Genomic DNA, 264,699 nt, shown 5'->3' with positions numbered 1-264,699 from the left:
CCGAAGTTGAACGGATACCGTTCACTGCTGGATTTGCCGAACGAAATGCAATATTCATGACGTCTGATGCACGATACATCTTTTGCTGCATCTTACCGGTATGCAGTGACCTATGGGGCCGTGTAATTTTTGCACCGCAGACAATGGCGAAGGGTGCCTTCAGGATGTGCAATGATATTTTGATAATATAACGGTAATGGTAGCCGCATTCTCGCAGTGAGAATACCACAGGGCCAATTTCAACGTAACCGTTTTTTTTTTTTTACAACTACCATCGGCTGCGGAAATGCACGTTATTAAGCAGTGTTCTTCCCAAACTATGAGCGCGAAATTCGACATCAGCGCATTGCTGCTTCAAGAAGCTATTTATATGCATTGCGTCGCTCTAAACCCAACAGAACATGTAAAGGAAATAAACGCAAGGCACTCTTATTTAATAACGTTTATTTTAAGACTTGGAACACGTGCAGCCGAAAAATCTGGCCGAATATTTACAAGTGGACATAATCCTACACCATGCACATTAGGAAGTTTTCGCGATCTTCTTGTGCATGGTCCTCTTTCTTTTTTTTTTATTTCTCTCTGAGTTAATGCCCTTTGTAAAAAAAATGAAGCCGCGTTGTAAGGTAAAAGCTGATCACATTCTTGGTGAGCTCAGCTGAATGCTCAGTGCAACCAATGTTGCGCATGCATCTTGCCTTCACCAGGCTGAGCACATCTAAAATGCTATCGGTATGCAACAGTTTTTTGCTGAAGCATTCCGTGAACATATCCTCAAGAGTTTTCACAAAAGAAAACAGTGTGCTGTGCGGGTATAGAAGCCCGCCTCTGTCTCATATTATTGCAGCCAGCCCAAGACTCTCATCTTCAGATGACACGGTTGGAGCTTTCATGCATTCCTGGCACTTAGTTTCCATTATGCACTTCCTCGCGACGTATCCTGACACATAATAAGTTAAGTGAGAGTCGCTTCTCTCTATGTGTTCGTCATGATCCACTGAAGACAACATCGCTTCAGCATCTGGCAAGTTCCCCGAAGCAATGAGGGCATCCACCTGGTCCCACACATTGCTGGGAGGACCACCTGCACTGCTGTGCTCAGCATCAAGCAAAGCACTGAGTGCACATGGATCTGCATTGCCATATCTCACAGTTTTGACTAAACTATAGAATGACATGCAGTTCATTGTTATGAGAAACTGAGTGGGAGTTGGATGGTCATTACAGCCTGAGGCTTGTCTCACGATTCCAAACAAATTTTCAATAGGATCCTGACTAAGCCGAGATGTCATAAGATATGCATACCCTAAATTTTCTAGGTATGACAGTAGCTCTAGAGTGCTTGAGATTGTCACACGCAGACCAGTCGCTGTTGACTCGCTTAAGAACCCTCCTGCTCCACCAGCGTGCTGCTCCCAAGACGTGATATAATCTAGAAAATCCGAGAGTGCTTTGGCTGATGAATAATTGGGTCGCAGAGCTTCTGCCGGGAACCTAGAAGTCATGATGCTGATGAGCCGGTTGATCCTCCTGTGAAAACAATTTTCTCATATTATGAGTTCAGGTCCCTTGAGATACATGCCTTATATTTTAAGTGGCATTATAGCTGCAACGAACATTCAGAACATTCGCCACCGGTTAGATGCGAGTACTGCAAAAAGTGTCAACACGCTTTTAGGAAATAGAGGTTTTAGGTAAAAGCAAAGATACAAGGGCAAGGAAATTATTGGGACGCCAAACAAAGACGCCTTCGGCGCGTCTTCACACGGCTGTAGCCAGTTCTGCACCCAGGAGCGAAGCAGTAATTTCGACGACGGCCAGGCATTTTTCACTGACATAGCACGCTAAAAAAGCGTGAGGCACAAAAAGACCACACGGATTTAGCAGGCGATAGAAGACTAACTGATCAAAAGGGGCTGTGAAAAGCAAACCGTCGTCGCCGCTGCCGCGAAGCAAAAGAAGCGACTAGCGAGATCGTTCAGGTGACGCTGGCAGCAGCGCCCCTGGCGGGCGCCGGAGATATCGACACTGAGTGCTTCACGGCGGAGCGGCGCATGGATACGGCAGTGAGCCCACTGCCCCCTTCTAGAACACTGTACTTCAGACGAAGCTGTACCACGGCGTTTGCCGAGGGAGGCGGCGAGAGCGTGCGGTATTTACCGGTCGCTTCGCCGTCGGGAACCAGATGATGTGCGGTCGTGCACGACGGGTCCTCCCGTGTGCGCAGCGTACTCCGTGCCCGCTATCCACCGGCATTTGCCGGGAGAGGCGGCGGGAGACGACCGCTCTCGTTGCCGGCTGGATCCAGAAGCTCCCTCTCGTCTTCTCGCGGGAACCCGCGTAGATGTCTCGGTGGCGCACCCATCGCTGGTCTCCTTCCCCCAAGGGGAGGTATTTACCTCCTCTCCCAGCCGGTGCTGCCATGAAGCTCGTTGGGGTGGTGGTGGTCGATCGCGGCGAAGAGGAAAGAAACTGGTTTTCCACAGTTGCCAGCAGCTATTCTTTGTAGGATGCTGTCTGCAGTTTCGTCTAACACCAAAGGCCTGTACCCTGACCAAAAAAAAAGAATGTTTAGAGTGCAGAAATACAAAACAGTCCAAAACGCACAGACCCCCATCACGGCAATGGAATTTGTTGCGCCGATAAAACTAAGGCGCGCTAGGCTCATTCTGGCAGCCATCGCAATGCTGCGTTCAAAAAGGCCGCGTTGAGTGCCAGCGTCCCACGTGTTGGACCACGGCCGCTCAATGGACAAGCGTTTAGGGGTAGCTCGGCTGGAAACGCTGATTGGCCCAAACTTTGTGACGTCATATATAACGTCACAGACAACCTCATGAGTCACGTAATATTTTATGATGTCATGTCCGGATGCAGGGCGCACGTGTTTTCCCTAGACTGTCCCTGGATTCCCCATGCTTTTCAGAGCGCCCGGGCGCGACGCAAACGGCAGCTGCCCAGCCGATGGCCGTCGGCGGAGAGGCACGAGGCCTAGCTTGCATGCAGTGCGGACACCGTGGAAACGGCAGCGATGTCAAATAACATATGCACACTTCGAGCCGCGGAGAGGTTTCCGAACCAGCTTGTCACACCACACGAATTGCCGGGGAAATCACAGTTTAATTGCTTTTCCTTTATCTAGATTTGTGTGAGACTTTTCGGCGACAAAAACAATCGAGGTTCGACAACGCAGCGTGACCTGTTCGTAGGCCGGCCGGGCGGATTTTCCAGTGACAACTGCACACCATGTTTGCGGTGATTCCGCTCTTCTGCACATTTCGTATATTTGCAAAACGCTTCCTTGCAAAATAGCTTTCTCGGTGCGACGTCCTTCAGGCGCGCAGGCTGTCGGCAACGGTCGTCCGTCCCGTTGCCACGCGTCTTCATATAATTCGGTCTTTTTCTAAGCGAAATAGTTCATTATGAATTGTTTTAACCAGAAATGCGCTCGGTGACCGCTCTTATTGGCTTAAAAGGGCCTAATTTCCTCACTCTAAACTAATGCACCGGCGAATGCATATGATGCCGGCCAGCAACACAGGGGCGCTGGTGCTCTTATAAGCATCCTAGCTGCAATAGCTAGCTAGTTCATGACTGTAGGGGGCAAAAAAAAAAAAAGCTTTGAGAACAAAGGGAATAGAGATACGTACTAGGTCATTCGACTCTACAATTTTTTTAGGTCAGAAATTAGGAAAAAAAACTAAATAAGCTGTAGTACTATAGGATGACCTCTCACTGTTTTGGTTACCCTGTTGTTAAAAACAATTAGGTGCCTAATGAATATCCTATTCTCATTTGGGCTACGATTATTATAAAACTATGTAAGTCATTTCACATTGATCAGGGCTTGTTTTAGATTAAGTTTAATAAAGCAAATCCCCATCTTGCACTTGGAGCATAATGCCTTCATACCTCAAGTAAAGTTGATGGAGCATATCATAAAGTCGCAATTAATACAACCGGATTTCAGAACATTCAGCCTCAGGATTTCAGGCTAACAAGAAGAAATGTTGTACATTATTACTAAGAAGGTCATGTTATATATAGGTAACTATAGGAGCATTATAAGATGTGTACTTTTTAAGTAGTACAGAACTGTGCGTAGCCTTTAAAAAACATGAAAATATTGCAGCGTATATCACATGAAGAGTAATGGCATTGTATGTTTTGTAAGTGTCAGCATATGTTTGCTGTCAAATTGAGATCCATGTGATGCATGCATTTTTTAATGACTTAGTGCTTGTTCTAATGCAACGCATGGACCATTTCAGCTTGTCATGCCTTCGCATGTCTAATATGTAATAAACAGCGTCTTACGTCTTCTGCATTTCTTTCACGGCAACAAGTTTTGCATCCGTCATATGTGTCAATTGTGATTTTTAACTGGACCTGTAGCCTGAAACAGACTGCTGACTGCCATCACAAATTTGTTTGTTATATACTCAAACACTGCATTTATTTTCGTTCATAAAAACATTGAAATGCTTTAATAACTTTCATTGCCTTGAGTAAATGTTTGTCATTCGTTACATTGATTGCTTGCAGTTCAGAAATTCTTTACATTCTTATTTAGCTATACCTTACACCTACAAACACATATAAAGTTATATATGTGCTATACTATTTTTCCTTCCATTTAGTATCTCTTTCACACAACCTCAGAGTTTAAAGACAATTATTTATCAAACAGCACTTGTGAATATATCTAAGTGGACACTTTTTTAATTGCACAATGATGGCATAATGCAATGAAGAATAAGTTAATGTGGTCCACCACTTCAGTTTGCAAAAGACTTATGAAAGAGAAAGGTAGCATGCACTATAGCCAATTTTTAACAAAATTTTCTGGGCATATGCCACCTTTTATGTAACTAATATGTCAACAGCAAAAAAAAAGAAAAAATATCTTATACATTACTAAGGTGCAAAGATGAGTAAAACGAGTATTTGCTGAATTTCGGGGTGTCCAGACATTGTGGGATTGCTTTTCAGGATATAAAAAGGCATTTTTTTAGCATAAAGGAGGGGTTAGAAACCTTGCTGTCCCTATAAGGGTGTGAGGACTGCACTGGGTGCAGTGATCAGGAAAGTGTGGCTGGGAATGGGGGGGGGGGGGAGGGGGAGAGGGTGGTAATGCAAAGAGTGCAGTTCGAGAAATATATGCAAGGCAATTCACATGCTGCAATACTGTGGGCCTTAAGTTATTTTCCTCACGAGAATGCTTTCTCTCTTTTGTTGCTGTAAGAAAAGGTTATTGTTAAAATGAGAGATACAAGTCAGTCCATCATGAAATCAAACCTGACGACCCCCACTATCACTCCGCTGCTGAAGACCACTTTGAGACTAAATGTATTCTGTTAGCAAGGCATCACTGCTCACTGGTACCTTTTTTATTTGCATGGAGGCTACAGTAGTTTGTGCCATTGCTTTTCTATGTTGCTTGCAGTACCTGAAGTAGTAAATGCTGCACAATTTCATTTGCAGACAAAGCACCTATATCTTTACAAAGCGGTGGCAAAGATGGATGATTTAAAGCTCTTTCTCAAAGATGATGTGTGGCCACAGTGTGCAAGGCTATTGAGCAGAATTTCATAAAATCAAATGAGCTCAGAATATCAGTAGACAGGCCCCAGAACTTCAAAAAAGAGTATGGTAGGGGAATGTGCCTGAGGTTCAGGGTTTTCATTGCAGGAAGAAAATAAAAGAGGTGATGCTTGACTGCACTGAATCAAGCCGAGCTGTGCATTAAATCAAAAGCGATTTTAGAAGCCGCAGAACATATCTGGTCCTCTTGAAGTGAAGAGATTTTTTTATTCTACTGAGGGAACTCTCAAGCCTGTGGGCGATTCCTCTGCCCGAGGGATGCGCACGACAAACACACAGTGGGCCGTATAACAAACATATTTAATCTCACAGGGATCTTGTCGTCCGGGTGGCTGCGGGTCGTTTCCGTGGAGAGCCGGGAGGGAAGCGGGAGCGACGAGCCAGGGACCAGGAAGCGCCAGGGACCAAGAAGAGAGCGCGACGGCGGCGCGTGCCTTCTTTTATAGCCCCCTCGCGCGGGACCGGTTATCCCCGCGCGAGCGGGGAGAGGGAAACAGGCACGCGCGCAGGGAGCATTGGGAAGTGGCGCGGCCTTCGAATGCGCGGCGCGCCACGAGCCCTACATCTTCCCCCCCCCTCAGCGTCCGACCCGGGCTCCGCCAACAGCCGGGCCATGTCCATGTCCGAGCCCGGGTCAGCGTAAAATATGAAGGCTTGTCGCCTGGCTCTGGCGGGATGCCATCTCAGCTGGTCCGTGGGACGGGAGAAGCAGCAGGCATGGCGGGGCTGTTCCGGCTGGTCCCTCTCCGGCAGCGGCCACATCCTCGGGGTCACAGCGCAGCTGGGCTCGGCCACGGATACGCCTGGCAGCGGCCCTGAGCTGCTGCTCTGCATCGTGGACCCCTTGCCACGTGGCGCCGTGCTGGATGTACATTGCAGCAGGCGTTTTCGCCCCGGGCACACCTGGCTTCCTGAGGCCCGTACTCCAGGCCTGGGCAGCGGGCTCCACTCCAGACGCGTTGAAGACGGCCAGCATGGCCGCGCTGGTCACAATAATGGGCCACAAACTAGGGGGGTACCCCCTGTTTAAGTGGCCCCTCCTTGAACCAAGCGCTGGGTGCGGTTTCCCGCCCCAGCGACGGTGGTTCATCTGGCTGCTGCAAAATCTTATCAGAATGCATTCTGAAAGAAGCAAAGACGTTAGACAAAGTAGTGCACTACCTTGGCCTTAGGTTATAGCGTCGGTTGCGAACCGGGTTGCTACCTGCATCGTTTTGAGCTTCCCCCGCTTCGCAGTTATCGTCCTTGCGAAGGTGGTAAGCTTTCAAGTCTGCGACGTGCACCGGACCAGCGGTTTCACCGCTCGCCAACAACCGCAGCTGGTAGGTGAGTGGCGTAGTCCGTGCCGTAACTTCGAACGGTCCAACCCACTTGTGCGCTAGCGACGCGGCGAAACCACGCGCTGCGTTACTAAGCGGGTGCGTTCTTTTCAGTACCAAGTCGCCCGTGTTGAAAACGACGTGACGACGACCTTTGTTGTACTGATCCGCTTGCTCCATGCGCGCGACATCGAGGTTTTCACGAGCCGCGCGCTGCGCTGCCTCAAGGCGCTCGCGGAGCTTTGCCGCGTACTGTGTAAGCGGAGGGGGCGCGGGCCCCGCCGCGTCAAGTAGGGCGTTCTCTAGCGGAAAAGCGATCTCTTTCCCAAAATTCAAGTAAGCAGGTGTCATACCTACCGACCTGTTCACGGTTGTTCTAGTGGCGAAAGCCAGTTCGGACAGCCGTGCGTCCCAATCTCTGTGCTGCTCGGTCGTCGCGACCAGCATACTCTTAACATTCCGATTCACTCTCTCGGTTATGTTGCTCTGAGCGTGGTAGGGACTCGTTTTCCTGTGGCGGATTTGAAGCGCCCGACAGGAATCAGCAAAGACTTTGCTTGTGAAATACGAAGCATTGTCTGTAATGAGGTCGGAAGGGAAACCGAAACGAGTGAATGTCTCCAACAGTTTCTCCCAAATCCGTTCTGACACAAGCTTCCTAAGGGGGAAAACCTCAACCCACTTGGAATAGTGGTCCGTTATTACCAGGATATATTGGTGTCCGCGCGCGGAGCGAGGGAGGGGTCCCATGATATCGCACGCGACCACTTGCCACGGATAGTTGCTAACTACCGGCTTCATCATGCCAGCGGGTTTCCCCGCCCGAGGCTTGGCTACCTGGCAAACAGGACATGTACGGGCGTAACCCAGCACATCCTTTCTCATACCTGGCCAGGTCGCGACACGGCATAACTTATCGTAAGTCTTACTGCCGCTGCCATGGCCTGCCAGCGCTGAGTCATGGAAGTACTGGAGGAATCGTTTCCGCAACTTCCTCGGGACCACGACTCGGAAGGGGGATGCAATCGCCTCTTCCTCGTCAAGTTGGGGGATGTAGCGGAGCAAGTGGCGCGGCCTTCGAATGCGCGGCGCGCCACGAGCCCTACAAGCCTTAAAGTATCTAATCCGAAGCTTACATCCTTCTACGACAAGCTGTCTGATAGAACACATTTCATCGATATGGCTTGGCTGAGGAGACACCTTAAATTAAAGTGGCAAGCATTGGACTCGAAGAGGCCAACAGTTGGGCAGCATTGGAGTTCCCCAGATTGAGATTTTCTAGAGCCTCTCCCCAGCCTGCAACTATTCCTAATATATGAGTGTCTGTTGCATCCTGTGAGAGGAGGAGGTTGTGTCCTGTGAGGAAGAGGACCTATGATGGGTCAGTGCACGCTTTCAGATCTTGCATTATCATCTCTCGTAGATGAGCTGGCAAAAAACATTGATTTTGACAAACCGAGTAGCAGCTTTGAAGCCTTAAAGACCGGAAAATGAAAATTTTGCCATGTCTGATTTTTTATTTTTTTTTCTTTATGCTCTTTAGATCAATACCAGCTTTCAAAACAAGATTTATAATATCTGAAATTAGTTGCTCAAAGCAAGATGACTTCAGTGTTTCCCACTTTTTGTACACAAGCGATTTCTATAATTGATCGAGGAGTATGCTTATTTCATTTGTGCGGCAGGATTAATTATGCACTTGTCCCTCTGCAAAATTTGATTTTACAGCGTAGTTGTTGAAGGCCTCAATTATGACTGCTTGTTTGTTTTTGTAACTTCAGTTCTCTTCTGTGTGTTCGAGTTGTCCTTTCACTATTAGCATGCTTACTTCTCAAATGGCATTTCTACGCCCATATTTGCATGTGAACGCTCAGTCTAACATTCTAGCTGGTTCGTATTTACTTTATTCTTTGTCTTGGCCGATGTAATTGCAGTTGTCTTGTGCATGTTCAAAGCTTTCAACAGTCCTTATGAAGGGTTTGTAGAAGCATAAAAAATATGAACTGCAATACAGCACATTGGCCAGTTCTCAAGGCTTTTGCTGGCACTGCGCTATGCCTGATGTAACCGAAATTGTTCACAATGGCACCGTGTTATAATCCTGGTCGCATCTGCCAGTTTGCCACTTTTTAGTTACTGTGCGTGTTACCAAGTATTTCTACATGCTCAAAGTTTGCAATTCTTGTGGTTTTTATATGTCCTTTTATTTGAGTGGTCCCAATCTAGAAATTCATCTGTCAAAAACCTCTACTTAGTTTTTCACAAATGCACCTTTCTTAAAGAAAAGAAAAAATATGACGTATGCCCCTCGTAATATAGCTTATTATCAGTTGTGGGGTATGGTTGTTACGTTAAGAAATGAATGAAAAAAAATGCCTCGGCTTGCACCATGCTGTGCGATACGAAAAACGAACTTCCCCAATCGAAGAAAGTCTTGACGACAAAGTAGTTTATGGTATTGCGCTCAAGTGTGTTCATGAAGAAGGGGGGGGGGGGGGGGGGGGGGGGGTGTTGCCCCACGTTATTGCACCGGATGTCGCAGACCTACGCCATTGGGGGTTAGAAATGAAGTGCTTTCATGGGATACAAAGGAACGAATACAGCCGGTCATGGAGACTGAAAACATGCGCCTTATCTGCACTTGTTCCCTCGTTTTGTGTTCTTTCTGAGTTGTAAACCATCAACAGGTAGCAAGGCTCGCATGCAACGGGTACCTTATACGCATGAACGTTGATCCCAGTTGAATTCCAGTTGGGGATCCATTGTTATCCAACTGGTATGAACTAGAAGTTTGTTCCTTAAACTATTTACATCAGTTAGGATTTTTGCCTGGGTTGTTTCAAAGTAATGTAGAAATGTTGTCAGTGTTGTTCAAGTTACTGCCTATGAAGCAACACAGTTTTAAAAAAAAAACAATGGTTGTGAGCCGCCTCATGAATTTATTTTTTCGTTTTGAAAATGTTTCAAGCTACAATAATTGCCATGTCACTTTGCATAAAAGAAGCTATAGCTTTTTACAGGAATGGTTTTAGAGTGTGCTAAAGAAAGTGTAAAGAAAGATGGAATAGTGACATATGTGGCCTCTTTTATGCATGATGTTTGTGTGCCGCACATGAAGTGAAAGGATATCTCTGTTGGTTAACGGCTTTGCACTCAGTGGATTAGTCATGCAGTGTTGCATGACAGACCACCGAAGGCCCAATACATCCTACAAAAGACTAAAAATGAGAAAACATGACGAAGTTGAAGGCCCATGATCTGCCAGGAAACAATGGGGTGGCTCTGAGAAGGACTTTTATATTGGCAGTAGTAAGGATGGCAGTCCTCTGCTTTGTGGCTCTTCACTTCGCGGTGACAACACTGGTGTATACTGCACTAACACCTACTGTAGTTTTGACCATGCTGTCAGTTATTCTGAGAGCTGTGGCGGTGAGCATCAGCCAGTGCTCTAAGTTTCAAGTGTTCATTTGTAAAAGATTCGTTCTAGATCCTGCTAAAGAGTCTTGTATTATCCAATTGAGTTTCCAGAATTTACGCTTTCTCTAGAAGCCCTCATTCCATTTAGGCATCTTTTCATTCTTTCCAATTAGAATTTTCAGTTATTGAATTTCCATAATCAAATGTCTTCCAGTTTCCAGATGACCTCCCAGCTGGAATAAGTACTTAGTCCCAACTGCATAGTTTTAACTCTCTGTAAAGAAGCAATTTATTTTTATTATGGGATGCTAAGTTATGGTCATCTTACGGGTTATAATTGATATTCCTAATGAACATCCAAACTGAATGGATGTTATGCATGGTGAAACTGGAATTAAACTACATTTCAATGATGCATTGTGTGTGTGCTGGCTAAGATGTTAAAGGAAGCTGGTGCATTTCGCTCCCTAGTAAAAATACACCCAAACATATTAGATTTCAATAGGCTTTGCGGTTAAAAATTTTGCAACTAATTTCAAAGTCCAATCTGGAGTCAGATTTCAATTCGAGCATATTAGATAGTCTCGAGAGCTAAATTAAATGTTTCAGAGAGCAACTCATGCACTTAGGTCCTGGACCCATTTACAAAGGAGCAGCAGACATTAGCTGCAGAGTAGAATAAAAAATTTACACATTATTTAAAAGAAAGTGCCAGAATTAGAGACCCTATGCCTAGAAGATCTATTAATGCGAAAGTATTACTTCGCTATGTTTATTTATTGTAAGTACCTACAGCACTCATGAGGCATTATTGTAGGGGGGATACAACTACATACTATAAAACATGCAAAGAAGATATAAGGAAACTTGTTAGCAAGGTAACACAACACACTGATAGAACACTAAATGAATTCTCAAGTAGTATAAGTGATAACATAAAATACATTAACACAGCGCTGGCAAACGCACAGATTTCTGTCCGCAGACCGCATCCGCAGAACGTGTCTGCAAAATCATGTCCGCAGCAGTTGTGAGTAATGGAGTAGTGGTGGAGGTTAATGAGTGGTGTCAATCGATGGAGGGTGATGTAATGTTGCAGCAGCATCCGTTCTTTTGCATTGCTCCAATGCAGATTCTGCAGTGCTCTTTAACTTTGCAACATTTCTGATTTTACAACCCTAAAAAGTATATTCATAGCTGCTTTCACAATTTCAGGAATACCTGTTTAAGTTCATTCAGTGAGACCATTAGATTGTGTTTTATTGATTGCAGGTTGCACCAAGTGTGAAAGTGCGGGAGAAACCAGAGGTTGGAGTTTTGAGTTAAAAACGGAGTGGCTCTAAATTGCAGCAGTGCCATCGAGTAAAGAAAGCTTTTACTGTCCTGCCAAGAAAAATAGGAAACATGCAACAAGTGGCATTCATAGTTAAAGATAATTATACTGTATTCTGCACGGAGGTGTCATGTCGTAAACCGGCAGTCAATATCGGTTATGTAAGAAACACACATTTAATTTACTGAGAATTATCATTTTATTGATATTTGCTCTTGTGGTGCTTGCCCACATAAAACTGCAATACCTTATCTGTGGGGACTTGCATAATTAAAGGCAAGGACAGTACCACATCAAGGTAACGCTCACTCATTGAAGAAATCTTTTTTTTTATTTGCAGTGTTGTTTATATGAATTTCCTATCTCAAATGAAAAAAATTCACACTAAGACTTATGCGAGTTTTTACAAGGTCAATATTTTTATTATAGATCGGTAGCCATCTCTTACATCATTTTCTTATTTCAGACTCAAAACAAAATAGTTTTTCTGTGTTTATTTCTTCATGAAATTGGACCAGGCAAACGATTTTTCAAGTAAATAATTTCAATGTAAAACAGTCTCATTGAGATCAAAGCCAGTAATAAACACACTATTATCAGCATACATGATTAGCTGAACACTGTTGTCAATATGAATTAAGTCATTTATGCACAAATTCAGCAAAAGTCTGCCTAATACTCTTCATTGAGGTACTAAACAAAATATATAAAGGATGATTTGTTTTTGTTACTGTTCATCTGATTCCTTGAATGGGACTTGATTCAATTATTTCCAATACCTTTGCGAGTGCTGGTAATTAAAAAAAAAATATCTATACCAAACGTGTGCTCCATGCTCTAGCAGATTTCATAGAGTTCCCCGATAGAATATTGAGCTTATATATTAGCATTGCATGACATGTTAATTGGATGTGAAGCATGTTTGGTGTTCACAAATGCATGCCATTTCCATAATTTCGACTCCCCTAATTGTACGAAATGTTGGCACAGAGCTGAAGTGTTGCCATTGAATTGGACTCCAAATTGTTGACTGGGGGCCGATATCCAAGTTGGAAATGGTCATTTCCGATTTTGATTTGGCCTCAACTGTTTTGTTAAACTTGGAACAAAGCCATACTGCCGCGGTGCAATCCATCGCTACGTACGTGGTTCGGCTAGAGCAGCTCTTTAGACACAGTGACAGACACAAAGACCAATGTCAATTTTTATTTAAGAAACAGCCAACAAAAGTGAACTGAAAACATGGCAACCGCTCGCCCCATACATGGTTACTATACAAAGGCACACTGCACTTGAACCTTGTCTAGGACGCCTAGGGCGTAGAATGCTTTCGTAAAAAAAAAAAAAACAAAAAAAAAAGCGCGTGTACACAGCATCGAATCCAGGTGCGTACACTTCTGCCTTTTCCCGTGCTCTCGAGTTAAGTGATCCTTGGATGGCAACTATAACCTTCGAAGTGTGATGCATTTATAAAAAAAAATACACAGCGGCACAAAGCCGCGGTGTATATTGTAGCCTATCGCGATGCCTATAGTTTGTCGCACTGCAGCACTGGAGCACTAGCTGTTAACGCTGTTGTATGGGCTTAGTTAGCGTTCGTCGCGGCAGCAGAGTGACGCTTGCCACGTGTTCTGCAGCTGCTGCATGAAGACTCGGAAGAATGCGTGAGGGAAGCAGGTAAAAAGCACTGTAGCACTTTATTAAATCAAATTTGACACGATTATGCATGCGTGCATTTCATAGCAACATGGAATGTAAGATCTATGACGCAAGGTAAACTGGATATCGTCAAGCGAGAAATGGACAGATTGAACATTGATATCTTGGGTATCAGCGAGCTCAAGTGAATCGGAATGGGAGAATTGAACTCCGGCGACCATTATGTCTTTTATTGTGGGCACGAATCCAAGAGAAGGAATGGGGTCGCTCTCATAGTAAACAGAAGAATGGGCAAAGCAGTGCTAGGGTACAACCCCAAAAACGACCAAATGATTTCACTTCGGATCCAAGGTCACCCTTTCAACATAACAGTTATCCAAGTCTATGCACCGACCACTACTGTTGAAGAAGCTGACGTTGAGAGATTTTATGCGGACCTACAATGCCTTTTAGACCGCACCCCATCATCAGACGTCGTTTTTCTCATAGGAGACTGGAATTCTAAGGTAGGGAGTGAAGAAATATCCGGAATTACAGACAAGTTCGGTCTTGGTGAGCCAAATGAAGCTGGGCAGAGGCTAGTAGAGTTTTGTCAAGAAAACAACCTGACCATAGCGAATACTCATTTTCAACAGCACAAAAGGCGCCTGTACACATGGACTTCGCCGGACGGTCTGTACAGGAATCAGATCGATTATATTATTTGCCGACAGAGAAGGAGAAGCGCTATACAAGCAGTAAAAACAAGGCCTGGGGCCGATTGTGGCACCGATCATCAGCTTCTTGTTGCCAAGATTAAGCTTCGCTTGAGAAAAACACAGAAAACTAGAAGGCCTTTCAGGTATAATCTGGATCAAGTTCCATTAGAATATGCTGTGGAAGTGAGGAATCGATTTCAAGAATTAGATCTAGAAGACAAAGAGCCCGAAGAGATGTGGACTGATGTTCGTGATATAATACAAGAAGTTGCTACTAAGGTAGTTCCAAAGCAAAAGAAATGCAAGAAAGCAAAATGGTTATCTGAAGAGGCTTTGCAAATAGCTGAGGAAAGGAGGATGGCAAAAGTTATGGGGGAAAGAGAAAGATACAAGGTTCTCAATGCGGATTTTCAGAAAATAGCAAGGAGAGATAAGAATGCCTTCCTGAACATACAGTGCCAAGCAGTTGAGGACAACAGCCAATTAAGGAACACAGGAGCTCTGTATAAGACAATCAAAGATATCAATGCTAAGATGGGCGTGATAAAGGACAAACGAGGCAAGGACTTCACTGAAGCCGCAGAGATAAAGAAGAGGTGGCAGGAATACACAGAAGAACTGTACAAGAAGGACCCGAATGTGCAAACCCAACATAAGACGGTTGTGGTCACTGATCTCGAGCCGGACATCCTGAAGAGTGAAGTTGAAGGGGCCTTAGCCAGCCTTGCTAAGAACAAAGCTAGCGGAATTGATACAATTCCAGCTGAGTTGCTTCAAAACCTCAACCATGACGCTGTTAACATTCTGCATACATTATGTCAGAAGATTTGGACAACCCTGCAGTGGCCACAGGATTGGAGGAGGTCAGTTTACATCCCCATTCCAAAGAAAGGCAGTGCCAAAGATTGTTCCAACTACCGCACGATCGCGCTCATGCTAGCAAGGTGATGTTGAAAATCCTCCAAGGTAGGCTGCAGCAGTATGTGGATCGGGAGCTTCCGGACGTGCAAGCTGGGTTTCGCAAGGGCAGAGGAACTAGAGACCAAGTTGCCAACCTTCGCTGGATCATGGAAAAAGCAAGAGAGTTCCAGAAACCCATCTACTTCTGCTTTATTGACTATGCGAAAGCGTTTGACTGCGTAGATCACGGCAGATTGTCAGATTGTGGCAAGCTCTCCAAGAGATGGGAGTTCCAATTCACCTCATCTGTCTCCTCAGGAACCTGTATGAAGGGCAAGAGGCCACAGTCAGAACTGGGCATGGTCTTACTGATTGGTTTCCGATTGAGAAAGGAGTGAGGCAAGGCTGCATACTGTCGCCCTGCCTATTTAACCTATATGCAGAGTGCATCATGAGGAAGGCTGGTCTGGACGAGTCTTCAGCTGGAGTGAAGATTGCTGGAAAACGTATCAACAACCTTAGATATGCGGATGATACCACTTTAATGGCAGAAAGTGAAGCGGAACTCAAGAGACTTCTGATGCGCGTACAAGAAGAGAGTAAGGAGTTTGGGCTTAAACTGAACATTAAAAAGACAAAGATCATGGCGTCTTACCCTATCAAGTCCTGGAGCATCAAGGGACAAGAAGTGGAAGCTGTGACAGATTTTCTCTTCTTGGGCTCCAAGATTACCTCGGAAGGAGACTGCAGCCATGAAATTAGGAGACGCCTGCTTCTGGGAAAGAGAGCAATGGTTAGCCTTGACCGTCTAGTAAAGAGCAGAACCATTAGTCTGCCAACCAAGATCCGTATAACTCGTGCTATGGTCTTTCCAGTTGTGATGTATGGATGCGAGAGTTGGACTGTGAAAAAGGCTGACCGCCGAAGAATTGACGCGTTTGAATTGTGGTGCTGGCGAAGACTCTTGAGAGTTCCTTGGACTGCCAGAAGATCAAATCAGTCAATATTGTCGACCATAAACCCTGACTGCTCATTGGAGGGTCAAATTCTAAAGTTAAAGCTCAGCTACTTTGGTCATCTGATGAGAAGAGAGGAGTCGCTGGAGAAAGATTTGATGTTGGGAAAGGTTGAGGGTCGCCGGAGAAGGGGTAGGCAGCGAACGCGATGGTTAGATGGCATCCTCGAGGCACTGCAGATGAAATTATGTGATGTTAGGAAGATAGTGAGAGACCGGAAAGCGTGGCGTGACATGGTCAATAGGGTCACGAAGAGTCGGACACGACTGAACGACTGAACTGAACTGATTTACGTATAGCCTGGTAAAGAGGCCTAGCGCGCAAGTTATTTTGGTGGCTGCGGCGACTGATACGAAGCCACGTGCAACGTAGAGAGGGAAGAGGAGTACGGGATGTGCACGTCTGCGGTCTGCCAGGAAACATTGGGGCGGCCCTGAAAAGGGCCGTTTGGATGCGCAGCGCGACGTGACGGCGCGGCGAACACAATGCCCTGCACTCGTTCGTGGCCCTTTGCCGTGCACCGTCAACAGTGGTGCACTACGTCGTACACAGTGCCTGGTTATATGCTGCCCTGGATGCTGTAGCGATGCTTCCACTGTAGACATTTACGAGGGTTGCGGCGATGATCTTGGAGAGCTGATCGATGCCGCGATCCCCGACATGGGCTGCTGCGTACAAAGAAAATCCTCGGCCTCTTCGCAGCATAAAGGAAACGGTGCTGTAAAAGAGTAGAAAAAAGTTGCATTATGAACATAGCGATTTGATGAATGCGCAACATATTACAAAATCTTAGACAAAGAAATCTGCGTTCTTGTACCTCAATCAGGGTTGAGAATGCGCACGGCAGACGTGCGCCTCAGCATAGCAGTCAGGCAGCGGTTAGTTGCCGACGGCGGATGTTTTCGTGGAGGTCTCCATAGCCGTGGCCATTTTTTTTTTTTTTGAACACGAGAAGCGTCCATGCCACAAGCTGCTGCTGCACGAGGTCCTGGAAGCACGTGGGGAGAGACAAGCGACACAGCACTTATAAATAAGCAAAATGCGAGACAATTTTGCGCAATTTATACTTACCTTGACGGTGCTTGCGATCTCCCGCAGGTCGTCGCCATTATCAACGTCATTCCGCCCAACGTAAAGCACGGATCGGCGTGCCGAAAGCGCATTCACGTAAACGCGCAGGCCCGCCATCGTCGAGCACCTCGGTGACCGAACGCGCCGGCGCCATGCAGCAGCGAGATTCACGAACCGAATGCCGCAATCGCGCGCGTTGCCAGAGCGGGGGGCACCTAGCGATTCCCTAGAGCGTCTAGGGACGAAAAAAACAAGCAAACCAAGTTTTTGACTACGTCACGTCCGGTTAAGCATCGAGCCCGACGCAAAAAACGTCACGCAAGGCCGCGGCGTGTCCACCAATCAGCGTTTCCAGCCGAGCTACCCCTAAACGCTTCTCTCAATGGAGGCCTCCATTGAGCGGCCGTGGTTGGACATTCGAAATAAAACGAGCAGGAAAAGCCAGAAAGTGGGCACATAAACAAAAGTTTCAGTTCTGCGTGTTCTCTGAAACATAAATTGTGATTTGAAGCAGGTTTTATGCCGAAATACGCGTGATAATACGAGAAACAGAACTTACTTTTCCGGCGGTCGCCATAGAAAGATGCCCCATGTGCAAAGGTGCAAAGGTGTTGCACACGCACCGCTAAACGCCGCCATTGCAAACACCCCTGGTGGCAAAATAATTCATACAGTTTGAACGCAACTTCCTAGGTGACGCTAGTAGGTGTCCAAAATATTGGACGATTGGATGTTACCGGCTAAAAAGCTTTGAGTCCTGCGTAGTGGCGTAGTATTCGATGTCCAATATATTGGATAAATGCCTGATAGCGGGAACTAAGGAGGATAATCGAAAACACCTTCACAAACAGATTAAAAAATAATACCCTTAAAAAACCTACAGCATTAGCACATTTCAAAACAGCCCAATATCCCGAGAAGTACTTTGCTTTGGGCTAGTTGGTTCATGGTTGAAGTAGATTATGAAGACGGCGCGAAAGGGACGAGGACAAGGAAGGAACGCTAATACCGCCGGTGATCTGAGTGTCCCACGTGGATGACTATGTGATAGGCCTTTGTGATACGGTTTGGGTGCTTCACAAAAAGAAAAAAATTAAAGGGTTTGCGCGAATAAACATCAGTTGAAAGTTGGCGCCTGTCCTGTTATTTTGATTTTCCTTCCTTGTCCTCGTCCCTTTCGCGCCGTCTTCATAATCCACTTCAACCAATATCTCGTTCCTTTAAGGGATAATAAAAAAAAAAAAAAAGAAAAAACAAATGTCAGAAGTGAAATTTGAACCCACGCCCGGTAGACCGGACTGCGTCTTGAGCGCAGCGCCTTAACCGCTCGGCCATTCTGACAGAACCATACAACGCCGACATGATGCGCCACCCAGGACTGCCGTCATATCTACTTTTGCTTACATGAATGTGTTGAACAACAACGACACGATTCAGCGTTCCACCAAACCTAATGCCAACCATCTCTTCTCCTCTGCCCGTCCCGTTGCGAGAGGGTATTTTTGCACACCGTGAACGCGCAATCACGTGACACAAAAGTGACGTGGGGCTACTACGTCACTTCTGCGTGTCCTGTCAACGGGCCAGTCAGTACCGCTTGGCCGTCGGAGCGCGGCTTCGAGCTGGCGGAGGGAGAGCATATCTAGCCGTCCGCACTTAACGGCACGCACGCTTTCTTCTGTATTTTTTTCCTATTGGGAGAGGTTGAAAGAAGGGGCGGGTCAAGCCCCTCAATAAAGGGGCTTTATGGGCGGGCAGGCTATCCAACTTAGACAGCGTGGTTTCAAACGAGTGACGGCTTGGAGCTGCCCTCGGTAAAGCAGTATGCATGCTTGCTTCCTTCCTTCTTTTTCCCTAGCTGTAATGTATGGGCTGGTTTCGCTTGAGAGGCAGCGGAGGGAGTGCTGCAGATTTGCTGTGTTGCTGTGTCGTTTACTTGGCTCAATCAGCCGCTTAACGCATGTGAGCGAAAAAGTGAGCGAAGCGACAAAGTGGCGCGGCGTAAGCGATCATGGTTCGCTCCGTCGCCTACTGGGGAAGAAAGCGGGAAACGCATGTGAGCGAAAAAGTGAGCGAAGCGACAAAGTGGCGCGGCGTAAGCGATCATGGTTCGCTCCGTCGCCTACTGGGGAAGACGCATGCACGCGACAGCGCGAACCGAGCGAAACGACGACAACGCTGGCATTTGGCTGGCTTAGTGGCTTAGTACACCGCAAAACTATTGCCAAATCTAACAACAGTCATAACGATTGCAAGAATTGACGTTATTTTGCGACAACATGGCAAAGTAAAATGTATTTACAGCAAACCGTATCGAATGTGTGTGAACTTGCACTGTAATCGGCACGAATAGTCACGTGACCCCTTGTTTCTACTGTTTCGGTTGCGATTAGATGTTCTTTGAATCCATGGCTATCCACCATTGTTCGTACAAAGCGAAATGTTTACGCGGTAATGCACAATCACAATGTAACACGACAAAATAAAGAAAGCATGCGAAATGAGCGGCAGTGACGTACGGTTACTTCCGGGCGAACGAGCGAAATTTTCTATTTCGGCAGATCCGAGCGACGAGCCAAGCGACACATGCATTTCTGTTCGCGCGAAGGCTTCGCGCGACGCGTGCCGCCGTCGCGTTCGCGTTCGCGTGAGTTTTCGCGTGCATGCGATTCAGCCTTAAAAGTTACGCCTCAATTATGTACACACAACTATAACATATTGTATAATTTCACAGCTTAATTCCAAACATCAACGTTTACGCGCAAGATGCTGTAAAGTTATTTGCTTTTTGCCAGACCACCGGAAGAAAGAGAACGAAAGCAAAAGACTGCGAACGCACAAAATCTGCGCTCACTCATTCCCCCAGGGGAGGAAAATTCTGTTTACTGCTTGGAGTCATGCGGGAGAGGAGAAGACTGTGTTGGAGGAGGAGCCATGGCGTGGACAGAACTAACTGGACAAAACTGTAAAGGCTTTACAGAAGAAAGCGTACGTGCTGTTAAGTGCGGACGGCGAGATGCTCTTGTCGTGACGCTGGGACTATGTCGACCCGGCCTTCATTTGGTAGCGTACAGAGAACGCGTGCCGCCGTCGCGTTCGCGCTCGCGTGAGTTTTCGCGTGCATGCGATTCAGCCTTAAACATTTCGCTTTGTACGAACAATGATGAATAGCCAAGGATTCAAAGAACATCTAATCGCAACCGAAACAACAATAGAAACAAGGGGTCACGTGACTATTCGTGCCGATTACAGTGCAAGTTCACACACATTCGATACGGTTTGCTGTAAATACGTTTTACTTTGCCATGTTGTCGCAAAATAACGTTAATTCTTGCAATCGTTATGACTGTTGTTGGATTTGGCAATAGTTTTGCGGTGTACTAAGCCACTATGCCAGCCAGATGCCAGCCACACAACCTACACAGAGCGTTGTCGCCGTTTCGCTCGGTTCGCGCTGTCGCGTGCTTGCCTCTTCCCCAGTAGGCGACGGAGCGAACCATGATCGCTTACGCCGCTCACATGCGTTTTTTGCTTAATTCGGCCCCCAACGTGCGTTACTGTATCGGGTCTTGAATATTTGGGAGCGGGGTTTTAAAAAATTCCTATGCAAAATCTACTACCCCATTCGAGCTGAAATAACGTTCACAAAGTAGCAAAATATGGTCTACGTTATCTGATAAGTGATTGAACATCGGTACTTGCCTAGATTTTCCGGAATCGACGGAATATTGCTCTCGGCGGCGTGCACAAATTTCGCAGAAGCGAGTCGAGAAGCTGCGGTAGGGTGCCTCGATGTAGCGCTGGTATCGAGGCACCCTAAGCTGCGGTAGTGTTCCTGTATATGCTCGCTAGGGAGCAGAGTTGCGCGACTGACATCCCTGCGCCGCTCTTGGCGATGACGTCAAACGTTCCATTCGAAGGAGGAGTCAACTTGCCAAGCGCAACAGGAGGAGCCAACTTTACAGGCGAATCATTTTTCTCGCCGCTTGGAGTGCCGTCAGCTGTCGTCGCATCGGTTTCTACAGTGTGTTCCCACCTTTTTTGTGCGCTCTAATGGCATGGCTGTGCAGTGCAGAACGTTCTCTTCAAATATGACGGGGTGCAGTGCGCCGAACTGCACAAACGGCACCGAAAGCGGCAAAGTGTTTTATTCAGTGCCCTGCGGAAGGTTAGTCCTACGTCGGCGACTGCAGTGGCTTTTAGGTATGGGCCGCGTGAAACAGCCCCGAAAGGAGCTCGAATATGCGAGGTATGTTGTTTTTATTTCATCTTAATGCATTCTTCGCGCTTATTTTCTGTAAAATGGCTTTGTTTATTAACTTTTGGGCGATCCCTAGACCCGTTAATTTGCTTGCGCATCTGCCGACTTCATCGCTCGAATTCCTCGCGATGCACTTGAGAACTGCTCTTTTTCTGAGTGCACACCAGCTCTTGCAGTATAATATGTTGGCGGTATATAATGCTACATCTCCTGCTTTTACTAACTGTCACCTCATCGTTTCGTGAACCACATTATTACTTCCCGTGCAATATTTTACTGGCTTTAGTGAAGAGGGTCACGAACGACAGTGAAGTGCAGAATTTAATGCGAAGCTAATGTATGTCTTAAAGTATAACTAAACAACGCGATTCATAACTTGCACGAAAACTATCTGTTGTGCTGGCTTTTTCTCTGGCTGACTGTGGTTTTAACAGGTATAAACTGCATCCTTTTCCGTAACTTTAATGTTTCGATTTTCTTACTTGCGGTTCAGTTGCGTGTCGTTGTTGCCGTTCATTCGCCAATGTGTACTACAGTTAATGTCGCCGCGAAGCTGCGGTTAAAATTCTGATCGTAATTTCACCAGCGGGAACGCTGGAAAATTGCGCGGAATGTGGTAATGCATGATTAGTGCTATTTTTTGCCCACTTCCATTGCGGGGGTCATAAAATATTGTCATGAATACATGATTGCACTGTCGCGTCTCTCATAACCTGAGTCCCTTTGGGACTTAAACCCCACAAACGAACAATGATTGCACTGTGCATCACCTGTTGCACATGTACCTTTTTTAAATACAAATCCAGTCAACAATGTTCGTACATGTTTTCTTCTGCACATAATCCTATGCAGGATCATTTCACAGCAGACCAGTTTGAGTGGTCCTACTTCAAAGGAAGGAAACTACTCAAGCCAGATGTGCCTACCATCTTTTCTGGTGAGTGAACCACTTGGAATTTCCAAACTTGCATTGCTCTTAACTCTCCATTCATTGAAATACCAACAGTGTACTCTTGCTTATGCAGCCATGCCTTTGCAGGCACTGGAAAACAGCATGGCTGTTGTGCCGTCCACACCGACGTTCAGCTCGATCACTCAATAGCTGTGTCGTGCATGAAAATTGTGAGGTGCACATTTTTCATTCTGCCTTTTTCACCTGAACAGCTGTATCAGTGTGCTGCGCCTGTGACTGCCCAGAACATGCATTCAGTATCAGCATATGAGATCTTTTAGTGTCCAGTGCACGATATGAATACTGAACATTAGGATTTTCTTTTTATAATACTAATTCTGTAGGCTTGGAACTGACTCTTCATTCATTGCAATGTCAGCAATGTACTCTTTTTCATGCACTGGAAAACAGCATGGCTGATGAGCCATCCCCACTGATGTTAGGTTAATACATTCAGCTCGATCACGCTGTAGCTTTGTCATGCATGAAAATTGTGAGGTGCACATTTTTCATTCTGCCTTTTTCACCTGAACAGCTGTATCAGTGTGCTGCGCCTGTGACTGCCCAGAACATGCATTCAGTATCAGCATATGAGATCTTTTAGTGTCCAGTGCACGATATGAATACTGAACATTAGGATTTTCTTTGTATAATACTAATTCTGTAGGCTTGGAACTAACTCTTCATTCATTGCAATGTCAACAATGTACTCTTTTTCATGCAGACATGCCTTTGCAGGCACTGGAAAACAGCATGGCTGATGAGCCATCCCAACTGACGTTAGGTTAATACATTCAGCTCGATCACGCTGTAGCTTTGTCGTGCATGAAAATTGTGAGGTGCACATTTTTCATTCTGCCTTTTTCACTTGAACAGCCGTATTAGTGTGCTGCGCTTGTGACTGCCCAGAACATGCATTCATTATCAGCATATGAGATCTTTAGTGTCTTGTGAACGATATGAATACGAACATTAGGATTTTCTTTGAATAATACTAATTCTTCAGGCTTGGACCTAACTCTTCATTCATTGCAATGTCGACAATGTACTCTTGTTCATGCAGACACGCCTTTGCAGGCACTAGAAGACAGCATGGCTGTTGAATCGTCCCCACCGACGTTAGGTTGGGTAGCTGACCCTTATTGTGCCACAGATTCTCCTTCTGTCACTTAAACTATTGCACTTCGCCGCACTGTGGTTAAGCATGAAGTGTGTCTTCAGGCAACATATTTTTATCTGTGTGCAGGAACCTCGAAAGAAGACCGGGTGCTAGAGCTGGAGCGACCGCTCAACCTGGACCTCCTCAAACAGCTCTCAGATGAAGACACTTAACCATGTTGAATGTCATTCCTGGTTTCTCCTTTTCTTTTATAACAGTGCAGCGCCTATGATTTACTCCAGTATTGTACTAAAATGATATTTGTATGGCTGACATTGTGTCTACTTCCCCCTGACGCTGCAACCTTAGTCTGAAACTGAAAATAGGTGCTCTATAATATTAATCAGCCACACACAAACTCCAATGTGGTGACTCATGCTTACCTTTCAGAAATAACCTTTGTCTTTCTACACCATGCATTATCCCAAATAAAAAAAGTATGGAAAACTAGTGTCTACCCCTTTATGGTGTTATGGCCTTTAATGACTACCAGTGTTTCTGCACAGGGCCTGCATGTCCCTCTGAGTGTTCAGCATTACAGTGAAGTGTACAGTGATTGTCAAGTACAATCTCTTTAGCCTCTCTACTTATTGTGCAGTAATGGTGTTATGTAATGTACCTGTTACAGGAGCACTAGTTGGCTGTATACAATAAAGTTCTAAATACCGGCTGTTTGTAAAGTGTTTTTCTAATCCCTATCTCCTGCACAGAAGTAGATTGTCAGTCTGTCTGCATGCTAACTAGATTTGCCTACTTTGGGTAACTATTCTACTTATCAAAAAGCCCTGAAGGACCCTCTGATAACGGTGGTATTTAGGGGGGGGGGGGGACAGAAATTGAGATGAATATTAAAATATAAATTGGAATGCTACAATCGTAGCATTTTGCGTTACAGTGAATGCAGCCGTTAGAAAAAAAACAAATTCATATATTAAAAACGGAATGATGCTTACAAAAAAAAGCACGCGACTGGATAAGGGCAGTTTGAACGATCGCAGCATGGAAAAGTTTCAGTGGACGAATGCAAGTCATATATGGTGCTATGGGAAATATATTGCAAGATAATGGAGCGCGAGCAAGTCTGCGGCCTGTGCTATTGGTTCAATTCGCCCGTCTGTCAATTGCATTGCTTTAGACTGCCTGGCTTTGCATTGCGTGCAGCGGGGTTTCGTTGTAAGCTTCGTCTAATATTACAGACGATCCCTACAGAATCGTGCATTGTAATGTTCTTTCTGCCGGGGGTTCCAAAACGTTTCCACGCAAAACTTGCGTAGTATTGTCATTACTTGTATTTTTACATCATTAATGTCACAGCTACGAGCTACTGCAACCGTTTCGCCATCTCTGACAGATCATGCGGTGCCAGCATGTTATGCGAATCACATATGTGTTTTCGATGTTATGTTTTCCAGGAAAATGCACGATGCGCTTGGCATCGATGCCTGCGCCTTTATACAGCGCAAGGAAAAAGAATGCCTGTAAATAGAGCGCGATGTACATGGCAATAAAAAAAAAAGCGAACTGCTTTACATCGTCTGCCCCGCCGTGATCACAGCCCCTGTACGCCCAAGGAGTGGCTTTCCTGCAGAGCCCCCTGTAGACGCAAGGAGCGGCTTTCCCGTAGAGCTTGGAACATAATGGCGGACCTTCGCGCAACTCTGCTCCCTGCGGGAGCATATCAGTTCAGTTCAGGCGTTCAGTCGTGTCCGACTCTTCGTGACCTTATGGACCATGTCACGCCACGCTTTCCGGTCTCTCACTGTCTTCTTAACATCACATAGCTTCAATTGCAATGCCTCGAGAATGCCATCTAACCATCGCGTTCGCTGCCTACCCCTTCTCCGGCGACCCTCAACCTTTCCCAACATCAAATCTTTCTCCAGCGACTCCTCTCTTCTCATCAGATGACCAAAGTAGCTGAGCTTTAACTTTAGAATTTGACCCTCCAATGAGCAGCCAGGGTTTATGGTCGACAATATCGACTGATTTGATCTTCTGGCAGTCCATAGAACTCTTAAGAGTCTTCGCCAGCACCACAATTCAAACGCGGGAGCATATACAGGAACACTAAGCTGCGGTGACATGGTGCGCCATCTGTCAAAGGGCGAGGCAACCGCCATCTCCGGCAAGGCCACTGGTGCCGTTTGCGCGCTTGCTTCGAAGGTGCAGATCGTCTGCTCGTTTAAAGTAATGCCACAAGGAAGAGTCACCGCTTCTCTTACTAAAAACAGTAGTGGAAATGCTACATCAGCAGCATTAGAAACAAAAATAAATATTAACTCGTCGCTTGCTCTTCCGCTACGATTCCGGTGCCGTCTGCTTTTGACTGTTGGTCTGTTCTGACGACTCTTGCTCTGTTCTGATCCCGAGGAAAGATCGAAATTTTTTGTGCGTTCGCCCTATAATGCATTGTGTGCTGCAGTGATATGCGTTCATTTTCAGCGATAAAAAAGGCGGCAGCTGTGTCATGGCTTGTTGAATCCGTTTCAGTTCGCTGCGTGCGCACGAAATTCAAGGTAAAATTTCGCCGTGGTCCTCCTTCTGAAAGGTCACTGCTAAGATGGAAGAAAATGTTCGAAGAAAGAAGCTGTCATAAAAAGAAAGAAAGAAGTGATAAAGGGGGAGCATTGCTGAAGCCCTTGAGGGTGCATTTTCGTCGGACCCTCAGATGTCCTGTACGCGCGCTGCGCTGTTGTTCGGAGTGAGCCCGTCAACGGTAAGTCGCGCGATGAAACGCAAGGGCTTCTATCCGTACAAGATGCAAACTGTACAAGCGCTCTCAGAAGACGACAGAGACCGTCGGCTTCAATTCTGCCACTCGGAACAACGAAGGATAACTAAAGACCGGGGACATCTGAACTTTTTATTATTCACTGAGGAAGCCATTTTTCACCTGGATGGAAAAATCGACAAACAGAACACTCGGTTTTGGGCAAAAGACAATCCTCGTTTTTTTTTCCACAAACGACAAGACTCCACATATCATGGTTTGGTGTGGATTGTGGCGCGAGGGGCTCGTTGGTCCTTTTTATTTTGAGGACAACGTCACTGCCGAATCATATTTGGAAATGCAGCAGCAGAAGATTCTGCCAGAGTTGGAAGAAACGCATATGCAGAAGGAGATCTGCATATTTCAGCAGGACGGAGCTCCTGCTCATTACGCCAGAAGTGTCCGCAACTGGCTGGATGCAACATTTCCAAACATGTGGATGGGTCGAGGCTCGTCCAACATGCCATGGCCGCCCCGTTCACCTCATCTAACTCCATGCGATTCTTTTTTTTTTTTTTTTTTATGGGGCTATCTAAAAAGCCGCGTGTACCGCCGAGGCCGACTTCAGAGTTGTTCAGAGCTGAAGCAGCGAATTGAGGCTACTTGTGCAGACATCACGGAGCGCATGAGGACATCTGTCTTCAAAGAATATGAAGAAAGATTGCAAAGATGTATTGACGCCGCCGGAGGACATTTTGAGGTATAAATCACAGCAAGCACTTCGACGTGAACGCCTGAGTACTGTTCGATGTAAGTGCGTGTTACAGTCTCGGGTGTTCACTACGATCTCTTGCATATCCCATGAGCAGCTTGCGGACGTTGAACCACAGAAAATGATCAACCAGATTGGACCAGATATTGACGGCACCGGAATCGCAGCGGAAGAGCAAGCGACGAGTTAATATTTATTTTTGTTTCTAATGCTGCTGATGTAGCATTTCCACTACTGTTTTTAGTAAGAGAAGCGGTGACTCTTCCTTGTGGCATTACTTTAAACGAGCAGACGACCTGCACCTTCGAAGCAAGCGCGCCAACGGCACCAATGGGCTTGCCGGAGATGGCGGTTACCTCGCCGCTCGACAGATGGCGCACCATGTCACCGCAGCTTAAAGTCCCGCAGCTTAAAACCCCTCAATAAACTAAAAGTAGCGCCATCTCCTCTCTCCTCCTCCGGCGGCGCCTCTCCTTCTCTCGCATTTCGACCGTGGCTCCACCTACGGGGTGCGCGACTAGCGCGCGCTCTCCGGAGCAGGCGCCCTTCACAGCCGTCTCGATCAGCGCCGCGCGTGCGCCGATCGAGGCGGCCGTGCGCCGGGTCTCACCAGAGCCTTGCATTTTGTCGCAATGTGTTCAGGTTAAAATATTACTCACTGCTGAAACATAATTACCGAATGTTGACAGGGATTTCCCGCCAGAATAGTTTCAGCTGTGAGTGTCATACACCACATATACGCGATTTCGGCGTTGGTTCAACTCGCCGTTCATGTGTCCGTAGTTCGTCACATTTGGCCACTCAGCGGCATGCTTTATAAAATTTGTAACTAGGCGGAGGACAGGAACAAACAGTCTGTGTATGGTTTCTTTGCAGCGTTGACTGGATTGCGAGCTGCCGGTAAACTTGAGAAGTGTGGCAGCAGCTGTCTTCCATGTATTTTCAACTTCAGCTGCAGACCAAATTAACTATAGGCGGCGGAAGCTGCAGTCTGTGTGGAGTCTTTGCAGCTTTGATTGACTTGTGAGCTACCGGTAAACTTGGGGAGGGAGGTAGCAGTTATTTTTTTTATATTTGGCGTTGAGACGGTGCCGTGTTCAGCTGCCATGGTGTGTCACCATACGTACACGATTTTGGCGTCGATTTAACTTGCGTTCACCTCCTTGAGTCCGTCAGCCGTTGACAAAAGTGCGCAACATGCTTGAAACAAAAAATTAACTAGGCTGCGGAAGCTGCAGTCTGTGTGGTTTCTTTGCAGGTTGGACTGAATTGTAAGCTACCGTGAAACTTGAGAAGCGTGGTAGCAGTTTTTTTTATATTTTGCGCTGAAACGGTTCCGTTTTCAGCTGTCAGTGCGTGACACCGTTTGTACGCGATGTCTGCGTTGGTTGAACTCGCCTTCACCACCGTGCTTCTATCAGCCGCCGGCCAAAGAGCGCAACATGCTTGAAAAAAAAATTAAATAGCCAGCGGGAACGATTTAGTAGCAGTCCGCGTGGCAGCAAAACACACGGCGATATGTGCCGCGCGCGCGCCGCCCGCCCCGCTGGAAAGGAGGAAGCTGCACGCCCAGCAAAAAAAAAAAGCGCGCGCGCGCACGTGACGGCGCTCGACCAATGAGAGGGTCGAACGACGAAGGAGAGCGCAGGAGAAGAGGCGGGCGGCAAACTTCACATGTTGGCGCTACTTTTAGTTTATTGAGGGGCTTTAGGTACACTGGGAGAAGTGGTGGGCCCTATTGCCGACACACTGAAGTTCTGGGGCAAGCATGCTGTGGTCTCATGCGCTATGTAAAAGAGCTTGATTTCATTGAACGCAACAATCAAATAAAAAAATTACAAGGTGCACATAGGTCTTCAACGTGCGGAAATGAGAAAGCATATAACTGCCAATTCATTAACTATCGCTATCCTATCTATCACTATATCTACTAATGCCAGAGACCTATCGTAACTGTCACTATCCGCAACGAACACTATCACCTCACTGTCCGGGCCTATTACTATAATTTACTATTATTATTCGTAACAGTCACCATCATTACCTATCACTATTCATAACCATCACTATTTAATCTGATGCTGCCCCATGACCCATTGATATATTTCAATTTTCATTGACTTACGTTGTCAGTCATATCTCTGTTATCTCATAATATCCGACGAGACAACTATACATTGACTTTTAATTCTTCTACGTTCTTGTTTTCTCATAAATGGAGGTGGGAAAAGAGCAAACCACAGAAATGACTGACTACTATCAGAGCGAGGTTCATGTCTCTGTCGAGGAGGCTTCCTTTACTTCAGGACAGGTCGGTGAGAGAAAATTGATGGAACTGCGTTTGGCCTGTCTTTTTTTTTCGAGTTCGTGTAATATTGGCGGCTGAAACTGGTCTTCAGTGAAGTGTAGCTAGAACATAGAGCGATGAGTTATCACCCAGGCTAGGCGAAAAAAAAAATCTTGCATACAATTGAAATGAGTAATATGTTACAGTGTTAAGAATTGTTGCTCGCAAAATGTTCCTTTATTTTTACATCATAACTATAATCATTATTGATTCTTTAAGTTTCGTAAATACAGAAAATTGATGCAATGATTCCGGCTGATTTGACATCGATGGGATAACTTTTCTCGCAATAAATGAATACGCGGAATCGTGGTTTTAGAGCTCCAGCTTTCAAAGCGAAGTTAACCTGCCAACGCCTAGTAGTCATGGTCAAAGTGAAGCGTGTGTGATCATATGAACACCACCTGCACATTCGCCGTATCCCTGATAAAACGAACGCATATTTTTTAACCCACGCGTGCGTCGAAGCGTGGCAACACATTCAAGAATTGAAAAAAAAAAATGCCGTACGACCTAACTAGTGCAGATTACCCGCAATACCTCGGGTTTACTTGCCAAAGAGTATTTCAGGGCCAGCATTAATTGCTCCCGAGTAACCGACGCACACTACAAGTGCAAGCTGGAAAGGCTAGCTCCTCTACAAGCCCGAATTTTGATTTTTAGTGAAGGAGGCCAGGGATCCTAGCATAATCGCGACAAATGCAATCGAGAGACTGTAATTTTCCAGTTATCTCTGACAGCAAAAAGCATATTATAGCGCCCTGTTTCTGACTGCACAGAAGTCGAAGCGTGTTAAATGATGGAGCCTTGGAGCCTCGCAGAATATTCAGCATGCTGCAGAGGACAACTTTATTTTTATACAATGAACATGCTGCCGCCACAAAAATATTGAGGAGCAAGCAGGAATAAAAAACGCAGCGTCAGGTGACGCGTTATTACGGGGAGTGAGAAAGGCACCCGACGTCGCAAACAACTCTGTTCTTTCTAGGAATAAACGTCTTTCGACTAATCTTGTGAATCCATTGACTCGTGCGCAAGCCGTCACGCTTGCCTTGAGATATCATGAATACCGCATAACCATCTTCAGGCCGCTTGCTGCAGTTGTACGCGCAACAGCACGGCATAGAGCTTGCACGCTGCAATAAAAGCACAGCGCGCAATATTCGCTCGCCGAGACTAGGAGAAAAATGGCGCGATGGAAAAAGAAAACACAAGGAAAACGCCGGACGCGCGTCGGTTTCCAAGGGCAACGGCAGGGAGACCAATCGTCGCTCGGGAAATCGGGCGGAGAGCCGGCCTTCAGCGAAGGGGCGCGCATGGGGCGAGGAGGAGGCGAGGAGGTAGCGCGGCGGCGGCAAAGTTCAATCGCTGGCGTAACTTTCAAAGTATCAAGGGGTTTTACCGCAGCTTAGGGTGCCTCGATACCAGCGCCGCATCGAGGCACCCTACCGCAGCTTCTCGACTCGCTTCTGCGAAATTTGTGCACGCCACCGAGATCAATATTCCGTCGATTCCGGGAAATCTAGGCAAGTACCGATGTTGAATCACTTATCAGATAACGTAGACCATATTTTGCTACTTTGTGAACATAATTTCAACTCGAATGGGGTTGTAGATTTTGCATAGGAGTTTTTTAAAACCCAGCCCCCAAATATTCAAGACCCTGTAGTTGTAGTTCTCGGCATCGTGTGTCTGAAATAATCGGGGGCTGCGTAAAAAATTCACATGTTAATTTATAGTTCTGGTGATTGATGATGGTTCGTGGTGTGACAAGCGATAATAATTTAATGAATTCATTGCAACTAATTGATTATGAAGAAATGAAAACAAATTCGAAAAAGTGAGGTCCGAAGGTGTCAAAATGCTCAGATGATGAAGCCAGTGCATGATGATGCTATTGAAAATGTATAGTATATATACATTTCATTTCTATTGAAATAATCAATAGAAATGAAATATTGGAGGCAGAGGGTTCAATGGTGTCAATATGCTCAGAATGAAAAATACAATGCTTGATGGCGCTAATTTTGAAAATTTGACGTGTGTAACTGATCAATTAATAAATGAACAATTGGAAGCTAGAAAAGGGTTCAAAAGGAGCCAAAGTGGTCACAATGAAAAACTAGTGCTTGATGATGCTAATTTAGAAAATATACAGCATATGTGATTGATTGAACAATTAACTCTAATAATTAAAAATGAAAGATGCGTAGCTGCTGAGAATGGAAATCCAATGTATCGGTACATAAAATTCAAAGAAACAGAAGAAAATGTAAAATAAGAAAACAAAAAGTGAAACACATCGTGCGTGTGACTATCGCGTCATACCAGTACGGTATGAAAAGACGACATTTTTGGTGATATTCATACGTGTACTGTGCTTCACTCGTTTAGTTTATAAATGTGGTTTTAATATCTTTGTAAAGCTTATTTTCTCTCCTTTCGAATGGTGCATTTGGTTTAAAAATAGCTGCAAAGATGTTTAAATTGTAAAGAAAAACGCTAAGGTAAGAAACGGCTTTTCAGCTCTACTTGTCTCAGGAAATGCAAAATTGTGCAAAACCTTTTGCACCTAGAGAAAAACCGTTCGAGATGTTTAAAGATCAGATGTTAATAAACAAAGTTAAGTATTTTTATTATTTTGTACAGCTTAGTTTATCAGTTACGCGCCTTTGAAAAGTGCATAAAACAGGTAATTGTATATAGAATAACTTCCAAGATATGCATTCTGCTGCAGAGATTTTTTGCACAGTTGGAGGCCGTGCAGGGTTTGCCTTTTCCTGAAAATATCAGCTGTCTGGTTCATTTAGTGTAAAAGTTATTTGTGATTAAAGTTAGCGTTTTCTGTAAAATGGCTGAAAGAAAATGCTAAACTGTTCAAGTAATAAGCTTTTGGCGGTGCTGAAATTTCGCGTGGAAAAACTTTACACTTCGCTGTCAGAGGATAAGCATCGGTTTTGCTCTACGACTCTCGAGGAATGTGCACGGTCAGGGTGATTTCAGCTAATTTTTACGTGGTTCGCTTGAAGCGCGCGAGCTCTTCATGAAATTTTTGTCCATGTCTTTTTTTCTTCTGTTAAAGTTCCGGGCTTTCCTTCCTTTATTCAACTGGTAACAATAATCAACTACAAAGTGTACAAAAAACAAATAATAGTGAAATAGCAGAGCCACGCGCGATAAATTTAGTAGGTAGCGCCATCTATGAAATGTACCTTCAATAAGAATGTCGCAGTTTAGAAAAATTACGAGCGTGGCACTACAAACACCCTGAATCGAGGGGTATTTACGAGAGGGTATGATATTTCTACAACGTTTTCACTCTGCCCTTTCCATCCAGCGAGGGACATACACACGTGCGGGTCGGGTCGGGTAGAGTGGTCGAGTCGAACTCCGGTACGCGGGTGGTTTGACTGGTTTCGACCCTGCTACAGAAAACATGTAAACGCGGTCGACTTGAGTAAGGGCATAGTGGAACGTCTTGGGACGGATTTGTCACGGAGGGGGAAATCCGAACAATGGTTGGGGTATGGTTTGGGTCTCCCCCTCCTTTACGAATCGAGTCTCGCGACTTCCGCGAATGGACCTTTTTCCAATAGGACACCCTTCTTGTGGGCTTAGGCAAAGTACTATTGACGGGACGCGTTGCCAAGGATTTGTGCAATTTTCCAAACAATAGTTGAGTGTAGGGCTGCTCTTGTCTAGCCTGTGTGGAGACGCGTGAGTCATCTGTGAACATACCCCCTCCCCCCTCCCCTACAATGACAACAGGAAGCTGGCGAACCTGGCCGCGTCTTCTCTGTTGAGGCAAGTTTCCTGGAAAAGAACATGCCGCGAAGTCCTCCCCCTATTTTCGCATGGCATCCCAGCGAAAATGGCGTCCGAGGAGGCTGCGCGCATGCACAGTAGCGCTACTTGAAAAAGATCCATTGTCAGTGTACACTTGCTTGCTTTGTGATGTATTTATTGCCTCCCATTCAGTGTGTAATACTGTTTGTGTGCCGAGCCCGTCTTCGAACGAAACGCGCCGCCGGCTAAAGCTCTCGCGCGTGCAGCTGAGGTGAGCCCTGGCTACAGCGAACACTGTACCCCGGCGAAACATGCTCCCGGTACAGTACAAGTAGTGACTTTCGTTACTGGTTTTTAGTTTTTTTTTCTTGTTTTTTTGTAGCACACAGGATGTATGCTTGTGTTTGGCCATAGCCTCCTATGGTTTGGCAAAAGCAGGCATTTCGCTACTCATGAGGCTTCCTCGCACGAGAAGCGAATAACCGCTAGTACATTCAACACGGGGAAACCGATGAACAGAGAGGCCTCTTTCCTTGCACAGAAACGACTAAGCGGAATCAGCCATTCAAAGAACAGTGCTGTCATAATTTCAACCTACCAGCTAGACATGCATCCAGGCAACGCGAAATCTCTCTACATTCATATCATCGAGTCAGCCTTACACTGAAAGTGAGGCGTTGAAGTCTTGCGCGTTAGAGGGTTGGTATCATGCAATTCCTCGAAGGAAAAATAAAGCTTGATGCTATGGAAATTATTGAATGAGAAGTATAGAGGTTGTTACGTGCCGCATAAATTTGTTGCGTGATATAAAGACTTTACGAGCTCACAGCAAAGATAAAAGTGGTAAAAGAAATACTAAAATTCTGCTTAGCTCTGAAACTCATAAGAAAATGCATCGGATGCTAAACTGTAGTTTATTTACTAGTATCAGCCCACATCTTAGGCAGGACTGGAAAAAATGTTACAAAAATGTGAATAAATTTAACTTTGCCGCCGCAGTTCCGTTCAATCATCGTCAACTACTCATGCCCTTAGTCCAGCCGAGGGAGGAACAACAACAAAAAATGGTTGGCAGGGTCGTAGCAGCTAAATGACCCGACCTCGGTCTTCTGTGCTCAACGTTTCTTCGGCACGTCCCATTTCTTTTGGACGGACTCGTTTATTTTATTTGCGCGATTTTTTGCTAAACTTGCTCTTTTCATTGTTTCCCTGAGCGACAAAGAGACGTTAGCGGTCGGAAACAGAGGTCCTGTGTACTTCACCATGCCCGTCATATTCTGTGAGGCTGGAAACATCGGTCTCGGGGACTCTTTGCAGCAACCTTTTGGGTCGGAAATCATAAAAATGGTCGTTTTTAGGCTTTTCATCATCACAAGCGCAGAGGTGGTTTCGTAGCTTTCGTTCCTGCTCCTTTGTCGTTTCTACTGTTTTTTATTATTATTATTATTTTTTCATCGAAGCCTGGCTGCAGCGCTTGTGCCCCGTTCCACTGCTTCTGTTTTCTCTACAACAGTACCAGTGGAGGAGGGAATGTGCTGGCCACTCGTGTCTCGTTCGCCGGCTACATTTTTTGCGACAGAAACTACGCCTCTCGTGGAGCATTTGTCATCGCCCTCATATCTTTCTCAGCCTCTCCCTCACCTCCCCGCCTCTGCCTTCCTTCATCCTCGCCTTCACTAATTTTTCAGTGCTGATTCTCTCTCACATCACCGAGTCAAATCCTCATAAGGTGAATGTGCGGACCCCCTCATAAGGATGCCCATGTATATTAGAGTCAAGCGAATGTGATTTGATTGTGAACCTATAAACGATCGTAACTAAGGGGCGCCGCGGTCCAAGGTTCGTGATGGAGCTAGGAGCGCTCGAAATTCGCATTTGACCTCTTTGAAGGCGTGGTGGAAAACCCTCGTGGCGATATTTGACGAGGTTAGGTAACGGAGAGAAGGCATGACTATTATGATCAGGGTGGATGTTCGCGCGAGTTGGTTCATCGTCAAAGAAATACAGCCCTTTTGAGACATGGACAATAAAAAAAAAGGAGAGAGAGTGGGCAGCACGTGCGCTAACTTTCAACTCATTTTATTCAATGCATAGACAAAACATGATACCAGCATGCTATCGCGACGCACGTTACCACATAATCGCACAAATTATTTTCCCAAGAACTCAATCTCCTTCGTCGAGAGTGATATCGAAGGATCGCCTTGCACATTCTTTTTTCAGCTCTCATTTTTTTTTACTTATACAATCTCGCGTATCAGTTTTTCTTTATTTCTGCTTATGAGTAGCTTGCAGCCTGAAGATGGGGTGGCATCCAGATAGTGACCGGCAATATTACCTCTCTTGTTCTCAACGTTTTTGTTGTGTTCACAAAATCTCTCATTTAAGCACTTCCCGGTCTGCCCTACCTACACCTTACCACAAGAGAACGGTAAGGAATACACAACGCCCTCCGCACACTGAACAAGGTTTTTATTGGGCTTTTTTTGTGCATCCTTGTTTCTTGAGAGCCAACGGATCGGTCATCCTACATAGTTTCGCTAGTTTATCAGCAGCTGAAAACAACGTGTACATCTGCTCGCGGATCGATTTTTTTTCTTTTTTTTTCAGATTGTGCGATATCCGGGAAGATAGGGTAGTACGGAATTTTTCGCGCTTTTCGGCTTGGCTTTGAACTGGCAACTGTTTTGTAACGAGTAGTGTTTCTGCCGCTTCAGACTGCAAACTCATAAGCAGAAATAAAGAACAACTGACAAGCGGGATTGTAGAAGACAGAAAAATAAGAGAACTCAAAGAAGAATGTGTAAGCGATCCTTCGATATCACTCTCGACAAAGGGGATGGAGTTCTTGGGAAAAGAGAAACCACGTTAATTTTTGCTACTAACTAAAAATAAGCAGGGACGACTGTTGACTGTACTTCGTCTCACAAGATACCTGCAGCACTGCAAAAAGCAGAGGAGCCCTTGCAATTGTGCTCCGAAGTGCCTCTCGCCTATGCGCATTGTAATAGAGAATTGTGCTCCTACTGTCACCCCACATCAAGTTAGGGGGCGAGAGGCGCGTAGGAGCACAATTGCCTATTGAAGTGCGCGTGATCCTGATTGTGCCGTGGTGCCTCTGCCTTTGGCAGTGCTGCAAACATCTTGTGAGACGAAGTATAGGCAGTAGAGGGAAGGCTCTTGTCCCGTCGTCAGTGCGAGTATTGTTCGAAGTAGCGGTGCGGTGGGGTGAAGAGGCAGTTGAATGAGGCAGCCCCTGCTATGCAGGACGAAGAAAAAAGCCCTCCCCTTCTCTGCCTGGACGCCGCTGTGGAGCCACAAAATCTTTGAAAGCCCACGCATCAACAAAAGAAAAGCCTTAGGCAGCGCAGGCCAAGAGGGCTGGGTACTCAATTCCTTAGTCATGGATTAGTGGCGTAGCCTAGTGGCAGAATCTGAACTACTCTCAAGATGGCGACCGTGGAACCGCCAGCAGTAGCAGCCTGCAAGCGCCGCCTGGCTGAGTGGTGGGCCGTGGTGCATGGTGTTTACTGATGGTGCCGGAGCACCACTAGCACAGCACATACTGTTTTCTTTTTTTGGTGTTGTACTTTAATTTTCCATTTTGGTCGGACTCTGTTAGCCCGACGTCCACCCGTTGCAAAGGGCACGACCGTTATATCATCGTCATCATCATTTAGTGACCGAATACAGGTGCAAATACTAATTATCATCATGGTTTGTGCTTCTTATTTTAACTTTATTTTACAGTAATACAATATTAAAAAAAGCCAACTCAAACAAGGCTCACATTGCTGAGTATGACGGCCTTCTTGATTGAATGTCATGTACGAAAAATTGATTATATTTGAAGGCTCAGTATAATCGTGCTAATTGTATAAAGCGCAATTTGCGATCATTTTTCACAAATAACGACTATTCTAGTTTCGCCATGCATGATTCCTAGGCTGTAGAATGAGCGGTTTTTCTGGTCAAGCTAAGCGATGTGAGGCAGTATTACGGAAATCTTCTAATTGGAAAGGTAATTAAAAACGAACTAGCGAATAAATTTCGATGAAACTTCGTACACTCAACTATTATAATGTGCGCCCGAAGTGGTAAAAATTTTACTGCTGTGCACGTTGATAAAGCGCAGATATTCGTGCCCAAAATAGCCAAACATTACCATGTTTAAAAAGCTGCCGATCAAATACTGATTAAATTAAAACTAATTACGCTCCCCGTTTCATAATAGAAGTACCCATTCTATGTGTAGGCCAAAGGAAACTGTTCTAAGTGCAGCAGTTTCTTCATCAAACTAATCCGAAGTAGGGTATATCAACGACGCTAGCGAATTTGTCATCTGCAAAACCACCTCTCATGCAGTTGATAACGTTGACACACTAAAGCAGCGCACATCATTTGACAGAGAGTATATTAAGCTTTCGAATGATGCCTACATTGTGATGTTCGAAAAAGAACAACGCGCAGAATGCTCACGCAAACATTGCCTAAAATGGCACATTCGCGCTGCCAGAGTGGGACCCCCGGACGGAGTTCCAAGAGCACTGCAGCATCTGCGCTGGAGAAATCCGAAAGTCTGAGCGTTATTGTTGCTACACACGGTATTTTGCTAGCAGGGCCAGCGCAGGTGCCATGCAGGTGCCGCGCAGGGGAAATTTTCTTTCCTTGCCCACGGCCGTTCTCGATCGAGGGAGAGCGCACGCTCTAGAATTGCGCTCTGCCTCGAGACTGGCCGTGTCTTGGCGCGCGTTCGTTGCAGTGCTCCGGCAAGTGTGAGATTGGATGGTACACCATCGCTCCTGCCGCGTGGTGTTTCTTACGCGATTGTTGCAATGCTGTTGCAAGTGTGAGATTGGCGGTATACGCATCGCTGCTGTCGCGTGGCATTCTCATAGTCATGTTCATGCGAATCGACTGTCCCGTGACATTGTCACGTGATACTCATAGCTACGTGACACTCAATGATCGTTAAATAATGCCAGTTAAAACACACTGATCATGACTCATGACAATGACTGTACCGATTAATCACTGCCATTATATACCTTTTTGCGATGTTTAATTGCCTCAGGGCATAAAAGATATAAGGATGAGTGTGGTGAAATAACTTAGAAAAGGTTTGCTGATGTAACGAAGTCCAGGAGTGAAAGATATATGATGTTCCTGCGTACAAATGGCATATGACGACGGACTATGGGTAAAGCCCCTTGATACTTTAACTATGGGAGCATAGAGCTGCAACCATGCGGCGGATCCGCGTCGACTTCAGCGCTGGACATTTCCACAACAGGTAATTGATATCGGCTTCAGTATGCATCTCGACCAAGGTGGATATACAAAACTATCTTCCTTGATCTCGACTTGCAGATGGGACACCCAGGGTAAAGATACAAATGTCAAAACTGAGGCCAGTTTCGAGTCACTGCAAGTATTAGGGCCACCCCAACTCGAATCCTCCCAAGCACAACCTCCTATGCACGGGTTAGACCGCGGACCGGGAGGCTTACCGTACACAGAGGTATGAGAGCACGTGTACGGCGTAAAATTAGGGTAGACTGGGTGCTTTAGCGATGACGAGGGTGGGGTGAAAAGACGGGTCGCAGAATCCGCATGGGTTTGGGAACAGAGCTAGGTCACGCGAAATCCATTACTGGCTGCGGAGTAAGTGTCGCTAGACGGTGTATATTTGGCAGATTTATGTGCTGTTATTGACGCGTCTAAGTATATATAGCTTTGTCACCCGAAGGGCATCTGCGCGTATGGCAATATGGGTCGTGGGAATGGGAACGGTGGTCACGGAGAGAAGCGCATTTTGAATAGCCAGCAACTCCACGCAAAAGATGGAGGTTCCGGTAGTTGAAACTTATGCATTGTCCCTGCTGTTGTCACGTCACAGGTCTGGATGCCTGCATCAACATAAATCCTGATGGAACCTTATGGCAAGCGGCCGTCTTGTCCCATAATTCGGTTGCGAAGTGACGACGCCGAATCTTGTGTTCTTGGTTGTCGTAAATCAGTTGACTTGTTATCATTCTGCAGTACAAAACACCAAGGAGGAATGAAGAACTGGCATTGGCGGCGGCAGAATGGAATGCGATGAAGCTCGATTATAAGAGCGCACATTGCGTGAGAGAGCATCACGTCGTCGCTGCCCCAGATCATCTACTATGTTCTGTAATTTAATCTGAACCATACTTAAAAAAAATTTGGCGACAATTAAGATACTTTCTTATGAGGAATTTGAGCGCAGCTGTTTTAGCTTTTCAAAGATTGAGGCAAAAAAATGGCTGAGGCTTAGCTTGGTTAAGCCTGGTCAGATGCGAAGCATATTGATTGCTAAACTCGGCTTTCCATGGTTACACTTGGCTAAACGTTTCTTTCCTTGGTTACACGTGCTTTTACACGGTTTAAACAGGTAATAGCATGACTCGTTCATCTCTAATCTAACTGTGTTACCGACACGCACAACGAACATGTCGTCCCCCAGGCCAACGATACTCGATTGCCACTACGCGAATATGTACGCAAAGCAAAAGCTCTTAGAACACAGACGTGCACGGCGTGCAACCGCAGCCGACGGCGCGAGCTGGACCCCCGTCTCTCCTCTGTCGTGACGTCAGCGTATCACGTGGTGTGACGTCACCATACCACGTGGTCCGCACAGCGTGCAACCGCAGCCGACGGCGCGAGCCGGTCCCCCGTCTCTCTGTCGTGACGTCACCCTTACAAAAATGTCTATGATCACTTTATGCAATGTCTTTAGACAATATGATCATAGAAGCTATCGACCATCAAAAGAAAGTCTTTAGAACACGTATGATCTATGTATGATCTCCCTTCCGACAATTGGCCACCGTGATTGAATAGAATGTATTTACATAGAACGCATTTATACCTCCTATGATTAGCCTATTGATAGCGTACATGGACACTGTAACGACTGTGTTCCGATAATTGGCCACCGTTATTTTAAAGAATCGTGTTCATACAAAGTATTAATACCTTGTGTTATGCTAACTATATTTCAAGTGTCCAATAATAACGTGTATTTTACTCACTATTCACATGCATGTAATATTTCGTGAAAAGTGAGAGTGGCGAAAGAAACAGATGCAAATTGATACCTTCTTTTATTGCACAAACCCTTGACACAGAAATACTTCGTTTCCGACGGCAACGACATTGTGTGTTTGATGTACCAGCCATATCAAAATTTATCATGGTGTCACCTAGAAAAGAAATATACATGCTCAAAATTTTTCTGCCAATTTCGCACGCTTTGTGCTATCATCACATACATCTCTCTTCACTCAGATGCCTGTTTTTTCTCAAAATATGCTAACTGGTTTCCAACCACTTCCTGTACAAACTAGTACCTGCAAAACACCCTCAGGAGATAGAGACTATTGCTGTGTTTAGTTGTATCCCTTTTGATCCTCTATATCATTCGACATTATCACAATAGGGGCCCAGGAAACAAAGGAGTCAAATTTACACGCCAGTATGCTTGGTCATCAGATACTCTCTCCTCTGCCATTTGCTGCATCAAGCAAATACACATGTTGAGCGGCAACGTATCAGTATGTATACATACATTTTGGTGCATGCTACCAGCAAGTGATGCCACTATGCCTGTTTGCTCCCATTTTTCCTGAGTGATGGCTATGTTTGCCATAGCAGATGACACACACACATAAGTAATTACTGAAGGAGACCAGCTACACCAAGCACCTAGGGGATACAAGAGCGATAATAGGGAATGATGAAGTATATATAGTTAGCCTACAATATGAAGTCACACATACTTTTTGCTACATATGCAGGTAACAAGTCTCAATAGTGTATTCCCAGAGAGTAAGAAAATAAGAAAGTGCCACTCATGCCCATCTTTTCCTTTCAAGAGCTTGTCACCAAGGTAAAATCTTTATCACATATGAAAGCAAAATTTAGAATACCTTTCTTTTATAAGAAGTCCACATGGATGCTGCTACGTCCCACTGCTACTTGTCCAGGAAGTCAGGTTGCCTTGTTACTTGTCGGCACAGACCATGGCAACAGGGTGTCTCCAGATATGGTCGAATGAAGCAACAAGAGGACTGCATGTACATATGAGAACACTAGTCAGAACAGCAGGAAGAAAGATTTTTTGAATAATAAAGGAAAAGTCAAATTCACAAGTAAAAGAAACATAGGAGGAGTATTTCATATGGTTGCTGAGTGACAGCATGAAAAGCCCAGAATTGAAAACGCAATGCTCCACTGAGGAAAATTACATAATCACAAAATACATAAATACATAATAATCTAGGTAATCTCAGGAATAGTGGCAAGTCTTATGTAGGCACTATCTTTTGGAGATACGTGGAAAGACAAGTCATATGGGGTGGTAAAAAATGACTGGTTTGGTTTATGTGGTTTAACATCCCAAAGCAACCCAGGCTATGAGAGATGCTGTAGGGGAGGACTTGAGCGTTTGACGAGCTGGGGCTCTTTAACGTGCACTGACATCGCACAGGACATGAATGCCTTTTTGCTTCAATTTTGAGCTTACTGCTGAACTGGTCGTACTCAAAATAGGTTGGCGCTACTTTTATTTAAATTTAGACAAGGTCCTTTTGAGGATACAAGACTTGCATGTGTCCCAGACACATTCAGGGAGACACGTTGGCCCTGTACAAAGGCTTAAAACGTGGAGAGCTTGTCTCATTAAAACCCATCCGGCCCCGCATAATCACTTTTTGGTACCTAATATTGCCTACTTTGGCTCGTCAATACAGTTGAATCCCGCCACAACGAATACCGCCACAACGAAATTTCCGCGACAACGAATAATTTTTTATTCCCCGCGAGTATCCTATAAGAATTAATGGCCTAAATTTCTCTGCACAACGAACCATTTTTGCAGAGCGTTTCCGCTTCAACGAAATTTTCGCGTTCAAAATCGAAACCGAAACTAGTTTTATTGGCGAGAAGTCCAAGTCAAATCCAAAGCCACATTAAGCATGAAATCACGTGATTGCAGTTCCGCCATTTTGGCTTTGTGTCGTGGTCGCGTTGATCACTCGCTGCCTTTCTCTTCGACAACGACGAGTTTTCATCCGCAGGACATGATGGCAACGCAAGTGAAAAAACGCAAAACTCTTTCCCTTGAGCAAAAAGCTCAAATAATCGCCCAAGCAGAAAGCGGAAGGAAGAAAGCGGCAATTGCTGAAGACTTCGGAATTCCTGCAAGTTCGCTGTCAACGATTCTAGGCAATAAGGACAGCGTGAGAATGGCACTTGCTTCAGGCACATCCTCGAAGCACAAAAAGGTGACGCGGCCCCTCCATGAAGAGTTGGACAAAGCAGTGCATGCGTGGTTTGTGGAAGCACGAGCCAGCAACGTCCCCCTGTCCGGAAGCATCGTCCAGCAGAAAGCCTTGAACTATGCATGCCTACTTGGCATTGATGATTTTAAAGCCAGCATTGGCTGGCTAAACCGTTTCAAGGCCCGCCATAACATCGTTGGAAAAGTGTTGTGCGGCGGGCGAGTCAATGTCAGCAGACGTGGACGGAGCAGCTGCTTGGAAGGCGAGTAACATATGGCCGGAATTTTAAGCAACTTCGCGCCTGCAGACATTTACAACGCCGACGAGACCGGGCTATTCTACGAGATGTTGCCGGCTAGGACGCTCGACTTCAAGGGGCAGCGCTGTCACGGCGGCAAACACAGCAAAAAACGCATCACAGTGCTGCTTTGCACAAACATGGATGGCTCGGACAAGCGTCCGCCGTTAGTCATAGGCAAAAGTGCCAAGCCGCGCTGTTTTAAGGGAACTCGTAGCCTACCTGTGCAGTACAAGGCGAACGACAAGTCATGGATGACCCGCGCTATTTTCACCGAGTGGATGATGGCATTCGACCGCGACATGAAGCGGCAGGGCCGTAAAGTTTGCTTGCTTTTGGACAATTGTTCAGCGCATCACTCCGACGAAGTCAAGCTCACTAACACGGAGCTGAGGTTTTTCCCTCCCAATTGCACGTCTGTCTTACAGCCTCTCGATCAGGGCGTGATTCTTAGCCTGAAGCGCGCTTACCGCGGGAGGTTAATTCAGCGGCTGCTTTTTAACACTGAAACCGGCCGAGACACGAAGGTGGACTTGTACGTGGCACTGCAGATTATGTCTGCTGCCTGGAGCACACTGGGGCACTCAGTAATTGTGAACTGTTTCAGGCACGCCGGATTTGCCGAAGGTCGACCCGTACACTCTGCTGGCCTAACACCAGGCGTTACAGACGACGACGAAGAGGCGTCACCGGCTCCGGGGATCGCGGCCGCCTGGAAAACGCTGGGAGAAATAGGAACCGTGCCGCCTAATCTCGAGCTCGACGAATACATCGGCGCTGACGCTTGTGTTGTTGTTCACGAAGATGTGAGTGATGAGCAGATCATAAAAGCTGCCCGGAATGATAAGGACTCTTCCGATGAAGAAGACGACGACGTACAGGAAGCGCCGGCTGCGGCAACCGCCGTACAGGTGATGGACGCTTTTGATGTCATCAGGAATTTCGTTGCTGTCCGAGACGACGATGTTGCAATGGGTTTGCTGACCGAGTGCGAAAATCGCGTGACGGCGTTGCTCGCCGTGAAGCGTAAGCAAACCAAGCTTACAGATTTTTGGCATTAAACGCCTTTGCTGCTGCTTGGGCAATTCTTTCTGCGTTTCACGTCAAATTTTTGCGATAACGAAGTTCCGCGAGAACGAATTTTTTTTCGTGCACCGTGAATTTCGTTATAGCGGGATTCAACTGTAGTAGGCTACCGACAATAGGAGCAAAATTATTTCATCCTTAAAAAATCATGCAGCTTACTGCTGGAATATGCAGTCACACATAATTTTTGCTACATATGCAGTTAACAAGTCGTAATAGTGTATTCCCGAGAGTAAGAAATTAAGAAAGTGCCATAAATGTCCATCCTTTCCTTCAAGAGCTTGTCACCAAGGTAAAATCTTGATCACATATGAAAGTCAAATATAGGAGAAATACCTGTCTTTTATAAGAAATCCACATGGATGCTGAAGAAACCATGCAGCTACATCCCACTGTTACTTGTCCCGGAAGTCAGGTTGCCTAGTTTTTACTTGTCTGCACAGACCACGGCAACAGGGAGTCTCCAGATATGGCTCAATGAAGCATCAAGAGGACTGCATATGCATACGAAAACACTAGTCAGAACAGCAGGAAGAAAGTTATTTCGAATAATAAAAGGAAAAGTCAAATGCACAAGTAACAGAAACAAACAAGGAATACTTCATATGTTGCTGAGTAACAGCATAAAAAGAGAAGCATAGAATTAGAAATACAATGCTCCACAGAGAAAAACTACAGTAAAATGCTTGTGCACAAAATTCTCTTCTAGAGTGGAAGATTCAGTGATATATGCAAGGGGTTACGTTTATCTATTGTGCATGCATACGGTACTATAGGAATACAACAAGGTTGACGACTGGGCACGTTGGTATGGGTTCATACTGCCCCAGCCAAAAGACGAGACACAGCAAATAGGAGGACAGGACAAGGCTGGACTATCAACTGAATGTTATTGATAAGAAGAAAACAACGAAGACTTCTTCCGAAAAGCTCGCGCACAACCCAACCGGTGGAATGGCAGGAAATTGGGAAGAAGATGAAGAAGAAAATTCAAAGCCAATTCCAAGTCAAGGCCTAACTAACGACTTTTCTAATAGATGAAGTTCCTTACAATGAAGGCTAACAGACGCCTTAGCCACACACTTGTCCTCGGCTTTAGCAATGTAAAATGCTTCAACGAACTCTCTGCAGAGTTGATTACCATTGCTGTAAACTACACCCGTATTATTGAAGTCAGGCGCACAAAGGGACGGGTCATGCTCCGACTTACACTCTCGGGATTGCACATGTAGCGCAAGATTAGAACTCGCCTTCCCTCCCAGAGAATTGGAGTGCTCCGTCAGGCGCACATTTAGACATCTGCCTGTCTGCCCGTAGTAGCACCGGCCACAATTCAGCGGAACGTGGTAGACCACATTCTTTCTGCAGGTGGTGAACTTTTTCTTATGTGACACTGCACAACGAAAACTATCACGAGGTACACTGTCGAGCCCCTTTCTAACTCTAGAGCACAAGGCTCCTATCTTGTTTCTCGCTGTAAATACAACGGGCAGACAGGCAGATGTCTAAATGTGCACCTGACGGAGCACTCCAATTCTCTGGGAGGGAAGGTCACCATACCACGTGGTCCGCACGGCGTGCAACCGCAGCCGACGGCGCGAGCTTCACCCCCGTCTCTCCTCTGTCGTGACGTCAGCATATCACGTGGTGCGACGTAGCGTTCCACATTCTTTGCACGGCGTGTAACCGTCACGAAGGGCTGTGGTTTACCTCTCGCAATTTGCTTCGCATAAAATTCGAGCAAGACGTATGTACAATTACAGACAACTCCAGGCGGTTCGCAGCGGCGAACGGCAGCGGCTATGTGTTTCGGCTCGGGCGGTGCACATATGGAGATCCGGCGCCGCCACTGATCCAGCGCTCTGATTGCCGCCGTATAGGGGTGGCATTGGAGGAGGAGCGAAGAGCTATTAAGTTACCGGGAGGTCGCGGAAGGCAGCGCGTGGGCCCATAGGAACGTTGTTCGCCGAAGAGATAGCAGCGACTGACATGCCGCTGACGCCGCTAGCGAGTCGTCAACGTGGCTCTGCGTTTCGCCTTGGGATGCACGCGCCGTGATCCGCTGATGAAGAGCCGGCGCTTCGGCAACCGGACAGCACCCTCGCCGCCATGCAGAAGAGGGGGGGGGGGGGGAACACGCAGCGGCGCACGGTGGCGCCAGGGGCGCGAACTGATTTGTTTATAGGAAGGTAAAGGCGCGGTAACTGTCTCACTTGTTTTCAGTGGACACCGCAACCGCGCCGTAAGGGAAGGGAGGAAGGTGGGAGTGAAAGTGGAAAGAGAGAAAGAGGAGCCGTAGTGGAGGGCTACGGAGTAATTTCGACCACCTGGGGATCTTTAACGTGCGCTGACATCGCACAGCACGCGGACGCCTCTTCGTTTCGCCTCCATCGAAACGCAGCCGCCGCGGTCGGGTTCGAACCCGGGTACTCCGGCACAGTAGTCGGGCGTCTTACTACTGCACCACCCCGGCGGGGTGGGGCGCGAATGCGCGCGGTCGCTCCCACGGAGGAAGAGGGGAGGGGGACACGCAGTGGTAGGAGCGCGCGCTGTTCCGGCTGCGGAGCTTGTTACGAGGGACAACGACGTCGCGAAACGCAGGAACGGGCGCCAAAGAGCTGCGCTCGAAAATTCTACCGGCTCGACCGGAGGCCATAGCTTGCGGTGAAACCGTGCAGAAGGCTTCCGCGTTATTGGCCCTTCGCGTAGTAAGTCTGACTGGAGCTTACATGGCTGGGGCGCACATGCATGGTGAGAAGCTAAAACCTACTAGTGACTGTGACGAGAATGAATGAGCAATAGCGCAAACGCAGTTTCCAGAGAAGTGGAGTAGTAGCGCCATCTAGCATCACTACGCAAAGACGAGTGCTACACTCCTTGCTCTAGCGCTTTGTCCTTGCGTCTATGCGCAAACTTTTCAGTATATGCATTTCGACTAACTAGCCCAACTTTCTGCTTTTCTAGCTCTGCAGCAACGAAAAACTCGCATCATCTGAAACAAAAACAATGTGAACATTATTTAAGCAGAATTACAAACATTCAATTAAATGAGGTGCTTATTTAAAGTAACCATCAGTTACCAGCTTTGAAATCAGTATGTATACTGCAACCCAGGTAGCATTGAAACATATTAGAGCAATGTTACATTTTTGTTTCAGTCGAACATTATTTTGATGTTGTTAATGTCCTTTTTTTTCTAATGTTTTAACAATGTTACATATAAATATTGGTATAATGTTTCCATTAACATTTAAATAACATATAATGTTTATGCAACATAAATATAACATTCGTGAAAGAGCAGAGCAATCTTGCACGAACATGTAGGCCCACTGCTCGTGATGGTACACCAGCTATCGCTACAACTCCATTAAAACAGCACCATTCCTACACTCGCCTCTAAGCAAATAGCATAAAGTCACCCTTTTATGTTCATCGCCAATGGGTGTTCCATGAGTGATAGTGGCAAATGGATAATAAGCAATACTTTCTTGCAAAATATTAGGGCTGTGCTTGCATTCTACTGTGGGCATCATTTTAAAGCTCTAGTTGCAAAGAGGTGTTATTAAAAAAAAAAACATGGTTACTGGAAGAAAAAGGGCAAAAGTGCAGGGACTCAGTTAAAATGAACTCGGTGTTTGAAATATATATGCCATGGTAGAAGAACAAAGGTTATGATCCAAATATTACTTCAACATTTAGGAGCCAATATTAGAACATTTGTTTGTAAAATTAAAATAATGTTTACAATGCAACGTAAACATTGAATAACATTACCATAACATTCAAAAGTCAATATTAATAACGAAATGTCTAAAGGTACGTCCGACGTACCCATTCGATTCTCGTAAAGATAAGGCGGACGTCGATATACAGGCTCATGCACGTCGAACGCGTATGTCGCACCGCGACTCCCGATGAGGTGCTACGAAGAGTTCATCCATACTAAGACAGATCACGCTCTTCACTCAGGATTGTGTACGGCAAGCATCGCTTGTCACGCACATAGCTGCAGGCGATGCGACGTACTGCACCAGCTCCACCAGCTGGCATTCACGAGCAGCTTTGTCTTCGCACTAAACTATCACCTCGATCTACCTGTAATGCAAGCGAGCTATTCCTAGCATTTACGCTGTCTTAGGCCCTGCATCGACCTCCGAAGATCGAGCGCCGGCACAATACACACACCTCGCCGTGCAGAACATTAGGACGTCTAAAGTACGTATATATTGCCAGGGGGCGCTCAGAATGAAAGACGACGAAGTGAATCGGCTCCGGACTCGCAGGACGTATCTAAACCTTGGACCGTGTGATTCTACCTGTACCGTCTCTGTTAATCTAGCCCCAGTCGTCAACACCGTGACAAATCTGGTGGAGGTCAGGTCTGATGTCCCGTACCCCTACGATAAGCAGGAGTGCTGGTCATATATTCGAGGAAACGCCCGTTCACCGCACTAGCCGCAGGCAACGAGGCCTACCACCTGAGTTTTCCCCCTCGGGCATGACTACCAGTAGCCACGACGTCGTCGCAATGCCTGGCGCGACCCCCACCTACGTGACGTTGCAAAACCCCCGCGTCCCAAAGACCTTTCACGGGGACACCTATGAAGACGTCGACGACTGGTTGCAGCACTACGAAAGGGTAGCTACATTCAACCTCTGGGATGACGCCGCACGGCTTCGAAATGTATATTTCAGCCTCGAGGATGGCGCTCGGACGTGGTTCGAGAACCATGAAGAGCAGATGTCGTCTTGGAGTGAGTTCAAACGTCATCTTGCGGCAACTTACGGAAGCTCAGATCGCCGCGAACGGGCCGAACGCGCTCTACACACTCGGATCCAAATGCCCAACGAAACTGTAGCGGCGTATATCGAAGACATGACGCGCCTGTTTAAGCGTGCGGATCCTACGATGTCCGAGGACAAAATCTGCGTTACCTCATGCGTGGCGTCAAAGAGCAGCTTTTCGCTGGCCTGGTGCGCAGCCCGCCGAAAACTGTTGCAGAATTCTTGGCTGAAACATCCACTATAGAGAAAGTGCTTCAGCAGCGAGCTTCGGCACAGAATCGCACCGTCCACGCCGCCTCCGTCTCTGCTGAGTTCCCATCGCATAGCATGGACACATCGGCGCTACGGGAGCTCATACGTTCCGTTGTGCGCGACGAACTCCGACTGATTGTTACGTTACGAGTAGCTGGTGGCTGTGAACACTAGAAGACTTGAGCATTGTGCTGCGAGCGCGCCAGCAGACCCTCCGCGCCACGGGGTGCCAGCGAGGGCGCGGTGCTCTCATTAGGAAGGAGAGCGTCCTGCTCGGACTTGACATGTTTATGAGGGTCGCGAAGAGCGACCATCACCTTCTCCTCTCCCCGCATTGGAACTCCGGGGTGGCCCCGGCTCGGCCACCCACGGACCATCGCTTCCGGGAACCGCGGCTGGGTCACGTGACCACGTTGTGCGGAGTGCGGCCAGCAGCGGTGAAGAGGAGTCTTCCTCCAGCAGAGACGAGAACGGCTGCTCGGGGAGCCCGCTACCTTTTTAGGGCCTGGGGCCCTCTTCGTTTCTTTGGGTCGCTTTTACTTAAATAAAGACCCGTTTAAAACCTTCACGGAGTCCGCAGCCCGTACCTCGCAATAATCTGGTTGGCAGCGGCGGGATTAAGACAAAGGCTGTGGGACAACTGCTGACGGGATAGCGTCTTCGACGATCCGGGATCGACGGAGCTCCGCTACGTGGCTCAGGGAGTCACCTACGTCACAGCGCAACGTGAAGGCAGGCGTGAAAGCAACAGCTCAAGAGACAACTGCTGACGGGAGAGCGTCTTCGACGATCCGGGATCGACGGAGCTCCGCTACGTGGCTCAGGGAGTCACCTACGTCACAGCGCAACGTGAAGGCCAGGCGTGAAAGCAACCGCTCAAGTGGACAACTGCTGACGGGAGAGCGTCTTCGACGATCCGGGATCGACGGAGCTCCGCTACGTGGCTCAGGGAGTCACCTTCGTCACAGCGCAACTTGAGGGCCAGGCGTGAAAGTAACAGCTCAAGAGACAACTGCTGACGGGAGAGCGTCTTCGACGATCCGGGATCGACGGAGCTCCGCTACGTGGCTCAGGGAGTCACCTTCGTCGCAGCGCAACTTGAAGGCCAGGCGTGGAATCAACCGCTCAAGGAGCAACCTCGACGATCTGGGATCGCCGGACTTGGCAGCTCGTGACTCCGGGAGGCACAGCGGCCATCGCAGACTCTTGGTTGGGTGAGTGCTGGAGCGACTACGTATTGCCAGACGAGCTAGAACTGGGTTCTGTTCGGGCAAAATTTCATTAATCACCACTGGGTGTGCAATTAGTTGAAGGCTTTGTAGTCGGCTCTCGACAACCATGGATATTAAGAAGTTAACTAAGGATGAACTGCTGCTGTTGGCAGCTGAACTTGGTTTAGAGATAAGCCAAAGTAGGAGAAAGCCAGAAATTCGCCTCGCTATTTAGGAGGTGGGCTTTGAAGGAGACGAGCTAACTGACGCTTGGGAAAAGATATGCCGAATCGAAAAAGAGAAAGCTGATGAACGAGAGAAGCAGAAGGAGAAAGAAAAAAGGGAGGCTGAGTTGGAAGCTGAGAGAGAGAGTAAAAGAATGGAACTCGAGATTGAAAAGACAAGGCTCGAGCGGGCAAGGATAGAGCGCGGAGAAAGTGCCGTCACACCTCAGGGAGGTAACGTAAAGATGACGAACTTGCTTCAGCCGTTCAAAGTTGGCGATGACATCGCTCTCTATCTCATCAATTTTGAGAGGATGTGCGAGAGACACAACATTAGCCGTGACATGTGGCCGGAAAAGTTAATGGCATTGCTTCCCGGAGAACCTTCGCAGGTTGTAGCACGCTTGAGTGCTAGCGAAGCGGGTGACTATGATTTGGTGAGATCAAGCCTGCTCGCGAAGTACAGGATTTCAACGGAAGAGTTCCGGAGGAGATTTCGCACGTCTCGAAAAAAACAAAATGAAAGCTTCTTGGAATTCGCCTGTACATTAAATGACAATTTGATGCAGTGGGTGAAAGGTTCAAAGGCAGAGGAATTCAAAAAGCTGAAAGATTTGATCTGCCTTGAACAATTTTATGAGACCTTACCTGAAAATGTTCGTTTGTGGGTCAGAGACAGGCAAGAGGGTCTCTCCGTGGAGAAAGCGGCGCAGCTTGCAGATGAATATGTGGCAAGCCGCAGCTTTAAGCCAGCCAAGGCTGGGCAGGATTTCAGGAACGAGAATCAGGGGCAGAAACTCTACCATCGAGAACAGCAGAAGCCTCGTGTAGAACCCCGCATCAGAGAACATGGTTCACTGCACCCCGATACTTCACGTAGAGCCGATGAATCAGGTAGTAAGGAGAGTAGTGATCATTCGGAAGAATTTGAAAAAAGGAGGCCCTTGGCATGTTACAACTGTAAAGAGCCAGGGCATTTCGCGCGAAACTGCACGAAAGAAAGGCAGGTGTTTGCTTCAGTGAGAGACCACCCGAGTAACAACGAACTCCTGAAACCGTACACTAAGGAGTGCACTGTAAATGGTCAGTTGTGCAGAGTTCTCAGGGATTCGGCCGCAACCATGGATGTAGTCCACCCTAAATTTGTTGCAAAAGAAGACTATGTGTCGGAGTGTGCGTGGATACGTCAGGCAGTAAGTGAAGATTCCGTTTGTCTGCCAATGGCTAATGTTAAAATTGAGGGGCCATTTGGCACACTAAAAACAGTAGCGGCTGTGTCGAAGGGTCTGCCCGAAGGCTACCCTTACCTTTTTTCAAACAGCTCGGAATCATTGCTAAATGAAAAGGGTTGTGGCTTCGCTGAAACCGAAGCCCAAGTGATGGCTTTAACTCAGGCTAAAGCGGGACAACGTTCTCAGAAGTTGATCTACCAAGATCGGGAGAGTTCAACTGATGCCAGCAAATCAGTTAATCCTGAGGTAGTAGTGGAACATGATAAAAAGAGACCTGAAAGGTCGGAACAAAGTGAAGCTGACCAAGCGCACAAGTCACAGAGCAGTCAGCTTCCGAATGAGACGGAAAGTGAGTTAAACACTTCTTTTGTCGCTCCTACTGCATGTAGCCTTGATCAGCTACTTGAGGCAAACAAAGAGCAGCTGAGGTCGGAGCAGAAGGCTGACCCGACTCTAAGGGTATGTAGTGGCGATTTGGCTGAAGGAGTCTCGTCACAGAACATTTCCTTCCGGGAGAATAACGGGCTTTTGTACAGGCATTATGAAGACAAACGAGGAAAAACCGATTTGGTAACCCATGATATCGAATTGATATCCGAGGTTTCTTTCAAGTTTAAGCTATACCTGTCGTCTGTTAGAACACTAGAAGTTGTGAGGAAAGAGGTCGACAGAATGCTGGAACTCGGGGTGATTAAGAAGGGAAGCGAGAACGAAAATGTAGATGGTTTGAGCAGAGGTTTTAAGCTACGAGGCGTTAAAAAAAAAAGAAAGAAAGAAAGAAAGAAAGCCTCTCAGAACTCTCGTTTAGTTTTGTGTTGTATTTTTTCCATGTGTTGCCGAGGGCCGAATACTTGGTCGGGGAGGACCGGCATGGGGCAAAAATTCTGTAAACGACGTCTGGCAGTCGTTCGCCGCTTGGGCACCACCGACCAGGGGTTTCCGCGAATGTGTGCGTGCAAGCGAGCGCGAGTGTTGTGCTTTGTGTTGGCCTTCTTCCGACCCTGCATCTGGGGACGCAGCCTCGGCGAAGGACTTCATCCGGGGGAGGAGTCTGTTACGTTCCGAGTAGCTGGTGGCTGTGAACACTAGAAGACTTGAGCATTGTGCTGCGAGCGCGCCAGCAGACCATCCGCGCCACGGGGTGCCAGCGAGGGCGCGGTGCTCTCATTAGGAAGGAGAGTGTCCTGCTCGGACTTGACATGTTTATGAGGGTCGCGAAGAGCGACCGTCACCTTCTCCTCTCCCCGCATTGGAACTCCGGGGTGGCCCCGGCTCGGCCACCCACGGACCATCGCTTCCGGGAACCGCGGCTGGGTCACGTGACCACGTTGTGCGGAGTGCGGCCAGCAGCGGTGAAGAGGAGTCTTCCTCCAGCAGAGACGAGAACGGCTGCTCGGGGAGCCCGCTACCTTTTTAGGGCCTGGGGCCCTCTTCGTTTCTTTGGGTCGCTTTTACTTAAATAAAGACCCGTTTAAAACCTTCACGGAGTCCGCAGCCCGTACCTCGCAATATGATGTATGGCACACCTCAACCAGCTCCTTCCTCCATCGCCAGCGTTGTCCGCGACGAGGTGCAGCAAGCGCTCCGGCCTCCATTTCCAATCGGTGAACCTGGCCCTACTCCTCCTCTTACACCACCAGAGTGTCACCGCCCTACATACTCCCAGGTGCTGCACTACTCTCCGCCCTCGTCGCCGTCCCTGATTCCTCCGAACCTAGCTGGGCCGAAAACAGCAGCCCCCGTGATCCAGTACGTCACAGATTCTCGACCGCCTACACGGAAAGCAGACGAGTGGCGTACCCCCGACCGACGGCCGCTATGCTTTCACTGCGGCGGACCGGGTCATGTCTATCGGCGCTGTCCCTACCGTCGACTAGGTCTCGAAGGGTTTTCCGCTGATTCTCCGCGGCCTCGCTACGGCGAACGGCCTCGAGCCGTTGAAGATTTCGTCAATGATCAGCGCCGGATCGTTCCGTCTCGTCTGCGACCATCTAGATCACCGTCACCCAGGTCTCGCCCGTCGCCATCTGCTACGAGTTCCTCATGGGCAGCGCAGGGCCGCTCGCTCAGTCCCCAGAGGGAAAACTGAAACCAGCGACCTTCGGGGGTAGGCTCGCTGGACATCGCGGCGCGGGAGACCCCCCATTGATGCGGACACGGAAAGACTACGCATCGACATTGGAAAAGTCCGCGGTTACCGATCATACCGCCACCTCGACGCCACCACGACGCACCTGCAACCACGACGAATTGCCGGTGGAACCGACGACGAATTGCCGGTGGAACAAACGACGCAACCACGCACCCGCAACGACGACGAATTGCCGGTGGAACAAACGACGCAACCACGCACCCGCAACGACGACGAATTGCCGGTGGGACACATGACGCAACAAGGCACCCGCAACGACGACGAACTGCCGGTGGAACGGACGCTGCAACAACGCACCTGCAACGACGACGAATTGCAGGTGAAGCAGACCGCGTACACCAACGCAGAGCACTCAAAGACTCAGAAGCCTGACATTCGCGAGCAGATTTCGTTGGACATACCCGTAGTACTGGATGGTCGCCATGTTCGGGCTCTGTTGGATACTGGCGCTGATTATTCTATTTTGAGCAGCCAGTTTGCCGCAGTTCTCAAGAAGGTTTTGACTCCGTGGGCTGGCACAAACGTTCGCACCGCGGGTGGTCATCTGATTACTCCTCTGGGCATGTGCACGGCCAGAGTTCAAATTCAAGAATCAACATTTGTGGTAAGCTGCCTTGTTCTGAAAAGCTGTTCGCGTGACCTCATTCTGGGCGTAGATTTCCTTCGTGAATATGGCGCAATTATTGACCTCCGGAATTCTAAGGTCTCGTTTTCTACTGAGAAAGCAGTGGCCCTCAGCGTTGCAAAGCGACCACTCAATGTGCTTCGAGTTTATGAGGACAGTGTCACTCTGCCACCCCGAACCAGCACCTTCGTTAATGTCAAATGCAATGCCCTTAACGATGGTGACGCAATAGCCGAAACTAACGTATCGTTACTGTTGACACAAGGAGTCTGCGTGGCCCGCAGTTTGATACATCTTCACCGTGGTCAGTCCAAGGTACTTGTTACAAATTTTTCGCACGAGTATCGGCACCTTTTTCGTGACACTTCCGTAGCTTTCGCCGAACGCATATCTGATGTCTCCGAGTGCTTGTCCGCAGAAACCGTGCCACCGCCCACATCCCTCGACAATCTCGATGTCAGCTCAGAGCTATCGGTCAGCCAGCGCGACCAGCTGTTTTCATTGTTACTCGAATTCAAAGAGTGTTTTGCATCGTCGTCAAAAGTGAATCAAACTCCCATCGCCAAGCACCAGATCGTGACGTTCGATAATGTGCGCCCAATCCGCCAGCACCCCTACCGCGTCTCTTCGACCGAGCGCGAAGTTATTAGGTCACAAGTTAAGGAAATGCTCGAAGATGAGGTTATCCAGCCTTCCAATAGCCTGTGGTCCTCCCCGGTCGTTCTAGTTAAAAAGAAAGACGGCACGTTACGTTTTTGCGTCGATTACCGCAAACTGAACGCCGTAACCAAGAAGGATGTCTACCCCTTGCCGCGGATTGACGACTCTCTCGACCGCCTTCGGCGTGAAAAGTATTTTTCGTCCATCGATCTAAAAAGTGGCTACTGGCAGATTGAGGTCGATGAGCGAGATCGTGAGAAGACGGCCTTCGTCACACCCGACGGCCTTTACGAATTTAAAGTTCTACCTTTCGGCCTGTGTTCCGCGCCGGCCACATTTCAGCGGATAATGGACACTGTCCTCGCCGGCCTTAAATGGCAGTGTTGTCTAGTCTACCTAGATGACATGGTGGTCTTCGCAGAATCATTTGCACAACATCTTCAGCGCCTGCGGTCAGTACTCGAAGCCCTTCGATCCGCTAACTTGACACTTAAGCCACAGAAATGCCACTTTGGCTACCGAGAGCTTAAATTTCTCGGCCATGTCGTCAGCGCCGCCGGCGTGAAGCCCGACCCTGACAAGATTGCTGCTGTTGCGGACTTTCCGATTCCACGTGACAAGAAAGCTGTTCGCCGATTTCTCGGCTTGTGCAGTTACTACCGGCGTTTTATCGATAACTTCGCTGATCTCGCTGAACCGCTGACTCAGCTCACCCGGGGAGACACCCCTTTTGTTTGGACGCACGAACAAGAAGCTGCTTTTGCCGAGCTGCGTCTCCGTCTCCAATCGCCGCCTGTTCTAGCCCATTTCGATGAGCAGGGGGAGACAGAAATACACACCGACGCCAGTAACATTGGCCTTGGGGCGGTTCTCGTGCAATGTCAAGAGGGTGTTGAACGAGTCATCGCCTATGCCAGCCGTACTTTATCCCGCGCCGAGACGAACTATTCAACTACTGAAAAGGAATGCCTCGCCATTATTTGGGCTGCTGCGAAATTTCGCCCCTATCTTTATGGTCGCCCATTTAAAGTTGTCACTGACCACCATTCTTTGTGTTGGCTGGCCAACCTGCGTGACCCATGCGGCCGCCTGGCGCGATGGAGCCTTCGCCTACAGGAGTTCGATCTCACTATTGTTTATAAGTCCGGACATAAGCATGAAGATGCTGACACGCTCTCCCGCGCGCCTGTCGAGCTCGCTCCACCAGACACGGATGACGCTGACAGTTTCCTCGGAGCTGTTGATGCTTCAGATATGTCACATCAGCAGCGTGCAGATCCAGATTTACGAGCACTGATTGATTATTTAGAAGGTAAGCCAGCCACCATACCTAATGTGCTTTTCTCGGAGCCTCTCAACTTTCTGCCTGAGAGGTGGTGTGCTTTATAAGCAGAACTCTAGATCCGAGTCAAGAACCTACCTCCTCGTGGTACCCACAGCTGTGAGAGAGGAAATCCTTTCCGCGTGCCACGATGAACCAACATCTGGCCACTTGGGCTATTCTCGCACACTTGCTAGGATACACGACAGACATTCTACTGGCCCAACCTTGCCAGTGTTGTCAAGCGCTATGTCAAGAGCTGTCGGCAATGTCAGCGTCGGAAGGTTCCGCAATCAAAGCCTGCGGGCCTCCTCATGCCCATAATACCACCACGAGCACCATTTGATCAAGTCGGCATGGACCTTCTCGGTCCTTTCCCTCGGTCCTCTGGTGGCAACCGTTGGATAATCATCGCCACAGACTATCTGACTCGCTATGCCGAGACCAAAGCGTTACCTAGTGGTACAGCGTCTGAAGTTGCCCATTTCTTTGTACACCAGATCATACTACGGCACGGTGCTCCTACCTGTATTATTACTGATAGAGGGACTGCCTTTACTTCAAAAATGATGGCCGAAGTCTTTCATCTCAGTGGTACGGCGCATCGAAAAGCTACTGCTTACCATCCGCAGACCAATGGGCTGACGGAAAGGCTTAATAAGACCATCGCGGATATGCTGGCGATGTACGTCGACGCCCAGCACAAGACTTGGGATGCGATCGTACCATATGTGACGTTCGCATACAATACGGCAGTCCAAGAGACTACACGTTTCACGCCGTTTCGCCTCGTTTACGGCAGGGAGGTTCGGACGATGCTGGACGCAATGCTCCCTTACCAAACAGATACCGAACTTTGTTCTGACGCCGAGCAGTTTGCCCAAGATGCTGAGCAAGCACGCCAACTAGCACGCGTCCACATCACCCAGCAACAGGACAGGGATTCACGCCGGTACAACCTCCGCCACAGACAAGCTTCCTACAACACCGGAGACCAGGTGTGGGTGTGGACTCCTGTTCGACGCCGCGGCCTTTCAGACAAGCTAATTTGCCGCTACTTCGGACCGTATAAAATCGCGCGACGCATCAGTAACATCAATTACGAGGTGCTCCCGGATGGATCAGAGCACACAGGCCGTCGGCTACCTCGTCCAGAGACAGTTCATGTCTTGCGACTGAAGCCGTACTTTGCACGCTGACTGACAAACTACATCTACAAACTTTTTTTTGAGGGGGGGGAGGTTGCTTTTGTACGCTTGTGTGCACGTGTAACTGTGTGCGTTACGCTTAAGGAGGGAGGAATGCCAGGGGGCGCTCAGAATGAAAGACGACGTTGAAGTGAATCGGCTCCGGACTCGCAGGACGTATCTAAACCTTGGACCGTGTGATTCTACCTGTACCGGCTCTGTTGATATAGCCCCAGTCGTCAACACCGTGACATTATGCTGCATGTGACATACGTCATATGCTCAGTCGTTCCTCACATGCAAACAGAGGAAATAGAATGATCCTAGTTCAATCCTTCCGTTAGATTCTACCTCAGAGCCGTAGGTGGCAAAAGACACGCCGAATCTACTAGAAGCCTGCGCAGTTACCGCGGCGAGCTGCACGTCGACTCGTCGAGGCGAAGACCCGCTTTACCACAATACATGAGTGCACAACCGGAAAGCCAGAGGCGCGAATGATCCATTTCCCTACAAACAGCAATGTTTTTTTGGTATTTAGAGGAAGCCTAGGCAAGTACTCAGCCTGCATCTTTTTCTCGTCGTTCAATTTTGCGTACATGTAGTTTAAACGCCCGCATGCTCGAGGTTAGCGTGACCCGAGCGAGCGCGGGAGATATGCATGCGTCGCCGGACTTCGGTACGCGGTAGAAAATGTGCGCTGCACATTTCGTTGCAGATGCTGATTTTTGGAATTGTGCAGAGAGTGTCATGCAAGCGATCGTTGCTACACCACGCATCCGTGTTCCCACGGCTGGCATACCCTGATGCGCATAAATGCTCCACTGAAGATCGAGAGGACGGATTTTCATAATATTGGACGCGAAATCGATAGCTACCAGTGTTCAGTGGAAAAATTCTGCCTTGACCAAGCACAACTCAGGGTTTCAGGTGTGATCAGTAGCTAAAAGTTTGAACAGTTCGCCTTTCAAGTCCGCGGTCAGCGCTGGTCCGGCGGAGCAATTTTCCACGCTACACCGCTGTCTTGCTAGGAAACCTACCTAGGCGGCGTTTGACATTCAGCTACATTTTGTGGGCCCCGTAAAGTAAAGCAACGCCTTCAGAAACGCACTGCTCAAAAATGTCTTCTCTTTAACACCTTCACTACAGGCTTTCCAACAAAGCAGGTGAACGCTGATAAAACGCGAGTACTCTAGTCGAAACCAAACACTCGCGCGTATACAGATCTGTAGAATCGCCTTCACAGTTTTTAAATGTATGCTAGCATTTAGAAAAGGTCACTTTACGATCGCTGGGGACATTAGACCCGCATGCAGTGCAGTCACGTGAATAAGGACCACACCAGACGGAAAGCTTATAAGCGTTGTGTTGGTTTTTATGATGCATACCAGACTAATGCTGCCATGCACCAAGAATAAGGTTTAATGTATTTATTTTGTGTGTAATGACTATTGTTCTTTAGGATGTAGCTTGTTCAGGAACGTTGAGTCATTTTAGGAAACCAAAATGCAGGGAATTCGGACTAGTGCAGTCTCTCCTAGGATCATGCTGGGATGGAAAGGGATGTTGCAAAATTGTACAAAATGTTTTCCTCCTTTTTTCTCTAGTCTGGCACAGACGTAAGTAAGACATGGTTTATTGTTAGTTCATATCCACACTCCTTGCATATTGATTTGTCATCTTTCATAAGTATGAGGCTGTGTGTCAGGTGTGGGTGTGTCTTTTGTGAAGATGACCTGAAATGTACTCCATGGTGTGTTTTTGATGACTCCATAATTTCCATTCCTCGATGACAGGTTTGACAAAGTTTAGTTTGTTGTTTATTTCAATGTTTCAAAAATCCTGCCATTTCACTCTCAATTTTCTTTGTACAAGCTTCTTGGTATATTCATGCAGCATATTGGTAAGGTAACTTGGTTATTTCTTTTCATCACCTTTCAAGACAGCTGTCCCGCTGTCATAAAGTGTAGGGCTTCTGACGACAGAACTCCTTGAAAGTCATAATAAGACCCATAATCATGAGCTATCTAAGGTATGCATATATATGCCCATCGCTCAGTGGAATGGTGCCAGCACGCTGTTAGAACAAGTTTTGTGGTAACAACAACCATTGTCTGAGGTGGTCCTTTAATGGGCAATGGAGTGCCATGTAACTGCAGGTACCGACAGAACTCTTGATTATGCTATGTGATGATGCCGCCCTTGCATGCATATAGGTGTACATTTCAGAATCTGCAGTGCACCACTTGACCATTTGCCACCAATGTTAGTGCAAAAATGTCTTTTTCATGCATGTTAGCGATCATGATTAACAGACAGACCCTGTACACAAGCCAAAAGTACCACGAGCCAACTGTCACTAGGCCACACGACATGGCAGGAGCTGTTAACTCGAGCTCACAAAGCTATATTTTGAAATATGTTCCAGGACGTTTCAGCTTTGAGTAGGAAAGCTTACTCCAAGGCCATGGAGGCATGTTTGTACAGCTTGGTTAACGTGAGGCTTACAGAAGTCTTTGCCAGGTTGTCTATCACATAACAGGGCCGCCTACGACCATATGCTAATGAGTATGTGTGAGATAACAGAGACATGAATTAAGGAATTAGTGATTAAGTTTGTAGCAAAGGGCATGTAAATGAATGGGAATCCACAGTGGGATCTGCTGACAAGAGCCATTAACGCTGGTGCATCATACCCTTACAGGTGGAGATTAGGTGCCTCCCTAATTTTTTGTCTGCTCAAGGCTTTTCATTTTCTTCATTCTTCCAGGTGAGGAACATGTGAAAATGATACCATCGAGAATTCCCGAGACCATCGTTAACAAGGATGCTGATGTGAACAGCGTAAAAAAATATTTCACAAAAGATGGGTGACTAGTACTGCTGGCAACAGTTGAAGCTAAGTGGAAAGGCATGAAATTTAAATGCAGCGAATGCAGATATGTTGAGAGACGATCAGCCTGTAGTGTGCGACATCCGTCTCTGTTAGTTTCATCAAGTGATTGGCCAAACAGATGGGGCTTGTGTTTTGTTTTGTTTTTTTGTGAGAAGTGCAGTCTAGTAGCATAGATGCAACCTTGCCCATTAACAATTGGAGTGCAGTAAGTGCATTGTTTTGTTTTTATAAGATGTTTATTGTTTCCATGCAAATATTATGAGAAATTTCTTCCTAGGGGATGTTACTGACATGTGAATATAATGTGCAATAAAACTTTTTTTTTTTTTTTTTGCTATGTACTTTTTCTTGTATACATTAGTTATGTGAAGGAAATGTAATGGCGTGCATTTTATTACTTGACCCCATTGTGCTAGCTCGGTAGTTAAAGTGCTTGGCTGCTGAAACCATGGATGCAGATTTGATTCCAGCCACAGCAAGGGCATTTCAATAGAGGCAAAACAATAGGCTGTCATGCACTGTGCAGTGTCAGTGCATGCAAAAGAACCCCACTTGGTCGAAATTGTAGAGGAACCCTCAACTGTTGCGTCCCTCATGGTTGTTTTAGGATGCTAAACCAGACATTGTATATCACTCTGATTAAAATGCTATTCATGGTCAGTTAATCACACACCAAATGACCAAATTTTTCTGCAATGGACAGCAGCTGTTGTACAATTTTATTTTAGTCTTCATGAAGAATATCATACTGGCTCTACATGGCTTTCTGTAGACCCTTGATATGTGTCACAATCACACACCCAATTATGTATTTATCTATGGGCACCTGTGCATGCATGGAGGGGACCATTACTTTCCATTTGTCAACTGAAATGCATGATCCACATCATTCTTGTAATTCAACTGCCTGCTATTTGAACTGTCTAGCGGTGATGCAAGTTTTAAAGAACTGCAATTAGCAAATTAATACAAGCGGGAAACCATGCCAATAACTGCTTTGGTTTCATTTTCAACAACTGTTTGAGAACTACAATTAGCCAAATGTGCAACATAGATGAGAGGTTCCAAAATCTAAAAAACAACACATCCTACATGTGGCATGTAGTGTTTCACATCCTAAAGTGACATATGTAGGTATGAAGAATACTGCAGTGGAGAGCTCTAGATAAATTGACTGCCTGTACTCTGCGTTGACATCTCGCAGGAAACAAATGCGTTTGCATTTAGCCTTCACCAAAGTGCGGCTGCTATCACTGGGATTAAATATCATGACCTTGGGGCAAGTAGCTGAACGTGTCGCTGTCGCAGTGTGTAACCTTTCCAGCATTACAGCTTTCACATGCATGGCAGATATTCATGTTCAGCTTTGGACAGAGAAGTTTAAACATGTACCTTTTGAGTTTGTCTAGCACCAAAAAGCAAAAGAAATTAAGGGAAAAACTAAAAAAAAAATGCATAATACATTGAAAAAGCACTAGTCATTAACACATAAACCATATTCGTTCCTTTATTAATGATAACGTGGCCTTCAATAATAGTACAAAGCCTGAACATTTAGGAAGATGCTGTGCCAGGCAGCTGATATTTCCCAGAAGCCTGAACCATTTCACCTTTAGCCCGTTATACTAAGTGGCACGGGCAGAGGCTCTTTATTTTTCTTTCTTTTTCATGCTGGGCTGGGCACTTATTTTTATGTCTACTCCAGCATGCAAAAACCGTATCATGTGCATTCCCAACAACTTTGTGCAAGGACAGGTTAAAGTATTGCCATTTAATTTTTTTTTTCGCACTAATGTAAACAATAGGCGTGTACTTTGTAGAAACACCACATTTTCCGAGTTTTGAACTCTGTAGTGCAGTCTGATAACAAATTTTCGATGACTTATTGTGGTCGACTGCTGCACAGCGCGCGTGAATCTGATTACGCCACGTTTTTGGACTTACCACTGCGCCTAATAAATAATAGCATGCACTCGGAACATCGGCGATCATAAATGGACACGCTGATGTCCGTCCGGACATCGGCGCACGCATCACATCATCACGGCACTCTCGTAGTCTCACACAGCACTTTCGTCACTACGTAGCACGGACATCATAACATCTCACGGAAAACACAAACCGGCGCCTACACCTCCGTTCGCACAACTAACAAGGATGACGCAATGCTTGGGCTAGAGACACATCGGCGGTACCCAGCTTTTTCAGCGCCGCTTGTATGTAGAACTTGCAGCACAGCAAAGCACATATAAACCTCAATACGAGCAGAGAGCGACGCGTTACGTGAAGCATCTCATCGCAGATTGAAGTGAGGAAACTTTGAGGAATCAAAACTACATAATTAACGTCGTAGACGATCATCCACATGATAACGAGGTCCAATAAATGAGCGGGCGTGCGGGCCGCGGGCTGGCCGTCAACGTATGCTTGGATCCACCGTGCTTGGGCTACTAGGAGCTCGCACACCTCGTATCAACTTCGATTTGGCTACATTTGGCTATCGCTACCATGTAACCACTACAATCTACACATCCGGCTTTTCCGACGTATCCCAAGCATGTCCCAAGTGCCAGAAGTCCAAAAGGCCCATCCCCATCCATCTACCTTGCGTATCCCGGAGAAAAATGCATAGGGTCTATCGGAAGTTAAACTTGAACCCCACCGACTGGGTCCATCCGCCGTACCTCTGAAAAATATTTCCCGGATCCGTCCGACGTATCCCGAAGAAAAACGCACCGGGTCCGTCGGACGTACCTGTATAGTGCCTAGAATATACTTATACCTGCAAGGCCATTTGATCGGGTCCGTCCGACGTACCTTTAGCCACAGCCTATTAATACAATGTTTGTTTTGGATGTTCTACTAACGTTATTTTTATGTCACAGAATGTTAAGCAACATTCAGGCAACTTAGATAACAAATTTATAACATTCTAATATTCGGTGCTACCATGGGAAGGTTGCATACCTAATACATACTATACTACCACTGAAAATATAACTAAAACAGCCCACTTTGTACAAATTGCTAACAGGTTCATATGTGCTATACATTCAAATCATAATGGATGCAAAGAGGTGACTACTCAGTCAGTCATAGAAGACAAAGAGCTGTACGCCCACAGCATGTTCGGCTTCCGAGCTCACCTCTCCACCCAGGACGTCCTCATACAACTCAAAGAGGAAGTCATCACCCATGTCCCGAGCGTAGGCGACAATTTCATGGCCCTCGACATCAAAGGTGCCTTTGACAACGTTAGCCCCTCGGCTGTAATAGCTCGACAACCTTCACTGCAGGAGATTCACAGCTATATGAAGGCCTTTCTCTCCTATCGAACTGCAACGGTTGAGCTCGGAGACCTTCGCAGCGATAAATTCCCTACCCCCAACAAAGGCACACATCAAGGGTCCGTCATCTCGCCACTACTTTTCAACGTGTATGATCGGACTCGCGAGACAACTTGAGAAGATCGAAGGCATATACAGCACGCCATGTACGCCGACGACTTCACAGTCTGGGTTACCTCCGGGTCGCTCGGCCAGAAAGAACGACTGTAAGCAGCGGCTACCTGCGTGGAAGAATCCGTGCACGAGGCCTCACCTGTTCCACAGAAAAATCCGAACTCCTGCGAGTTCACAAAGGGAAACACAAGGAAGGGACCCTCAATGTCTCCCTCGAAGGACAGTTACTTCCCGAACAAGACAATTGATAAGAGTCTTGGGAATGTGGCTCCAGAGCAACCAGCGATGCGGCCATACGCTCGACCTTCTCATGCAATCGACCACTCAGGTCGCCAGAATGATCACGCGCGTCGCAGAAGCGGAGCGACATGCGAGAGGGGGATGCCCTGCGCTTTGTTCAGAGCCTGCGGTGCTCAGTCGCGTGGGCTACGCCCTCCAGTACGTACTTCAACCTCAACAAAGGAGAAGATTGCAGATATCATCCGCAAAGCTTACAAGACAGTCCTGCACCTACCAATGAACGCCTCCAACGCAAAACTACTTTAGTTCTTGGCGTTCACAACACCTTCGAAAAGATCAAAGAAGCTCAACTGGTCACGCAGATAGCCAGGCTCCAGCAGACTCCTACAGGGCGCTCGCAATTCTTGCGACTGGGGTTAGGCGGAACTGGGGAAATCGTGAATTGCACTGCGAGCATACCGGACGCAATTTGCCAGACGCTAGCTCCCTTCCCCGGAACATGGATCCCAACTTGCATGTGGCCCGTAGGGCAGCCCGGGCGAAGTATGTACAGCAAAATCTAGCTACAAAATCCACAACGGTATACACGGACGCGGCTCCGTATACAAGCTCACATAACGAATTAGCTAGCGCCTCATTGCACGGTAACCGAAAGGGAGGTGCTGGCCGTTGCTCTAGCGGTGGTAGCCGGTATCGAAGCAACACGTCCCATACCATTCTTACAGATTCGAGAGAAGCGTGCCCTAACGGTCGCATAGGTCGCGCCGCGCTCAGGCTCCAGCGCCACACATCAAGTCACACACAACATCTACTGGGTGCCAGGACACACCGACCTAGCGGGGAACGAATGCGCCGACGAGGTAGCTCGAGGGCATACGAGCCGAGCTCCGCTCCCAATCGGACGATCTACCCGATCGAGCGAGTCGGCCCTACGTACTCAGACATTCTCAACTACTAGGGGGTACGGATCCGCTATCCGCCGCCTCATCGTAATCTAAATCAACAAGAGGCAGTGTACTGGCGAAGGCTGCAGACAAGAACATTCCCAAACCTGCACATCCTTAGCAAGATTTACCCGTTGCAATATCGGGACACCTGCCCACGGTGTGGTAGCAAACCTTCGTTATACCACATCACTTAGAAATGTAGAAATAACGACAGCTTTCGTAACGACTCAAGTGCGGAACAGTGGTAGAGCCGGCTCTCCAGCGGCGATCTGGGTTGCCAACTAGGTCTGATCCAGCACGTGCAGCGAGCAGCGAAGCTCGGCGGAGCCCTGGAATAGGGGCACCGATCCTGTGGGAAGGAAGATGGACCTCTTCTGCTACTAGCACAAGACCTTTCTAGAGAAATTAAAGTATTTCCTATCCTCTCCTATACTATCCTACTCAGTCTGAGCGCTTGCATCCTTGAGGAATCTGTGTATGCAAGGTAGGTTACTTGAGCAGCCCAAGCATCGACCAGCTAAAACATTGCCATCACAGAACCACGTTTGCTTGCCTCGAGAAGGCAATTCACTGCATGCAGCCTCTGCACTGATGCCTCCAAAGCAAAAATAAAGGGAATCAAGACAGTCTGAAGACATGTTCCTATAAACCGGCAGATAAAAAAGAGTATTTCTTTTATTTGACTATACACATTGCATAGCCGAGACGGTTGTGACAAAATCAAGCTATGAGCTGGACCTTGCGGAACAAGCGTAGAATCTCGTTGCAGTAGAGGTCTGGGTAGCGGCCCATGTGCTGCACATGCTTGGAGTCGTTGAATGTGCAGAAAGTGACATCGGTGCCCTTCGTGCGCCACTTGTTGGCCACCAGCAGATTGGTCTCAACGGAGGCCACCTGGTCACTCTTGGAGTTGATCATCAACGCCGGGCAGGTCAGCAGGTTGTCATGAAATGCACGCGATGATGCCTTCCAGTGGACTGTGGACACTGGGTACAGTAATATCCGCTGAAAACGAATCATCAGCTCTAGCACCTTGCGCATAACTTGACTCTTGGTCACAGCTGTGGGGAACCCCTTGGGAATGCCCTGGTAGTCGACCAAGCTGTCATACACCTGCATGCATAAAATGTTTTCAGAACTCATAAAAGAGAAGTACGAACATGGCTAGTATAGAGGCAAACAACTGATATTAACCGCTGAGGCAAAATTTCAGAGCACACCTTTGTTAGAGCATGAAATAAGTACACCATTTGGTGTCTATTATGAAGGAAACATCTCTTGAATGCATTTTAATGCATAGAACAGAATCCACTTAGATAAGTACTGATGGTGTACTACAACAATGAGGGACTGTTGCTCAAAAAGCTGGTATGTTAACTTAGTTTATAGGGTTTAACATGCTTTCAAAGCAACTCAGGCTAAGAGGGAGCCCTAGTGTTGGGGGACCCAGCTGCAATCCCGGCCGTGACCGCCGTGACCCAGGTGCAGCGGTGGCGTAGCGGTAGAACATCCGCCTCGCATGCAAGAGGACCGGGGTTCAAATCCCGGTGCCGTGCAATTCTCCACCGGATGAAAAAAAAAAAAGTCCGCGTGTCGATGGAATTGCATATACAGGTTTGGGGTGCGACCTGATGCCGGTGAACACCTCCGGCAACGCACTCCCTCACCAGAACAGGAGTTGACCATCCTGGTGCAGTAATTGGCCACAACCTCCTATGATAAGCTCCATAAAACCCCGGCCCTCAGTCACCAGCGGCTGCGGAACAACTGACCACGGCGGCGGTCAGACCTGTGACGCAGCAGGGTGTGCTAAGAAAGCCTGGCTCCGCTGGACAGGCCGCCATTGGAAACTGACCCTGGCAACGTTTAATGCTAGAGCCCTAGCTAGTGAAGCTAGTTTAGCAGTGCTGTTAGAGGAACTTGAGGGCATGAAATGGGATGTCATAGGGCTTAAGGTTAGGAGGCCGAATGAGGCATATACTGTACTGAAGGATGGGCATGCACTGTGTTATCGAGGTTTACCAGAGAGGCGACAACTAGGAGTAGGTTTCCTTGTCAATAAGTATATAGCGGGTAATATAGATGAATTTTATAGTATTAATGAGAGGGTTGCAGGCATCGTAATTAGGCTTAATAAGCGGTATAAACTGAAGGTTGTACAGGCCTATGCACCTACATGTAGCTATGATGACCAGGCAGTTGAAAGCTTCTATGAAGATGTAGAATCGGCAATGCGAAAAGTAAAGACGCAGTATACTGTACTAATGGGCGACTTCAATGCCAAGGTAGGGAAAAAACAGGCAGGGGACAAGGCAGTAGGTGACTATGGCATTGGTTCTAGGAATAGCAGGGGGGAGTTACTAGTTGAGTTTGCAGAGCGCAATAACTTACAAATCATGAATACCTTCTTCAGCAAACGGAAGAACCGGAAATGGACATGGAAAAGGTTGGTTGGTTTGGTTTGCGGGGTTTAACGTCCCAAAGCAACTCAGGCTATGAGAGACGCCGTAGTGGAGGACTCCGGAAATTTCGACCACCTGGGGTTCTTTAACGTGCACTGACAACGCACAGCACACGGGCGCCTTGCTTTTCGCCTCCATCGAAAAGCTGCTGCCGAGGCCTGGATTCGATCCCGCGTCCTTGGGAACAGTAGTCGAGCGCCGTAACCACTGCGCCACCCCAGCGGGGGACATGGAAAAGTCCTAACGGACAGACTAAAAATGAAATCGACTTCATAATGTGTTCAACCCCCGCCATTGTGCAGGATGTGGAGGTTATCGGGAAAGTGCGATGTAGTGACCACAGGATGGTGAGGTCCCGAATTAGCCTAGATCTGAAGAAGGAACGCAGCAGATTAGTAAGAAAGAAACCCATCAACGAATTAGCGGTGAGGGGGAGGGCAGAAGAGTTCAGGATCTCGCTACAGAATAGGTATTCAGCTCTAACTGAGGATGGCGACATTACCCTAGAGGCAAGGAACAATAACTTCAGAGATATCATTACTGAGTGCGCGGTAGAAGTAGGCGGTAGGATAGTTAGAGAGGATACCGGTAAGCTGTCTAAGGAGACAAAGATTTGATTAAGAAACGCCAGAGTATGAAAGCTTCCAATCCAACAGACCAGATCGAATTGGCCGAGATATCAAAGCTAATCAATAAGCGCAAGGTGGCCGATATAAGGAAGTATAACATGGAGAAAATTGAGCATGCTGTAAAGAACGGGGGAAGCCTTAAAGCGGTAAAGGAGAAATTGGGCATAGGCAAAAACCAGATGTATGCGATAAGGGACAAGGCGGGCAACGTCATCACTAATATGGACAAGATAGTCAAAGTAGCCGAAGAGTTCTATACAGCTATCTACAGTAGCCAAAGTAGTCAGGACCGTAATGAGATTGGCGGTAGGGAAAAACAGTCAGACGTTCCACCAGTGACGAAGGACGCGGTCAAGAAAGCACTAGAAACTATGAAAAGGGGGAAATCAGCTGGAGAGGATCAGATAACCACAGATTTGCTGAAGGACGGGGGGGATATCGTGCTAGAAAAACTGGCCACCCTGTATACGCAGTGCCTGGTGTCATCGACGGTACCGGAACCATGGAAGAATGCAAACATTATCCTCATTCACAAGAAAGGGGACTCTAAGGACCTTAAAAATTACAGACCAATCAGCTTACTGTCTGTTACGTATAAGGTATTCACTAAGGTAATCGCTAATAGAATCAGGACAACCTTAGACTGCAATCAAGCAAAGGATCAAGCAGGGTTTCGGAAACGGTACTCTACTATCGATCATATCCATACCATCAATCAGGTGATAGAAAAATGCTCGGAATATAACCAGCCCCTATACATAGCATTCATTGATTACGAAAAAGCATTTGACTCAGTTGAAACCTCGGCGGTGATGCAGGCATTGCGAAATCAGGGGGTAGACGAGCCGTACGTGAAAGTGCTGGAAGATATATATAGTGGCTGCACAGCAACCATAGTTCTCCATAAAGAAAGTAACAAAATTTCCATAAAGAAAGTTATGCAAGGAGACACACTCTCCCCAGTACTATTCACAGCTTGTTTAGAGGAAGTATTCAGAGACTTGGAATGGGAGCAGTTAGGGATAAGGGTAGATGGAGAATACCTCAGTAATCTGCGATTTGCTGATGACATTGCCTTGCTAAGCAACTCGGGGGATGAACTGCAAATAATGATTGATGATCTAGACAGAAAAAGTAGAAAGGTAGGCTTGAAAATCAATATGCAGAAGACTAAGGTAATGTTCAACAGCCTCGGGAAGGAACAGCAGTTTACATTAGGTAGCGAATTACTGGAAGTAGTAGGCGAATATGTCTACTTAGGGCAGGTAGTAACCGCAGATCCGGACCATGAAAAAGAAATAACAAGAAGAATAAGATTGGGATGGAGCGCATTTGGCAAGCACTCGCAGATTATGACTAGCAGCTTACCGGTATCGCTCAAGAGGAAAGTATACAACAGTTGCATCTTGCCTGAACTCACCTATGGGGCTGAAACGTGGAGGCTAACCAAGAGAGTTCTACTTAAGTTGAGGACAACCCAGAGGGCTATGGAAAGAAAAATGGTAGGGGTAACATTAAGAGATAGAAAGCATGCAGAGTGGGTCAGAGAAATAACTCAAGTTACCGACATTCTAGTGGAAATTAAGAAGAAGAAGTGGACATGGGCAGGACATGTAGTGCGAAGAGAGGATAACCGATGGTCGCTGAGGATAAGAAACTGGATTCCAAGGGAAGGAAAGCGTAGCAGGGGGCGGCAGAAAGTTAGGTGGGCGGATGAGATTAAGAAGTTCGCAGGGGTCAAGTGGATGCAGCTAGCACAGAACCGGGTTAAGTGGAGAAATATGGGAGAGGCCTTCGCCCTGCAGTGGGTATAATCAGGCTGATGATGATGATGATCCGCAGCTTCTACCAATTCCATGAGTGAACAGGCCATGTGCATTTCCAGCCACCACAGACAATGCACTCAGAAGCGGTTCGCCGCTTCAGTTGCCAGACGGACAATGTTGGCCTGTGTCGCCGGGTCTTCGCTATGAAGCGCGGTCTCCCATGCTTCTGCGTCCTTGAATAAATTGTAGCCCGGGGAGTGGCTGCACTCCCAGAGGATATGTTTTAAAGTTCCTATATCGCTACAGAATCTGCAGAATTGGTCCTCCGGATTTCCAGTTTGCGTGAGGTATCTCCATCTGGAGACGTGGTTCTTGGCTTGCAAGCAGTGCCAGGTGACTGCCTCTGTGGATGTGAGGGACCTATCTGGGGGTGGATATTTCCGCCGTCCTAACTTGTAGTGCTCAATGACACTTCGTTGTAGGCCGAGAGCGTCTCGACCTTAAAGTTAGGTTGAGGCCGGCGTCCCCCCGGATAATGAGCGCTCAGGCAAGGGCGTTGGCCGCTTCATTTCCTGGTATGTTGGTGTGAGCGGGGGCCCAGGTTAGGGTGATCCCTCTGTCTATGTTGCTTTTCGATAATATGTTCAACGCGTAGTGTGATATTTTGCCTTTGCAGAAATTCCTTATTGCTGATTTGCTGTCACTGATGATCACCTTCGCGTTCGTACTAACGCACGCTGGGGCGATCGCCGCTTCCTCCGCTGCCGTGGCGTCTACTCCGCTTGTATATACCTTGCCTTGCTCTATTCTGGAGCCGTCGACTACCACCGAGACGAAGTTCCCGTCATCGTCAAAAGCGGCGTCTGTGTAAGCAACCATCTCGGGTAGCATTCTGCTTAGTTTTGTTACCAAGTGTTTGGCTCTGTGCTGGCGTCTTTTCTGATCGTGTTGTGGGTGCATGTTCTTGGGTATCGGTGAGATCGTGAGGGCTTTCCTAATTTTGGACTCAATGTGGAACGTCTGGTGTTTAGTGCCTCTGTTCCCTTGTAGTCCTACCCAGCTTAGAATTTGCTGCCCTGTCTCAGTTAGACTTAGGCGTTTGAGTTGGGAAATAGGCCTCTGGGCTTTTAAGCTCCAGTCAACAAGCATGCAAACTTAGTCTTTCAGTCTGCAGGACACACAACATGCTATGCTCATGACGCCTAAACATGACCAAATCAGACAGGTGTGATGCTGCCCTTTGTTTTTAGCACTGGCAAGAAGCCTTCTCCATAAGAAAGTGCTCTGCTGCAAGACAGTTGTCCCACAGTTTTGCGCGAGGCTCCAAGGAAGTGTAGGGGATGTGAGCTTCCTTGCATAAAAGCATTTTATACTGTTACGGATGAGGAAGAAGCTTCTGGGCACTGGCGTAGGCAGGCATGCTCACGCTAGGCCAGCCAACGTTCATTGAACGTCACATCATTGTCATCTTTTCTATGTTCACTGGCTAGCCGTCCGTAACAATATATTCTTTCTTTCCTTGACACTGCCATGCAAATAGTTCGTGAGTGCTACTGCTCAGGTACACCATGGTTCACGGCTTTTGCTAAAGTTCGGCTTAAAACAGTTTGTTTAAGCAGATCCTTTTTTCACTTTTTTTTTTTTAATCCTAAGGGGAACCAGCCAATATGGTCTCACAATGCATGTGCATCAATTCAATTATTAGAGTGCACGCACTGTGTGTTCTCTCAGCATCTTGTGCACTTTTTATTTATTTATTCATTTATTCATATTAACATACAGGGCCCAGAAGGGCATTGAGTAAGGGGGGCAAATAACAGCAAAGAGTGCAAAAGAAACTAATTAATACAACATGAGATACAAAAGATGAAGTAAAAAGAAGCTATTTTACAAAGCAAAACTAAAGGCGAAAATACACATAGGATACAAGGTACTTTGTAGCATGAATGCCGGACCAACGGCAGATACCATTCGTAAAGAAGAAAAGAAAAAATGCAGAAGCACTAGTCACTGTAAAAGTCATAAGATGCGCAAAGCACCAAAACAAAATGCAATAGCAACGAAGGAAAAAAAAAAATACACTGCGACAAAGAAAATAACAGATAAGAGAAGAAATGATGTCATGTGAGATGTTTGCATAGCTGATCCTGGAATGGTTGATGGTTGCAGATGCATGCGATGCTGTTGGGAAGATCATTCGAAAGAGCGATGACGAGTGGGAATGCAGATGAATTAAAAGCTAGGGTTGTTCCGCATATGCGTTTTATGCTGTACAGGTTATGTAGGCGGCATGAAATGCGTGTAGGCGTTTCAAGAGGTAATGGAAATGGCCTTGTGCTGTAATAGTATTTATGAAATAAACACAAAAGCACAATGTGTTTCTCACTCTAAATGGCTGCCTACACAAATCATGCATTGCAAGTAAGTAGAAAAAGTAAACCTTAATGAAACCTTTCGCTGTCGCGAACATACCAGTACGTTTTCGTGCTTTCAATCCCCAGTGTCACAGACGTGCTGGTACATTCCCTATCATGCATTCAAAACTTTGCGCCTAAATGCGAAGCTAGCGCACTTGGATAGGCTGCGTCATCTGTCAAATCTTTCTACAAGTTCGTATTTTTGCCCCGCGTTCTGTTGGTGCGTATATAGTGAAGAGTATGAAGCGACTGGGCCCAATCCCACCACTTTCTTTGCTGGGGAGCGCTGTCACTCAGCGCGTGCTACTCTATCGCACTAAGCGATCATGCTGCCCGCTCGTTTCGTGGTGCATGCGCGTGTTTACGGGTTCAAGGATTGTTCCGCCATTTACTGCAGGTTTGCAGGTTTTTATTTTTATTCTTCTGGCGTGTCTGCTACAATTCATCACGTACAGGGGCTCGCGCCATTGCCTCTCTAATAGTTCGACACATGACTCGATCGCTGCTTTTGCTCTCTCTTGCCGCGCCCTTTCTTGCGGCTAGTAGCAGCAAATGAGGTTGTTTCAGCCTCTTGCCACCTTCCTCAGTCATCTTGATTTCACAACGTGCCATTTCTCTCCATTGTGTGGGCCACCGAATGTGCGCCCTCGGTGCACGCGGTTACTTTCGGATGGCTGTCCACGTGAGACTTTCGATTGCGGACTGGAGCGATGGCCCTTTTCATTATAAATATGAGCCGAGCTTGGAATCAGACTCTCAAGAAGTATCGAGAAGTTTTTTCGTATATTATTCTCATTTATCTAATATTTAATCAGGCTGATGATGATGTTAATTAAATATAGCTGTAGAACACTGAAATGCGCATATTCCGATAACTATGTTATTTTTATAGCAATCATAATAAAAAATCAATCGTTATGCTCGTTCTTTGATGCATTTGTTCCCTGAAACAGAGCCGAAACTGGGGGTGCGTCACGGCCAGGAACACCCGAGAGCGTAAGGGTTAAGACTACACGAAAAGTCCCAAGGTAAACATGAAGTCTCACTGCCGAGTAGACTGGCTACATATTTATAAAAGTAGGTACATGGTGCAAAATGAACAAGGCAAAACACAAAGCCTTGTCTGTGTGTATATCTGTGCTTCGCCCTGTTTGTTTTGCATCGTGTATCTAGTCTTAATGTACCCAATAGGCCGACAGTCAACTCTTCTGAGCTTATTTAGAAAACAATGTACTAGTAACAATGGGGCAGAAAGATGAAAACACAGAACACTACAAGGCAGTCCAAGCAACAAGACCAGCAGCTGCTCAATTCAAGTCCACATATTTCTTGTCATTACTATCGTGGCTAAATATAGTATCTACAAATTTCAGAACAGACCTGCTGATGCTTCTGCCTTCTATTTATTGCAAGTATATTGGGCATGTGAAAACATGCATGAAGAAAAATGTCTGTGAAACATACAAATAGCCAGAACAGTTATGATACTACTAACAATGAATGCATAAATCATTATACCATCCAATTATTATACCAAATTTCTTTGTATTTCTATACAAAGCATACGAAGTTCGCCATTTTTCCTGAAATGGGCACATGGCTCTTGGGAAGCCGTATGGACCCATGACCTGTATATAATTTATACACCTTCGCAAACCCTACGATTGTAAATAAATATCTTTTGATTGGTAAAAGCTTTTCATTTCTAATAAATGTACAAAAATTCTTGAATGCATTGGCTGCCTTGAAAGCGCCTCAAAGCCCATGCAAATCACATATGCAATAGTATGCACATGCAAATGACATCTGCCAAATGTTGCAAGCTGCAAGTTAATACTATCACATACTTTTAAAACAATGACTATATACACAAGTAGTATGCACTCACTGCAAGCATTTCCTGAGAAAGCTCAAGCAAACGTGTGCCTGACCAGCTTTGATAAGGACCCAGGGCACAAAAGACACAAGTTGCTTATAAGTTACTCCATGATTATACTGGAGTATTGGCTGCACTGACTTATGCAGAGCAAAACAATGACATGTAAGCAAGGACTACAGCGTCAACAATACTGATGCAGCATTAGTGCTTATTTGCCGCACAAGTTTATGTTTTGTTGAAATGGCAGTTTAATGTGCCACTTAAATCGGCAACCTCAGTGGAGGCTTTCCAGTGGACTCATGTCTCCTCTCAAAGTCATTTACAACGGTGTGATAAAGGTGTAAAGACTGGGTATTTTTGGTCCAGCTGCTTAGTCAATTGATGTCAAGGTTGCAGGAACACTACTGAAAATGTAACCAACTAGATGTTAACCAAATGGCTAGTAAAGGCAGCATAGCAATTTGTTTTGGTTTGAGTTACAGCATTTAACATGTACACTGGTACATGTGTAATGTACACTGGTATCGCACTTTAATGTACACTGGTATCGCACAGCACACGGGCGCCTTGGTTTTCACTTCCATCAAAAAGCGGCCACCACAGGCAGGATTCCACACCGCTTCCTTAGGTTCAGCAGTGAAGTGTCATAACCACTAAGCTATCGTGGCAGAGTGCATAGGAATTTGTACTTTCTAATGCACCTCAAGTATAATTGCCTTGAGATGTAAGCAATCCAAAATGAGAACATTTACATGTTTTTACTGGCTTCACTGATTTATTTATTAGTACCTCGAAGGTCCACAGAAGCACTATACGAGGCTAACAGGTGATTATTATTTCTTCAATGAATGACTTGAAGTCACAACAGTCACAATGAATCCCAGCTTCAGCGGCAAACTGTTCTAGTCTTTGGTAGTCTGAGCAAAGCAAGACTTCAACCTAACTCTACACTAGCTGTGAGCAAGAAAATGAGAGACAGCTTGACTCTGCCAACCAACGCAGTATCATGCGAAAGCATCAAAGTCTCGGCTGCCCATATATGTTTAAGAACTTTTTAATTTGGGGGCAAGCTAAGTCTGGGTGGTCCAAGCAGATTTTGAATGTCAGTAAACTCAATTTTCGAAACGTGCAAAATCAACTTTGGGGTGGAACAAGTCCATTAGTAAACTGTATCTCATCATTATTGTCTTTATCGACAGATAGAAGCTAGCGAAGACAGCAACATGCAATGCACAACGTCGCAACAGAGTGGCAGTAAAACACGAGGGGTGATCAGCTGTAGCGACAGCGACAAGGTTACGCACTCGCTTCCCACTAGATTTTAGTTTACATTCCGCTGTGCTTCGACGGGGTTTTTCTTTTCCCGAGGTCGGCAGAGGCTTCACACATAGCCAAGCCACAAGATTCTTGGCTCGGTTTGACTATGTTAAACTAGTGCTTTTAAACTAAATTTCTAGTTGCAGAAAGCTGATTGAATAAGTTGACTACTGCAGTGATATGTTTCAGTACACATATCTCCTTGCGCTGTTAAGTCACTCGTAAACCAGTATTTAAATTCCTAACAATACAATTAGAGTGTGCCCTATGGTTCAACGCAACTAATTCAGCTTGCTTACAGGGTGACTAATTACAGGGTGATTACAGGGTCACTAAATTTACTGCAGTATCAATCGTTCAATAACTTCACATGACACTTCACAAGGCTAATGGAAGAAGTAACGGAAGCACTCGTAAAAACTGTAACTGATCTTTTAAGCCCTTCACTGCTGAAGATATATTTTTATACTTGCACATCCCTGCTATCTGAGTCAGCTGATCAGCTAATGCATGATCTTTTGACCTCCTTTAATCCTGAACCGAAGGACATTAACACTCTGGGCACCAAATTTTCAATATATCTGAGTCAGCTGATCAGCTAATGCATGATCTTTTGACCTCCTTTAATCCTGAAGCGAAGGACATTAACACTCTGGGCACCAAATTTTCAATATATCTGAGTCAGCTGATCAGCTAAAGCATGATCTTTTGACCTCCTTTGATCCTGAACCGAAGGACATTAACACTCTGGGCACCAAATTTTCAATATATCTGAGTCAGCTGATCAGCTAATGCATGATCTTTTGACCTCTTTTAATCCTGGACCGAAGGACATTAACACTCTGTGCACCAAATTTTCAATATATCTGAGTCAGCTGATCAGCTAATGCATGATCTTTTGACCTCCTTTAATCCTGAACCGAAGGACATTAACACTCCGGACACCAAATTTTCAATATGACTAAACATCGAAAAGGGTTGTCCAATAAAGCCACTTCTGTATGCTAAGAAACACCCACATGTTAACAATAATTCTAGTGGGAGAAGATGATTCATGTTTCATACCGTGAAAACTTAAAATCCCAGCAATCATCCAACAAAATGAGCTCATGTGGAATAAAAAGAAAACACTGCAAAATGATCAATAAAACGGAGGGTTGAGTTAGTTTGTACATATTTAAGGTGCTGTCTTCTTCTTTGTCCTTTGTTTCCGTGTTGTTATTCCTTAAACTACAAAATGAGTGATATGAAAACTCCAGCAGAGGTGAACAGAGGCCAATGTTCTATTCCAGAGGTATGCCAGCCACACTTGCCCATGCTATGGGCCTCTGCAGGCAGCATTACACCTATATTTTACACAATTTGTTCACAGCAGTGCGAAAGCAACATGTCTAAAGTGGGGGCTTGCAGACCGCGCAATTAATTGGCTTCTGATTAAACAGAAAATATAAACTTCGAGAAACCACCATTCATCATGCTCCAACCTCAACTCTGTAATGGAGAGTTTGTCAAGATTAAACACACTATGCCCATCTGTACTTGCACGGGTCAGCTGTAGCCATCTGGGGTCTGATAACGGCCAAGTTTCTTCAGCTTACGTGTACGTTACTCCAATCGCCCACCATTGAAAAGAAGCAACAAGCAAGACCTCCATGGCATTGCATTTTCCATGCAGGACAAAGCAATAAAAATTAGGGGGACACTAAAGCTCCACCTTAAGGGCATGCCGTGAGAGTGGCTTGTGGCCCCCTGAGGTGCTCCTGCATTGAGATGTAGACAAAGACGTGCAGTCTGCACAAGAGTGCGGAGGCATCATTTGTCTTGATGATGACGCGTCAGGTCTCGGACTTCCAACGGACACTGCATGCTGGCGCCACACGTTTTCACCAGCACATTTTTTACTTGTCTTTAACAGCTTTCTCTCTCAAATTAGGGTACAGCAACAGCTTTTCAGCTCAATGAGCCCATTAAACTCTCACACAATACAGCACTAAGCAAACAATGAAAAGGCCTCAACAGGCTGCTGAACGGGCTGCCATATAAAGCAATGCAATCAGCACGTAGGAAAATAAGTTGCAAGGAGCAGGTACCAACACTGTGAAAGGGGAACAGCCAACTTGAGCAGCATGCACAAAAAAGCTGTTCAGCCTGGCATTGATTCTTGGCGCACTGATTAATCACATCCTTCCCCTCAAAACCTTATCGCAGATGCTAGGTGCCCCACATCCATATGTCTCTGGAAAAAGGTGCATTCATGGCGCAGTTTTAACCAAGCAGCTATGCATTGATCCTTTCAGTTTGACTACACTTGAGAAGGAAGCAGGACCACAAGTGATGCATGCAGGCAGTTCCAAGCTGCCCCGAACAATCATGGATTCAATCCCCGTGTACTACTGAGGAGATGGTTGCTGTTGTATTCACTGGAAAAGCTAATAAACTGACCCAGCAGAATGTTGTGCAGACAACTTGTGACACAAATTTACGTTCTGCGGCAATACCCTGACTGTTCATCAATGAAAAAATGTTTCTAGAAGCACTTCAGAAATTACAATAATACTGTTATAAAGAAGAAGATAGGCAGTGGCACGAGAGGAGCCCTGGTGCTAGGCCAGCCATTAAATCATCCTTCACCCTGTCGCCATGTTGTGCTGTCTTCTTGCGTGTCGCCACGTAACATTTTGGTTGGAGATGTGGGGTCTGTCATCCCCATCCTCACCTTGGAGCCTTGACGCCATCCGTACGCCGGGACCATCAGAGCCCATCGATATCGCCATGCAACTTCGCCCCAGCCTTTCTTGCCCAGACCCGACCAGCCGCAACTACTGCTACCCAGCCCCCAACCCAACCCAGATCTGAAGACAAGGCGCACAGACAAACTGACCAGACGAGATCAAAGCAATGCCCAGGAAAACCCGAAGGACACAAACACACAATCCCCGCCCGACACGACCTTGAGCCACCGGTCCCAGGAATGCTTTGGTGGCAGATGGTTGAAGAGCTCCAGGGGAGGCCGATCACCCTAGCATCATTGTGGTCATTGTCATCATGGTGGCAAGCACATCCTTTTCATCTATCTTTTTTTCAACATTCTCACCGCCATGTCACCACCGATTTCAATGAACTGATCGAGACGAGCGCTCGGTGGCCGCGAGCAGTGTTACAGCAGTGGTGTGAGAGGAGCTGTCGCGCTAGACCAGCCATTAAATTATCGTTCACCCTGTTGCCATGTTGTGTAGTCTTCTTGCTTGTCGCCACGTAACAATATTTTCTGCAGACCTAAAAAGCCTAAATTTTCAGTGAAATCCGGAAATGACGAGTGCCACACCTTGTAGGTTTCTGATGGAATGACCCTGCAATAGATGCCACCAGGCATGCTCTCCAAAACATACATCTTTTCACTTTATTTCATATTCTTTTGCAACCGGGCAGCAGTACTGGAATGAGGACCCAACCACAAGAGCTTTATGATGAATTTTTGGAGTAATAAAGTCTGTCTCTCTCTCTCTCCAAGTTCATTATTAAGTAATTTGCTATGACTCCCTCTGTGCCATTCTATAATGCAAGGCTGTGCTTTATGTAGCTTTACAAACCAATACAACCCTGCTAAAGCAAACTCGAGTAGAGAAAAAGCTTGGATATAGTCAATGAAAACGCCGCCTCATTTTGCCTTCCATAGAGACAACTGAAAAAGAATTTTTTTTTTGTTTATGGTACTTCTGGTAGAATTATAAAATTATGACAAGTGTTCTGTCTGGGAAGACGAGGCTAAATATATGGAGACAAATGGATGGTGAAGACAAGCAAACAGCGCTCATTAAGATAGCTTAGCCACTAAGCTCTAGAGTACCAAGGAGAAGCCAACTTTGCAAAGGTCTTGGAGCTGTGATAAGAAGAGGGCAACACACATAGGAAAAGAAAAGTACAGGTTCCTATGCACAAAGAAACAAGGCGGTGTGAGACGCTGAGAAAGTAAAGCCAGCACAGATGCAGGGAGGTGTAGGGAAGGGAAAAAAAAGGTAAATATTCGTGACACTGGGCAGTGCAAATCACAAGAGAGCAGAGGCAAGAAGTGGAGGTGCGGCAACACTGTGTGGGCGGTCCTTCTGCACTCTATTATACTTACCGTATTTACTCTTACTCTTAGGCGCTTTGGTGTCAATGAGTTCTGTGTATGTTAGTCAGCGATTCAGAGTCAAAGTGACTCGGATCTAAAGTAAGCTGTATGGTCCGCTGTGAATGAACATTATACCACGAGACATGGGTAGTGATGGTGAGGCTGCGTGCGGCAAATGAAGTGCTCTAGCAATTCGTACTTTTGGCTAGATTTACAATAACTGGCCTAAGAATCCTAATTCACACCTATTTAAATTTGTTTTTAGCGCACCAAAACATTTGCTTGAAAATTTTCCCCCCATAATTATTGCACACCAAACTTCGTATCAATTTTCCATCAGAAATGTGCGAGCATTATGTAGTAGATATAAAGCAGAAATAAAAATTTCTGCTGGTCCAAGTGACTTAGAGAACTACTAGCAAGCTAGCCCCACACAGTCCCACCCTATGCCCTCACCTGTGCCTTAAAGCGAGGCACCACGTCGGCGTAGCGATCTCCTTCCTTGTGGATCCGCACCAGCACCTCCCCAAACTGGTAGCCGCCTACACTGAACCCGTGAACCACAAGGCGGCTGTAGTTGGGGTGGTTCACCAGGAACTCTAGGAGGCGCTTGGCCACCACCTGTGCATGCAAAACAGAGAGACGGGTTTAGAACAACTGCCACGGACTTGGAAGCTCCAAAACCGCATTACGCCATGCTGCAGGCACATCAGCCCCCGCGACATGCTCAACATGCTTCAAGGACTATCCACAGCTCTGGAAAAAGTTGCATGTCTGGCAACACTGCACAACGTAAACTAAGTTGGTCATCTGGCACAAGTTGGCGGCAGCACTTTCCCTCGGTGCTCTGCTTAGACTTCTAGGTTGTAGTGTGGAATTCTTTATGTTTTGTCTTTGCAGGGATGGAAGCAGGCTCTAGCATTTTGCAGCAGCTCAGGGATCAGTAATAATGCCATTTTAAAGCAGCTTTGGAGCAAGCAAACAAATGTGTATACGGATGTGCTGAGCGAGACTCTGTCAGCCGCTTAAACAGACTGCAAAGCCAGCCACATGGCTGAGTTGTCAAGGGCAACCCTCTGTTATGAAAACATAAAAACTGCTGGAGATACGAAGCTCCAGGACCAATTCAGTCGTCAATAACAGGGCACCTGTAAAACGAGACCGTGTGATCTCAAAATGGTCATGCGGCATTAAATTAGTAATTACAAGTGTTACAAGAGACTCCCGCAGATGGCGCCAGCTGCACCAACTACGCATTAACTCTCGGCTATCGGAGCAGCCAGCTGCAAGCCACACAAGCAATGCGCCAAGTACTGAGCGCACCGGCCCATCGGCTGCTGCCGCCATCCCTGTATTCCATGTAACCACACCTATGTAGTCTAGACTCCACTGCAGTAATCCCCACCTCAAAGAAGTCCTCAGTTCATTCGGTCATATTAATTGAGACGGGCACGAAACATGACATCGGAGGTATAGGTTACCATCAATGCCTCAGATATGGAAAAGATTCCACCACCTGCGAAGTTCAACTCACTGGCAATGCAATGGAACAATGGAGAGCTTTCATGCAGGGCTTTACGGTGTACCTCAAAGAAACTAACCCAGCAAAAGATCACTTGGTCTTCAGGGAACCAACAGATGCAAGACCACAACCAGAATTTGACTTCAAGCATGTGATGAGCCTTCTTGACACGCACTTCTTACCAAAGCGTAACAAACTGCTCACGCGATATGTTTTCCGCTCAGAAATGCAGCACCAGGAAAGGCAGTTTCGATGATTTTCTAAGCGACTTCAAATTGAAAGCCTGGAACTGAGAGTTCAAGAACGAACAAGATAAACTGATACATGACGAGATCATTTGCTGGGATTCAGGATGAAAAGTAAGCGGACATCCTAAAGCACGATGACCCAAACATGCAGAGTCAAAGTGCATCTTGCTCACAAGGTTACAAAACATCAACTGAAAGCATTTAAAGAGGGATCAGCTGCAAGCTACAGCGAAGTCTACACTGAGAAGAAGCATAACTGTTGCACCTATGGCAATGTAAGTCTGAAAGAAGAGCGGAAATCTTCATCGATGATGAAACTTCCAAAAGTACCGCAGAAGAAGCCATGAACGCAAAAGAACATCCTAGCTGCCCAGCTTAGAAACAGATGTGCATGAAGTGCAAAAAGCCGAACCACTTCGTAGCAGTGTGCAAAGGCAGCAGTGTAGTGGCTAGTCTGGAGGTCGATAGCGACGAAGAGGACATGCTGACAATTAACAGTGAAAAGCTCAGCTCAGTCTGCACGCTCCTATAAGTGAATGGAAACGAAGTGAGGTTTCAAGTAGACAGTGGAACAGCAGTTGATGTGATTACAGCCAAATCCAGCCACAACAGCTAAGAGAAAGCGCAACGACATTGCAGACATGGAACGGAAGCAAAGTTTTCTCCAAAGCCCAGCTTGAGGTCACTGTCAGAAATGAAAAGAAGCATGTCTTGGAATTCATAGTTATTGGCAATGAGCTCACACCCCTTATTGGAAGCAAGACAGCAGAAAGCAGGGTCTCATGACAATCGACTATGCTCTGGTAGCTGCAGTTGATGCTCCAGAAGAAAAACTTCACAAGACACATAGTGGATCAAATGTGGTGTTCACTTCCCCAGACGTCTATGGGGAAGCACTAGGGATGCTATTGGGAACAGTGCACCTGGTAACGAAACAAGACGCAATCCTGAAAGAGATAACAAGCTGCAGAGTACCTGCCACCATAAAACCACAGCTGGAAGAAACCCTGCAAAGCATGGTGAGAAGAGCAGTAATCAAAAGTGTCACCGAGTCAACGGAGTGGGTGAGCAGAATGGTAGAGGCGTGGCGATGAAAAATGGCCACAAGAGAGTGTGCATTGATCCGCAAGTGCTAAATTAAGCACTGGAACGAGAGCCCCACACGTTACCTATTCCCGACAAAATCTTGCCAGAGCTTGCGACAGCCAAGATCTTTCCAAAATTGGACCTATGACAGGGATACTGGCAAACAAGATACTTTGTTGGGAGAGTTGGTACACATTAATTATTAATTTAACCAGCACGAACAAGAAGACAAAGGACAAGATAAAAGGAAGCCACAGTACAAGCACTGACTCACAACTATACCTAAGCCTTTACTCCAAGGCCCAGATAAAAACAAATATGACGAAAACGAAGCAATCACGTGAAACGACCCCTGGGTTCACCTGCTGCACAAAAAGTCACTCAAAAAAGACATCTCTTTGCTTGAAAGAGCAAGAGAAGTCTTGCCAACACACTTATTGTCTGTTGAAATAAAATATGATTCAACTATCTATCTCGTCATCTTTTCTTTGTGGTGATACAAAATCCTAATCTGGTCAAACCTAGAAGTACACTTCTTCTTCTCCTTCACTGTTTCACATGAATGGCAATGTGAGACTAGAAATGTTTTGTCCTTGCCACTTCCCAAGTTGTTCCGGTGTTCCAGTAGTCTCTTGCTTAATACAGTGTTGTTAATACAGTCGACTCTCGATAATTCGAAGCCGCTTAATTGGAATTTTCGGTTAATTAGAAGTGAAGTGCTGGTTCCGTCAGTTTTGTATGTAATCATATGGAAGAAATCGCTTGATAATTCGAAGTCCTCAGCCAATATTATTGTTTAATTGGAAGTTAATTTTCAGTCGGGATCCTCGATTCGACCGTCAATTTTTGGTAGAATGTGCAATTTTTAAGTTCCACAACAGCTCCGTGCTCAGCGTTGGTGTCATCGACACCGCAGCCGTCCGCAGCGCCGCCCTTCTTGGAGTGGCACGATTATTCATCGCGGAGGCCAAGCGGGTGCCATAGGTGCGTGCAGCGCTGCATACTGGCAGTGGCGAGATTATGCGAGATTAGGCCTGCAGGGAATGTCGACTTTGTCGAGGCGTGTGTTGGTCGAGAGCCCTTGTTGCATTGAGCAAGTAGAATGTTGGCTAGTTTGTGCTGCGGGTCATTCTACGCTTCGGTATTGTAGTCGTGCTGTTGATAGCCATGGCAAACCGTGGCTCTTATCGCACGCTCGACCTGATGACGAAAGTCGAGGTTTTGAAGGAAGTGGACAAGGGAGGTGCCGCCAAAAAAGACATTGCGCGGAAGTACGGTATCAAGCCGAACACGCTTTCCAACTTCATCAAGAACAAGCGCACAATAATGGATGCATTTGAGAACGACAAGTTCAAGACGCCTCAGAAGCGAATGCGCACAGGCGCTTACCCAGAGTTGGAGAAGGCTCTGCTGGTTTGGATGAGGGAGGCACGGAGCAACAAACTTCCGCTCAGCGGAGATATCGTTGTGATGAAAGCCCGAACGCTTGCAGAAATGTTGGGGATCGATGACTTCGTTTCGTCTGATGGATGGCTGACGCGTTTTAAAGATCGCCATGACCTGGTTTTTAAAAGCATGTGTGGTGAAAAAGCGTCCATTAACCAGGAAACATGCGCAGCGTGGAAAGACGGAAAGCTGCGGGAATACCTAAGCGAATACAAGCCGGAAGACATCTTCAACGCAGATGAGACTGCACTCTTCTATCGGCTGTTACCAGAGAAGACCCTGACGTTCAAGGATGACGACTGTGCTGGGGGCAAACGCAGCAAGGAAAGGGTGTCGGTGCTGATCGCGGCAAACATGACTGGCACGGAACGATGCTGCCTACTCGTTATCGAGAAATCCGCCAAGCAGAGGTTCTTTAAAGGCATAAAGACGCTGCCTGTGGACTATGAGTCAAACAAGAAAGCATGGATGACGGCCGAAATCTTCAAGAGGAGGATAACCAAATTTGACCGCAAGTTTGCTGCCTCGAACCGCAAGGTGTTGTTCTTTGTGGACCACTGCAGTGCTCACGTGAATGTGCCAGCTTTGAGTGCTATACGCCTTGCCTTTTTGCCTGCAAACACAACATCTGTTTTGCAGCCAATGGACCAAGGCATCATAAAGAATGTTAAGGTGCTGTACAGGCGGCACCTCCTCGAGCGAATGGTTTTGTATATGGACAACTCCACAAAATACGAGGTGAGCTTGCTCAGTGCCATGCATATGTTAGCGCGAGCATGGGATCGTGTAAAGCAAGACACGATCGCAAACTGCTTTGGGGCTTGTGGTTTTGTGGCAACTTTGGGGGATGCCTCTGCGATTTCTTCGGAGGAAGCGTCAACAAGCGAGCTTGACGGCACTGATTTTGGTGATGCTCTTGGGGACGTCAACTATGAACAGTACGTCGCCGTAGACAAGGCGGTCGAAACGTGCGGTGCGCTGATGGATAGCGAGATCGTAGAGATTATTCGGCCCCAGGAATCGACCCAGGACAGCGACGACGACGTTGAAGACGAGCCGCAACCAAAGGCTGCCGATATAGCTGCGGGCCTTGCTGTCGTGCAGCGCTTTTTTGCCGCTGAAGGTAACGCGGAAGAAGCGTTCCACCACGTCTACAGCCTGCAGAACTTGCTTTAAGCAGCGCAATTCGGCAAGAAGAAGCAAAGCAAGATGACCGACTATTTTTCTTAAGAGAAAATCTCGATTTCGTTACTAATAAAGATGCTGTTTTTGTTTTTTATGGTTAATTGGAAGTTCGTTTAATTCAAAGTTTTTTGCAGTCCCCGTGAACTTCGTATTAACAGGAGTCGACTGTACTGTTGAAGAACCAGTTGACGGTCGATTACAGTATTTATATTTATTGATTCAGTTCGATGAGGATCATGTTTGTTGGGAATACAACCTGAGATCGGTGAAGCCTTTGCTAAGTTCCAATTCGGGGCATTACAAATTAGTGAAGAATGTATGATCAACACATGCTTGTTAAATGCGTTGAAGAAATCTTGTTACCACGGCATGGGCAAGAGTTTTGAAAGGCAATTGACAAGAATTGCAAAGGCCGGTTATCGGGAGTCGGTTATTAATGAGGCCAGTTGCCGGGTGCTGAAGAGTCTCAGAGGAACGCACAGACAGAAATCCCTGCTCAGCATGGGTGAGAAGAGGAAGGTTGCGGTAGTACCGTATATGTGCACAGAATTTTCCATGGCCTCAAAAATGTACGCAAGAGGTATGTTGTTGATGTCCCATTGACCGCCCCGCTCAAGATGAAGAGGATTTGCCCGGCTATTCAAAGGGAAAAAGAATTGAAGAAGCAAGAATGTGGGGTGAAACATAGAGACCCATTTGTTGGACGCAAGACTGGTGCTGTGTACAGGCTTCCACTCTCTTGTGGAGCCTGTTATATAGGACAAACAGGACACTGTATTAACAAGAGACTACTGGAACAGCGGAACAACTTGGAAAATGGCAAGGACAAAACATTTCTAGTCTCATATTGCCATTCATGTGAAACAATGAAGAAGGAGAAGAAGAAATGTACTCCTAGGTTCGACCAGGCTGGGATTTTGTATCACCACAAAGAAAAGATGAGAAGAGAGATAGATGAATCATATTTTATTTCAACGGACAATAAGTGTGTCGGCAAGACTTCTCTTGCTCTTTCAAGCAAAGAGATGTCTTTTTTAAGTAACTTTTGTGCAGCAGGTGAACCCAGGAGTCGTTTCATGTGATTGTTTCGTTTTCGTCATATTTGTTCTTATCTGGGCCTTGGAGTAAAGGCTTAGGCATAGTTGTGAGTCAGCGCTTGTACTGTGGCTTTCTTTTATCTTGTCCTTTGTCTTTTTGTTCGCGCTGTTTAAATTAATAATACTGGCAATGCTGCCCCGATGAAGAGTCAAGTCTGAAGAACCCGTTTCAAATTCCCAAAGGTCGAAATCAATGGCTCCGCCTACCATTTGAACCAGCAGTAAGCATTGAAATCTTCCAGAAAAGACTGCAAATGGCACTTGAAGGCAACGAAGTTCTGTACATAGCAGACGACATCCTCATCTATGGAGCTGGCGAAACTGAAAAAGACGCTCGATTGTGACCGAGAGCTCGAAAACCTTCTTAAGCGATGCAGACAGATACGTCTCAACAAGATTAAGACACAACTTCGTGCAAGCACAATAGTTTTCCTTCGACACATAATGACAAAATAAGGAAATAAGGACTGAAAGTGGATCCAGACAAGACAAAGGCAAATCAAGAAATGCCTCAACTAGCTGATGTCCAAGGCATGCAGTATTTTTACGGAATGATTAACTACCTCTCCATACTCCTTCCGAGAACATTTTCACGAGTGTTGCAACCACGAAGAATGCTCACAGTAAAAGACACACCGTGGCATTGGGAAGAACAAAAACAAGCGTTTCAGAAGTCAAAGGATGCATTAATAATAGCTACTATTCTTGCATACTTCGACATGCGAAATCCAGTTAAAATATAGTGTGATGCCAGTGACCTCAGACTTGCAGCGGCACTCATTCAAGAAGGCAAACCTGTATCTTTCCCCAGCAGTGTACCAACACCGACAGAAAGTGAAGGAACTACTTCTAGCTGACACAATGTCAAGGATATTCCTTTCAGACTGTGAACATCAACTAGAAAGCACCAACATTGTGAGCTACCAGCCAGTGCAAAATGAAATCTAGGAAAAAATTCGCAATGCGAAGAAGAAAGCAGACTTCCTGCAAAAGATAAAATCATTCAACTGTCAGGATGATCCCGAGAGAAACATCAAGTGCCGCGAGACATGTGCATCTACTACCCATTCAGAAATGAACTCACAAGAAGGAGAACTTTATCTACAAAGGATTAAGACTGCTCATCCCCATGTCTTTGTGTCATAAAATTAAAGAGAAACTTCATCATCGTGCATGGAAATCGAAAGCAGTCTTCAACACTCTCGCAAATCTGTTTTCTAGCCAAGGATGAACGCAGAACTGAAGGATTACACTGCGAGGTGTGAAGTGTGTCAAGCATGCATGTTCCCAGCAGCGAGAGACTCTCATCCTTCATCCGGAACCGAATTACTCATGGGAACGAATTGGATGCAACATCTTCAAGCATAAAGGAAAGAACTTTCTCATTACAGGTGATTATTTCAGCAACTTTTGGGAAATCGATCAACTGAAGGCGACAACTTCAAACCAACTGATCCTCAGGCTGAAAGCTCATTTCGCCAAGTACAGGATCGCAAGAGTGCTAGAGAGCGACAACAAACCTCAATTTGCCAGCGAAGAATTTGAGAAGTTTGCAAAAAGCTGGAACTTCTCGCCCGAAACCTCAACCTCAAGTCCGGGTTATGCCAGCTTGAATGGAACAGCAGAATCTGCTGTGGAAATGGCAAAATGCTACTGAAAAAGGCGGAAGAAAGCAATTCAGAACCGTAATTGACAATCGTAGACTTCTGGAACACACACCTACAATGACTAAATGTCAGCCCAGCACAAATGCCAATAGGTCACCACACAAAAACGACATTACCGATGACAGCAAACCTGCTACAACCCGAAACAATAAACATGACCAGCAAGAGACAGGCAAGAAGACAAAGAACAATCATGACAAACATGCCAAGGACTTGCCCAGCCTGAAAGAAGGACAAGATGTGACTGTCCGAATTATACGAAGCGGACCATGGTAATAAGGAACGAACCGTGACAAATAGAGTCTATGACAGATCATATGACGTCAACGTGGGATAAAGTGTTCCGAGAAGGAACCACATTTTTATCAGAAGGCCACTGATGAACGCAACTGGAAACCAAAAAGAGCAAGAAAAGAGTCAGAGCCAGTGCAGGAAATGCTGAAATGGGAGAAAAGCAAAGGAACGAAACTGAAGAACAAGAAACCCAGCAGTGCCTTGATGTGACTCCCATGCTGGCACAATCCCAAAGGGCAAGAATGCTCCCAAAGAGACTCACGATTTTCTTGCTGGATGACGATGGCAAGCCATAAAAAAGAAAGCAAGTTACAAGAGGCTCCCATAGATGGCGCCAACTGCACCAGCAATGCATCAACTCTCCGCTATCGAAACTGCCAACCTCGAGCCACGCAAACGATGCGCCGAGCACCAAGCGCACCAGCCTGCCAGCCGCCGTCCTCCTCCTCACCCTCAAATAAGCACAAAGCAGACGACTCACGTTGCACGGCATCGTCTCTTGAGCTGATGCGTGACAGACCCATCCCTGCATTCCATGTAACCACATCTATGTAGGCTAGACTAGTAAAATCTTATTAATCCCCATGTAAAAGAAGTCCTCAGTTCATTCAGTCATCCTAAATTAGCCAGGCACAAAGCACCAAGATGGGCTGATGATTGCCAAGAAAGAAGAATTCGTCTCAATAAAAACGTCTCAAACAAATGATAGTTGTCGTGGTCCACCTTATATCTTTTTTTTTTTTATTTCATGGCACTGTTTTTTATTAATTAATAAAGTACTCTCAGTCACGTCGTGTGCTTACCTGGGGAAACTGAGCAAACTTTGCAGTGAGAAAGCATGCAAAATGAAACGTTACCTTTTTTGTTTTTTGCCACCTGCACAGCGACATCATGACCTGCCTAGAACAGAGATGCCGTTTCTGAGAGCAGAATAACGATAAACTGGAGCGCATTACTATGCTAAACCTGAAATAGCAGTTTCTTACATAGTCCGCGCCGTAGTGAGCAAGAATATGAAGTTTGGAATATACAGCAGGAGGGCTAGAAGAACACAGGATGCCAATATTGAACTTGAGCAACATGCTAGCTGGATTAAGCAATTCCCACTCTCTTAAAAACCCGAAGTGTGATGCTATCGCCACAGACCATCTGTAGGCAATAAACTCCACTACTATGCTATTGTGTAGATCAGTACACAGACAAGGAATTCAAGAAAAAAAAAAAAAGAAGGTTGTTTCACCACAGATGCATAACAGTTGAGTGCAGGACATGGTTTGGCATGACCAGCTAAGCAAATAGCCAGACACGAGTGCTTTCATATAGATTAGCCAATTGAAAAGAAGATGCTTCTGCTTTTCTCACTGTGCACATAAGTGCCACTTGAGTCATTCTCACAAGTGTGCATGAAGGCATACCATAGATGAAAATATATTTTTAACTTCTACACAACAGCTAGTGTTGCTTCAATGGAACCATTTTAAAGTTACTGTATTTGCACATTTTTAGGAACTCCCTTATTCTTGGCATACTGTGCATTAAGTGTGAGAGACGCAACTCTCCGATATTCTCCCTGATGTGGCGCTCACCTGTGCCCCCGAGGCAGGGAAGGCCAGTTGTAGCGGCAGCGTGCGCACTGTGAGGACGTCAAAGCCCAGGTCCAGGTAGAAGCTGTGGTAGTGCTGCAGGTGCGCGTCCTTCGCGTTCATCCAGGCCAGCAGTACGGTCAGGGGGTTCTCACGGAGTGCACTGCTGCTGCTGCTACTGCTGACACCGCGGTGGCCCGCGGGTGTGGACTCCTCGGGGCGTGTCGGTGATGATGCAAGCATGGCCGCGGAGCACGCCACACTATAGCCCCCTCCGCCTACCAGGGGTGACCCTGTCAGGGCCCTGGTCGGTGGCGGCTTGTCAGACAGCCGCAGCTGCATGTTCTGGTTCAGAGTCTCGGTGCGCACAGCTGTGCTCATGTTCTGCAGGGACAGGCATGGCACCAGCACCTGCACATCAGATGGAAAACGAAGTTGCAGCAAGATGACAACGAATGCAATTCCAGTAAATATGCTCAGTGACATCAGCTGTTAGCACAATTGATTTGTTTACTTAAAAGGCAATTCTGATAGATTTAGAAATTATTCATTAAGAAATGAAGTTTTTGCTCCATCTCTGCACAATGTAACCAAAATCCAGCTGAATAAATTGGCTTTGAAGCCACAAAAAATTATAAATGCCTTAACAATGTGTAATAAATTTATGCAAAATCTCTAATCTTAATATTTTCTGATAAAGAAACTATAGAAACGAGACACCGCTTGACAGAAAGTAAAAATCCAGCACAAAACTCCACAATATGTAAAATGTATTAAATAGCCTGTTTTCATAGTTATTGCAACTAGGAATGCCTATCAGTAGGTTTCTTTTGTTGCAGTTTCTAAAACTCTTGCAGGATTACAGAGAAGCAAGCAATCCATACACTTGCCAAAAAATGTTTTTAGTACATTCATTTTCGATACAACCTTGATATAAAATATATAAGTGAGGCTAAATAAATGTGCTTTCTCAAAAAAAAAACTGAAATACTTAAAATTAATGCATGAAATAGAAAAACAAAGAGAAAATGGTCTAAAAACAAACAAAAGTGTAAATTCTTTATCAACGGCAGTGAAAAACCATAATAAAACTATAAAACATTCCAGAATACACAAAATGTGGTGTATTGTCTATTTGATAACTCTGTGGTAAATAAAAAAATCAGCCACCTTAATTACAGCTATTATCCGTGCTTTTCCACACCAATGTTTCCTGTGGCCACTGTATGCCTTCATGGAAGCAGTTCTAGGAAGCACTGAGGCACAAATTTACTTTGCTTTCAATTAAAAAAAAAGACAGTAGTTTGAACCTCCGTTTTCTTCCATTAGTGGCACGGCTCGCTGTGTTCTAATTTCTCAATATTTTGCAATTTGTGGAGTGCATGTGGTGTTCTGCAGATGGCAGTGGTGGAATGTGATGCTTGCTATTATAAAAATTGAAAAGCCAAAACAAAATCTTTGTCTAGCCATATTTACTTGTCTCTTACAAATTTACTGTATCAATTGTAATACCAAAAAATATAATGGCTGTCAGAAACTACCCTGACCCAATTCAGACAGCCACGCCCACTGAGGTGGTTGAATGGCTCAACTGAGGTATGTTTCTCTGCATGACATGATGAGCATTTTGTGCCATTTCACTAGCTCAACCACTGCTGCTCCAGTTCAAAACCTTGCACGCATTGCCGCCTGCCAAGAAAAAGCAAATTAAGCTGAAACTTTTCCATCAGCAAGATCATCCATCAAGAACATTCAGGAAGTGATAAAAAGTTGCAGGTGATGATTACTACAAATTGTGCAATGATGTAAACGTTAGTTGCGTGCTTGTAGTGCGTGTACGAAGTGCGATGAGTAAGACTGTGAAGGCAATTAAAGCCGTGGTTATGAAATGTCTTTATTAGCCTATGCGCCCTAAACCTTGTTCTTCTTTAATTTGGTAGCGGTCAATTTGAATGATGCAACTTTATTCGTTATATCCATCTTCTATCACTCCCCTACAAAAAAAAAGATTTTTCCCTCTTTATTTCGTGACATGTCAAGTGCAGCAGGGGTTTCAGAAACATGACAGTGCTTTTGCCATGGTGACATGCCTTTAGCAAGACATATACAAATCATGGCAGATGGGTCTTCCAGCTGTGGTAGGTACATATCAAAAGTTGTGATTATGAAAAATAGTTTATACGTTTCACCTATACACCCGAAGCTTTAACCCTGTTCATGAATTTAGGGAATCAGACTGACTGAGGCAAGTTTTTGTGTACCTTCCTTTGTCTCTTCCGCCTCTCCCCTACAAGAGAAAAGGGGAGATTTCTCTTCCTCCACGTCACCTGCCAACCGTGACAGGTGCCCCTTCCTTAGCCAACTATGGTAGGTGACAGGTGGCTCATTCCACCTGCCAAGTGGAAGGTAACAGAGGCTTCAAAACCAAGAAACTTACTGCTCATGCAGTAGTAACCAAGCAAACAAGCAACGTCATGCAATACGAAGACTGCCCGCTTGCTTCGAACTCAGCATTACGGGCGAGAAACACTAACCACCGTTCTTCTGCACCTATTGCAAATTGGTGCCTATTAATCGCCTTTTAATATAAATCAATTCCCAAACTTGCAGCAAAAAGTGAAAAAAAATGCCCTAGCTATATGACTAAAGCTGGATATCTACAGGCTTTGTCAAATGTTTAGAGCCCAGGGAGAGTCTGCTTCCAAGCCGTGTAATGGTGCACATTTAGCGTTCATGGAAGTCCTCACTAGAGAAGGTAGGACAATCAAAACAATAAAAAATCTTACCTTCAGGAGATTTTGAGCTCTGGAAATGCATTATGAGCCACACGGTGTGGCTCAGAAGCAAAACTCTTGGGGTATAAACTTTTGACAAAGACTATACGCATACACAGAATGCTCTTTTTCATAATTTCCCGCGGCATTGTGACAAGCACTAAGATCGAAGCAACAGACGCGCAACAACTTAGTAACGAGGCCAGCAAGGTGATTGGCATACAAACAGTTTGTTTCTTTTTTGGATGCACCGAGCTTCGTACAGACCGCTGGGGACAGCTACCTGCACGGACGCATACTACCTGTGGCCACTGCAGTTCAGCCAAACACACATCACGGGGGTTTACTCCATGATTCTTCAATTTTGGATGGTTATTTCAGAAAAAAGTAATGATAAGTCGACATGTATGTGGAATATACTGTGAGCCGCTTTGATTCAGCAAAAAAACACCTATTTCGTGCCCTCACTTTGAGATTTCTTGCATGCCTGTTTATTTTCATTTAATCATTCTGCGGCCCTTCCCGGGAGCATGCAGGAGTGGTTACTAAACATTGATGCAGTGATTTACTCTGACCGGTTAATGCTTCTAAACAGCCACGGTGCTGAAGCTCCCAGCTAGGTTAAGCGAGTTAGCCCACAAGTTATTTTTCCAAACGTCCATGCTCATATGTGCGTTTCACATCATAACAAACTTCTGCAAACTTGGTCTGCGAAATCTCCCAGCATAAACGAAGAAAAACAAAGCAAGAAGTTTCTTGGCCCATCTCTTTTAATTTTTACTGGAGGTAAAAAAAAAAAAAAGCATAACAATGGCGTCTTGCGGTTTTTGCAGCACCTACATGAACAGAATAGAAACCATCTGCACCAGCAGAAATTGTTTTTAACGATGTTGCAGACGGCAAGTCGTCAAGGCATTTTCTAGTTCAGCAAAGCAGCCAGCATGCTTTGTACAGCGAGTGAGCACACATCGTAAATCATTTTCGCCTCTTTTCCTCCTCGGGATAGATGTTAAATGCAGTGCTGTGAAAAGAATCTATCTAGTTTTCTGTTATTCACCATCTGTGGCAGCACTGGCCAAAATCTGACTGCAGTGCAATGCGCAACGGCAAAGAGCCCCGTGGCACTGATGAGCGTTTACTTGCTGCAAGTAGAATGCAGCAACACCTTGCTCATAGTCACAACAGAACTGACATATCTGCTTCCTACGTTTTCACCAATCAAGTGAGGCAGAAAATGACACCTCTCAAAAGATGCAAACTCGGAATATGGGCCAGGAATGATTAAGCTATGCAGAGTAGGTCAAGAAACTGAGAGAACAAACGTAAACACTGCCCTTTTTTATGAGTAGTGCCTGAAAAGTAACGACCCTCATATTTTCTTTTCTAACACTGTTCATTTAAAATTTATAGAATTACCAAATATTACAGCCACAAACCCACTGGACCTGTTGCTTTTAAGTGCAATCTCGGTCAGCATTTATGACTTTACGCCCCTAATTATGATAATGAGGAGACCACTCGTGCACTAATGATATGAATACACAGGAAGGAACAACTCGGGGATATATGTTCCCCTTAACAGTGTGCTACTGTCCTGAACGCAGAGGGCTATGTAACGAAAAATGGTAGGGGTAACGTTAAAATAGGAAGCGTGCAGAGTGGGTCAGAGAAATAACTCAAATTAGTGACATTCTAGTGGAAATCAAGAAGAAGAAATGGGCATGGGCTGGACATATAGTGCGAAGAGAGGATAACCGATGGTCGCTTAGGGTAACAAACTGGATTCCAAGGGAAGGAAAGCGTAGCAGGGGGTGGCAGAAAATTAGGTGGGCAGATGAGGTTAACAAGTTCTCAGGCATCAAGTGGATGCAGCTAGCATAGAACCAGGTTAATTGGAGAAATATGGGAGAGGGCTTCACCCTGCAGTGGTTATATTCAGGCTGATGATGATGATGATGACTGCCCCGAACACTATGCTAACTTATTTTGCCCCGCTGTCATCCCTACCTCTTTAAGAATATGACAAAATAATGTTAAAGGATCCCTGGAGCCGCTTGGGGGCCTCCTAGTGCACCCTATTGCAGACATCAACAAACCTGCTGCCATTACTCAGTACTTTTTTTTTAACCCAGTCAAACGAACATGCCTAGGTGGAACAACAGTAGCATGCCTGGCTCACAATCCAATGGTCAGGGGTTCAACTGCACCACTTGACTCAGTTTTTCTTTCATCGACATCCCTATGTGCAATGTCATGACTACACCATGACCCCTCTAAACCAACCGGGCTCTTCCAGCCACGCCGATGCCGCTTTTTCCACCAAGCCAAAAATTCCGCCACTAATTTTTAAAAGTGCGCATTCTGAGATATAAAGTCGGCTTCTGCAACATAACCGCAACAATGTTGGTGAGCATCAGAAAACACGATTAATAATGTTAACCAGTAGCATCTCGGTAATACGACTCGCACGGGCCGCGAAAAAATTCGCATCATCCGGACATTCGTATAATCAAAACAAACAGCAATAAATACGCATGGGGAAGGGACCTTACGCATAGCTGTCAACGGTCGCGAAAGACGCACGGCCACAGCTTGCGAATCCCGGCGCGTACTCAGCGACAGACGATCGCGACGTCGTCGATGTGCGGCAGTGCACGAACCGCGTGCCGCCGCAAACTGCTCCGTGCGTAAAGAGCGGAATCAGCGATTTTGTGAGTCCTATAAGCCCGGCGCATGCGCCGCCGCGAATTACCCGCGGTGCACAGCGCAACTAGGGATCGCAGCGTCGGCGACGCGTGTGCCACCGCAAACTTGTCACGGTGGGTACAGCGCGGCTGGCAATCGCGGAGTCAATGACGTGTGCAAAGAGTGTCCAAGGATGCGGTCAAACTTCGAACGAATTTGTATCGTCCGTAGTGGCACGGGAGTGAGTTCGGAGCATCCGAAACTCTGCACATTGTACGCAATGCACACCAGCCGGGCGGGAAATTTCACGAATTCGTATCATCCCGAAATTCGTATAAACCGCTTTCGTATCACCGAGCTCAAAGTAAGCTACTTAACCGGCTTCTAATATTGAACTATTCAGCTAGGCGTGTGGTCGAAAATAGGTCGTAGCTATAGCTTTTGCTAATATCATGTCAGTTTGAGAATATCAAAATGTGATGAGCCACGGACCTGTAGCGCAACAAACTTTATTTATCTCGATCATACCGAAAGATGCGCGGTTTCGAAAAGCCCGTGCTCTGAGCACTACAATTATGGCACGTGACCTTCTCCCTGCGCTGCGGTGCTCGACGCTGCTCGCTGTTCCAGCTAGTCCACGCGGAACAACATATATGGCCGCACTCGATGGCGGTGCTGCTTGGTTTAAAGAGCGCCTCTTTCAGCACGGGACAGCCAAAATTTGTCGCAATCGTGTTTCGAAAGCCTAAAAACATATGCCTATTACTAGGGCCGGCTATAAAACTAATTGCATCCAGGATCCTAACGTAACAGATATACAGTTAAGAGAAATTCGTTAACCGTGCATCCTGCTAGCAAGCATTATTCACCGATTTTATGATGCTCGCCGACACTGATAATATGGTACACCAGAAGCCATGCTCGCACCTCAAAAAGCATCCCTTCAAGAATTAGCGCCGGGATTCCTTGAAACACCTTGCAGGTATACAAGCTCCTCTATATTTCACCACCGAATATGCGAATCTCCGCCAATCGCACCGCTGCCGATAACTGTGTGTAATCCTTTCACAACTGGCACAGAGCGTTATTCCAGCGGCGCTTTAAAGAACTTGGCGGCGCCTCGACAAAGCGCCTACCGGCCGATAACGACCGCAGCGCGAACCTAAAGCCCCTTGGGAATTTTACGCGAACCCCAGACTGCATGCCAAGCACAGCAAGTGAACCCGAACGTCGACTCCATATAGGTGCCAACTAGCCCACATCGAGGTTTTACATCGTAAAATTAACTCCCGCTAATGACACTGCCCAGAGTCAGGTTTCCCACTTTTTGCTACGGACCTAAAAGGGTGGCAGTGCCCGCAGCATCCAATAAATTATGGAAGATTTCATCAACAATGGGGACACGTGGCCTTCCATTGTTTGGCATTTATCTCGCGAGAAGTGACGGAATCTCACGGACTGTTCCCGCTAATTGACGATTATCTCTCCAAAGTGGCCATTCAATACGGCTCTGCAGCCTGGCAATCACGCGAGGTGAGTGATAACAGTGCATGCACACGCGTGCACCGTGTGTAAGATATATATGTGACATTTAGTGGAAGTACGATGCGCTTAATTCTTTCATTCTACAGATGCCAGAGAAAATTGCGCACCCTTCGCGATTCTGGTCTAGAATAGCAGACTCGCCTCTGTGTCCCTTCCGTGCTGAGCTCGAAAAGATATCGGTCACATTCTAATGCCGCTTATTCTTTACAAAGCTCCACTTGCTATCGTTAAAATCAGCGTCAACAACTCAGCCCGAGTTTGTCTTTTGGAGCAGCAGTCGTTTCCCTTCAGGCGTTAGACACGGCAACAGGAATCTGAATATATACGCGGAAAAACCGCAACTCTCAGCATGGGGACGGCTTCCTCACATTTTCTTTTTCTTTCCGCCTTTTATTTTTCGCGTTTTTTTTTTTTTATTCTTGCACGCAAGGCCGTGTTTCCACATACAAGCATTCATTATTAGCCAAGAAACCAATTGGTTGCATTCGATCAGTCATGTTTTCTCATATTCATTTGCGAAAAAAAAATTGGAGCATCAGAAATCGGGCGCCCGTACGCGTCTTGGCCAATGCGCCGCAACGTGGGCATGAAATGCCATTTTCAGCAAGAAAAGAAAAACAACCCTAGTAGCACAATATGTTTCTGTAACATTGCAGCAACATTGTCAATGTTGTACAATGTTGCGATAACATTGCACTACATTTATCCAACATAATGCGAAAACTTTCAACATTCAATAACGTTGCTGCAATGTTAACAAGTAACATGCTGGCAATGTTGCTCTAAAGTTGTCTTTCCACATTGCAGCAATATTTTCAAATGATGTATAAATGTTGAACCACATACGATGACATTGCTATAACATTTACTTTATTGGCTAACTGTCATTCTTTCAGACTATTTCTATTTCTGCAGCCCAAGCAGAAAAGCCGGTATTAGGTCACTCCATTGAACTTGTCACTTCCCCGCATGACAATGTTTATTTATTTTTTAGTTTGAGTGCAACCTTGCATGTAATGTGCATGCGATGAACAGTACAAGTGTACTGAACTTTGTTACACTGAAATAGAAATATATATGTTTATATGCAATATATTTAGACTGCTGAGATTGCATTATCTTTCAATTAAACATGCGGATTAAAGTTATAACATAACTGTTAAAACTGCTGAAGAAATTTAGTTCTGTTTTCTCTAATGCCCCGCAGCCTAACGGTCATGAAGATCATCGCGAATCCAAATCAAGTCGAAATCGCGGCCTCGCCGAGAGCCATTCCTGCCAAACCTCGTGTAAGCGGCGATCGCGGCAAATTCTTCACGTGCATGGAGCATTTTCCTTCTTCCATGGCTCACGTGTGTTTCCCTTATTCTAGCATAGTTTTCTTGTGGTCGCCGTGTTCTTGCTGTTGTGTTGCATTGCGGCTTCATAAGAATTCAGCTGAAATGACGGAGGCCTGCACAGAGGATAACATCAGTGGTGAGTGATTTCTAACCTACGTTGTTGAGCTGTGACACGTGCAGGGTTGCCAGGTACTCACAGCGTGACCCGCCAAATTTTTTGCTCGATGTAGCCCAAAAATAGCCAAACGTCGAACCATAAAAATAGCCCAAATAGCCAAAACAGAAAACTTCATAGTTACAGTACACAGTTTATTTCAAACATTTATTAACATGTCTGCTGTGAAGTTTTGAATTCACTTCCAAATGAATGTAAAAAAGAGTATCCAAACATCACTCACTGTACATTGCGGCGGTATTGAAGCGCTCCAAAAAAATATCTGACGGCACAAAGTCTTTGCAGCATTTACCATTTTTCAGCAGTGCAAATTTCACATGCAAAATATTTTCCAAGGTTTCCAAAGACATTCTGTTCCGCAAGTCGGTTTTTGTTAGAGTGACATGGCTAAACACTCGTTCCACAGCAGCATTGGATACAGGCAGCGTGAGTAGAGAAATGGCTAGCTCCGACAGCAACGGAAATAGGCTGACTCCAGCACTGTTTTTGGAACGCAGAACGTTTTTCCAAAATACTGTCACGGAGTCGTCTCGGAGTTCACTAAGCTTACATTGCAAAAGGCAGTATTCGGATTCCATTGCAGAAACAACTGATGGATCTATGAATTTTGCAAAGGCCTTGTAGAATGCATCAAAAGAAAACTTGGCAATATTGTTGCAGTGCAAGAGGTGAAGTTCACTTAATACCTTAAAATTTGTTGGAAGGCGCTTTAATGTGCTTTTGATGCAAGCGACCAAAAAGTTTCGGCAACGCTCAAGAATGGCGATTTTCTTGTCGTCGCCGAGGGAAGACTTCTCTAAGGAGTCGCGAAAGACGCTTCCCAGCTGACAGGCTCGAACATGCATCAAATGGCTTTCCCAAGCTGAATCGGGAGATGCATGATCGGGAAGTACGATCCGCCTAAGCAAACACTTCACAAACGAGCTTAAGTCTTCGAAAAGTTTTGATGGATCAGGGTCCTCACTCTGAAATACTTTGTTGAGTTTGTCAAATTCGTTAACAATGGGGCTCAAGAACTGCACATACAAAAAGTTCTGGTCATCATTGTACATCTCACTCAACATTTTAGCTAAGTAACAACGCTCAGCTGTTTTTGCGACATCGAAGTGCGCCTTCAGTTCCAGCCACTGGTCAAGAATTGCACGGAGAGCACCAGCAATGCTAAGCCAACGCGTCGCACACACACCAACCAACTTTTTGGGGGTTGATCCAGAGTTAATCGCAGCATAAATGCTTTTATAAAACTCTTGACGCTTTGGAGAGTGGGAAAACCAGTTAAAGGTTTCCCGAACAAGGTAGTCAATCTGTGTGGGTAGTACATCCACTGCCTCGTTACAAGCAAGGTGAAGGGAGTGACATACGCATTTTACCAACACGATGTTTGGGTTAACTTCCCTCATTCTTGTGTACAGACTATTGTGCTGCCCGCACATCACACTGGCTCCATCAGTTCCTATACCCACACAGTCACTGACAGAGAGATTAGACTTGTCGAGGAAGTTTTTCAACTCACAGAAAAGTCCTCCAGATGATGCGTCCAGAACTGGAACTAGTCCAAGGAACGCAGTTACAATTGCGCTGCTCTCGCTCGAGTAGAACCTTGCCACAATGGCAAGCTCTTTTGCCGAAGACACGTCTGTGCTTTCGTCCAGGATCAACGAAAATTTTCTTCCCTTCAGCTCATCCAAAAGCATCTGTTTGAAGGTTGGTCCAAGTACCTTGTTCACTAACGCCGTACACTTGGTTCTTCCCATGGATAGCGACGACGCAGTGGTCGAATCTCTGAAACAGTCGCTGATGAGCGGCGTCAGGTGGTCAGCGGTAGCAAGCGAACCATGTACGGCGACATACGCCGCCAAACGCAGCTCCGCAATCTTCGCTTCATGTCTGTTGCTGGCGGCCCTTGGCTGCGAGGTGACAAATCTATCCATTTGCCTTTGTTCGGGTGCAGTCGACGACTGCATGCTTCTAGCATGCTTTTCGGTTTTTCTATGTGCCTTCAGATCTTGCACGTGTGCACGTAGCTCTGTTTTGCAGGCTGTGCAAAAGGCCATATCCCCTGAGGGTGAGCGCGTAAGCCAATCTGTAATCAAAAAGAAAAATTTGTCACGCGCTAATGATCGAGACTGGCATGGTCACATGGAATGCACTCCGAAAAGCGGAACATAATTTTTGGACTGGTACAAACAAGCACTAAAACATTAAAGATGGTCAACGTACCTTTGAATGCAGGATCTTTTTCCCATTCTTTTCTGTACGTCCGCGCGTACTTCGCCCATTTGCCCATAGTGGCGTCGAGAAGCACGTTTCACTATATGCGGACTGTTAAACCTCCACCGCTGTGCTCAAAGTTCTTGCTGCGGAATCAGTGGTTGCCAGTGGTGCAGGGGAAATTAAAACGAGCTAGACTTCCGTCTGCTCGTTTCTTCGAATAATGAGTGGCGCATCTTGGAACGAGAAATTTCTGTTGGAAAACAAGCCTTACAGAGAAGCTGAGTTCTGCAAATTGTCCATTCAATAGACCACTTTAACACCATCGGCAACGCCGGGAAGCAGGAAAGGGAAGGAAAAGAGCTTCGAGCTTTTGTCCAGGCACACCTCACTACCAACCCCGTCATGTGCGAAGTCCCCCATTCACTCATCTGTACCCTAATCCCCTATGCCGAACATTCATCGAACCACAGGCTGCGAAGGCCCGTCTTTCTGACAGTCGAAATATATACTTCGTCTCACAAGAATTTTGCAGCACTGTGAGGCAGGGAAGCCCTGGCCCATTTAGGATCTCGTGCATTAGAATAGGCAATTGTGCTCGGCGCACTATAATAGATAATTTGTGCTCCTACTATTACCCCCACCAATTCGCAGGGCGAGAGATGCACAGAAGCAAATTACCTATTGTGCACATGATCTGGGTTGGACAAGGTTACCTCTGCCTTTCGCAGTGCTGCAAACAGCTTGTGGGACCAACACCAATTCGCAGGGCGAGAGATGCACAGAAGCAAATTACCTATTGTGCACATGATCCGGGTTGGACAAGGTTACCCTAGCTGCCTTTCGCAGTGCTGCAAACAGCTTGTGAGACCAAAGTGTGGGCCTAGAATGTACACTGGCAGTATCTTCTAGGAAAGAAAAGTGCGCTGGTTGCTATTACTGTACACACAGCATCGCGGCCCACTGCTAAACCTTTCTGGAGAAAAGGCTTTTGAAATGGTTTGGACCTTTCAAGCGAAAATGCACAATAGCCCAAAGATAGCCAAATAGCCAACCAACAATATTTCCCGCCAACCACAACATAAAGTAGCCCAATTTGGCTATTTATAGCCCAACCTGGCAACCCTGGACACGTGTTGCCTGGCACACAGCCAGTAGTGCATATATGCACGTGTTACCCATGCCCTTCGTGATAGTTTGGTAAAGTGCTACATTCATTGTATCATGAGAGTGAAGTGTTCGCTAAGCGAAGTGTCGATCCGGCAACGACGCCGAAGAATAGCAGAGGCTGTTAACGACGACTAGAAAACTGTTCGGCAGATGTCAGTCCTGATAATGGTCGTGACAGCAGATCATGAAGAGAGTGAAGTGTTCGCTAAGCGAAGTGTCGATCCGGCAACGACGAAGAATAGCAGAGGCTGTTAACGACCAACTAGAAAACTGTTCGGCAGATGTCAATCCTGATAATGGTCGTGACAGCAGATAATGGTCGCGACAGCTGTCCATGTCTGTATTCATAGAGCAGCGTAAAAATTTTGTAATTAGAGATGTGCTCACCAAGATGCTTAACTGAGCAATTCGATTTTTTTTTTTTTTCAGGGATGCAGCTTCACTTGTGACATCATGATTTGGAAGAGACCCTCATCGTGACCAGCTGGAGGCTACCAGGGCACAAGCATTTTTAGACATGCTAAATTGTTCAGTCAAATGCTGACAATACTTGTTTGTAGTTTTCCAGTGCAATGGCGCATGTCCAAAGAAGGAAGGATTAAATTAGTCGTAATGACTCTACTGTTCATAATACGTCTGCTTGTTTCTGAACACTGAACTAGGTTCTACTCCTACTTTGTATATTTGTGTCAAGTTTCTGCACAAAATAGTGCTACACTGTGCTATAGTGTTTGCGTAAATAGTTTACTGAAGTGATTTATATTTGTAAATGCAAGTTGAGGGGTGATGGGTGCATTTTCATGCTATGCTATTGTGCCCAGTAACTGTTCAAAACATTATCTCTGGTTCTTGTTCCTGAGTAGCCGGTGTGTTGTTTTGTAGCTTTGTTGCAAGTTACTTCATAAAGTAATTAAATAAAATAAATCTTGTCTGTGAAATGTAGGCCCATGTGGCACATTTCTCAATCTATGCAATGTGCCTGTGTAAATGTTCAGTATGTTATATATCTGCTTTCGTTTTCCGAATAGGCAGTACTGCTGTTTTATATTTTGTTGCAAGTTTCTGCAATTAATAATTTGCTAAAGTGTCATGTTTGTAAAACTCAAGTTGAGGGACATGCACATTTTAAAGCTATGCTGCTGTGCTTAGTAACTATCGACATTATTTGTGCTTCCTGTTCTTGAGTAGCCAAATCGGCTATGTGCTATGTATGATTGTTGCAAGTTTCTGCATAAAACGATTGTCTTGAAGTAAATGTCTTACATTTGTGAAACTAGCTGCTGTATGTCAAGCTAATGAGTATACTGGAATCAAGCTTGCTGTTAGGCTAATTGAGTAAATTCTTGACAAATAAAATAGTGCTAAAAAACAAATGATGGTTATTTGTAATGCACATGCATATATACAAATCATTCTAATTGCCAGAATAATCACTTTCAGTGCCATTTTCAGGTCACAGCAGCTTATAGCATCTAAATGAGCACTGGTACAGAGCTGATGAATATTACATTTAAGGTCTCATTCAGAGCAAGCGGCTTGAAAAGTGGGGAAAAGCTGTGTTGTCCAGTGCAGCCTTTTAGGTATTCGTACTCCTCTGCACCGCACTGCCGTGTGGCAACGAGTAATGTTCAGTTGCTCATTCTTGCGACCTTAAGCTACCCTAACCATTGTGGTATGACGATACCATTGCACATGGTTTAGCCTTTCACAAGTTATATTTATTGAACAGCAAGCATCGATAGCTAGTGGCCATCAATGCGGCGGAATATTTCAGTAGCTTGGAATGCTGCCTGAAAGTTTCTGAAACATTACAATAGCTTTGCAGCAATATTGCACTAACGTTGTCATGGGAATGTTGCATGTGTGCAAATAAAAAGTTGTACCAATATTAAGAAAATGTTGCAGCTACGTTGCATTAATATCGTCTTCAGAAGTGGCTTAAACATTGACTAAAGGTTGTTGTAACATTGGTGCAATGTTGCTTCAATGTTGTCTTATGTATGTTGCATCAACGTGGTAAAAAGAGGACACTAGCCACGTTAAGGCAATGTTGAAAGCAAACATTGCAGCCACATTGAGGCAACAAAGTGTGCTACTAGGGAAAACACTTGCATGCGGTCCGGAGAGCAAACCCCCTTGAAATGAAGCAGTGGCGCAATCCGTGTTTTAGAAGCAGTCTTGTCAAAAACACGGCCAAAATCTTTCTAAACGGAATGTACAGCTATCCATTTCTTCTTTTTTTTTTTTTATTTAGTGATAACATCACAGCGTCCAGCAGCGTCTTGTCAGCAGAGCAGCCGAACAGACGACGCTGTAACCGGGAAGCTCTCTGTGCTCATGCGACGCTGCCTTGATACACAGTAGAGCACGCACGCTGAACGCAAGCATTTCACGGCATGCCGAATCCGCGCTTTTAGCTCAGCGTATCAAAACAAAGATGCAACGATACCGTCAGCCACTGGGCGCTAACAGACCGACGCTTCTGGTTAGACCTACGGCGTTATATGAAATGGGAAAGTTTGCAGCGTGCAACACAAAAGAGGAGGGACAGCAGACGAACAGTCCTAAGCGCTACTGTCAGCTGGTTTACTGAAGAATGAAGCACACATTTACCATTTTGTCTTTGCTTTTTATACACACAGACACCGCAGGCACCCGTGCAAGTGACCAAGCAATTACCAGAGACAAACAAATATAGAAAAAAAAATTATACTCATTCGAGTAAGCTTCAGCGAAGGGGTGCCAACGCAGTACGATTCTTTCTTTTGGATGCGAAAAGCATCTAAAAATTCAAGCCATCGAGCGCGCTTCTTCCAGTCACTTGCGACGTTTTTAGAAATGGTGAACATTTTTCACCCCTCTTGCGTGCGGTTTCATATTATAGCGCATCTTTTCATTTTTTTAAGCGCTTGTCCCGATGTCTTTTCTGTTGCGCTACAAGCTCTCCCGGTGAATAGCCACATTTAGCGTAACGTGTTACCGCTTGCGTTACCGAAGTACCGTGAGCCCGGTCGCCGCCAGAGCACAAGTATGGTGGCTAGCCACCATAGCACAAGCACTGAACAGTCCCGACGCGCGGTAGCTCGCATGGAGGATGCCAGATGACACCAGGACCTCCTCGAGCTATGCAAATGTTTGCCACTTCGGGACCAATCAAAGCGTGCGCACTGGGGGGGAGGGGGGGGGGGAATTCCTGTGCTCCGGTGGAGCAAACGGTATGCTAATAGGTGTCAAATGAACCGACTCGTCCAGCAGGTCTTATTGAACGATGAGCGGTGGGATCGCCAAACGAAACTTTAAAAACAGAACAAATTTATCACGCGCTGGCTGTAGGCGAAAGAAGACGGAAGTGAAATCCCAAGCCCCAATGACGTCCTCAAGGAAAATGAAGTCTAGGACAACCTCATCATACCACCGGGGAAAAAAAAATGGGGGAGGGGGAGGGCAGAGGGTGGTTGGCGCACGCATTTCACTCGCGAAACCGATAGGTAATGCGCCACCTGCTTTTTTTTTTTTTTTTTTCTTTCAAGGTTTACAGCAGCTTCGTTTTCGGGTAGAGCACGCTATTCATAAATTACAATGCAGATACCTGGGGCTGCCGGTCAGCCTCGATTTCCGTTCGGCTTCGCTTTAGGCTATTCGGAACAGCATTTTGAGTATAGAAAACTGGGCGAGTTGGATAGGATTCATCTTAAAGCAGAGCTAAAAACACAGGACTAAAAGGAACAGGAGACGACACAGGCGCTTGTGTCGTCTCCTGTTCCTTTTAGTCCTGTGTTTTCGCGCTGCTTTAAGATGAGCATTTCCAGCATGCGCACTATACCTTCACGTATGTATGCGAATGCTACATTAAAATTCCTATATTACAAAAAAACTATGAGGCCACTAAAGACTCTTCGACTCAAGACGGAAAAAGACACAGCTATAGATATTAGAGAGTTTTGGAATATGGGGACCTTATCGGTAAGTGGGATAAGGTGCAGGGCGCGACAATGCTCAAGGGTGAAAGTAAATATAGGGGCTGCACAGCAACCATAGTTCTACATAAAGTAACGAAATTCCCATAAAGGACGGTATTAGGCGAGGAGACACGATCTCCCCAGTACTATTCAAAGCTTGCTTAGAGGAAGCATTCAGAGACCTGGAATGGGAGCAGTTAGGAATAAGGGTAGATGGAGAGTACCTCAGTGATCTGCAATTCGCCGATGATGACATTTCATTGCTAAGTAACTTAGGGGATGGATTTTCAAGAATGATTGATGACCTAGGAAGGAAAAGTAGAAAGGTAGGCTTTAAAATCAATGTGCAGAAGCCTAAGGTAATGTTCAACAGCCTCGGAAAAGAAAAGCAGTTTGCAACAGGTAGCGAAGCATTGGAAGTATAGTATACGCGAATTTGTCTATTTAGGGCAGGCATAGTAACAGCCGATCCAGACCATGAAAAGGAAATAAATAGAAGGATAAGATTGGGATGGAGCGCATTTGGAAGGTACTCGTAGATTATGACTAGCAGCTTACCGGTATCGCTCGAGAGGAAAGTATACAACAGTTGCTCTTACCTGTACTCACTTATCGGGCTGAAACGTGAAGGCTAACGAAGAAGGATCTACTTAAGTTGAGAGCAAAAATGGTAGGGGTAACGTTAAGAGATATGAAGCGTGTGGAGTGGGTCAGAGGAATAACTAGAGTTAATGACATTCTAATGGTAATCAAGAAGAAGAAATGGGCATGGGCAGGGCATGTAGTGCATAGAGAGGATAACCGATGATCGCTTAGGGTAACAAACTGGACTCCAAGGGAAGGAAAGCGTAGCAGGGGCGGCAGAAAGTTAGGTGGGCAGACGAGGTTAAGTGATTCGCAGGGGTCAATTGGATGCAGCTAGCACAGGACCGGGTCAATTGGAGAAATATTGGAGAGGCCTTCGCCATGCAGTGGGTACAGTTTGGCTGATGATGATGAATGTTCACGCGCGGAATGCTGTGATGACTCAGCGAAGGATGCGGCAATTACTCTGAGCATGCGCATTCGCGCTCCACTATTAACCCATTCTACTAACCGATAGGGTCCCCCTATTCTAAAGCTCCTTATCAACTGCCCTCCATTTGCGTGTTCTTTTCAGGTTCTTTGCACTTGTCAGCACATGAGCCGACACCCGTCAATGGTAGTGCTAGGACCTCGAATAATTCGGGCGGGTCAAGGGGTCACTTTTGAATCTGGCTCCAGTGGATGGAGTTCTGTGGCTGGTCTTTCGATTAATGTAACCCCTATGACGTCATCACTGTCGACCAACCAGGGAGTTTCGTCTCTGACCGCGGAATGATTTTGGTAAGGTGAACAGCTAACCACTAAACACGGAGGGGTAAAGTGCGCCAACACAGAGTCCAGTTCGTCAATCCTACACACATGGTCTCTGCTCTCGAGTACACCGCAGGACCCGTTCTCGGAGGGAAATAAAGGTGCCTGAACGATGGCGACACGAAGAGCACGACAGTACAGACAGCGAGCATGTCGTTTTCACGGCAGGCAAATGCGATGGGTCACAGCATGAGCGTATACGCACCTTCCACCTGAAGCGCCACAGGCACGATGCAAACACGGACGTCGACCTCCCCGCAAGCGAGGTCGACATCACCGCGCAGTTGGCATTGTTCGAACTGGCTCTAGACTTCCCGCCTTGGCCGGCAGTGAAACCTCGCGGAATTTCGCTTCGCACGTTCAATTCCCTCGCGTGACGATCGCGCGACACAGTGCGGCAGAAAGCAGCAGTCGCCCGTACTCATTAAACAGAGATCGATCCGCGGAACAAAAAAGTCCCTGTACAATCATAGGATGATTCACTTTGCGATAGATAGAAGCGCGAGCCGGGGCTTTTATTTCATCGACTCTTTTTCTATACCGACACGCGGAACGACTCCGGGTAGCAACAGTAGTGGCCCGAGTCACACGACGCTCGCCGGCGGCCAGCTGGACACACGCTCGGAGCAGCAGCAGGCGCCGCCGGAAATCACGCGGGAATCGGACGGTCACAACGAGCAGTCGTTACACGTCGACGAAATTCCTCCGCTCTCGGCGTCTCCAGCCAAGCTATTTGTCACAGAAGATGTCAGTCGCACCGAAAGTGTCAGTTGAAAAGGCAGTACAGGGAAGTGCAGCGTAGGGTCGCGGAGGCCGCGTTTCGATGGACGTCAAAACTGCAAACGGTGGGGTTTAACGATCCGGAACGACACAGAGGGATGGCGTGCTCTTCCAGTTTTTAAATGTTAGCCTTTTCATTCTTTTTGCATAGACCGTCTCGTTGCCTTCCATCCCAGAAGTTCACGTCAGGCCCCAAGTCCCAGACACAACTATCACGCGTTTTTCCCTTTGCGGGAGATCGACAGGCGGCTGTTCGCAGCATGAGCGTCTGCGACATGCACGCCAACCCAAGTTTATAACCATGGCTATTTAGTCTCCGTGGTTCGGGTCTGCACCAGTATACTTGTCCTGTAAGGATGCACTCTTATACTACTCCTAACGATGACCGTTAGCCCGGCGTTAACCCTTGTTACTTCTCCATGGGGTTCAGCATGGATTTTATTTGAACACATCGAGAACGCCGACATACATACAGCCTCACCTCGGCATGGAAGCAATCAGCGCAAGAAACCACAAATGAAGACATTAAAATGGCGCGACGGACGTCAGCAGCGTCGTTCGCATACTCGTGTTTCCCCGCACTTGTCAGTTCCTGTACACATGCTAACTTTAATTAGCACGCTCATGCACTGGCAGGGCTAGCAATGTGTGCTCCAAAGGCCAAGCATCAGGAGCATCATTGAGAAGCTTCGTTTTCTGAACAAATTTTGTTGCAGAAAGCAAACAACTTGTGTGCAGTCGTTGAACGTGAGCGTGGGTGTCAACTTCCAGCATTGCCACTCTTTCTTGCAGCCGATGTTTCGAATCACAGGCTGGCAAAAAGCCCGAAACGCTCGGTGTAAAAAAAAAAAAGAAAAAAAAAAAAAAAAAGATTATATATATAGATATATATATATATATATATATATATATATATATATATATATATATATATATATATATATATATATATATATATATATCCGGAGCGAATCGCACCAGCGTTGTCTTCTCTACCGCGGTCGTCGTTTCGACACAACTAGAAACAGCACTCACCGCCGCACCGGGCAAGCCCTAGTCCTTCTCTCTCGCTGCTTATACAATGCACGTGGCGCTGATTAAAAGTGAAAAAATGAATCGCACCTCGGCGGCCGCTGCTCACCCTTCTCTTACCAGCAAGTGCACCACGACCTAAATGCAGCGCATATTTGCCGAAGAAAAGGCCGTGCACCTTTGTGCGGCCTGAATGGCCAAGACATGCGCCGGGGCAAGCACAGAGTAGTTCACCCTCTCTCCGGTCGCGTGGTCTGCGAGGCTGCCTTGGTCGTGAACGAAACTCTGGACGAGCGGCTGCGAGGAACGTAGCACACCCAGTTATGTTATACGCATAATTACAAGGGCGTCAGCCCTCCACTCTCGCAAGCCGAACACGAAAGGTAACCCGTGCAAGATTGAAATAAATACGAACGTCAAGGCAAGGCAAAAACTATCAAGGCCAAAGAAGAATAAAGTCGAGATTGAACAGCTCCTGGCAAACTGAGGCGTGCCCGTCCATGCAAGAGAGGTCCTCGGAGCTACCAAAGTGTCCCTGCGCGGCCCCTGGACGCCTTTTAAAAGCAGACCACATCCTCACCATCCACATATTTCCCAAAGAAATCGCGGCATGCAACCATCACCACATCTCCGAAAGCAAGACCAAAAGGTTCCACAGCGGCTCCGGTAGAGCTCCCGAACGCACACCGACCTGCCCTCCTCGCCAGCCATGTGTGAATGCCGTCTGCAGATGCATCAGCCCGCAGCGTGGCGCGCAGGAAGGTCTCCCGCGAAGAATCCAGACGCCACCTCAGTATCATATGCGCGGACACTACGCTGTCTTCCTTCACGCGACCCGCTTTCTTGAGGCCGTGGCCAGAACCACCTCTACTGATACCCTGATGAATGCACTAAGCTTTCCTGTAGCGCCAAATCCTTATGACCCATGCTTTCCAGTATATATGATGTTATGATATATCATGATGGGTGAGAAGAAATAGCTTCAATACCGCTTCCTATAACCTCTGGCGAGTCCGTTCGTGAGTTCGCGCCCAGCTCGGCAACGTTGGAAAACTCGCAAGATGTGAGCAGACAGAGCGCGAGGAGAGACACCCACTCAATCAGACAGACGACCAGCAGACGGCAATTAAAAATAAATGCTGGACTGAAGGGTCCAGATGACAGGGAAGCACGCACTGAGACGGATCGAGCGTTCGGCCACTTCTTTTCGCAATCCCCCCCCCCCCCCCCCCCGCCCCCGCAGCTACGCGTGCTAGCTATAGAAGAGCAGGAAGTTCGGCAAGTTAGTTGACATCCATGGCTGAAAAAGGCGCGAAGTGGAAACACGGACGTCGTTGTCGTTCTTTCTCTGTCCTTGTTTCCAGTTCACGCCTTTTCCAGCCATGAGTGCTAGCTATCGCCACCGCTACGATACTCAGATAACATGCTCCTTCGGAGACGGGCAAATCATGGCGTGGGACGTCGTGCGGAAGACGGGCGTCACCAACGCCAAAGGTTAGTTGAACACTATGATTAGGAGGGGCAGTATAGCGACCAACCTGTAGCAAAGCAAGATCTGAGCTCGGGCACCGGTAGGGCTGCCATCCACCCAACGCGAGGGGCTCTGGTTGCGGGGAACGCTGGAGCCGGCGGTCCCTGGTGTAATAGTAAAAGGGAGGGTTTGAACCCACTCAATGGCAACCACTCCACCGAAGAAAGGAGGGTCCACCAACCTGCCCAAAGCGAGGCTTCCCAGGGACATCCAGCGAAGACGGCGCTGCACAGCCAGCGGCGTCCGGCATCCTGCCCCGCTGGTACCGCCTGAGGAGAGAAACAAGTCCCCACACAAACGGATGTGGGAGGCTCGCTTCGCATAGGCCGTCACCCCCGAGATGCAACGGCTCGTGACTAACGTCAAAGTTTCTTCTAGGCACCAAACTATTCATTATGCATGCAACCACCTTGGCAAGCGGCAAGGCGCAAATAGAACAGATTCGTCTCGAAGTCGGCCGTACGGTCCGTGGGCAACAGCAGTAGATGTGTCCTGAATGACGTCCCAGCTCGAGACGTTCACAATGGACCTAATAAACTAGCCGACGCCGGCATCTGCCAACTTCTATGGGAAACAAAGGCGGTGTTTACGTGGCTGCGACAGAATCACGGCATTTTATTGCATGGACGCCAAGCAAACGATTTGCTTCAATATGAAGTCGCAGAGGAATGACTGCGCCAGCACCTCGTACATCGAGGTCGCATTCCAGACCGCGAGCACGTCGAAGCCCCGGGGGAGCGAAAATCATCTGCGGCAGGCCAGCCTAGCCGGCCGGAGTCTTCCAAAGGCGTGGGCCGGCGAGGTCGGCGAATAGCCGGAGAATCTGTAGCCTGAACTGGAAGGGGCCAAGGCGCGTTTGGCCCCATCGTCCAGCTGCGACAGACACGGCGGCACCATCATCGCGAAAGCTTCGATGCGCCGCCGCCATGCAATCAGCGGCTAATTATTGCAGCGACCGATGCAGCTTGCGCTTCAGTTACGCAATCGCGGCTAACGTTGTGTTGCAGCTTCTTGCGAGCGACTTGGCCCGTAACAAAGCACGCATCCTCAGTCTCGTCCCCAAACAAGCGAACAAATCGATAAGCAGGGCAGTCGAGACCATGTTTACCGAGTTGGTTAGTGACCGACGTCGGTGAAGTGGAAGTACGTTTCTTTTGAATCTCTTTTTTTCCAAGGCCAAAAAGTTGAGCTGCGGTACACGCGTGCAGTGGTCTCGACTAAAATCACCGGAGTCTCGACTTGAGCTCCACATGTGGACGGCGCTGCGAACCGTGCACACACAACGGCTTGAGCGGGAGAAACCGGTTCCGCCGCTGACCAGCGGTGGTAATGCACTGTAGTTAGCGGAGACGGCGGCAGCTGGAGTGCAGCAGCCAAACCACAAAGGGCGCACGAAAGTGCAAGAAGCAAGAAGAAAGTTCCTCCCATGAGCAGAAGGAAGGCTGTACGTCGGCGCCCCCATGTTCCCTGGGAAAAGTGGATGCGTCTGTAGTCGTGGCAACGGAAAGTGAGAGATGCACGATCCATCCACGGAAAACACGACGAGCTGAAATCTGGCGTAAACGAAATCGTACAGGCGTCTTCCTTAGTTTGGGTGTACTGGTAGAAAAAGAGGGAAAGCTGTAGCATATTGCAAGGTACGGGTGTAAAAACACTACAAACCGCAGCTAAGCCAAAATACCGCCAAGTTCGAGCTAGCACGTCAAGATGTAGGCATCGGCACGGTTTTCAGGCTTGTTATGTCCTGCCGTTCAGCCAAATGTTCCAGCTAGCCCTTTTCAGACAACGCAATACAGTTACCCTCCGCTTTACGATTAAGTTTGCTCATCTTTCAACCTCACAGTCCTTCTTACATCATAACCGGGCAAAATTTTATTTTTTTTCTTCCCTGGCCGCCTCAGCAAACATCGTCTGAACGCGTGGCGTCACCTCGGAGCAGTTTGTGGGCACTCAACAGCGGATAGGCGTAGTAGCACTTAACTGTTTATTGTGCCCACTTGAGCTCGCAAAAGAAAAAAAGAACTCGGCGGCGGCGATAGCAGCAACCGTACTCAGTGGTCGCCGAATTGCACGTGCCCGCCGCACCCGTCAAAGCTCATTTTAAAGGGCCACTGTCCAGGGAAGGCCCTTTTAGGCAAAGGAGCCCAGTGTTCCAATCAGGTACCGGAGATAGTCTGTGCAAAATTCTACAGCGACACGCGCGCCGCAAAGCATTGAAAATACAATTCAAAGCTCTCTCATGCTCTCCTTTGAGAAGCCAGCTTCACCGCTTCCTGCGCTGGCCCGACGGGCCCCGATAATGACGTACGTACCGTGAACGACGTCCATTGGTCCGTCTCGCTGACTGACGGGAGAAGGATGGGTGTCTACCGCTCGCAGCGCGCTTTTCCCTCGCCACGGCCAGACTGAATCCAGCGGCGCGCGCTCCCTCGACCGTTTTTTTTTTTTTTTTTTCGCGCTCGCGGAGAGCCACGCCCCACCTCCCGCCAAACGCGGAGGAGGAAGGGGAATTTGCATTGCGGAGGCTAGACGACCTCGGGCAGGAGAGTGAAAAACCTTTGCGAGGGAACGGAAGGAGAGAGGCAGGATAGAATCGGGTGATTGCGGTGGCTGTAACTGCGTTATTAGTTACTCTTTTCAAAAACATTTTGCGGCCTTCCGTTCCAGGGGCGAAGTCTCACAGTCACCGGGGAAGAAAATATTTTCGACCGGAGGGTGGACAGTGGGCCTTGCGGCGGAGAAACATCTAGATGAAGCCGGAGACGGTGATTAGCACAACATTGTAAAAGAACACGCGAGTGGCTGGAATCATTCAGGGATGCATATCGGCACATATTACGCGACAAAGAAAATGATAAAGCCGCGTCGATCTCGCGACAACGAGCGTGAACAAAGAGTACACAATCGATCCGTGCGGTATACAATCACAGTGATAAGGCCGCATGCAGGTGGCTGTTGAAAAAGGAGAAATAAAGACATGTATGGTTCGTGGCAATACTGTATTATGCCCTGTTTTTTTTTTCTTTTTTTTTTGTCAATCGGCTGCAACGAAAAAAAAAAATTGTTGCGATCAAAAATCACCGCAATCATAACTGGTTCATCTAACGTGCCTCTTCGTGTAACATTTTCGTTACAACGCAGAAGCGTGCATTTGGTCTCAGACACAGGACAAGAGACAAATATGCTCAACCCAGGAGGTCGAAGGTTACCGCAGCTACTGGTCGACCACTCAAGAGATTATTCATCCCCCTCCTCCCTCAGCCAAGTGAACACCTGATAGGTGTCGTAACCGCTGCCTTAGGAACAGTCTTTTCTCATTGAACTGCTGCTAGTTTGCAGCAACCATCGAAGCAATTGACTTCCCGTTGCTATGTGTGAGCCATCGCAACATGACGTGAGGTAAAAGACAAAGAACGGCGTAATGCGGAAAGAAGCTCTGGACCCGTGAAGGCGACGGCTGGGCTGGAAACATTGGCTTCCGAGTCATCAGCACGAAAACCTACATTGCACCATCAGTGGGCCTTAAAAATGCCAAGTGCGAACATTTTCTTTACTATTCCAAGCAAGAGACGAACGGCGGGGACTGAGTACGCCCCGAGGCAACAGTGGCATGCAGTTTACATATTTCACCTCGCAAAACAAACAAATAGCTTCGTTTTCAGTTTCTTTTGCTAGCTAAAGGTGGCACATAAATTTCCTTGTTTTCGTGTCCCGCACTCCGACTACCAATGATAACGCGTGTCGCACAGTAAGCGACTCTGGAAGGCACCGGGGGTGCGTTCCGCGACGACTTGATGATGACGCGCGCCTTCTCGCCCGCCATGCCTATGTTCTCGACAGAAGTAAAATTTTTAGCGTGAAAGAACTCGCACGAACGCCAGGTACCATTTCGCTTCCTAATTATCATATGTATGCAAGTTCAAGGCTAATTTGCGACAGGCATTCGAACCGATGACTTATGAAAGTGTCCACTGAGAAGTGGACACTTTCTAATGCTAAATCGCCAAGCCATTCCAAACCATATCAAATAGTGCTTTCGCGTGTCTTAACCGGTTTAAGGGGGCTTAAACCGCGGCTGCTGTCTTTTTCTTTTTTGTCGCGGAGCGCCTACTTAATGGTCTGGTGTACGGTGGATAGTCTGGTGGTCGTATACCCTGGTTGCCATTCACCTGCAACCTGCCTCGGCCGGCAGAAGCCGGGGCAGGTTTATACGCACGCAGAATCGCCAAACACGACATGTGCACTGCTGCCGCTCGAACCTGACAGGTGGCCCAATTTCGCAACTGCACAACAGTGACAGTAACAAGTGCAGTCCGTTACTTTCCGACCGCGGCAGCATATATCTAGCCAGTGCATTATCGGAGGCGGTGTATCCCACGGCTGGCTTGAACACGTAGGCCGTGTCTTCTTGCACAGGTCTCTGCGTCCATTGCTTGCACGCTGACCTCAAGAATTTTGGTTACGACGATGACAATGTTTCATGGTGAAACGTGGACTACTTGGCCGCCTCGTAGCCAAAAAGGGTGGCAGGATTAAAATCATGTGTGCTAAACTATGCTCTAGAAAAAGCATAGAAGCAGAAAGTTTAATTGCTACAAGAAAACGCTGCGGCTACTCATTGAATAAAGCATACCTACTGCGCATGCGCTGCAGCAGGAGAGCCCCCGGATCATCTGCGCAATTGGCGCCTCGTGGAACCGGGTCCCAGTTGTGTGTCGCGAGTCGCGCTATGCCAAAACTCTCAAGCGATTCTTCGATAAACTACAGGAGTAGGCGCATAGCTCGGACCAGTTGCTCGAATACACCAGAGCAGACGTACCCTTTGATCCGAGTGGCATCGCGTCTCACGCGCCCTACGAACGCGATTAAAAATGGAGATAGTCTCCTGGCAGCACACGAACTCTGGAACCTTTTGAGTGGGGTAGGGTGAGCCGAGGCTCGGAGCTGATAAGACTTATCTGGTTAAGGTGATTGCAGATAGGGAGACCGGGGGCCTGCAGTCCCTGTTCTGACCTCAACAGAGAAGCGACGCAGAGCTACAGCCGCTCTGCGAGATAATCATATGAAGAAACACAGAAGGTCCCGGGAGCCCCCGTATTTCCAATGGGCTGCGATACACGCGGCGTGAGATATAGTCACGCATATAACACTTCAGCCTGCCATGACAGACAAGAGCTGTCGGCTGAGCAGTTAACCTGGCCGTAGGGGAGTTTTGGAAATTTAGTGTCGCCATGGAGGTTCTTCGTGCGCTTTAGCACCGAGCTCACGACACAATTAGCCAGGTTGAGCGTTCGTCCACTAAGTCCCGCTACATGATATACGTGGTTTAGCATCCGAGAGAGAGTCACGCAACGAAGGACACCGTCGTCTCGACATCGCGGCACGGAACATGGCCGCCTTGCGCTTCGCCGCGGCCAGGATCCACATATTGTGTCCCCACGGGGACAGCAGCCGAAAGCCCCAACCACTGAGCCACCGCGGCGCAACGCAATAAGTGATCGCTGCGGGAAATGTAGGAAACGACGACACACGCTTTGCGCCTTCTGCAGCGCTCACGCAGTTGCTGCCCGAAACGAAATGCGGCGTAATTATACAGTCTAAAATCATGGGACACAAAACCCGGAAAGGGGTAAACTGAAGAGAAGCACACTGTTCCTTTTCTTTTTCGCGTTAGCTTCGGCAAAAACGACACAATATAGAGGTCAATTAACTGAGATTTCCCCGCGTCTTGGACCAAAAGAACTAGGGACGAAATATGCAAAAAATATGCTTTCTGTATTTATTTGCCTGATTTCCCGCTAATCGGACGGTGGCCCAAAAGCACACCGCATTAAGTTTCTTGCACATTGGTTCGGGTTTGCAGCAGTATGCAAACAAAACCCTGCCGGTTTCTCTCCTCGAAGCGCGCTCTTTGTCAATCATTCGTGGTTAAGTGTCCACGGGGTAAACTTCATCTCTCTGCTGGAGTGTATATATGTCGATGCACGTTAAGGAACCCCGAGCGGTCGACGTTATCCAGAGCCCTCGTCAGCAGCATCCCTCGTAGGCCGAGTCGCTTTGGGACGTTAAACACCATAAACCATAAATCGAACAACTATAGTGAAAGAGTCCGCAACGAGCTATAGCGACGTAGGCACGCGGTGCAACGTACGTGGACGCAACAGCCCACAACTTCCGGCCATGAAAAGCCCAGCACTCGGAACTCTCAATATCTTGCATGCCGCGACCAAAGGATGCTTTCGAGAAGAACAGCTTATTTTGAACGAAGCATTCTTCCGACCGGTCCTTTCTGCTCTCACATATGGTTGCTGGCGGCCATATCCCTTTGGCCATCAACGGTATACATCAGCTTATGGCCACCGTATAGTCCACAAGGCACACTATGTCATGATCTTATCTATATATACTCCGGGGTTCTTTTACGCATCGACGATCCTATCTATATTCCCGGATTCTTTTACGCACCGGTCCTTCCGACAACCTCCTTAATTACTGAACTCTTCGCATATCAAGCAGTCCTTGGAGTGTCGAAATCCGAACCCTCACTGATACCATGCACGTTTCCCCCTCGCTGGTCTGTGTGGTTGGAGTGTCTCGGACTGGCCACGATATGCGCGATATGGCTTGCAGGCCGTGGCAGCCACCGCTGCCACGGCTGTGTTCGGAGTCTTCCGCGTGGCTCCTCGAACAATCCAAATGCACGCAAGTTCAAAAAGCGACGCACTTTTGTTCGCATCACAGAAAAAAAAAAAAATCTTCAGCAGCCGCTGTACAGGCCTCCAAAAGTCAGGAGCATGCCATCATGCTTTTATGGACGCCACCAAAACTTTTTCCGCGTCCGAAGCAGTAACCCGCTGCAGACTGTGCAACGCAGACACGCCAGGTCAGAGAAGTAAAACGCGAGGAGCTCATGGCGCATGGTTTTTCCTTTTTTTCGGCCACTCAGTCCTCATGTTCGATCAGCTGTCAGCGCATCCGCCTCCTCGCAACTTTCTTATGAACCGCTGCCTCTGAGAACGAAACAATGTTGGAACACAGCAGAGGCTGCCACACGGCAGGCCCGTCTCTCGAGTTTGCCTCCAAGCCGACGCCATCGCACTAGTCTGCCGGCACCAGCAGTCGCGGGCTAATTCGGAACGATAGAGCGGTTCGCAAGGAACAACGAAGACGAACATAGTCTCCTCAGATCGGCCAGAAAACCGGCGCGCCTGGCTGCTTTCACCGCTAACTAGCTCGAGAAGAGAGATAAGGGTCCAATCTGGGACCCTTATATTTTACTGGTAGCACTGCTGACGCAAAAGCGGGTTCTCAAAAATCCTTCCTGCAAATGCTGCGTGCGATACGCGCGCGCGCAAAAGAAATGAAAGAACGGATTCTAGCAAAAAAAAAAAAAAAAAAGGAAAGAAAGAAAGAAAGAAAGAAAGAAGCGGCGGCTGATACAGACTGCTGCGCATTTCGACCGCCATTCAATATCCCCGTTCGGAAAAGAACGAAATGCCGGCCGGTGCAACATTCCTACGCCTTCCAAGTGTGCGTGCTCTTCGCGTTGTAATGGAGGGAATCATCCCGACTATGCACATAAGCAAAAGCGAACGGAATACAGGACCTTGCATAGCATCGCGTTCGTGGCCACCAGCTCGGCTATGCAAGTACGATACGCGATCGGAATACATGCAGGACCCTGCTGCGTAGCGTTCCAGTGCGTTTTAACGGCGCTCTGTTGGCGCCACATACGCGTGGCCAAGAGAGAATAATGGCCCCGAATGAGAACGCTCCCGACGTTTAATGAAACGAACGCCCCAATAAAATCCAAATAAAGTGAAACAACTCCACACAGGAGCCGCTTTTTTTTTTAATACGTGCTAAAGCCACGCCCACATTGTTGCTCAATTTGCTAACTGCTGGTTAGGCCTGGTTTCGTCTAGTCTACGCTTTGAACAGCTTATCACACCCCCAAGGACAGGGCTCAATATCTAGAGCCAGTTCATAAGGGCACCGCTATCTGCAGAGGTCAAAGTGTCATCGGTACTCGGAACGAATATTTTCTTCGGGGCATTTAAGATACGCCAGCCTGAAGCAACTTCTCGACCTGCAGTCTCATGATTGCGCCGCTTCCTTTGCCTGCTGAATTTGCAGTCACATCACAGACAGTTATGCTGTTATTTTCGTACAGCTCCACATCGCCCTGACATTAGACAAAACCGTTCGATTGGGTCCACCGCAGAAAGAGTAAAACCAAGCTGACCATAGCAGCCTGCGCCACACACGTCAAATTCTCCGTCGCCTTGCCTTTGGCTCTGTTTTCCGAAATGGTCGACCCCGTCTGTGCCAGCTGACGCAGTCAGCGCCTGACGGCATACAACTCGAGCGGTGGTGTGTCGGACCTAACGCTGGAGCAGCTCCAAGGTCGAAACACGCCACGTGTGGTCGCTGTTCAACGTTGTATCAGAGCAGTGCCCATTTACCCAGCACTGCAAAAAGAAGGGGGGGGGGGGGGGGGATGTGCCAGCTAGCGCGGCCAAGGGCGAGAAGAGAACGCTCTCGGTTTTCGCAGGCTGATGATCGGCACTCAGCGGAACACGACAGTTACACCCTGTCTGTGAAACGCTTTATTCGTATTCAACGGCCGCAACTCGAGTGCTTGCGATATTAGACAGCAGTTGCCGAGGCCGGCAATATTTCCTTTCTGTTATTTTAATAAACCACTACTACTACTCAGAATAGTGGCCCAACCTGAACTGTCGCCTTTACGCAACACCCAAATGGAACGAGGAAGTGGGGGGGGGAAAAAGGAGACGGGAGCTCCCTCGGCAACAGCGAGCCCATTGTAACGAAGTGCGGAAGACGCATGCATCCAAAGCGGTGTCACAGCTCGCTCTACGTAATCAGTTCTAGCGTTCCGCTCGGCGGCGACGGCTATCGAGGGCCCCTTACTTGGACGGGCTCCAGCGCGCGCCCCGCAGTGAGTCAAATAAATGCAGCCCCCCCAGTCACCACCTCCACTGGCGCGTCCCGGTATGCGGGGGACCCCTCCTCATCTGCGTTAGAGATTTCCAGTGCATTTTAACGAGGAAAGCAAGCGGCAATACCGCGCACTTGCAATGCCAGTGTAGAGGATGGGTAGACCGTACGTGAGCAAGCTGTTGCTAGCCGCTGGTCACCGCACGTGCTTTGGCCGTCTGCCCGAGCGCTGCAGCTCAATTAAGGCTCAGTCTCAACGCGTAAGCCCCAAGCGTCTTTGTAGCAAGCCACAGAGTGGCGAAGTGGAAGGCGCCACAAGGTTTCTCTATGTCGCCCCGATTAAATTAATATAGCACACGGTGATGAAACTTTTACCATGGCTCTTTCCTGCACTGCTTTCTGCAAGTGAAATGCGGTTCAGATAGAGACGTTTGACTCACTGTTGGCCTCGTGCACATACGGCCCTGTTGTCCGCCGACGAATCTACCATGTTTTTTTACCAAGCGAGTACTGGTTTGTGGGTATAATGGACAGACTTTAATATACAACAGATACAGGACGGGCGTCAGTCTATCTGCCTAGACGGCAGCATGGAGTCCTTGGATCCGGACGGCGAGTTCGGATTAGACATAGCTAAGCTTCAAGGTGTGAGCTGAACAGTAGAGTATCCAAAAATTTTGTTTTTATCTCGATCAATATTTTGAATTTCTGGGCACGTCCATATCATATGCACCAATCCGCCCTATCCCGACATAATTTGTAGCTATCCGAGAACTGTACCAGGAACCACTGGCTAAGGGTAGCGGAATTCGGAAAAGTCCTTGTTTGTAAGCGCCTCCAGATACTTTCTTGACCTGTTTGCCGGTGAATATTCTACCCTGTTTTGCCGAAAGTGCTTAGTAATCTCTTTACAGCTCACTAGCCTATCTCTGCTCACAGTGTACCGAGGGTCAGAACATACCCAGAAGGTGAGACCGCGGGCAAGCTTATGAGCTCCCTCATTTCCCTAGAGCTGGGAATGAGCTAGTGCCCATAGCCGGATTATCCTGTCACCCTGATATGTTTCCAGCATCCATTTTTGTTTTTTAGGGACGCTTCCCTTAAGAAAATTTCATACTGATACTTTTGACTACTTTATAATCATAGCATCCATTGACCCTGCTATCGCAAGGGTAATGGCCAGCTCTTCTGCCGTGTCAGCTAAGCTCGTTTTGAGCCGCTTAGGTTTCGTTGATCATATGTTACTACCGCAACAATAACACGCCTGTCCTCCTAGCGTCGGCACTACCCATATCGTCTTCCTTGATATATCTCCTGCGCCATTTCCGCATTTTACTTCCTTCTTTCCTGGTGATGCTCTGTATGCACGTTCAGTGCCAGTGGAGGCATTTCAGTCGCTTCTTGACTCCCATGGGGACATCCGTCTTCTAGTCCCCTTGCCTTTCATATCGAATGCCTAGCAGTAAACTTCTTCCCGTCCGGTTTACTTGTCAGTCATTCGTATCGGGGGATTTGGTTGGCCTCTATCACCTCTTCCAGCGTATTGTGCACCCCTATAGCTTCATTAGCCGATCCGTATACCCACTGTCCAAGGGCTGTTTTCATGCTCTCCCTAATGATTCCTTCAGTCTTCTCGCAGTTAGCCCACGGTGTAAACACGGGACAGCGTAGGCGATCCTGCTGACGACAAAAGCTTAGAAGGTTGGTTTCCCTCATCCCCGACTTGCGGAGATGCGTCCAACCAGACGTATCGTTTGTTGAGCGCAGCCTTCGATATTCCTTATAGCTTCTCCGTTGCGGCCATTTTCCTGTAGCCACATAACTATAGATCCAAATCTTGTCCACTGTGCGGATGGGAACTCCATCTGCCTTTAGTTCAATTCTAGGTTCTTTGTCGAATCTGCTGCGTGGTGGCTGGAACACGAGCATCTCGGACTTTTCGGGAGACCATTTCAGGCCTCTAGGGGTTACGCATTCTTCAACAGTTTTCACAGCAGCCTGGAGGATGTCTTCAATTTGTCCATCACTACCTCCCGCGGTCCAGAGTGTGATGTCGTCCGCGTACAGGCTGTGGTTTAGGCCCTCAATTTCGTCTAGCTTTGATGGAAGCTTGATAAGTGCAACATCGAAGAACAGCGGTGAAAGGAATGAACCCTAGGGTGTTCCTCTGCTGCCCAGCGTAAATTTGTCCTCCTTATGTCCACCAATTTGTATGGCTGCTTCTCGCTTTGAGAGAAAGTCCATTACGCAGTTGCAAGTTCTTTCACCAACGGCGATATAGCTAAGTCCAGGCCTTGGATAACTGGCGTGTCCTTAGTATGCGTTTCGATGACCCGGTGTTAGATTTGCCGCGAAATGTCCTGTGTCGACAGACGGTCTCAAGCCAACCATAGAGTTAATCTGTTTAGACTTGTCTGGATCACATGTTCCATGAGTTTCCCCACGTACAATGTCAAAGAATATGGTCTTATATTTTCAATCTGTAGCTTTCTTTCTTTCTTTTTTTTTTTTTGCAAAGTTTGGGGATCATGACGATCTGCACTGCCTTCCAGATGGTTGGAAGTCGTAATCGTTACCAGCATTCTAGCATGTATCTTGCAAGTGCAGCGATCGAGTAGTCTTCTAGATTTCGCAGCACCTTGTTGCTCACTCCATATGGCCCCGTTGCTGACTTTGTTCTCAGATTCGAATATTCATAGATAGTAAATCGTGGAGTCTAACGGCCCGGTGCAACACGTACGTGGGCAATGAGGGACGCCGTAGCGGAGGCATCGGGGTTAATTTGGGCCACCGGGGGTTCCTTAAGGCGCGCGCTAGATGTGGAAAAAAATATATATATTGGAGGGTCTCTGAGATGTTTCTTAAGAAGAGAATGGTGCGAAAGCCTACCCTTCCTCTCCTATCATTTGCCTCTTATCGGTGTTCGTTGCAGTGCTACATAGAAGTACAAGAAAGGAAAGGTGCAGTATCTACCACACACCCTGGCAAGTGTGTGTTTGGACGGTACACCATCGCTCCGGTCGCGTGGCGTTCCTTGGCGCGCGTTCAAGTGCGGGATTGCAGATGGCAGGAAAGATAGACAAGAACACACCTCGCGGGATATGACAGATCTCGCACACAAATCTCGCGCCCGCGCGAGAGATTCGTTCCATGAGCATAGAAACGCTTTCGCCTTTAAAAAAAATGCCGGCTGTTTTGGCACTTCAGCCCTCCATCTAAACACGACCGCCACAGTGCGGATTCAAAAGTAACGAACAGTGGCTCACAAAGATAAAAATTACGAAGGACTTTAGCGACTAAAGTAGTGAAAGGCGAAAGCTTGAGTGCCGCATATTCCGCTACATAACCGGCGTTAATTAGCAATAAATCAATTAAATGGTAATTAATTGATTAATGAATTAATTATACATTGAACATGTATTAATTGGGTATTCAAAATTTTATAATTAATTAATACCAATTGTTAGTAATTGACTAAATTGATTCCTTAATTAGCGCTAAAACAGTAATTGATCATTGATTTGCATATGGCCGTATAAGGCACGCATTCGCGCATACTGTGGTGGTGCTCTGTGATTGGTCGAGACCTCTATGACGTCATCCCGCCTCGGCCAATCAGAGTCGCCACAAAAGCGGCACACATTTTGTCCACGACAGCACGCGCCATTAAAGGCTTTCGCCTTAAAACGCGGGACATTGACCCAGGGAAAACTGCATACTGTTCCCTCGCGGCTTTTGTCTTTCGCTTATTAGGGAAAGCCTTTAATGGCTCATGCTCGTTCGTGGTCGTGTCCGTCCGTGCGCTGGAATCGTGTTGCGTATTACATTTACTGTAAAGCAATTATAATTTTAACACAGTAATGCAACGAACGCCGATAAGAGGCAATAATAATAATAATAATAATAATAATAATTGGTTCACAGGAAGGGAAAGGCGCAGCATTTGTCACATTTGTCTCTGTAGACACCTAAACCGCGCCGTAAGGGAAGGAAGGTGAGAGTGAAAGTGGAAAGAGAGGCATAGGAGCTGTAGTGATGAGAGGCAAATGATGGAAGAGGAAGAGTAGGCTTTCGCCATTCTCCTCTTAAGCCCCCGCTTATAGTGAACTAGCTAGTACTAGTACACTATACCCTCGCTCCATAGGGCGCCCGAGAGCGCGCCTACGCGCACGAACGTAATTAAGACGAGGCTGTCCTCTATCACCGGTGCTGTTTATGCTTTATATGATAAACCTGGAACGCAGGATACAAGACAGTAACCTAGGTTTTAACCTGTCATATAGATTAGGTGGAAAGGCGGTAGAGCAGCGCCTCCCCGGTTTGATGTATGCAGACGATATTGTGCTGCTAGCTGAGAGTCTGGAAGAATTGCAAACTCTAGTTAAGTACTGCGGAGACGAAGGGGACGCTATAGGCTTCAGTTTCAGCGCAGTTAAGCCGGGTCTGATGATTGTCAACGGCTCAACTGATCAGGGTCTTAAAATACAAGGCCTTGAAATACCTAGAGTAGCAGAATATAAATATCTGGGGGTATGGATAAACGAAGGAGTGCCATACATTGGAAAGCATGAGCAATCACTTAAGGCCAAAGGGCGAAGGAATGCCGGGATAATGAAGCATAAGGCATTGTGGGGATACAATAGGTATGAGGTTTTGAGGGGTATTTGGAAAGGAATTATGGTGCCCGGATTTACTTTCGGAAATGCGGTTTTGTGAAATCAGAGGTACAGTCGACATTAGAAACAAATCAGAGATCCGTTGGACGATTAGCACTAGGTGCCCACGGCAAAACTACAAATGAGGCGGTACAGGGAGATATGGGCTGGGCATCTTTCGAAGTGCGGGAAGCTCAGAGTAAAATATTATATGAGGAACGCCTGAGGAAATTGGACAGTAACAGATGGGCAGCTAAAGTATTTAAATACCTGTACCTAAAAAGCGTTGACTCACAATGGAGGAAAAAAACTGGGTTTGGTTTGGTTTTGTGGGGTTTAACGTCCCAAAGCGACTCAGGCTATGAGAGACGCCGTAGGGGAGGACTCCGGAAATTTCGACCACCTGGGGTTCTTTAACGTGCACTGACATCGCACAGCACACGGGCGCCTTGCTTTTCGCCTCCACCGAAAAGCGGCCGCCGAGGCCGGGATTCGATCAAACTAACTAGTAAGTATGCTAGTAACAAGGACGGAGAAATAAAGAGCATTAAGCAACAGGTGAAAAACACAGAAGGTAAAAATTGGATAAATTCGATGGAAAAGAAACAGAGTGTGGAATTATACCGAAAGTGGAAAATGCAGATCAGGAAGGAAGATTTCTTTGATAACTCAAGAGGCAGTGCCCTACTTTTTGAAGCTAGATCAGGGTGCCCTAGAACACGCAGCTACAAAAAGAAATGTAACAATGGAGATGACGCATGTGCTGTATGTGGAAACTCCAGTGAAACAATTGACCATATTATACTCGAATGTAATGGTATCCATCCGGAAGTTGGTGCAGGCGCAATCACTGTTCCTGAAGCTCTGGGGTTTAGAGATAACAGTGGCCGGGTGAATAAACCGACGGTGGAAACTAGCAAAAAACGACTGGAAGATTGGTGGTATAAAAGCAGAGAAGTGACATAATGTTAGTAATGAAGGAACAAAATTTAATAAATAGAATGGTGGTTTAGTTAACCATTCTAAATCAATAATTAAGATATAGGGAGAAAAATGAGCATGATAGCTACTGCTACCACCTCGTTTCAAAGGTGACGCTCCTATATTCCATCCATCCATCCATCCATCCATCCATCCATCCATCCATCCATCCATCCATCCATCCATCCATCCATCCACGTACGCTGGAGTCTACGCATGCGTGACGCGTCAGGCGCGAACTAAGGCGCGCGCCCATGCCAGATATTTCCGTGGCGCTCGCTGCGCGCTCGCGCTAAAGTCCGTTAAGTAGCGACACTCTCCTCCGCGCCGCGCTTTCCTCCTCGATTCTCCTCGCGCGGCGGCGGCGAGCGCTGCGCACGACACGCTTTTTCCCCCTGACGCCCGCCGGCCGGCCGCAGCAGTGAGTGAAGCGCGAGCTTTTGGGCCAGGTCTGCGCTCCAGGAGTGCACAAAATTTTTGAAAAATTGCGAGAAAAGCATTGAGAATGCCGATAGTAAAGTTCATGAATTGATTGGTTTCTTTTTAGAACTGTTTGAATGGGGAATACTGATAAACAAAGCTTTCAGGCGAGTTCTGTGCTACAGACACTTTTTAAGTCTCATGATAAGGTTTTACTTTGTGCACTTAATCTAGTACTGCCTCTGACTTTGTGTTTGTTTTTTTTAGAGCGTGAAATCTGTCACCGCGGTAAAACTTCAGAAAACGATCCAGGCTGGTGCTTTGAACTTCAAGATTAGAGAAGGTTAAAGCAGGACTTAGTCTATTTCGCTACTGTCAAGCTATCTCTCTAAGCATAGTATATGTCACGTGATCAACCATGAGATTGGATTATTGGTTAATTGTACATGTATTTCAATCAATTACTGGGCCAAATTAATTGATATTTAGTAAATTGCAATTAAAATCTAAATTTTAGCTGCAACACCGAACCGTATACCGTTGGAAAGCTTAGGCCAAGTGTAATGGCACTGTGCTAGTTAGCGATCCGCGATAATCTGCGTTCATTAGTTAATTTTGTATAAAATCAAATTTTGAGCTGTTCCTTGCTGCTTCGAGGCAAGGAACAGGTTTGCCACGGCAGTCTTGATATGATGCTGATGGAGGAATTAAATAATTTTATGAGTACGTGGCCCCTCACTGACTTCGCGTGTGGTTAAAAGACAGCAGGGTACACTGGGAGAAGTGGTGGGCCCTATTGCCGATACACTGAAGTTCTGGGGCAAGCATGCTGTGGCCTCATGCGCTGTGTAAAATAGCTTGATTTCATCGAATGCAACAATCAAATAAAAAAATTACAAGGTGCACATAGGTCTTCAACGTGCGGAAATGAGAAAGCGTATAACTGCCAATTCATTAACTATCGCTATCCTATCTATCACTATATCTACTAATGCCAGAGACCTATCGTAACTGTCACTATCCGCAACGAACACTATCACCTCACTATCCGGGCCTATTACTATAATTTACTATTATCATCCGTAACAGTCACCATCATTACCTATCACTATCATAACCATCACTATTTAATCTGATGCCGTTCCATGACCCATTGATATACTTCAATTTTCATTGACTTACGTTGTCAGTCATATATCTGTTATCTCATAATATCTGACGAGACAACTATACATTGACTTTTAATTCTTATACTTTCTTGTTTTCTCATAAATGAAGGTGGGAAAAGAGCAAGCCACAGAAATAACTGACTACTATCAGCGCGAGGTTCATGTCTCTGTCGAGGAGGCTTCCTTTACTACAGGACAGGTCGGTGAGAGAAAATTGATGGAACTGCGTTTGGTCTGTTTTTTTTTTCGAGTTCGTGTAATATTGGCGGCTCAAACTGGTCTTCAGTGAAATGTAGCTAGAACATAGAGCGATGAGATAATTACTCAGGCTAGGTGAGAAAAAAAATCTTGCATACAGTTGAAATGAGCAATATGTTACAGTGTTAAGAATTGTTGCTCGCAAAATGTTCCCCTATTTTTACATAATAACTATAATCATCATTGATTGTTTAAGTTTCGTAAATACAGAAAATTGATGCAATGATTCCGGCTGATTTGACATCGATGGGATAACTTTTCTCGCAATAAATGAATACGCGGAATCGCGCTTTTAGAGCTCCAGCTTTCAAAGCGAAGGTAACCTGCCAACGCCTAGTAGTCATGGTCAAAGTGAAGCGTGTGTGATCATATGAACACCTCCTGCACATTGGCCGTATCCCTGATAAAACGAACGCATATTTTTTAACCCACGCGTGCGTCGAAGCATGGCAAGACACATTCAAGAATTGAAAAAAAAAAAAATGCCATACGACCTAACTAGTGCAGATTACCCGCAATACCTCGGGTTTACTTGCCAAAGAGATTTTCAGGGCCAGCATTCATTGCTCCCGAGTAACCGACGCACACTACAAGTAAAAGCTGGAAAGGCTAATTTTTAGTGAAGGAGGCCAGGGATCCTAGCATAATCGCGACAAATGCAATCGAGAGACTGTAATTTTCCAGTTATTTCTGACAGCAAAAAGCAGATTATAGCGCCCTGTTTCTGACTGTACAGAAGTCGAAGCGTGTTAAATGATGGAGCCTTGGAGCCTCGCAGAATATTCAGCATGCTGCAGAGGACAACCTTATTTTTATACAATGAACATGCTGCCGCCGCAAAAATATTGAGCAGCAAGCAGGAATAAAAAACGCAGCGTCAGGTGACGCGTTATTACGGGGAGTGAGAAAGGCACTCGACGTCGCAAACAACTCTGTTGTTTCTAGAAATAAACGTCTTTCGACTAATCTTGTGAATCCATTGACTCGTGCGCAAGCCGTCACGCTTGCCTTGAGATATCATGAATACCGCATAACCATCTTCAGGTCGCTTGCTGCAGTTGTACGCGCAACAGCACGGCATAGAGCTTGCACGCTGCAATAAAAGCACTGCGCGCAGTATTCGCTCGCCGAGACTAGGGGAAAAATGGCGCGAAGGAAAAAGAAAACACAAGGAAAACGCCGGACGCGCGTCGGTTTCCAATGGCAACGGCAGGGAGACCAATCGTCGCTCAGGAAATCGGGCGGAGAGCCGGCCTTCAGCGAAGGGGCGCGCAAGGGGCGAGGAGGAGGCAAGGAGGTAGCGCGGCGGCGGCAAAGTTCAATCGTTGGCGTAACTTTCAAAGTATCAAGGGGCTTTAGCTCGCGCTGGCGCGAGCAGACTGGCCGGTTATTGGCTGGCGTACACCAATCAGAGGATGTCTTTCGCGCCGTCTCCGCGATCTCTCTCTGTTTGCGTACAGATGTGCGTACAGTTTGTCGATCGACAAGGAAAGGTTGATCGCCGCAGTGTAGCGGCTCCACTCGCTGTGGTTCGCCGCCCGCAGACCGCATAAGATAAACAAGTTAAAGAAGCTATATGGGGAGAAGTGGCGTTTGGGATGCTGCCGGGAGCACCGCGCGCAGGTCAGCGCATTGTTTACGGCAAGCATTGAATAAGTGAGAAGTGCTTAAAAGTATTGTGCTGTGATTGCACATCGAGCGTGTGCAAATGCGATGAAAGTCGCTCCGGGACAAGAAGCAGTCCAACTGTTTCGGCCGGTTTCAGCCTACGAAGAGCGCCAGAGACGCTTTATCGAGATGCGTAGCTTTTCTAGCGTTGTCAGGGCGCGGCACTGCGCCTTGCTCGTGCGCCCCATGGAGCGGGGCCTTTGAGAGACATCTAAGAGACTACCTAATTTTTTAATCCGTTCCGATATACTGGTTGCCTACTTCGCCTCAATCGTGAGAGCCAAGTCAATTATATTTTCCAAAAAAAAAAAAAAAGCTCTTCCTTGTCGCCCAAAGGCTGCTATCGCGACACCTTAACCCATTTGAACTATAACTTGCGAACTTTATTCGCAGGTATTGCCCATCATATTATTGCTTTCACAATTTTTCCTACCCTGCGCTACCTTCTGCTGTCCCACGTTCCCGTTTATTTTCAGGTGAGCATCTCGTGCACGTATACGCTCTCTTCTGCCGACGGCGCCACCTTTGGCGAAAGCAGCCAGACCCCTTCGTGGTTTTCTCCCTACTGAGGCTTTGCCCAAAATAAAAAATGGGTCGGCAGAAGAACTACTCCACCACACGGCCGCGAAGCAAGCCATGCAGCTTATAGCTAAATTTTCTAAAGCGCTACACGTCTCCTTCGCATCTGCAGGGGTCTTCCGGTTCTGGAGCGAGCACATGTAGAAACGCGTGACTATGCGTTGAATCAACATTCCGCACATATATAGTCAGGCGAGTGCGACGTCCGCATTGCCGCAAAAACGCTTGCGCAAACTAACAGTTTCCTCGTGCTTCCTGAACGTCAGTGTGCGCGTCCTGTGTGTACCGGGTGATATATATATATATATATATATATATATATATATATATATATATATATATATATATATATATATATATATATATTGTCGTGACGCTGGGGCTAAGTCGACCCGGCCTTCACTTGGTAGCGTGCAGAGACTCCGGGTTCATGAAGGATTGAATCTTCGAAGTTGGTAAAATATATACAAGCAGGTTTAATGGCACTTTGAGAACACTTATTTACATGAAAAAGAAGGGTATATCAGCAAAATGGCAAGCGTTAAGAGTTCATAGCGAGAAGCATCTGGATGAGCCGTTTACCCAGGGCTCAGAGCCTCATTTCGTGCTCTGCAACGTCCTTAAAACCCCCTATGTCCAGCCCCTCTCTGAAGATGTTGACCAACCAGTTCCAGGGCACGCCCCTCAGATATCGGCATCCAATCGAACACATCACTTGCACTGATGGTCTGATGCACTGACTGGTCCGGTATTGTTTCGTTGGGCGTGGTCACTTGTTGGCGGGTAGAGCAGGAGGTGTTGGTAGAGCTTGGGAACGGCGAGGAGGTACATTTCTATTCTTCTGCAAAAATCCGATATGGTGGTTCCGGCAAGTGGATTTCCTTCTCAGAAACCCAAGTGCACGTGCGCGCCACATACTGCTCCCAGCATTGTCCCTTTCCGACAATTGCAAATCTTTCCTGCATTCCCGGGAATTCCTCTAATGGCCGTATTCGTCATGCTCCTTTCTTTTGTAAGTCAGCGGACGTGTCATTCCGATCGTCTCCTTTGGACAATAGGCATTCCTCACTTGTCAATAACGCTTCTCAACGGGAAGGGTGAGCAATTGAACAAAAGCACATCCGGCTATTTCTCACAGGGCGACGTTTCTTTGTATTTTTCTTGATGTTCCCTTGACAGGGCCAATTTGGCATTTGCAGGGTCTCGACAAAGCAAAGCAGGTTCACACAAAAAGGTTCATGGAAACAGGCTCACTTAGAGCAATTGCACCAACAGCACATATCCACAGCACATATCCATGCCCACAGGCTAACAATAGTGCGCGCAAGTGCGGACCATGCACGGTCATAATATATATATATATATATATATATATATATATATATATATATATATATATATATATATATATATATATATATATATGCACTGTTTCCGCATCGTTATTTTTAAACCGTACGAGAGATACGTCGGTGCGGCCTGTGCAGGTGGATTGTACAGCAAGGCGGACATCATGCACCGGTGCGGACAAAAGTAAACTGAGCAAGCTATTTATTTCTGAACTTTCCCATGTCTCATGACAACAAATTGAAGTTGGTCTATCTGTATCGATATATCACATATGTCCTATAAAAAAAAAAAAACTCAAACCTAACAAGCCTTTCATAATCTAGGAAATACAAAAAAAATTAATTAAAGGCGTCGCCGTCATTGGGCAATTCTCGCAATTGCACTGCGTGCGTCGATGCAGAATTTTTGGCCCCAATCACATCGAGCCGAAAACGGCGACAGCCTGTTCTTTTCGATTACACGCCACGAGCTCGCATCGACCGACGAAAAGATCTTTGTACGTAATTTCAGCGCCGATAAGTGTGTCTTTTGCTGCCGGACACAGGCTTACATGAGCACTGAGAGCCAGAGCAAAAATCTTCACTGGGAACAATTCAATCGAGTTTTCTCACAGTAGTCACGCAAGGCCCATTTCCCAAGCATTTCGCCTCGAAAATGGCGAACACAAGGCCGGAGGAAATAAGCCCGGCGGAACTGGGGGTCGAACCTCGCACCTCGGGCATGCAAAGCGGCAGCTCAAACCACTTGGTCATCGCTGAGATACTCGATGATCGAGTCTTCCTCAACGTCGCCGCAAGCGTATCGCGTCTCGGACTGTTATGCAAAATGAATATATGTCCATAGCAATCGCTGCAGACACACCGTAACCTATCTACAGAACCTATAGCCTTAGGAAGCTGAGACATGCAAGCTTCCTCATGATCAATATACCGGGTGTCCCAGTTAACTTGAACCAAGGGTTACAAAATAATATACTTTAGGTAGGTCAGTGAAACCAGTTGCATACAACTGCCAAACTCCTTAAGCACTACGGGCATTTTGTTTTTGCTTTGCAATTAATTGGCTAATTGTTGTTTTTTCTAATTTATTAAATATCGAGTTTAGACCAAAAATGTGAATGGGAAAGTTGGAAAGCGCCTTCAGAAACCCCCATTCCAGTAATTGCGATAACGAAAGCATCACGTATACCATTTTTTCCCGGGCTCAGAAAAAAGCCCGAGAAATGAAAATAAAACCACATGACTAGCCCATTCGCGTGCCACGATTGTAGTGCTCTTAGTCGTGGCTTAAGTGAACGAAATCAGCTGCGGCCTTGTCTCCTCGGTTCCGTTAAAGCGGCAGGCCGATATGCCTGCGATGGCTTCTTCGCCCGCATCAGACAGGCGGCCCACGTGACGGGGCAAGTAGCAGCGAGCGCGGCAAGGCCTTTGCATACCTACTCTACCATCAGCGAACGTCACGACAAGCGGATGAGCCACTGAACCTGCGCGTACAGGCTTGGGTAAAGGAGCGAGATGACTGATCCTGCCGACACTGCGTTTACGCCCACCGAGTATCGTAATTGCCCAGCGATTGCGATGCTCGATATTTGCTGTCCTAGCGTCCATCCTCTGCCTGTTAGCACGTACAGAGGTCCACGAGGCACTTTTGGACAGCCTGCCGGCATCGCATAGCGCACCCCACGCCATGACAGCACGAAGCTTGCCCGAGGTTAACAAATGCAGGCACGCGCGTGTGGTGGCCCCCGATCTGTATATACACCACCACAGGAAGCACCACTCAATCAACCGTAAAGTTTCGCTGTAAAAGATAAAAGAAAAATAGAAGCGTGTGATTAAATCTGACAGACGGAAACCACAACGAGCATATCTGCTGATTGCCGATGGATGGATTTAGTATTCAAACCAACACTTTGGCCAATAATAGTAAATAATAATGCACGTTTCAACCAGCCAGGATTCTTCAGCGTACAAGGGCGTTTCTGAGGCACGCCTTCACCGAAATGCGGCCAGTGTAGCTGAAACGAACCCGCGGACAAGATGTCACGGGAACGCCGAGAGGAAAAATTGAAGTTGGCCCCTAACGACAGACACGGCCGGTCTCGAGGGAGAGAGCGCGAGAAACGCGCTCTCCCTCGAGACCGGCCATGTGACAGACTACGGCATTCTAACGACAAAGGAACCATCCCTCCTCGAAACCGGTGCTTTATAAACCAGGGGCCGTATTACGCACCGCTCTCAAAATCGCTCTCAAGTTTGAGAGCGTGACGTCAAAATGACGAGGCTCAGACATGTGAAGTGTGACGACATCACGGCTTTAGCCAATTACAAGCAGGCTAGGGTGCATAATAGCAAAGCCCCACCCCGGAAACTTTTATTTGCACGATAAAGGGGCCGTGTGCAAACATTTTTCGTGAAAACGCAGCGAATAAAAGTATAAACGTTCTATTTACCTAAGAAACACTGTTCGAAGCTATAATACGGCAACTAAAAATAGAAGCATTTTCAGTATTACAATTAAATGTGCGCCTAGGTAACGATTTTCGCCGCGAGGGTCAGCTGACGACAGCGAGGCGTGAACATGGCGGCCTGCAAAGAAAGCTGATTTTCCCGTCTAGTTGCTGCTTTTTACGCGTAGTTTAAAATCGAGGTCCTCTGCGGATGTTGTTAGTTGCCGCGAAAATCTGACTAAAAGCAGTAAAGGCTACGAACCTGCAGTGAACAGCTTGGTGAAAGTGTTTGTCACGAAAATAGCTTGCTGAAGAGTGTCTTTCATCAGTGCTTACCAGCGATGACAAGAGCGACGAGCGGTAGCCATGTGATCTAGTGTTGTTTCTTTGGAAAATACAAGAGGAAAATGAAGGCTACACTATTACTTCTGCCGACAGATGGAAGCTGACAGTATCAGTAAAGTAGGTGTCAGCCGCTATGCAAGAGCTCGCGACTGCAGTGCGGGAAACGAGATCCGACGCACGACCCTTCACCACTGACTTGACGTGCAAGCCACAGTGACTCGCTGCTGTGCTTCGCAACCAGTTGACTTGAGGCACATTGGGCTCGGTTCTTCATATTGCGATTGATGCTACTGCTGCTCCATTCCGTTCATGTTCAGTTGCTGATGTTCTGTGTGAGGCACAGAAACCGACGTTTACGCTCCGTTTTGGTTTGTGCAAGAGAAAGGCGGCACTCTTTTGTTTTTATTGTCACCGAGGCGAGAACGAGTTTGTTCTACCAGACCTCAGATTAGAGGCGATAAAGGTAGGCCTGAGCAGGGATGTCTAGTATGTTGCATTTCGCGCAGCGGTAAGAGTGATGATGTTGGTCGCACACTGTTGCAAGGCCTCTCTGACGGTGTCATAGTCTCTGTTCGTGTTAGACGGTGTCCACTCTGTCGGCAGTTAAAGCAAGCGTATCATGCATGTGATGCCGCGAGCGAGCTCGAAATCGGCTCAATTTCTGCGATCGCACTATGACAACTAGCTTTCAAGTGCCTTTATATTCATCAAAGAGTCTTTAGTGTTTTAAAATATGTTCATTTTACACACATTACGCATTCTCTATCAATATTGTGTGAATTATGTACAAGCCTTTTCTATTAAAATATCAGTTTGAACAGAAGTTTGAATTTTTTTGGTTATTTGTTGAAAATACTTAGAAAATAAATGCCAATGACAAAAGTAGCTGTGCAAAATGTGTATATCACACATTTACGCCGTAGTCATTTATTGGATGCTTATAGTTTAGCTTCCTCTACTGTCTTCAAGCTATTTAGCATTCTTCTTGACAGTGTTGCACATTTTATTAGTGTAAAATAACCTTTATTCACACATAGCCCCAGCAATGCATTTGTTATGATTGCAGTTATTTTATTTTCACTAAGATTTTTGTCATTCAGCAGTCATTCTGGGCACTGAAGCCAAGTAAAATGCACTATTCTCCTAGCAGCTGCTACAGCAGAGAGCAAGACGTCTAATAGTCTACCATCTGCAGCTGGCTTTGTTATATCCGATATATAAGCATTTTGTATACTGCACCATGCATACAGTACCTATTTGTATAGGTAGCTTCAATATGCAATGGAATGGCTTCTTTGGGCCTAGTAATTTATTCTCGAATGTACATGTCAATGCTGTATGGTCAATGTATATCAAGGTACATGTGCTTCTCTATATTCTACCTCTTTTGCAGTAAAAACACTCAAGTGAAATGCTGCTGCAAAGAAATAACTGTTTCCACTGAATATAAGTGGCAGTAAAAAAAAAAAGATCTTTGTTGGTAGTATTTTCTGATTACAATCAGCATCATGAACATTTACTGCCTTGCTGTAATGCTGCACTTTTCAGTTTAAGCATGTTTACACCACAGTGACCACAGCCAACTGTACCAGGCTGCAAGACGGTAGCAGAGAAGGGACAGCGAGCTGGGATTGGGATGGCTTGGCGCTGGTGTAATCAGCCATGACTTCAGTGGGTAGTTGCCGTCTCACGGGTAACCAAAATATGACATCCACTTAGGCCCATCTTTTGCTAATCTCAACAGCTTTTGAGCATGCTTTAGCACTCAATTGAAGATCCATACTAAGTAGCCCACAGCCAGAATCGTAAACATTCGCAGGAATGCTTAACAACGTGTGCCAATGCTGTTTAGGCAAGCATCATTGTAAGGACAGCCTTGTAACTTGGTAGTGATGATTACCTGCATAACAGAAGCACCCCGATTTCTTAGGCAGCAAATAAATTTAAACACTATAAATATTTGTCTCATATTGCTTTTGCCATGAACAAAATTTCACTGCAACATGCATTCTTTGGCATATAGCCCATCTCAGCATATTCAGGAAATGTCTCTTGCCGAAGCCGAAATCTAAGTCAGTCTCTCCCTGCAAGGCTTGTTTAAAAAAAAAAAAAAAAAAGTCTTGTCCTCAGAAAAGACTCCCGGTCTTTGCAGAAATGAAAAGAAGCAGGCGTTTTTACGGCGCATTCACTTTCAAGCCGCGAATGTGTCGCAGGCAGGGAGCGTGACAAATGGCCCGAAACCAGTCATCGAGGAGCAAGGCGCGCTGGACAATCAATAGTCCCTTCATTCTGTGCTTTACATATAAAGGGCAGGTATACGGAACCCTTTCGACAGCTCTCGCTAGGTCATTTTGAAGACAACTGTTAAAAAACAATGCACGAGTGGGAACGAGACCTTTTGGTTGGAAAAAAAGCCTTGCAGAGAAGCCGACTTACAACAAGTGGTATTGCACACATCAATGCATATAATCAAGATCGTGCGATGGCCAACACAGGTTTTTAGATCTTAATCAGGAAAAAGACGCAGGTGTTCAGCAGACCTTCGATCACCTTTCGGTGCACAGGAGTACCGCTATCAAACATTATGGTGTCGCAGCGCTGGCAGACAAGGACAAGACTAGGGACACACACAACTGCACTGAACTTACAACTTTATTTTGGACGCTTTTGATTCGCGCATATATAATTGACAGAAGGATGAAATGAAAAGAAGCAGGCGTTTTTACGGCGCATTCACAAACGCTAGACGAACGCGCCGTGGAGGAGGCGTTGGTCCGGCGGGGCAGCCAGGGTCACGAAATGCGCGTGTTCGCTTCGCAGATCTGAGATAAAGCAGGCACAATACAAGTTTACTATGATCTTCAGAACTCTTCGGCAAACACACGCAGTCAATAACAAAATTTACTCACTATTGCGATGTTCACAACGTGCGTAGTACCCCTTGCCTAGCGACTTGTTTCCGGATCCTTGACGGCAATCATCGTTCCGCCCGATGGCTTCCGCTACCGACGCACTGCGTGATGCAAACGATCTTACATTCCCTACGTACGTTGGAAGCACGGTATAATCGTGGTTGAAAGCCTCCGGTAGCAAAAAAATGCGGTGCGCTTGCCACCGCGGTGACGACGCACTCGCCCGCAAGCCGCCGTTCATCGATGTTCGTCGGCAATGTCGCGCAGTCACTACACTTTCTGCTTGTTCCCGAGTTGAACAGAGCCGGAGCAACTTGTCCGGCAAGTCAAACGCGTGCTCGTGCTTCATTCTTCGCTGTGGATCGCCGATACAATGCCTCAAAGCAGCGCATCGCAATTTACGCGGCCGCCATTTTCACTCTCAAACGTTTGAGACTGCTTCTGTCGCTCTCAAAAAAAAACGCTCTCAATTGGCGGCCATATTTAGGTGCTCAACGTCATCATTTCTTTCGTGTTCATGACGTCTGATGACGTCCACCGGTGACGCAGAACTGACCGGTCAGAACTGACCAATAGGACACAGGCCTTTGAGAGCGATTTTGAGAGCGATCCGTTTGAGAGCGGTGCGTAATACGGCCCCAGAAAAAACCGGAAAGCGAAACACGGGTGTCGCCCTCACCGGCCGATTTCGCCACAAACTGCTTGCGCCGACACCGATCTTTTTTTTTTCTTTTGTCGCGTATCTTGCTGGCTACACAGCCATTCAGTTCAAACAAACAGCATCAACCTTAGTCGTTCTTTGTGTGAAAAGGCACGACTTTGAATCGATATGTCGGAATATTGGGCGCAAGGACATACCGTGGTGCCACCTCACGGAAGCGCCCGCATGACGAAATAAGTGGGATAACACACGTTGATCTGCTGCTGAGGGATGCTTACCTAGGCAGTTCAGTTGCGCGTTAGCACTACGTTCATTTATTTATTCAATATACATCTCGGTTTAGGACTTTATAAGCTTATTTTGAGGCATTAGACCCACTTAATGGGCAAAGAGCCCTTCACCGAATCAAAGTTATCGCAGTTGGCGAACTGCTACGACGACGCGCACCGACTGCAGCATTTCTGCTGTATGAAAAAAAAAAAAAAAAGAACCAACAATTGAAGCTACCACATAACCAATCAGATATAAGCAGTCAGGTAATGAGATTGCTGGACTGTCAGGAGCCTGACAGATGCTAGGCGCCTTCGCATAGCGCCGGCGGAAGCTGCACCTTTCCCCTGCTCCCTTGAACGTAGCAGAGCAAACAAGTTTGACTGTAGAGATGGCATGGATTAATTTTTAGCAAGTGTGAAGACGTGCGTCCCACGTAGCGAATTCTCGCGCACTGACTACCGCCATTGGCACTCTAGGTTAGAACGGATATTTGTTTCCCCCGCGCACAGTAACTTTTTTTTACGCATATTTCGATCAGCACATCACAACATGCATGCAACGCTCTATCTTTCGTTTATTCACGGCCTCTGTCATTTGCAATTACTACAGCGCTGGAGACGCTGCCCGAGACAACTCACCCGAGGCGGCAGAATCTTCTAGTTCACTTCAGTGAAACTTCTTTGTCAACGTGTTCATTTAGAACAATTTGAGACCTTCTGGCTTTCACACGACCTCTCCTTTCTTTGGGAGGATACTGCTCCATGAAGAAGCCAGCATGCCGCCAGGCCGTCAAGCGCTGATGCCGTAGTAGTGGTAATCGCAATGGCCTAGAGCTAGTTCGTGAAAAAAGAAGAAAAAAAAAAAGAACAATACGTTTGGTTTGGTTTGTGGAGTTTAACGTCCCAAAGCGACTCAGGCTATGAGAGGCGCCGTAGTGGAGGACTGCGGAAATTTCGACCACCTGAGGTTCTTTAACGTGCACTGACATCACACAGCACACGGACGCCACTCCGTTTCGCCTCCACCGAAACGCAGCCGCTGAGGCCGGGATTCGATCCCGCTTCCTTGGGCACAGTAACGCTCAATTGATTCACAAAAGGGAGATAACTGATGATTTTGCAGCTTCAGCCTTGCAACGAGAGCTGGAAAAAAAAACAGAAAAATGAACAAACAAGGCAGGAGTAGGATTACCTTTCTGGCGCGGAAAGCAAAGAAACAAACTTCCGTGACTCCCTGCACAGTTATGCTAATATGGCTCACTGAACCCGTCCTTGAGACTGCCGAACTTAATCATCATGTGGACGAAGTGAAGCAGCATTTTTAGAAATACAACTACGCCATGGTTGAACACTGCGGAGTTGCTACAGAGAATTGACTTCGGCAATGCCATAATATGAACACGTTTCTTTCCACATGCTGAGAAGGTTGTAAAAAGAAAAGTTAATTTTCCTGCTATGAGCGACAATCTTCTTCGGATACTAACTGTCATAGATGCGGTCCTATAAAATCATTTTGCTTTTGTTCATCCTGGCCTTCCCCAAGCGCAGGAAGTTCATCGCGATTGACGGCACCTGTCAAGAGCATTTGAATTCCAGTACTGCCAAAACGTAAACTACAATCGAATGAAAACAACAAGCGTGATATGATGTAGGATAAGCTGCTAAAAAAAAAAAAAAAGAAAAAATGCGCACAGCCCCCCCCACACGGAGGGACGGGAGTTAGACAAATACCAGAGATCCGGTGGTGAACATCGTAGGGGGGGGGTTGAGCTTCTCAGGAAGCAGAGAGCCTGTGACGAGCAATCTGCTGGGCGGCATCAGATCAGGCGATTATATAGTTGCGGGAAGCAAAGCGTAGTAAGGGGTCTCTAGTTGACTGGTCAAATACTCGCCGTGATGTCATGCTTTCTCTGCGTTCCATGAATTTGCACGTACCACGTGAACTGCGGCTTGTTGGAGTGCGTTAGTCATACTTGCAATTTCTCCGATAGGCCTTGTGTTACTTGGTCCTGATCGCGATCGCGTGCACTAAAAGGCCAATGAGAAACACCGTGCGGGCTAAGAAATGGGCGCAGCAGAGAAATTACGTAAACCGGTGTGAAGTGTGCGCCACGCCAATACCAAATAAACAACAGAGAAAACTTTATTGTCGGGAGTAGTCTTAGTGGAAGAGCCAAGTGGCCGTTAGCTGGTGGCGTGCGGCGACTTCTTCAGCGCGGTTTATGACGCCCAATCGTATTTTGGGGCTCGCGCAGCACTTCCTCCCAGGATTCAAGTAAGGAGGCGGGTCCTCTGAGCAATCCGCGCATGATGGGCTATGCTGTCCGGAAATATGTGTGCGTAAACCGTAGGGTTGGGGATGGCGTTCCTTTGTAGTTTCCTCCAAACAATTTCTTGTTGTCTTGTTAGTGATTTGTGTGGTGATGGGTATACTCTCCTAGAGAGTTTGAAGTGTTGCGTGAGGTCGCTGTATGTGAGCAATCCTTCCCTTTCAAGCTCCTCGACATTAGGTCTCACCGCTCGGCCGACAAAACCTCGAGCGCGTTGATGAGCAGCCTCGATTCCGTGAGTGGGCGGGTATCCATACAGGTTCTATCTCTTTATCTAGTCTGATATCCGCGAGGATGTTTCTGTCAGTGTTTGGCATTCTTCCACGCGAGAATTTACGTATGGCAGTTTTTGAATCGCTGACAATTATTTCCGCACCTGTTGTAACGATGGCTAAAGCGATTGCGGCTTCTTCCGCCTGGTCCGAGTAGCGGACTTTGACCGAAGATGCGCATTTACTGACGTTACTGGACTTCTTAATTACACAGATGGCAAAGGCACCTTCAGCCAGTAGTCCGAGGCGTCTGTGTACAACACCACATCGTGATTTAGGTATTTTCTGTTTAGGGACCTAATTCTAGCTTTCCTCCTGCCTTCATTGAAGGTTATTTTTTCTTTCCTTTTGAAGGCACGATATCGTCGTTCGGAATGTTTATAGGCCCTTCGCACATTTCTTCTCGAGTAGCAAAACAACAGAGAAATATTTGCTACTCGAGAAGAAATGTGCGAAGGGCCTATAAACATTCCAAACGACAATTTCATGTCTCCGAAAGAAAAAAAAAAACTGTGCTCATGCTAATCTCTATTAATTTCGTTTTTTTTTTTTCTCGTTCGCATTTTATATGGAGCTGATACCAGCTTTTGCGAACATGTGGTATCGAACGAGCTCTGCCATGAGTGCCTTAGTTGGGTGAGAAGAGCGTGCCACAAGCAAAGCTGAACATTTTCGGAGAGTCTCAACGGAGACTCGGTTATCAGCACGCTGGCATTGGTTGACGAAAGAAGAGGAAAAGTTCGTGAGAATTACAATCCGTCGTGTCTTCTCTTTCTGCAAAGAGATGGATGGATGGACTAAACTTTAATGTCCAACAGATAAGGTGATCTACCCACCCCCCGACACGCAGGTCAAGGGGCGGGTGCCGCCGCCTCAAAGGCAGGCCGGGAGGTCTTGGGTCCCAGCAGCCTCTTCAGCCAGTTGGACGAGTAGGAGCTGGAGCTCAGGGTCCGAGCTGCGCAGCAGGGTCTCCCAGGTGTCTCTACAGCCTATATTGTTCGTCCTCCTGGGAGAATACGGGCATTCCCATATTATGTGGTCGAGGGTCCCTCTCGCCCCACAAAGATTGCACTTGTCACTCCTAGCCTCAGGGAACATGTGGTTCGCCATAACCGGGTGCGGATAAGTATAAGTTTGCAGTCGCCTCCACGCCACTGCTTGTCTGCTGTTTAATTTCGGATCTGGTGGGGGTACCAGTCTACTATCCAATCTGTAGTGCTGCGTGATCTCCCCATAAATAAATAACTATGCCAGCAAAAGTATGTGTGCAAACATTATTTGTTGCCCTCTCTGAGGAGGGCAACCTGGCTAGAAAAAATGACGGTGGCTGCCTTTTCATTTTCCGTGCCGGCCATTTATTATTCATATTTAACCAGCCAAAGGACGAGACACAGGAAAGAGGACAGGACAAAGCTGGACTAGCAACTGAATGTTTATTGAACGGAAGAATACAACGAAGACTCCTTCCGAAAACTCTTACCAACTTGCCCAGTCGTCAACCTTGTTGAATTTATTGTTCACAGGCGGAAAAGTACTGGCGTTCTGACAATTAGGCTGTTGGATTATTCCGATTTCCAATAGCCGATAAAATGACGACTACAGATGCTGGAGTGCGGCTTCAGCTCCGAGTCTCCCGTGCAGTCACTCCAGAAAAACAGAAGGCACGAAGCTTTCGGTTGCAACCAGATTTTAAAAAAGTTCCGCACTTTCCACGACCACACAGTAACCAATTCAGCAGATACGGATCTCTGTCTTTGAACGAACCGATCACCCGCCGCTCATGCTTGTGTGGAAACCGGAAGAAATGAATCGGCTCAGAAGCGTCCGACGAATCTCCGCAGCTGCCAACGTAGCTAACAATGTGACACGTTTGCCCAGGCTTCGTTTCGAGGTATTCACGCACAACGTCACCTAAAAATGTTAGCCCCCCTGGTTACGCCCCTAGGTAACATATGCAGTCAAAATTGGTTAGCTAGCTTTCCATCACAGAGATGAGGAAGAAAGAGCAAAAATACAAAAGTCGCAGACCACTTCGACCTTCAATACCCGCTTGGTGTCACAAGGGGGTCCTTGACCGTCGCCCCGACGAACGCGGATCCAGTTCGCTTGCATCAATGTTTGCATCTGCTCACAAGAAGCACTCGACAAAAGAAGCGGCGCTCTTCAGGAAGGAACGGGACGCTGGAAACGCGATTGTGCAAAACACTCTGCGGTACAGCTACTCGGGCGATATCAGGTCACGTATCATCGACATGAGGCCACATGCAAAATGCGCGCAGCGCTTGCCGCCTGTTGTCTCAGGCTGTCTCAGCAGCGCTGTTTAGACAGACTCCGACCATAGCAATCAGTCCTTCCTTTATCGTGTAAGATAAATGCTCGCCCTTTATCCAGCGTTATCGCCGCGTTTAAGACACGCCGTAGACTTGGCGAGTACAGCATGACATATATTATCAGAAAACAGCCCAACACTGCAAACCAGCTGAAGAGAAAATCGACAACAGTGACATTCGGCAGAACAGTGACTAAAAAAATTGATCAGGAGCTTCGACAGTGGGCAGTCCCCATTGATTCTTCATGTTTCGTTTTCCCATCGTTTCCTTAGCTGAATGTGCAAACAGGGCGCGCATGGGCTTGATGGTATGGAATACCCTCGAAAGAGCCCACTTCGAGCAAAACCCGCAGCGGTGGCTATGTGGTTAGGGCGCTCGACTTTTGTGACCGAGGATGTGGGATCGAATCTCGGATGCTTCTCGATGGAGCCGTGCGTTTTGCGATGTAAATGCCCAGGTGGTCAAAATTGTGTTATTTGTATAGAATTGTACTATTTATTTCTATTCAAGTGTTTATACATCTTCGCTTATACATTTTCGTTTACATTGTTCTCACTTCGAACTGCTTAGAGGTGAATTAATTATTGTATATAAAACTTAAATGGACAGGTTCACAGCGATGCACGAACGAGTGATCGACTTTTGATCATCAGGCCCATAAACAGAGGCCAATCAATTAGTTGGAACACGGTTGGTGCAGAGTCAAAAGCGATGTTTTGCGACCGGCTGTAAGGCCAAATACAGCTCGACCCCCCCTCTCGTGCTTTACGTTAACACGTTCTAGAACTGAAACGTTTGTCGGAAATGCGAAGAGTGGAGACTGAGGGGGACGTTCAAGGGCTCATTTCTGGTGTTCGCATAAAATCGGCACAGGGTGTACATCTAATGGGTACGAAGCCGACGGCCACGAAGAAAAACGGCATGCTCTGCACACTGACAGCCGTCTCGGAAGCGGTCCTATGGGTTAGACGCCCAGCTTCGGTTTCATGAACCCGAGTAGGACCGAGAAAAAATTATTTAGCCGTTCAAAAACAACAGCTGTGTAAGTGAAAATGCGTTGACGATCGAAGAATCCCGAGCCAACGAAAGCGTACCGCACGCAAAAGGAAGAGAAGGACCAAGAAACATGGGAACTGCTCAAAGTTTCGCACATGTCACCCCGCACAGTTCCCCTTCAGCACCGCGAGTCGCCCTTCAATGAATTATATAGCCTGAATGTCGGCGGCTGGATCAAGACCTGTCGCTACCTTTAAAAAATAGAGGAGCCTTAGAATATTCCGCTCTGTGGCGCCCCCTGGCGAAAGCGCGGAGATCCCTCTACTAATGAGAAAACCACCTAAAATCGAATGCAAGGAGTCGTCACAGCCGTGACACGCTTCTGCGAGGCGCGACACTGAGATGCAAAGTAGCATGCAGGTGCTATTTTTACAGGTGCCACCGACATACCAACAGTCGCTTGCACCGGACGGCAGCATAATATGCGCATGCGCAATAGCACCTGGCGGTTTGTTTCAAACCAGCTAGGAGAGGCGCGCATACGCACAGCGGCCGTGTTACCGAAGGTTTTCACATGGCTCCAGCACGAACCAGCAGGTCGTGCAACATAGTTTTTACTGACGGAGGAAACTACGACGAGGAGTCGTGAAACATGATCGATAGCCGTCAATATCCGAAAATCAGTGCGATTAGCGTACACCATCCACGAGGACCGGCATGGTTATAGATTGAAAAGTGATTTCATTCTATCCGTAATTGTCACAACGCATAAGGCGTTTATCATATTTTATTTTTTTTTTTATTCCCGATACCAAGCGCCAATAGGCTCAATCTATACAATCGAACTCACCGCCGCGCACCTCAACCCCGACAGTACTGCGAATATGACGCTCGGAAATGTTTGCACAGCGAAGGTCTCTCAATCGGCACAACGGCTGTAAACGAACGAAGCCAATGAAGATGTGCAGACGACGGAACCAAGACATTCCGAAGAATTTAAGTTTCCTGCAGCATTCAATATTCAGAGAACAACGATTAGAGTGGACTGCACCTGAGCGGTTTCGACTCATCGGGCAGCTTGTGCTTTAAAGTCTGCGCCAGGAAGATTATCACTCGCCTATTAAGATCAGAAACCTTCGCGGTCGAACATTTTCGAGCCCTTTTGCCATTACATCGCCGATTTTTAACTGGGCGAAAGAAGGCCCCGAAGAAGCGCCAGCAGCAGCCACGTAATCATGACGTCATCGCCGAGAAAAAATGCACAACTCTGCAACGTAATCATGCTGAAAAATTTGAGAAGATGAAGCTTTTCGGATTCACCATTTTATTCAAACATATATTAGAGAGCTTATGGTTTATAGCATAGTTTATAGAAAGGATCTATAAATGTTGGTTTGTAGGGTTTAACGTCCCACGGCAGCTCTAGCTAAAAGGGACAACTGAAGTAGTGCAAGGCTCAGTAAATTTCGACCGCCTGGGCTTTTTTTTTTCTTTTTTTTACGCACTGACATCGCGCAGCCCACTGACGTCTTGCTCGTCACCTCTATCGAAAAGCGGCCGCTTCCTTAACGTTGAACCACCGCGGCGGGCTAATTAGGGTGCTTAAAGTTGAAAATAACATCCAACAATATGCGCCCCTTCGCGGCTATATCAAGGGTTTCTCCAAAACTGCATTTATAGCAGGTTCTAGACGTTAAGGGGAAGGGTAGAGGAGAAAGAGTATGCAGAATAAAAAGAAAAATCGTTAATATTTAATAGACCGTACCTCCAAAGATAACAAGAATGTGCGCAAGACAAGAACTTGACACTTTAAGCATGCTTTCTTCAGCGTGGAAATTCCAAGTACTCAACATATGAGTCGGAACATATATCATCAAAATCGTAACCATAGGCGAAGTTTGTCCTTGGACATGAATCCATTTTAGCCTTTATTGTGTGCCTTCTTAGCTAATCAATATATTGCAATACATTACATGTTTGCCATTTGAGTAAAATATGTCCATTCTGAGTCGCGCTCTGCACATTTGATATATGAAAACGAGTGCTCAGCCCTTCTCTCCCATCAAAGAGGATGCCAAATTGCTTATGTCTCCATATCCCATTCTTAGCATAAATTTTGCATGCACCTCAAGAGGGCTTTCCTTATCACGTTGCAGCTATACTTTCATGACATCTATGGTGTACTGAAAGAAACAATGCACCCTTATTATGTTGCCTGTCAGCAACCCTGAGCAGTCGAAGTAATCAAACAGCAATGCACACCTGGCTACACCTTTTCTGCTGTGGAAGGACATAGATAAAAATACTCCCCAGAGCTGTGCATTGTGAAATGTGATAAAACCAGTTCTTCCCTCTCCTGTATGAGACCACATGATATTATTCATGTCCCTCCAAGCAGCCTACTTCTGATGACAGATTACCGTAGCCAGCTAGTGCTTCAAAGTGAAACTGAAAAGTTTCTTATGTGGTATGGCGTACTTTTGATCAAGTGCGCACTCATTCAGTTCCCACAGTGGCTCAATGTATGCCATGGACTAACACGAGGTGTTTGCTTATCACTGCTATCTTCCTAATGACTGTACATGCAGGCCTCTTGGAACAATGACAGCCATGAATGCAAGGCTAACGCATAAATGGAGCCTAGCAACAGTAACTGGTGACCTTGAAAGACTTTCCGGCTCACGCTGCTTACCCACTAAAAGAATAGATGAATCACTACGAAGAGGCTCCTGGATTGGTAAGAACAGATGCTGTATAATATCATGAATTTTGGCTTATTGGATATTTACTTGTTTGTGTACATGAGTACTTGTTATTTGGCTGTTTGTGACACGTATCCCAAACCTATAAATAACTTACTCGTTGAATAAAAGTGAGTCTGCGTTTGGCCATGGTCACGTTCAATTGAGTCTCAGCTCCCTTAGTTACGGCCGCCACAGCCGATGCAGTGATGCAACTACAACTCTGACCTGAAAGGAATGTGTGGCTCAACAAGTACACATAAACATAGTTCCATGGTATCTTGTATCACTTATTCGAAATGCTTTATCAATGGAAGCAAATTAACCATTTCTTCTTTATTCAAGTGCTCTTAAACAAAGCAAGAACATCACGTTCCCAATAACGGCTTTCTACTCAATAGCAGTAGCTAATATTAAACATTTCCAACCGGAAAAAACAATTTTGCAGTCCGGTTGACATTTATCTGAACTTCCCTAACTTGGCAGCTAGCATGTTTCATAAACAATGCGAAACGAAAGTGTCAAAATAAAACAGTAGTGACGGTAATAAATGGCTCAATTCCCTTGCTCATAGGATCTCGTTGTCAGTTCGAAAAATGCACCGGCAGCGAATGCCCATACCTCATCGCAGCGTCAGGCAGTTACGCGAGCTACCGCAGTCAGCACTCATCGCGTTACGCTTCCTTTCGGGCACAATGCGCATTCCACGTGTGACGTGATTCGCGCTCAGGTGATGTGTTCTCGCAATCACCGACCGCATAGCGTGCATAGCTACAGCTCAGTGTAACTGTGGCCACGCACAGTGGCAGTGGCCGAATGAGGAAGCTGAGACTTCGCTCTGACAGGCCCGGCGGCTGAGGGACGCCGCCGTGTCTAGCCCAGCGCGACGGAAAAAAGCGAGCGCACATGACGCTAGACAGGCTAAGCGTGCAATTAGCTCTTTCAACCGAGTGCACATGTGGCACTAAAAAGCCGGCGATCAGCTGCTGGGACGGAGGCACACAATGGGCACACGTTGCCTCGGGGGCCTGGGCGCCGGCTTCAAAAAGTGCCGGCGTCTCACCTTGCAAACCGAGCCGAGGCTCTTCTGCTTCCTGGGTCGGCCGATGAGCCGCACCACCAAGCGGAATCCTCGCAGGGCCATGCCGCACCGATTGTCAGCTGCTGTCGCTCACAGCCGCCCGAATCCGCCGCCGCCGATGAACACGCCTAACGACAGCGTCGATCACAGCCAGCTCTACTACTGACGTCCTTTACACAACCATGCTAGCCACGCGACAGCAGCAGCAGAAGCGCGACTGATTTATTTCATTTTTATTTATTAGTACCTCAAGGGTCCACGAGAGGCATTACATGTGGAGTTTGTGGCTTCATAGGTGGCGCCAGTAACGCTATAAGCACAAAAGCATTATTAATAGTTATTCTTCAATCATTTGTTACAAAGCAAGCAATTTTTTCATCATAAAAAAGTGTATATTTTTATTGTTTTTTTTATATTTTAGCGAAAGGAGAAAGCACCCTACCCATTCCCACGCGCTGCCATCTTAAGAAGGACCACAGTTTCTTTTCTGGAGGAGGTTGCAGACGTCGTGACTGACTGACTGACTGACTGACTGACTGACTGACTGACTGACTGACTGACTGACTGACTGACTGACTGATTGATTGATTGATTGATTGATTGATTGATTGATTGATTGATTGATTGATTGATTGATTGATTGACTGATTGATTGATTGAAAGTGCTTTCCAAAAATCTGTCTGGGTAATATCTCGAACATATGACAATAATGAAAAAATGCATTACTTAGTGTATTACAATTTCTGGCTGATAAAACAAGACAACTCTGTGAAAGGTGCGGTGATGAACTAACAGTAAACCACTTTTTCATTTATGATGTACAAAACTGTAGCAACTGCTTTACAAAAAGCTGCCTGGGTAGTATCTGGAACATATGATAATAATGCCATGAAATTGTTATATAAATTCCACATGCATTACTTAGTGTATTACAATTTCTGGCTGATAAAACAAGACAAACCACTCTGTGAAAGGTGCAGTGACGAACTAAAAGTAAACCACTTTTTCAATGTTTCAAACCAAATATGTGCAACATTACTATAGCCACTTGATTGTCGAACCTTGCGGTTGGCGCATGATAGCCGCAGTTGCTTATGCGCCATAAAACTTCATATAACTAACTAACTAACTAACTAACTAACTAACTAACTAACTAACTAACTAACTAACTAACTAACTAACTAACTAACTAACTAACTAACTAACTAACTAACTAACTAACCAACTAACTAACTAACTAACTTTTTCATTTCATGTGTGATGTACAGAACAGGAAGCACTAAGAACAATATTTTAATGTATTTTACAAAGAATGCATCCCATTACACCCCACGCTGCTTTTAGGTAAATGAGTACTTCTTGACTCCTCACAAATCTTTAGGTTCCTCAAAGAATTTAGCATTTTACATGAACTATTAGTATCAAACTATATAACCTATAGTACCAACCTTTTTAACTGTGTGTATGGTCCAAATTGTAGTCTTAGTTTCTTTTGCGGCATAAAACTCAAGATAACTAACTTATTGTATTAGTACCGGTGCGGACAAAAGTAAACGGAGCACGCTATTTCCTTCTAAAATTTTTCACACTTTGAATAATTAAAACTGGCAGAATGGTATATATGCGAACCGGTAGTAGACGGCAGTGCCCTTTCACTAGGGCAACTATTGTTTTCTCATCTCCTGTGCGGAAGGCGTGATTATAATTTGAACGGAAAAGCGTTCTCCGCGTTTACTTATGTCCGCACCTGTACGTTATACATATATATCGTCACCGTAAATATCAACAAATAACTTTATTCGCTTCATAAACGTATACCTAACAGTGAAAGCAAACTTGGTCTAATGCTATATATAAAGTTCATTAAATATTAACAACAAATACTGATATATGTTGCATTGAAAACATTAGTTTAACGTTCAAACTAAGCACTGTTCTAATATTATTACAAACTATTATTTTTTAACCATGAATATAAAACATTATATATAGGTGTGTGTGTGTGTGTGTGTGTGTGTGTGTGTGTGTGTGTGTGTGTGTGTGTGTGTGTGTGTGTGTGTGTGTGTGTGTGTGTGTGTGTGTGTGTGTGTGTGTGTGTGTGTGTGTGTGTGTGTGTGTGTGTGTGTGTGTGTGTGTGTGTGAGTGTGTGTGTGTGTGTGTGTGTGTGTGTGTGTGTGTGTGTGTGTGTGTGTGTGTGTGTGTGTGTGTGTGTGTGTGTGTGTGTGTGTGTGTGTGTGTGTGTGTGTGTGTGTGTGTGTGTGTGTGTGTGTGTACATTATGCATTATATCCAAGAACATCTGGCACTGATCATGCAGCTAAAATATTTTAGTCGTAGTTAGCAATACCATTAATTGTTGGATTTTACCTGAATTAAATTACATGCACAGTCGCAATATTTTTTCTATCTGTTTATGTTATCCGTTAGAAAGGGTTTAGTTGCACGCAAAGCTATGCATTATAATTGCGACTCACTCAACTGTCGCCCTCACTGAGGCATGCATGCTCTTGGATGACCGCTTTGCATTTTTCGTTTGAAACGTTTATTTAAGGTCGGGGCAAATTTATTTGTGATATTTCGCAAACATTAAACATAACTGACTTTTAGTAGAGTGCATTAAAGCTTTACCAAAATAAAAATGCAACATTGTTCTACGCTTCAGTTCACCCATGGTAATGGCGTTATGACCGTATGACGCACGACACTGTCGATAAGACAAACTTACACCGCGATATCATAACCGCAAAACGAGCCTTCGCGGCACCAAGCCCCCACAATATATACACCCCAATGTTGCTAGAAACGTTGATTCACTCTAGGTTCCTGCATTCAAGCAGAGCTAAAATACTTGTTCATAAACTAAAAAAGACTGCACAGAGAGAGGAGGCTCGAAGCGCCCCCGCCTGGCATGAGCATAGTTGGCCGACAGCGGTAAATCCTGATTGGTATGCTTGGTCATAGCGTCACAGCTACATGTCATCGTGCCGGAATTCCAAACACTCTAAATTGATCATGTTAAACATGACGTCATGGGGGAATGAAAATTATCGAGTGAAACTTCATATGAATGAAAATTAAAGGTTGCCGCATGTCTAGAGTCGAGATTTGTATTATTATATTATCGAGATTTGCTCATCCTTAAAACACATAATGTTAAACAGTGCAAAACAGAATTCCTGCGTCGTCCGTCCGTCTGTCCATCCAACGACGAAGGGCAGCATTTCCGAATTCGTCTGAAGCAATAATGCGAGCGTGGATTTTTATTTTTCAGTGCCTGTCACCTTTTCGTCATAAACATAGCAGCAGCGCGCGGGATGCTTGACTGATTTTTGGCAACAGAAAAGACAATACTTTTCTGCTATATTTTGCGCGATTTGCGTGAACAATCAAACGCCAGAGGCCCGATTTCGAGAACTGGCTGTGTCCGCGTTTTAGTTAAGACAAACTGTCTACATATTCAAAAGCTTCGAGAGCAGGTAACTGGAATAGTGAAGTACCAATTTGGCGGCATGAGGAATTGCCGGTCAGGCAATTTGGCAGAATTAATAGGGATTATTCCCAGTTTTTAGTTAAGTAATCTCAAATGAAATGAGCGTGCATCTGTATTCATCAACGAACATTTTAAATGTGTAGCATTACTTTTTTCTTACCCGCCGTGTACGGAATGTGTATACATGAATGCGTCCGCAGTGGCTGTGTAGCTTATGTAGATATGATTGCACTGGAATAATTGTAGTTCTTCATTGTGACCCGTTTAATTGTGATTACATTGAACTTTACACTGCATAATCAGTTCAAATATTCTTGGATTGCTTATGCGAAGTACACTTGCGCTAGACTAACTGTATGACTTATTTAGTTGTCGTTAATTAGTTATCCGTGATTAAAAATTTTACTTCATGCTCACATCAATCCGATATCGCTAGTAGCTTATGGGGAATATAATGACACTTCTCTATTGATTGTCGTAATTAGTTAACTGCGATTAAATGCGAACGTTATGCTAAACGTGGTTGAAGCCTCAAATCATATATATTTAGAAACCTTGTATTGAGAACGATTGCCCTAATCTATATTGCACTACACATATGCTGCCAGGCAAGTTGGTGTTGCATTTTGCTGTACACAGAAAACGGAACAACTTGGAGATGGATGGAAGTGTGGACAAATGTAGACGAGCGCGCTGTGTACGTCTTCTTTTTTCTGTTCAAGTTGTTGTGCTAAATCCTTCACACCGTGCACTGCCCCCTTTTTTTTTCTTCAGAATCTTCGGAAAGTAACGGCCCAAGTCCGCGCGGACCGGGTCTTTCAGCGCGTGTTTTAGTCGTCCTTTGACTGACTGTGCATGGTATTACGGAGAGTGAGGGACCTTCAAGCTCGAGAAGGACTCCACTTGCAAACAGACACACGTACACTTTCAAAATAATTCTAGGCAGGGATGATAAAATAGTTCGTTTCCTATCCTTCCCGCTACCGTTATTAGGTGCAGTGGCAACTTTGTACACCAGGCCGCCCATACGAATGGATTGGGTTAATTAACACAACAAACTATAAGAAAAATCAAGGAAATAGGAATACTAAACTTATGATATCTGAAGCCGCTAGGTTCCGCGGCGTCAAGTCAGCGCTTCGAACTCACGCGCACCCCACGGAAACGCCTGCAGCCGGCGGCAAACGCGCCGGCGCGATGAAGCCTGGTTCGACTGCAGCGCCACTCACCTTCCAACATCGCGCAAGGCAGCGTCGGAGCCGCACCAGCCGCACGGCGCTCTGGAGTTTTTAAACTGAAGCTGGTTCTAGTAACGTTGACCACAAGAGCCCGGGGCAGTTCGTATTGCTTCTATTTGAAATGATTCATCGCATTGATTTCTCTTATCAAGTCTGCAATGAGGCTACCGAGATGCTAAAAAAAATAAAAAATAAAGAACAGTTCACTGCTGAAAAGGAGGTAATTTTTCAATTATAAAAGGGTCGGACGGTCGCAGTTGGTGGTGTATGCAGTACAACTCAGATCACTGGTATGCCAGACAGACAGAAATATAATGGTTTGTTTGTTGCAACATGGTGGTAACAGTGGTAGATGCGGAGTAACGCCAGGGAAAGCGTGGTTTGGGCAACATTGAATCGGGTGGATCCATGGTGGTGGTGGCGACGAACTTCTATTAGTAAGGTAAAAAATTACACAGCAGCGTTGCGGGCGGCCTAGGCTGCCGGTTGTAGCGTCCAACTCATGCCTGGTCGCGATTTCCTCTGTCGAGTTCACCAGTCGAAGTTGGACATCAGGCTGGGTGCCGGACAAAGCAGACTACCACTGCAGCGGACTGGTAAGGAAGGCGCCAAGAGGAAGGGGCAATTGTGTGCCTGGAGCAGTTCACAGCCGTGGACTCAGTACCGCTGGTGAAGCTGAGCTAGGTATTTATATAGCATAATAATATATATAGAGAGAATACTCTGCAATGCAAAAGCAGTACTTTACTGACCGTATGCAGTAGCGTACTTCACCATTTATAATTGAATTTTACCGCCTTTGCACATTCACCACGTAGTGGTCCCATGCGGAAAAACTTGGAGATGTAAAATTGCAGATGTAAAATAATAATATTCGTCGTTATCACTAGCCACGGCTCTACATGGACTAAAAGTTTACTTTATAAAATTTTATTTAAAACGTCTAATCACGATCACAATTATTTTGTTTTATATTTTTTGTTACGTTAAAAGCAAAATCAAAACAAATTAAACAATGAAGTTATTTTCTTGGCTTTTAACGGAAGGTTACATTATGTAATAAATTTTAGTGTTGTTTTAGTATTACAGTGTGCATATTTTTTGTTTTCATTTCAAATCTGCGAGCCGGCTAGCCGGCTTCCTAGCGCAAACCACGTGGGAAGCTTCATTGCAAATGGACGCTATGGCGGAACAAATGGACGTGAGTCGCTCTTTTGTCTCCTATCACATATTTCTGTAATAGAGATAAATCGCCTCTGCGACAGGACCTTAGTACGTAGCAGCTTACAGTGAACGTTTTTAGTTATGCCTGCTGTGTTTTGGTGCCTGCAACCGATATGGACCCATTGGTCGCATCTCGCGGGGTTTCTCGGCGCGAATGAATGATTGAGTCAAGAGTCGGCTTTGTGGGACGCGCGCTGCCGCTGATCGCTCATTTATTACGCCGGCTTTTATAGAGAAGGTTTCAGAGCGCCATTTAGTCTCCGTTTTGGGCTGCGGAAGGCTGCTGTCGCGTTTATTTCAAGTGCCGAGGAAACTTCTTTGTTTCGTCGCCGGCTCGAAAAAAGCCGGTATTTTACCTCTAATGTCTCGCTGCTCATTCCTGTCGATGAGCCCGAGTTTGTTCAGAACCCTACTTGGGTTTGGGTAGCTTCGCGTGGTGTGTAACAGTGAATTTTCGTTTCGAGCTGTTGTGGGCAACGTCGGTGTAGCTTGGCAGCCGCACCTTGCGTCCTCGTGGTCGTTCATAAGACTGTCATATCGGTCTTGTCAGCGTGGTTGCCCGCGGCCGTTGACCTGACGGCTGCGGCGCGCCGATAGTCGAAAACAGTCGTCTCTTTTGCTCAAGAAATACTTTTATTCGCTACATTGATTTCAGGGCGCTTTTTTTTTTTTTTTAGAAACTTTTTACTCGTTCGCGTTGCGAATCCCGAACGGGAGGGGACCGGAGAACCCCCGTCGAGGAAATATTTGCCGCTCGTACCATCCATGATAAGCACGTCGCTGCAGTTTAGGAAAAAAGAGCGGGATCTGGTTGCGGTGGATAGTTTTTTCGTATTGCGGCGATTGTGAGCACGGATCCCGATGCCAAGGCATTCTGCCTGGTGTACAGGTGTGGACATAAGTAAATGGAGCATGCCTTTCCGTTCAAATTACACTCACGCCTTCTGTATCGGAGATAAGGAAACAATATTTGTCGGAGCGCGCTTTTTCGTTCAAATTACACTCACGTCTTCTGTATCGGAGATAAGAAAATATTTGTCCAAGTGAAAGGGCAGTGGCGTCTACTACAGGTTCGCATATACCATCAGTGCCAGTTTCAATTATGTTAAGCGTGAAAAAGTTTAGAAGGAATTAGTGTGCTCCATTTACTTTTGTCTGCACCGGTACATTGTGAGCCAAATAAAATTTTTACAAAGGAAACGAAGGAATATCTAGGCACCCCGCACTGATGTCGCATATTAAACATATCTTGCTGTACAGGTGCACATTGAAATTGTTTACACGTTCCGGCTAAGGTCAGAAAGGCAAGGCTTCCCATAGGGGACGTCTACACATTCACTCCCTACCTTGTCATGCTTCCTCTTGTTTTCATACCGAGCTCATGCCATGACAGGAGAGTTATGATCATTGTGGCTGAGTTGCATGCAGCCGTTGTTTCTAGCCCAAGACATCCTGTACTGCTGCCCCCAACGGACAGGCAACAACATGGGCTCTACGGTTTTTTTGCTGGATCTTTTAGGGATTTGGGGCTGCTGTGTCGTGTGTTGCCTTGTGGTTCTTTGTGCGAAGTGGTTTTACACCACATGTTGGTGCTGGGGTGTGCCACAGTGAATTGTGAGGCTGCAAAGTTTCCGGAGGCACTGTGCAGTCAGCAGAAGTGTTTATTGATTGCCACCATACTACTGCAGAGTTCTGTGTCAGTGCGGCTATGGTTTGTGACCCTGAAAATTGAACAGCTCTCATTTGCTTAAAGGGAGTCAGTTGCTATCATTGGGGGCAGTCTGCCATTAGGGAAGCAGGAGTGGTGAGAGGAAGTGCTGAGCAGCCCAATGCTGTGCTTATTGCTGCCACAGGGTGCACACACTAAGCCCCTTGCTTCCTCTTTCTAGGAGATGCGATTAGGCTGCGACTCAGTGAACGGCCCTCAGGTGAGCCTGCTCTTCTAGACAGCCTCCTTGCGCTGCTAGCCACAGGGCTCTGCATTGGGGCATAGGTGGTCCACGCATTCAAAAACAGTTTTTGTATCCATTGCATTCTCTGTGATGTGAGAATATTTCTAAAGGTGTGTAAAAGTTTAGGGATTCGTGAGGAAATTTTTTTATTATTGTAACTTAAAATTTTGAGAAAATGCTGGCAAAAAGGGCTACCCATTTCATTGAAAAGGGGTGGTTGCAGAGACTTATTTTTCAGCTAACACAGGCAAATGAACAGTGGCACCTTGCTTTGATAGAAAGTGCTCATCTTGCCAACCACAGCAATGGGCAGGCTAAAATCTGCTTCCATACAGGGGCTTGAATCTCCTAGCAAAAGGCTATTGTGGTTTAAAGCATGAAAAACTGTGAACAGGGTGGGAGTCACATGGCATTGCAGACTTACAAAAGTGTGGTTGCTAGCCACCACATCAAAGCCTTTCTATAGTTAGCCCCACCTCAAATAATGTTGAAACTGGCCCATTGTTGGTCTGTTGGCTAAAGCTGTCAGAGTTCTTTTGAGTGCCGGTAAAAGAAGGGTGCATTTTTTTATTCTGCTTTTAATTTCAAGTGTGGTCTGCTAACCTATTAGCAGAGCAGGCTTGTTTTTTTCCAGAGGGTGCTTCTTTCACCGAATATGATCCGTCAGAAGAGCACTACGACTCACTTGCAAGCGAGATCAATGTAGTGAGCAGCCTTGCCAAGCTTAGCATTTCCCTGAACAGTTCTTTGAATCTCCGATACATACTGTAGCCCTTTGAGAGAGATGTCAGGAAGTCCTTAAAAATCCAGTTTGGCTTGACTAATTTGTACACTTAGGACTACATATACCTCATTGCAACATATCTTGGCAGGCTATGAAATGTAGGAACAGACCGGGCTGCTCAGGTAGTTATATCACTGCTGCAAGGATACACTGTGACAGCCTTAATCAATGAAACTGTTGTCTCCACTCTTGTTTGCAACCTGCATGGAATTGGGGTGTGAAAAATGCCTGCATAACTCCGCTTGTAAGAACTCAGTCGCAAAGACTAGACTTCACAGATAGCGGTTAGAAGGCCTTATCCTGTCTGTTCAGTTTTTAGACACCTAGCTTTTGCAATTTAAGTTGCTTTACATTTCCATATCTAAAATGCAAATACAAGCACGGTTGAGTGTGAACGTGGTAAAAAGAAAAAAGAGGGGATGGTCAAGTAAACAATGTGTGCAATCAAATTGTGTTTTCTAATTTGCACTGATACCTTGAGAGTGAGGTTTACAGATGGGCTTCCAGTAGGGACGGAAGACTTCGTTAAGTGTGTACATCATGCTAGCAAGTCTTTGCTGGCCCTTCTATCATAGCAGCTCAAAAGAAAAGGTGGCTGTGGATTGTTTGATATGCCTGCCATGCATGGAATGCTGTTTAGTGTCAACAATTGTTTCTTGATATTGTTAGCTCAGCAAGGTCATGCGATTTAGATATTTGATGTAATGGCTTGTGGAAGCAGTGTAATGGGCAGGCTGTATCAGTTAATGCTATCACATTGACTTAAATAAGCCAGAATCATGAAAGTAATGTGATGCCGAGCCCGCGTAGGCATCACATAGATGTGACGTGCACAGGTTCAGTGAGTTCAGTTCATCACAGTTCAGTTCAACTGAACTAGCAGCTTGAGTGAGGGGAGGGAAAAAAGGAAGTTCTGCTTTGGAATTAATTTTTCTCAGCAGTGCTTGCATGTTTTGCTGTTTACCAAACCCCACCGTACCCAGAAAGGTAATTCAGTAAAACACGTTGTTGGGCTAGTTGGTGCATTGCATGAAGTAAGACTAACCGGCCAAGAAGACGCACACAGGAAAAATCGACACAGAAAGAAAGAGAAAGAAGACCAGCCTCTTTCTTTCTGTGTCGATTTTTCCTGTGTGCGTCTTCTTGGCCGGTTAGTCTTACTTCATGTACCCATAAAGAGCTCAAAAATCGGCTTTTACCATAAATAGAAATAGGATAGAGTGGTGCTGAGTTATCTTTTAATGTTGAAATGGAGCGGTGATGGGTGGGAAACAACCAGGATTGTCTGTCACTCATGCTTAGTGTCTGGTCAAATCTGTGGTAGCGCCAGTAATGCTTTTATCCATAGATATGGGGGACTAGCTTATCCATATTTTCATTGTACTGCTTTAACATTGGGGTTGGATTGCACTCAGGTGACAACTTTCTGTGGCTATGTGGTGAAAGCTACAGTACTGAAATGCACCAGCTCACTCTGCTGCAGAATATAGTCCCTACAGAAATTTTGGGTATATTGCTCTTGAGTATTACCCCATTACAGAGTTCTTAACATTATTAAATACATCAGGATCATACTGCTTACTAGCCAGTACAGCGTGAGTATAACGTGGTGATGCACTTGTTGATGGCTGCGCCGCTTATTGGCAGTCTTGCAGTGCATGCAGGCCATGTCTCCTGTGCCTCCCTCCTCAGTCCCTGCACACTTTTATATTGTTTTGACAGTGTACCTCATGTGATGTGGAGTACTGACTAGTTGCCAATTTACATTCACATTAGCCTTCAGTAATGTAAAGGAATATATTTCTGCATAGTTGGCAGGTTGAAACCAGTCAATTCAATGTCAAGGCAGTACTAACATCATAACTGAGTCCAGTTATGCCTGAATTGCTTATTGTAGGAACGCTGTAAGGAAAGGTCTGTCCCTGTAGCTGCAGAAAGCTGACCTGGAGTGTAGATGCCATGGAAAAAAAAAAAAAATTACAACAACAGAACAGAGATCTGTAGCAAGACCCATTTTGTTTTGCCATGTGCAGGTGACCCCCCATAAGGCTGAGCAGAATCATGTGGGCGAGTGTGAATCTGCACCGGCTGCCCCTGGCTGCAGCAGTGGTGGTGGTGGGGGGGAGGCCCCTCGCTCGGATGGGTCTCCTCAGTACTGCTGGCGATGCCAGAAGGAGATGACTGGCCTCACCACCTTCCTGCCCGAGGAGATGACCTCCAAGGACTACTACTTTGATTCGTACGCCCACTTTGGCATCCATGAGGAGATGCTCAAGGACGAGGTGCGCACGGCCACTTACCGCAACTCCATGTACCACAACAAGCACCTCTTCAAGGGAAAGGTGAGGACCTTCGCATGAGGAACACTGCGGACGTTGGCTGCCTACAAATGCTTTTGTGTTTGGCAGCTACAGTTGATTCTTAATTGGGCATTGTATCTTGAGTTTGGGCTTTAGTTTCGTTTCCATGGTTTTACTTTTTACTTGTTTGTGAGCATGTGTACAGTCGTCAGCACGCTTAACCTGAATGCTCAACAGCATGGCCTGTACTGACTCCAGTGCCGTAAAGCATTGACCGCTGGAGCCAAGACAGTTGCCTTGGCATGTTTCGTGGCTGACGATAGCTGGAGGGCAGTTTGGTATCACCTGCTTTTTTTACCGTCAAAGTGAGTGTGGTCTCGATGTCGCCGCATGTTGCTTGTGGCTGTGGTCAAACATAAGCGCACAGAAAACATGTTGCAGTTTATCTTGGCAGCCCTACATGGCGTGCAGCTGTTCTTGTACCTCTCAAGTTTGGCCTCAAGATCATAAAGAACTCTAGACGGCATATACCGGGTGTCCCAGCTAACTTGAACCAAGGGTTACAAAATAATATATTTGAGGTAGGTCAGTGAAACCAATTGCATACAACTGCCAGCCTGTTTGCGCACTACCGGCAATTTTTTGTTTTGCATTTACTTAATTAGCTAATTATGTTAATTTCTCTAATTTATTAAATATCGACTTTAGACCAAACATGTGAATTGGAAAGTTGTAGAGCACCTTTAGAAACCCCCATCCCATTAACCTGCGATAAAGAAAATCTCACGTGTATCTTTTTTTCCGGGCTCAGAAGAAAGCCCGCGAAATACAAATAATACCACGTGACTAGCGCATTTGTGCGCCGCGATTGGGGTGCTCTCAGTCGTGGTTTGAGCGAACGACATAAGCTGCGGCCGTGACCCGATGGTCCCGTTGCAGCGGCAGGCAGAAATGTTTGCGATGGTTCGAGCGAGCTCGAGATCGCCGAGTCACATGATGTAATCTCGCCCCTTTACCCAAGCCTGTAATCGCAGATTCAGTGGCTGATACCTTATCGCTCATTCGTTTGTCGTGACGTTTGCTAATGGGAGAGAAGGAGGCCTTGTTAGAATGTCGGCGGTGTCGGCTCGCCGCTCTCGCTGCTCTTGCACCGTCAGGTGGGTCGGCTATCTGACGCGGGCGAAGAAACCATCACAGGCATATCGGCCTGCCGCTTTAATGGGGCCAAAAAGACACGTCCGCAGCTGATTTCGTTCTCTCAAACCACGACTGAGAGCACCACAATCGCGGCGCACAAATGCACTAGTCACGTGGTATTATTTGTATTTCGCGGCCTTTCTTCTGAGCCCGGAAAAAAAGATACACGTGAGACTTCCTTTATTGCAATTAATGAAATGGGGGTTTCCGAAGGTGCTCTACAACTTTCCAATTTACATGTTTGGTCTAAAGTCGATATTTAATAAATTAGATAAATTAACATAATTAGCTAATTAAGTAATTGCAGCACAAAAAATTGCCTGTATTGCGCAAGGAGACTGGCAGTTGAATGCAATTGGTTTCACTGACCTACCTCAAATATATTATTTTGTACCCCTTGGTTCAAGTTAGCTGGGACACCCGGTATATATTTGTCATCCAACCTTACACACACTGTGAACCCACATCTCTGCCTTCCTTATCTTTTTTTTTTTTTTTTATGCGGCAGCTTTGAGGTTAAACTTGAAAGGCTTTGCGAGCAATTGCGCGCCATGTCGGATTGTCGATATGAGCAGACTGCAGCATGTTTCCTGTGTACTTTTATTTGATTGCAGCCATGAGGGAAATGTGGCAACACGTGCCCATACTGAACACCACTGAACACCAGGCTCGCCCAACTGGGCACGCAGCAGGTCAGGCAGTGCGATGTACAGAGAAAGACACCGCTGGTACTCCTGTCAATGGCTCAACTTGCCAAGTTTGCTGTGGAAGTTGCCTTCCTCCTCCCCAAGAACTAATGTCAGAGTTGAGCATACGCCGTTATGTGATGGCGCGCTGCCAAAAATTTCGCTGTGGATTGCGATGATGGTGTGAAACGGGTGCACTATTTACTGAAGGTTTTTTATATTCCACTTATTGTTCAGGTTTATTTATAGCGGCGACTCCACCTTAGCCTGTTGCATTAACGGAAAGATCGCGAGCTTCTTCCTCTTTCTCCCCACTTCCTGTTTCTCTCTTCAGCACTGCCTAACATTTTCGTTTCGCAGATGAAGCCCCCTGGGCTGTAACAGTCCCGAGAGTGGCAGAGCTTCATCTTTGCGACATGCGCAACTGGTGTTTTCCGAGAGGGGCGGCCTTGGGAAGATTGGCCACGTAATTCAAGTCATTGATCCGACAACAGCTTCTGGGACTAACCACGCTTGCGGAGAGGCGTCCAGAACCGTACTAAGTCTTCGGGAAAGTAGTAGAATCCTATTGCCAACAATCGTAGCGCTGCTTAGAGTGTTCCTGCGAGGCCAGAGTGCGTAACCAGGTGACGAGCCTCTTCAGCGCTGCAGATGGTGCTGGAAGCAGAACGCTCAATGTCGAAAGAGAACGGTAAGATGGTGTCTAGAGAACTTTGAGGCGGACGGTCATAATTTATTTTATTTATTTAACACGATAATAATGATAATAATTGGTTCACAAGAAGGGAAAGACGCAGTATCTGTCACACTTGTTTCTGTGGACACCTGGACTGCCGTGAGGGAAGGGGGGATGAAATTCGAAAGAGAGAAAGGGGAGCCGGTTGTGGAGGGCTATGGAGTAATTTCGACCGCCTGGGGATCTTTAACTTGCACTGACATCACACAGCACAAGGACGCCCTCTCTGTTTCGCCCCCATCGAAACGCAGCCGGTGGCGGTCGGGATCGAACACGGGGACTCCGGCGGACGGACATGAAGAGGGAAAATGGGTTATAAGCAGTTGCTTCATGCCTCGAGGTGTTATTGGCATATGTAATGAAGGGAAGCGCTTCATCCCAGTTTTTATGGTTAGAGTCGATATACATCGCAAGCATGTTCATCGGTGTCTGGTTTGTACATTCAACAAGGCCATTTGTCTGGAGTGTTATGGTGTAGAGTGACAGGATTGGCAAGAACAAAAGCGCAGAAGCTGTTCCACAACATCTGCCGTAAACTGACTGCCACGGTCACCAATAATGACATGAGGCCCATGATGGAAGACGACAGCGTGAAGAAGAAAGAGACGTCAGCGGCAGTGACTGAAGAGATGGTGGCGGTTTCACAGTAGCGCTTGAGAGGATCAACGCATATGATGACCCAGCGATTTCCTTAAAACGAGCAGGAAAACTGACCTATGAGGTCAACACCTACTTGCTCATATGGTGTGGTCGGTGGTGTCACCGAATGTAAGCGGCCCGGCAGAGAAGTCGTCGGAAACTTTAACCGCTGGCATTGCACATAGGAGGTCACATAATTCTGTGGCGTGCGGCACATATTTGGCCAGTGAAAACGTTTCTTAATGCTGGTAAGAGTCCAAAACCCCAAGTGCCTTACATGTAGAACAGAGGAGTAAATGCTAGCCGGAACGACAAGCAGAAAGTGCGCACCGCCATACGAGCAATTTTTTCGGTACAACAAACCATTTGAGTGCAGAAAGGGTTCGCAGAGGTCGGATCACGAGCTTTTTCAAAAAGCAGTACCAAGTCTTGATCTTTGAAAAGGGGCAAGATCAAGAAATTGTAAGATAATGGCGGCAATATAGTTGTCAAATTTGTCGTTATCGCAGAAAGCAGCTGCGAGGGGCAGCCGCGAGAGGCAGTGAGTGTGGCGTTTTGGCAGCCACTTTTGCACGACACAGTAAAGTTGAACTCCTAAATGCGTAATGTCCAGCAGTCCAACAGACCACAGGGGTCACGCAGATTCACCAGCCAGCAAAGAGAATGATGATTGGTGATGACTATAAAGGTACGAGCGAAACCTCTGTACGGCGAAAACAAGACAAGTCACTCTTGCTCTGTCACGCTATAATTGCATTCAGACTTGCTTAGAGTGCGACTTGTGTAAGCGATGTGTTGATGTCCGCCATGCCGTTGTGCGAGTACAGCACTCACGCTGATGTCGCTGGCCTCAGTGTGAAGTTCAGTGGTTGCTGTCGGGCTGAAAGGACGCAGTATAGGCTGCGAGGTAAGAAGAAACTTGAGCTAGTGAAATGCAGAATCACATGCGGGAGTCCATTTGAAAGGAATATCTTTCTGCAAGAGGCATGTGAGTGGGTAGGCTACGTCGGCAAGCTTGGGGATGAAGCGCTGAAAGTAAGACTAGCAAAGTTACAGGAAGCTCCTCAGTTGTTTAAAAGACTTGGGCTCTTTGATGCAGTTGACAGCTTCAGTCTTTCATGGGTCATGCCATAGCCTCCTTTATACTCTCTGTGCCTGTCAACGCGCCGCGCTAAGAATGGAGTGGCGCCGTCGGGTAAAGTTGCGCGGCGCTGCCGCTCCCGTCGCTGAGGGTGCCACTGACGTAGGTGTCGAGGCACACGGGTACGAATGTCGCCGCGGGGCGGGAGCGCTGTTATTCGCTTGCAGGATAACTGTCCCTAAGCATGAATTGTGCATATGGAGCATATTTACAAGGCCGACATTCTGTAAGCATAACAAGGGATCATGATACTTGTTAGGGAATAACACCAACGCTATATCACATTTTATGGGAGGCAGTTTCAAGGTATTGCGCATGGCTTGAAAAACTGCATGACTGCTCCGCTAGCACCAATGGTAATAGAAAAATAACAATGCTAGTCTACGCTGCAGTAAAAGAAAATTTAAGAAGAAAGTCACCAGCATTTATGTACACATTTCACAACAGCAGTTGTGCTACAAGAGTACCATGTAGAAGGGGTGTGATGAATAGTTGCCACAGTTGGGAAAAATGTTCACTGTGACTGCTGTCACTGATAGCACTTCAGAAGCCAGCTTGATTTACAGATGATTGGAACTGCATCGCAGTAAGCCATTGAGATCTGTAATGAGAAAAATTTTGGTATCAGCTGTTACTTTCAATAATTCAGTGCGTCGTACATTCTTTTTTTTTAACTTGAAAAACAAGGAAAGACAAATATACGCGTTGCATCTTTCTGTTTTGCCCACTCCAAAGTTATCGTCACCATAGGCAAAGCTTGTGTTTTTATTTTTTCACAGAATTGAGCAGTTAGCGAAACAAAAAATACTGTGCTGAAGCACATGTAACATACCACACAGTCGAGCTAACCAGGAAGGAAGTTAGCACTGCAGTCCAGAATACACGTGTACATTTAATATTATTATTACCTTACTGAAACGTAATTAACACACTTCTGGTGCTGTCATTTTTCACAGGCCTTAATGCGGGTTGTGTACGAGTTTTGCGGTTTCCGATGCTGGATAGCGATTTAGTTAACAAGGAAAACTAATATAGGCTTTGCACGATTTGGTTTAACTCACTTTAAAGCACAGTAGACTCTCGATAAACGGAACAGACGCTTAAGGGGAGATGCTACTCGAAGACACTTTTTCTTTAATATTTGACTTAGAGCTATGAAACCCTGGTTAATAATTCAGTTTTTTATGCTGATTTCAAATCTGCAATTAGTTTTATTGTAAGCTGCATAGTTCTTGTTCTGTTCAGTGACAGTGTGTAAAATATACACTCTTTTGCCCCCCTTCTTTGTCATACTAAACTTCCATAAACACACATCGATGATGGCTCATTTTGATCCATATAAACTGTAGAGTGCCAAAAACTAATAATAAAGTACATATAAAGTATGCTAATGACGTGAGAAATTTGAACCTGGCAAGTCTACATTGTCAAGGCACCACCATGTGGTAATTATTTTCTTTTTGTAAATATTTGATCAGTATTTATTCTTGAAAGAGATAACGGCACTCCTCATACCTCAGAGAAAATGTGGGCAAATTTCATTCAGATATGAGCATCAGAAGTACCAAAAACATGAAGGGCAAACGCTGAAAATTGCCCAAAATTGCATTTTGAGAAAAATGCATTTGAAGTTAAAATTGCATGTTTATTTAAAAAAAAGGGCTTCAATTCCAATCAAACTTTGGAATAAAAGAAGAAAATTGTTCATAAAGCAGCCACTGGTACTACAAACTTCCTGCAGCATATGTCGCTCCCTCAGGACCCTTGCGAGTGGACCCCGACATGCGCTTTTTTTTTTCAGTGTGCGGCGATTTGCGTTCACTTCTGCAGTCAGCTTCAAGGACATTTGTTTCTGCATTGTTATTTCTCTGGATGTGCCAAGCTATGATGCATTGGCTTGTGGAGTCCAATAATTGCGGAAAATCGCACTAGCTGCTCATATTCAATTCCTATAAAACAGGCCGCCACAGCAGCTTTGAAGTTGACGGCGAAGCTTTCATCCGAGCTCCCGCTGTCAATCTCTGCTCGCATCCCTGCACGCCATAATTCGCCGCAATCAGTATGTTGTGGAAAGCACACATTGCGGGCAGGCAGAGTTCTCACAGAGTAGTTCAAGAAACGAAGCGAGTCTGCGCTTTGCGGCCCCGAATACTGGAAGTCCTGAACGCTGGCTTGGGCAAATGCGCCGCCCACAAGAACGTTCACCGCTGCCAAGTCAGTAACTACAGATGACGCCTCATCGCAGGCTATTTCCTCACCTTAGAAATGCCCATTTTTCCGAGGCACTCACACAATCTAACGCCGCTTCAAATTCCTCGGAGGCATCTGAAACGCTGGAGGGATCGGCGTCGGTTCCACTAGGCCTAACTGCCACCGTTCGAGTTGTCACTGGACGAGCCTTCTCTTTCAATTTTCGCCAATGTCCTCTATATTTGTGAGCAGAACGGTATTTCACTCCTCTGTGACTGCGCTGGTTCAATTGTGCTTCATCCATGACTAAGATAAAGTTGCCGAACGATCGTCACTCGGAAACGCACCTCGACGTAGCATGGAGCCAGCAAGTGGGCTTCGCCACATGCGCGCGCGGCGGCCAATGGCGAGGCTCGATTCATACCATGTGATTTAAAAACCAGTCGCAGCGCTCGAAAAACGCGACGTAGGCACGCTTTTTTTAATTATTGCTTGCGTTTTAGATGCCGGGCAACTGTGGTGATTGGGAGAATGTGGCTTGGCTGATCTCATGTGATCCGCAACGGCGATCAACTGCGCTATGCCGACCGCGGGACGCTCGAAGATAGCATACTTTCGGTCATTTAACCGCCACCGTGTGCTCTTTAAACGTAATTTCAGCCCATTTGCTGTTTAAACTCAGCTTTGATTTTTATTTTCATGAAAGTAGAGATACTAAACTTGACAAAACAAGTAAAAACAAAAAATCAGTCATTTTCGAAAAAAACCCGCGTTTTTCGACCCGCATCTCCCCTTAGGAACAAACTCATCAACGTTGGTTGGTTTTCTATCAACGCAATGTAAAAAAAATCTCGTTAATCGGAACTCAAGTTTTTCGACCATCGCATAAACAGAACCGGAAACAAACTCGAAACCAAAATTAGTTGGGCAAGTGCAGTGCCATCGCGGTGCGCATCACTGTCCCCCTCAACCTCCCCGACCTCCTGGCGGTTGCGGCAGTTTTGGCGTTTCGGGTTTTCTCGCACAGTGCGCCGCGTCGCTGCTTGCTGTCGTGGCGTGCTTGCTGTTCCGTATTCAGTTAAGCCTAAGCCTCAGAACCTTTGTTCGGCGTCGTAGCGACATTTCGTCGCAAAGTCAGGATCTGATGGCTACGCAGAAATGACAGCACAATGCGCTTGCACTGGAAAAGAAGATGGATATCATCAATGACTTCGAGAGTGGTCGCTTTACTAAAATGGCGCTTGCGACGAAGTACAGCGTCCCGAAGAGCAGCCTGACGAGAATCCTCCAAGACAAGCTGCGGGTGGCATTCGAAACGTCACGCTTTGGTCCCCAGCGAAAAAGACTACGAGCAGCTGACCACGAGGATCTGGAGAAGTGCCTCATGCTTTCGCTGCGAAGGGCCCGCAGCGAAAACATCCCCATCAGCGGACCACTCATTCGTGCTAAAGGAGAAGAATTTGCTCTCCAGCTCGGCATTGAGGGCTTTTCATGCAGCGACGGGTGGCGGACTAGGTTTAAAGACTGGAATTGTGTAGTGTTCCGTGCCATTTTAGGGGAAGCTGCCGCTGCCGATACGACGGCATGCGGAGAGTGGAAAGCAAGATGGCTGCCCGAAAATCATTTTTCAGCAGCCATTAAATTAAATCGCAGTTCTCCCGTACTCTGAGGAAAAAAAAAAAATGTTCGCTGTGTACTTTGTGCAGTAAAGTTCTTGCCCATTGTATACTGTTCTCCTTATTACCGAAATTTTGCATTTCGGATTCACTTCTGCGGAAATCGCAAACTGCGCACCTGCTTGTCGCGTCGGGACCGCGGAAGCTGATTGCGCAATGCTGAACCCATTCTCTCGGTAAACGGAACTCCTGATAAACGGAACATATTTTTCCGGTCCCTTGAGGTTTCGTTTAACGAGAATACACTGTAGTCATCTTCACAATTAGGTAAATCGTGTGTTTCTATTTTATCACAAAATGTTGTAATTAGCGTATACTGCAAAAAGAAAAGAAAAAGAAACTCCGCAGGAGCACATTCAACACACTGCGCAGACGATCTAGGCAGGGAAGCAATTAGCATTTCAGTCCAGAAAGCACACGTGCACATCTAGCATCACTATTGTAGTATTGATGCTTAATAAAGTTTTTGGTGCTGTCGCTATTTTTTACAAGCCTCAAAAGCAGCTGAACACTACGCAGCGATCGCCGGAAGAACAAAGCAAAGCTGGCACTTACCAGTTGGAGCAATGCTGTATTCCTGCAGCAACCGAAGGCAGAGAAAAGTAGAAGCATGATCTTGCACACTGCAAAACAGTCCTTGAAACAGCGAGAAAGTGGCAGCGCGTGGCTATCCGGACCACTTTGCAACACGGTGCACCCGACACTCGCCTGGCGAGGGTGACCCTACGTCGCTGTCGCCATCTCTCGGCAGCCAGCGGCGTAACTTCTCAACGGAGGAGGAGCGGTGGCGACGGCCACGGAGAAGCTGAGTTGCCAGGCACAGAGTGTATAAAGGAGGCTATGGTCATGCCTAACACTACCTTTGTCAACCAGGGGCCCAAGCACAACGATTTGGCGTTCCTTGAAGCGGCACTTCTTAGAGTTCAGCACGAGGCTGGCTTTCTTCATGCATTTAAGGACAACAGCTAAACGGCTGTTATGCTTGGCGAAGGTCTTCCCGAAAATCACTACGTCGTCTAGATAGCACATGCAAATTTGCCACTTCAGTCCCCGCAAAAGGGTGTCCATAAACCTTTCAAAGGTAGCCGGGGCGTTGCATAGGCCGAAAATCATCACATTAAATTCATATAACCCATCTGGAGTTGCAAACGCAGTCTTTTTATTTTTCGAATGCATTGGAATCTGCCAGTATCCGAACCGTAAATCAACAGAAAAGGCACAGTCAAACCTCGATATAACGAACACGCATATAACGAATTATTGAATATAGTGAACTCTTCCGAAATATTTTTGTCAAACACATGTATTTTTAACTTCCCATAGCGAACACGGTTCGGCATAAAACGGATATTACGAACTTCGCGACGCCAAGCACTACCTCACTTTAATAGCAGGAGGCAGGCTTCGTTTCACTACATGTGTGTTGTGCAGCGCAGCAAACGTTCAGGACTACCTCGCCGGCGCTGACAGCGCCACAGATGCCACGACGGCATTGGGAGTTGACAGCCAAAGAAATCTATGGCCTCCGAGATTACCCCCGCGCGCCTGTTTGTGCGCACGGAGGTGATCTCGGAGGCCATAAGAAATTGTTTGCATCTCACAATCGCCGACAGCGCTGCTTCAGCAGCGGCGGCAGCGGCACGATCGAATGTTGTTTTTTGCCTTATTGCATGGAGGAAGGAAACAACTTGCTCTTTTGGTTTTTGCGCCATTCGCGTTTTTTGGTTTTAGTGTTAGCAGCGGCATGGTCGTCGTAGCGTTCGGCGGAGGCTGGGTCGGTCGTCGTGTCGAGTGGTGCGCAGGTGTGCGTAGTGCTGTGATGGCGGTGAACGTGAAAAAAAGAGCAGAACTGACGTTAAAGACCAAGCTCAAGATAAAGGCAGTTTACAAGAGGAGACTGATTGACATTCTTCTCGTGAAGCTTCTTATGAAGCAGGACTTGAAGATCGACTTGCTGGGAGCATTAAAGTGGCATGGGACAGCGTGAAAGGCGAAACGATTGCCAACTGCTTTCGGCACGCAGCTTTTGTTCCAGCAGAGGCCCGCGCATCAAGTGACGATGGGGACGAAGCAGAAGCAGAGCTCCGCGAGCTCGATGAGGTGACATGCCCGCAACAATGACTGTAGAGGACTTTGTAGGCGGCGACCACGGCTGTACTGACGGACGCCGAAATCGCTGTGGAAGTTTCTGAACATCCCGCAGACGAAGCTCAGGCTGACCGTGCAAATGATGAGAACATTCCGACTTCACAAGAAGCGCTTGCTGCATTGGATTTACTGCGCCGCCACTACAGTGCTATTGAGAGCAGTGGGTTTGCCCTTGTTGAGCGTTTGCAAACTGTGGAACAGGGCGTGATACGGAACGCGATCAACACAAAAAAGCAGGCTGCGATAACCCAGTTCTTTGCGCGTAAATAAACGGACGTGACCCAAGAAGGCACCCTCCGACTTGCTGTGCCTTCTCTGATTGAATTTTGCTGCTCTTGCATGGATTTTCTACGAAATTTTATATTACGAATTATGGATAGAGCGAACTATTTTCCGATTTTTTAACTGTTCGTTATAACGAGGTTTCACTGTAGAAGGCTGAATGGAGGCAGTCAATGGCGTCATCAACGTGCGGGAGCAGGTTAACATCCTTTTTTGTGACAGTGTTCAGGCAGCAATAGTCGACACAAAGTCGCATGTGCCATCTTCCTTTTTCACGAGAATCACAGGAACAGGCCACGAGCTTGAGGATTCCTGATTAACTCCTTGCTGCAGCATATCACGGACCTGTTCTTCAATTATCTTACGTTCGGAAGGTGAGACATGGTATGGCGTCTGTCTAATCTGTTGTGCAGACCCGGTGTAATCATGTGATAGGTGCAGGAATGTGGAATCGGCGGTGGCTGCTCTCGAGTGAAGTCGAACGCAACCACATGTTTCGAAAGTACTTCCATCTATATCCAGCGATCGTTGGTGGGTAGCGATTTGTTTATCATGGGCAGGAATTGGGAATCGGTCAGATTGGGAATTAGTTGGATTAGTAACACTGTCACTGAATGCGGTGATTGGCACAGAAAGGCATTCTTCAATGTCTAAGTTTCAAACCACGCGGCAATACGGCATGTTTGTTGGAATGATTGACAGCCCAAAGCGTGGCATGGCCCTCGTTCACTCGAACAGTGCTGCAGAGCACCAGCACACACTTTTTCGTGCCAACAAGGGAAGCGGGTTCTAGCAGAGCGTCGAAGGCATTGGAAACCGCTTCCGAGGATGCAACAGGGTGGATGGCGGAAGACAGAAAATGCTTGTAGAGCACGCGGTGATTCTTCTATGACGGCCGATCGAAGGCTTGAGCTCATCCTGCCACTGTTGAAATCGAGAGTTGCACCACGCTGTTATAGAAACTCAACACCTATAATGATGTTGTGGGTAGAGCGAGGGAGCACCGTAAATTCAGTTCTAAGCACGTGTCCAGCAATCGCTACATTTACATAACAAATACTAAGCGGAACCAACGATTCTTTCCCTACACCTTGAAATATGACAGCTTTATTGCAACGAAACAAAATTCTTCGGCCGAGGCGGTTCTTAAAATCTAAACTCATCACAGACACCGTAGCACTGGTATCCACTAAGGCCATAACACAAACACTGTCCACGAACACATCCAGGTGGTTCTTTAGCATAAAGACAGGTAGAGGAATTGACAGCATCGATGACTTGGCGACCGGTGGCGGCTAAGAACGACTGGAAAAGGGAGTACGTCGGGAGCGGCGAGCAGGAGGGGTCAGGCTCCGGTCAGAAGCTGGAGAATCGTTTCGTAGCAGTAGGGGCCCAAAGGGGGTGGAAAGGTCGGGTCACGGACTTCTGGGCTGACGTTAGGTCGACGATTTGACCATTGGCGCTGATAGCTTGGGACCTGGTTCTGGCGGTGGCCGAATTGGGATATGTGGCCGAGCATACCACAGCGGTAACAAACAGGTGGTTCTCGAACACGGTCAGGATAATAGCCCTTGGAGACAGGATTGAAGCTATCAGCAAAGTCCAGTCGCCGGTGTCGTTGCGGAAGAAGTGGCTTGCTGTAGTAGGAACAAGGGAGTAGAGCAGGGCCATAGGAGTCATTCCAGTGTTCACGGGCAGGATAAGTGTGAGTGGTACAGTGAAATCTCGTTACTATGAACACCACATTAACAAACTTTTCAAATTAACAAATATTTAAAGAATCCCCGGCAGATGTGCTATGTTTTCAATGTAAAACTATTTCAGATATACGAATTTCAAAATAGCGTATATTTCAGAATAACGAACATATTTTATTTTTTCGTTTATAATTTTAGAACATCAGTATTACGAATTCGGCTAAAATTAACAGCTTCATAGCTTGCAACTCTCGCGTGAAACGCAACAGAAGCCGCCTATTCTGTGTGGCTGTAGCTATCATCATCAGGACATCTAGGACCAGCTCCTAGCGCCACCATGAAGCTATGGTTTATTACACAGTAGCCAGTAGGCCTAGCTGCCTGCGTTTTTTCTTCCTGTGTTGTGTGCCATACGCAGCTCGGTCGTTCGTGCGTTTGCACGTGCGGGACGGTATTTTTATATTTTTTTTGCTGCAGGTTTGTGAAGTTTGTGCGATATTGGTGATGATACTAGCCAGCGAAGTGCCAAGAAGATATGAATGCAGCTGCTTTCACTGCAAGAAACCGACGCAGGGAAAAAGCGATTCGGCCTCTACTACAGCTAGCATTGCCCCATCGACTGCCGCGATCATTATGAAAGACCGAGGCAAGATTTTCAAAGTTCAGGAAGCATTGAAGATGGGGTCAAAGGGAACTTTGATGTTCTTATTTATTATTTTTTTTTTTGCACGTGGACAAAATCCGTACTTTCATCGCTCTGTGCAGTCACGCACGCAATGAGGTGTTCTGGAAAGTGGAAGGTGTATGTGCTGTAATGGTGTAATATAGTGCGCGGTCGTGTTTGCTGCACGCGGCAGAAGAAAATATTTGATTTCTTCAAATTAATCTGCTGTGGAGTTAGTGCAACATTTTCACTTGAGGTTTTGCTCGTCTACACACGTGCCTACTGCCAAGGTGCGTCAATTTCATACTTAGGTTTGACCACTGGCTTATAATCGCAGATTTTTCATTACAACAATATTTCAAAATAACGAATAATTTCTTGCGGTCCCGCCGGATTTGTTATATTGAGATTTGAGTGTAGTACCCCAAGGAGAGGAGCGCTGGATTGGAGCTGCCCGCAGGGAGCAGCTGTCACAGGGAATAGCTCTGGGCTAAGCTCACATCTTAATGTCTGGAGTGTTCATCACAGGCAATTTGTCGAATCATGTCGGGTAAATTGGAAGGCTCATGGAAATCCTCGCTTGCGACAGTAGTGACAGGCAAGCAACCGAATTTAGGGGTAATACGACGCAGCTTAAGAGCTTCGAATGTGTGACAGTGTTTAATGATGGCCGTGGCAGAATCCAAGTTATCTTCAGTTATTAAAAAGTTGTACAAGTCCTATGCGATGCCCTTTGGCCAACTCTCTCTTCTTCAGACAATCGGGGATTTACTGCATTGCAGAGTTTCAGCACCTCTTTAATGTACGTTATACACGTTTCACCGAGCACCTGTGCTCGCTGGAGTAAAGTCTGCTCACTGCATTTCCATTTTGCCGCGGTATCCCCGAAACAATTGCGAATCTCCTCTCTCCTCTTCAAAACGGTCCCAGCTCGTTAAGGGCGCTTCATGTCAGTGCTGTGGTGTCCAAGAAGATAATATTGACCAGCTTGACTGTAGCATCATAGCGATTGTACTTGCTCACCCGTTATGTAGTAATTGGTGAGCCACTCATTGTCATCTTCGTCAGCCTTACCAAAAAAGGTCCGTGGCTCACGGTAGTGCTGCCAGGCGGGTGCTGCTGTGCCTGGCTACTGTGCATTGCCTTCCTGGAATGGTCACGGGCAAAGGTGAAGTCCAGCAGCGAGTGGTCTACTGCAACGAGGTCAAGAATGGTCCATAGTGATCGGCCCCGCACCTCCACCATAGTGTCAAGGTTTTTTTACAGTGATGACTCCATCTTGGTGTGCTAACGAAAAAATGGAGAGTTTCTTCCTCTTTATCCCACTTATTTTTTCCTCTGTTCAGCGCTGCCGGACAATATCTTCAATTCAACTAACGGTTTTTATAATTAACAAATTTTCAGCAGCAAAACTGGACAGTGGGTTCGTTACGCGAGTAAATACAGGACATGGGCACACGTAGCTTGCTCCCATATGTTTGGAGAGGGATCTCTGATAAAATGAACAAATTTGCTGGTTCCTTCAGGTTCGTCCTGGAGGGAGCTGCTGATTTTATTTCCCATGTTATGCCTCTTAACCATTGCGTCTTTCACTGCCAGTGTGCTGCAGCGACCTTCAGTGTTCGATGTTAACCATGTGGTCTTCTGATGCAGGTGGTGCTGGACGTGGGCTGTGGCACGGGCATCCTCAGCATGTTTGCAGCCAAGGCAGGTGCAGCCAAGGTCTTTGGGGTGAGTGATGCAAACACCCTACCAGTGGCGCTCTTCCAGTGTCCCTCTGTTGTGGCTGAGGAATGAACATGGCATTCCACTGGGCTGGCAGGAATGCCGAGAGCCCTCCTTTGTTCAGACGGTAGCCAACTGGTTTCTAACGCCCGTATTCACAAACGCGCCTCGACTCGACGCTCCACCTCCACTCGGAGCGGAGAATACAGCCGCTACTCCACTCCAGGGCCGATTCAGATTCATGAACGCCCCTCGGCGTTTCCTCCGACAAGTTCTCTTCGAGAATACCTCCTCCACTCGGAGCAGCGCAAGTGGCACATGGGGACGAGATTAAGATGAACTTTTGGCCCGAAAACTGCGTGCTGAACTATGTAACATGCTCAGTTTTTCATGTAAAGTCTCTTAAACAACTTTCGCAACCGACCTCGACGTTAACAGCATAGTGTAGCTTGTTTTGTGGGCTGGATAAAAAGGGCGGCTGTGAAAAATGGCTGAAAAATGTTTTCGCATCTGGCAACAGTCGCTGCTGGTGACGTCAGCTTTGAGAAATGGTGTGAATACTTCGGTTTATTTTTTGATGTGAGCTCTACGCTCGGCCTTTGCCGCTTTGCCTTTTTTTATTGGCAGGCTTTGACAGACGTTTTTTATTTTTTTTTACAGGCTTGACAGACTTTTTTTTTACCGTGCTTTTTTTTATTGCCGGGCGTCAAAATACATTGCAGGAAAAAAAATACAAACCGCGAACTCCTCCGCCTGCTCGGAGGCGGGCTAAACATGCGTGCTGCTTCGCAGCAAATTGCAGCTCATGCACGCTGAATTCGACCCTCCAGAAGAAAATGCCGCATGCGGTTTCCAAACAAGTAGGGAGCCCTAATTGAAAACGTGCTTGAAAAGCCATGCTCTTCGTCGGACGCGAATATCCCTCCGTAGGAAGAGCACACCAACGCGCTCCCTCAAGAGCGCCGCGCCGGCCGCGCGTCCGCAGACGTACTACGTACCCTCGGGCAACGGGCAAGCCATTTATGTCCGTACAATCCCACCGCGCCTCCGGTGCTCACCAGCTGGATACAACACGCTGTTCCCCCACAAGTTCGGCGCTGTCTGCGGAAGCGCGCAGGGCGAGCCACGGAAAGTGCGCCGCTGCAGCTCGACTCCGGCCGCGGGCGAGCTCACCATTTGGCCAAATCGCGCCTCAATTCTGCACTCGGTGGGCTCCGAAAAGGTTATCCATTTATCCAGTGACGACTTATTGAAATGTGCCCGCGCCACACACGCGCAGTGCGACGATGCGACGATCAAACAACACAGACGTCGGTGCCTGATCACGGTTATCCATGTTCGGCGTGAGCGGCAGGGACGGCCGTAGGCTAGCCATGACCACATTCGTAAAACGATAGCATGCCAGAAGTCCCGGGTCATTGTCACTCTCAGCTGATGCTTTAGCGAAAGGTTCGGTGCATCCTTGTCGTATCTTCTTTCGTGAAACTTTTTGGTATACCGGTAGAACGAATTCCACACAGCGAGCGAGCGATGCGATGTCGGCCATGTTTACAAGCGAAGTGGCGGTCGAGGAGCGGCCAAGGTAGCGTCGTCCCAGACTCGAGATTCTCGAGAAAACTCAAGTTTTCTCCGTCGCTGGAGGAGCGATTCGAGTGGAGATTGCTTTGTGAAACGAAAAACAGGCCTCGAGGGCCGCTTGGAGTAGAAGTTCGAGTGAAGGCGTGTTTGTGAATACGGCGGTAAGTCTCCAGTAATTTGCGTTTGTGCTTTGTTTTGGACATTATTGAGAAGTTGCCTCCGACCGTTTTGGAACTTACACATATTCACGAAAAATATTTGGAGCTCTGGGGATTGAAAAGGTTATTTTTGAGCTAACACACCAGCAGTGGTGTGGAGTTAATTTTTCTTTTTTCTTTTTTTGCCTAGTGTAAACATGATAGGCAGGGATGTGAAGCCAACCTTGTCTTTGCCACTGCGTAAGGCAGTCTTGAATTGGACAGATTGGCATGGTTAGGCCTTTTCCTCGTTGTTGTCACTTGTGTTCATGGTACACCGTTGGGCAAAGCCGAAAATCGTCTATGACAAGGTGTGGGAGGGTGCCAGCAGGCTACTGTTGCGGACAGCGGGAGCAACAGTAGCCTGCATGTCTTCGCCGTAAAGTTTTTCAGTCGTGAATGATTCACTTTCTTGTCAAACGTTTTTTGGGAAGAAATTTCACTGCTGGCCGATGCATTTCGTACTGCTTCGATCGCAACAAAGAAACAATGACGCTGCCTCTGGCGCTGGGCTGCAATGGAGCGCGTTGTGCAGATGGCGGGAGGCCTATTCAACCAATCGTGTACCGCCATCATGTCACGTGCCCCTAGTAGTGAGTAGGATTGCGCATAGGGGTGGGGGAGGTTCTGGCGTTTTTTTTTTTTTTTTTCTCTACTCCTCTAGTACTCCTTGCAATTGTCGTAGCAAAAGAGCATACGCTTCAATAGGTGGAGCCGATAAATCTTCCTTGTGTGATGAATGACGCCTTGGTCCATTGGCTGTGAGATTGAAGTGGTGTTCGGAGGTAGAAATACCATCCTGATGGACTGGAGGTGTGGGATGTCGCCATGTGCCAGGCAGTTGCCGACGACAAATAGGACATTGCTGCCTGTGGCCGAGAACTTGCGGTCAAGTTGTCACACATACTCCTCAAATATTGCACCTGTCGCCCAGGCTTTATTATTGTGCCAGTAGATGAGTTCATCCTTTGGTGGCAGCGCATTTTTTGAAGCAGCGAGGCTTCCCCCGTCTTCCCTACAACCAGTAGCGGCAGTTTGTGTGTACCACACTTGTTCGCACCAAACAGCATATTAATCCTGTTCTTGGCCTGTCTCCTAACCTCAGCTGCGGTTTCCTTCACTGCGAATGTTTTTGTTGGCACTATCTTCTGCACCATATTCGCTAAACAGAGGTGCCAAAGTGTGCTTCTTCAAATTCTCGACAACGCTCTCGTTAGCGTTGCCGCTCTCACCACAGACGGTCAGAAACTTCACATTATTACGTTCTTTAAAACGGCTAAACCATCCGTTACTACGCTTGAAACCTTTGTGGCCAAGTTGCAGAGCCAGGTCCAGTGACTGGAAGGTGGGCTCAATTTGCTTTCAGCAGCCAGGAATGCAGAGTAGATTCCACATCTTGATATGCGGGAGTCCGCACTCATGATCGCTTTGAATAATGTCTTGCCATAGGCCTCTAGTATCTTCGACTTGTCGGTTAAAGTCTTGTACTTTGGCATTTCGTTCGCTGGTACAGTCACAAAGCTAGCACTTCTGCACAGCCCAAAAAAACAACGGCACAGTAGCCGACCCCTAACCACCGCGCAGAACAAAGAAATAGCGCGGGAGCGCCTACTTGCAGCATCGGAGGCACGTCTGCTCCTCTGCAGGCGGGCGTTTTGGCAGTCAGCGGGGCACACTGTGGACCGATTATTGTGCTGAAAGTGCTCCGGCTGGGGCGCTTTGCCTATAAATCATTGCTATTGCTATGTGGCTTTACCTTTGCCTCACTGCTCTGTAGGGCTGTCATTTTGCCTGGTTTGCGTCAAAACATGGATCAGGCATTGCTGTCTAGCACCCCAAATTTTCGAATTAACTGGACTGGCGCAAGCCGCCGGTTCGAATTATCCGGTCAGATATACATTGGACAAGGTGGGACCGCAAAAAATCCTTCGAATTATTTGGGATTTTGAATTAACCGAGTTCGAATTTTCGAGGTTTCATTGTACATATACCTAAGCACAAGAAGGGAAATGTAATGCATTCTGCATAAAGCAAAAAAAAAAAAAAAATACAGAGAAAGAAAAAAACGGCAGACAAGGAAGGGGTTTTGTGGTGTCTATCAGGAACCAGCATTTCACCTATCTGTAATGCTTTGCACATGGAGTCTTTGGTGTATTTGTCTGGCTAATGAGAATGTGTTTGACTTGCAGATTGAGTGCTCGGGGGTGGTGGAGCATGCGGAGCGCATAGTACAAGAGAATGGGCTCTCGAACATCGTGACCATTGTCAAGGGCAAGGTTGAAGAGGTGACGCTGCCCGTTGACAAGGTCGACATCATCATCTCTGAGTGGATGGGCTACTGCCTGTTCTACGAGTCCATGCTCGACACCGTGCTGTACGCCCGAGACAAGTGGCTGGTAGGTGCCCATTGCTGTGGCTTTTCTTTTCTTGGGCCTGTTTCATGTAGATGCCGCCTGCTTTTATTCCTGGTACTGTACAGGTCCAGGGTACTGCTCTGAAGGCCTCAATCTCAAAGGAGGCAAACGAAGGTTCTTAATTGTTTGTGTTTGTTTTAATATGAATGGCACAGAAATTTGGCAGTGGCAGAAAGAGGACTTCCGCATGAATCAACGTTCATGCTGTTTCGTAATTTATTCTATAGGAGGTATTCACGTGACGTCATCCGCTAGGGGCGCTAGCGGCCAGCGCAGAATTCGCCGTACGCGTGGTCGTGCATGGGTCGTGTGTGTGGGCGCCGCACCCAGCCGCAGTATTCAACTCGTTCTGATCCGTGGGGTAAGCCTTTCGCGCCTTTACAGAATTTCTGCGTGCGCCAGCGAAAACCATGCGAGCGAGTGGATACACCCGTGGACTTCGTGGAACAAGAAAAACGACTGTCTGGACAAAATGTTTGACTTCGTGAAAACACCGGCTCGTACGACCGCGGTAACTTCGTCGAGGTGTGTCGTGTACTACAAGACCACTGCTTCGCGTTGAATTCCCTGACATCGGTGCCTGCCACGTGATGTGCGGTCTGAAGTTTTGCGACAGGTGAAGAAATTAAAACGTACTAAGCTACGAATGTGTTTTAATTTTTGGCAAGAAAGCGAGGCCAAGAGCCACACGTGCGTGAGGGTGTCGATGACCGGCGTGTCGTTTTTAGAGGTAAGCACATTGCGACGTGTCTGTCCTCCTCCGACTTGCAAGTAACAAGTTACAACTTTATCAAGCGTTATCGCTGTACATCGCGTTGTTGCGAACCTAGGTTCCATGGGTTATGTGCATTTCGAGCAGAGCTACGTAGCCGATACTAAATTTGTAAAACATGCTCTCTAGGTGGGCCGTTTATCCTGCGAGGACATGACAGTACATTTTTTTTCTCTACCTTCTGTCACCCAAATTAAGCAACTGCATTGATTCGCTTTACTGCTGGAACAGCGCCTGTGGAAGCTTCGCCAGTTTGCCGACTACCGCCACTAAAAGTGTATGTTTCGCTGCCATGCCAGCTTTGGAATTGGAGAATTTAATGCGCTCGCTGTCTTTTCACGATGTTCTCTGCCTCAGTGGCAGCCAACAACGGGTTTAACGAGCTGCAAGTCGTTTTTCGCTAAATGGGTAACCGGCCACTTTTGCTGTCGAGCTGTTGCACGGGTGATGCCTGGTGCAACACTGAACAGCGTGTTATGTCCCAGAGCATCAAAATATCGCTGCAAACTCCGTGCCCATAAAGGGCTCAACAAAGAAAAGTGTATGTGGATGTATTTACCAGCTTGATAAAACTTTGCGGATCACTTCCAATATACGGCGGGCACCTGACAGCGAACCTGAAACAGCGCGAGCCGATGCCACCGGCGACCTCCGACATGGCGGACGAGGCGGGACGATGCTCGCGCCATCTGGTAGTACGACCTCAGTGAATACCTCCTATACAGTAGGACCTGTATATATCGAACTCGAAGGGGATCGCGAAATAGTTCGATATATCGATAATTCGATATACAGAAATCGGCTTGTGACGGCACTTATGATGCGAAAAAAAAGACTCATATTTGTCACGTAATGAACCTACTTCCATAATGAACCCATCCTCCACTTTTGCACCCGAGAATTTGAAAAAAAAAGCGTTAAGGCCAGCTCGCTCACATGCAAGCGATTGAGCGATCTCAGTGACGAGCGGCAGCGACAGAGCGAAAAATTTTCAACTTGTTGGAACTGCGTCCCTCTCGCTGCTCGAGCCACCGCGGCAGCTCAAAACAAGGTTTCTGTGTCGCCGCGGCAGAAATAGCGAGCGTTTCTGCTAGCATGTCACTGGCGGGCGCCACTCTGTTTCGATCATCTCATCCACAGCTCATTTCTTGGCAGCGTGGCAAGATGCTGTGCAGCGATAACGTCACTGCGTTGGAAATTCGGAAAAGTTCGAAATTCGCGCTTGCTTGAGCAGCAGCTGAAGCTTGACAATCGCTGTGAGCATCGCTTCAGTAGCGCGTACGCTGGCGGCAGTCCTTGTTGCGTGCATGAAACCGATAAGCGACTGGATGAACTGCAGGGCATTTTCAGCCTTGATGTTCGTTAAATTCGTAGTGCGCGAATGCCCGCATTTTTTCACGAGGCTTCCAACCTTGAAACCCTGCTAAAAATCCTGATGAATCTGCTGTTTCATCTCGAGAGCTGTCGTGCCTTCTATGTGGGCGACGCCATCTTCCACGGACGCACAATCGGCGGTGACGATACGGCCGCACCCTTTGCACGGCAACAGACAGCGATTGCGATGATGATAGTGCTCATATCTCGCGGATTTCACCACGAGAGTCCATTTTCACCGCATATGTCGAGTTTTCACGTAACTCTCTCCTTAGTAATTTGTTTTTATAAATCATTCAGACAAATTTTCGTAGTAAACATCTACCGGGCAGTATTAAACTGTCGTTGTATCCGATTTACTGCCTATAATCGATCGTTATATCTGGTTTATTTTTACATGGTACCAATGGGAAAATTGATAAGTCCCAAGAATTTAATCCTTATACAGTCGAACCCGGATATATCGAATTTTGGTTATATCGAACTCGCGGAATATCCCCTTGAAAATCCCATGTAAAAGTATAGGAAAGCCGCGTCATATATCGAACTCAATTTCACCGGTCGTTCGATATGTCGAACTCCGCACCACGCACTGGAAAGTATGCCTTCCCCAAAGACGATCGCATCACCCTTGGCCGTTTGCCGCGTGACGTTTTCAAGCCACGCGCAAAAGGAATGAGAGGGACAGTTCTGGACAGCGCCGCGCCCATTCCCCAAAGGCGCGCGCATCTGCAGTTATCGTTTCCCGCGCGCCAACACATGACGTTTGCAAGCCATGTGCGTGGGTGTGCCCATTCTTTTGCCGAGCTATCTCTCTCCTTCAGCACGCGCTACGCATGCGCCAAGCCAGCTCAGCCCGTTTTCAGACAGACGTCGGACGCTTTCTCCAGCGTGTGTTGCGAACCCTTTGCGCGCGGCGACTGACGTGGCTATGGCGCCTGCGGACGTTAAGAAGCGGCAGCTCTCTGTTTTTCTTCTTTTTTTTTTTCTTCGAGAGTCATTCTTTCTTACCGTTGTGCTGTACGCGCGATGTAGTGTAAGATATGGCGGCTGCGGACGTTAAGAAGCGGCAGTTTTTTTTTTTTTTTTTTTTTTTTTTTCGGGAGCCGTTTATCTTTACATGTATGAATCAACGGAAGCACGCAGTCTGCTGCTGGATCATGACGCCCGCCCCTAGCGCGGCGTGATAAATCGAACCAGGCTTGTGCAATCAAGCCATCACGGGCACTCTGCCAAGTTCGCTCCCCGCCACCGGAGGAGCTATAAAAAGATAAACGCGCCCTGACGTTATCGCTGCGCAGCATCTTGGCACGCTGCCAAGAAATGAGCTGTGGATGCGACGACGCGCGCCATCGACATGCAAGCGAAAACGCTCGTGACTTCTGCAGCGACACAGAAACCTTCTATTGAGCTGTCGCGGTGGCTCGAGCAGCAAGAGGGACACAGTTCAAAGAAGTTTGAAATTTTTCGCCGCTCATCGCTGAGATCGCTCAATCGCTTGCATGTGAGCGAGCCGGTCTTAACGCATTTTTTATTTTTCAAATTCTCGGGTGCAAAAGTGGAGGGTGGGTTCATTATGCGAGTGGGTTGATTAGGCGACAAATACGGTATCATGTTTTCGCATCGTAAGTGCCGTCACAAGCCGATTTTTGTATATCGAATTATCGATATATCGAACTATTTCGCGATCCCCTTCGAGTTCGATATATCCGGGTTCGACTGTAATCCTTATAAGTAGCAGGGGGCAGCAGAAAGGTGGGCGGATGAGGTTAAGAAGTTTGCAGGGGTCAAGTGGATGCAGCTAGCACAGAACCGGGTTAATTGGAAAAATATGGGAGAGGCCTTCGTCCTGTAGTGGGCTCTCGCACGTCGAAAGCGGGAACAGCAGAGTGCGGCGTCTACGGAAAGCAGAGTCGGGTTTCCTGGGTGTGCGGAACATGCTTACAGACTAAGGTGCCTCCTCGTTCGATGGCGGTATGAACGCACACCCTCTCCCCCAAAATTATTCCTCCTTCCCTTTTTCTCCGCTACCTTTGCATTGTGTGAGCCGCGGCGGAGGTGGAGGTTGCTGCCACTGTTGTGCCGTGCCATCAGCGCGATTGTGAAACATTTCGCCATTTCTATAACCTCGAATTCTAATTTACTGTAAACACTTTCGAGGTGGTTTCCCTTACAATCAATTCTTAATCTGGTTTTCATTCTGCATTGTCCTTTTGAGTCTTTATGCGAAAACTGGACATATCGAAAACCTGGATGTAACAATAAATTGCAGACATTTTACAATTTCGTAGTAACCAGAACTAACTGTACTTTCATTTGATTGATTCATTCAATGTTCTGTAACTATGTTGGTTTATCCGTAGGTGAGGCTGTATTGAGAAATCTCATTTGCACTGTCATTCCAGCTCAACTTATTTCTGGTAAAGATAGTGGAGAATTGTCTGCTACATAAATAGCAGGGGGTTAGTTGGAGAATGGTCAGGAGTGATGAAAGCAAAAGTGTACTGAGAACGACTTTCAGCCTCAATTTGCTGTTCCGGATCTCATTCAGTTCTCATCATTCTCATCAGGCGTCCAGTGGAAGAGGGTGGCGTCAGTCAACTGTTTCGATGGTTTTGGTTTTGATGCCATAGTGCCACGCTGACCTCGCGACCACAGTGCTCGCGGCACACGCGCAGTTGGAAGCGTGAGCAGGCGCGGTGTGAGCGCTTTGTATGCTAGCCGGAAGCTCGTGCGCTGCTGTCGTCTCGTGCCCAAGCTGGATGCGGCATACCAGTTTACAATTGGACCACGTGGCTTCCATGTTTGCAGGGGCGAATGCTAGCTGTGCTTGTCACTTCGCATGAAATTCGCTTTTCAAGTGTGCAGGCTTAAGAAGGGAAGTGAACCAGCACCGACACATGAAGGTGCTCTGCTCTATTTGGCACCTGGTGTGGGGTGGCATTTCAGCAATTTCAGCAGCGCTTACTATTCAAGCTCCGGCTCGATTATTTTCTGAAGCAGCTCGAGAATATTTGTATAGGGTAACTGCTCCACAGCATTTTCAAAGAAATTCACAAGTTTGTCCAAAAGAGCCAACAGCTCCAGCTTAGGATAACAAAGTCCACCTCTGTCTTGGCTCTCCAGAAGTTTTGCAAATCGGATCACACCGATTGCTGGTCTTGACGAGCAGAGTGCGGGCACCCAATTACAACGATTGGCTTTGCCATGTACCCAGCTAGATCTCCTACAGCTCGAAAAAAAAAAATTTAAAAACCACGTGCTGCTGCTTCGCGGGTGGCTGCAATTCAGTATGCTACTTGCGCTATGATAGCAGCGCGGAGGGCAGGCCTGGGCAGGTCTGCCCTCACTTGGTGAGAAGTTGTGCGAGGCGCTGACAGAAATTTCCCTTGGTTTCCAGGCGAATGCAAAGGCTTTAACAAAAGTATGAGCACCTTGAGACCGGCCATGCCCGAGATTACGCATAGGTACTTTATTTTGGATGATACAGCCAATTTTCGTGAGCTTTTGTTTTTCGTGTTTAGGATTTCACGGTGCAAATTCTGCTGGGATGTCCTTTGGTTGTGTATCTTCTGTACTGTGTATGCTATGGTTTGTGCATATGACCCTGTTTCATCTGCACAAGTGTTCCTATAGCTGTGGTCTGGTCCCTAGATGATCCAGCACATTGGACAGTATATCTGGAGATGCAGGTGACACTACACGTCTGTGTCTTTCTTGTTTCAGAGACCCGGTGGCCTGATGTTCCCTGACCGGGCCACTCTGTTCCTGTGTGCCATTGAGGACCGGCAGTACAAGGATGAGAAGATCAATTGTGAGCTTTCTTTCCAACACCGTTCTTAAGTGGAAGTTCGTGGTCAGTTTTCAGTAACCGGCAGCTGTGGGCATAGTAGGCACGAATAATGGTTCTTTAAACTTTGGAAGAAGCAAATAAAGCTATTATTGTTATTTATACCCGAAATGTAATGAAAATTGGTGTGGTTGTGTATTTATGCTGATCTAAACTGCATTTTATTGAAACTAAAATGCAGTTCTGAGATCACCATGAAGCTAGCTGCATACTTGCTGAATAACTTGAGGTTAGCGCCCTTATAAAGTTGGCCATCAGGCATTAGTAACTAATGAGAAAGTGTGCAAGTTTTGGATGTGGGCATCTTTGCAATGGTCTGCTGTGTGCAGTAAAGCAACTCAACTAGAACCATAAAGGTACGAATTTCAACTGACCATATGAAACAGTTGTGTAATCTGGGTGTCATGATTGAAAATGTTGCATCGCAAAAGTGATGCATTCTCGTTATGGATGCATCTGCTACTCCTGCTGCCAAAATTAATTATAACTTTTCCCCACGCCATATGAAAAGCCGTCATTTTCATTCTGTCTGAATTAATGCACTTACTTGTATATTTTGTGCACTTTTTCTTGTTATGCCTGTTGTCGTGCACGAACCTGGCGAGGAGCATTGCTTTGTTAGGGGGAGGGTGGTGAATAATACCGGCGACGAGGCAAATCCGTGCTGGAGTGAGCATTGTGTGAAAAGAACACTGCCGAATCTGGGAGCATGAAGGTGGAGCCAGCTCTAATTATTTTCGCACATTGTGTCACTAAACACGATCTACCGTTCATTTCCCATTGGGAAAGAAGAATGCCTCAACCGCGTCCAGAAAAGGGTGGGGACTGCACTGTGCAGCCTTGTGCAGGAAAGGGAAAAACTATTGGGAGAGGGAAGGGCAGGCTGTCAAGGCCTTCATTGACAACCTTACAGGCTATTATCTCTGGGCCCTGGGGACAATTCAAATGATGTGGCTGCAATGAAGTGTGCAGTGATGTCATCATAGCTGCATCGAGCAAACCCGCTAACTACTTTGAGCCATTAGAAACCTTGTCTGGCAACAAGGAACTACACAATTTGTTCTAATACTTCTCCTTTGAAAACAAGCAGTGAGCTCACCTTTGAGCCTCGTGTCAGTAACATGCACGTCAAGCCTACATCAGGCAAAAGCATGCTTGAAGCGTTATGGGGGTGATAAATCAATGTCAAAAGGTGCCAATCACTAGAAACCTTCTCAAGGCTGTTGGAAAGCCATTTAGGGCCCGTTGCCAACATTGATAAAAGTAAGGAAACCCCACCATCACTCGGGTGAAAACAGGAGCCGGTGACAGAGGGCAGCGAAGTAAAGAAGCTGATGGAGGGAAAGGATGCCATTCAGTGCTGTTTATCCTTTCTAAGAGCACTAGCGACAAGTGCCGAGGAATTTATCAGCACAGGCTTGGGATCAAAGAACATGCTCGATACAAAGTAGAAATGTTCTGCTCGCTGATGTGAAATCCAAACTGGCGGTGGTGCTTGAGCACATCAAAGTGATGACTTCGTGTGGTTGAATCTGTCAAGTTAGAATAGGCAAAAGGCTTTAAGTCGGACTAAGTGTTCACTTATAAAGTGCCCAAGCAATTTGTTTTCTGCTAGTGTGTTCTAAATCATTGTTTGGGTCATATGTGATATTTTAAACACAATTACAGGTTCTGGCTATTTGTCTTCCCTTGTCAGATGCGGGCGTGGGCAAGAAAGCGCTGAACATTGAATGAAAAGGAATCTAATTATTTTTTTTTACATCAGGAAAATAATATTGCAATTATTAAAAGCTTTAGATCCTTGAAACATGCTCCAAGATATAGTTAGGATGCTCCAAAACTGTTTTACTGCTCCAAAGCTGGTCTCAAGTGGTATTGTTACAGCTCCTTGAGCTGCTCCAAAACGCTCAAGTCTGCTTGCAACCTTTAGGAAGAAAAATGTCCTTATGTCCCATACTGGAAATGCTAATGGATGCTGCTGACAGTTGACATGCCACTCAACATTACATCGCTCGAAAAAGGAGTTTCACCTGTCACGATAAAAACGGCCAGCTGTGAAAAGCAAGATGCACTGTGATGCTGGCGGTGATTGCAGATGGGCAACAGATGGCTGTGTGTCGTCTTCAAGGGCAAAACGATGCCTAAAGTTGCGTGCAAGGACGCATTCACATTCACGCCTGAAAAGTGCACGAAAAAGGTTCGATCGCTGCAGCATTAGTTCTTTACTGGCTGGATGCTGCGTGAGGAAAGCAACCAGCTGCTCTGCTGTGACTCTCACGGGTGTTGCCTCTTGATAGCTTCAAGGGCCATCTCGTTGATAGTGTGCTTGCAGAAGTTGGGGTAGACATAGATAGACCAACCTGGCTGCTATTCTGGGCATCATAACATCAGTCCTGGAGCTCTTTTACATTTCTAGGAAGACACTGGTCTTAAAACAAATGTTTTAATTATTAGAGGTATCACAATGAAATTCGATGTGTATAAGTATTTCTTCCTGCTGTTTTCAAAGATATAATTTGTTTCACTATATTTCAATTAGTTCTCATACTATGGAAACATAACTGATGCCTAATTAGGTCATTTCTTACGGGGGAATAAGACACTTTCCCTCAATATTATTTGGCTCTGATTAAAATGTAGCTGTAGCCAAAGACCTGCCATGTGGAGCTATGCTATTTATATTATCACTGAGGTGTGTTACCATAAAAAATGTCAAATTATGCTGATGCCCCATAATTTTTAAATATAATTAGCTGACATTACTCTCCCCCAAATTTGATATGTTCAACCTAGCAACATAAAAATAGCATAGCTCCAGAGTTCAGTTCTTCCTGAATGCAACGGTGTAAGACGTATTAAAATTGTACCACAAGTATATAATGAAAAGTTCTGTAAGGCTAGTCATGTTGGCAAAAAATATGAAGTTGAGAAAATCTCATTTGAAGTTCTGACTCTGACTACAGAAATGTTTGGGAGAAATCTTTAAGTGCAGATTTTATTTCTGTGTTCCCTATCTGTCCCCCTGCAAAACAAAATAAAATATGTCTTATTTCATTCAGTGAAACATTTCCTGAAAATTTTGAAGATGTGTACATGACGAAATTGTAATAAAAAAAAAAACAAAATCATGAAGTTATGGGTTGACTTTTTTTTTGAAAGCCGACGAGAGCGCGGGGCTGGGGTGCCCAGCTCCAAGGATAATATCTTGAGCCCTGCAAACGGTTTCTTGAGGGAACTAGCGGTCCGGTGCCAAGGGGGCCTGTGGCAAACAGTTGGGTGGCCCTGAAAAGTTCCGGTGCTGGCATCGCATTCCGCGCTGAGGACACGGTGAAACTCGTGTTGGGCCACCGACTTTCCCGACAGAACGGACTTTGCGCCGACCGCTCAACACAGTGCGTGGGCTCCGCCGTAGAGTAGTACGCGGCGGCGACATCAGTGTATCGTGATCCGGGATGCAGTTCGCACTGTAATTTGAACCCACGGTCGTAACGCAAGTCTCGACGCGGCCGGCATCTTCTGGCTTACGGCTTCCAAAGGCTCGTTACGTGTACGGTTACAATCTACCGTTGTCCGGCATCTCGATCGAAAGGGAAAAAAAGAAAAAACAATCAGCACAAACGGTGCGTTGAGGAACGAGAGTGCAAACGCAGACGGACGCGAAGAGGCAGCCACGGCGGTGAATGCAAAACAAAGAGAAAAAAAATGACATAGTCATGCCAGCCAATGGGAGACGCAAAGCGCGCTGCGTGACAGCCAATCAGAGACCATAAACGGCCTTCGGAAAACCAGCGCTCGCAGCCATACTGCTTGAGCGACGCCATTTTGAGATAGTGCAAATTGCGCACAAAGAAAACAGCTTCAAGCCAAGCCCAACATGGCGGCGATCGGACAAATTTTCTCTTCTCGGGGGGCATTTTGCGGCTGTCGTGATGTTTTGAAAACCGATTTTATCGTATTTCCCGACAGACTTCAGCGTTAATAATTTGGTTGCAGGTGCTCGAAAGGTTAAACCTTCAGAAAATGGGTTTCTCAAAATCTATTTTTTGCCCATTTTCGACTGTTCTAAGACCCGCGTCTCCCCTTAACAAGCCTTTTAAAGGCAATGTACACAAGTTTTACATGCAGTGGATGGTCAGCAAGAAAATTGGCCTCACTCCCACTGGGAGAAGGAAGAGGCCTTCTTCGGAGACAGTCTGTGATTTAATTTTGGCAGTGTGAAACATGACCTTTCCCAACATTTTGAAATACAATTTCAAGAAAAATGGACTATCAAATGTACTCAACTGAACTGGCAATGATGCTGTGATGTCAGCCATGCTTGGAGTCTAGTTTTTCCAACTGTGACGGCGACTAGATGAAGTAGGTGTTCTGTGACAAAAAAAAAAAAAAACATTTTGCTTGTGGTATTATACTTCACTTTATTTATTAATATACTTTGCTCATTATATTCTTTGTAGACAATGTTTTGGACATGGTTGCGAAATCTCCTCGTAATTTGCGCACATCCTACTTCAAGCCTTAGTTTGAAAAAAAAATTGTGCACAAGTAAATTCGGTACTTGGTTGTTTTCTTCTGGTATCTTTCCTTTGTTGTAAATTTTTCTTTGTCTGACATTTAGTTAGCGAAGCTGTATATGTAAAGAAGGCTTGCAGCCCTGACACTGCCCGTCTCCCCTTTATGCCTGCAGGGTGGGACAGTGTGTATGGCTTCAACATGAGCTGCATTCGCAAGGTGGCCATATCAGAGCCTCTGGTGGACGTGGTGGACCCCAAGCAGGTGGTCACCAATGCCTGCCTCCTCAAGGAGGTGGACCTGTACACAGTGCGGGTGGAGGACCTCTCCTTCACCTCACCTTTTCACCTGCAAGTGCGCCGTGATGATTACATCCAGGCCTTTGTCACATTCTTCAACGTCGAGTTCACCAAGTGCCACAAGCGCACGGGATTCTCTACTGGTGAGCACGCCTGCCTGCAGGATGTCCTCATTCGTTGTGTTCTACACAGATCCCGTATCATCATAACAGTATATCAAAGGGCTTTGCCGTCTGGATTTAAACTAGTTGCTTTTTTGATTGACAAACACAGCAGCAGGAACCCTGTCAGTTCACTGCCTAGTGCCATTTGCTCTGAACGGAAAGGCCTGCTACAAAATCAAGTTTTTTTTCCTCACTTTCGCGCCACACTTGCACCACAATTGCACCAAAAGGCAATTGGAAAATATTGTCTAAAGCAAGATTGCAGCTGGCATTTGTAAATGTAGCTGCACACTGCTTTTGAGACTGCCAAAAAGGTAGAGGTATGGAAATATTCAAACTTTCAAATAGTTTGGAAACACTATCTGCTCTTTTAATTTCACTTGTACTGCACGTTTGATCTCGAAGTCCTGATCAAATGTCCAAAATTCACAGATATACCGGTTCCCCAGAATTCGGGGTCAGAAGTGTCATTTTTAAACAGCGCTCACTGACTTGCATGATTGCCAGTGCATGGCAAAAGCATGAGCATGGCCTGCATGTGTAATGGTAGGCCTTGCATGGAAGAAATTATTTTATGGCAATTTCGAGAGCCTCCTTGACTACTTTGTGCACGTGGATCGGAATAGAAAAGCATAGCATCCTGCGCTGCGTCACTATGTTGTGCCTTAACACAGGCAGGCTACCTGCAGCACGCAAAGACTCCGGTGTATTCTCAGCAGCCGCTTTCGCCCTCTGCATCTGGCTCTCGATACGTTCCTCTAGGCCATTTATGAAGAAGGGTCTTAAGGGGGGACACGGGTCTTTTGAAATAAAAAATCTCGAAAAAATTACTTTTTATAAAACGTGATTTGCGAATCAGTAGCTCTTTATCTAGCTATCTGCTAAGTTTTTCATCTCTAGGGTCTGTATTTTAGTCACAATGCCAATTTATATAATCGATGTCGCCCAAATTTGGGCTGAAAACGACCCCCGAAATAACCATTTTCCGCGAGGCGTAGCTCCCATTTTGTGCGCGGCACCGTAGCCATCTTGGTCTCATTCGAAAGAGCCGCCTTTCGTCTTCAAATTGCCGCCTCTGCTGTTTACATTCGCCCATTGGTCGCATAAAAAATAGCAAAAAAGAAAACGTGGCATTTGCAATCCCATTGGCTTTCGGGGTGCACGTGACGATAAAGCGTCACCGCATTGGTGGAGCTGGCTGACGGCGGAGACGTGACGCCGGCCCCGCTTGGTTCCGAACCGCGAGGTGCGTTCACGGCAAGAATTTGTCAAAAAAGTGACAAAAATAGTTGAATAATCATCTCAAGTGATGCCCTGCCCCGGCTGTGCGCGCTCAGGCCAATAGTGTGCCGAACAATCGTGTGAGAGAGCCTGAAGTAGGCCTAGCGCGTTCCCCAGCACGGGAGACTGCTACTGCCAGCGGTCGCACCCGCCGCAACAGGCCGCAGATGCGCAGAAAGATAAGCTCAAAACAGAAAAAGCTTGAACTCGCGCCAACTCCAGCAACGAAGCGGTAGACTGATTGTTTTCGTGACGATGACGGCAGCGCGGTGGACAGTCTGCTTGGCAAGGCGGAGTTCACGATCGTCAGATCTGAACAGTTTGCCGAGATTGGCGAAGCGTGAAACATACGGCGGCGATATTGGCACTTTAAAAAGTGAACGGGGATACGAAATCGCCGTCAAACTTATTCTCCAATGCGTAAACTGCGGGACACGTCGTCTTCATAGAGCGCGCCGCGTGCTTGCGCCGCTCGGACCTCGTTCATAGTCCTTAGTGAATCACTTGCTTCCAGTGTAATGCAGAGCACTGGGAAGTGACAACTGAATGTGCTGCAACTGTAAATCAAAATGAAAGAAACGACACTTGGACGTTGGAAAGCAAAGAGACCACATTCCTGGAGGTTTCTAGCTATTCTAAAATTGTAAATGTGTGCATTGCACCTGTGAATGTCTGTTAAATAATCCCCTGTTTCTTTTTTGCTCTTTTCTCAAAACATGCATTGTCCATCACTTGCAGTTTTGCAGACTTAATATCTCAGTACCTACTGCTGATAGAGTAATACTTTTTCTTCAGCATGAAGCCAAATATGTGGAGCACACAATGTAGCAAGTAGATTTTTAATTTCGTGTTCAAAATTTTTAAAATGGCTTTTTTTTTGTGACCATTATATGCTATATTTTGACCTTTGAACTTTGTTATGCAATAAAACAGGAAATAATTGCTTAATCAATAAACTGCTTGCAACATTGTGTTCCTCATCCTTTCTAGTGTCCAGCAATGTGTTCATCTGAAGTTTTTCTTCAGTGGTCATTTTGTAACTGTTCTTGTAAGAATTAGACTAATTGGTGTAATTATCTCGTGAAATAATTGGATCACGAAAGAAATAATTGCAGTTTTGGAATCTGCACAAAAAAACGACACAAACCCACCAAGTTGCATCAATTTTGATTGGTAAATAACGAAAATAGTTTTAAGACCAGTGTCCCCCCTTAAGGGGGGACACGGGTCTTAAAGGCGGAAAAATCGCCCAAAAATCAATTTTTAGAAAACTGAAGTATTAGAATCTACAACTATTATTCTCTGATTCCACCAAGTTTCTCACCTCTCGTGTCAATATTTGAGGCGTAATATCAATTTATAACAAGTCGGCTGGCTCATTTCAAGCCGATATTTTCACAAAAATAGCGCATTTTCAAAAAAGTATAGCTTCCGTTCCACGGCCGCGCTCACGGCGATCTTGGTCTCTTTCGAAAGAGTGGCTTTTCGCCTTCAAATTTCGCGCTCCTGCGCGTCGTTTCGCTCATTGGGTCGAAACTAACAAAGAAAAGAAAAAAGGCCACAGCACACGTTCCTATTCGTTGCTTCGGTGCATGTGACAAAAAGGGACCCTGTGATTGGCCGTTCGCGTCTCGCGTCGTCTGCTGTGCGCGTCAGTGCAGTCGGAGCCGTGCCCTTAGACGCCATCTTGCCTAGTGCTGTCAGCCTCGAACGGCTCGGAGATGTCGCAGCGATGTCTACGGCAACGAGAAAGTTTGCGATGCGTCATAAATACGGCAAAAAAAGGAAAAAGGCGTCGATCGGCAATGCTAAGAAAGGTGCTTTGGTGTTGCGAGACGCCGAAAACGAGCAGATTCCTGCGTCCAGTGACCGTGTCGACGAACCTACGGATAAGCTAGGCCTAGCGGGCCCGTCAAGCGAGCACACTTCAGACGTCGTCAGCCGCGTTCGTCACGATACAACGCTTCTGGCGCCTTCCGATTTGGCAAGTGAAAAGAGAAAAGCCGACGCCAAACTGCGGGAGTTGGATTCAACGCCAGCAACGAAACGTAAGACAGACTTTGCCGCCAGCGATGCCGCGATCTGCCCGTTTGATGAGACGAGCTTCGCCGTGATTTGCATCGAGTCGATCAACAGCCTTCTTGACGGTGCAAAGTGTAAAACGTGTGGAGGGAGTGTTAAAATCGGCCGAGGTGATCGCGCATACGGCCTCGCTGTCAAGCTTTTCTCGACATGTGTCAACTGCGGCGACAAGGCATCGGCGTGGAGTTCGCCGCGTGTGGACGGAAAGCAAAGTGTAAATCCTTTCGCTGTGAACATTCTGGCTGCGCGCGCGATGCAAAGTACCGGCAACCGGCAGACTGCATTCAACGACATCTTTGCCGCGATGAATATTTCCCATCGTGGACTGCACACGAAAACGTGGCAGAGCTACGTAAAAGAAAAGCTGACGCCTGCCGCGACGCGTGCAGCCGAGAAAGTGACCGTTGAATGCGCGGAGTCAGTCTGGAAGCTGTACGATGAACTGAACGTTGACAATCCTGGCAACGTAGCCGTGTCCTACGATGGGACTTGGATGACTCGTGGGCATTCTTCCCACATCGGAGTCGGCACTGTCATCGAGCTTTTTACGGGGCTTGTCCTAGACTACGTTGTCCTGAGCAATTTTTGCGCAGGTTGTGAGCGGGGACCGAAAGTGGACGACCCCACGTACCAAGAATGGAGAGCAAGCCACGTCTGCCAGAAAAATACTGATAAAAAGGCTGGTGAGATGGAAGTAGAAGCAGCCCTAATCCTATTTAGAAGATCGCTCCAGAAGCACAACCTCAGATATACAACGGTGCTGTCAGACGGCGACAGCCGGTCCTTCCTCGCCCTGAAAGATGACCAAGTGTATGGCTACGTTGAGGTCACCAAAGAAGATTGCATTAACCGTGTTCAAAAGCGGATGGGGCAGCTCTCCGCAATCTGCTGTCAAAACAAAAAGGGTCAGGCTCGGTACCACTTGGTGGTAAAGGCAGACTAACTGGTGATCTAGTCAACAAGCTAAGTTCTTACTATGGCTGGGCACTCAAGTCCCACAGTGGCAACATAGAAGAAATGGCAAAAGCGGTGATGGCTACCTGTTATCATGTGACATCAAATGATCAGGAGTCTGATCACAGCCTTTGCCCAACAGGTTCAAGTTCCTGGTGCCGGCAAAATGCTGCCAGTGCCAAAGGAGAGCCAGCCCCAAGGCACCGCTACAGCCTTCCTAGTCATGTATGCAAGGCATTGCGACCAATTTATGAGCGCCTCTCTGACAAGAAGCTCCTTGAGCGATGTGCAAGGGGAAAAACCCAAAATAATAATGAGAGCCTACACTCTCTCATATGGGCACTGGCACCAAAAGAAAGGCACGCATCCCTCTTCAGTGTTGAGGCCGCAGTTGCAGAAGCAGTCTTGAAGTTTAATATAGGGTACCAAAGGACCTCGGTAGGAATTTTGAACGAGCTGTGTTTGAATCCTGGCCAGAGAAGTGTGCGGCGTATTGTAGAAAAGGACAAGCTTCGGTCCGTTGCATCTACAAGCAAGCTCGCATCGGCAGAAAATTTGCAGCGTGCTCTGAAAAAGCGCCACAAAGGTGGTAGGGCTCAAAATGACTATGCCCCTGGGGCATATTAACAATGTCTGGTAGTTGACATGTACATATTTTTTACTTTTAGTGATTAAAAATGACTTCCGTTTGTTTTTCTCATTTTCTCAAGATGTGAATTTTGGTCTCCTGTCAAGTTGGTGAATGCGATATCTCAACACCCATTGCAGATACAGCAATGATTTTTGTTTCAGCATTAAGCCAAATATGTGGAGCACACAATGTTGCAAGCAGATTTCTTAATTATTGCTTTAAAATTTTTTAAAATGGCACTTTTTGTGACCACTGTGTTTCCATGTTATGACTACTAAACTTCAATGTGCAATAAAATGAAAAATAATCATTAAATCAAAAATCTGCTTGCAACATTGTGTTCCTTATTCATTCTAGTATATAGCTATATGCTAATAAGAAGTTTTTGTGGAGTGGTTTTTTTCCTATTGTTTTCACAGCAAGTGCACCATTGTTCTTAATTATCTTAACGCCTAATTGGTTCAGAGAAAAACTGATTATATTTTTGGAATCAGCACCAGGAACTGCACACATGTGCCAAGTTTCATCACTTTAGTTCAAAAAAAAAGAAAATGGCTTTAAGACCAGTGTCCCCCCTTAAATAAAGTACTCGAAGCCAGACCGCACTGATGTATTCTGTAGAGGGCTCAGCACAACTCAGTGTAGTTATTTGGACGGGCTAGCTTAATTGCCTTTTTTGTGCATCATTGCCGTTAGAAGCAATGGTAATAAGGGAATGCTCGTTTTTGTCATCACGGTAACCTAGAGCGCGCAGTCGGACGGAAAAATTGAGCGTGAGCACCCTCCGCCATGGCTTGCTTGGACGCCATGGGGTGCAATGCATGTAGGCTCTCGTTACGCTCATTTTTTCCCATCAGTTACATCTTGCGGTCTTTCCTACCATCGTTAACCATGGAAGTTGAATGTTATTTTCACGCGGGGCGTGCATTCGTGCACGGCATGAGATGACCTGCGTGTCACAGTATGTCAGGGAGTGGCGTGGACATGATGAAAGCATGATTGGCCGAGATAGTGGTTACAGCTTAGCACGGTCCACTTCTGCGGGGCACCACAGTGCATGCGGTGACCGCCATGTGCAATTTGCATGCTTCCGGCGGCATGCACGCCTCCTGCATCGTCATCAGTCAGCACTCCAGCCCTGGCGACCGGCTCGCCATATTGGATCGTGCTGGCTTGTGGGCATGGGCAGAGCATGGAAGCTGATCACAGTAGCAGATTGCGCTATCCTATAACTCTCTATTATCAGCATAAAACGAAACATGGGGAGCGGTGAATTTTGGGATTTGTAAAGCGGACTTTTCACAGAAATGTGATTTTTTTTTTTTAAGTAATGACTTTTTCGGATTGTTCGAGTAGTGGAACCAATTCCAGAGTCCCGTCAAGACCAAAAAAACGGTCGGCGACTGTATCAGAGGAAGTTATTAGTGCAAAAGATATGATTCTTGCATTGTGTGCATTATTTTTCATTTCAGAGTTTTAAGATCACTGATGAGATGAAACTTGGATGTAGGGTTGATAATTTCTTGTTTTACTACAACCACAGGGAGAACTTGAATTTGCTAGCTCCACCGGCCAAAAGTTTGCCGCAGCCCTCCTTTTTACGTGCCCCAAAGGCAAAAATGTTGCCTTGGAAATAATTTTTTTTCTTTACGAGACCTGAAATTTCTGCTGTAAATCGCGTTTTCTCCTGCTAGAAAAGTTCCTGCAAGAGGCTTGGATGTCATTTTCACCGCTGCTAATGAAATGGGTTGCAGCCATGTGCTCTGCATGATGTACCTTCTGCCTTCCTGAAATAGCACGGGGTACCGGCACACTTGTGTGGGCCAGGAGGTTTTATTGGCAACACTTATGCCAGGCATTGCATTGTTGCAGTCGTGCTGTGCTTGGCCTCTTTTGACTGGCCGTGTTTTTTTCTGCAGCCCCTGAGGCAGCATACACCCACTGGAAGCAAACTGTGTTCTACTTCGATGACTACATGACAGTCAAGAAAGGCGAAGAGATCTGTGGCGTGTTCAGCATGAAGCCCAACCCCAAGAACAAGGTGACTATGAGTCTCGTGCATTTGGCAACTGCCATGCCCCTCCCTCCCTCCCTTTTTTACTATGAGTCTCGTGCATTTGGCAACTGCCATGCCCCTCCCTCCCTTTTTTTTTAATGGCTGTGAGTGTGGCACCCCGTGTTCACACCACCAGTGAAAGTCTGTTTTAAGGGGAGATGCTCCTCGAAGATACTTTTTTCTTAATATTCAACCTATGATTATGAAACTTATATCATTGATAAGGATTTTAATGCAGATTCCAAATATGGTCTTAGTTTTTATGTAGCATGCATAGTTTTTGTGTAATAGAGTCTTCAAAAGTAAAATATAGGGCTTTTTGTGCACACTTTTTTGAGGATTAAATTTATGTTTAGAGTAGCTTGCAATAGCTCATTTTGCATCTTAGGTTCAGTAGTATGAGCAAAACTACTTGAAATTTGATTACAATATCCTGTATTTGCAAAAAAATTCACTAACATCAAAAGTGTACATTCTGGGTGCTGCTAGTCAACATTTTGAATTTTTGCCAAAAAATGTAGAAGAGATATTGACAATCCAGATAGATATGCCCATTCTGCATACTTTGAAGAAGCTGTGTGCAAAATTTTATCCAAATCTGAGAATTCTACGCACTTGAAAGTTTGTGCACAAAATGTAAAAAATGCTGAAAATTAGAAGTGGAGAAAAACGCATCTGAAAGTTTGAAACATCTGCATTCTTGAAAAACATGACACAAGCACATGAAATTTATTCACAAAATACAAAAATAAAAAATACAAAAATACGAAACTGCAGGAGATGCTGTCGGAGAGAAGGCTTACTCTTCCTCTCCAAGCAGACGGCAATGGCGGGCGCTCCCGCGTTCTCGAGAGGCAGACGCGCGAAAGTTGACGATGTGCGCGAACAATTGCAGTTTCTCGAGTCACCTTGGCTCAATAAAATGGATTTTTTATTAACTTCGCGTTCGAATTTTCCCTTGATTTTTGGGGGGATTGTAGCTGAATGCCCAAAGATAATTTTGCAGTAAAAAACCGAAAATTGAAAAATGTCGTGAAAAACTCGCTTTTTCGACGTGCATCTCCCCTTAAAGTGTCACTTCTTAGGTGCAAGAAATGGCACCTAAAGCTTGAAGGGGCGAAATGTATTGCTTTTATTTTACCTAATTGGTATTTGGGATTAATTTCCTAAAGCAACCCAGGCTATGAGAGATGCCGCAGTTGACAGCATGGGGATCTTTAATATGCACTAATGGCACATGGACGGCTTATATTTTTTTACTCTGCCAAGGCTCGGTCGAAGCGACCCTCAGGTGGTGTTAATCTAAAAAGCCCTCCACTAAGGCATCCTGCATTGCCTTAGTTGCTTTGTAACATTAAACTTCATCAATGAAACCACCATTATTATGATGTTGAAGGGAACCACAAGCTTGTTCAACTAGAGTTTGAACTACAGGAGCCCAATGGGAACGAGGGGGTGATAAGAGTATTGTGTAGGTGACCGCACTGGAGCATTCAGCTCGCGCAAGGTCCTTTCATACATGTGTGGCTGTTGAGCACTGAAAGCAAGTGATAGATATCTAGTAGCCCCCATCATTGGTCAGTTCCACTCTTTCCCCCTATTTTTCTGAGGCCACCACAATTCATCTTTTCAACCCAAAAGGAAACAACACTTCAGCTATCTTCAAAGTGGTCAAAAGTGCATGCCAGTGCTCTCTGTCAACAAACTTGCAGCAGAGAGCAAGAGTGCACCGCAACATCGAGCTGACCTGTAAATTTTAATGTTATGATACTTGCTTTCTTGTTGGCCTGAGCGATGCTGCAGTGATTCAGTGGCCAGCGCATTCTGCACTGCCACAAATGCCAATGTCTTCAATCTGTGCAACTGTTTGTGCTCTGCATGGACTGAAGAGCATTACATTACAACATGAGATGGGTCAGCTGGATGTGTGGATACACTCTCAATCTCTGCTGTGCACCTGCTGATAAAACTTTGCATTTTTGCTCAGTTTGACCAGTACTCGCACACTCCATTTTACTTTTGATGCACCTTAATGAAGAAAACGTGAGCGAAGTCATGATTGCCATGGCAGATGCCCAACTTGCTGTTGTTGCAACAGGACAATCAAACTGGGCAGCAAGAATATGGGTTGTGACAAGTGGCATGTGCTGGTGACATGCGGTTATCAGCTACAATGGAAAGCCGTGACAGACACTTTGGCGTCCACATGGCACCTGTGACTGCATGACAACCGTAATGCCAAAGCAGGCGGATTGTTCGACAAGTACTGATGTGCTCTTGGCTGGACTGTAGTGAGCAGGTGGGCCACGATGTTCCACCAGTGGAGACCCACTAGATTGAACGGAACAGTGTCTGTGCTTGTATATTTTAATTGTCAAGCATTTTCGGAAATTCAGATCCATGCGAGTGTTATCAGCATGATGTGAAGAGATTTGACTTATGCAGTCACATGCTGATGAGGTGGGTGCTTCTTTGCGCAGCGGGACCTGGACTTCAGCATAGACATCGACTTCAAGGGTGACCTTTCGGAGCTGTGCGAGAGCTTTTCGTACCGGATGCGCTGATGCTGACCACAGCTGCTGCGGCAGACACGGGGTCTCTGCCACCAGCAGAGAGAGGGGACCTACCTCGGGGAAGGGGGGAGGGGGCCTACACTGTGCCACCAGAGGGAAACACTAAAGCAACATCCTCACCATCCATTCTTTCTTCAGTCCCCATTTCTGTGGCCAGACGTGGGCCGCCAATTTTTCTGTATTGCATGCGCTTGTGCCAGTGCCCGCGTGTGCTGGTATACACGCAATCTGGTGCCGGCATGGCAGTTGAATAAGGTGCTTCGGCCATGCTGCTGTGGAAGCGTGCGCATCTTGACCTTTTTATCATATTTTTGTTTTAACTGTATGTGCATACCATTTAGCTGCAGAAAAAAAGCCTGACACAAGGCAATTGATTACTAGTCCATCTGGGAATTGCTGAGTGATTGGGAGCAAGCAGACTGTAAGATGGCTACGCTTGACACTTCATGAATTTTCATGCAGCACATGTGTCCACCAGGCAGAACAGGCAATTTTTTTCCTTTTGCTCTCCAGTTTACTTATAGCTGACAAAGGCTGGACGACAACATGCAGCACTCACGCTAGTGTGGATTTCTATTTGCTGTTGCTATTTTTCTTTTTTGTTTTATTCTGCAGGTTGTGTGCATGTGTGCTTCCAATAAACAGGTGTGCACCGAGTCCGTGTTGCTGTGTTGAATCCTCCTGCCTGAGTGTGAAGGGTCTTGCTGGTCCTGCTGCAGCGCAAGGCATTTGGTTTTGATGAACTGGCTTCACAAGTTTCTGAAAAGAATCGGGGGAGAAACCCTTGAATAGCGTTTTATCGCAAAAGCTGTCATAGGGATCTTGAACAATGGGCTGGTACAAGTGCAACAAGCAAGATGTGCTGTGGAGTCACCTATCCCATAGTAGCTGCTTTGACCATGTTTTTGCAAGCTGGCAATCCAGGCATATCTGGGCAAGCACAAAAGCTGTGAGATGGTTTAAAATGAATTGCAGTTTGCAGCTTAGAGCTCCTGTTTCCTGTGCTTCTTGTTGCAGTAGTCATACCTGCCAACCTTTCCAATTCTCTCGGGAGACTCGAATTTTCACTTGACTGTGACTGCACGAGCACTGCTCTACACGCGAAAAATTATCTGCGCATGCAGGAGTAGCTTTTTGCAGAAATCCTTTAACCTTATGCACCAGCTTATGCACCAAAGGGGTGCCAACCTGACTCATTCAAACTCCCATACATCCATGATCTTTCAGAACCCAACGTGTGGTTGTGCCCAGTGTGTACAAAGGGTTTCACCAGCGAAACGCTGAAAGAGGAGTTGCTGGGCGAGAACTGTTTCCTGTACAAGTTTAAACGTGATAGCATTGAGGTCTCATTCAGTGGAAAAGGCGGCGTCTAGTCTCGCACTGCTGTGTCGAGATATCTGATTGGTTGAAGGATTGCGACACTACAAGCTCTTGACATGCGGGTGCCCCACAAGTCGTAATGGTGATGACATTTTGTACTGTACAATTCCTCATTGGTTGACAAGGTCTTATCATTTGAACACCATTACATAGGGCCCTTTGTAAGAAAAGCTGCAGTGAAACGGAGTGGTCAAGTTGGGACTCATACCTCTGCTTCCTTGCATTGAAGTGCGTCATAACTAACAATCTGGCCTTATTTAATTAAAATAGGCTGCATCGTGTGAAAACGTAGCCATTGGCATCCTGCTATCGCTGTCCGCACATCAAAATTTTGGGGGATGCACACATGCAAAAGGCATCCAGACAGAAGGTCAACTATACTGGGGATCATTCGTTCAGTGGGATAGTGCAGGGATTTTATGAAACTGGCTCATACGGCATATAGCAAATAAAGCAGTTCGTGTCTGCGAAGTGATACTGATTTAAAGGGCTCCTGAAACTGTACTTGCGGCAATATTTTAACGTAATAAATCCATTCAGGTGGTCTGTGTGAGTTTACGAGTGAAATGTAAGCTTTGCGTGGAGCCTATGGTTTATAAATCTTCAAATTGCGCTCGTGGTGACCACTCATCAGAGGTTGGTATTCATACTGGTTAGCGGCTGGCCTTCGGCTGCTGACGTAAGGCCAAGGTAGGAGGCCAACCTTTCACAAAATGTCCTATCCAGCAACATAAAACATGACCTGAATTGTTTCAAATGTCGGTCCGTAATGTTGCCAACGTTCTTCGTGAAAAAATTAGGTGTCCCTCAGAATATTGTGCGAAAATCATGTCAATCTCAGAAGAAACGCTGCACCTAAGAAACTACAAAACGACACCACTGCGCTGCGCACAGGCACATTGCAGGATCTTTCAGCAAGCTTGTATATTCCTAAATGAGGTCCTTCTTTCATAGTGATCGTCGCAAGTCGAGAGAAATTTCAACAAACAGCAGAAGTGGAAAAGAAGGCATGCTCATGTTGCTGATAATTTCTCTGTAAATTTAGTTCGCTCTGCCTCCTTTGCGCGAACATACAAATGCATTCGCTAAACCATGCATGGTATTTGCCAACCTCGTGGGCAGCGAACCACAGCCCTTTGGGCCATATTTGAATGCCGAGCATTGGGTCCCAGCTATCTTTTGCCGATAGTTGGTTGAAATTGTGGCCAGCCATTAGCGTAAATCGAGGACCTACATTTGGGCGTGCATTTGCTTTCTGAAAATACGGGCTGCTAGGCTCTGCCAAGTTATTTTCAGATGGCATATTTCATTTGGGTTGTTTCCCTTCTAGATTACTGTGTCTAAAGTCCAGATAATATTTTCGGGGAAGCGGAGGCGATGACCTCACTAGAGAACTTTCAAGAGCGTTAGCTCGTATCACGTTTCTCGTTTTCTTGGAGCCTGCTACCACCTCCCTTCTGCATGAAATTCTGAAGTCCGAGGAGTTCAGGACGGCGGCCCCCACAGTAAATTGATGACAACCCAATTGGAGATTGATTTGTTATGTCAGTATATCCAATTGGTGATATCGCTGATATATCTAAGATAGCCGTCAATTGATGTTACCAATAAATCTAAGAAAATGACGTCATTAATTCATCCGAGATGACGGCCGTCACGTGACTATGACGTCATAATTTAAGATGGAAGTCACATTTGGGTGAAAAGACGTCATAATCCAATATGGCTGATAGAAGTGAAACCACGTGATTAGGACGTAAAGATCAACGTTACTAGAACAAAAAAAAAAGCTTGTTCTAGTAACGTTAGTAAAGATGGTGACATAGTTTTGGAATCTCAAATCCGAGATGGTGGCCAGATTTGGGTGCCAATGACGACGTCATAATATAATAGCGTGAAACCAAGTGATTGTGATCTCATAATCAAAGAGCGGCATAGTTTCGGCAGCTGAAATAGAAGATTGCGGCCAAATTTGGGTGCCAGTCCTGACGACACGATCCAATATGGCGGAATAAAGTAGAACCTTGTTATGGTGTCCGGGGATAAAATGGCGCCACAGTTTCGGTTTCCGAAATCCAAGGCAGCTCTGTTTGTGACAACGTCATAATCCGAGATGGTGGCCAAATTCGGGCGCCATTGATTGATTGATTGATTGATTAAAACTAATTTCCCACGGTTTAGGAGGCCCCCTACTCCTCGATCCTGGCACGCAGGCCTGAGAAACGGGGGCTAGAACCTTCGCGACTAAGGACTGTTGAATACGCGTAGATTGGTTATTCGCGGCATCAGCCGCCAGGCGGACGGCTTTTTGCTTGTCAGCGGGGACGTCGCTTCGCAGCAGGGCTAACCAGGCTTCTCTACTTTTAATGTTGTTTCTAGCTCCCGGAGACTAAGGGCATCCCCAAAGTATATGGTCGAGGGTCCCCCTCGCTTCGCAGGCTTTACATTTATCATTTTTCTCTCGTGTTTATGGGTGTGAAACAACCAGACAGGGTTTGGGAAATTTCCGGCTTGTAATCGCCGCCAGGCTATGGCCTCTTTATTATTTAAGCTAGGATCCGGTGGCGCCATCAGACGTTTTCCTAATCTATAATTTTCGATTATTTCTTTATAGGCTTGCAAACGTTCATCCATCACCTGGTAGTCGGGCGGCTCCGTGTTTGCCCGGAAGTAGAGATCTCGGGCTAAATCATGGGCCGCCTCGTTGCCGGGGACGGATGTGTGTGCTGGGACCCAAATTAGGGTGATTTTGTGATCGATTTTAGCTACAGCCGTTAGAACACGGGCGGCTTCTTGCGAGACCCTGCCTTTTCCGATATTCCAGAGAGCAGTTTTACTGTCGCTAAAGATCAATCTAGTCTTCATTCCGACGCAAGCGAGCGCTATTGCGACCTCCAGCCTTGTCTATGTTTCTGCTTCGGATGGTGGCGGAGACGACTGGTGCGCCGCTACCATTGACTACCGCGGCGACTGCCGCCCCTGATCGGCCGCTTGCAGCGTCTACGTAGGCAACGTCTTTTACTCTGAATTCTTTTGCTCTTTTAACCAGTGCTTCTCCTCTCTTCCGTCTCTCCTTGTGGTATTCTGGGTGCATGTTGCGGGGGAGAGGACGGACAATGATGTTCTCGCGACATTGTGGTGGTGGGGCAACCTTGTCGGCTGTGCCCCTCTCTGTTTCTCGACCCACCCATTCTAAGATGGTTCGACCCGTGCTCGACCTACTTAATATTTCATATTGGGCGATTCTCACCGCTTCAGCAAGTTCCGTCCAGCTATTATGCACTCCCATTTCTATCAGGCATTCCGTAGAGGAGGAGATGGGTAGACCCAGCGCCCTCTTGACGCAACGCCTGATGAGTGCGTCTACCATCTTTTTAATCGGTCCTGATGTTGAGGAACGGTGTGGCATAGCATATTCAGCTTATTATGTACGCCTGCATCAGTGTGAAGAGGCTTCTCTCTTTGAGGCCTCTGCCTTTGAATGCAATCCTAAATATCCCTGTTACTTGCGTCGCGTAGGTAGTGAGTTTTTTTTTTTTTTTTTTTTTTTTTTTTTTTTATCGTTACGTCGTTATATCCGTCCTCTTGAATAAAAAGTCCGAGGATTTTGATTTGCTGGACTTTTGGTACGGTTTTGCAGTCGACCGTAATTTATACCTTAATTTCTACGCCCTTCAACCTCATTGATTTTGGGTTATATATGAAAAGTTCGGATTTTTGCGGAGAGCCCCTTTCGTCCGCGTAGGACACAATGGTTTTTGCCGCCGCCTGTAGGCGTTCCTCTATGCTGCCGTCGCTGCCATTATTCATCCAGAGATAACGTCGTCCGCGTAAATGCTGAACTTTAGATCTTTTATGAATTTAAGAGCAAAGGGAAGGGCTCTCATCACCACGTTAAAGAGGAAGGGGGGAGCACCGAGCCTCCTTGCGGCGTTCCTTTACTTGCCAGATGGACAGTGGGGGATTCTAGCTCCTGAAACTTTTGTTTCAACGTACTGTTTGTTAGGAAATCCATTACGTAAATATATGTCCTCTCGCCGACTCTTAATTCGTGCAGTCCCGCGAGAATACCTGGTTTCTTACGTTGTCAAATGCTTTTGTTAGATCTAGTGCTAGAATTACCTTCGCGTCTCTGGATTTCGAGTCAATTATGTCATGTAATCGGAGCATCACGTCCTGTGTGCACAGGCCCGGTCAGAACTCGACCATCTCGTGCGGCGACAGGTCGTTTTTCACTATGAAATTAGTTAGCCTTGTTTGGACTACGTGTTTCATAAGCTTTCTAATGCATGAGGTTAGAGAAATAGGGCTGAGGTTTTCCGATTTCGGTGGCTTGCCAGGTTTTGGAATTAGCACAACGTTTGCAGTTCTCCACTGCTGGGGAAGACGACCGCTACTCCATACTTCTTGCATGTAGTTGGTGAGTGTCGTTATGGAGGCGTCGTCTAGGGTCTAGGTTTCGTAGCATTTGATTTGTTATCCCATCGGGGCCGGGGGCTGATCGCGTCTAATTAAGATCAGGATTTCGGCTCTAACCTCCGCTTCTGAGATGGGCGCGTCGAGGGCCTCATTAGGAAGGCCCGCGTATTGCGTAAGAGGGAGGGATGTTGTATCTACAAGTTTAGTTATTAGTTCCACGTCAGCCCCGATCGAACGCGTGTCTTGCCTTTGCTATTGTTATGTTCGATTGTGTTTTCGAACTGTCGGGATCAAGAAGATATCGTAGCAGGCTCCACGTCTTTGAAAGGCTCATGTTGCCCTCCATTTCATCGCACCTGTTACACCAGTTTTGCTCGCAGAGCCTAATTGCCAGTGATGACTGATGAGGTCACCATCCAATATGGCGGATAGAAGTGAAACCATCATAATTGAGATTGCAGCCACTGTAATTAGTTATGCACGTTTCACGGTGTCGAAAACGCGTAGGATATCGCTTTACTGGAATGAAAATTCTTGAGGTACGAGTATAGACCCCAATATTCGAAGCGTCGGAAGGAATACGATTGCATTCCTGGTTATGTAGAGATGCTCCCCAAGCAATCCCAACCTCGCACGTTGCAGCAAATATAGTTTAATAAAAAAAATTGCCTGGGGCTTAGCTTTAGTTAAGACTGGTAGGTTGCTAAAGCAATACATCTTGGCTACGCCTTAGCACGGCTTGCGGTTCTTCGCTGGTGAATGAACACGTGGACAGGGTGATTGCACGTGAGCGGCATATATCCCGTTGTCGCAGCGACTGCGCTGGCTTCGGATTTTGCAGCGGTGCCCGTAAAGACCGCTCTCGGGATCGCTTGCCTACGCGCAGTTATGCGCATGTAGGGTCATGCTTCTACAGTTACTTTCAAAGGAAGTGCTGTTGGCATGGGTCCTCCGATTCTGCCCGACCTCGGGCTTTTCAGCTTGCAGCCGCGAAACAATCTCAGCAACCTCTAACGGTTCCACCCATCTGGGCGCTCAACTCGCCACGATCTCGCAGTCACGTCGCTGAGTGCGTAAGCATAGCTAGCTATCAGACTTGCAAATGTTCTTACCGCGGCTGCGGTTCGCCTTCCTATGGGCATTGGCTATAATCTCGCGCAATCGCTTTGTGTAGTCGTCGAAATTGGTCTCGACCTTTGCGTTCATGCGCAGAACTAAGGAAATGGCTTGCCAGTGCACATTCCGGTAGTTATGCCATCTCCCATATTCACCCTAGAGCGCCTTTATATTCCGATCTCGGCGGTCGCTTCTTTGCCAATAACGCCTTTCTGCCCTCATTTGAGACGTCATTGCCTAGCAAGTATTGTAGCAAAGCTTAATCATAGACCAGCAGGAAGTCTCCAATTAACTCACTCGTAGCAATACCAGCTACACTAGAGTTAACTAACGCCAACCACAGTACGTGGCTTCACAGCGCAATTTGGCCTGAATTGTCACGGGGTTCTGTTTCTTCAATAAGACTTGCGACCCTCTTACGACATAAGAAAAAGAATATGAGCCTTCCTACTAACTCTTGACAACTCTTTGCTGAACGTAAGCTCAAGTGCACGTGCTCTGGAGGTTTCCGCAACAGGGCGCTCCCCGATGCGACCCCCTTCCGCAAATTTGGTGTACCACCGCACCTAGTGACATCGCACCTGCGTCCATAATTAACACTCCCTTTCCGAACGGCATCTGGCTGCTCGTGAACTGACTTGCCGAATACGAGTGACCTCACCGCATATCCATGTGACGCCGCTCTCGACTCTCCTGAGCCGCTGAACTTTGAACCTGTGCTCGGCGCGCTTCGGCAGCGCTCTCATCCGCATTCTCCGCCGTACAGGCTGCGCGGTTTTGAGCCACGGGCAAAACGGACTTACTGCATTGGTGGTTCTGGGCGGAGGTAGACAAATGGGCACTTTACCGTGAGCTGGGCCAACGGGCCGGCTTTCCTGAGCGGGTGTTAAAGGGTAGCTTCGGCAACTGGCAGTAGCTTGACGAGTTATTGAGGATCTCCTTGAGAATGACTCGTTCGGTGGACCACACCTGCGATTTCACTCGAGGCGTATCGCAATAACGGTTGGAAGCCCCTGCCATCAGGCTAGGCTTCGCATACCGGCCAGGATCGCCTAGCCGACTTCGGACGACCTACTACTGCGTGAAATTCCACCATTCGTCAGCTAGCCTCCCCAACTGGACTGCCAGTGGGGCCCTGCGTTGGTGCGCCATTTTGTGGAAGTTATCACGGGACTCGGGCTCTGCTCTCAGAACCGGACGCCCCGTCGCTAGCTCTGACCACATGCGTGGCCGTGAAGAACGACACACCGAGGTATACATAGCCAGCGGGCCAAGTTGTTTATTGGGAGTGCCCAGCTCTCATCCTCGGTGTCGTAGCAGCATCCGTGCTCCCCTTCACAATCAGAACTCTCTCTCTACCGCCCCAAGCAATACGATTCAGACAGTCCGCCTATTTCCCTCAAGCTAGATACCCATTTGATCCCACTAGTATCCAAAACACGTGTGCTAGGTCTAGTTCTTCACTTTCATGGTGCGCACTGAAAAGTCATAAAGACTCGCCATACAAAGTCAACAGTACCCGACTGATTCACCGCGTAGCCAACCGTTGGCCTGGCTTACGGGAGCGAAACACACTTCGCCTCACCCAGGCTTATAACATTATAAGCCGCGCCACATATATGTCCTCCCATACCTCCCCCTCAAACAAAAGGAGAGAGACCAGTTGAACGCGCTTCTACAAAGTTGCACGAAAACGGCTCTACGACTTCCCTCCAGCACATATAATGCCCGACTCCTTATGCTCGGTGCAGAGAATCCAGAACTTTTTTTTTTTAGGGGGGGGGGGGGGGGGGCAAATTTTGTCAGGTCGTAATTGTTATTTTGAGGTAATTTTGATTTTATTTTGTTATTTTATTTTATTGTTATCCTTATCATTTTATCGTAATTTTAATTAAATTTAGCCCCACATTTACACTTTGTAAATTTAGTTTTACGCAATTTGAAAGCATGTTTTATCCCTAAAGAAGAATGAGGCCGTGAATTGTTCGCAAATACAGCCTTCTAAAACACTATCGCACTTCATAATTTCAAAATACTCGTTACTATACTCACTTAAAATTACCTACATGATTCAAGTTCAAGCAATCGAAAAGCTAGTTTAAGAGTATACGTAACTTGACAGAGCCAACAAAAGGTTGTTTAAAGGGTCCCAGCAACTTGCCTTCAGACTCTTTGCGAGAAGAAATTGTTATGTTGGCTCAAGGGTTCCCTATTCTTGCAATCTGTCAATTTTCACGCCAGCGAACAAAACTTGGGCAAAGAAATGAAAAAAGTGCCTTAATTTCGTATAAAATATATATAAAAAACCTTAGTTCGAAGAAGTATACGCGCGAACAATATACACTTGAGTTAAGAAGTTCGCGCACGGCCTGTTTCAATCCCCTGATTCTCATCAACTGTGGTCAGTCATTCAATACTTGTTTATTTTTTTAAAGTATTAATTTAGTTCAAGCAAAAAAAAAGTTCGAAATGGTGGCAGTCCATGCTAGCTCATTACAACACAGTCTACATTTTAACGTCCTAAAATGTGAGCGCTCATAAAAGTGATTTAAGTGTGAGCGGTGGGAAGGGGGGGGGGCGCCGCCCCCTCGGAATAAAAATTGGGGGGTCGACCGCCCCCCCTGACCCCCGGTTCCGGAGTCCCTGGCTCGGTGTACACAACACAATCGAGGAACTTAGAGAGGCTACATTAACGGCACAAATAGCCCGCCTATCCAACTCGGTGGTTCTCAGCACTTCATTATCCCACTTAAACCGAAACCCAGTTACACACCCCATTGACGGTGTACCTCTTTCTCCTAACCTCCGATCTAATCTCATCATACCTCCATTCCCTAAAAACATGCAACCTGAGCGAGACCAGGGCCGCAGAATAGCCAGGGCTCACGCCCTTCACAGACAATATAGCGAAGACCAAGAGGTGGTCTACGTGGACGCAGCGAAATATACGTCAGGCTCCTGTATGGTCCTGGCTGTAGCTGACAATCAAGCAAAGCTGCTTACTTCCAGCTCTATAATCACCAATTCTAACACAGAGGCAGAGGAGGCAGCCATCGCGCTTGCTCTCATCTCTACATCTGCCACAAAAATTATCTCCGACTCCAAATCTGCGTTTCTAAATTATGCCAACGGCTATATATCACGCACCGCTGCTCGCATATTACGCTTCTGGCAGCCCCGGCACACCATAAGCCTCATCTGGACGCCAGCACATGCCGGCCTCCCTAGCCCGAGGTCTTACATTCTGGGCTAGTGAAACGGAGCCCTCTCTACAGGCCGGGGAGCGCATTCTCTCCTTCCGTGATATTCTCTTGTACTACCCGGACAAACGAAGGGAATATACACCCCCAGCCCCCTCTCTCATCACTGGCGAAGGTTGCAGACTCGGACGGCTCCATACCCTACACTTCTGCATGCCCGATATCCAGACCAGTTTTCCTCATAATGCGGACTCTTCGGCAAACCAGGACACTTCCTACAAATCCTTCTTACATGCCCCACCTTTCCTTATCCCCCATCACCGAATGTCGCAGAGTCCTACTGGGAGTCACTCATGAAGAGCATTTCAGTCTAAAGTCACTGGAACTCTTCCAGTGACTTTACTGCAGTCAAGACCAATGGAAGATTATCTCCAGTGCTACGGGGAGGATTGCTCTTCAAAGATTTTCTTTTGCATTATAAGGGTGTCTCCCATGTAGTGAGGGAGCACCCAAGTGCGATGCAGGGGGCCCCCACTGCTTGTTCAATGGCAATAAAATGTTTCTACCATCACTGCTCCGGCGACGCGGCGTCGTCTGCCTGGATCATGTCCGCTGAGATGAGAGGGGAGGAGGGGCTGCCCGGCCAGAGCCACCTAGAACAGAATTACCTAGACTAGTCTAGGTGGTTCTGTTCCACCTAGACTAGTCAGGCAGAACCACCTAGACTAGGCAGAACCACCTAGTCTAGGTGGTTCTGCGCGCTACGCCAGTTCTCTCATCCCCCGCCCTCTCCGCCACAACTCCGGGGAAAGGAGGGCAGGAGGGAAAAGATAGGGCCCCTCGCGAAAGAGAGAGAGAGAGTGGTGGGGGTTCGCCGCGGCGTGTGCGGGTGAGGGGAATGTTGAATACCCACAACACACACGCGCACATGCACGCACGCATGCACGCATGCATGCATGCACGCACGCACGCACGCACACACACACACACACACACACACACACACACACACACACACACACACACACACACACACACACACACACACACACACACACACACACACACACATACACACACACACACACACACACACACACACACACACACACACACACACACACACACACACACACACACACACGCGCGCGAGCACAGACATATATATATATATATATATATATATATATATATATATATATATATATATATATATATATATATATTGTAAGGAAGACAAAGCACAGACAGCGCCGTGGCATCGCCATCACCATCGCTTGTCTCCGGCGCCCATCTCTCGCACTGAAGCTGTGCCCTGCGGCTGGCAATTCTATCCTGCTGTGCCCGAACTACTGGCAGCGCTAGACGTTCGACTAAGCTATTAAAGCCCCATTTCAATATATATATATATATATATATATATATATATATATATATATATATATATTGTCATTCGCCCAGATCCTGGCATCCTGGATCCTGGATCTGGGCATTCGCCCAGACCCTGAAAAAATAATCGCGGTCTTGAACTTTGCTCGTCCACAACGGATTACAGATTTGCGCAGTTTCCTCGGCCTCGCGTCCTACTTCCGGCGTTTTATAAGGCATTTTGCAAGCATTGCTGCTCCACTTCATGAACTATACTTAAAACACGCAGCCCTTTCGTGTGGACTGAGCAGTGCGAAACTGCTTTTAATGACCTCAAGCACGCCCTCACATCAGATCCTGTTCTTGGCCACTTTAGTGACAGCGCTCCAACTATCCTGCACACCGATGCCAGTGGTCACGGTCTTGGCGCTGTACTTCTGCAGCGTGATGCAACATCGCGTGAGAAAGTGATTGCCTTTGCCAGTCGGACTCTCACTCCAGCTGAGAAAAACTACACCATTACCGAGCAGGAGTGTCTTGCTGTCGTCTGGGCTGTCCAAAAATTTCGCCCTTACCTATACGGTCGGCACTTCACAGTTGTGACCGACCACCATGCTCTTTGCTGGTTGTCTTCACTCAAAAACTTGACAGGCCGACTTGGTCGCTGGATTCTACGCCTGCAAGAATACCATTTCGACGTCACTTATAAATCTGGTCGCCAACACCAAGACGCCGACGCTCTCTCTCGCTGTCCCCTTTCGGAATCCGCTTGCTGCTTTTCTTCACAATTCATTTCCACCTCTGACCAGAGCCGACCATCTCTTTGCCCGACGTATATCACAACCGTTTGTTTTGACGACTCTGAGAACAAGCACGCTCTCCGCTCACAGCAATTAGCCGATGCCTACTGCCGTCCTATCATCGACCGCCTTATCGGCGCTTCGGACCCGCCCAATGCTAGGCTTCGCCGACAGCTTCACAATTTCAAGCTCGAAGATGGCATCCTACTCCGCTACGTGTATTGCCCTGATGGAACTCGCTGAATCCCAGTCGCGCCGCGTGTGCTTCGCCCACGTATACTGGCGGCTCTCCACGATGACGCTACTGCAGGTCACCTTGGTTTTGACAAAACCTACGACCGCGTGAGAAAACGATTCTTTTGGCCTGGCTTATCTTCCACCGTTGCCAAATACGTCGCATCCTGCCCTCTGTGCCAACGTCGCAAACGGCTGACTTCTTCGCCCGCTGGCCTTCTACAACCTCTGCCTTGTCCCACCACGCCATTCGACGTAGTCGGCATCGACTTATATGGTCCCCTACCTCTCTCCTATGGGGATAACCATTGGATTATAACAGCTGTCGACCACCTCACACGTTACGCTGAGACAGCACCTGTACCGACTGGTTCCGCTGAAGAAGTAGCAAATTTCTTTTTGCGATCAATTGTATTACGACATGGCGCTCCTCGGGTGCTCCTAAGTGACCGCGGTACAGCCTTCTTATCGAAAGTCGTTGCCGAAGTTCTTCACGCCTCATCCACCCTTCATAAGACAACCTCAAGCTACCATCCCCAGACTAACGGTCTGACTGAGCGATTTCATCGCACCTTGTCGGACATGATATCAATGTACATCACACCAGATCATCGAAATTGGGACACTATTCTACCATTCGTCACATTCGCCTATAATACAGCAGTACAGCGAACTACCGGTTACTCTCCATTTTTCCTTGTTTATGGCCGTTCTCCCACTACAATTTTCGACGCTTCCTTCTTCTCTACGCCCGACTACTCCACATCAGTACCTACCCATTTTTTATCTCGTGTGGCCAGATGCCGTCATCTTGCCCGACTCAACACGGCTGCGTGCCAGGAAGTCCGCAAGACTCGCTATGATTCTACACATCGAGTGGTCTCTTTTCGTCCTGGTGACGAAGTACTGCTTTACACACCATTGCGCACCTCTGGCCTTAGTGACAAATTCCACCACCGCTACGTAGGTCCCTATGAGATCATAAGCCAAACTTCCCCAGTGAACTACAAAGTGACGCCTGTTGATCCCCCAGCTGATCGACGCCACCGTGGAACTGAAATTGTTCATGTGTCTCGCCTGAAACCGTTTGTGCGCCGCGATGCATCACTTAGTTAGGAGCGGCCAGGCTGGCCGCTTCCGACCCCCCGGGCAGATTGTGTGAGCCTTCCGTGGATGCTCTTTAATTTGTACATGCCATGATCTTCCTCTTTCATTTGTACATACCATCATCATCGTCCCGCGGCGCCGGCTCCGGCACGCGCCGGGGTTTTGTCATCGGATTAAAACGCTAGACAAGGCATCGCTGGCCTTGCCGTCACGACATTGCCGTCTCAACCTAGCCTTCTTTCACAAGATATATATATATATATATATGGGAGCCGGTCTCCGAGGCGACGACGCTGATGACTGGCTCGACAGCTACGACCGGGTCAGTGCTTTCAACCGGTGGGACGATTCGCTTAAACTAATTAATGTGTCCTTTTATTTGACGGATGTGGCCAAAACGTGGTTCCTAAATCATGAATCGACGATTCCGGACTGGGCTACTTTTAAACAAAAGTTACGGCAGATTTTCTGCGCTCCTACTGTTCGGACGGAGTCCGCCAAGAAGAAGCTAGAAGCCCGACTTCAGCGGCCCAATGAGACCTACACCTCTTAAATAGAAGATGTACTTTCACTTTGTCGGCGCATCAATGACACAATGCCAGAGGCCGAGCGGGTTCGGCACGTCCTTAAAGGTATTGGGCCACTCGCCTACAACGCCCTGGCCGTGCAGAACCCTACCACAATCGATGCCATCATATCCACTTGTCAACGCCTTGACGAACTACAGTCAATACGCCTGCAGCCTGATCCCACTTCATTTGGTTTCACTGCCAACGCTGACCTCCGTGCGCTTATTCGCGAATTAATTCGTGAAGAGCTCTCGGCTCAAGGTAATTTGTGCCGCCCTGCATCCGAGCCACATCCTTCAAGTGCCGGCCTGCGTAGCATTGTCAAAGAAGAGCTGGCCTCAATGACCTATTCGCCCCCAACATCGGTCGCTCCTACCGGTCGCGCCGTTGGAGCGCCTACGCCACCGGCGCCTACCACTGCTCATATCGCTGCATTGGCACCACCTGCCGCGGCGCCGACATACTACCCCAACTGGCGCCCAGCCCGCCCTGTTTGTTATTACTGCGGGTACCGAGGCCATATTTCCCGCTTCTGTCGTCGCAGGCTCCAGAATGAACGCCGTGGCTACGACACATTTGAAGCAGACTACCCTTCTCGCTTTTCCGGCTCTAACCCCCGTTCATTCCCTGATTATTCGCAACGTTCATCACCCCCGCCAGAAAGCCCCGCTCCGCCTGCTGGTTACAGGCCTTCAAGACGCCGTTCTCCTTCGCTTTTTCGCCGCTCAACCTCGCCTCTCCGTCAAGCTTCTCTGACGACCCCCCGCTTATCGGAAAACTGACCACTGCAGTTTTAGGAGGGAAAACTGCACTCTTCGGCCATCCCAAAAATCCTCCGGAACGTCCCTGAAACATTATTTTAGTGTGGGTTGAAGGTTTATCTGTTGAGGCTTTGGTTGACACGGGCGCCGCTGTTTCTGTGATACACACTGACTTGTGCTCCCGCTTAAGAAAAGTGAAAACGCCTTATGATGGACCCGAACTCCGTGGAGCTAATGGGGCAATAATTCGGCCTTTTGCTAAGTGTACTGTGCGAGTTTTTGTTGATGGTGTCCGCCACCACGTACAATTTGCCGTGATGTCACCGTGCGCTCACCCCATTATTTTAGGCTGGGATTTTCTGTCTGCCGCATCAGCCAGCATTTCGTGTCGCGACAGGGTCATCTACATGAACGAGAGCGATCCGTCTTCTGAACCTCCCGTGCCCCGTCATCGCCTGCTTGCCGCTACTAACTCAGTGTTGCCCCCTGGATGCGAACAACTTGTCGCGCTTACTTCTACTGACATTGATAACGGAGATGTGCTAATCGTGCCTTCTGATCGCCATCTGACCCGTGGAATCGCGCTACCACCAAGTCTTGTTCGGTTTGAGCATGGCACAGCGCTTGTCGCTGCTTCGAACACTTCTCCAGAGCCCATTGTGCTGACTAAAGGGACATGTTTTCCTTGTGCCCTGGACATTCACCCGGTGTCCCTCACCACCCTTACCGCCCCCTCTTCCTCACCAGCAGCTTCTTCCGATGCCTCCCTCTGTGTTCTCTTTGGCACCATCAATCCTGACCTTCCTGCGACTCACCGCCAAGCTTTGCAGGAATTACTTCGAAAACACCAAGCCTCCTTTGATGCCACTTCTCCGACCTTGGGCCGAACGTCTTCTGCACAGCACCGCATTATTACAGAAGGTACTTCTATTGTTAGCCGCCGCCCTTACCGTGTTTCCTTATCAGAACGTAAAATCATAGAAGATAATGTGAATGATATGCTCCGACGAGACATTATTCGGCCCTCAGCTAGCCCCTGGTCATCTCCGGTTGTCTTGGTCAAAAAAAAAAAAGGATGGGCCCGTGCGTTTTTGCGTTGATTACCGCGCACTTAACAAAGTCACTCGCAAAGATGTTTACCCTATGCCACGAATTGACGACTCCCTCGACTGTCTTCAGGGCGCCGAATATTTCTCCACTTTGGATTTGCGTTCCGGTTACTGGCAGATACCGATGCACGAAGCCGACAAAGAAAAAACCGCATTCGCTACTCCCGATGGGCTTTACGAATTCAATGTCATGCCTTTTGGACTTTGTAATACCCCGCACCTCCACCACGTGTAAGGTAACGCGAAGGTCGGACTTGGGGGATCAGGCTTTATTGCAGACCTGAAGCCTTGGTCGCACACTGCAGCCAAACACACTCCGCGATGACGATGGGTATCTACAAGAGGGAGCAGGATGAAGATGAAGCAGCACGTTCAGCCGTGTGGAAGATGAAGCGCCACACAGTGCTCATAATATATATACACGTGGAACATCCTGCGCACCGCGAGCGTACGCTGAACACGCTAAACATAGGAGGACGCAAGCTGTGCGAAAACCCACTTGCGCTATGCCGCTGAAGCTATGGCTATATGACTGCCAGAACCGAGACCTTCGCGAGCCATTAAGAAAAAATCGAGAGGAAGAAAGCTCACAACAGCGAGGCCAAGAAAAGCGCTGTTGGTTTTTTCTTCCAATTGTTCAATTTGCTATTGACTTCAATTGGTTCTGTAATCAATTTAGGAAGAAAGGTAATTAAATCAAATTATAAGGATAAACAATGCGCCAATTGTCGGAAGCGAACCCAAAACCTCCGAATATCGCTTCGGGTGCTCGTATCTAACTGAGCTACATCGACGGCCTTATACTTTCTGGGGTATTAATGCCGCCTGTAACCGAGCCTTGAGATTGTTGTCTGGTGCCACCTCACCCATCCACAGTGGTGGACGGGGAGCGTCTTGTGTACCGCGAGTCACGAGTGTCACGTAGAACGTGAACAACAGGGAAGGGCGAAAGCACTGCGAACCCTCTTGTGCTATAGACGATTTTAGTTTTGATGCCTGGGCGCAGCCGTCTTAGTTTGATGGTGGCGCCCCGTATGAGCCAAACTGTAAAAGTCTGCTCCGGCTTCTCTTGACGCCATCTTGGGTTGTGCTGTGCGTGCTGATGCTGCGATGTGGCAGTGTAAAAGTGCTGTTTCGCGGTGCTCGTGAAACCTATCCGACACCTTGATGCTATTTTGTACTTCGTTTGAGTGCCCCAGCAAACCATGTACCATCCGTTTGGCATGGCGGTGCTGTTGAAAACAGCACTAGCGGCCGGGGCGACTGCGAAGGACCGCGCTCCGTTTCCGCAGGCCGAACTCGTCAGAGTTAACTGGGAGGATGTATCTGTTGTACCTTTTACAATACATGTATTTTCAATTATATTTTATAATCGCAATGGTAACTCTACATATAAACACATGACGAATATATTGTACGGGCAGCTACCAAACGCGGAATACAAATTCTGCTAAGTCATCGCCGCATTGATTTAACGTGAAGTGCGACCCATTTCGATATACGATCGAGCTGTCCTGCTTCAACAATGCGTAGTTTCAAGTTAAACCACGGTTCAAAAACAGCACATAGAAGAAGTAGCGCCTAAAGTACCATCCGTCAACGTTTTTATGCAGCCTTGGTCCTGCGGCGCAACGACACCGTATCGCCATCCCGTACGTCGTAGCAGTATCGTTTGCACGACGTATTGTTGAGAAAAACGTCGAAAAACGTGCCCTCTCAGCTGCACCATGAACGAAGACGACAAATTCGCGGCACATATAGCAGCGCTCACGAAAGCGGGGCCGCCCGCTGGCGCGGCGGACGACGGCATCCTCGCCGAGCGCTACTCCCTAGTCGTCGCTAGGCCTAAATTGTTTCGCGTCGAAGGCACATCCGAGGGCGCTTTGTAATTGCTCAACGCTAGAGTAAATGGTCTGTCATGGAGCTTCCTTACTGCCCAACCCATTGTATCAATAAAAGAAAGATGTAAATATCGGTGACGCCTTAGCAGCGAGCCAGCGTGCAGACGATGAGATTTGCCGCGCGCCGCACCAGTGGCAATGTGTTGCGAAAGTTGTTTGTATTGAAATTATCAATAACACAGTATGGGTCAGAAATCTGCAAAAAGATTTTTTTGTCGGTTCATTGTTTAAGTAAAGAACAGATTTTAACATGACATGCTCTTTTCGCGCTGGCGGAAGAGATCCACCGTATCGTTTGCGCGGAGGGCTTGCGGGAGGCAAGGCCTGCCCGGCGTACGTGTCTACTACGGTGAAAGAAGCAAAATGGGCATCGTATTAGTGAATCCGTCATTAGTACTAAGGCTATCTGGCCTACACAAAACGTTCATAGGCGTATTAAATCAGGATGGACGGAAAAGCGGTGGACTGTCGTTGCAAGCTTCCCGCATACGCTCTCGGCAATCATCTTGCGATTTCTTTGATTGTTTGTGCAGTCCACGATCATACATTGCTGCCCCGATGACATTACCACTAAAAGGGGCATTAAAAAGGCATTTAAGTCTCTCAACCGACCATATACCGAGGTGCAAGGCCACTCTGCTATGCATGAAGCGTGCGAATGCACAGCCCACTCGGTACTGGCAACGATGGGCCGGCGCAAACATTCTGGTTAGAGAGTATTTTCCTCCTCTCCTGCTTGCTCTCGGTAAAACGGTCTATACCTATGGCTTCATGACTACCAAAACCAAGGCCCCCGAAAGCCATATATACTGCCCTACTACATAATGCCTATATACAAAGTTTTTTTGCGAGGACATTAATTGAAAAATATAGTAGAATTAAAACAGAAAAAACAATATTTGAAGGAACATACTCTCTGCCCTAGCGGACATAACTTGCTTCAAAACGCCTCTAATTATGAGTGTAATCAACAAATTTCACTAATTATCTTTTTAATTATCATAGTTGAACGGTTAGTTCCAGTCGGCAGTTTGATGCCGTGAACGAGACGATGCGAAATCAGTTTTTGAAACGAAGAAAAACTCATTTTTCTAGAGCTATGTAGTTTGATGAAATACTACGCTTTTGTTCGCACGAAACCGAAACTGAGCGTACAGGAAGAAAGTATGGTATGGCGGAGGCGTAACGCTAGGTGGTGACGTGCGGCAATGGATGCAGCGCTCAATTTGAAACACGCGTGCTAATTTCTCTGGCTAGAAAGCCTCGGCGCTTTGCTTAGACCGCGGCCGGCGTTATCGTTTGCTTTGTCGCCCGAAGGAAAAGGATAGTCAACGTCAGTTGTAACCAACGTTTTTAGATTCCTTTCAGTTTGCAAGCTCCCCCGAGTCACTCCCGAGAAAGCGGCTCCCGTCCGTTTCCACTCGCCACGCGGCGCTGCTGTCGCTGTCGGCCCGAAACCGCTCGCACTCTGCTGTTGGTGTGGTGGCTGCCTTCGCCGGTTCTCATCCAGGATAAAACTGGGAGCGGACACGTAGAGCTCAAATTTGCTGGGCTTTTGGAGCTGTCACGTTAAAACTTCAGTCTCATGGTTAAAAAAACTGTTTCGCCTGAGGGTACAGGCTGGGTGAGGTAAAGAGCAGGCTGATGCCAGTTCGAAAAAAAAAAAAAAAGATCGTTTATTTGCCTCGCGCTTTATCGCATCGCATTTGCGACGTTTATCCTGGACATTTTAGTATTTGTTGGAGTAAAGCTATCAATAGCTATTCGGGAGAATGCACGGCACATTAAGGAATGAGAACCAGCGATGTTCCGTTTCTAGTTCGCATTCACGAAATTCCGCGCTCTTACCAACAGAGCACCGCGCATACGAGCAGCGTTTTCACGTTTTTTACAATGCCGATTTCACTGGATTAAATGCAGACACACTTAGCCGGATGCACGGAGGGAATAGCTGCAGAAGACGAGCTTTTTATTTGCAATGATCGCACAGCCGGGAGCAGCGTTTTGCACTTTAATTTTTAGAGTGTTAATTTCAGTGAGCATAGGCAAGCATTAAATGCAGGCACACTGAGTTGGAAGCACAGAGAGAATGGCTACAGAAGGCGAGCTTTTTTATTTGCAATGGCAACCTTTTCTCTGTTTTCCAGCTGGAGATTCTGGTCTCTCGCATAGAAGTGCATGCGTGTAACTATGACGAAATGCAGAACCTGGCATGTAAAAGTGGCCTTATGTTCTGCACAACCAAGCCGGGCAAGGTTTTGGAATTCCAGCTCATCAAGCACATCCCAAAAAATGTCCCCAAAAACTGGACCTCCTTTCAAGGAAACCGAAACTGCTTTGTTCACAATATTAGTAAACTCTAGCACCTTTGTTGTGGGATGCTTTAGGCATCCTTGATTGAAGCTTTTATACACTGTAAGGTATGCGTCTTTGCCAACAACTGGCACATGAGAGCTGATATCTTCCATGCAGGAAGTGCAAGTTGAGGTTTTGGAGAATTTGTGGACCACATAGCCTGAAAAATAGTATAGTATGCTTTCATCGACTTCTGCTTTCGAGTAAATGTGGTCACTGTCACTGTGATCGGGCGTGTCAACTTCAGAAGTTAAGTCGAGCATCCTCGACTCAATCAGTTCATGCAGGTGAGCTTGCTTGCATCGGTGTGCTTCTCTGCATTTCTTCAGTGTGTCTTGAACACCCACAAGCACAGCACTCGGTGCACCCTCCATACTTCCACGCAGCAGTCGAAATATTTGGGTAAAGCTCACAACTGTAGGATGAGATTCATGCCCACTTGTCGCGCGGAATGACGACAGTGTCACCATTAATCTGGTGAGTACATCCTCGTCTTGGAAGTGTACATCACATACAACGAAAGAGCTGGAAAGCTGTCTGTCCAGTCGGGGAATCATGCGCTGCCATTCTAGGAGATGTACAGGGTTGCCGAAAAAAATGTCTTTTCCCGGTAGCAGGTGTCTGGGAGCCATAACCGCTTTTGCAGCCGGGCACGAAGCAACGTGGCATGTTCGCTACTCACTTCGTAGACATAAGCAAGTGGCAATAATCACGGCACCACACACCACAAACACGCACACGTGCAAAACCACTGCGAGCGCAGGTACAAAGGGCCGCGCCAGTCGGGCAAACCAACGTTTTGGGGTTTTGGGGCAAACAGCGTGGCGAGCGCCACCGCGCGGTAGGAAACGGAAAGGCGACACTCCCCGCGCCGCAGCTTTCAAACTGAAAGGGATCTAAAAACGTTGGTTGTAACAACATCGCTTTGGAAACACTGATAAGCTCTGCCTGTCCGGCTACCTTCGGAATTAACTTTTTTTTTCATCTAATTAAATTCGTCGCTAACACTGCGAAAGAAATAACGCGATGGCTCTGTGACAGCGTGTAGATGGCTGTTTAACGCTAAACGGTGCCGCTATATTGACATCCATTGCATTATTTGTGTCGGGCGAATATTTCTTTTACGCAGTATTGGCTTGACAGCTAAAATAAACGATAATGTCTTCATAAGTTGAAGAGATTGCTGAAACATTGAATGTTATTGCCCCCGCCTTATGTAATGCCCTCGGGCGTTTAAGGCTTCAATAAATGAAATAAATGAAATGAAACATTGGTATTTTCACTTTACACTGCTTTGCACAAGCTAGCTGGATACAGCTGCTGTGTGCTGGATCACACGTCTCGTGTTTTGCGAACTGGTAAGCCTCGACGGCCGATGTTAAGCATGTACTTTCTAGTGGCCTGTATAACAATCAGGAATAAACCGAATTGGTTAAATTACTTTAATGACATGTCATATGTTACGCGGGACAACGTACTGCCGGTGCTTGGCGAACTCGAACTTCCGGTGCGACACAAAAATGTGTCGGTAACCACTTATTGTGCTTGACTGTTCAGGACCGAGCCTGTGCGGTCGCGATCTGATTGCGGTACTTGGCAGGACGGGCGTTCCGATGACAGAACTCACTGCGTCGGATTCGACAACAAGAAACGCGCCAAGCGACCACATGGTGAACAGACTGCTCGTTGAGTATAAAGATGTCTTTTCGACAGACCAGGGGCTCATCAAGGGACCGCCAGCCAGCCTAAAGCTCAAGGAGACTGCGACGCCGACGTTCTGTAAGGCCAGATCACTTCCTTACGCCCTCCGTGATAAGGTCTCTCATGAAATTGATCGGTTATTGTCCCTTGGTGTCTTATCACCCGTGCAACATTAGAATGGGCTACGCCCATCGTAGTTGTCCTGAAAAAAGATGGCACCGTAAGAATATGCGGAGACTTTAAAGTCACACTTAACCCGGCTTTTGATATAGAGCATTACCCACTTCCAGTGGTCGAGGACATATTCGCGAACTTAAATGGAGGTGAATACTTCAGCACATTGGATTTGAAGGACGAGTACAATCAAGTGCTCCTTGACGAAGCGTCACGCGGACTTTGTCATTAACACGCATCGCGGACACGAGCGTTGGCTGCAGTCAGCGCTCGTGTGTGTCTTTTCTGTCTTGTGTGTCCTTGTGTAGCATATGCGCTGTTGAAATTTGTACAATTGCAAGACACTGGTTTGTGGGAGTTTAAGAGATAGAGAGTTTATTGACAAAGAAAGGCAGAGAGGTCGTTACGTCCCAAAGCAACTCAGGCTATGATAGGCGCCGTCGCGGAGGGCTCCGGAAATTTTGACAACCTGTGGTTCTTTAACGTGCACTGACATCGCACAGTACACGGGCATCTAGAATATCGCCTCCATCGAAATTCGACCACCGCGGCCGGGGTCGAACCCGCGCTTTTCGGGTCAGAGGCCGAGCCCCATAACCACTGTGCCACCGCGGCGGCAACTGCAAGATACTCTCCAAAAAATTAATATTCACCGAATACTTTGTATTCTGAGAACAGAACGAAGTTTTTTATTGGTGCTTGCCACTGTGTCCTGGCTTCAAAGTTAGGTTATTTTCCTTGTCAATGACAGCATGTAAGCTTTATTGATGAATCACAATGCATGCAGAAAAATCCAGGTATGCACTGCCTAGAATTAACATATACATACTCAAAAATTTTAAATCTGCTCATGCTCATACGGGAAAGCTGTGCTTTCTGAGACACTTTGGTTAGTTATGGGGAAATCCAACATGGGGCAGTGACAACAAAAAATGATAGTATGCAATGCAATTAAGGCATGTAAATAATAGATACCGCGTCCTGGCATCTTCAGAGAACGTATGTAAACTTGAGAAAACTGCGAATTGGAACATGGATAAAGCACGCTGTTTCCTCAGGTATGCTATACCGACTAGCCCGACACCTCGCTCTAATGTATGCAAATTTAGTTTTGTTACATTACATTCATTTTAAACATTACATACAACATATTGAGTGCTGGAAACTTGCACTTTAGACCCTAGATGCAGCAATTGAGTCAATTCAACCGTTGCCGCAGAAGCAAGGTCCAAAACTCGAATCATTAGTACATAAGCAGGCCAGCAAGCCCTGCCAAAATCACAACCATACACTGGGTTAAACGCAAAAACGCATTAAACAAGTTCATGAAAGTACCACACAGCACAAAACCTAAAATCACTGAAATCGATTTGCTCACACTAAAGTACCAGAAACACTTGGCCAAAGCAAGAACGGTGCCACATATTTTATCTGTGTACAGGAACGTAACTGAACACAAGGGCAGTGATGAAAGCAGTGTGCGAACCACCTTTGCAGGACTTCATAACTTGCATACAAGCCTGTCTACTGATCAAAATATTATGAAGGAACAAGTATTTCTGAGGCTTGGACGAGGAAGGATCAGTACAGTTTTACGGGGCAAGTTCTTTAATTGCCATTAGCATGGTACTAAGAAACGCATCAACAAAAGCAGCATAGGAAAAGTGCTTGAGTTCCTTTCAGTGGCTCTTCCTTATTCATAATTTTCATTCCTTGACCTAGTAACATGGAACTAAATCATGATTTTCGATAGAGGCGAAATTCTAGAGGCCCATGTACTGTGCGATGTCAGTGCATGCTAAAGAACCCAAGGTGGTCGAAATTTCCGGAGCCCTTCACTATGGCTTCCCTCATAACCTCAGTTGCTTTGGGACTAAGACCCCCATAAACCAAACTAAATCATGATGCTTTTGCATAACGTACACAGCAGGTCCTCACACTTCAAGGTAAATTATTTTCGATAAGGGCTACGCCTGAGTGATACATGCTGAACCGTCACCTGAAATATATATATAAATGAAAGAACACTGCCATATCTGACAACTAATGGGTCAATAATGACACAAGGACAGTGGAACTGTTCTCATTCACAACTATTTTGTTCACCACTTCTATGGAAAGAAGATATGTTCTCCTAAATAGTTCATGCAGGCCTCAAGAAAGCCAACTACCTTTGTAATGCGAGAAAGCAGCTGTTAGTCGGCCACAGGCACATACCACATTTTGTTCAAAGCATCACCATAGTGATAAATTACAACACATCATCAATATTTACAGCTGAATGTTATTCTATCTTGATAGCTGTAAAAAAATACCAAACGAAGGCATCGAGAAGAGAATTATTTACACTGAGTCTCTCAGTGTACTCACAGCACTACACTCCAGAAACTCGGTCATACCATTACTTGGGGAGCTAATACATAATATTGCAAAGGTCACAAATCTACGACACAGCATAAAGCTCTGCTGGGCCCCAGCCACATGGGAATTGATGGAAACGGGAAAGCAGACGCATGCGTAGCACAGGCTCGCCGCAAGGAAATTAAGAAAGCAAACATGCCCCACAAAGATTGTATGATCTGAAATAGTACTGAACAAGGGTAGAGGTGGGAAGCCTCAGTTCGCAGGTCAAGCCAACGTTTCGACAAGTAGACTTGTCTTCGTCTGGGCCTAGCGAATCATCATTGGCGGAAGTTTATATAGGCTTTTGCTTCCGAAGAAGAAAAGCCCGGGGGTAGGGAGGGGAGTGAACAGAAAGAATGTCAAGGAGAGGGGGGGGGGGGGAGGTGAGTGGCCAGAAAGAGTGTCCAGGAGAGGGGGGAGGTGGGGCGGTTCATTAGACGAAAGGTCAAGCAGAAAAAAAAAACAATTTACTTCAGTTTGTTGCTCTTGGCCCGAACGCGAGGATTTGTGGCCTGGAAAGAAAGTAAAAGCGGCAGTACCAGGAAAAACAAATGCGGTGTAGATGACTAGCCAGCACCAAAAGTAGGTTTGAAAAGGACGAGGATTTTTCAAGGGTCTGATAGGACTTTGGCTGCTGGGAAAGCATTTTCAAAATACTTTGTTGGCTGAGTTGGATTTCATTGTTCTCCTTGACATTCTTTCTGTTCACTCCCATACCTACCCCCGGGCTTTTCTTCGGAAGCAAAATCCTATATAAACTTCCGCCAGTGATGATTCGCTACGCCCAGACGAAGACAAGTCTATTTGTCGAAACGTTGGCTTGACCTGCGAACTGAGGCTTCCCACCTCTACCCTTGTTCAGTACTATTTCAGATCTTGTAGCCATCTTCCCCCTCTTGTTCTACAAAGATTGTATGAAGTTGGTACATAGCAAACTGAAGGATATATGGCAGTCTACATGGGCAAATCAAGTAAATAACAAGCTACACCTGATAAAACCCATCTCGGGAGAGTGGACGTCGTGTACGCATCAGGCACGCTATATTGAAGTGATACCATATGTCATCTACGTATTGGGCACCGGCACTTTACACACTTCATCCTGACCAAAGAAGACACACTTACATGTGAACTCTATGGAGATGTGGTAACCACATTCTATGATCATGCACTGAACTCGATAAACTACGGAAAAAGCACTTTCCACAATTTTACAGTGAACAGATCCCCTTGCATCCTAGGTTACTCCTGGAAGTAAATGCACTAGATGAAATCTGCAGTGTTTTTACGTTTTTATAGGAAGCAGAACTTCTGCGCAAATTGTAACATATTAAAACATCTCAGTTCGTTCTCACAATGCAAATACATTAGCCCTGCATTTGGCACATGATAGCCTGAGTTGCATATGTGCCATAAAACCCAACAACACATAAGCTGTTGTTTTTAACATGTGCACGCCACTTGAAACCAATAATAAAATATTGTGGGTGATAAACCTTGCCTTCATGACTAGTTGAAGGCCACGATGACAAGCAGTTGCGAGGAATGTTGTTAGTTAATGTAAAGCAACCCATCTTCAGCTTGAGGAGCGGTCATTTAGTTTGAAACAAAGAAATTACTGCGAGTGTAGCAGCTTAGTGCAATTTGTGTTCTTTATATTGTGCGCATGGCATCGGAAAGAGATAAAGCTCGGTCACAGTACAAGGACCAATAAATAAAAGGGACAAGCCCGCTGCAGTGGCTCAGTGGTTAGGGCGCTCGACTACTGATCCCAAGGATGCGGGTTCAATCCTGGCCGTGTTTCGACTGAGGCGAACCTCATAAACCAAACCAAATAAAAGGGACAGCTTAACCTAGCAATCCCGTATAGTGATTGTGTCATGAGAAATTAGACTGTCTGCTGCTTTCCATCTGGCAACAAAGTTCATAGTGTTAAACCACACATACCCCAACTCCACCCAATGAAACCCATATTAGGAAGGAGCCATTTTTGCCTCCAATGAGACAAAAAGAAATGTTATCCATATTGCATGTTTCTGTACGCACGATGAAGGAGCCCATTGCAAGGTTCCACTTCTGTACTAATTCGATATGCCCCACCAAAACCTACACCTCTTGATTTGCGGCGACCACAGATGAACAAAGGTTTGTGAGAGTGCAGCAGACTGCCACAATCTTGTCTAGTGGTGTGAACTTGTCCCCAGGCCTGGCTATCACAAAGTTAATTGGCTGAATATCCTTCATGATTACATACTTGTTGCGAACTAAGCCAATCACTTGCTCGACGTGAATGCGAACATTCGCCAGCCTTCGAGTGCTTTCAACTTCCATGGCTGAGAGCTGCTTTTTGCCCTTTGTGAAAGCAGGTATGTGCAGTTTTGCACAATACAAACCCAATGAGTCTGCAATATCAAAGCCCCTATCTGCCAGGACTACATCTCCTTGCGTTAAGTTGTTTAGAATACCACAGTTTTCAGTGATATGCCTATCACTGGCCCTTCCACCCCAGCCTTCTGAAATAAAGGTAATTACACCCTGTGGGGCAATTCCTATTAGGTACTTAGCAGTGTTGCTGCCCTTGTACTGCGACCAAGTCTCACTTCTAGGCTCGAGGGAAGATGGCCGTTCAATTCTCACCTCAAAGCAGTCAATGATGATGGCTACCTTGCCGCCAAAAGAATCATAAAATGCCTGTGGCATTGTGCTCTGCAAGAGCTGCCGTGACGGCCATGCAATCTCTGACCTCAATCTCCAAAATGCCCCATGCAGCCACTTTTCGAAAATTCGGCTCACTGTTGAGCATGATATCCCAAACCTGTATGCAAGATCCTGCAAGGGAAAGTTGCACTTCAGCTTCATCATGAAAATTATAAATTCAACAAATTTCTCGACACCATTCTGCTGTGTGTGCCTCACAGAAACTCCGACTATGTCAAAAACTGCCATGAGCGTTACAAAATTTGGCAGCCCGGTGTAAAATGAAACTTTCCCTGCATCTTGACGTAGTGATGCCTCGGAGACATCTGTGCTCTTGCTCCTCAAAACGAGCAGCTCTGACGAGAGATGATGGTTGTCAGCTTCCAGTGCTGTTATCTGGTATCCTGTGAGGTCTGTCTGAACAGCAGTTTCTGCAACAATGTGAAAAGCAGAAATATGACCATCTCTCTCAGTGCAGCAAATTTTAGCACAAGTGAACAACATTCATAACCGCGGGAAAAGCGTACTGTGCCACAAACCTACCTCTGGTTTGCTTCAGGCCCAATGCACTGCTTGGAGCTACCGCTTGGCCGCGACGGATTGATCCGGATCCGAATCTGTACTGGCATTTTGTTCCATGGCGTCGTCCTGCTGACAGATTTCTCCCATGGGCTCGTGATCTTCGAACGCGTTGTCATGAGAGAGGGCAGCGGTGGCGACTGCTGTGGGTGCGACCGCTGTCTTCACTGCGCGTTGCTTGGCGCGCTCGTACCGGGCGCTCGCATCAGCTACGCCAGCTACGCGTTGTTCACCGCCGCCGTAGCCCAGCTCTACGCTCGGCGCCCAGTCCGGATTCGTCTCGTCCATGAGACGGGCTGGTTTGCCTGAAAGCAACCACACATTCATGATTTTGCCGCAATCGATGTCTCAGCATTCCGAAATAAGCCAATGCACCACCGCTGCTGCAATCAAAGCACGACTCAGTACCGGCGAGTTTACTGCAGTAGTAAACAGAGCAACGTTCACTTTGCTACCAAAGAAACGTGACTTTTAGCGGGAATAAACGGTTTAGTCACGCGCGACAGCATGAAATTAGCGTGGCATTGCTCTATCAGGCAACGTTTTGGCTGGCGGGGAAGCACGAATGATCTCGAAAAGTTACGAGCTCTATTTAATTTACACACGGTAGATTCGTGCATTTCTTACCTGTAACGAAGTGACGGCCGCATACACGGATGTTGGCCAGATTTTTTAGGTCTTTTCTGTTCAGGCGGGCAAGCCAGACGCTCCGGCGCTTTGCGGAGAGCGTCTCCGTGCGCTTGCACTGCCACATAATGATTTTCGGTAATAGAAACATTCCTGGGGGTGGCTGTGCACTTCCCGGCCTTCGTCGGGACTTGCTTCTGCTTCCGCAGCCAAACACGGCACAATTCGGCATGTTTGCTGTGTAGAAACAGGTGTCTTACATGCAAACTAGGTAAAGTTGACACGCATGCCTGGCTTTCCGTACACCTCAATATGGCGCCCACGTATCCCAGAAGGCCCTGTGACTGGCATCCGGTGACGTCCGTGAAAACTATGTATACTCAATGTCTCGTCACCTCGAGCCTACCGGAAGCTTAGAAGAACGTTAACATTATCTCCTTTCATGAGAAAGCAGACGTGCAACGTCCCGAAATATATAATCGATCGACCTACTGTCCGTACCTGATAAGGTATTTGCTAATGTAATCCTTAATAGAGTGTTGGGCAGACTTCGGCTTCAGTCAAAGGACCAATCATGCTTTCGTAAAGGACGCTCGAAAATAGACCATAATTCGTGCTATCACTAAGGCTATAGAAAAATGAGCAGAATATAACCGACCCTAATATATGATTTTTAGGGATTAGGAGAAATCATATATGAGTTAGTAATTGCTTGAAATAAATTACAATTCAGCTTTTCACCGAGAGCTATTTGCTGTGGTAGTCGGATAAAACACAAGTCTGCAGTGATCGCCACAGAGAATTCCTGCGTGACAAAATGCAGTCTGTTATTATCCCTTTTATTGCTACCCAAAAAAGCTAATCACAAGATGAAATTAAATATTCAAGTGATCTGATTCCTCTATTTTGTTTGCTGTATCCAAACATCAAAAATTTCGTGTTGAGATTAATCACTGGTGAGACACATAATGTCGCTGGCCACAGTCCATTGTTATCAACTGCAGTTTTTTTTTTAAGTTGTATTGTACTGTAAGGCATTGTTGCACCGAAGCAGCGTCGCACCATCCGGTTGTCGCCTGACGCATGTCTTCACGTGACGTTCCACGTGTTCACTAATCTGTGTTTCCAGCAGGACAACTCCTAAAAACCTAGTTAAGAATCGACAGGAACAGGACTTCGATTTCACTGCCGCTGATGCATCCAGGGCCGGAAAAACAAAAATGGGGCCGTGGACTAATGTGCATGTAGGATCCCTTTCCCATTGCTTGACAGTCCCTCCCCACCACCGTGCTACATTAACCGTATTTTAAGTGCACAATTTGCGACAGTGATTCGTTAGCATTAGTTTCATGGAACACAATCGCAACCACTAACGCTCTGACAAGGAGATAACAGAGGACTACTCTGGGAGGCACTATTATACGTCTTTTCTATTTCCATCTTCGAAAACGGAAGAAAAGGAGCGATGGAACTTTTTGGGAGGCGGAGGGCGACGGTGGCGGTTTCGAGGAAACAGGAAGAGTCGCTTCATTTCGTCCTTGTTACATTTTCGCGCGATAGCGTTGACTGCATTTTTCCTCAGAAAATCCGTTGTTGTAGGCCTGTGAGTAAAAAATCACTTGCAGGATGCAGTTGGAAGGTGACATGGCCGAGTACTGTTTGAACGGCAAATTGAATGACGTCACGAGATTACATGACGTCACAGGAGCTGCCAGCAGGGCTCCTTTGTTGAGCAGCATGGAGGAATGTTAATCGAACTATCCAGAACTCTTTGGCGATGAGTAAGACGCTCTATACGCTTAGGCCATACAAGACACGTACGATTGGCTAGCTTGGTTCAAGGTGGTCATGTTATAGATCCATGTCAAGTAGCCTTTCATATATAACTGAATAGCTTACGACTGCATGCACGTGAATATGTTGTAGATAATAGAGGCAGAAATTAAAGAACCAGTGGTGACGCGATTGCCAAGGAGGATATATAGCCCACCGAGAATACGCAACAGAGCGGTTGAAGGCTATATAAAAGCAGCTTTTTCGCAATACGTAAGAAAACGCAGGTTTTCTCATAAAACAAAGCCCTTCTTGGCCGGCGGGGAATGCGTTTTTGCGGGAAAGGGTCTTCTCAACTGATAGGGCTAAGTTACATTAGACAGAGCCCCATTTCCCTGTTATGGCTTTATCGGTTCATACGTGCCACTTAAACTTCCATCTCATGTGGTTCACTATGAGGCCACGGGCTGCGGCCAGCATAGACACGCAGGCGCGTTTGTATTGCTTGCTTAAACAGGAATATGTGTTTGTGTCGGGTGGTCTTTGACATAATATTCTATCCTACGATTGTTTACTGTAAAGAGTACGTTCGAGATAGTAGAAGCGCAATTTGACGAATTAGGGATACTATGGATAGCAAAGGGAATAGACGAAAACAAGGATGCGCATGGGAGCAGCAGACTGGAGCCTTTAACAACGCTGCCTTCAATGCTGTCCCTTTATATTCTTAAAGGTAGAGCTTTGATGTCCCCCCCCCCTCCCCCCTCCCCCCTTCCCCAACAATTTATTCTATAAAAGTTTTGTTCCAGCAGTTTGTGACGCTAGATTGGGGCACGACAAAATAGTTACAAAAGTTAGATGAGCGCCAAGCGAGAATTGGCAACGCATTGGATACGTCGTCGTGTTTTGCGAGCGCAGTACTTGACTGGGTGGTTCTGCTAATAATTTTCTTCGCAGAGTGCATGGCTAGTGCGCGTTGTGTGGCTCTGTTGCAGTAACGCGCTGAAAAAGAAATGTGGGGCAAAAATAGTGCCGTAATGACCCACACGAATCTTATTAGTGAGCCATATACCTTTTTATTTTGGTTGCCAATGAAGCCGGAACGGGTTCGATTTCTTTGTGAACTACCAACATGCGACCTCGCTTACAATCTGCATTGGTACTAACCAATGGTCACCAGTGCGGATGACCCTTGCGACGTCTGCACTGTACTGCGCGGCGCTGTTCTGTCGTTTTGCTGATTTTTTCCGCGTGCTGTTTTGTTGCTGCGCTGTTCTTTCCGTCTGCTGTTTTGTCGCCATGCCTCTTTTCCCCTCTGCTGCTTTATCAGCGCTCTTTTTGTGTGTGCTGTTTTTTCATGGCGCTTCAGAATGGTAACATTTTATTATTTTATATTGAACACCTTTATGGTGGCAAACGAATAACACAAAGAATAAGGTAAAAGTGACTAGAATGGTTGCACTTGGAGTGACATCAGGTACAAAACGTTGATATTTTTGCAAGCTTTCAATGACTTGCCTTCAGGAGAAGCGAAAATATCCATGAGTGCAACAGAAACATTTCCTAATGCATGTTGGAAAATACGCCTACAGAATAAAACCATCGGGAGGGTTTCACGTACTGAAAACAAAATATGAAACACACAAAGGTTTCCCTTCGCTTTGTCCTTTTTTTCTTGTTGGACAGGTAACGAGAATTGTGCACGAAACTTTATACTATACGCCTGTGATCCCTTGCCAATGCTTATCCTCCGACACGCACGCACGCACGCACGCACGCACGCACGCACGCACGCACACACACACACACACACACACACACACACGCACGCACACGCACGCACGCACGCGCGCGCACACACACACACACACACACACACACACACACACACACACACACACACACACACACACACACACACACACACACACACACACACACACACACACACACACACACACACACACACACACACACACACACACACACACACACACACACACACACACACACACACACACACGACCCTCGAGAAAAAGAAAATAGTGACAATATTACTCATGCCCACCCCTTTCCTCCGTGGAGAGTGCGGCTGTCCTTGGACCACAGTCGAGATCAGCTGGCCCTCATGCAGCAATCCAGCTAACACCTCGGCGGCTAAGAAACAAACATACAAAAACAATCCGTGCGAGAAAGTGTACTGTTTCTCTCGTCTCATGACGTATGGCGAACATGCTCTCTATGCACGATGTGTGCGTATATTCTTTATCCGGCGCGCTGTGCATTTCTTTGTGCTGTTGTCTCACCGTTTCCGAGCCCCGCGCGGTGGCGACGACGCTCCCAGGGAATCTTGTTGCAGCACGTCGCTCTGCCCAGTGCCGCGGAGACCCACAACTCGTAGTCGGGGATCCATCTTGAACGGCGCCATCTTGAACAGGTGAGTTAGTATAATAGTTGATAGTTGCTTTCTCTTTACCTGCGCCTTTGAACCACGCTCGTTCGCGAGTCACATATGCACTTTAAGAACGACTCGGCGTCCCTTAGTTACTGTCCGGCGCTGAAACCAGGAATAGGTGTGTGACCGCCACGCCTTAAACCGCAGGTCCCAGTTGAGTTCTTTTCGAAATGAGTCAAATAAACTAAACCGGAACTCGGAAGAACACGCAAGTTACTTATTCGCGTGAACCTAGCGCTCTCAAACCTCTGTAGGATATTTGTTGCAAATATGTTGCAAGAACTTCGCTCCGCCATGTGTTAGTTTAACGTGCCAAAGTGACTAAGGCTATGAAGGACGCACCGCCATGTGCTGAAAAATTATGCAAATAATTTGATCGATATTAGGTTTTTCGGTACAGCGCTTTATCGAAACCCAACCGTGTACGGGCAATGCAGTAAAAAACTGTATCGAATGCGAATGATATATTTGTGCGATTATTCGCTTATTGCGCGAATATTCGTGTAAAACGTATCTTCATGCGAAACTGCGAAAGGTTAGGGACGGCGCTATAAAAGTCACGTCATTAAAGTGGAGCTGTACTTCGCCGTCCTTCGCTGAAACCAAAAAGGGCTGGGTGTGACCGCCACACCCTTAACAGCAGGTCCTCCCCCTCCCCCTACACACACACCAGGCACGTTCGTCGCCCAGGTTTCTAAAATCTCTCGTGTCAACTTGTCCTCATTCTTTTTCAAAACTGCACATTTATGCAAGTCAGTTCAACATTTTTTTCTTGCATAACTTCCAGTCTTGAGTTTTTTCATGTGTGACGACCAACTAGGTCAACATTCCGCTATAGGATATGTGTTGCAAATAAGTTGTGAGAACTGCCCACCGCCATGTACTCGTTTAACGTGCCAAAGTGACCAAGGCTATGAGAGACGCACCATCATGTACTGAAAAATTATGCAACAGCATTTTATCGGAACCCAACCAAGTACAGGTAAAGCAGTCAAAAACTGAACAGAAAACGAATGAAATATATGTACGATTATTCGCTGATTGTGCGAATGTTCGTGTAAAAGGAACATTCATGCAAAACTGCGAAGGATTAGGGTCTTTACTATAAAATTAATTGCAAAAGAGTTGTGGCCGTCGAAGAACACAACTTGGAGATACAAAAAAGAGAAATCTGTGAAATCTGTGTCATATGCCATTTTGAAGAGTTTATGTGTCAGTATTAATTACGGTCACCACTGCGACACGAGAGGATCGCCTCGCACTGTCGAACATCTCCTTTCGGGCACACGTCGATTCTGTGACCGTCATGCGCAGTCTTGATTCTTGAAGACTTTACGTGTTAAGAGCAATGAAAAATTTCACAGTATCGCATTTTAGGGCGGAGTCTTTTAATGCCTCATCGCTGTAAACAGCAATTGTTGACAGAAATGTCACGCTTTTCAATTGGTCGAAATGGTCCTCACGTCAGAGTGCGCGAATTTCAGACGGGGCCATTTGTACGGCTAGTAACCATGCAATAGCAGTACGAAGAGAGGATAACCGATGATCGCTTAGGGTAACAAACTGGATTGCAAGGCTAGAAAAGCGTAGCAAGGGGCGGCAGAAAGTTAGGTGGCCGGATGATGTTAAGTTCGCATGGGTCAAGTGGATGCAGCTAGCATAAGACCGGGTTAATTGGAGGAATATGGGAGAGGCCTTCGCCCTGCAGTGGGTAGTCAGGCTGATGAGGATGATGATGATGATGATGTAATCAATTAAAGGGATGGTATAGTGATGCTTCAAAAAGTGGGACTAATTTTAATTCATTAGTTGAGTTTATTAAATGTTGACGTAGTCAGTCGAGGGTTTATTTAAAATTGAGCGAAGTGATTGTCAATTGCACTAACTAGGCAATTAGCGCAAGCTTGCACTTGCTAAACAGAAACTAAGGTTTACTGATAAGTGTACCTTGTACTGGTAATTGAATAAAGTGCAATACACCAATTAGCTAGTTAGTCTGCTTGTGCTAATTAGGCACATTATTATAGGCAATTAGTGAAAGTTTACGCTTACAGAATTGGGATTTTCGGTAGCCGGTAATTACGTTTTACTGTCGAACGGCACCCGTCTTGAATTACGCTTCCGCCTTGAAGCACTTTAGTGAGCCCCGTGAATGTTTTTTTCGTGCACTGCTGGTATAGTGTTCTAGAACACTATACTGCTGGCCCGCCTACTGTCTACAGGTCACGTGACTTCGGGTCGTCGTATCCCTTCCAATCGTGCCTGCGGTGTCTTGTGTCGGAGTTGCTCTTTTTTTTTTAACTTTTGTTTGAAGTGTTCATGCGATAAATTCGAAGGCAGCGTGCCCGACTGCTGTGCCTTTGGATTTCGGTGTTTTTTATGTTCTTGAAGGGGAAAAAAATATGACCTGCAACGGCGGTCAATGTGGGTTCGCAGATTCGGTCGGGAAAGCTTGGCGTCATGAAAGAACACCCTGTTGTGCAAGATACGATGGTACACTGCATGGTTTCACCTTTCGTTCGGTTAGCCGCGAAACGAGAGCAGGAAATACTCAAAGGTGCGCACAGTGCGCGTGATCGGAACAGGTGCTTACATTCGAACACAGTGTACCGCACGCGTGCTGAAACACGCCGCGTTCATTTCGCTTGCGCAATTTTGCAAAAGCTACCCTCACACTAAGTGAACTATCTCACCAGCAGGAAACTGCTACATCTACATTCACTTGTGCAAAAATGCTCATACTCTGCTCGCGCATGAGCGCAGGCCTATGCTCATTTGCGAATCGATGTGCGCCTCCCGCACCTCTTCCTTTGTGCATTTTTATTATACATTTACTAGCTATTATGGCGAAATGCTTACTAGGCTATGTTAGCACTAAACGTGTTTGCAAGAAGTATAGAAGCAAACTGTAAGTGTGCGATAAGAAATCATCAGATGGTGGCGTTAGTAGTCATGCATGTCTGAATGTGTAAGACGTGTGGTACATAAACGGTCTGTCATGCATGTCATTGTAGTTCGTCATGAGTCATGAGCAGAGTTACATCTGGGAGTGATGACTGACGATGTGGTAAAGAGTTTGTGTAAATTCATGCAAGTCATGAGTCGCAGTTATGACTTGTGGGTCAAAAGTTCAGTCATGGGTCACAAATGTCACGTTACTGTGAGACTATCCCGTAACAAGGTCAGGTGACAGTCAAGTTGCATGAGAATGTCACGTGGCTACGAGAGGACTATGCAAATGGAGCGACGCCGTACCGCCAGTCCTACACTTGCAGGAGTACTGCAACGAAAGTGCTCCAAGAAAAGGAAATTTCCACTGCAGCACGAATCACAAGCACTGGCATTGCTAGCAAAGCCTACATAAGATATACAAGGAGCGCGTTGTACCGTGTGGTGCAGCAACTCTGGCTTGCGCATTTCATCAATACAGTCTTTTGCAGGGCTCTAAGTTTATTTATTTCTAGTCAACTGCTGTTGCGGTTCCCTGCAAACTGTTCAGTATAACATTATATCGACTAGAATAACTAGCTCAATACATTTGTGCGTTTGCAAGTGGAAACTTCTGGCCAGTGCGTGCCAACCACATATGGAAGCAGTGTACTATGCCAATGTCGTACTGATTTTTGACGTAATAAGCGAGGTTCTAGCAAATAGGCGGCACAAGGGGGATTTCGATAGAACTCTATTATAGTGACACCATCTAACAAATGAAAAATGCAATATTCGCAATCTCGCGAGGAAAGACAATAAGCCAAAATTCACGTTCTTTTTAGCCCGCTGAAAATGGGCGAGACCAGCGCGTTACTTTCCCTTCGCTTGACGAGGACACTGAAAAAGAATTAAGTTCACGCTTACAAATGCGCTTGCATTCTCTAGGCGTTCTTGACGCATGCAACGATGGTGATGTAAATGATAATTTGATCGCCATTACTAAATAGTATGTTTTTTTTTTAATGCTGTGTCGGCTAACCTGCTGCTTCATTTTGTGACGCTTATACAAAGCGAATTATCGTTTTGGAGCGTAATCAAGTCCAGCACCACGCGTTCTCTGTGCCTGGCGCAGGGGCGCCGATGCGCGGCATTCTCAACGACTTGACGTGCACACGTTCCTACGATATACGCAGACACGCTATTTCGTACCCGGTCACTTTATAATATTGTAACACCACTATAGTGTGCGTAGAATACGAGGTGGTGCAAACAGCCCGGGATTTGTGAGTGCAGCCTGCGGCCTGCAACTTTTCCGATCCACCTACACACTTTTTTCCCATCGATTGCTGCCCGTGCACAGTAATCAAGATCGCGACCATGTAATCACCGTTCGTACTGTTCTAAATAAATAGGCCGAAATACAGTTTTGTTGAGCTCAATAACTTATGTTTAGACTATACGACGGCGGCCCTGTACGGCAGTCTGGAAGGAAGATGGCGCCCGCGGGCACCTTTGCGGTACTATGGAAATTTTCCAGTGACTCAGCGAATCTGGTCGCAAGTTCGCACTAAGAGTGGACGACCCTGTACATGTAGTATCCTTTTTTGTTTCCTGAAGGACACCCCTCAGCCCCTCTCCCCTCATAAAAAACAAACTGAGTGCTGGAGTGCTTGATGCTAATGACCAGTGTAACAGGCTTCAGAAAAAACAAAAACAATCAGACAGTCTTTTGCAACAGGAGTACGATTATGAGAAGTATAACAGGAACGGGAATTGATGCTCTTCTGAGACAGTATATACCTTTTACAAAAGCTTTTGTATCTCACAACACAAAACTAGTAAAAGAAAAATTGGCGAGCATGAAAACTTTAAAGGTGCGAATGTGATATGATGACCATTATATTCACTAAAAAATGACAGAGATGTTTACAACATTGGTATAGAGTGCGAAGTCAGTTTTACCTCTTCACTGATGTTAAAATATGCTTTGCCACTTTGCAAGCAATCTGATCACGTAAGTTGATGAAATCGTCAATTTCCAATTAATACATAATACACCAGTTTCGCAAGTCATCTCTGATTATGTGTATGAAGACTTCTGGCGCTGCATTCTCCATAACATACTCAAGATATTCCAACAAGATGTCCACACCATCTGGCTATTTATTAGGGGTATAAAGAAACACTCCATGATCATCTACATACCGGAATGCCCTGGCCACTTACGTCTTTATTTTCTAGCAACGACATACTACTACTGAATGTCATCTTGATCACGTGACTTTGATGATGTTATCAATTTCTGTTATGACATACTACGCATCTTGGCTGCCATCTTGGTCACTTTACTTGATGACGTCTTTAACTCTAGTTACGACGCACCAGACTATTTATAAGTCACACTTAGTCATATGACTTAAGGATCTCTTGAATATCTGATTACAAAACACATCAGTTTTGTAAGTCTAAGCTGCCCCGGATAGGGCTTGTCGAAGCCGTACAAGGTGACCTCGGCTGGTCTTCATTCGAAGCACACGGGGCACGCAATAGGCAACCTGCAATGGAGTTTGCTGATACATGTGACGCCACCTGGCGGCCGACGGGAGCTAATACTGAGGCGGCGCAGAAGCTGACGCCGTATATGTTGCGGCCGCTGTGTTCCTTCTGCGTTCGTGTTTTGTTATCCCAGTGAGTGTGATTTACTCATTTAGTGACTTCAGTGGTCTCGTGCGATGCTTCGACTACTACGGATGGGAAGAATAACGATAATAAGCGCAAGGGTGGCGAGAAAGACTGCCACAATCACGAAGGAAGCCTAAGCGTACCGCTTGTTGGGAGAACCTGGGGAGAATGATGAGAGAAGGAGATATTGGCTGCGAGATAGTAATGTAACTGGAATTCGTTTTGTTATGGGGCCATTGGCGTACAGACGCCAAGAAGCTAAAATAAGACGATTGCCCGTGAGCGGAGGAAACGGTATAAACTTCTGACTCGGGGAGTCGCACGCTGGTTGGGGCACACTACTATAAGTACGCGCTCCGCGCTGTAAAATCTGGCGTGTACTAATATGCTGTGCAAGATCGAGTGGCATATGTTTAGAAAAGCAACAAAGCCGTGCAGCCGCAGCATCGTATGCCAGCCGCATTTCAACGGAGGCGAAATAAAAAAAAAAATGTTCGTGGATCTGTGAACCGGATTTCTAATGCGGTGGCTATTCGGAACCACAAAGCCAAAATATTGTTACATATATGCCCTGCGTCGCTGGATGTTGAAGAGGGCGATCAACAGTAGTGACGCGAAAGGAAGACGAAGCTGAAGAAACCGTTGGGACTTACCTGAACACTTGCTGTGTTCTGCTCTACTGTGCTGTGAACACTTGCCCATCACCTGCTGTGGTTTCCTGTGCTAGCCTTCTGCCCCGTATCATCTTGGTGGAAGTGCGGGGTAGAAGGCCCCGTACCAATATCTTCGAAACTTCCAATTACAGATTTCAATAAGCATATTTATCTGTAAATTAGTTCTTAAGGTGCTGAAAAAGTCGAAGTGGCGGAGTGTAGAGGCCCGTGATACTGTGTACGCTGAGAATGGAACTTCGTTCTATCGTTCCGCGTCAAATATTTCTTTCACCGACTGCTCAAGCTACTCAAGAGTCTCTTGTCCCAGATGATAGACTATTTCATAATTAGTAGCAACAGCAAAAATTCTAACTCTTAACGACCTCCTTTACGAAAGCTTTGCTGTTGAGTACCAGCATTACCCACCGGCTTTCCCCAAGTTTGAGGTACGGAGGTACAAAATGCATGCCAGTTGTTGTTAAGAGCTTTATTTTTCCAACGGTGTAGGAGGCCCCCTACTCTCCGCCTCCGGAACGCACAGTTTTCGTTGATGATGCACGCTACAACCGCACAGTGCTTGCAGTCGCCACGACATCCGTAGCGGGTATCGCACCATGCCTCCTGTAACCTCCGTGGCACTGTCGAAAGGTGCACCACGAACAAAAGTGTTCGTCATGGTATTAAACTGTAAAGCAAAACCGCGAGGAAATTATTATGCTGCTGTAAAGAACAAAAAAAAAAGAAACGGCGATTAATCTCTTATCAGGTTCTCTCTGCACTTTCAATGTTTGGGTATGAGGTGTGAACGCAATAGGTAAATGAAAAGCTACGTTTACAACATTTTTCATTCGTTTAATTATTTCTTAATTAATCATCACATATCCGACTGATGTCCTGAGAGAACAAATTTCGTTAAAAAAATTTCCGTCTACTCACGCGAAATTCAAAGCTGTGCGCGCGGGTGTTCCGTCGCGAGCGGCGCGCACTGCGCGGTGACGTCGACACCGTTCACGTTTTAAACATGACCATTCTCGAACAGGCGGTGTCTTTTTGCCAGTAGCTCTGAAGACATTCGATTGCCTTAAAACCGCAGAAAATGAGAGCCGAGATGCTTCCAGCCGTACAACGCGAACGCAACCCGACCGCGCCGGCCTACTCAGATTACTCGGCGCCGCCGTTGGTGGCGCTGAACGCTGCGCTCGACTAGCGCCGCCTGGCCACTGCAGGTTGCCTATAAGCTTTACTAAGAAGGCCGCCTGCGGACTATGCCCAGCGTTCGTAGATATGCGTCTCCTACCTAAAAACGCTAGCTATGCCCGACAGCAGGTGTGTGCGCCGAGTATTCCTATATATACCTGTTCATCAAAAAAATTAAAGAGCACTGCAGAATCTGCATTGGAGTAATGCGATAGCACGGATGCTGCTGTTGGTTGCTTCTAGTTACTTAATTCACTTCTTGTTCACCGATTGTAGTCCTTAGTACTTTCAAATTGCGCACTAATTCCTTCCTACGCCCTTTTTCGGCTCTACTTACGGTTGCTTGACGTCACATCTTCTACGTCACATTTATTCACTTCTTGTTTATTCATTTTAGTCTTTGGTACATTCAAATTGCGTGCCAATCTCTTCCTAAGCCCTTTGTGGGCTCTACTTCCGGTTGCGGGGCGCCACATGATCTACGTCACATCCAATTCACTTCTTGTTTATTCATTTTAGCATTTTTTTTTGTACGCAAGCTTGCCATAACGCATATTATATAAACTCATGTAAATGGTTTTCCGTGAGGAACCGGAGCAGGCTCCCGCTCTTAGCGTTGTCGGTGAGCCATTTAGAAAAGTCCTCTTCCCTTGTTGTGGTTAGTCCCACTTCGCGCAGAATCTGTGTCTTTGATGCCCTTGTCCCTGCACAAGTCCATAGCAGGTGGCGGACATCCACTTCTGCAGCTGGTGTGGAACACTTCGGGCATGTGGTTGGTCCGATGTCTGCTTGCGATTCCCATCGGCATTTTACCGACGGGGTAAGGGCCGCCTCAGCACTTATCCTTCTAAGGGAAACCTCCTCCAATCTCATTAAGTTACGAGGGAGTGGGAATGTACACGGGGGAATGAGGGCACGTGTACTTTTCCTTAAAGAGGATGCTAAGATGGGAACAGCGGAGCGGGCATCGAAAGGGAGCCTGGTGGGGGGCGCATTAGTGTTTGGAACTTCGTGTGTGAGGTGGTCAACTTTTCTCTGCTCAGCGTTCTCAACATTGTCTTGTGTCCAATGTATCTGGATGCTTATCTTTGTTTTTTTATTGACTGCGTGGATTTCCTGGGTAACACATAGCGTCTTCGTCACTTTCTTCAGTTGTTTTATGGCGGCTAAAGAGTCTGTATAGATGTGGGCTTCTGTTATCGAATCTATTTTATTTATGGCCTCCATAGCATCGCGGATTGCATAGAGTTCCATCACAACCGGGTCCGGGTATTCTAAAACATATTCTTTATGTACCTTTAGTTCGCTGTGTGTTGGACTAGTAGCTGCTGTTCTACCGCCATTTTCTATAATTGATGCGTCCTTATATGCAATGCGGGTACCTGGAAGTGCATCAACCAGAGGTCGAGATGTCAGCTTTTCTTTGCGACGAAGCCGAGTGGTCTTGTTTGTCGTAATAGTCGTGAATTCCCACGAAGGGCGTCAGCCATTGGTGGTGTTCGAACTGCCACCTCGTTGTACAAGGATGCTATGGGCATAACGTACTTTCGCTTCAGATTCCTTGTTGCCTCTCGTTGTTCAATTAATTCTGTCAACGTATTTATTTGTGCAAACTCTTGGAGAATAGGGATAGGTGTAAGTTTTGGTAAGGCCGTGATAGTGCGCATTGCGTTTCTATTTATTGTTTCCAATTTCGCCCATTGCCGCCTCGTGAGTCTTTGGAATTGGGCCTGGTATAGTATCCTCGGCTGTAACACTGATTGTACAAGACGTCTTGCCATGTTCGCTCGAGCTCCTCCTCCCCTAGACGAAATGCGTTTTATCAAGTTTAAGGAAGTCGCAGCTACTTTTTTCACCTTATGAAGCCATTGTGTTCATTTGCCGGATTTGTGAATTTCTAGGCCAAGAACTCTCAACTCGTCCACCTCTTCCAATGCCTGATTTCCAATCTTTAGGGTGACTCTTTGGGTTGCCAATTGTTTTCTTCCATTCTTGTTGGCAACATGAATGTAACTGGACTTTTAAGGTGATAATTCCAGACCTGCATCTTGCACGTACTCATCTATGGTATTTAAAGCCTCTTGCAGATACCGATTCTGTCTCTCAAGTTGTTTATGAACAGACCAAATCGTGACATAATCTGCGTATATCATGAACCGCACTTCTGGTATTTTAGCTAATTTCCACGCCAATGGGATCAGTGCGATATAAAATAAGAAAGGTGCTAACACTGACCCTTGTGGCACGCCTCTGTTCGAGGTGTAATTGCCAATTTGTTTTCCGTTTATCCGGATAGAAAACATCCTGCCCTTAAGCAGATTATGTACTGCTTTTATGACCTGCAAGGGAATGCCCATACATTCCATGTTGCTAAGAATCTTGGCGTGTAACACGTTGTCGTATGCCTTCGCCATGTCGGTAGCCACTACAGTGCGCACTAGGTGGCTATAAGGCGACACGTGTATGACCTCTTCAGCGAGCACAGCCAGTCCATTTTTTGTCCCAAGGTTTGTTCGGAACCCAATTTGTCGAGCATGGTATTTTTTATTGCTTTCCAACCACCATGACAGGCGGGTGGCTATCATCTTTTCATAGATCTTGCAAATTGTGGGTGTTAGCGAGATAGGTCGCAAAGATTCTAGACTTGTGGGAGGTTTCCCAGCCTTTGGTATTGTTACCACCACCGAGTGTTTCCAGCCGAGTGGAATGTCTCCTCCTTGCCATACCTCATTTACCACATCCAACAAGCCGTCAACTGCGGCTCCTTCTAAATTCTTCAATACTTCATAAGGAATATCGTCATGTCCAGGCGCAGTTTTACCATTCGCTTCTTCTATAGCAGCCAATAACTCCAATTTGGTAAATGGTAATGTTATTCCTGTTATATCAACCGCATCCACTGTCGGTGAAGGCACCGGATAATGTGCGCGGCTCGGGAAGAAAAGGGCAGCAGCCTGATCTGCAAATTCCTCTGGTGTAAGCTGTAATGCGAGTCTAATACTTTCTGCATGATCTTTAACCTGCCGCCTCTTTTCCATGCCATGGAAAGTCCTCCAGAGGGCCTTGTTAGTCGTTCCTGAGCCCAAACGACTGCACCACTCATCCCATCTCCTATGAGCCAGCTGTTTTTCATATCGGCGTGCCTGTGCCGTCACTCTGTTTACCTCAATTTTTCTTTGCACGTCTTCAGGATGGCGACCAGCCTGTATCTCGGCCTGTTTTCGACGTGCCCAAAGTTTTAGTAGGTGCAGGTCGGGAGTTGGCTGATCTTCGTTCACTGTAGTTGTAATGGTGTGATCCTTGAGTACCGTTTGAAGGGTGGTAACGAGAGCATTCGGGCTAACTGAATGCGTTCGAATATCCTGCCGTACACCATCCCAAAGTGTAACAGAAGCTTTCTTTCGAATTTTCTTCATATGTCCCAAATTAAGACCAATACTAATGGGGACATGGTCACTACCCCACGCATCTAATTCCGCCTGCCATTGTGGTGCACCAGGGCCCTTCCACCACGTCAAGTCTGGTGAGCGTGTTTGTGTTGCAGGTAGTGTTGCGACTCCTGGATGATTTAGCAGTGTAAATTCCATTTCTGTGAAGGCAGTATGAACTTGATCACCCCTTTTAGAATCATAATCATATCCCCATATGGTGTGCAGAGCGTTAAAATCTCCACCGATTAGTATCGCAATTCCAGGGTATGAACGGCGAATATGCATAACCCATCCTAGATTAAGTACTGTGTTTCTTGGCCGAGCGTACACGGACACTAATATAAGGGGCGCTTTGTTCGGACGCGTGAGTACAGCAACTACTTCCTGCTGAGGGTTGCACCACTTGCTCAAGTCAAGTGGCGTTTGGGGAATGTTGGCCCTAATATAGACGGCAGCTTTTCCTGGTGTTTCGGTACATTCAAATTGCGCGCCCATCCTTTCCTATGCCCTTTTTTTTTTTGGCTCTACTTCCGGTTGCCTGACGTCATATCCTCTACGCCACATTAATTCACTTCTTGTTTATTCATTTTAGTCTTTGGCACCTTCAAATTGCGCGTCAATCCCTTCCTATGCCCTTTTTCGGCTTTACTGCCAGTTGCGTGACGTCACATCCTTGACGTCACAATAAATCACTTCTTGCTTATCCATTTTAGTTTGCGGTACTTTCAAATTGCGCGCCAATCTCTTCCTATGCCCTTTTTGCTATACTTTCGGTTGCGTGACGTAAGATCTTTGATGCCACCCTAATGTTTACTGCCTTAATTAACTGCTTTAGTCTTTGATACTTTAAAATTGAGCGCCAATCCCTCCTATGCCCTTTTTCGGCTCTACTTCCGGTTGCGTAACGTCACATCCCTGACGTCACATTAATTCACTTCTTGTTTCCCCTTTTTTGGTCTTCGGTACTTTCAAATTGCCCGCAAATCTCTTCCTATACCCTTTTTAGGCTCTACTTCCGGTGGCGATCTCATCCTTGACGTCACATTAATTCACTTCATGTTTCCCATGGAGGAAGGAAACAACTTAGGAGAGGCTCTTGCAATTCCCAATGCATTGGCGAAAGTGTCACGGAAGTGACGTCAAAATTTAGGGTTAGCCAAGTCGGGCTATTAGCAATGGCCTCGCTGTTGCTATGAAAACTCGGGCCACAAGCAACAGCGTTGCTGAGGGCCCAAGGTACGCGATCGTTGCGGAGATAGAAAATTCGGAGGGGGAAGGAGGAGGAGAGACATTGCAGCGTCCGGTCGCGGCGCGGCCGCACCGGCTTCAAAAAGGTGACGTCAGGGCATCTCCTAAGTTCTTTCCTTCCACCATGTTGTTTTCCCCTTTTTTTTTGGTCTTCGGTACTTTCAAATCGCGCGCCAATCCCTTCCTATGCACTTTTAGGCCCTACTTCTGGTTGCGTGACGTCACATGTTTGACGTCACCCTAACTGACTGTTTTAATTAACCATTTTAGTATTTGATACATTCAATTGTGGCACCAAGCCATCGCTAATGAGACCATTTTCGCCTTTAAGTTTTTATTTTCTGCCTCTAATTAATGACCTAATTGACCTATTGGCCTAATTAGTTTTTCTCACACAACATTACATCACCCTCTATCGATTGACACCACTCAATAACCTCTACGACTTCTCAATACTCACAACTGCTAGGCACACAGACACAAAATACCGGAACATATTGTGAAATGTGCAGTGACTCTAACTGAAAGAGAGCTCGGTAACTCACTTGCCGGTCCATGCCTGTGATTTGATTTTGTCCTTTCTTCGTTTTAATCTAACCGGCTGAATTTCACGCTACAGACGCATGAAATGCCGTGCTTTGTCACCCAAGAACAGTAACCGATTATAAGACTTTGCGAATTGATCTGAAATGGATAATGGATCTTTATAAAAAAAAAACGCCAGTAAAGTTGAGCTCCACGCGGTAGCTGCTCTAGACATAAACAGAGTATACATGATCGATGGGCCTCAAAGATTTAGCGCGACTAGCATTGCTCTTAAAACTGTCGTTATGAAACAGCTCCATTCACTTGCTGCCACTGTTCAAACTGTTACAGTAGTCCGTCTATGGGAATTAGTAAGATTTAATATGAAGTTTGAAAGCTGCCCTGCATTACTTTCTTCAATGCCATACCGACCAATGGTGCGCTACCACCACTCTGAAAGACATTAATTTACGCACAATCCGCCTTTTTCACAAGGCCGCTGTGCTAAAGCTCACTTTAGCTGTGCACATGCGCGCCTCTTCTTTGGTTGAAAACAGACCACCAACCCCAGCTACGCATGCGCAGTGCGCAGTTCTTGGTCTCCGTGATCGGCGCAGCCGGAGCTGATCTCGGAGGCCATGTGTAGTTAATAGTAGTTACAGGCGTATGCGATAGATGGCAATAGCTGTCAAAAACAGAAACCATTTTGTCGCTGGCGGCGGCATCTCCCAAGGACGTTTTCAACCAGTAGCAGACAAATTTCAACCCCTCCCAGAGGGCGCCACATTTTGTAAAAAAAAGCAGATTTGTAATCAGGCTTTATTCCTTGGCCCAATGGTGGTAGCATATCTTTTATCAGAGGACTAAAATAAAACTAATTTCTGCCCGGTTGCAAATTTATAGGTTTCTTTTTGGCCAATCGCATCAAGTATCGAGGTCAGGACTAACACAGCCACGACTGATTAACACACAGTCTTATGGAGTATGAAAATGAAAAACAAAATTAGTCGTGGTTTAAGTGAGCTTATTAAGACATGCGAAAGACCTGTATGGCATCATTTTGCTTTGCGGTTTAGCATTTAGGAACCGGCACAACGATATCAGTGCATTTCCAATACGGCGTGGTCCAGCGAGGTTCTTTCCTGTACACTTGCATTTAAAGCAGAATTCTCATGACACCCGTGTAGCTTTAATTGGCTTGATTTGTTTTTGAGGAAAGAAAAGCGCTGTGCCTGCCTCAGTCCTCGACGGATCTTACACGAAGTGGACGCGCAAATGCTAGACGATTTTGTTAGGCACCGAAGCACTCCATTAGTTATTTCGAACGAACAAAAGGAGATGTAAGCCGATGTATACTCATTGCATATCCGCCAGGGCAGTCACACCCGTTAAGTTTCATATGGCGGCCGCAATAAGAGTCAATCATTGTTACTTGCAACTACACGAGATTCAGGCAGCCTCCAGCTAGAATGGTAAACAGTGCGCCAATGAATGATAACTATAATGTGGAATAAAAAGCAAGAAGACAAGAAAATGTAAAATTTTAGCAACTTTTAACTAGAAACAAACAATAGGTGGGGTAAAGTGGGAACGAGGGCACGAGCATTGCGAAGCGACAGAGATAAGGTTCTTTCATTAATCAAAAGCCAGCCAGTGTTTAACAGTGTTTGAACTGCTGTCTTGGCGAGTTTCGAAACTCGAAGCTTATACAGTGCACCAGAGAACCTTTTCTTCTTTACTACATGGAAGCTGCTGAAAAAGTCTTGCTGATTTTTTTTTTTTATAAATGCAACCGCCAAACTGATGACAATGAGGGGCCTTTATTCCGCCCTTATCAGCTTTCATATCTATTTTCACATTAGTTACCAAGCGACATTGCCTACCCGTCTATCTCGTCTGCATTTTCTGGTGTTCTTTTAGGTGGTGGTAATGCCCTGCTGCCAGCCTGTAGTGTAGAATTTCGCTGAAATTAGCCAATGTTCCTGGCTTCTCTCTAGCGCTACCCTCTGACTGCACCGGCATGAGAGATTTGGGATCAGTTTGTTAACCGCTTCGTTGCCCTCTAAGCCATGGGGATCAGACAGAATGCAAGGGCATTGTTGGGAGTTCCACCATTGGAAAGCCCGTGCGATGTAAACGGAGGCTCACAGTTGGCCCGGTTACTGCCACACACCGCATGTCGCTTAACGTGAATAATGTCAAGGTGTGATTCGTATGTTTATTTTACTTCGTCTGACCGTCAAAGCCTTACACCGTGGTCAGAGCCATGGTTGTTAGCGAACGCAGAAAACGCGTTACAACTCAAATTTTCCGGCGCGCAGGCAACAGTATAGGCAATTACAATATCAGCGCGTTCCCGCAGCATTCTACTACACCAAGTTTATTTGCTAACAGTGAAAATACCTCCGCCAGTGAATTTTGCTACGTCCGCCTGCTAACGACTGACAAGAAGCTCTCAGTGACAAAAACGGCAGAGAAGGAGGGTCATGGATTTGTTAGGGATGAAGAGTATGGTCGGAGCAGTTGGTGAAGTTGGCGCATTCCTGTTGTAGGAATATAAAAACATCAGCGATGTGCACGTTTGTCGAACACATGAGATCCTTTTTCTAAGTGGGAATCGCTATGTCATTGGTACGCGTACTGAGGAGTGGTGCGCACTTGCGCAAGTTCTCAATAATAGCCAATCCACAATCAGATGCAAAATCTGGACACCAGGGTCAGGGATATGGTCTATGTTCCCAGTTTGTGCCGTTTTCAGAAGTGCCGCTCCGTCCTTTGCCTCGAAAATTTGATTGGCGATACACCGGAGCTGGATGTCACTATTTCTACTTCCGGCGTTTCCCAGCAATCAGTTGACTTATAGTTCAGGGAGATAACGACACTTCTGAAAACGACGTTAACTTCGAATACTGACCCAGCTCCAAAACACTCCGCAATTAAAGCAGGAAGACGGGGCTGAAAAAGACGCTTTTTGCCCACCAAGTAAGGTTTTGGACGCGCCCACGCAACAATGTGCTTTCCTGGCGTCACAATGCCTACAAACAGGGAGCGATGCATAGCTAAAGCGCGGTATAAATATTACACCCCTAATCAGAAGGAAATGGCACGGCATTGAAAAGGCTTATCTACCCGATGACATTACTAACGCAGGACTAAATTTTATAAGCGAAGGGCTCAAAATGGGATCTACGGATGGATAAATAAAATAATATTATGATGAGGCATTTATGTTCTTCAGAAGCCATTTCACCCAGCTGCTAAAAATCTGGGAGGAAAAGATTGGATGGTTGGCGAACCATATTTTACCATAGCTAAACTTCCTTTATGGTATCGGCAATGTCATTTTGGAAACCGTATCGAAAAAAAAAAAAAATCTAGGCGTTGTCATCTCTGAAGATCTTGCACCTAAGGCACACGTGCAAATCATAACCAAAAAAGCAATGAACAGGCTTCTCTTTCTAAGTGTGTTTTGCGTTTTACTACTTCCAAATCAAGCTGCTGGCGTAAAAGGCACTTGTCCGACCAATTTTAGAACACGTGAACATTGTTTGGTTACCGTACTTACAGAATGATACAGTTATGCTCGATTCAGCGCAAAGAAAAGCGGTTAGTTTTATCTACAATAGATACCAGCGCACAGACCCTCACTCAGAACTGCTTATCCGAGCAGGCATAGCTACGCTAGCAAGTCGCGCAACCTTGCACAGACTAAAGTTTTTATATTTACTAATTCATCAAGCTTTTAACATGATTCCTACTGCTTATGTAAATTTCAACCATACCAGCGGAACACGGCATAAGCACGAATTTACGCTTGAAGAGTACACTTGTGCCAACAATGTATATTACTTTTCCTTTTTTCCACGTGCAATACGCGAGTGAAATGTCTTGATAAGCTGATTTCTTCACAGCCCTCAATGGAAAAATTGAAAATGAAAAAGGGTTCGCTGCTATAGCAGGGCTATAAACTGGCCAAAATTGACTTTGCTGCTGTCTTATTTTTCTTTTTTTTCTTTGTATTGTTATTGTGCCTTTTATTTTGCTGTATAAGATTGCGGCGAAATCTTCCTTTTCAGTTCCTTCAACTACATGTCTGATTGTGTTCATATCCTGTATATATCAACCCACTCCTGTAACGGTTATAGTTGGGACTTGCAGTATATTCAAATATAATAAAATACTATGCCACGCCCTCGTGAGCCATGACTTCCTTCGTTTTACTTCATAGCGTGCAGCTCTCTAAAAAAGAGCGAGCGAGAAAATCGATAGCAAGAGGCATCCCCTAAGAACAAGTTGCTTTTCGTTCGCAGAGAGCCGCCAGGGGAAACTGTGTTTTTATGTTTATTTATTCAAGTACCTACAGTCAAGCGTTGTGTAATGTGAAGATCATCGTCATCGTCACCATCATAATCGCCATCATCACCATCACCATCATCATCATCATAATCAGCCGGATTATACCCAATGGAGGGCAAAGGCCTCTCCCATACTCCCCCATTTAACCCGGTCCTGTGCTAGCTGCATACGCTTGGCCCCTGCGAATTTCCTAACCTCATCCGCCAACCAAACTTTCTGCCTCCTCCTGCTACGCTTTCCTTCCGTTGGAATCAATTTTCTTACCCTAAGCGACCATCGATTGTCCTTTCTACGCACTACATGCCCTGCACATGCCCATTTCTTCTTGATTAGTACTAGAATGTCAATAACTCGAGTCATTTCTTTCACCCACTCTGCGTGCTTTCTATCTCTTAACGTTATACCCGCTATTTTTCGTTCGATAGCCCTCTGCGTTGTCTTCAACTTATGTATAACCCTTTTTGTTAGCCTCCACGTTTCAACACCATAAGGTAAGATGCAACTTTTGTATACTTTCCTCTTGAGCAACACCTGTAAGCTGGTAGTCATAATCTGCGAATACTTGTCAAATGCGCCCCATTCGAATCTTATTCTCCTTGTTATTTTCATTTCACGGTCTGAATCTGCGGTTACGACCTGTCCTATGTAGACAAATTCGCCTACCACTTCAAATGCTTCGCTACCTATTGTAAACTGCTGTTTCTTCCGGAAGTTGTTGAACATTACTTTAGTCTTTTGCATATTGATTTTCAAGCCGAAATTTCTGCTATTCCTGTCTAGGTCATAAATCATTCTTTGCAGTTCATCTCCTGAGTTACTTAGCAAGGAAACGTCATCAGGAAATCACAGATTACTGAGGTATTCTAAGTTGACCCTTTCCCTAACTGCTCCCATTCCGAATCCGAATACTTCCTCTAAGCACGCTGTGAACAGTGCTGGGGAGATTTGTCTAATTGCCTAACATCTTTCTTTATGGGAATTTTGTTTCTTTATATAGAACTATACAGATATCTCCCAGTACTTTCACATGCAGTTGGTCTACACCTTGATTTAGCGATCCCTGTTTGGCTGCCGAGGTTTCTACTGTATCAAATGCTTTTTCGTAATCAATGATTGCTACGTATACAGAGGCTAGGTATATTTCGAGAATTTTTTCATCACCTGATTTATGTATGGATATGATTCATGGTAGTGGACCCTTTCCGAAAACCTGCTTAATAGTTTGCCTGATTAAAGTCTAACAGTGTCTTGGTAGTAAGCTGATTGGCCTTTAATTTTTCAAGTACTTAACGCCCCCTTTCTTATGAATTAGGATAATGTTAGCGTTCGTCTATGACTCCGGTACCGTCGATGACACCAGGCATTGCGCATACAGGGTGGCCAGTTTTTCTAGCACTATATCACCACCAACCCCGTCCTTCAACAAATCTGTAGTTACCTGATCCTCCGCAGCTGCTTTGCCGCCTTTTCATAGTTTGTAAAGCTTTCTTGACCTTGACCTGGCGTAACGTCTGACTGCTTTTCACTACTACCTATCTCATTCCTGTACTGACTACTTCGGATACTATATAGATGAGTATAGAACTCCTCGACTACTTTGACTATCCTGTCCATATTCGTGATGACATTGTCCGCCTTGTCCCTTAGCGCATACATCCGATTTTTCTGTTCAGTTCAGTCGTTCAGTCGTGTCCGACTTTTCGTGACCCTATGGACCATGTCACGCCACGCTTTCCGGTCTCTCACTATCTTCCTAGCATAACATAACTTCATCTGCAGTGCCTCGAGGATGCCATCTAACCATCGCGTTCGCTGCCTACCCCTTCTCCGGCGACCCTCAACCTTTCCCAACCTCAAATCTTTCTCCAGTGACTCCTCTCTTCTCATCAGATGACCAAAGTAGCTGAGCTTTAAGGTTTTTTTTTTACCGATGACTAATTTTGCTTCACCGCTTTAGGACTGCCCCCGTCCTTTACATCATGCTCAATTTTCTCCATGTTATACTGCCTTATGTCGACCACTTTACGCATATTGTAGCGAGAGCTACATTGGCCACAGCCTCACCATTTCGCCGTGCCTTCCGAGCCTGTCTGTGAGAAGAAGAAAAAGAAGAAGAGGAACGGTGTTTCGAAATTTACAAACTTCCACATTTTTGCTTCGCATTTTTTCTTTAAATCAATTTTGTGATCTTAAACCTTATGTTTTTGTTTAGTTGACAATTACTTTAATGTACTAATTCAGTTTGCGTAGGATATTTGGCAGTCCACACTGAACCCTGGCCAATCCCCCTTCGTTGGTATGTGCCATATATCAAGGCAGAAGAAGATATGAACGACAACTGAGATTTGCATAGGTCGCATACCAAACCTGTTTATGCTATTCCATCGCCACGCGGCATTTTTTTTTACTCCGGTGCGGAATTGCGCGGCACCAGGATCCGAACCATGGCCCTCTTGCACGCGAGACGGACGCTCTACTTCTAGGCCACCGCTGAAGTGAAGCTACTGGGGCCCTCGGGGTTAAAACGGACCCAATAGCCGCAATGACTGCAATTCTACATTTCCTGCACTATCGCATGGCGAGCAATAGGGTATGGCGCTGCTGATGATTCCTCCATTTTATTGAGCCATCTCAATCAATGCACACTCTCTGACCGTATCAATGTTCGCATCGCTACAGCTGGTAGATATTTGGTACATTGCATATGACGCAATCGCCGTTAAGCAATCGGATGGCACGTGATTTGCCAAAAATGCAGAACACGTGTACAGCGACATATAAGTGTAAAACGTTCACTGTATTATTTTAATGCTGCACGCATTTACTATTTTACACAGATAACAGGGCCCTACAGGGTAACAAGCCGCGGTAATTGTGTATGATCCGAGTGAAGCAAAGCGATCTTGCCTAATACTGCAATCATCACAGCTGTTTCTGCATTGTCTCTCTGTAGAGTGTAGGCCCCGTGAAGCCTCCACTATGCTTGCACCCGAATGAATGCATGTGCGATGTTGAAATTCCTCCTGATAATCTGTTGAAGACGCCAGGGTCGCCCATCGGTACTACTTTATATCTAAGACGGAAGATAAAGCCTTCAGCGATAGTTGACGCAGTAGCACTTTTACAGTGGTGCTGGTTCATCCATATCAGTAACCACACGTCCCAAAGAAGTCCGTACACAAGACCCCGGAGACAGCCTTGCACGTAGAAATGCGGAACAGCACTGCCATCTCCAATTACAGCGGAAACTTCCAGGCTGAGTGCGTTTGGTGATATAAAGCAGAATGCGGGGTTTATGAAGAGTGGCTCTAGAGCTGAGCATATGGCCTTGACAAGAACGCGCAAAATACAACATGATCTTTTCAGCATCTTGTCAATCTGCTTGACAACCAATATGCGAAACCATTGATGAGGTATGCGCAAAAGAGGCGACATGTGCGTTCCTAATAAACAGTCACACTTCGAATTCCTAGATATATAGATTGAAAGCACGACGAGCTCACCTCATATAACAGAAAAGAAAATGAAGAGAATTCTTAGACAAAAAGTTCGGGAAGCGCTTGATAAAAATACAGCAGGCAAAACATTGTCCTAGTTAGGAAATGGGAAGGCGGCGAAGCAACATACGTCAGCTTTCGCACATCAGTTGATAATGCCCGTCACAGTAGAGAAGGAAACTTAAAAAATAACAGTTCATCACTCAATTGCAAATTTCTCATAATTATGATGGAATAGTATAGAGTTTTGTTGAAGAAAACTTCGAATACTAGTTTACAAAATGTGAAAGTTGCAATACGTAAATGAAAGGGTAGATAACAATACCCCATCGCGAAATGACACCCACGAAGCTAAGGCAGGTCGCATTGCCCAGTCGGGTGCATGGGAGACCCCCTGGCGCACTGGAAGGCTTCCGAAAACCCATGCACGTGCTTGAGCGACTGGTCGCAGATGTCGGTCATCCTTCCCGAATCGCTGCCCTCGCACAACGCAAAACAGAGCGCCACGAAGAAGAGCTGCGTTGACGTGTAGCCTTCGAGATGCGGTATGGGAAGACGAGACGCCTCCATGTCGGCCTGGAACGCGTCCAGCAGGGCGGCTGCCGTGACTGCCATAGCTGCGATCGAGTCCGCGTCTTCGCTGCTCGACGTGTCGGCGACGCACGACTTCAGCTGACTGACGGCAGCACTGGACCTCTTGTCGGAGCCGTACGCGGCCAGGAACAGCAGGCCCAGAGACAATGCCACGCGCGCACCAAGACCACCGTAGTTGACGGCGGCGGTCAATCCCAGGTCGAATAGCGGAAAGGTGAGCGCGCCGCCGAGTAGTTGGAAATCTCTTCTATCCTCGACGATGTAGAGGGCGAAGAGCTCGAGCGAGCGGACGGCGGTTACGAGAACGGTGTCGTCCAAGTTGCTCGGTACGACTGTCGACCTGCGCCAGTTCGTCACGAACGAGTTGGTCATGTCGAAGCCGGCAGGGCCGAGTAGCTCGTGAGTGGTGTCAAAGCTTTTGAATGCTCTCGACAAAGAAGACCAGTTTGCGACAACCTCGATGTCGTTCTTGAAGTTAGGCCACAGGGACAGGCGCTTCAGGAAGATGTCGCCCACGGCTCGTGTCATGGCTTCTGCGACGGAGCGTGTCCTGCCACGCAGAATTTGGGTGTTGAAGTTGTGGAGCAGGGCGTAGCGCGAAAATGTGAAAGCCGCCGTGGCGCAGAAAGCGCCGTAGTACGCCGTCGCCCTCCTCACGTTGCCGCTGTGGTAGTTAAGCACCAGGTCACGGTTCGCGTACAGGGCGGCCACCTGGACAGTGCACCACGCAATGAAGTTGTATGCTCCCTCCTCGCCGTAGTTGTCCCAGAGGTTGAAAAAAGCATAGACAAAGCGCCGTCCTGTAGTGCGAACTTGGAAATTTTCGATGGCAGCGTAGTCCATTTTCCTCAGCGCTTCGACCCAACGACTTTCACCGAGCCCTAGGAAAGTCCTTTCGGGAAAGTCCTGGTAATCCGTGCGATCATTGTAGGCAGCGGTGAGATGGTCGCTGAAATATCTATCAGCTTCTTGGACGTCACTTAAGCTCGTGTCGACGTTTCCTGCGGTCCCGAATATGTCCCTGAGCCGTCTAAAGTAGAGCGAGAAATCGGCGTTAGCTGCTCGTGGCCTTCGAAAAACGAGATGAAAAGCCCCGCCAGGGTCGACCAGCAGAGTCATCCGTCGCGCTTTAGTGTCATACCGGATCGCCACGCGCAGTATCACGTGCCAGCCGAGTCTTAATGAGCTGTACAGCAGGGTGTGCACCACGTCTCTCTCGTTGTTGCGCTTCGGCCACGTGATACCGGCTTCCAGCAGGAACGACTTCACGGCCTCCAGATCGTCCCTGTCGCCCCGCAGCAAACTGTCACAGCTCCGGTAGACGGCCGCTGCCCGTTGGATGCTGTTCTGCTCCGACGAAGGGACCTCGATGGTGCGCACGAGGCGGGTCATGCGTTCCATGGTCCGCTCGTACAGCTCCTCGCGAACGCTCAGCTGGTGGTCTCGCCGCCAGCCTGCGCAAACGAAGCGCGTGAAGTTGTGACAGGGTCGTTCCGAGGGATCGATAGAGGACATCAGCATCTTTCCATACTCCCGGCACTCGTGCGTCCAGCAAGCGTTGGCAGGTGGAGTAGGCCTTCCGTATAAAATGACGCCCAGGATAAGCATCGTCGTCAAAACACTGGCCGGACATAAACAGATGACGAGCGCTCTGAACACAGGTCGACGCCTCATGGGAATGGTGGTGGCAGCAGGTCGCAGAAAGTGGCTCTCTGGCGGGACCTTGACGGCATCGGGACCAACCGGGGTGTCTTCTTCGAACGCCATACCGAGCATGCTGTCTTGGTGTTGCTGCCACCCGGGAGGCTGCTCTTTCTCGGCGGCACGCAACTGGCGGCGATGGAGTCCACGGAGTGTAGAACCAGTGAATTGATTTGTGCCAGCAGCCTGGAGAAGCGGCTCCTCAGCTTCGGTAGGTCTCTCGTCTACCCGATGATCCGAGGCTTGCGCAGGAAATTGATCCTCAGAATGCGTGTTGTCCTGAACCAATATGGAGGTTCGAGAGAGCCCGGTAATGGCGCTATTCGCTGCTGGATCACGAGAGCGTAGAGATGATGAGTCGCTTTCCGACCTGCGGCCGGCTGGGAGTGTCTCCTTTTCGAGGCCAACAGTCCCGGGGTGGATATCTTGGGTGGATCTGTCCGAGACCGCAAAGGTGGTGTGGCGCTGGTCTTCTACATTCAGACTCTTCATGCTGGAGGAAGATGCGCTCCTGCGCTTTCTCGGCTTGTGTGTCATTGAGCGCACCGTAGGTAGCCTACTGCTTGAAGGGGGATCCATGCGCATCTGCAGGCGCCCAAGCGTAGAAGCAAAAAAATCGCAATATTCTCGAGCGATCGGCCCCTATGGCTGCAGGATGGTAGGACAGCTTCTTCTTCTGCGGGAATGGTTCTCATGACACGCGATTGCGCTGTGTTTCATTGCCTTCGATCGTTGAGTTTCAGCGGCCGACCTTTAAGGTTGTAAATGAGATTCTTAGGTCAAATTCGTGGCTTAATAGATTGTTAAAGCGCCTGTCTTTATGTAAAAAAAAGTTCAGTTCTTTTATGTCAAATTTTATGGCGTAAATTGTGAAATTAAAAGAAAAGCAGTGTAAATATTGCTTTTTTTTTACATCTCCCTCGGCTTGTCCGTTTCGCTATCGTTTCCCTATAAAAATGTATCTTATTACTGGGAAAGGATTTCATATTGAAAATGTTCGGCCGATAGCTATGACTTCAAACTAGATAAAACTAATAGAATGACGCGGCCGCCTCCCAAATCATATTTCAGAGATCAATGCGTTGAGGTCTTCTCAGATTGGGGTCCGCAATGAATGCTCAATATGGTCTGCTTATGTAGGTTTAGAAAGCAGATGGTTTGGTTTGGTTTGTGGGGTTTAACGTACCAAAGCAACTCAGGTTATGAGAGACGCCGTAGTGAAGGACTCCGGAAAACTCGACCACCTGGGGTTTAACGTGCACTGACATCGCATAGCACATGGGCGCCTTGCTTTTCGCCCCCATGGAAACGCAGCCGCAGAGGCCGCGGGATTCGATCCCGCTTCCTTGGGCACAGTAGTCGAGCGCCGTAACCACTGCACCTCCCCGGCGGGGTAAGAAAGCAGAATTCGCCTTGCTAGTTCAACAAAGAGATGTTAGTGTTAGTGATAGCTCGATATATCCAAGGCGTACGACAGCATAGAGCATTCCATTCTCATACCTCAAGCGGAATTTGCGTGGTATTTAGGCATTACGTATGATGCTAGTATGGACTGGATGCCTTACATCGAGACTAATGTTCAGAAAAGTGGGCTTGCACTTACTCATACGCATGAGGGAGTGATATAAAATATGGAATGTGTCGAGACACTCTTCTACCACTGCATAAAGCGTATGTGAGACCGATTCTGGAATTCGACTGCATTCTTTTTTATAGTTCTCCAAAATAAAAAGCTGCATCCTTTGCTGCGTTTACAGCGACGTGCGCTGTGCCTCTGCCTAGGTAACCTACAGTCAGTCTCCACCGCTGTTCTTTAGTTGGAGGCAACGTTGCTTGGAGGCTCGTATTTCAGACCTTAACTCCCGTTTCCGCCTTCCAACTGTTAGATAACATTTGCGGTCATTTGAGTCCACTTCCCGGGGTGGCTATACCTATTTTCGTGTTCAATACGGTCCTGTTTCTCACTCACGAGTGGCCAAGGTTCTTCAAGCTCCAGATTGTTTTCACACAGAGCATTTTAGCAAACATTGATGCGCAGTTCGGTTCAGGTCCTATTGGTTACATAACGTGTATTGTGGATATCAATCTTGATTGTATATTTACATCTAACGTGAAGCACTTACCTTAATTCTAATATCCTGGCTCGAGAAAAGGAATAAACTGAGGGACGAAAAGAGCAACATTGCCATTATGGAAAATATTACTGGTCATAACCGACATCTGTTGCGACTGACAAAAGACTGGGCGAACCAAAATGCATATCAGTATGCCTGGCACAGGAATTGAAAGGTGTTCACGCGCAAAACAGATGGCCAGTCGGCAATTGTTGTGCGTAACATGCGTGATTTTTCGTCACAACATGTTCAAATGTGTCCAACGAGTGTGTTTAAATTGTGCTGTCAGAGTTTTAAATAGCTAATGATAGCTACCTTCTTCCAAAGGATGTAAACGCAGTGTAATGTCCCGAACGGCACCTTTAAGGGTTAATAAATTATGATGATGATGATTATGGTAACGAACCACCACCAAAGTTCACTAAAATGCCTTCATTTATACGTTCGCTCACTTTGCAACAAAGAGGCAGAAATGGATTATTTTATCTCTAGTTTTTTCTTTTTTGTTCGACGCTGTCATGTTAACTGGAACTTGGTGTAAAGACGATCAGGATAACTTTCGGTTTCCATGTTAGCAGTCCTTCTGCTTAAATCGAAAAAATCGTCGTGATGGTGGAGTCATGCTATTGATGAAGCGGAATGCGAACTGTGAAATGCTTCCGTATTTTTGTAGGCTATGTAATGATTTTAAAATATTATCAGTTCGTGTAAATAAGCATGTGTGTTCTGTTTTCTACTTGCCCCTGAATGGAAATGTGTCAAGCTTTTTCTCAATTTACTGACAGTTTCTCGATTTTCTTTCCTCAAATAGCTACTCTGTCACGTCGGCTGACGACTTTAATATAGATATGGTGGCAAAAACTAACGAACTACGAAACATGAAAACGCTTATTACATCAAAAGGTTGCGATAATGCAATCACATTACCGACCAGAATTACGAAGGACAACAAAACACTGCTAGACCTTTTTGTGAGAAGCGGGAGTTATATCACGTGGTCTTAGCGGCCATCTTCCGATATTCGTTAAGGTAAAGAAGCAGAATTTAGAAAGGTGCAAAAGCCGACCACCCATTTTTTTTCCAGCCTATTGGTATGTCAAATTCAGACAGCTTCAGGACTGAACTACCGAAGACAGATTTTACATGTGCAATGGAGATAAAGAATGCCGATGAAGGGTACAAAAGTTTTATGAACCAGTTCTTGCATATTTACAAGCGACATTTTCTAAAATAGTTTAGGCTAGGTAAAAAAATCCGTAAACCTTGAATAGCTCAAGAACTGAGCCGAAAGATCAACCGAAAAAAAAAATGTTTTAGCATCAGTTTATTGAAACAAAGGCTCCTGATGCCTTAAAGCAATTTAAGACGTACCGAAATAAATTAAACAAGGAGGTTAAAATAAGCAAATCTAGGTACATTTACTCTGAATTCCAAAATTACCTAAAGAAAAGTGACCTGGTTTGAAAAAGTTGAACACTGTTTTTAAACGCACAAAACTTTCACCTAGAATGGAGAAGTTGTCAATAAATGACTGTGAAGTGTTTGGTTGTGCCCTTGCAGATTCTTTTAATCAGTATTTACTTCTTTATTTTGATCATGGTATACTTGAAGATCTTTGCTATTTTATGCCGGTTAGAAATAATTTTTCTGCTTTCCTAAGCCCTGTAAGAGAAGATTAGGTTACATCAGTTTTTCTTTCTTTAAATAATAGTTCAAGTTGCGATGCTGAAGGAGTTCGGATATGTCCGATTAAATATGTGTTGGATGTTTTGTCTATATTTAACTCATATCTTTAACCTTTGCGAGTGCATGCTTTCCAAAGCGAATGCAAATCCCTTAAGTATATGCTCTTTAAGAATGGTGATCCTAATGACATGAATAATTACCGACCCATCTTCGTCTTACCCATATTTTTGAAAAAACTTGGAGGAGCTTATCAGCTTTGCTCTTTCTTTGATCTACACAAACTTATTTCAGATGCTAAATATGCATTTAGGAAGAACAAATTGGCCAAATTAGCTCTACCGGAACAGAAAGAGTTTATTTTGTCCGAATTTCAAAGAGAGAACTTTATACTTGGTATTTATGTAGAATTTTCTAAAGCTTTCGATTGTATTCATCACTAAACTCTGCAGAAAAGACTGGAAATATATGAAATCCGAGGACATTTTTTCGAACTTATCAAACCATATCTCTGTTCTCGACAGCGGTTTGTCCAAATTGAAACATATCGTTATGATTTAAAATTCATTGTCAAAAGTGTTCCTTAGGGCAGCAATCTTAGTCCGCTTCTTTTAAGGATTTACATCAATCATCTCACTAGCCTTTCTACTAAGCCTGAATATGTTTATATGCCCACGACGCTAGCATATTTCTATCTGCTCCAGATTGCCATATCGCACACGGCGACGCGAATTTTCTTGGTCAATACGGGGTCACTAATGAACCATTTAAGCAGAAATGTTAATAAGACGAAAGCTGTGCTATTTACACCTTAACTGAGGCAGTTAAATTCTCATGTAAGCCTAATTTATGGTGGGCACCAATGGAAATGCCGAATAATATTAAAATTCTGGATATTACTTTTTCTCAGCGCATGCTATGGGATAGTCAAGCTTAATGTATGATGGAGCACCAATAGAAATCACGAATAATATTAAAATTCTGGATATTACCTTTTCTCAGAGCATGCTATGGGATAGTCAAGCCTAAAGTATGATGGAGCACCAATAGAAATCACGAATAATATTACAATTCTGGATATTACTTTTTCTCAGAGCATGCTATGGGATAGTCAAGCTTAATGTATGATGGAGCACCAATAGAAATCACAAGTAATATTAAAATTCTGGATATTACTTTTTCTCAGAGCATGCTATGGTATAGTCAAGCTTAATGTATGATGGAGCACCAATGGAAATCCCGAATAATATTAAATTCTGGATATTACTTTTTCTCAGAGCATGCTATGGTATAGTCAAGCTTAATGTATGATGGAGCACCAATGGAAATCCCGAATAATATTAAAATTCTGGATATTACATTTCCTCAGAGCATGCTATGGGATACTCAAGCTTAATGTATGATGGAGCAGAAATGGAAATCCCGAATAATATTAAAATTCTGGGTATTACTCTTTTCTCAGAGCATGCTTTGTGATAGTCAAGCTTAATGTATGATGGAGCACCAATAGAAATGACGAATGATATTAAAGTTCTGGATATTACTTTTTCTCAGAGCATGCTATGGGATAGTCAAGCTTAATGTATGATGGAGCACCAATGGAAATCCCGAATAATATTAAAATTCTGGATATTACTTTTTCTCAGAGCATGCTATGGGATAGTCAAGCTTAATGTATGATGGAGCACCAATGGAAATCACGAATAATATTAAATTCTGGATATTACTTTTTCTCAGAGCATGCTATGGTATAGTAAAGCTTAATGTATGATGGAGCACCAATGGAAATCCCGAATAATATTAAAATTCTGGATATTACATTTCCTCAGAGCATGCTATGGGATACTCAAGCTTAATGTATGATGGAGCAGAAATGGAAATCCCGAATAATATTAAAATTCTGGGTATTACTCTTTTCTCAGAGCATGCTATGGGATAGTCAAGCTTAATGTATGATGGAGCACCAATGGAAATCCCGAATAATATTAAAATTCTGGATATTACATTTCCTCAGAGCATGCTATGGGATACTCAAGCTTAATGTATGATGGAGCAGAAATGGAAATCCCGAATAATATTAAAATTCTGGGTATTACTCTTTTCTCAGAGCATGCTATGGGATAGTCAAGCTTAATGTATGATGGAGCACCAATGGAAATCACGAATAATATTAAAATTCTGGATATTACATTTTCTCAGAGCATGCTATGCTAGTGGGATAGTCACATTGATGCTGTTTTTTAAGTTATTTCGAGCAGTTGAAATTATTTCTTGTAACAGAGCATATCTCCCATATCAAGCAAAGCTTCTGCTTTATAATTGTCGGCTTTAATCTCGTCTTAATTACTGTTTCCTGATCTGGGGCACAACCACGTATACGAATTTGCAAAAGATCTTCATACTTCAAAAAAACGTTTATCAGAATACTTTTCAATCTACTACACAACTGTCACTCGCAAAGCCGTCTCCCCACATCACGTTATGGATAACCAAAGGCTCTGACGGTCACGTCAAAGGCAGCCTTCAAGAAGTGATTGAGATAGCACAACACTACGCAACAGAGAGCGGGCTTACATGAGCGCCTGAGAAATGAGAACTGCTTGTGATTCGTGCGCGAGCGAGGATCCAAGTAGTCGACCGGGAAATCGACTTGCATCTCGAAGGTATTCCCATCCCTAGAGTGGATCGACTAAGGGCGCTGGCCTGTACCTACAGTGCAGCGGCAGAGCGACCTACACTATACAGCTACTCAAGGAGCAATTCGAGCAGGTGACACGCTTGATCCGCCGTATTTCCAACAGACGATAGGGACTCAAGGAAAGCGATACCATGAGAACCGTGCAGGCGTTGTTAATCAGCCGTTTGACGTTTCACGCGCCTTATAACAAGTTAAATGTAACTGAACTTAATAATCTGAACATCGTTTTGCGATCGGCGGTCAAGATAGCCCTCAGACTTCCGCCGTACATCTCGACGCATCGCCTGCTTCAGGTTGGCCTCCACAACACCGCAGAAGAGCTGATAGAAGCCCAAAGGACCCGCCAGCTCATGCGCCTTTGAGACACTAGAGTGGGCCGAACTGTTCTGCGTAGACTAGGTTACCCGGAGCCGACAACACCGCTGCAATAGAAGTATCATGCCATCCCGCACAAACTGGCAGATATGATCAGGATCGCACCAGTTCCGAAGAATATGCACCCCGAACTCCACGCTGGTCGTAGGACCGTTAGAGTCAAGGCACTCCTGCGCCAGTACACAGGTGTCCAAACTGTTTTATATGTCAACGCGGCGAAATATCTATCGGGCGCAGACGCTATGGGACTAGCTGTTACGGACGCCAACGGCTCAATTAAGTTTGCGGGTTCCGTTCGGGGTATAGGAACTCGAGCGCGACGGCTGAGGAGACCGCCATAGCGGTAGCACTAGCTTACATACACCACATGGACACACATGACGAGCATCACACCAGTCCGATATATACAATAATCACATATTCACAAGCTGCGTGTTGCGCCGTCGCGAAAAATACATTATCTTTGGAGGCTTCACGCGTGCTCTCACCTATGCACTCTGTACCTTTCCCATCGTTAAAATTGTTCGGGCCCCTGGTCACGCCTCCCTTCCCGGCAACCAGAGTGCGCGTACGCGCTCGCCCGAGCAGCAACCTTCCAGGCACTGTCGGCGGAAGCGGAAGGAGAAGTAGACACAGAGGACGTCAGCGCAGTTCTACAGTCTTACACCCACATTACACTATATTACCGTACACAAAGAAGAACACTGCCCCCACAGCACCCAAGACTCACAAAGGCCGAAGCTGTGGCATGGAGACAACTGCTGACTCACACGTATACAAATCTGTAACACAGACATTTGTTCTTCCAACCCGCTACCCAGAAAAATGCCCCGCCTACCAACACCGGTCTACATTATATCATTCTGTTTGGGCCTGGCCAAAACCACCCGACGGCATTCCACCTATAACTCACCCCACCCTCTCTTGAGAAGATGCATTGTCCGTCACGGAGCCAACCAAACGACGCCGGCTAATCGAGCTGGCCGAGAGAATTGCAAGTGGTCAATGGAATTATGAACTGACACGCATTTATTCCTTCCTGAGACAGTTTAATTAGCACCAACCCGCAAGACCAGCAACGGCTGCTCTGGCGGGCCTGCAGGATCGAGGCTGTACTGAGGGCTCCACTCAGGATGATTGGAGGGTTGTGTTTATGATTGGGGTGCCCTCCTCGCCCCCCTTCGCTCCTCCTCCTCGCGCTCCGCCTCCTCCACTCCTCCTCCTCCTCACTCCTCCTCCTCCTCCTCCTCCTCCTCCTCCTCCTCCTCCTCCCTCCTCCTCCTCCACCTCCTCCTCCTCCTCCCTCCCTCCACCTCCTCCTCACCATCCCCCAAAGCAAACATAATAAACACACAGATTGAAAACAAAAGAAACAAATAACACATGAATGAAACTGAGACGTAAAGTGTCACGGAAAGAAAGAAATCAATGGATAGCATGTCTTATATACACAGTCAGAAAATTGTAGAGCACATCAAGATAAAAAAATATAGATAGAGAGAAAAAAAAGACAAATAACTGACATTGATTATAGTAATAAAAATATACATAAAATAAACAACCATTCCAGGCGCAACAAGTGCGTGGTACTTAAGACAGAGGCTAGAAATACAGGGAAATACAATAAAAATATAGAATTGAACGCGAGACAGTAAGATTCGAAAATAAAGTTTAAAGTTAAATTATAAATAAGAAACGGATAAAAAGCAGTACCAGATACTTTAAACAGCACTGAAGAGGAGAAGAAGCAAAACGTGAAGTAAATTAGATACAATACTTAGGCTAGAAAGTGGAAGTTATATGCGATAAAATAGAGTTTACAGTACAAAGCTACGAATGTCCAATATAAATGAAGAGAGCGAGTTTTGGAAGATGCCAAGGGGGAAGACAAAAAGAGTTAAACAACATCTGAATTCGGTCTAGAGGGGAATGGGAATGAAGAAACGAGAAACTTGAAACGGTCTGAATTCCCTCATGCTCTTTCGCGGAACGCGCCGAAGAATGTACTATATAAGAGCTGAGGGCACATAATGTAGTCATGAAGAAGCTTGTATAGAAAAATGTTTTTCTACTCTGACACGACGGCAGTTAAGAGAAGGAGGATTCAGTGGGGTACTCTTTGTGGAGCGAGAGGAGGAAGTTGAGCAAGGAAAGCGATATCAAAATATCCGTAAAATATTTTGCTGTACTCTGTCAACCTTGTTCCAGTTCGATTTACAAGTGCCACTCCAAACAGCCGAAGCGTACTCCAAAAGCGGCAAGCATATGGACAGGTACAGCTTTAGGAATGGAAGTGGAGTACGGAACTGTCTCGAAAGTGTGCAGACGAATCCAAGTGTCCGCATAGCCCGCTGAGCAATGCGTTTAGTATGAGAGGAGAAGCAGATGGTGCGGTCAAAAAGTACACCAAGGTCATTAATTTCATCAACCCTGTTCAACAGCACAAAATTCACAGAATAATGGTAGATAAAGCTGTGTGTTTTACGAGTAAATGAGGCAACCCTAGTTTTGGAAGAATTGAGGGTAAGTCGATTCTTCGCACACCTATCAGAAAAAGCAGATATGTCCGATTGCAACAAGAAGCAATCTTGAATAGAATGTATGACCTTGAATATTTTTATATCAGCATAAAGAAGAAACGAGGAGTTCTTGATGATAGAGGAAACGTCATTAATGAAAACGGAGAAGAGAAGCGGGCCTAATACAGAACCATGAGGAACTCCACTGGTTGCCGGATAAACGAAGGAAGTCTGTCCATTGACACTAACAAAGAAGGAGCGATCAATGAGATAGTTACGCAGGAGGGCTACGATTAAGGCTTCGGCACCAGAGAGTAGAAGCTTTTCAAGTAGTAATGAGTGAGTAACAATGTCGAAAGCTTTGCTCAAATCACAGTACACAGTGTCAAACTGACCTCTCTGAAGGACTGCTGCAGAGGCATATGTCATAAACGTGACTAGGTTGGTTGAAGTAGAGCGACACGATATGAAGCCATGTTGATTTGGTATGATGACATGTTTGAGATGGAAGGAAAGTACATTATGCAAAGCTAATTCGAAAAGCTTAGAGTTTGCAAATAGAAGAGAAATCGGACGATAATTAGAAACATGAGATTTGTTTCCTGAATTGAAGACAGGAAACATGCGTGCTATTTTCCACACGCGAGGAACGGCAGCATTTTTCAAACAGTTATTAAATATAGCAGTCAGTACTGGTACAAAGACACAACTGAAGGCTTTTATTATGGCGGTTGGAATGCCATCAGGTCCAGGAGACAAAGATGGTCTCAGACGCTTAAGACTGGCAGTTATTAACTTCTCGTCAAAGAGAAAGGAATTGGTGAACCAGATGGGAGGCATATGGAATCGCAGTGTGGAAGTTTTGTATACGGAGGAAAAATGTTGGTCAAAACTGTCGGCAACATCCCGAATTTCCGACCCCTGAGAGTCAATTAATTTGATACTGAAATCCGATTTAATGAAAGGCTTGCGAACGTAACGCCAGAATTGAATAGGACGATTTGAGGCACTCCTCTCTAAAGACTCAAGATAGGAGTCGTGGTCCCGCTTGTATAAGCGTTTGCAAAGAGAACGCAAGCGACGAAACTCATCTGCCCAATTGTGATCCCTTCGCTTTACGATGGGTCCGTACCTTAAGTTTTAACGCCGTTCTCAGTTCTCTGGAAAACCAGAAAGGAAACTTCCTACGCGTAGGAGTATGCGGAGGTATGTACTGATGCATACCATCAAGAACTATTTCAGTGAAGCGACTGACTTGTCCGTCGGCATCACTATAATGTCATTTAAAAGGGACCAGTCGACAGAAGAGAAGAAATTGAAGAGACCGACATAGTCACCACGTGCATACGCTAAACGGGGCGAATTCCCCGCCTGATCTGAATTAGTAGAAGGTGAGGCAGAGACAGAAGTAGTCACAAGAGTGGAGGGTGAAATTTGTCACAGCGAGTAAGCGGTATGTCGGAACTCGAGACGCGAACACTATCAAAATTCGATAGACAGATATCGAGCATATTACCACAGCTGTTTTCAATGAAATTGTGTTGCTGCAAAGAGTTGAAGGCTACAAAATCAAGTAGCATGCTACATTTACCTAATATATAATGATTATTTTGAGAAGAAGTAAATGAGTTCTAGTTGATACCTGGAGTATTAAAATCGCCTAAAATGAGAAGTTTGTGTTTGCTATGAAGGGGTATAACATGTTCGGTTGAGAGCAGAACACCATCAAAGGCTCGAGGAGGAAGACTCGAAGGAATGTAGAAAGCTGCAAGTAAAGATTTTTCATGTGGATTTAAAGTCAGCTCAAGCCACACACATTCTTCAACAGTTTCCAGATCTGAACGTCTAACACACTGCAGAGAACTGTCAATAGCATTGAGCACTCCCCCTCCTCTTTGTTTGGGTCCTGTTTTAGGGCAGTCGCTTCTAAAAACATAGTAATTATATTAGGAAAGAAATCTCTGGAAGGGATATCGCTTGACAGCAAGGTTTTGGTAACTACAACAGCGGTGTAACAACTGGCCAAAACACTACAAAAGAATTATGATCCCTTAGTCCGAAGACCTCGGGCGTTTTTATGACAGATGTCCAAATTAGGGGACACTGAAATTTAGCGTCAGTTCGGAGGAATGCAGCATGTCGTCGTGAAGCGTCCCACGAAAGTCCTTGTAAATGCAGCCCATCGGCCACATCGAAGACTCGACAAGCTTACTGTAGGATTTTTCATCAACTTTAATATGGAAGGACGAGTAGGAGTCGTACCTTGTTTTCAGCTGCCGACAGGAAAGGGGGGTAATATTCACTGATTTTAGATGGTTGGTAAGGTCTACCGATGTTGTTTCGCGACTGAGCTTAGAGACGAAAATAGTCTTCGGACGCTTCTTTTGGTAATTGGCAACGTTCAGGATAGATGAGGTCAATGCGCCAGTGATGGCTGGACTTCGGTGCTTCTTCATAGCACTAGGCGGGTTAACCGCGCGGGTATAATAATAATAATAATAATAATAATAATAATAATAATAATAATAATAATAATAATAATAATAATAATAATAATAATAATAATAATAATAATAATAATAATAATAATAATAATAATATTATTATTATTATGTCATCACCTTGAAAAGATC

At 46.5% G+C, this 264,699-nt stretch overlaps 4 protein-coding genes, 2 long non-coding RNA genes and 1 other non-coding gene across 11 annotated transcripts; 2 read left to right on the top strand and 5 right to left on the bottom strand.

The window, feature by feature from the left end:
- Positions 1-18,272: 18,272 nt before the first annotated feature.
- Positions 18,273-18,355, bottom strand: TRNAL-CAA (transfer RNA leucine (anticodon CAA)). Its single transcript has one exon. It is a non-coding gene; the product is annotated as a tRNA-Leu (tRNA).
- Positions 18,356-21,010: 2,655 nt separating this feature from the next.
- On the top strand, positions 21,011-24,049 carry LOC146193153 (uncharacterized). 2 transcript variants are annotated; one of them, XR_014706412.1, is made up of 3 exons: positions 21,011-21,263; positions 22,128-22,212; positions 23,474-24,049. It is a non-coding gene; the product is annotated as an uncharacterized LOC146193153 (long non-coding RNA). The 2 variants fall into 2 exon arrangements; XR_014706411.1 differs by lacking the exon at positions 21,011-21,263 and having other exon boundaries at positions 22,060-22,212.
- A 16,078-nt stretch (positions 24,050-40,127) lies between these two features.
- On the bottom strand, positions 40,128-44,320 carry LOC146193152 (uncharacterized). The gene is made up of 3 exons (XR_014706785.1): positions 44,033-44,320; positions 40,960-41,100; positions 40,128-40,233 (listed from the first exon to the last, which is right to left on the bottom strand). It is a non-coding gene; the product is annotated as an uncharacterized LOC146193152 (long non-coding RNA).
- A 21,208-nt stretch (positions 44,321-65,528) lies between these two features.
- LOC146193151 (transmembrane protein 53-like) lies at positions 65,529-146,852 on the bottom strand. Of its 3 annotated transcripts, XM_084602586.1 has the most exons (6): positions 146,611-146,842; positions 110,380-110,467; positions 110,206-110,302; positions 89,605-90,012; positions 79,930-80,094; positions 65,529-66,002 (listed from the first exon to the last, which is right to left on the bottom strand). In XM_084602586.1, the coding sequence occupies exons 2-6, from the start codon at positions 110,406-110,408 to the stop codon at positions 65,610-65,612; spliced, it is 1,092 nt and encodes a 363-aa protein (XP_084458712.1). In that variant the 5' UTR covers positions 110,409-110,467; positions 146,611-146,842; the 3' UTR covers positions 65,529-65,609. The 3 variants fall into 3 exon arrangements, with proteins under 3 accessions (XP_084458712.1, XP_084458713.1, XP_084458714.1); XM_084602587.1 differs by lacking the exons at positions 110,206-110,302; positions 110,380-110,467 and having other exon boundaries at positions 146,611-146,852; XM_084602588.1 differs by lacking the exons at positions 110,206-110,302; positions 110,380-110,467; positions 146,611-146,842 and adding an exon at positions 107,061-107,193.
- Positions 146,853-152,469: 5,617 nt separating this feature from the next.
- On the top strand, positions 152,470-197,790 carry LOC146193150 (protein arginine N-methyltransferase 1-like). 2 transcript variants are annotated; one of them, XM_084602585.1, is made up of 9 exons: positions 152,470-152,557; positions 154,470-154,508; positions 157,350-157,658; positions 172,326-172,403; positions 176,362-176,568; positions 182,459-182,546; positions 187,270-187,536; positions 194,425-194,546; positions 197,042-197,790. In XM_084602585.1, the coding sequence occupies exons 1-9, from the start codon at positions 152,531-152,533 to the stop codon at positions 197,123-197,125; spliced, it is 1,221 nt and encodes a 406-aa protein (XP_084458711.1). In that variant the 5' UTR covers positions 152,470-152,530; the 3' UTR covers positions 197,126-197,790. The 2 variants fall into 2 exon arrangements, with proteins under 2 accessions (XP_084458711.1, XP_084458710.1); XM_084602584.1 differs by lacking the exon at positions 154,470-154,508 and having other exon boundaries at positions 152,483-152,557.
- A 19,251-nt stretch (positions 197,791-217,041) lies between these two features.
- On the bottom strand, positions 217,042-217,923 carry LOC146193149 (uncharacterized). The gene has a single exon (XM_084600493.1). It carries the CDS (start codon positions 217,921-217,923, stop codon positions 217,192-217,194), a length of 732 nt encoding a protein of 243 aa, XP_084456619.1. The 3' UTR covers positions 217,042-217,191.
- A 5,914-nt stretch (positions 217,924-223,837) lies between these two features.
- LOC146193148 (uncharacterized) lies at positions 223,838-225,866 on the bottom strand. Its single transcript, XM_084600492.1, has 3 exons — positions 225,635-225,866; positions 225,052-225,312; positions 223,838-224,928 (listed from the first exon to the last, which is right to left on the bottom strand). The coding sequence occupies exons 1-3, from the start codon at positions 225,864-225,866 to the stop codon at positions 223,838-223,840; spliced, it is 1,584 nt and encodes a 527-aa protein (XP_084456618.1).
- Between the last annotated feature and the right edge of the window lie 38,833 nt (positions 225,867-264,699).

Source organism: Amblyomma maculatum, chromosome 4, assembly GCF_055883805.1.
Source record: "Amblyomma maculatum isolate TAMU_Amacu chromosome 4, ASM5588380v1, whole genome shotgun sequence".
In the NCBI taxonomy this organism is placed as follows: Eukaryota; Metazoa; Arthropoda; class Arachnida; order Ixodida; family Ixodidae; genus Amblyomma; species Amblyomma maculatum.
The sequence above is the reverse complement of the archived record's forward strand: the minus strand, read 5'-3'. Positions and strand labels throughout refer to the sequence as shown.

Bases quoted from the DNA above. Each gene is read 5' to 3' on its own strand.
- LOC146193148 (XM_084600492.1), bottom strand. From the start codon at position 225,866: ATGCCGAATTGTGCCGTGTTTGGCTGCGGAAGCAGAAGCAAGTCCCGA. The intron at 225,313-225,634 runs GTAAGAAATGCA...GGTTGCTTTCAG, and splicing joins CGGCCGTCACTTCGTTACAG to GCAAACCAGCCCGTCTCATG. The intron at 224,929-225,051 runs GTACAGATTCGG...GGTTATGAATGT, and splicing joins CGCCATGGAACAAAATGCCA to TGTTCACTTGTGCTAAAATT.
- LOC146193151 (XM_084602586.1), bottom strand. From the start codon at position 110,408: ATGTCCCTGGGAAGCCTCGCTTTGGGCAG. The intron at 90,013-110,205 runs GTTGGTCGCTAT...TCTGATGTGCAG, and splicing joins CAGATCTTGCTTTGCTACAG to GTGCTGGTGCCATGCCTGTC. The intron at 80,095-89,604 runs GTGAGCGCCACA...TTGCATGCACAG, and splicing joins TCCCTGCCTCGGGGGCACAG to GTGGTGGCCAAGCGCCTCCT.
- LOC146193150 (XM_084602585.1), top strand. From the start codon at position 152,531: ATGGACGCTATGGCGGAACAAATGGAC. The intron at 176,569-182,458 runs GTAGGTGCCCAT...TTCTTGTTTCAG, and splicing joins ACGCCCGAGACAAGTGGCTG to AGACCCGGTGGCCTGATGTT. The intron at 187,537-194,424 runs GTGAGCACGCCT...TTTTTTCTGCAG, and splicing joins GCGCACGGGATTCTCTACTG to CCCCTGAGGCAGCATACACC.
- LOC146193149 (XM_084600493.1), bottom strand. From the start codon at position 217,923: ATGGTGACACTGTCGTCATTCCGCGCGACAAGTGGGCATGAATCTCAT.